We start from the raw sequence: 219615 nt of genomic DNA, 5'->3' as shown, positions 1-219615 counted from the left end.
TTGTTTTGGGTAAATACTTTTTTTTTTTCTTTCTAAATTTGCATCTGTGATTCTTTTCAAGACAAATCTTGTCTCATTTACCTTCATGTGCCTTGAGTACCTAGCATGGTGCATTGGCATAGTAGATGCTAACAAGTACCTAAGGGATTCAATTATGTGATAATGATGCAGAGTGAGGGGTGTTAATAGTTATTTGTCATTGGAATGGGGGCAGCTCTTTAACCATGGAGGGCTCAGTATCACTCTTCTCTGTGGGGGTGGCCAGCAGCAGTGTGAATCATATCTGGTCGACAGTCTGAGGGGAATTGTCCTCCAAATCCAATCCTGATCTACATAGTTTCAGGGTCACCTGGGGTACTGGTCCAAGATCAGTAAGAGACTCCTGCCTGCAGGGTCTCTGGCAGAAATTATGCAGATGATGTGACTCATTAGTATTTTGCAGAATGTGGAGCCCTGGTTTGGAGTCCCAAGCCATAAACAAGTCAGAATGAGTCTGCAGCTTTCAAGGGAAGAAAGGCCTGCAAACTTTGTATGGAAATGAGGTATGGCCTTTTGAGCATCTCTGTTGTCCTCCCCCGTCATCGTTCTAGGGCATTGGTTGTGGAAGGAGGTGTAGCAGGAGGGCAACATAACCAGGTGAGGACATGCAGGGAGTTGAGGAGCAAAGCTGTTCCTATGCAGTTCCTTCTTCCATTATCATCCTCTAAACTGTCATCCCAATCATGTTAATGCTCCTGAAAATCATGCCTTCCTCATCCCAATGTTTACGGCAGCATCATCTACAATTGCAACGATATGTAGTCAGCCCAAGTGTCCATCGACAGATGAATAGATACAGAAGTTGTATATGTGTGTGTGTGTGTGTGTGTGTGTGTACATACATACTAGGGAAAATACAGCATACACACACACACATACACAATGAAATATTATTTGGCCTTAAAGAAGCAAATCTTGCCACTTAGCAACAACATGGTTGTTGCAAAATCAGTCAGTTAGAGAGAGACAAATACCGAATGATTTCACTTGTAAGTGGAATTTAAGAAACAAAACAAATGAACAAAAGGGGAAAAAAGAAACAGAGAGGCAGGGCAAAAAACAGATTCTTAACTCTAGAGAACACATGGATGGCTCCTAGAGGAATGGGGGATGAAGGGATGGGGATAAAGGCGTGTGCCTGTTGTGAGCACCACGTGTCTTATGGAAACCTGGAATCACTGTATTGTACACCTAGACCTAATACCACACTGTATGATCACTAACTGGAATTTAAACAGAAACTTAAAAGCCATTGTATCTTAAAAACAGAACAAGGCAAAAAACCTCCCCAAACCCTACAAAACAGAGTGCTTGGGTGGCTCAGTCGGTTGGGCATCCGACTCTTGGTTTCAGCTGGGGTTTTGGTTTCACAGGCTGTGGGATCCAGTCCTGCATCAGGCTCCTCACTCAGCCAGGGGTCTACTTGAAAAATTCTCTGCCTCTGCACATCCCTTCAAAATAAATAAACAAATCTTTAAAAAACAAAACCCAAAACCCCATAGCTTCCTTTCCTTAGTCTCTGGATCTCATAAATGACGCCTCGGTCTACTCTCTACCTGTGATTCACTGAGTGATTCAAGCCAGCCCTCCTGTTTCTTTTCTGTTACCATGTGTGGCCTGAGACGTTGCTGCCTCATGAGCTCACGGAGCAAGTAGCTTGACAGGCTTGTTGACATGGTTCTCTGAGGCTCCTTAATGAGAGGGGATGGGGAAGAGTAAGCAACATATACTTATGGATGGGACAAATCACAATCGACCCTGATCTTTTATGTCACAATGATGCTATTCTCTGCCCCAAATTAGTGGTTTCCTGATCGTCAATTTTAAAAATACAGCTCGCTGGGCAACTCCTCTGGGGACGTGGACTCCGTGGACCTGAGGAGGGCACGGGGCATTAACAAGAACTCCACGTTCCTCAAGAAGTTGAAAATAGAGCTACCCTACGAACCAGCAATTGCACTGCTAGGGATTTACCCCAAAGATAGAGATGTAGTGATCCAAAGGGGCACGTGCCCCCTACATTTATAGCAGCAATGGCCACAGTAGCCAAACTAGGGAAAAGAGCCCCGGTGTCTGTTGACAGGTGGATGGCTAAAAAAGGTGGTGGATATACAACGGAATATTATTATGCAGCCATCAAAAAAATGAAACCTTGCCATTTGCAACAGCATGGATGGAACTAGAGTGTATTACGCTAAATGAAATAAGTCAATCAGAGAAAGACAATTATCATAGGATTTAATTCATATGTGGAATTTAAGAAACGAAACAGGATCATATGGGAAAAGAAGAAGAAATAAAGCAAGATGAAATCAGAGAGGGAGACAGACTGTAAGATACTCTTAATCATAGGGAACAGACAGAGGGTTGCTAGGGGGAGAAAGTAGAGGGTTGGGGTAACTGGGAGACAGACATTAAGGAGGGCGTGTGGTGTAGTGAGTGCTAGGTGTCCTATAAGACTGATGAATCACTGATCTCTACCTCTAAATCTAATCATACATTGTATGTTAATTAATTGAATTTAAACAAAACTAACCAAAACAACAACAAAAAACCCCCAAGAACTCGACAGATTTCTCAGGTCCAGAATGTTTGGAAGCCAAATAGTGTCCACAGGATCCAAGGATGTAGATGTCATTTTGCTCTGTATCCAGATCTTCTTAGAAAAACTTACTGAGGGTCACCTGGGTGGCTCAGTTAAGCCTCTGCCTTCAGCTCAGGTCATGATCCCAGGGTCCTGGGATGGAGCCCCACGTTAGGCTCCCTGCTCAGCTTCTCCCTCTCCCTCTGCTCCCGCTCCCTCTGCTTGTGCTCTCTCTCTATCAAATAAATAAAATCTTTAAGAAAAAGGAAGAAAAACTTAAAAACATTAAAGTTGAAAACAAACTATCTTTATTCCTGCCGTTTGAATATAGGGATTCCATGTTTTTGCAGTTCCTTACAAGCTATACTCACATTTTACGTACTTATAAATGTAAAAATACAAAAAGTTGGGCTCTGCCTCTTTTTTGCTTACAAAACATGTCAGAAACATTTTTTTCCTTGGTGTTCCACAAGTTTGGTAATTATAATGTTAAACATCTATAATTTACCTATTTACCAAGTACTGGGTGTTTTGATTATTTCTAATTTTCTGTTTATAGCACAGATGATATAGTAAATATTTTGTGTATAAAAGTTTTACCTTTAAAATTTTTTAGAATAGTTCTTCAGGAATGATATTAGTGAATTAAAGAGTTTGCATATTTTAAGGCCAAAGTGATTAATACTGGAATATACAGTATTTCCTGTAGAAATTGATTAACTAGATTTATGTTTCAAATGCTTGTGAATCTGTAGTACATTTCCTTCACTTCTTCATATTTAAAAGTCCATTTGCCTTTATTTGCATCGTAATGGTTTAGCGGGAATGTTGTTTATACAGTGATGACCTCTCTGATGAAGTTTCCGGAATGTCACCAACGTCACTGAAGGCAAAGGAATAGCTCAAATGTCCTGAGGTGGGTGGTGTGCTTGAGAGTACGGGAATGTGGGGGACGAATGGGGCGGGGGGGGGGGCAGGTCTCGGAGGTCCTGCAGGCTATGCAAGCACACTGGAGGACATACTGTGCAGGCAGGGGAGTCACCTGTATGTCATGGGACACCAGGGAGAATAGCAGGGTGGCTGAGGATGGGGCCAGGGAGGCTAATCGGAGGCTCCTGCTTCAGGCAAGCAAGGACAGTGGCTGGCAGCGAGCCAGAGGAGGGGAAGGGGGTGAGAGACATCAGAGCAGGATGCGGAGAGGAGTCAGTGATGCAGGATCTGAGCAAAGTAGGAGGAGAGCGGACATTTTCTGAGACAGAGGAGCCCAGTCCAGGTGAGGGGATCATGAGCTTTGCTTTGAATGTGTTCAACTTCCCTTTAAAAGCCAGTTTTATGGGAGCACCTGGCTGGCTCGGTCAGTGGAACATGTGGCTCTTGGTCTCGGGGTTTAGTTCGAGTCCCACGTTGGGTGTAGAAATGACTTAAATAAATGAACTCAAAACCCCCAGCTTCATGCAGGTATGACATGCACACAATTGATGGTGTGGTTGGTGAGTTCCACGAAGCCACCACCGTAGGTGAGGTGCAGGACATCTTCCTCACTCCGAGGGGCTCCCTGGACCCCTTCTCAGCCTCCCACCTCATGCATTCCTCGTTGCAGGGGACCACTGTCATGCATTCCACTGTCCTGGAGAGGACTTTCTGTGAAGTTTCTGTGCAAATGGAGCCATAAGCGCTGGGGAGAGCAGGAGGAATCCGACACGTCCACTGTCTGGCAGTGTTTCTTTCGCACCTGCTAAGTCCACATCCTCTCTGATAGCTTGGGGGGCAGTCTCGGGTTCTGTCCTGCCAGACTGGTTATGTAGGCTGGGACCCTACTTTCTGATCATGACTGTGAGACTCACGACTTCTCTGTATTCTCTGCAGCCAGGAAGATCTTGTTGAGCATGACTTTCAGAAGTGTTTACAATGAAAATATTCATTTCCTCTTTCCTGATGTAAAATAACATCAGATTCCAGTGTGACTCCAGCTTACGTTGTTCTTGTCTCCAAATTCTGAGAAGTCCGCCTGTGGCGGGGAGAGCCCTTGCTCCCCACAATCACCTGCCTGTTCTAGCAAGCACATGGGCATCGGATGCTAGCCAGTGGCGCTGACCTGCTAGGCGACATCCGGGGAGGACGTCGTGTAACTCGTGCCTCATGCCGCCTCGTTTCCGGTGCTCGGCCTACTCTGGACACCAAGCACAGAGCAGTCACAACCCAGGGCAGTCGCTCCTGACCCTTTTTTATATCCCTCGGCTTCCTGACGTTATTTTAAATGGTTCTTCCCATGATCATATAATAAAGAGCAGCATGTCAGAGGTCACCGGGATCCAGGAAACAGGGAGCATCAGACAGGTCTGTCAGAGACAGGAAAGAGCTGCTCCAGGCAGGACATCCCCAGGAGGGCTGCTAAGGGTAGCCTAACGGGGCCAGGATCTCACAGCAGAGATGTGAAGAACTATTGTATGGTCACTGCAACAGGAGATGTCAGTGTTGGAATCTATGTGTCCTAATGGCACATTCAACATTTGACCTGCGGGATGGCAGAACGTGGGGCACACGTCTATGGTAGCGGGTTGGTTTGTCTACAGGAAGGACCAGTTGATTTATTTAGGGAGTGACCTCCTCCTTTTGCTCCCCCACTCCTCTTTATGACAATGGTGACTGCCACAGTGATTTTGCCCTTAGTCTCTGTTTTCAGCCCAAGACCTCATAGCTTCTCCACTAATGCTCGAAATACCAAAGAGCAGGAAAAATTTGAAAATGTTGAGAAGGAAAAATTTTGAGAGAGAGAGAGAGAGAGAAGCTAGGCATTGTGTCCATCTTTCTCATTCCTCTAGACTCTCTGTGTGCATTGAGCTACCATCAGGAAGCTAAATCACCAAGTTTGGCACCCTACAGATGTTTCTGGGGACGTTGATGACTACACAGGATTTCCTTTGTGAGCACCTGCAGAAAAACATTTTCCCTGGTCTCCACCAGGAAGAGTTGCGTCAACTTCCCGAAACACGCCGTGCATCCCGTGGTCAAATCTGCTTCCCTCTGTCCTGGAGTCTTTCGCACTCAGAGCTCGGAACTCGCGGCTCCCGTCTCTACCCAGAACAAGCCTGCCCAACTTCCTGCTGTTTCTCCTGCCCATATTCTTTTCATTTGTAATTGTCATTACACTGTTGTGTAGAATTACTGAGACTCCTGATACCCTCTTTAAAAGCAGTGGCATATAAATAAATTGTAGTTAGAAACTTGAGGGGAGAAGTCTTTGATTGTAGGGGTCTTGGGCAACTATCCTGTGGTTTTGCTGTTTGGTTTTTTCCAGTAGGCATGTGAGGTAGTGTTTTAATTCACAGGTTCTGGAGTCTGGCCACTGGGGGCTTCAGGTCTTCACTTTGCTACTTACCTCCTGTTTGAGCTAAAGTCAGTCACTTGATCTGTCTGCCCTGGTAGTTTGCTGCTTGATAATCCAGCCCATTTTTTTTCATTTATTCAGCAAAACTCCAGGAAGTCCATTGGTTTGATTGCAAATTCTGGGTTTGCTATATTCCGGACATCCCTGAATTTTAGTCCCAGTACAGTCAGTGTACTGCTGTATTATGTGTATTTCTGTGTAACAAATTATCCCCCAAATCCAGCAAATTAATACAGCACACATATTATTTCATAGTTGGTTGTTCCCCATGAGTCACGAACCTGGGAAGGGCTTAGCTGAGTCCCCTGCTTCGGGATTTCTGTTATCTGAAGGCTCAGCTGGGGAAGAGTCAGCTTTTGAAGTTACATGGCTGTTGACACGATTCCATGCTTCAGCGGTTGTTGGACCCAGGCCTCCCTCAGCACCTTGCCATTCGCTTCACCAAAACTGGCAAGAGAGATATGCTAACAGCAACACGGAAGCCACGCTCTCTCCTACCCTGATACTGCACAGTGAAGAATCTTCTGGTCCTGGCTCCCGTTTGCGGGAGAGAACGTCTAAATCCTGAGATTTCCCCGAGCTGCAGGCATGTTTTGTTACTCAAGGAGGCCCTTCTACCCTGTTGCATTTCTGTTGATGAGGTGACCCAGGGTGACCAGTCTGGAAGACCAACAATGTGACATGGGGGCGGAGGGGGGGTAGGTTGGGACTTGAGCGGGACCTCCTGTGAGGGAAAGGCTGGAGATAGAGTCCAGCCACACCAGTAACTGTTGGTAGAGCAACCACGCACCCAAGGAAACCCCAGTAAGAACTCCAGACACAAGCTCAGGGGAGCTTCCTGGCTGGTGAGCCCAGCGAAGTGCTGGCAGGTCTAGTTGTCCTGGTTCCACAGGGAGAGGGTACGGGAAGCCTGCCTCTGGGACCCGCTCCAGCTTTGTGCTGTCCTGATCTGTATCCGTTACAGTGAAACAGTAATTGTGTGTACTTTCCGTAGTTCTGTGAGTCACTCTAGGGAATGATTAAACCTGAGAGGTGGTGAGAATTCCCCAGATGTAGAGCCACTTGCTCAGAAGTGGGGCGACCCGCTGGCCTGTGCCCTTAGGTGCCAAAGCCTGAGCTCCCTGAGGGTGCCTGACGTCAGACTGCACCTAATCGTGCAGGGACAGTCCCCCACCTTGCTTTACTCTGTGGGTCACAGGTAAGGCCCTGGGCTCGGCCCGCATTGCAGGGCAAGGGGATTGCGTAGAGGGGAGGGGAAGCAGACACTTAAGTTTTTCTATTTTATTTTAAGATTTTATTTATTTATTTGACAGAGAGAGAGAGATCACAAGTAGGCAGAGAGGCAGGCAGAGGGGGAGAGGGAAGCAGGCTCCCCGCTGAGCAAAGAGCCTGATGGGGGCTCGATTCTGGGACCCTGGGATCATGACCTGAGCTGAAGGCAGAAGCTTAACCCACTGAGCCACCCAGGTGCCCAAGTTTTTCTATTTTAATCGTAGTGTAGTTAACATAGTGTTATATTAGCTTCAGGTGTACAATAAAGTGATTCAACAATTCTTTTTTTTTTTTTTAAGATTTTATTGATTTATTTAGAGAGCATGATTGGGAGAGAGGGTTGGGGGGGATAGAGAGAGAATCTCAAGCAGACACCCCACTGAGCACAGAGACTGACCTGGGCTTGATCTCAAGACACTGAGATCAGGACCTCACCGAAACCAAGAGTTGGATGCTTAACCAACTGAGCCCTGGTGATTCAACAGTTCTCTACATTACTCAGGGCTTATCATGTTAACTGTGCTGTTCATCCCCATCTCCTAGTTCACTCACGACCCCTACCTCCCCTGTGGACCTACCCGTTTGTTCTCTAGAGTTAAGAATCTGGGCTCTTTTTGTTTTTTTGTTTTTGTCTCCGTTTTGTTTCTTACATTCCAGAGTGAGGTCATTTGGTATTTGTCTTTCTCTGATGGACTTATTTCCCTTAGTATTATACCCTAGTATACCTTTATACCTTAGTCGTATACCCTCAAGATCCATTCATGTTGTTGCAAATGGTAACATTTTAATGACTTTTTAATGACTGAATAATATTCCTTTTATGTATATTATATGTGTGCGTGTGTGTGTATTACATATTCTTTTTTTATTTTTAAATTTTTTAAAAGATTTTTTTATTTAAGATTTAAGATTTAAATCTTTAAATCTTAAAATTTTAAATTTAAATTTAAATCTTAATTTAAGATTTTAAGATTTTTTTATTTTTTTAAAGATTTTATTTATTTAACAGACAGAGATCACAAGTAGGCAGAGAGGCAGGCAGAGAGAGAGGAGGAAGCAGGCTCCCTGCTGAGCAGAGAGCCCGATGCAGGGCTCGATCCCAGGACCCTGGGATCATGACCTGAACCAAAGGCAGAGGCTTTAACCCACTGAACCACCCAGGCGCCCCGTTTATTACATATTCTTTACTCATTCATCTATCTGGGCATACTTGGGCTGCTCTCTATCTCGGCTATTGTAAATAAGACTGCTACAAACATTCAGGTACGTGTATTTCTTGAATTAGTATTTTTGTATTCTTTGGGTAAATACCCAGCAGTGAGATTGCTGGGTCCTTGGGTAGTTCTATTTGTAACTTTTTGAGGAAACTCTATACTGATTTCCAGAGTGGCTGCACCAGCTTGCATTCCCACCAACGGTGCACTAGGATTCCCCTTTCTCTGCATCCTCGCCAACCCCTGTCGTTTCTTATATTGTTGATTTTAGGCATCCTGATGGGTGTGAGGTGGGATCTCATTGTGGTTTTGATTTGTGTCTTCCTGATAACGAGTGATGTGGAGCATCTTTTCATGTATCTGTTGGCCATTTGGATGTCTTCTTTGGAGAAGTGTCTAGTCTGTTCATGTCTTCTGCCCAATTTTTAGTTAGATTGCTTTGTTTTTGTTAGTTTCTCTCTCTCTCTCTTTTTTAAAAGTAATCCTAATACCCAGCATGGGACTCGAACTCACTACCTGAAGATCAAGATTTGCACTTCTGACTAAGCCAGCCAGGTGCTCTGGTCTCTAAATATTCTTATTTCTTGAATGCAGTGTCTGTCTTCTCTTCTTTCTGAGGTTATTAGTTAAGTTTTGTGCTGTCTCACTATCTCTGTAGTCTCTGTGTTCTTTGAGTTGTTTTCTTTCCTTTTTTTTTTTCCCTGTGTATTTATTATGATCTGTTTTTCATGCTGGAGATTTTCCTAGGCTGCCTGGTGGGCCTTAGATGTATTGTATTCTGCTTGTATTGAAGAGAGTCACCCTCAGAGGCTGTCTGGAAACTCTGAGTGTGTGGGTGGGGCTTGTTCATGGGTTTTGCCAAATGATGGAGGTGGAGGAGTGGCAACCCTTCAGCTAGGTTCTTAGGTCTCTACTCTTTGGATTGGTTGGACTCTGTACAGAAGGATTCGGTGCTATTTTCCCACTAGGAAAGGGGCTGAGCTCAAAGTACTTCCGTATATCCATGAGAACAACACGGCAACCCTCCAACAGAGCGTTTGTCCAGACAGTGTACCCCCTACTAATGGGGTGGGGCAGGGGCTCGGGGGCCCTGCTAGGGATCCCTTTCTGCCTCCCGCTTTTCTTATAGGCTCTTCCAACATCAACAAGAGGAAATCCAACAAGGGCAAACTCTCATGTCCTGTACTTGAAATGCAAATTCCAAATAACCCAGAACATAAGAGGAAGTGTTTAATGCCCCCTCACGGGGAAGAAGACCGAGAGCGATGTGAGGATGAGACACTACTGTCCTTCAGATGCTAATCCACGCTTGGGCTGCATGAAGGGAAGTGGAACCCTCCCTGTCCCCTCTGCAGCCTTCTGTGCCCTGGGGTCGCCTGGTCTCATTCAGGACCCCGAGTCTTTGATTTGTCTGTCCTCATTAATCGTGAAACCTGGGCTCGGGCATTTCCATCGAAGACTGCCCCTACCCTTGCCATACTGTGAGGATGGGCCTAGTCCAGAAGCCCAAGAGTCAGAATTATGGATCGGGTGGAAGGCAAGGATCTATGCCGGTCGAGTTGTGTTAAGGAGCAGGTGTTATCAGAGGTCAAGAACGGGTCAGGAATTCAGGGTGGTAGGTCACCAGTGAAGGGGCAGTGAGGTCCCCAGACTCAAGCAGACAGAGAACTCAGGCCCAAGGCTAGTGTGAGTATTACTCTCCCTGACGTCTTCCTTGGGGGGGCAAATCAGAAATCTAAGAGTGCGTGGGCATAAGCTTGAAGGTCACTTGTCGCTGTGATTACACCTGCTCAGACAGGAGGTCAGACTCCAGAGACGGTGGGTTCTGCTAACCTGGAGAGAGCTTCTGGAAGGTCATACTTCTCCTAACTGACCACCTAAGGGGAAAAGCATGTGATGATAACACGATACTTTGCAATCACAGAGCACTCTGGCCAAAGAACCAATCTATTCATCCCTTAAAATCCAGCTGGGGAGACCAGCTGGAGGTGAGAATAGAGAAGAGGCAGGTATGATTTCAGAGTCACACCCTACACTTTTAGGAAGTGATGGGCAAAATTCAAAATAGCCTCTCACATCTGACCACTGGAAACAAGCTCCCCACCCCCTACACCTCGCCCCGTGGTAGCTTCCCTTTCTTTCTCCGTAGGTAAGAGGAGATGAGCACCAATCTCGGCGGCCGGGCGAGGGCCAGGAGTCGACTGGGGTGAGTAAGACTCAGTCAGGGGCAATATGTTCAGTGCGTAACCGCAGTGAGCTACTGTTTGGTGTCGCATGGCGGGACCGGTGACCCATGGCCAGGCCAAGTCCCGTGGCTGGAATGGCTGTAGCTCTTACACTTCATTGCTTGGTGATGAAAGGGGACCAGAACAGAAGCGCTGACCTCGCTCCTCTGAACCTTTCCATCCCCTTCACTCAGATTCGTTTTATTTTCAGGTATTATTTCAGGAAGATTGTCCCTCTTGATCTGAGCACACAGGAGTCCATCCCTTACGTTTTTTTGGCAAGACTTGAATATATAATCGCCTTATCCTGGGAGCCTCCTTGAGTTAGAAAACAAACAGAACACAATTGGAAAAAACTGTCAGAGGTTACCTAACTGTGCGGAGCAATGGCCTCACTTGGAGCCTGTTTTCAGGAAACTGGCTTTGTTTTCTTGAAGAGTCTCAGGGACGAACGTCTTGTAATGGTGCAAGGCCAGGACTCCAGGACTGGGCTTCAGCAGTTTGTCCCCAGGGGCTGCTTCTGGAGAGGGGAAGCTCAGGGGTCATCTGCAGAGTCTCTTGGTCTGAAATGATCACAGGGACATTAATTCCTATGCGGGGAGGCGGCTACAGGTTGTCCCACTCAACCTTACTACATTTGCAGGATGCTTTTCAAACCAACTGTGGATGACAGGCGCAGAGGAAGAAACTGAGGCACAGAGTACACTGGCAGACCGTCTTGCTTTTGCAGCAAGGATGGGACTTCTGTCTGGGTGATGAGTTGTCTAGACAATGGTTTTCAGTGCTGGGCTCCCTGGGGTGAGAAAGGAAGGTGTGGGTCTGGGGGGACTGGGGAGGCTTGGAGTGGGCTGCTGCCTGGGAAACATGTCTATTGCGGGGAGGTTTTTTTAAAATGTTCAGTTAGTTAACATATAGTAGATTGTTAGTTTTTGATGCATGGCAGAGTTTTGTGACTCACCTTGAAAAAATTAAGTAAAATAAAAGAGAAAGGAAAGAATGAGAAAGGAAGTTACCCTTAAAAATGATCCATTAGGGGTGCCTGGGTGGCTTAGTCAATTGGGCAGCTGCCTTTGGCTCAGGTCATGATCCCAGTGTCCTGGATCGAGCCCCATGTCTGGCTCCTGCTCAGCAGAGAGCCTGTTTCTCCCTCTCTCTCTGCCTGTCACTCAGCTATGTGTGCTCTCTCTATCGCTCTGTTGAATAAATAAAGTCTTTTAAAAAATGATCCAGTAGCAGTGGAATTTTCACATGCACACTGCCCGTGTTTTGCCTCAGCCCTAACTTCTTGCTCTGTTCCTTTTTGTTTTTAAGATTTTTATTTATTTGTTTGACAGAGAGAGAGATCACAAGTAGGCAGAGAGGCAGGCAGAGAGAGAGGGGGATACAGGCTCCTTGCTGAGCAGGGAGCCTGATGTGGGGCTCAATCCCATGACCTGAGCCGAAGGCCATTGAGCCACCCAGGTGCCCCCCTGCTTTGTTCCTTTGCCTTCTACTTCTTTTTCGACACCCACCGGAAAAGATGGCAGGGGGGGCTCTCTGGGCAGTGAGGACGGGCCCACCATTTGCTCCCGGCTATCTGCCTCTCTGATAGGACGCTCAGACTCCCTTTGGATTTCCAAAGTAATTGCCACATATTACTTTTTTCATCTCTTGACCAAAGGGCTTTTTCTCCGAGGGGGGTTTGCTTGACTGGTATAATTTTGTATTTTTGGAGTCAAAACCTTAAAAATTAGATTTGCCGAAATGTCTCTCTCCTTTTGTGTCTTAGTCTGTATTCTGTATAGTACATTACTGAAGGTCAGGAAAAAAATCAAGCTCTGAAAGTGTTGTCCAATAAGTAAGCTGAACAGTCAGAACATGAGGTAGACTTTCTTGTCACTGTTCAAAGACGCGTCCAGCAAGCTTTTGCAAACAAAGCCAAGGGAGCTGCTCTCGTTGCCTTGGGAGATGGACCATCAGAGGCTCTGTGCTGCGATGGGATGCCTGCCTTGGCCAAACCTCACGTCGGGTCTCATTCGTCCCAAGCCCCTCGCCTCGGTTCCTTGGCTCCTGTGCTTACTGCAAACAGTTGGCTTTGAAAGCAAGGACTCTCTCCCTTAGCACAAGCACCCGGATGATTTCCCATAATTCTTGCAAAAACGAAATTAGGTTAAAAACCAAACCCGCTATTTTAAAAAATGAAAGTGTGAAATCCAAATGGCTCCCAGCAGAGAAACGCTTAGAAGCTGCAGAGAAAGTTCTGGAACAGCCAACGAATGTTTGTGGACATGCGTCTATTGATTTTTCATGAATGTCAAGGAATTTGCCTCTGGAATCAGATACCTAACACTCTGGATGAGATGGTTTGAACAGCAAGGCCTCCAGTCCCACACACCAGAGCTGGGGAAACAGCCTTCCCTCCTCTGTCCCTTGGGCTGTGACTGCCAGGTGCTGAACAATTCCGACTGAGCCTCTCAGCAGGTCTGCTGTTTACCCACCTTCATCCTCACATTCAGCTGGCCTCCCCTGCAGGGTCCTCCATAACAGGTACAGCATGGGTATCTGTCGGAGCGTCAGCCACGAAGACGAGCCCAGCGTCTGGGAGGTGGTGACAGACTGGACACAGCAGAGGAAGGTAGGCGCCACCTGATTAACATTCAGCTTTTTAAATTTTTTATTTAAAGTAGGCTCCACACCCAGCATGGGGCTTGAACTCACGACCCTGAGACCAAGTGTCCAGGTGTTACCAACTGAGCCAGCCCGGCGCCTCCTGCTTTAGCGTTTGGTTCCATCAAGCTTCCATTGCCCCTAGATTTAAAAATGAGCACGAAGAGCACTAAAAACCACAGACTGCTGCCCCCTCTTAGACTCCCTCCCCACCGCACCCACACTCACTTCTGTTAGGCGGTTCTTCTGAGATTCATCTCTGTATAAAACAAGCATGCTTGAACTGTTAGGTTTTGGTTTATTGATTTTGGACCTCTTCTGAGAATCTCCTGGGATGATGCATGGTTAGCGATTATAGGAAATGGAAATAGAAAGAGGGTCCAGTCTTTTTAGCTTCACAAAATGTGGCCCCATCTCCCATTCCTATTAGCACAAGTTTGGTGGCTTCAAACAACCCCAGTGCATTATCTTACCGTTCTGTGGGCCAGCAGTCCGACAGAAGGCCAAGTGAGCTGCCATCAAGGTGTCCGCAGGGCCGTGTCCTTCCCAGGAGTCTGGGTGAGAGCCTTGCCCAGCTTCCCGATGCTGTTGGAACTCCCCGGCTCGCGGCCCTTCCTCCGCCTTCAAAACCTGGGATCGAGAGTCACGCGCTCCGCGGATGGAGCCGGCCAGGGGGCCCGACGCACCCAGGTTTAGCTCTCAGCCCCACCATGGAGAAGTTTGGAGTCCTCATGAAATTTCCCTTCTGTATCTCGGTTCCTTCATTTGCGAAACCGTGGGTGTCACAACAACACGTGTCTCCTAGGATTGTTGTAAGAATTGTGTTGTAATGGTGTTGAATCTTCGCTTGATGCCTCACACGGAAGCACCAGCTTCTCATTGGCTGTTGTCTGAGGGCAAGACCAGCAAAGCCTCCCTGGGCCCGTAGGGCCGGAGCCTGGACTGACCTGGGGGAACCCCGAGGCACATCTGCACCTTGTTCTCAGAAGAGTGTCGCCATGCCAGGTCCACACAGACAAAGAATCGAATCCCGACAGCGAGTATGACCGCTCCATTTAAAAGTGCAGCTCCTGTGAGAGCCTCAGCCTCTTTTCTCACTTATGTGAAAAACCCACGGAACGTGGAAGGGGAAGACCTGAGTCTTGAATGTTCTATTTTTGTGCTCTCTCTTTTCTTTCTTTCTTTCTTTCTTTTTTTTTTTTTTTAGAAATAATTTCAAACCTACAGAAGAGGCACAGGAATAGTGCACAGAGGGGCACCCGGCTGGCTCCATCGGTGGAGCGTGTGACTCTTCATCTCGAGGTCGTGGGTTCAAGCCCCACAATGACTGTATTTCTATTTAAAAAAAAAAAAAGGAATAGCGTGCTGAAGCTGCACGTTTCTTGACCCCACTTTTCATGATTTTGCACATCTGCTTTATCACTCCCTTTCCTCTCTATATTCATATTACTTTTCCTCTAAACTATTTGTGCTGCCTTACTTCAAAATACTATAGCAATGATCACCTAGAGCAAGGACGTTCTCTTGTCTAATAGGTCAATTCTGAAATCCAGGAAATTTAACCTTCCCATGATCTTATTATCTCCCACTAGCTCCTTATATAAAATTCTGCCTCTTCCCTCAATAGCGTCCTTGCAATGACTCTTCGGTGTCCTTGAATCTGGAACAAAAGCTCCGCCTTTGCTGACTCCCATGACCTTGTTATTTCTCAGAGTAGAGGTCAGTAGATTTGTAGAATGTCACTCACTTTGCTTGTGGTTTATGTTTCCTCATGATTAGATTGACGTTGTGCGTGTTTGGCAAGAACGCAGAAGCGATCGTGTGTCCTACCTGGTGCGTTCTCTCCACAAACTCGTGCTATCCGTTCGTGGCACTGTTGGTGATGGTAACTGTTGGCCAGTGCTTTGATCCCTGACGAGCACAGTAAGGATGGAGGGAACAGAGAACAACACATACTTTGGAATCCAGTTAAGACTTCTTTTAGACAAATGCCAAACATGTTCCTAAGTGTTTTGTGTCTCTGTTCTCAAGTTTTTTGGGGGTGGGTAGCACATCTTCTAATTTTCAGTGAGTTTGGAAAAATCAGGCCATTGTCATGCTGTCACAAGTGGATTCTGGGAAAAATAATTTAGAACATTTCCTGACCTGGCACACACAGGCCCAGGTTGGAGAAGATGGGCTGATGGATGGATGGGGATCCTCATGCAATGCATAATGTTAAGGTAGATGGGGTGGCTGAGGGGTACTCTGATCCTGGGACTCATCAAAGCCAGAGATGGACCTAACAGCTTCCTGTCTGGTGTGACCAGTCCCTGCCATTCTGTCCCAGACTTCTGGGCTTTACACAAGTCTGCTGGTCTAAACCCCGTAGAAGGACGGGCGTCAGTTAGGGCCCTGCTATGACCCACTTATGGCCATGGCAAATAGAAGAGCAGCACTCAGCTGAGTAACCGGGAGGCAGAGGCCTGCCGGAAGCTGGTCAGAGGGAAGCTAGGGGAGGCAGGTGTCAGCACACCAGGTCCTCTCTGGAGACACGTTTCTCACCTTTGCAGCGACGTGTCACCTGGGGCCCTTCCTTCAGGCAGCCAGGGCCCGCTGCACAGGGTGCTACTAGAAACACTAGCAAACACAGACACAAAACAGAATGATCTGACTCCCCCAAACTCCCCCAAAGGACAATCAAGAGTTGACTGAATAGTGGAATGAACAAGACATTAAAAAAAAAAAAAAAAAGGGGAGCGTGAGACAGTGTGGGTGTTTGTGTTTGTGAATCAAGCACTCCTTTATTTCTTATTAATAATACAAACACATCGCTGTGCTCCCGGAGAAGCGGCAGGGGATGTGGCGAGGCGCAGCGGCGGTCTTCCCGGCTCCAGGCGCTGGAGTGTGGTCACCCGCGGGCGATGCTGACGCCCCTGCAAGTGGCATTCTCAGAGGCAAGATGGTGATAATTCTGTTGCCTGGGGCCGATTGAAGGCACGACCGAGAGCCTCGGCCAAGACCGAGAGGAACAGGTCTCACAGGAAGCAGTGAGATGAACCAGGAGCCAGTGAAGACGCTTTTGTGCGCCTGCAAAGCTAACAGATGGGAAGTGGGGGTCACTGCAAGTCTTGGCCTGTCCTCGCGCCTCTGACTTCCTGGATTGAGGCTGCACTTCTCATCATAGCCAGCAGGTGGCCTCAACTCCCTCGCGAGCACCTGGCACGGGCAAGTCTCGGGCTAGGCCAGCTGGTCTCCGGGTCCTGAAGGTGGGACGTCAGTGATCCTCTTGCCCGCGTTCTTTCCTCCGCCAGTGCTGACCTGCTACTGTGCCCATCTGCTCCTCCGTGCTCTGTTACAGCGCCTGGCGGACACTGTAAGGTTTCCATTACAAGGGAGCAGCCGATCACCCAAAGACCAACGCACACTTCAGGACAAAACACTTCCGCTCCCCCAAATTCCTTTTCTACTTGCCATAGTGTCTCCATGTAGATTTTCTATAGTTGTAACAAGTGTGCATCTACTATTGGGCATTCTACTTTTCATTCAGTGTTTTCCCACCTGAAAATTTTTATTTTATTTTTTAAAGGTTTTATTTATTTATTAGAGACAGAGACAGTGAAAGAGGGAACACAAGCAGCGGGAGTGGGAGAGGGAGAAGCAGCCTTCTGGCGGAGCAGGGAGCCCGATGTGGGACTGGATCCCAGGACCCTGGGATCCTGACCTGAGCTCAGGCAGATGCTTAACGACTGAGTCACCCAGGCGCCCCTCTCCATCCATCTATTTTAGAAGGCAAGGGGCACCTGAGTGGATCTGTGGGTTAAGCGTTTGCCTTTGGCTCCAGTCATGATCTTGGAGTTCTAGGATCGAGACTTGCATTGGGCTCTCTGCTCAGCAGGGAGCTGCTTCCCCCTCTCTCTCTGCCTACCTACTTGTGATGTCTCTGTGTGTGTGTGTGTGTGTGTGTGTGTGTGTGTCAAATAAATAAAATCTTTTAAAAAAGAAAGCAAAATAAAGTTTCAACCTATTTCTCACATTCCCATTATTATACATAGCATTGATATGAACCACAGGAGTTTTCGACACCAAAGTAGAAGGATCAAGAATGATTTTAAATTCTTGTTATATATTCCCAGATAGCTTTATAGGAGAAAAAAAAAAAAACCCACATTACCTCCCGCCCCCGATTTCCACTTTCCCTCAAAGTCTCAAACTCCCAATAAAAAAGAAATCGCTGGTGCTGGAATCTTGCTAAGCTGAAACCTTCCCTGCTTGCCTCCTCTCTCCCTGGCACCGGCAGGTGCCCCTTCCTCCCTTCTCTGCTAGGGGCTGGTGAGCGAACAGCAGGGAGGTTGAGGACCTCGACTCTGAGGTTGGGAACCTCAGAGTCTCTTGCCAGGTGCGCATCAATGTTGTTTGGGGAAAGTGCTCAGACGCCATCTGAACGAGCAGAACATCTTATAAACTTCAGTTTTATCCATTTTCATCTTAGAGAGTGTCATGTTTTCCAATGCTGCCCGAGCCTATATCTCTTCCATGAGTGATGGGGTCAGTCGTCCCCTGCATTGTGACCCGTCTGTGCTTACGTGTCTGAAGATGACCCAGCTCGTCAAGGGAAAAATGAGCACCAACTTTATCCATTTTTAAAATTTTGTTGGATGTCATATTTTTCACTCTGGTGTTCCCAGTTTTTAATCTTCATTTAAACATTTTAAATTGTGGGGTGCCTGGGTGGTACAGTCCGTTGAGCATCTGACTCTTGGTCTTGGCTCAGGTTGTGATCTCAGGGTCATGATCCGGGGGTTCTGGGATTGAGCCCTGAGTCTGGCTCCATGCTCAGTGCAGAGTCTCCTTCTCCCTCTCCCTCTGGCCCTCCCTCTTGTGTTCTTTCTTTCTCTAAAATATATAAACCTTTAAAAAGAAAGTTTTAAGTTGCATTTTTCTCGTGAAGAAGCTGTTTTGAAATTAAATACTTTTAAGGAGCTTAATAAAATGTGCAAAGCTCAATAGAGCACAAATGAAAAGTGACCACTTCCATCTAGTCTCCTAGTTTCTTTTCCAAAAGCAGCCTAGTTTTTTTGTTTTGGTTTCTTTTAGTCATTTATTAGTCGCTTTTTATTACTTCCCAGATGGGTTCATTGTACAAAGTGTATATATTTTTATATTTATATTTGCGCTTTATTTAAAAGCACCGAGGATAGACACAGATACACCACGTTAGTACCTTGCCTGTTTTTAATCTTCACAATGTACCTTGGAAAGGTTTCCACATTGCGATATACGCTCTGTGTCCTTATCACAGGTGCATAGCATCTCGTGCATGGGTCTGTCACCGCTGGGTGAATGGCCTGCTTTGTGTAGTCATTCCGGTTATTTCCAAACTCAGGTTGCTAAAGGCAGCAGCTTGGTGAAATCCTGGTTTCGCGTCCACTTGTGGGCGTGTCTGTAACATCGATGTTTAAAAGAGGAATTGCTGAGTCAGAGTATCTGAATTTGAAATTTGATAGCTACTTGTGATTTTCCCTACAGCTTTTAATTTATATGTTTAACATTATGAGAGAGGTCAACATTTTTTCATTTTAATTTATGTTTGTTTGTTTTTTAAATAAGTTCTTATGCCCAATGTGGGGCTTGAACTCACAAGCCCCAAATCAAGAGTCCCACGCTGCATGGACTGAGCCAGCCAGATGCCCCTTTTGATAAATTAAGAAGCCATCTATCTTTTCTTTTCTGAGAAATATCTATTCTTGTCCTTATGTTTTATTGGTTTAGACAATTGATATAGGAGTTCTTTATATATTAAAGGAATTGGCTCTTAGTCTCTGTGTTATTAATACTTTCTTCAGTTTTTCACTTGCTTTTTGTCTTTGTTTTTTCGATTGCTTTTTTTCTGTTATATTTTCCTATAGAGCTTTTTTATAAAAAAATTAAAATATAGTGTATTATTTGTTTCAGGGGTACAGGTCTGTGATTCATCATCTTACACAATTCACAGCACTCACCATAGCACATGCCCTCCCCCAGTGTCCATCACCCAGTGACCCCGTCCCTCCTACCCCCCTCCCCTCCAGCAACCCTCAGGTTGTTTCCTGAGATTAAACCTTATGGTTTATCTCCCTCTCTGGTTTTATCTTGTTTCATTTTCCCCTCCCTTCCCCCCCCCAAACCTCCCCGTGATCCTCTATCTTGTTTCTCAAATTCCTCATATCAGTGGGATCATAGGATAATTGTCTTTCTCTGTTTGACTTATTTCACTGAGCATAAAACCCTCTAGTTCCATCCACATCATTGCAAATGGCAAGATTTTGTTTTTTGATGGATGCATAGTATTCCATTGTATATATATATACCACATTCTTTTTTTTTTTAAAGACTTTATTTATTTATTTGACAGATAGAGATCACAAGTAGGCTGAGAGGCAGGCAGTGAGAGAGAGAAGGAAGCAGGCTCCCCGCTGAGCAGACAGCCCGATGTGGGGCTCGATCCCAGGACCCTGGGATCATGACTGAAGCCAAAGGCAGAGGCTTTAACCCACTGAGCCACCCCGGTGCCCCTATATACCACATTCTTTATCCATTCATCTGTTGATGGACATCCAGGCTCTTCCCATAGTTTGGCTATTGTGGACGTTGCTGCTATAAACATCGGGGTGCACGTGCCCCTCCAGATCACTACATCTGTATCTTTAGGATAAATACCCAGGAGTGCAATTGCTGGGTCATAGGGTAGCTCTATTTTCAACTTTTTGAGGAACCTCCATGCTGTTTTCCAGAGTGGCTGCACCAGCTTGCATTCCCACCAACAGTGTAGGAGGGTTCCCCTTTCTCCGCATCTTTGCCAACATCTGTCATTTCCTGACTGGTTAATTTTAGTCATTCTGACTGGTGTGAGGTGGTATCTCATTGTGGTTTTGATTTGGATTTCCCTGATGCCAAGTGATGTTGAACACTTTATCATGTATCTGTTGGCCATTTGGACACCTTATTTTCCTGCAGAACTTTTTAAGATGTAAAATTAAATGTGCAACTAAAATACATGCACGTGTATCTTCAGTGTCACAAGTTTGTGTTATTATCCACATCTGATGTCACGAGTGTTTCCTCACCTTCCCGACTGTCCTCTTCCTGAAGAAAACCCTCTTCCCAAAACACTGGTTAGTTTACTCAGGATGCTTCCTTACAACACACACAAAACAGTCTTATCCCTATAATACCACTGCACCTACTGAAGATTAACCTACCAGGTAAGGTTCAAGATTTTTTTCTAGTTCTTTTTGTCCTTTGAATATGTCCCACTAATTGGTGTGTAATTTATTTGAATTAATTTCTGTGTGGTATGGAATTAACATTTTAATTTCATTTATAAAATCTTTTTAACAAAAATTCTGTCTGGACTATGTGTCATACTTAGGATAGCTTCTCCCACTAAGATTATATAGAACTTTCTCCATGTTTCTTGAAGTACTTGTAATTTTTTTTTAAAGATTTTATTTATTTATTTGACAGATCACAAGTAGGCAGAGAGGCAGGCAGAGAGAGAGAGAGAGAGAGAGGAGGAAGCAGGCTCCCTGCTGAGCAGAGAGCCCAATGTGGGGCTCAATCCCAGGACCCTGAGATCATGACCCGAGCCGAAGGCAGAGGCCTAACCCACTGAGCCACCCAGGCGCCCCTACTTGTAATTTTTTATCTGACATCCAACTGATGCAAGAAATACAGAATATAATAGGCTACATAACCTAGTATTAGAGCAGTTTCTTTCTTTCTTTTTAAGATTTTGATTTATTTGAGAGAGAGAGAGAGAGAGAGAGAGAGCATGAGCGGGGGAAACAGCAGAGGGAGAGGGAGAAACAGGCTCCCTACTGAGCAGGGAGCCCACTGAAAGGGATTTGCTCTTTCTGTTTCCGGGTTTAGTGAAAGTCTAAGTAGCGATCTCAGATCAACCTGTTACATAAACAGAAAGGGATGAATGATTTTCAGTAGAAGGATATTTGTGATGAGAAGTGACCACGTCGCACAGAAGGGAGGCGCAGCTGTGGGAGAGACAGGAGATCAGCCATCATCTTCCATCCTGGAACAGTCACGGTCATGAAAAGCGCTCAACCCTAGCCTCCCGACTCCAGGCTGGGAGGGGCCTTGGAGGTGGTGTAGGGGTCTCCCACTCTCTACCCTTTGCACACAAACCTTATTTTAGAAATCACTTTTAGTGTCTTTTTGCAGATTACCCTGGTATCCACTGAGCCTGGTCCAGGGCCACCGGTTCATTAGTCAGACCAAAAAAATTTTTTTAAAGGTTTTTTTTTTTTTTTAAAGATTTTATTTATTTATTTGACAGAGAGAGATCACAGTAGACAGAGAGGCAGGCAGAGAGAGAGAGAGAGGGAAGCAGGCTCCCTGCTGAGCAGGGAGCCCGATGCGGGACTCGATCCCAGGACCCTGAGATCATGACCTGAGCCGAAGGCAGTGGCTTAACCCACTGAGCCACCCAGATGCCCCTTTTTAAAGGTTTTTAAACATTTTTTTAAAGTAATCTCTACACCCAACATGGGGCTTGAACCCACAACTCTGAGACCCGGAGTCGTATGCTCTACCTACTGAGCCAGTCAGGCAACCCAGACCAAGCATTTTTATCATAAAGAGGTCTACATTTAGCATGCATTATATATATATGTGTATATATATATACACACATATATATTTATATATATACATATTTATATAATGTGTGTCTGTGGCTATCCTCAGTGCTTTTAAATAAAGCGCATATATAAATATAAAAACATATACACTTTGTACTATATATATATATATATATTTAAAGACTTGTTTACTTGAGAGAGAGAGAAAGAGCACGTGTGCATGCGCAAGCAAGGGGAGGGGCAAAGGAAGGGAGAGACCAGCGGACTCTACCCTGAGCACAGAGCCCTATGTGGGGCTCGATCCTAGGACGCTGAGATCATGACCTAAGCCAAAATCAAGAATCAGACACTCAACCAACTGAACCACCCAGGCCCCCATAAAATGTGAACGATGCATTTTACTTGGTCTGTAGAGTGTTTACTGATACAACTGCTATCTGTTAAAAGGGAGGTTCTAGATAAACATTCTGGTTTGCGTAATTACCAGAAAGACTACAAAACAGCATTCTGAAGTCTCACCTCACTTGTTTTTTCAGGCCTAAAATTGGAGCTCAGTAAATGGGTGACAGTCCAGGGACTTCTCCCCTGAATGGCTGGGATGCCCTTCCTTCTCTGACCAGCAGGACACTCAGACTCAGAAACCACCTCTGGAGTGAGATCATTCATCTATTTCACAAAACGCTTAGAATATTGTGGCCAGTGGACCATGCCTCCAGGCTGGGAGGGACCCAAAGATAAATTTAAAATAAAACCTAGGCTAGCAGACTTCACTTCTCATATGTGGAAAGGCTTTAAGCCAAGTCCATGGACACCTGTAAAGTTATAGTGGCAGATGTCTTGGGCAGTGGCAGGGAGATGATTCAAGGGTGTGGGGTCCAGGTGGAGGCTTCTTCTTGCTTGAAAGCATTCCTGGAGGAAGTGGAGTGTGCAACAGTAGTGGGGGGGGGGCTTCGACATGTAGGATGGGGGGGAGGGGCTCCTGGCATCAGAGGGAGCTGGAGGTATCTTTCAGCCTCAGCTGAGATGGAAAAGTCTGTGAGAATCAAAACTTGCAGAAATGGGAAGCAAGAGGACGACCGTGAACCAGGAGACAGTAAGGTGTATGTGTCCAAAGGTGACAAGGTTGCAGGGTCCTAGACATGACCACCTGCCTGCGAGACAGGAGGATGTTGGGGCTTTCATGTCCCAGCATATGAGCCAGGGTCTGAAAGGGGGCTGCTTGGGACCTAGTGGGAGATCGTGAGCACCTCCATGCACTAGCAACGATGGGGAGGGAACCAGGAGGCAGCCACGTGGATAGCGTTGTAGGGTGAGACCCCGCAGGACCTTGATCACCAAGAAGAGGACTTAGGACATTTTTTTTTTTCTGAAGGCACTAGATTCCTTGAAAGGCAAATCTGGCATGTGCTGGGAAGACTGTTCCTGGCCCCGCCTGTGGCTGTTCGGAAGGTCCTTGCAGCCAGAAGTGCTCCTTAGCTGTCTCTTTCTGCCGTCATCCCCTGGGAGGGACACAGTCCTGCTTCGTGGTTCCTGTCTGTGACCCCAGCCCAGGGCCCAACTGGGGAGGAGGACCAACTGGCTGGGTGCTTTCCAGGGGGGCAGGCGAGGGGGTTGGAGCCACATCCCGGCTGAGCAGAAGGTATCAGGAGGAGTCCATGGGCTGGAGGACACAACCGAGCCAGGAGGACTGTCACTTATGAGGGAGCAGAGATGGGCTAGGACAGCTGGACATGCACTGCCTCAAGGGTTGAGAGCAGGGGAGAACCAGGTAATCAGGTCTGCCTCGAATCATCCAGAGACGCGTCTGCAACTTCTGCCTGCGGGTGGGAGTGGTGGTCGAGACTGTGGGTGACGTTTAGAGCACCTGATTTTGGCTCGTGAGGCAGAGATATGTAAATAAGGCGGTCAAGGAGGAGGAAGACAGAATGGTCACGGACACACATGTCACATACGCACACGTCGTTATACGCACAGTGTAAGTATACGCTATGTACCTAGTCCATGGTGGGCGGGAGGGAAACAATCGGGTTATTTTTGTAGGCAGACAAATACATAAACATGATTTCCTAGGGCCTGGATTTCCTGAGTCTTTGGTTCAGGTCATGATCCTGAAGTCCTGGGATTGTGTCCAACATTGGGCCCCCCGCTTAGTGGGGAGCTTGCTTCTCCCTCTCCTGCTGCTGCTCCCCCTGCTTGTGTTCTCTTGCTCTCTGTCAAATAAATATGTAAAAAAATGATTTCTTAGCAAGGCCTTCATAAACTGTTCCTTATGACATAGCTGTGACTTCAAAGCATCCTGATATGTAAAGGGTTTTTTTTAGTGGGGGGCAAGGGTTGTCACTGATGGGAATCCAGTGGGTCACACACAGCCCAGTGGCACCTCTGCCACTTAGGGACCTTAGGGACCGAGGGGTCCTTAAGCTCCGGGCTCAGCTCAGTCCTTGGATTTTTTGGTCCAGCACCTGGATTTTCTCTGTCCTCATGGGGACAGATGCATGTTCATTAGAATTCCAGCAGAATGATTTGTAAGAGGGGTTTGTTTACCTTTCCAGTGACAGAATGCCTGAGTCTCTGATCTATGCCTGTGGGAGGGAAGCTACTGTGACCCATGCTAGAAGGGCTCTCGGTGATGGCATCGTGTGCTAGAAGGCTGTTTCCAGAGCATAGAACACAAACAAGAAAACATGGCGGTGGGCATGTGTCCCATGTTCTGGAAGCCTGAGGAACAGTCCCTTCTCAACAGAGGCTACTTCTCCACGGACATGCAGGATCTTGGATGGAGGTAGATGCTATTGGCTTCATTGTCTCCCTGGACCCATGAGTTCTTCCCAACCCCCCTCCTCTCTGACACTTGGATCTTTCAATGACTTTAGTATCGCCAACACAAGCCATAGTCAAGGGCTTTTTCCGTTGGCTGCCGGACGACGCAGGTCCCACTTCCCAGAATTAGAGGACTGGACTCCTGTTTCAGCCCACAGTGTTGATTAAACCAGGAGTTTGGGAAGGATTTCAGCTTCTCTGAATTTTTCCCACACTGACGAATGTGTTATTTGTGTTGGGAAATTAACATGACCTGCTTTCCAGCAGCTTTGGCTGTTCCCTCTCTGCAGCTCCAGTAAGAGGGCACAAGCCAGACAGATGGAGCATTCTAGAGGCTACCCAAACTCCTACAGCACACCCGTGTGCCCCTCCACTGATGTGCGATGTCTTTATCTGTCAGGAAGTGTGGGCCTGGACGCTTCTCTGGAGCACGGCTCCCACTGTGAATCTTTAGCTCCGGATGAACCCCTAACCTTGAACGACCTCTGGCCCGCCCTGTTGCAGGTCTGTGCAAATGTGTGAATGTCTTCCCCAAGAGAACGTTAGAAATCACGTGGTGGGGATCACCTCCCAGGCAGCAGGGAGGGAGTCCACAGGGGGCACTGGGGATCATTCTGGAGGCTGGAAGGAGGCACAGCTCAGGGGAACAGGTGGCTGGTGGGCCGCTACGTGGGTGAGGACCAGATAGGGTGAGTCATCTTGGGAAATGGAATACTGCGCACACTCATGTTAGGGTTGACTTATTGGTAACGACCCACAGGGATTTAGCAAAACGTTTACTTCTGTTCTTCTGAAAGATAAACAGGGGACACCCCATGTGATCACAGGATGAGGTTAAGGGTCATTGACCCAGGGGAGATAATGCCGGCCTGTTCTCTCCTTTGTGGTATGCCACTCCTCGGCTAGCAGGACCACAGGGAGTCTAGATGATGAATAGGAAAAGTGGGGTTGGGAAGCGAGGATGCCAGGGTTTCAGTGACACTCTGGGTTACTGGGACAGACAGCTGTCCCTTGTCGAGGGGTCGGTGTTTCCCTCTGCAGAATGAAGTTCTAACAACTAGGAGACAGAGTCGTTGCGAGAATTTAATAAAATAATGTGGTTCGAGGGCTCAACAATTGTAAGCACTCAAAAAAGGAGACGGTCCTCAGTATTCGACCTAAAATGTCACTTTGTTTCTTGAGACAGCTAAGAAGAAAGACACCTGACGAGACTCAGGGCTCCCTCTTCGGTCCTCTTGGCATCTGGGGTCCCAGGTGTCATTTCTCTTTCCGCATATTTGAGGTTAAGTTATAAAACCACAGCTTTGCTGGAAGCTCAGAATCGACACACTGCTTGTTCTTATTGTTTGTTTGCGGGAGAGCATGAGAGAAGATCTTGCCGCCTTCTGCCCAGGTTGGTGAGCTGTGTGTAGGTTCTAGAAGGTTGTATAGGTTCTAGAAAGTTGTGAACGGTCAGGTGCGAGGAACATCAGTCAGGCAGAGTCCCACAGGTCTGAGGCCCAGGAGGTGGTGTGATGGCCACAGGCAAAGCCACCAATGGGGCACGTGCAGATGTGTGACATTTCAGGAGCTGCTGGTAGCAACGGGGTTTGTCTGCAGCTGCCACCCCTTTACAGATGTAACAACCTGCATTTCTGACTTCTGTTTTATGACAAAGGACAATGGGTATAGGACAGAGAATGTGAAGTTATTGATGGTGTTGATGACAGTGTTGTTGAGGTTGGTGCAAGGACCTCACACGTTACACATTTCCACCCCATGCTTGCCTCTTCCTGCCATGACTCGCGGAACCCTGGCACACTCCTGGGCTCTTCCTTCCCTGCCCTTCACATCCCAAAGCTTCTCTCCGCAGCACACGCGTGTCCGTGTCCCTCTTTCATCCGTACCACCAGCCTGGGTTGGGAGTGCTTTGCTTGGATTATCAACATGGGTTTTCCCTGAAGCAGAGCCTGAATAAGGACCTGCTGGGAGGGGTCAGAGGGATGGCGGAGGAGGAAAAGCATTACCGAGGGTCCCCACGACTTTGAGCAATGCAGTGTCATCCCACCGGGACCTTTCAGGAAGCCTAAAGATTCTCCAGAAGAGAGAACTTTACTCAGTGTTTCTGTCCCCCGTGACTGAGGGCCTTGCCCGGGGCCTGGTGAGCGCTGAAAGACCCTGCCTGTCCCCTGGGCAGTGCTGACAGGTTCCTAATTGTCTTCCTGCCTCTGTGTCTGGCTCCACATCCTGTCCCCCCATCCACCACGACGATATGGTCGGTGTGGCCTTCAAAGGAACAGCTCTTTGCACAGACTCCTGTGCTTGAAAGCCTCCATGACATCCCTGAGAAGTGGTTAGCAGCTCAGGGGGGGCTCTCCGGACCCCTCGAGCTGCCCTTGCTGGCACCCAGACCTTCCCACTCCCCCATGTGGTCCTGCTCTCCCCTTGCTTCTCACCATCTGAAAGCCTACCTGTCCCTCCGGGCGCAGCTCATGTGTCGCCGGTGTCAGCCTTCCACTGCTGCATACAAGTTACCATACACCACACAGGGGACTGGCTGAGCAGGCGGGAGCCCCAGGGGGCCGCTGAGGGGCTTTCCCCTGGAGGCCGTGGGGTCACTCTGCTCCCCAGCTCATCTGGATTCCCTGCCGACCTCACTTCCTTGCTGTTGTCCCTTGTCTTGGTGAGGGTGGCTCTCAGCTACTGGAGGCCACTCTCTGGTCCCCATGCATGACCCCCATTTCAGAAGCAGCAGGACCACCTCGGTGAGATCCCCTCACATTTCAAGTCTGTTTCTTGCTGCAGGAGACTCAGTGTTTTGCCCGGGCCCACCGGGACAACTCCCTTGTGTTAGAGAAGGCAAAGCCATCACGTGGACTCATTCCACTCACGCTCTGGGGGGATGAGGTCACATAAGGCTGGGGGGCACTGGGGTCATTCCCAGAATTTGGCCCACCGCACCGCTTCTCCCAGACGGCCTTCCTCGGCGCCTTCCAGCCAGCTCTCTCCTTCCTACAGGGAGCGCCTCCGGTCCCCCCAGAAGAGGGGTCACCGGCCTTGCGGACCTGCCATGTGTCATCCCCAGTACTGGTTCCTCAATGTCTCTGAGTTACTCTTGTGCCAGGACGTATCTGGGTAATGTACTATATTTAAATATGGAAAGACACATCAGGGTCAAGAGCTTAAAAGGTGAAAGGAAAAGCACAGAGCCGTGAAATAAATGAGGTTCTATGGAAGAGGGAGGATCCATGGCCAGACTCCCATCCCAGCTGCGGCATCGTGGGGACGGATGGTGCCGGCCACCTCACACAGCGACACCTCCCGGATCTGGCTGGCTCTCTGACGTGCATACCCTCGGCCGCCCAGGTGATGTCATGAGTGTCCTCAAAGTGACCACAAAGACCAGAACTTCCTGATTTGCGTGATTTTGTGGTGTTTTCAGAGATCACATCTGGCCAGTTGTGGGAAGAGGAGCAATAAACTTATCCTCAAGAGGCAGTTTGGTCACAGGACCTGTTCTGTTTTGTTTTTTTTTTAAAGACTTTATTTATTTATGACAGAGAAAGAGATAGCGAGAGAGGGACCACAAGCACAGGGGATCTGGAGAGGGAGAAACAGGCTCCCCACTGAGCAGGGAGCCCCATGCGGGGCTTGATCCCAGGAGCTGGGATCATGACCTGAGCTGAAGGCAGATGCTTAACCGCTGAGCCACCCAGGAGCCCCGGGCCTGTTTTTGTTTTTGTTTGTTTGTTTGGGGGAGATGATTCACATAAAAAGACCTTTAAAAAAAAATCAGACATTCAGAAGAGGGGGGTATAGTTTCACCTGTAAATTGCACACGGGACAAATCTGTGCACGTGATAAGTGTGAACAAGGCTCCCTAGGAAAGCACTTTGGCATGTGGTTAAAAACTGTATTCACACCTGCAAAAACAATAATGTTAAAATTTAAATCTAACTTCGGGGGCCCTGGGGGGCTCAGTCAGTTGAGCGTCTGCCATCTAGGGCACGGATCGTGTCTTATCCATATGCTTCATATCACTACGCATGTAGTAGATGCTTAAATGAAATAAAATTTCCTCCCAGTAAATCAAGGCCTCAAGTATACGGAATAGAAAAAACCCAACTTCAGGAAAGTTGGTTCATTTTTTATTTGTTTTTTATTTTTTATTTGTTTAAAGATTTATTTGTTTGAGTGAGAGTACCAGCGAGCAAGCAGGGAAGGGAGAGGGACCAGCAGACTCTGCGCGGAGCACTGAGCCTGACAGCTGAGCTCCATCCCACAACCCTGAGATCATGACCTGAGCTGAAGGCAGCTGCCCAACCATCTGAGTCACCTGGGCGCCCCCCCCACCCTTTTTTTAAAAGTAGGCTCCATGCCCAGCAGGGAGCCCCATGTGGGTTTTGAACACACGACCCTGAGATCAAGACCTGAGCTGAGACCAAGAGTCAGACATTCCACTGACTGAGCCCCCCAGGCACCCCTCCTGCTTCAAATTCTGTAGTTCTTCCAAGTTTGCCTTCTCTGTGAATCTTTAAAAAAAAAATTTCTCTGGGCCTCAACTAGGGCAGTACACACGAGCTCAGACAGGACTTCTAGAAAGACTCCCCAGCGTTACATTGGGCAACGCTAGGGGTGCAGCGGGATCCGGACCTGCCGACGGATAATGAATGTGAGCTCATGCCTAATTGTTACTGGATAATGATGGGGTTTAAGTGTTGGTATAGAAAACCTGCTGATGAGATTTTTTTCCTTTCTAATTGTTTATCTTTGGCTACCGGGAAAAAAATTTTTAAAAGTAGCAACATGATTGCCTTCGTTTAATAATTAACTGCTGGTAAAAGTGTGTGCTGGTTAAAGGGAATGTCAAGAACTCCAAGAACTGGTCCTTTCCCCAAAGGAGCCGTGCCATTTATCTACAGAACCAGTGTGTTGTTCACAGGCACTTGAAAATATTTGAATAAAGCCCATTTACAAATGGTTTAAGATGGTTTTTAAGCGACGAGAACGTAATTCATTCCAACCTAATATGTTACTAGAGACCGGGAAGGCATGCGTGCACATTCCTCTCCATGGAATTAACACCTTTCTGTGCCGGGGACCACAGAGGCCACGGCATGATAGCCCGTGATGACGGCCAGTGGCCTTTGTGATGTCTAGGCACTTGATAGTGTCTATCGCGATCTGCTGGGCCAGACTTTTCTTGCTTGCCCATAGCGAAGCTTCAATTCAGGCTTCTGAAATCCAACTCATTCAACAGATTTTCTTTATTTTCAGGTTATGCTAGAATTGTACAATTCTTCACACGCGCTCACGCCCGGGGCCAACCATCAGCAATGGGTTTGGGTTCCCTAGGTCCTTTTACCCTCGTTCAACCTGAGCCTCTTGTAGGCATATAAGGGACGGCTCTTTGGGGTGATAAGTAGGCCATAAGATAGGATAACTCTCTGGGTGCCATGGACCTTGCGGTATCCCCCCAAAATTCACAGGCTGAAGCCTTACCCTTCAATGTGGTGGTATTCGGAGGTGGGGCCATTGAGAGAATCACATTCATGCGGTCACGAGGGGCGGGCCCATATTGAGATCCTGTATGAATCCTTTGTAAGAAGAGACACCAGGGAGCTCACTTTCCTTTCTGCCCCCAGCGTATGTGGATACACTTCTGAGATGCCAGTCTGCCAGCGAGGGAGAGAGCCCTCACCAGGGAACGGGGCTGGCAGGCACCTTGATCTCAGACTTCCCAGCCTCCAGACCAGTGAAAAAAGAAATTCCTGTAGTTTCAGCCACCTAGACTATGATGTATATATATATATATATTTTAAGATTTTATTTATTTATTTGAGAGAGAGAAAGAGAGCATGGTGGGGGGTGTGGACAGAGGCAGAAGGAGAAGCAGACACCTCGTTGAGCAGGGAGTCCCACGCAGAACTCGATCTCAGGACTCTGGGATCACGACCTGAGCTGAAGGCAGCTGCTTCACGAACTCAGCCGTCCAGGCGCCCCTAGACTGTGCTATTTAGTACGGCCGTAAGCTGACAGAGACACTGGCTTGAACTACATGCGTTAGAGACAAAGGAACAAGTCGTTCATTTAATTCCCTCCCGTGATCATTCACGTGTGCACCCGGCTACCATGTCCTGGGCCCCGTGGTAGGCCGCCAACAATCAGCGGAAAGTAGGGATGGGTAGAAGTCCCTGCTCTGTGGTTTGCAGAGTAACACCAGGAACACCAGGAACGCAGGCCAGCGTGAACATGTGGAGGTGGCGTGGGGCACAGAGGGGAGGGTTTTGGGGCTTGGCTGGAGCATGTACTGGGGAGAGCAAAGAGGGCACAGACAGTGAGGCGGAGTCTCAGCGGGTGTGGGGCAGGGACTGGGGGTGGTGGTAAAGGTGATTTGAAGCAGGGGTGTCCATTAGCACGTGTGGGACTTTGGATGGGCACTTGTGGGGATAAAACACCGGGAGTCTGAAGATATATTTGGGAACCAGAGAGGACTGAGCCCAGGTTAGAGGGGACGGAGAGAAGGTCCAGCTTGATGCCTCGTGCTCTGGTTTGAGAGAGTGAATGAGCACCTGTGCCATCCTCGGAGACAGAAAGTACTGGAAGATGACTGGACTGGGGAGAAAGGCCATACATTTGCTTTTCGATGAGCTGTGGCAGCCACACTTCGAGGCAGCTGTGCGGCGATGTCAAGCTCGCCATTGGATGGGACCGGACAGGGTCCCCAGGACTGTCCAATCCAACTGAAACGAATGCAATACTATGTGTTAGTTATACTGGAATTCAAATTAATAAAAAATCACAACTTCAGCTTCTCACTTGCTCTGGCCACATTCCATCACTACACTTGGCCCACGGCTTCCGCATTTGGCAATGAGGTTCTAGAGCCCAGAGGAGCAGACCAGACCGAAATGTGGACCTTGGCCCCATATGCTGGTGACAGTTAGGACTGTGGATGTATGAGGAAAGCAGGAAAGGGTAAGACCTGAGCCTCGAGTCAGGGCTGGTGGGGAAAATAAGGCTCAAGGACACGGAGAAGAGGCAGGGAGGGGAGGAGGGGGAAACCCCGAGAGCCCCGTCCTGAAGCCCAGTGACAATTGCATTGGGAGAGGGAGGGGACAAGCATCGCTCCCACGAGAGAAAATGTTTAGGCATCCGTGAAATAAAAGTGACTCTGGCAAGTTTCAGACGAGGGTGGGACCAGAAGGCAGGCAGGGTGAGTGAGGGGAGGCCCAGGGTGGGGACAGAGCAGCCAACAGGAGGTAAGCACACCTCGCATTATCAGGGATGCAGGGAGTTCCTCAAACCACATGGAGGTACAGCCCACAGCACAGACAGATGTCTTTAGAGCCCTGAGTTTGTCCCGTAAAGTCACCAATTCTGAGTCTTTTATCACTAACACAGGTGCACAGGGGCTGTCCCCGCCCCCCTTCTCTCAGAGAACAGGGGTGAGCTGGGCCTGGGGTAGGGGGCAAGGGGCCATGCTCACCACAGGTGATTCCCATAGTGATGGAAAGCCACCCATGGCTTTCATGTTTCTTTTTTAGAAACGTGGTATTATCTAGAATGTAGAGCAGACCCAAGAAGACAGAGAAGTATAATAACCATCCATGTGCTACTCACCACCTGCCCCCACGTCCTCTAACTGACTACGTGGCCCCATGCTGAGATTTGAATTTCATGTGATTTTCATGTGTCACAAAATCTTCCTCTTCTCGGGATGCCTGGGTGGCTCAGTTGGTTGAGCGGCTGCCTTCGGCTCGGGTCATGATCCCAGCGTCCTGGAATCGAGTCCTACATCGGGCTCCTTGCTCCGCAGGGAGCCTGCTTCTCCCTCTGCCTCTGCCTGCCACTCTGTCTGCCTGTGCTCCTGCTCTCTCTCTCTCTAACAAATAAATAAATAAAATCTTAAAAAAAAAAATCTTCCTCTTCTCTCTGGGACTCCTCCCCTCCCCCCAGCTGTTAAAGAATGTCAAAACCATTTTTGCTCATAGGCAATACACAATCAGGCGGAGAGCCAGGTTTGGCCTATGGTTTGTCAACCACAAGGATGGAATGTGGACCGGAGGGCACAAGAGGACTCGTGTTGACAGTCCCCAAGGATGCTCAGGGAGACCCCCCTGAGGCTGCAGCAGGAGTCGGGGATGAGACTTTACCAAACCTGCAGAGACGAGAGAGAATGGTAAACTTACGATTATTATTAAGTTCTATCCATTCTATGCCCAAAGGACAACATTGGGGCTGAACGTAGACAAATAAGTGAATAAATGAATAACAATTGGTTTTTGCCATTTTGTCCAGTGGGGTGAAAATTGTGTTTTTTTTCTATATCACATGGTGTATTATGATTGACAAATAAACAAATAAATAAATAAAGCAAATGGGGGATCTGGGGGCCTCACTCTGTTGAGCTTTCACCTCTTGGTTTGAGCTCAGGTCATGATCTGAAGGTGGTGGGATGGAGCCCCATGTTGGGCTCTGCATGCAGCAGGGAGTTGGTTTAGGATTCTCTCTTTTCCCTCCGCCTCTGCCCCTTCCCTGGCTTGTGCTCACGCTCTCTCTCTCAAATAAATAAATAAATACATAAAGCATATAATGAACATATATATATGTATATTCATACATTTCTGTACATCCTTAAAGGGCTACAGGATAGGGATGAGGTATTCATTCAACCTGACTTCCAGAGCCTTCCATTGAGGTGGGCACTTGACACATGAGTAGAAGTAGGGTAAGGGGGAAAAGGGAGATGGGGGTTCACCTTTGGGGAGGGGATAGGGGAGAGGCTGGCTGGGGTCGGACCGCTGAGGGAAATGGGAAAGGGGGTAACTGGGAGGAAGCTGTTGGGAACTCAAACACTGGACTCCTGCCCAACAGATGAGGAGAGGTACTGTGCCCCAGGCACAAGCTCCCCTTGGGGCACTCCACCCAGCTTGCGGTTATGTGGCTTATCTGTGAAGGAACAGAACCGGGCCATTTTACTCCAGGTCTTCTGTCCTTGCTTCTATTTCCATGTGACCGTTTTATGAATAAGCGGGGGCTGCCGGTGCTCCTATGAAATGTAAGGTACTCTAGCATGTGACCAGCTTCTGGGTGGTAAAGAGATGTGTTCTCTATTGAGAACGGGAAGTTTAGTGACTGATGCCCAGAATTCTTTTTCTAGATGAAGGTGGATCGTGATATCTTAGGTTGCTGCTAAGATTTCTTTCTGTGCAAAGAAAGAATGAAAACCCATGTATTATGAGGCCAGTTTTTTTTTTTTTTAAGTGCTCAAGGGTCCGTTTATGAGCTGCCAGTTGCCCACAAGGATCTTTGTGGGATGGGATGTCCCGCTTGCTGTCTTCTGCCCCAGCTGCTGGCAGCTTCATCCTCTGCGACAAACATCTTGGACTTACCCTTGACTTCTTTCTCTCATATCCAGAGCTAACCTGTCAGGGAATTCTTCACAATGCATCCCAAAGCCAAGTACCCGCACTACAGCCAGGCCACTGCCCAAGCCACTCTCATGTTTGGCCTGGACGACTGCAAGAGCTTCCTACATTTTCTGCGAAGTCCAACGGTTCCGCACAGCCACCAGCGTGATCCCAGGGAGATAGAGTCAGATCGTGTGCTACAGACCTTCCCAGGGCTCTCCACTGAGCCCTCAAGTCCCGGTTGGGGGGTGGGGGTGTCACTACGCGGGCCCCTTACGGTCTCTGCAGCTGTCTAGCACCCCCCACCCCGCCCGACGCAGACAGGCTGTCCGGAGGCCTTAGCACTGGCCAGTGCCTCCTCCTGGAAGCCTTCTGTCCTGGGGGGTGCTGCTGGACCACCCTCTTAAGAGTTGTACCTGCAGGCTCCTCCCCCGACCTCCTTCAGTCTTGTCCTTAGGACCGTCCTGGTAATTTGTGTAATCATTGATTATTAATACACTTCGCTATTGGTTTCACCGCTCATCCAATGTTTGTTCTGTGCATCGGCGTACGGCAGCGCTCAGAACAGACGGCAGGCGATGGATGAGAACTGAACCAACGCAGCGACAGAGCCGCTTTGCTTAACTCTGGACTACGGTCCGCCCAACCTACCTAGACCTCACACAGCAGGTTTGGAGACGTTTGCATTCAAATGGAATCAGGCGCTCTTCACTATTTCCGGTATGAAGGGGGTTGGTGCGCAACACAGGGTTTAGGGGTACCTGGGAAGGGGTTGCCGGACCCAAAAAGAGTTGCCCGTCCTGGAGCTGGGCACTGGCAGGTGCTCTCCTCGCTGGCCTCACTTCTCAGCCTCGCTGCGGAGGAGGCACTTCGGGAGGGCCCCCCACTGGAGCGCCCGCAACTCGGGGGCTGCCCCCAGCTCTTCCCCGGAGTCCCCACCACGGGGCTGCCCCCCCCAGCTCTCCCCCGGAGTCCCCACCACGGGGCTGCCCCCCCCCAAGCTCTCCCCCGGAGCCCCCACCACGGGGGCTGCTCCACAGCTCTCCCCCGGAGCCCCCACCACGGGGGCTGCTCCACAGCTCTTCCCCGGAGTCCCCACCACGGGGCTGCCCCCCCCAGCTCTTCCCCGGAGTCCCCACCACGGGGCTGCCTCCCCCAGCTCTCCCCCGGAGTCCCCACCACGGGGCTGCCCCCCCCCAGATCTCCCCCGGAGTCCCCACCACGGGGCTGCCCCCCCAGCTCTCCCCCGGAGCCCCCCTTCGGGGACTGCCCCGCACCGGAGCTGTTCCCCCACTGGAGCGCCCATCCTCCTCTGGGGCTGCCACGCGGACCCAGGCTGCGGCGAGGCCGCGCCGCCCCTCCCCCAGCGCGCGCCCGCCGCGGGGCTGGGGAAGCGCGCCCCCCTACAGGCGGAGGGCCGGACCCGCTAGAGCCGCAGAAAAGCGGTTCCTTGCAAGGCTGCTCGGCACACTTTAAACCGTTTTGGAGGCTTGTTTATTGACTATAGCAAAAATATGTACGCTCTTCCATTGAAGTCATTTTTAGTGTATTCCTTTACTTAGTGAAAGCGAGTCAGACAAGAGTTTTCCCATGGAACCTGGGCTACGGGCAAAGGGCTGTAGGCGGAGGCCGCAAACCCGCGTCCAGCGGGCCGCCGGGCCAGCCACCCCAGCCTGGCCCGCGCAGGCGCGCTCCCGGCCCCGCCCGCGCAGGCGCGCTCCCGGACCGCCCCGCCCCCACCGCCGCGCGCGGGGGGCGGAGCGCAGAGGGCGCGCGGGCCGTCGCGGGCGCGGAGGAGACAAAGCCGCGTCGGGGCCGCTGGGGGTGGGCCCGGGGCTCGGTGGCGCCCCCGCCTGCGGGGAGGGCTCGGCGGACCGCCCACGCCGCGGCCGCCTCGCAACAGGTCGGCGGCCTTCCGGGTGCCTCGCCCTGCACTGCCGCCCCCGGCTCCCGAGACCCGGGCCCCCGCTCGGCCCGGGCCGCGGCTCCCATGCGGTTCGGGTCCAAGATGATGCCGGTAAGCGTGCGGGCGGGCGCGGAAGTGCGCGGGGCGCGGGCGGGCGCGGGAGCCGAGCCGGGCTGCGGGCGGCGCGGCCCGACTCCGGGTCCCCAGGCCGCGGTCCCCGGCCCAGCCCCCACCCTCGGCCCCCTTCACCCCCCGGCGCAGCCCCCAGCCCTCGGCCCCCAGCCGGGGTGAGCCGCGGGCAGGCAGCCGCCGAAAGTTTACTCCGGTCTCCGCCGGGGTCCTCACTTGGTGCGCTCCTTGAGCGTCGAGAACAGGGACCCGGAGTCTCGGTTGCTTTGTCTTTTTAAAAAACTTTTTGTGAAACAGGCATCAAACTTGCCCTTGCCTTAGTTTTGGTTGGGTTTCGCTCTCGGTGTGCGGTGGCAGCCCGAGTGTCGGATCGCGGGAGACCTGAGTGCCCGCGGCGCCTTCGGTCCACGGCCCCCTTACCCGAGCCCCGCGAATGCCCCAAGTCCTATTGAGCCCCCATCCCTCCATGAACACCCCGTCGTCACCCCCCCCTCCACCGAGTCCCCGGCCCCAGAATCCCGCGAAGCCTCCCTAGCCCCCCACCCCGCTGCCCCGCCCTCAAAATCCCCGCGAACCCACGGAGCCCCCATCCCCCCACGAACCTCCACTCCCATCCCCCGAGTCCCCGGCCCCATGAATCCCCCGAAACCCCCAGCCCTCCACGATCCCCTGGCCCACCCGTTCCCCCTCCCGAGTCCCCGGATCCATGAATCCCTGAATCCCCCCCAACCCCCACGAACCCCTGGTCTCCCCTTGTTCCTCCTCGACTCCCCGGCCCCATGAATCCCCTGAACCCCCCAAACCCCCACGAACCGCCGGCCCTCCCCGTACCCCTTGTCCACCCACCCTTCGGAGTTCCCGGCCCCCTAAAACCCCCGAATCCTCCAGCACACCCCCGACTCTGATCTCCGGCACCCCCGAGTCCCCCCCCTACGAGCCCCTGGACCTCCTGGCCCCCAGCCTCTGGCCCCACGAGACCCCCGACTCCCCAACCCGCTGAATCCTCCGAACCTGGCCTCCAGTCCTAGAACCTCCGGTCTCCCCCAACCAACCCTCCGAGTCCCCGCTCCTGAAGGCTACCCCCCCTCCCCCGCTCTGGCCCCCCAGGGCTGACGCTGGAGTGAAGTGGTGCTTTTCTTCTGCGCCCGCGGTGGGAGTGGGAGGGGGTGCTGGGCTGGGGGCTCGTGCCTGTGTCCCCTGCGCCCCGCGAAGTTGTGCTCGCGCCTCTCCCCCGGACCAGGGGTCATTTTGTGGCCCTTGCTGTTTCCTTATGGCTTCGTGTGCTGAGACAAAGAAGCTGGCAACTTTTACCGCATTACCCCATCTGTAGAATGGAGCGAGGACAATCGTGTTCACTTGCAGTTACAGGTAGTCGTCGTCGTCCGGGTTCACCACCCTCACCCTCACCCCTCCCGCAAAGTCATGGGAGGGCATCCTAAATGTTCACAGTCTGGGCAAACTTAGTTTATCCGGATTCATTGAGTTTCGATGGTTTGGGGTATTTTGTCCTGCCAGGATTCAAGGAATTGGAAAGTGTTGAGCGGTCTGCATCCTGTTTTAGTTTAATACCTGGTTACAAAGTCAGGTTTGTGATGCAAATGCCACGTATTAAAATATGGACCATGGAAGAGGGTGAAGGAGTTTGCTATTGAAATATTTATCCCTTCGGTTTACAATTCTTCCCTCCCCCCCCTTTTTAATATTTCTCTTGAAATGGCTTTTGCAGGTTGTCTCTGAATTTTCCTAAAAATAGGAGCAAGATAAGTGTTGGTTTTTGCAATGGGATATCTTAAGGATGGTTTCATGTCAAGATATCCTTTGGGCTTTCTTAAAACTTAGCAGAGTTTTCCTTGTCCCTGCTGTATACCAGATGACCAGAATCTATGAAAGGTTATGTTGCTCTGGAGACTCTGTGTTAGTGAGTGGTATGGTTCCTCAGATCGCCCTCAGCCCAGACTCCCAGTGTGGGGGCAGCGCCGAAGCCAGGAGCAGCCAGGACCTCACTACTTCAGCTACGACCTTTGTGACCAGAACCATCGTCTTTTATTTTTTAAAAAAGATTTTATTTTTTTATTTGACAGACGGAGATCACAAGTAGGCAGAGAGGCAGGCAGATAGGAGGAAGCAGACTCCCGGCTGAGCAGAGAGCCCAGTGCGGGGTTTGATCCCAGGACCCTGGGATCGCGACCCAAGCCGAAGGCAGAGGCTTTAACCCACTGAGCCACCCAGATGCCCCAAGAACTATCTTCTTTTAAAAAGTGATTTGCCTCAGGTTCAGCATCTGTAAAATGGGGATTATGATCCTACGGAGGTCTTAGAGGGGGTTGGAGGATTAGGGTTGCTAGTCTTGAAGCACTCAGTACCGTGTCCAGTTTATGTGGGATTTGCAATCCTGGTGAAACCAGGGGTTTCACCTGGGGTCCCTACAAACGGGAGGCAAGTTTTCATTTAGCGCCATTGTGTTAGGTGTGTCTTTATCCTGTCGCTTCTTGGGTACTGGAAAATAAACCCATTTTCTTAAATATATTTCTCATCTTTGGCTTTTAATATACTTGGATTTTTTTTTAAGATTTTATTTATTTATTTGACAGATAGAGATCACAAGTAGGCAGAGAGGCAGGCAGAGAGAGAGAGAGAGAGAGAGAGAGAGAGGAGGAAACAGCCTCCCTGCAGAGCAGAGAGCCTGATGTGGGGCTTGATCCCAGAACCCTGGGATCATGACCTGAGCTGAAGGCAGAGGCTTTGACCCGCTGAGCCACCTAGGCACCTCAGTATACTTGGATTTTAATTTTAACGTTGAGGGAAGTTTCATATTTTCTTACTTTGAAAAATTCTAACCAATTTATTGGGAAAAGCTGTGTGCTTCCTCTGAAAAAATGGATTGTCTCAGCATGTAGATAGTTGTCTTGTGCTTTTTTTTTCTCGTTGTAGTGGTTAAATGTACATAACAAAAGTTTCCATTTTAACCATTTTTGCTTGTGTGGTTCTCTGGCACTAAGCACATTCCTTGATTTGCTCTTCTAGGCATTCTAAAGATAACAGCTTGCTGTTTAGACAGCATTATATTAAAAATGTGCAAATAAATGGTGTCTGTGTATTTTCTCACCAAATGGTAGAGAAGTAAGTGATTTTCATGTGGGACATGAAGTGATAATTGGACCCAAAACCATAGGGGGAAGGTGCATTTTAGTAGGCTAACTAAAAATAAGTAGGCAAACAGCTGAGTATCAGGGCAGAGGTAATGATAGGGTGCGGCGGAGCGGGAGTGATAATTAACACCCATTTTCAGATACCCACCAAAGCATCTCTGATTCTCTGATATTTCTACCACTTGGTAAGAAGAAACTGATTAACTTCTCCTACTTGACACCGTATTTTCCTCATCGCAGAAAGCATCGTTTGCAGGCTGAGTATGGCTATTTAGTTGAGCCTTCCTCACTGTATTTGATTATCAGATAGAGGGAGATAATTATTGCAAACAAAATTTCTCAGCTATTCAAAATGATACCAGCTATGTTTTTTCATTACTTTTATTTTGCAAAGCCATTGTATGTAAGCAGAGCCTGTATTCGAAAATGTCTTTATGAGTTAGCCAACTCTCAAAGCGTTGTTCACTGCTTCTTTTAGATGTAGCTTTACAAAAATTCCTGTTTGTGCCTGCTATCGAAATGGTGAATAAAAACAAACAAAACTGTCCATAAAATCACGAGGTATTGTGTCGTGCCCCATGGAAGGTCGGAGGACTTGAATTTGCCTGTCTCTATGGTAGATACTATGTGTTACACACATTTCTGGCTGTTACAGAACTGTGCTGTGTCCGTCTTGTCCCCTGTGGTGGCCACCAGCTACCTACAGGTACAGCATTTGAGATATGGCTGGTGGGATGAACAACTGGTCTTCAAACAGTTATTTAGTGTGAATTATATCTAAGTAGCCACATGGGCCTGGTGGCCGCAGCACTGACATGGCGGGCAGTTTGGCAAAGTAGCCCAAAGAGTAACTTTACGTTGCAATCACATATTTGCAGCTTCCTGTTTACATTCGCACTTAACTAAAAATTTTTTAAATTTATTTATTGGACAGAGAGGGAGAGAGAAGGCAAGAAAGCACAAGTGGGGGAGGGGGAAGAGGCAGAGGGAGAGGCAGGTCCCAGGACCCCCTAGCACGACCTGAGCCCAAAGCAGACAGACGCGTCACAGCGGCTGAGCCCCCCCAGGTGCCCCTGCATTAATACTTTCAAATGAAATCATGATGTCCTGTTTAACCTTAATGACTTGGGAAATGAGTTTCCCAGGGCCTTAGTTTAGTGTTCTCTTTGATCGAGTCTCATCGTGTGGCCCTGATACAGATCATGACTCTAAGAAAAGGACAGATCATTTTCAAAAGCTCAGTTGACCTGAGCATGATTTAAGTTTTAAGTTTGTGGCATTTTCTAGGGCTGCAGAGTGTCCTAATTATTTCTAGTTATTCTGTGATGCTGTAAGATAATACCCGATTGGGTGAGCTTCTAGTTAGGGGAGTCTAGGACAAAAAAATTGGGTTCTCGCCACATCTTCTTTGGCAGTCTGAGGGCTGGTTGGTAGGATCTGTGTTTCTTTAGGAAACCACCTTGTGCAACTTATAGACCAGAGGCAGGACTTCTGCTTAAATACTTGTATTATTTTCCTGTGAAAGGGTGGTCTTATTTGCATATATCTTTCAGACTGAAATTATGTGTTGAAATTAAAAAGCTTTTGAGTTACAGCTTTAGAACGTTGTATTCATAGGATTATACCACAAGGTGAAAGAATTTCTCCTTGTTGAGTAGTAATGTAGCAACTTAGCTTGGTTTGACTCCAGGATAAAGTTTAAGGTAAGTTCTTTAGCTTTATAGAATTGTAATTCTCAAAGGCTGTTAAATCATCTCTTTAAAAAAAAATGTGGCAAATACCTCACATTTTGTGTGCTGTAGTGAGATTTGTTGCCTTGTGACTTCTATATTCATTAAAAGCTGAAATGCATTAAGATTTTCTGTATGTTTCCCTGTTTCAGGGAAGTGGTTTAGACTTTCTAAAGAACATTAGCACAAGCTTACAGGTGCTTGTATTTTAACAGTTAACTTAAAGGGAATTTATTTATCTGGAAGGCATGAGGAGGGAGGGTCATTTACTCATATACTGTTTCTAGGAAGAACTATTTTCTCTCCAGTTCCTGTCCCCTCTCCCCCAACTGTAGAAACAGTAGGACAAAACCTGTTTTTTTTTTTCCCCTGAAGCTTTTAAGGAATACTACAGACCTTTATCTCTTGGTAATCTGTGATAGTTTGTGGCACTGGTTAAAAACTCTGTCTGAAGCTAACTCCATGCCGTTTTTGGCGCTCCTGTGTTGTGCGGCCTCTGTCCAGCTCTGTGGGGACAGCATACGAGGGCCTGTTGGTGGGATATGCCGTCCCGGATTGTGAACCTCTCCCCAACCTCTACTAAGTATGAAGTGATAAGGAGAGTGGGGTGGGAGAGTTGAGGAATCCAGAGTGTTCTTTTCTGCTCTTGTCACTTAACCAAGTTAAACAGGATGGAAATACTTGCTTTTCGATGGTTGCTGTGTTCTGAAGAGAGCATTTTTTTCTCTAATCAGATGTAATTGAGAAAAGAAAACACAGATGACAGATTGTGTTTGAAATGTATACTTATTTTGGAGTACTGAGTGAGACGTTAACGTTTTACATTCTGTTGCGGAGAGCCAAGAGGAGCTGTAGTCCATAGAGGGCCCTTTAGGAGCACTGGGTGACGCAGAGGCAGGGCCCCAAAAACATTTTGCATATTTTCCCAGCAAATGAAAGTCATTTCAGGAAAGAAGTGCACATTCTAAATAGATCTTGTGTAGGAAAAGTAGTTGCCCAGACTCAGCAACTTGTGGTCATTTTCTAGTTTTTTCTGCATAAAATTTATACCAAACCACATAGTTTATTGGGATGGTAAGAGAACTAGATTTTCTTTGAAAATACTCATTTGGCCAGTAATACATAACTATTAATTCTGCAGTACAAACTTAAGTGATCTCTGTAGAAACTAATTTTTAGCTTAGTACTTCAATTACATTTCAAACACTTGAAATAGAAGTGTCTGAGACACAAGTTGAGGAAAGTAAAGGAACACCGTCAGGAATCAGGAGTCTGGAATTCCAGTTCTATGTGCTGGTGGTAATAACGGAAGAGGGATATCACAGCTCACCGATACCCCCCACCCTCACCCCCACCCCGTGGAATGAGTGATTCTGTGAGCAGAGCGGGGGCTTGGAGGCCCTGTGCTCTGGCGTCCCTCCCAGGGAAGGGGAAGGAGCTTCCCCTGAGACCCTGTCTGTGCCCCACACTGTACCCCCTGCTTTAGGTCAGTCATCCCATTGAATTTCCTGGTGACCTTGTGAAGTGTGTCTTCTCCTCCTCATTTTACAGATGAGGAATTTGAAGCTCAAAGGTTTTTAGGAATTTGCTCCTGATTACTCAGCAGACATGAGATATGAACCAGGTCTGCCTGTGACAGATATTCCTTGAGGTAGGTGGCGGTGCCTACATTAGACTATTTCTGTATATGCTGTATGGGACGCAGTGGCCATGGTGTTCTTTTAGTGAATGATAACCTCAAACATTAGTGTTCAGAACATAACTACAATTGTTTTTGAAGTTGCAAAAGGAGAATAGATATCTTTCCACATTTAAACCTAAACTGGGTGAGATGAGAAAGTTTCGAATGACAGGGAGGTGACCACCTTGTCCCCGTGCCACAGAAACACCTCAGTACGTGTTGTCTTTGTGCCTCTAACACTCCATGGAGATCTCAGCCCCTGCACAGCATTGGTGGGGTTGGGGGTAGGAGCCACCGTTTGAGGAGACATGTGGAGTCCTCATTCTCTGGAAGATGTTTGTAAACAGGGAGAAGGAACAGAAGGGGATGGGTGCACTGGGAGATGCGGAGGATGGGGGGACGTACAGCGTCTGTGGGGACAGTGCCGTCCCCAGCCTTCAGCTGGCTCCAGGGGCGGAGTGGTACAGCAGTGACCTGATGCGCGCCACTGCTGCTGGGAAGTAGGGGAGGACGCTGAGGGACGGTGCTGGCTCTGTAGTGAGGAGTAGTGATCCAGCTTATTGAGATGAATTTGTCACGTGTAAACTAGGGCCTGATTTGGTTTGGTTTGGTTTGGTTTTTAAAGATTTTATTTGAGAGAGAGAGCACGCAAGAGCGCACTAGAGCATGAGCTGGGGGTGGGGTTGTTGGGGAGAGGGGCAGAAGGAGAAGTACACTCCTGCTGAATGGGGAACCCCATGCTAATGACCAACTGAGCCACCCAGACACCCTCCAGAGACTGATTTTGGATGAAATCACCTTAGATCATTGTTCTTTGTCTTTCTGTATTAACCTGTGGGTTGTGTTTGGTGGCTGTTCGGGCCAGCATCTGCTCTGCAGATACAAGGGGCCCTGCCGCCATGTTCTGGGCACTGTTCTGAGAACCCGGATACAGGAGAGGATAAGACCGGGTCCAGGGAGCTTACCTGGTGAGTGGGGGGTAGTGGTGGTGGGGGAGGACGGGGAGAATAAGAAAGAAACACAAGGGGAGTGGGATTCCAGTAGGATCCTGCCGCTGGGATGGCAGCTTTATACTGGGGGACCGGGGAAGTGACAGTTCAGCTGGGACCCAAGTGCTCAAGAGGAGCTGGTCCTGTACGTCATGTGGGCAGACGCTGGGCCAGGGGCGCAGGCCTGGAGGACACAGTGCAGCCCGGGAGGCTGGTGCTTCGTGGACAGCGGAGAGGGTGCTGAGAGGGGAAATGGGCTCAGGTGGCACTGAGGTGGGGTGCAGTAGTCCCCCGGGGGAGTGGCAGCAGGAGAAGGGACCACATCTCATTGACTAGGGAAGACTCCTGCGTTGGTGTGGGCGGTGGGCTGTGCAGGTGCCCGAGGGAATCGGCCCGGGGCTGCGGGGAGAAGAAAGGCCTCTTGAGGCCCCCTGAGGAAGGTCCACAGCCAGCCTCTAAAAGGAGGAAGAGCCATACCTTAGCACAGCGAGGGCCCAGCTGGTAGTGTGACTAGTTGTGAGCTTGCTAACCTTAAATAAAATAGTCACTTTCCCCCTGAGAGTGGTTTATTTGGGAATAGCAGAGAATTGCAGTTTGGAACACGCAAGCTATGGCAAGACCACAGGCAAGTCCAACACACGAGGGAGAGGAACGTGGTTTTGTGGATAAGAAGGAGGAAGTTGGGAGGGTTCTGAAGCAAAGTCCACTGGAGAAACATTGGAGTTTGGGGTGATGGTGGTTTATCCCCGACCGCACTCCTGGGGAGCTCACTTCTTGTAGGAGATGTGGTGCCAGCCTTTTCCTGTGGGGTCCTGGAATTTGGGATCCTTCTCTGGGGAGGGTTCTTCTGGTGGGTCCGTGATTACCTTGAGTGGTGCGGCTCCTCCTCCCCATCTGCATCCAGAATCCACTCTGGTGGGGTTTCCCTTCACTGATTTCCACTAACTCCATGGACATGTGTGTCACCTGCTTCAGTGCTCTGCGCTTGTGCCCTGGGGAAGGCCTGGGGTGAGAGAAGCAGCAGTGCCTCCCCAGGGTGGGGAGTAAGACCAGGCAGGAGCAGGGAGGACTGCCGCCCTTGCACAGGCTCCTTCCTGTGGGTCTAGAGAGAGACCAGACTTTGTCTAGAATCCTAGAGCTCTGAAGAGCTCGAGAGGAGCACACAGTTACTGTGGTTCTTTAAAACCAAGTTGGGCAAGTCCAGTTTCTGAAGGAAGCCCTAACCTTAAAAATGTTGGACAACAACTGTCCTTTTGACCCCATGACTCTATGGCCTTGGCAGTTTCTGACAGGCTCACCTCTAAGTCCCTTTACCGATTGTTTTTTTAAAATCAGAGATATCTTCCTTTTATTGACAAATACATAGTAGCCAGCCATCTGGGAGATAAGGGTTAGAGCTGCCTCAACTCTAAAGAGTACCTGCTCATGTTTTTCCGAGCCTCACCATCCAAATACTGAGCCTCTCAGTGCAAGTGATAGAAAGACACAAAACACCCAACAAGTCAGCATCTGCTTGTGCCACCACTCTCTGGCCTGCTGTTGGAATTGTGTACCTGTTCCAGAAGATGCGCTTCCTGCCTTGTTGGTGCCCCCCAGGGGATCTGTGTGAGGACTGCTGGTGGGGTCGGACGTCTGCGTTCCTTCTGCTCACGGCAGGTTGTCCTCTATTCCATGCTTCTGTTCATGACATGCCCTGTGCCCTCTGACCTCGCGGTAACTGTGTGTGTGTGTGAGGGGGGAGGGTGACGCCAAGTGTGCACACTGACAGTTTCTGCAGCACGTCTGTGCCCCACGGGTTGAGCACTGACTGGTCCCTGTGTATTTGTCCAGTCTTGCTCCTGCCCTCCGGCTGTACCAGCTCTGGGACCGCAGTGACGTTGTGTTCGTGCGCTGCTGGCCTCTGCCCGGGATGAGGTTTTCCGGTCTGGATGTTCCTCTTCCTGCTTGTCTCACTCAGCCTTCAGTTTCCAGTTCCATGGCGCTCCTTGAAAGGGAATGGTTGCTTCCTGCTTTCCCCGGACCTTGTGTGTGCCTACCCGAGGAGGCTCCCATGTGCGGCCCGTCTGTTTGCCACCCCGCGGTGCCCCTCCAGCTCTGGGAGGCTTGGCACACTGTTTGACACTCAGTGGGGACCTGATATTGCTGGAGTGCATGAATGGTCTTCATTTTTTTTAAAGATTATATTTATTTATTTGAGAGAGAGAGAGAGAGTGAGAACACAAGCAGGGGAAGGGGCAGAGGTAGAAGCAGACTCCCCGCTGAGCAGGGAACCCCATGTGGGACTTGATCCTAAGACCTTGGGATCATGACCTGAACTGAGGGCAGACGTCTGCTCAACCGACTGAGTCACCCAGGTGCCCCTGAGTGTTCTTTCTTTCGAGTGTCTTTGGTGAGGGTAGTTCTCGCCCACCTATAGTTATGTCCACGATTGGCTTTTGGGCTTTCTTAGAGAGTTCCCAGAACTAGACTCTTTGAGAATGGAGGAACACTTTGATTACAAAATGCAAAGGCAGAAGGGGGAGACCTGGGGGCAGTGGATTGGTTGATCTCATGGCCTCATGGGCGGGTCTGAGACATAATGTGTTTAGTGGAGGAAAGCAAGACGTAGGATGAAAAAGTGCCTTTCCGTGCAGCGGTTCTTGCACCCATGAAGCAGCCATGCTCAGTGCGGAGGAAGTAAGATCGGAGAGCGGGGTTCGGGCTGGCACTGACCTACTTACAGACCGTGTTTAGTTCCTTTTTGCTCTCTGTGTTTGTTTACGGCAGATACTGAAAGCAGATGGCCTAACGGGAGTTGCTCTGCTGCGTGTGATTGGAATTTGAGATCCAAGTTGGGCTTAGGGGCGTGGTTGAACAGGAGAGAACAGATTTCTTCAGTTACTCTGAGCAGAATGCCTTGTTTCCCGTTTTGAGCCCGGTCTGGTTTGGGAAGGCTCCCTTTGAAGTTTCACGGCACATTAGCTTCAGCCCCTGCTCTTGCCCCTGCTCTTGTTCCTGCTGACTGTCCTGGGCCACGGAGCTCGGACCCCCGGGCCCTGCAGCTGTCCCCGCCTGTCACCTCTTGGGGCAAGTGCTGTCAACTTGCAGTGTGTGTGAAGTCTGAGAGCCTGTGGGGTGGAGGAAGCCTTTCAGGGTCAACACCTCTGTCCTCAAGGAATTTATACACAGCGAGGCAGATGAGACAGGGCTGTAAACAACTGTGTGTGTCGGGGGTTGGAGGGGGTGGGGGGGTGGGTTTAGAGAAGCCAAGAGAAAGTTTCCTTGTGGCTGGAGACCCTCCTACATGTAGGAGGGGTTGGAGGCAGCTGGAGGGTCTCTGAGTCATTCTAGAAGCATGGGGATGATGTGGACACTAAGGGACAGGGTGTAGGCAACAGGTGAGCTAAACCAGGGAGATGAGTGAGGAAAAGTGTGCGTTTTTAGGTTTCTTATTTGGTGATTTGAGGTCATGATTGTGCAACACATGATGTAAATGAAGTTCCCTGAAAGTTGAATTATGCAAAGATAAATGCGAGTGCCGGCGAGTGTGTGGTGTTCCCACACGGTTTCTGTTTCTGGGGTGCCTCCTGGTGCGGTGACAGTTAAGGTGTGCAGGGCAGGTCATCATGCGCCTTGGTCACCTGGACAGTATTGACAGCAGGGTCCTCCCACCCTTGCACATAACAAAGCTCACGCTTCTCACTAGTGGGGTAGTGGGGTGGCGGGCCCACCCCAAGGGCTTCCTATTCAGGAGTTCTGCCAGGGGGGGTTGCTGCAACTGAGACTTTCTGCTTTGACAGGTCCCCTATCAATAATGCTGATGCCACTGGTCTGGCAACCAGATTCTGAGACCCGCCCTCTAGTGAGCTCTGCTGTACTAGAAACTGGAAAGCCTGCTTGCTTTTCACCTGCGGGGCCCTGGTCAACCGGCCCTTATTTGTGCCTGCCTCCGTTCCTGGGATACTGCCCCTTTCTGGTCGTTCCCATGTGTGGCCTTCGTGTGGGGCGTATTCCCCCAGAGTTTCCAGGTGGCTCCTTCAGCCTCTGTCCAGATGTGTCTCTGGGAACCACCCCATGTCTTAGTTTCCTCCCTTGCCTTTCTGGGCCGCACCTGGCTGGCCTAGTAGGTGCTTAGGAAATCCTAATGGGTGCAGGTGGGACACGCATCTAGGTCAACAAGCAGTTGGGGCTGGGAGGGGACAGAGCCAGGAGCTTCTCCCGAGGGACAGATGTCAGGAGGACACCAGTCCTCTGAGGCCCAGAGGTGACCGTGCTGTCGGCTCACGGGCACCTAGTGTGGATGTGATCAGACATCTGAGAGCAGCGGGCAGCTTTCTGAGACAACACGATTTTTCCATAGAGGGTTTTTCTCTCCAAGTCACCACTTTGTATTTGCTATATAATTTTTTTCTGGAATGGAGGTGGTCTTGGAGGATAACCATGTTCTCTGCATGACACTGGGTGCCTGGGGGACTCCCTCTTCAGTGTTGTCCAGCTCGCTGTTGACACTTCTGGGGTGTTGATTTCCAACTTCCACTAACTTGCTGTCCTGACCAAAAGAGTAAAAAAAAAATCCATTGGTGATGATTTTTATGCTTTTGCTTTAACTCAGATGTGGCCGATGGAAACTGATGGACTGATTGTAAACAGTGCTGTAATAAAAAGCAGCGCACTTAGCGTCTGGGTGGGTTTAAATGTCGCAGAATCTGACCAGAGCGCTGGTAGGCGTGACTCACGGTCTCCTGTGGCCTTGAAAGGAAACTCCAGGCCAGAGTCCTCGTGGCTGGGAAGCCAGGGTGCCCTGACAGCTGACACGAGGCCCTGGCTGGTCTCTGAGGGCCAGGATGCAGCACTGGGAGGTGTGTGCCCCCTCCCCCCCAGGTTCCCCTGAGACCCCTGTGGCTACCCATGGGTACACTGGGGAGCGGGGAAGGGCATGCAGGCTGGGGAGGGAGCCCGGGAGAGCACTGGCCCATGGAGAGGCCCACCTGTGAGGAGGCTTGGCGGAAGATCCCAGGAGGTGGGGATGACTGGCTTGTCGTTTCTAACCCTTTGGTCGTTTCTAGCCCTTCTGCACTCGGCAGCCGCGGCTGGGTCAAAGGGCTGTGTGCCCCTGAGCAGTGCAATGAAGGTTTGGCTGATGTTCCTTGTTTGTTCCTTCTTTTCCTGTTCACTGGGATCGTGTTGAAGGAGGGGTTGCTCTGGGTGGGTGGTGTGAAGCCCAGGAAAAAAGGAGGTGTTGGCTTGCATATCTCCCCGCACTGGCGAGTGCTGAACCCCAAACCATGCAGACTCCTCCCTGGTCTCACCCCCCTGTCTCGGTCTTGTTGCTTCTTCCCGACACCGAGTTCCTGAGAGTTTTAAGGTTTGGGGAGGATTTGTGTCACCCTTCTCACAGATTGTTCCTTTTCCTCTAAGGGACATGTTTTCCCCTCTTGTGTTCTTTTCTCTCCTCGGTAAACCTGAGCGATTGAAGGTTTTCTGAGTCAGAACCCTGAAGCTGCTATCACAAAGCCTTGTTTCCTTTCTATGACGAGGAGATCTTAGACTCTCGGTTCTTTTTCCTTTCTGTGAAGCTTTACATGGTTTTGTAGATCAAAGGAATAAACTGTAGCCTCTGATACAAAGTAAATTTCTCATAAATGCCCTAACCAGTTTTTGTGGGATTTTTTTTTTTTTTTTTTTTTTTTTTGTATTTCCTCCTGGAAGACTCTTCCCACTTTTAATCTGAGATAATGCCTCCGTGAAGATGAGTCACTCTTGTGTTAAGACCATAACATCATAGTCACACTGAATACATGTCCTCCAAAACGGAGCTCTCTCTCTCTCTTTTTTTTTTTTTTAAGATTTTATTTATTTATTTGACAGACAGATCACAAGTAGGCAGAGAGGCAGGCAAGAGAGAGGGGGAAAGCAGGCTCCCTGCTGAGCAGAGAGCCCCATCCCAGGACCCTGAGATCATGACCTAAGCCAAAAGCAGAGGCTTAACCCACTGAGCCACCCAGGCACCCCTAAAACAGAGCTCTTAGAAATAAATCTGTGACCCATTGTTTTTAAATGAAGGTTGTCTGTGACTTGGGGATTCTGGAAGGGCCGTGACTTGGGCATGTCATGACTCACTGGTGATTGGGGTGGGGAGCCGGGCCCTGACAGAATGTTGTCTTCTCCGAGCCTTTCCTCCCCCATCGAGCAGCTTAAGAAGCAGACAGAAGTCCTTCCTGGCTGCCACGTTCAGTAGAGTATTTCCACATTCTTTGATCATGGTCTGTAGTCAGTGTACTTTGAAATTGAGATTAAGTATGTTAACATCGAGAACATTTTAAAGTGACGTCTGTACCCGCTCTCCCGTATGTTCTTTCCAAGCCAGTTTTCCTGTTTGTGGTTTTAGATGGTTCTGATCGGGGCGCCTGGGTGGCTCAGTGGGTTAAAGCCTCTGCCTTCGGCTCAGGTCATGGTCTCAGGGTCCTGGGTTCGAGCCCTGCATTGGGCTCTCTGCTCCGTGGCGAGCCTGTCTCTCTAGGCCTGTCTCTCTGCCTACTTGTGATCTCTGTCTGTCAAATAAATAAATAAAATCTTAAAAAAAAATAGGTGGTTCTGATCTACGATGTCACATGATGCTGTTTCGTGGCTTGCTCTCATCACTTGCCCAACATCAGATTATTTGTGGGAGTTGGCGGCTGGGTTCTAACCCTTCCAGTGGAGGTTTTCCAACTTTGCCATGTTGCCAGATATTTTGTTTTCCATGTTACTCTTTGGAGATCTAAGCCTGTAGGGAAAATCTTGTGGCATATAGAATGTTTCTTCCTTTTAGCTATTTCTCTGGGATAAATCCCTACAAGTAAGGTCATGAGGTAGACCTAATTCTGTGGCTTTTGACACAACCCGTTTTACTTTCCAAATGGATTTTTACAGTTTATGTGGTGCAGTCGTGTCCGAATGAGTCAGTGTCCTACAGTCTCATCTCTGTTGGATCTTTTAATCAAATTGCTGATATAAGAGCTGTAAGTGGTGCCTCGTTTCAGTTTAGTTAAAACAATCACTTCCTCGTGGGTTTTGCGGTGTTTTATCTCCTGTGAGCCGCCTGTTACTTCTCTGCTCTGAAGGGTACTTTAGAGTTGATCGTGTTTTAAGGAATCTCTTCTCTTTGTGGCTCATGCTATAAAAAAATGAAGTTCCTGGTTTACAAGTTGGCAGGAAGTTAGCATGTCTCTGGTCCTGGGAGGGGTTGCGGGTGTTCACCTGTACCAAGGGAAGAAGAGCCATCTGGTCTGTCACTCCGTTGCTCTGTCACCCTGTCACCATGGCATGCGTTTTCAGGTGCCTCCACAGTTCCTGGTCCTGGCTATGAGGGCTGCCGTGCGGCTTCGGCCTGATGGTTGCTGTGTTCTTCCTGGTGACAATAATTCACCCCCCGAGGTTCTCAGGAAATAGCCGGAGCTTGAATCCATGAGAACAGGCACGACTCTCATGACAGCCTCCTTGGTAGCCCCATTTTTGGGTGCTTCCCTTTGGGCCAGGGCGCTGATGAAGTCGTCTCTGCATTCTTGGGAATATGGTATTTTAAAATACACATGCCAGGAAAAGATGATGTATTTGGAAGTAAGGTTACTTTTATTTTATTGTTTTATTATGCTTTCCATTAGTTTGTGCCTCCGGGCTGAAACCTCAGCCTGTCTCTGATCATGTGCGTTTTTTTCATTTCTGAATTTGTTTTTTTTTTTTAAAAGATTTTATTTATTTATTTGACAGAGAGAAATCACAAGTAGATGGAGAGGCAGGCAGCGAGAGAGAGGGAAGCAGGCTCCCTGCTGAGCAGAGAGCCCGATGTGGGACTTGATCCCAGGACCCTGAAATCATGACCTGAGCCGAAGGCAGCGGCTTAACCCACTGAGCCATCCAGGCACCCTGAATTTCTGTTTTTTTTTTTTTTTTAATATTTTATTTATTTGACAGAGATCACAAGTAGGCAGAGGGGCAGGCAGAGAGACAGAGGGAGAAGCAGGCTCCCCGCTGAGCAGAGAGCCCGATGGGGCTTGATCCCAGGACCCTGAGATCATGACCTGAGCCGAAGGCAGAGGCTTAAGCTACTGAGCCACCCAGGCACCCCTGAATTTCCATTTTACCTTCAGTCTCATTCCTTTACTTTATTTAGTAAATTATCTCATTTTTCCATAAGCACATTTCATCTCCCTTAAGAGATTTTTAACTGGGGCGCCTGAGTGGCTCAGTTAGTTAAGCATCTGCCTTGGGCTCTGGTCATGATCTCAGAGTCCTGGGATCGCGTCCCCCATTGGGCTCCCTGCTCAGTGGGGAGCCTGCTTCTCCCTCTCCCTCTGTCTCCGGGCTTGTGCTCTCTCACTCTCTGTCAAATAAATTAATAAAATAAAATCTTTAAAAGAAAAAAAGAGAGCTTTTGTATCTTATACAAAGCATGCAGTAGGCCCTTTAAATAGTGATACAGTTCACGCTCCATGAAATTCACCCTGTGCAGTGTGTGATGCAGTGGTTTTAGTAACTTCATGGGGTTATGTAACCATCACCACCAATTCCAGAACGTTTCCATCACCCCAGATGGAAACCCCGGACTCTTGAGCAGTTACCCCACGCCCCAGCCCCAGCTCCTAGCAGCTGCTCATGGGCGTTTTGTCTCCATGCCCTTGAATCCTTGGGACGCGTCCTATGTGTGTCAGGCTTTTGTCACTCAGTACAATGCTGTCAAGGTTCATCCATGTCATAGTGTCTCCGCACTGCAGCCCTTTTGATTGCCAAACACTGTTCTGTTCTAATGTGTTGGATTTCCAAGATCTGTTTCTGGACTACTTGTTTCTTGTGGCCCCTGACTAAAGTTGAGGCAGCACTTGTGCCCCAGAAAAGCACGATGGGGCACATGCTTCCAGTATGTGTCACAGCAAGGCCCCGGGAGGCGGTGGCGACCTGTGTTCATCTTACTGATTTCATCATCGGCTCCTTAAAATATCAGTTTTCTTGTGTGTGTGGTACATAATCATTCTAGAAAACTTAAGCATGGCTGAGCTCCCAGAAAGTCCCTTCATAATCTTCTCACCCTGGCATCACTACTGTTAACTTGGTGTATACAATTCCAGGCTTTTTTCTGTGTGTGAATTGCCTGCCTGCCTGTGTGTGTGTGTGCCATCTTCCCATTTGTGAAAAAGGATGTGGTGAACAGCCCTGTAACTAAACAGTGGGTAACCAACACTATTTTCAAAAATGTGTGCTTTTTCCTTCTATGATGTTTTGGTAGCAGATGATGGAAATTCCCAAGATTTAACAGTTTTATTTTATATCTTAAAAAAATTCGTGAATTATAGGCTAAAATTGTTCTCTGTCGGGCTTAGTTGGTAGAGTCCGCTAAAATCTCTTTTTAAAAAAATTTTTTCAACATGCTAATAAAACTTTAAACAGAACAAAATAAAGCAAAGCAAAAACAGCTTCAGCTTGTTTTTATTTTCACTTTTTAGGGAATTAAATTACATTTTTAAAAAGATTTTATTTATTTATTTGACAGACATAGATCACAAACAGGCAGAGAAGGAGGAGGAAGCAGGCCCCCTGCCGAGCAGTGAGCCCGATGAGGGGCTCAATCCCCAGACCCAGAGATCATGACCTGAGCTGAAGGCAGAGGCTTTAACCCACTGAGCCACCCAGGCGCCCCTTAAATTACATTTTTTTTAAAAAGATTTTTATTTATTTATTTGACAGAGATCACAAGTAGGCAGAGAGGCAGGCAGAGAGAGAGGAAGGGAAGCAGGCTCCCTGGTGAGCGGGACCCTAGGATCATGACCTGAGCCGAAGGCAGAGGCTTTAACCCACTGAGCCACCCAGGTGCCCCTTAAATTACATTTTTTAAGACTTTCTTTATCCTTTCAGAGCATAGCAGATTTCTGAACAGAGATAAAAGGAAGGTGGCTACGTGAGGAATGTATGTACCTGCTTTTTCTCAGGTTAATAGGATGATTAGTTTAGCTGGCCCTCTCTTTTGATTCTCTTGTTTTTGTTTTTTTGCTACTCTTTCAAGTAAGAAGAAGAGAAGTGATATTTATTAAGAAACTCCCTGATTCACTTCTTCTATAAAATTTTAAATAGGTATAAATTATCACATTAAAGCCCATAATTGTGGCCAGATTATAACTTAAAAGATTTTAAATTATAAGTGATATATTAATGTAAATGATATTTAACTTTCATAACTTGGGGACATATTTATGAATACATTTAAAAGTGGATGAAATCAGGGCCCCTGGGTGGCCCAGTGGGTTAAAACCTCTGCCTTCAGTTCAGGTCATCTCAGGGTCCTGGGATCGAGCCCCACATCGGGCTCTCTGCTCAGGGGGTAGCCTGCTCCCCCCACCCCGGCCTGCCTCTCTGCCTACTTATGATCTCTCTCTGTCAAATAAATAAATAAAATCTTAAAAAAATAAAAGTGGTTGAAATGGGTTTAGAAGTATATTTCAAAGTTGGGATGCCTTTGCTTTGTTTTACTCATATTTTTCTAGGAGGGAGAAGTAGCAGTTATAAATACTGTGGCCAGCGGCGGTAGTGGCGTCCACCTAGCAGTGGCGTGGGTGGGGGAGGCACCTCTGTGGTTGCCTGGTGTAACGTATCCCTTCTGGTGGCTGGTGGATGCCTCCGATTTGCCCTGGAGGCTCCCCCGGCCAGCCCCCTCCTCACCTCCCTGTGTCACTTACCAGAGGGTGGGGGGTGGGGAATGGGGTGGGGGGGGCACCCAGACAGCATATCAGGTTTATACCAGTCTCTCCCTGCCTTTCATATCTGCCTGCTGTCCTTAAGCATGTCTCTGGCTCTGCCTTCGTAAAAGATCCATATCCAGCCGTTTCCCCGTGTCTGCCATCACCCTACAGCTCGGGCGCTGCATGTCCTCTCAGATGGCATGTGCGTCGTCCCCTGGATCTGCTCCCACAGCGGCCACAGTGTTGTAGATGACATCACTTTGCTACCCTGCTTGGAATCCTCCAAGGACCTCTTTTTTTAAAAAATTGAGATATGACTCACATACCACCATTCTGAAGTATGCAGTTCAGTGGTTTTTAGACTTTCCACAAGGTTGTGCAACCCTCACACTCACTCCAGCATTTTCATTGCCCCAGATGAAACCCTGTAGCTGTTAGCAGTCACTCCCCCAGCTCCCTGGCAGTCACCAGTGTCTCTGTCTCTTGACCATTTGCCTCCAGTGGGCTCTTCGATGGGAACTTTTTAGAAATGGAGCATCTTGGCCCTCTTCCCGGATCCACTCAGTCAGAGACTGAGGATGGAGCCCAGCCGTCTGCACCCCAGTTTGAGGAGCAGTGACCTGACACCCCTATAATCCTTTCCCCTTGCTGCCCCTGCAGATGTACTCTGCCCGCCGTCCCCTCCTTGCCCTGTGCAGAAGCCTGTGGCACCCATGTCCCCTCTCCACACGGCTCCCCCTGTTTTGAATTTTGGGCCGTGTGCTGTGTTAGCTGTTCAGTAAAGGTAACCTGCACAATGGGACCGAGTCTGTAGAGCCACTGGCCTGTCAGTAACAGATGAAGGGAAAGTGTGGAAGCAGGACGATGGCTGGCTAGGGCCAGCGGGAGGACCAAGAGGACACTAGCTCTGTTCCATCGGAGTGGCCGGTGGCAGCTGTGTGCTCTGCTGCACCTCTGCACAGATGGAGGCGGACTCGGGGTGAGAGCAAGTCCGAGGGGAGTCTGTAACATGCAGGACCCGCTTGTCTGCAAACAAGCACCTACCATGTGCATGCCGTGTGCTGGGCTGCGTGGTCCGCGGGGCCGAGGATGCGGTGCTAAAGAGACAGACCTCCAGCTTTTGTACTGCGGATATTCCAGAAGGGCCGATGGAGGGTAAAGCCAAATTAACCGAATACGAAGTGTGGTACCTGAGGGACCGTGCCAAAGAGAGCCCAAAGCAGGGAGGTAGGCATGCATGCGTGCGTGTGCACACATGTGTCGGGATCTAGGCAGCGATAGTGGGGAGACCCTCGCTGGGACGGCGGTGCAGACCTGCAGGTCTGGGGAGCAGGCAGGCCAGCTGCAGACAGAGCAGGGCAGGTGTACAGGCTTGGTGGGCAGGATGGCTGAGATGGAGGGGATTAGGAGAGGAGGCCTGGGGAGGCAGTGGTGGCAGGTGTTGGCTCGGGCATGTCACGAGTCCTCTAAGCCAGACCAGCGCCCCCTCCCTCCCCGTCTCCCTGCCTGACGCAGCCACAAAGCAGAGCAGCCTCCTTTCCTCCCGAGTTTACTGTCTCCCGAGTCGCGCCGCTCACAGCGCTGCTCTCTTCCCCATTTTGTCACCAGGCCCCTCTTTCCTACGAAACCCACCCTTCCTCACAGCCTTTGTTCAGGCCCTTGCTCTGGCCCAATTGCTGGCTGTAGCGTGCCGGCTGTTGTAGGAAGGTGCGCTTTGACGCTGACCCCCGAAGTTGGTGGCAGTGCTGGGAGCACAAGACTCTTAACTTTGAAGATGGGACTGAGGCTCCGAGAGGTGACGTGGTTTCCCCAAGGAGGTCTAGCTAATAATTAACAGATTTGGAGGCAGAGCCCAGACCTCTTGCCCAGGAGTCCTGAGCAATGTCACACCACCCACATACCAGCCACCAGCCCAAGCACGTGAGCACGGGTCCTGCAGTCAGCACTGAGCGAGTCCTCACACGCGGGAGGTGGTAATGGGTCAGCTCATGCACCTGCCATTCATGCAATGCTGTGGGCTTGTGGGGAAAGGTAACCTTAAACAGAACACATCTCTCATCGTTCTTATTCGTAATCATACCTTTAAGTAAACGAAGCTGCTGTTTTCCAGAAAGTAAAAGACCAGATCCCTGTTAAAGTTTGGGTTACATAGAGCATTTCCTAATATTTTCCTGCTGTAAGGAACAGCCCGAAGAGTAAAGAATGGATCCAAAGAGCAGAATTAACCCTGTCATTTTAGTAGCAAGTCGATTTCTTCATAGGTAAAGAGAGAGTTGTGCTGGCTCTGCTCGCCTGGGGTTGATGTGAGTTTCTGAGCTGCCTGTGCAGCCCGCACGGGTCCTAGTACCCCTCCCCCCTCCATGTTCCCCCCAGGGGGTGGGGTGGGGTGGGGTGGGGGTGGGGTACTAGGATCCGTGGGGCTGCGCTCGGTATCCCTGCAGTTCCACAAACACTTGTCTGCTGTGTACAGCGCAGACACTTCCTGGTTTTGAAGTGTTCAACTTCGCAGACAGTGTTGGGTGGGTGGGGAGCTCAGAGAGCCGCTGTGCAATTCCGGAGTGTCATGAAATGTGCCCTATGATTTGTCGGAGCTCCGGCAGGCTGGAAGTCTGTGAGCATAGGCAGTCTTTTTTATGTTTTTCCAGGTGATTTTTGACAAGGCTTTAGGCTTTCTGTGTGGTTTCTTCTCTGGTTGAAGCCTGGAACGATGTGTCTTTATTAATACAGTTTGTCGGGAGGGGAAGGACCGCATAGGATTAGCTTGAAAGCTGCTCAGTTCATCCTGGGAAGCCGTATGGTTTTTTCCCATGTTTTATTTGCAGTTCACCCGTATTCACTGTATTAATTTTTCTGGGTTCCCTGCTGCGTGCTCTCATGGGCCAGGTGACTCAGTGCATTGCATGGGTTCCTGTGAGTTGAGAGCTTTGGCTGGAAAAAGGAAGGACGCGGTGACCTTAAGGAAACGTGGTGGAAGGTGAAGGAGGAGCTGCAAGGTGCCTGGTGCTGAGCCTGCTCACCCTGGGGTGGGGCGGTGTTCTCCCCTGCCGGCTCCTCCTCTCACATGACCGCACTCCTGCGGCACCCGGCCTGACCACTTGGCTGGTGTCCATCACTCCACAAGCAGGCCCTGCGTTTTTGCAGAGAAGAGCCTCGTGCTGCTTTCTGGAGGTGGGCGAGGAAGGCTGAGCCTCAGGGGGAGGCTGTGGGTGGCCCGTGTCCGCCTGAGCCCAGTGCGGGTCCTACTCATTCTGCTCTTTTGTGGCCTTAAACCCCCAACTTTTCCCAATGTTGGTGGCCCATTAATCAGTTATAGAACGTGTGCTGGTCCAGAGCGGACCCACCAAAGCCTTGGCCTTCTCCTTTCGTGGGAAGAATTATTCTCGCAGGATCAGTGCTCTCAGGGGGATTGCTTTCAGGCTGTGTGTGTTTTATCCAGATACGCGCGGACCTGCGTGGAGGAGGTGCTCATGGGTTGCCATCTGCGGTTTATTTGCTGGGTCAGTTTCTTCAGCACTGGGAATTCACATTTTCAGGGGATAGTTTATCTGCGTGAAAGTTTGCTTTCTTTACTCTCAGTGTTTACTAGGAGAAAGGTGGCAGGTGGGTTGGAGGTGGAGATCTTCTGCTGTCTGATTTATTTTCTCTGCGAGGCTGGGTGAGTGTTAGCCTGACAGCCCGTTGCTCGGCTAACACCTTGTTGATGAAGACTTAGACTGTAATGTAGGTATTTGATTAAAACATTTTAGCCTTATAAGTACGATTTTTTCAGTAGGTGGTTGAAGCACGTGGTATGAATGCTAGATTTCCCTCCAGGCTGTGTGTCCTGTTTCCCAGATCCACCATCTCAGAGCAGCACACTCTTAGGTCTCCAGCCTCTTTGGCGGAGGAAGGGTGCCCGCAGCTACCCCGAATCTCCCAGTGTTGGTAGGAGGGTCTGTTTCGAGCATGGGTCTGGCACCTATGGGGAACCATGTAATTATTTGGCAGACGAATAACAAATACAGCCTCAGAGCCTGTCTTTGTTGGGTCTTTTGTGTGAACTTGTTTGCCTGAACCCCAAGGATCCTGGAGGCTCTGCGGGCACTGCTCGCTGAGGGGCCGGACTGCTGTGCCGCTCTGCACAGGGGCTAGGGAAGGGGACCCAAGGGGACTGAAAAGTGAAAGGCACAGTATGGACACTGACAGAAGCTGTCTCTCTCTGTTGGCAGATGTTTCTCACCGTGTACCTCAGTGACAGCGAGCAGCACTTCACCGAGGTCCCTGTGACCCCCGAGACGATGTGCAGAGATGTGGTGGATCTGTGCAAAGAGCCCGGCGAGAGCGAGTGCCATCTGGCCGAAGTGTGGTGTGGCTCTGGTATGAGACCCGGATGGTGCTGCTGTGTAGATGTGGCTGTGGGCGGCATGCGTGTTGTCTCTGTGGGGAAGCCGGGGACTTGCACGTGCATCAGGGTGTGACATTCTCTCACTGGCTTCGCTGTGGCATAGGCAGCCTTTCCGCTCTTGTCCTTCTGTGCAGTATGGTGAAGACGCCGCACCCAGTACACAAGGTCAAGGACAGGCAGGTGGCCCAGCAGGGTGGGCTTCTGGGCTGGACACGGGAAATGCTTGAGGAATGGTTCCTCTGTGCTGTGACTCAACTGAATTAGAAACGTAAGGCGTCCTGATTGCTTTGCCCTCTCCCGGTTTTTGTAGGTTTTTAGGGAAAGCTCTTCAGTGTTGAGTTACCATGGTGGCAAAAGGCAGTGGTGAAATCATAGGCATTATTTTAGGCTTTGAAATCAGTCCCTCACTCTATTTCTTTGGAGCTCTCAAATGGAAGAGCCTGGTCTTTTTCTGGCCCCTCAGGAGTTTGTAGACGTGTGAGTAATTTTCCATAATTTCTGCCTTGTTCCTGTACGGCCTGGGTGATGTCCCACTACTTCTTTCTCTCCCAGGGGGCCAAGGGTCCCAGCACCCGTTATACCGGGTTAATTGGGTCCACACCATTCGTAATACCTGCCTGTAGCCAAACTCCCTCCCTCCCAGGCCTCTTTGTCATCTTCAGCCAGCTTTCTTACAGTTGGGTATCCTGGAAGGTCCTGTGCTCACTCCCTGAATTGCTTGCTTCTTTTCCCTTCACAAAGGAACTAGATTAGACTATTCACATAAAGTAACCCAGATGATCCTTTTCAAATGAAAATGAGATAGTCCAACTTTCCACTCCTCTGTGGCTTTCTCTTCTGAGAAAAAAATCTAAATTTCTGACCTTGGGTTGTGAAGTTTGTGTCACTGTCATTGGGCACCATTCTCCTTGGCCTGCAGCTTCCCTTCTGTTCCCGAGGAAACTAATCTCCTTCCCACTTTAGGGCCCTTGGTGCCAGCCTGTCCCATTGCCTGTGTCGCTTTCCAGGTGCTATTGCCTGCAGCTCAGCCGGAGTGTTCTGTCCTCCCAGAGACTCTCCTGGAGCATCCTGCTACCGTGGCCATGAAGCCACCCTGATTTTATCCTCCAGGTTTTGTGTGTTCATTATTTTTTTGCCACTTGACTTCCTGTAGCCCAAACACATGCGTTAGAATGTAGACTTCCTAAGAGGAGAGGCTTGCGTGTGTTGTGCCTCAGTGTTCCTGGCTCAGGGAGAGGGCCTGGCGTCCGACGCTGCTCTGTCAGTGCTTCTTGAATGACTGAATGAATGCACTGCTGGCCGCTTCTGGCTGCCTCCTTGCATTCCACAGATCATCGTGCTGTGCCCTTTACTGAGATGATGGAAAGCCCCTGTCGGGAGTGAGGAAGCAGTGTCCTTCTCTTGGGAAAGGCTCGGTGTCTCCTGGGAACTCCTGATTCCACCTGTTCTTTTTCCTCTCTGTGTCTTGCTCACTTGAGGCCCGTAACCCTTACTATGGGATGATGTTTAGAAAAGTTCCTTTCTTCTCACTCTTTTGGTTAAAAAAAAAAAGAAGAAAGAAAGAAAAAGAAATGACTGCACCTGAATGTGGGTTTTTTGTTTTGTTTTGTTTTTGTTTTTGTTTTGCAAAAGAGGAAATAATGTGGACAGAATGGAAACCTCTCCCCCATGCCGGTCCCCTGCTCTCAGTGTAACTGCTCAACGTAGCAGGGAACTTTTCATACTCTTGTCTCTGCATTTGTAATTGTAGTACTATAGGAGTAATTCTGTGTGTTGTCTCTTTTTCTGTTTTGTTTTTTTTTTCCCTTTCTGTAAGTAGTGTCATACATGTCAATATCCTGCAACTTAGTGTTTCAGACCAGTATGTGTAAATCCATATCATGATTTTTACTTTTTTTAAAAATTTTTTTGAGAGAGAGCGTACTCAGGGAGAGGGAGGGGAGGATGGGGAGAGAGACTCTTAGGCAGATCCCATAGCTCATGTGGAGCCTAATGTAGACTCAATCTCATAACCCTGAGATCATGACCTGAGGTGAAACCAAGAGTTGGACCCTGAACTGACTGAGGCCCCCTACCTCCAGGTACCCCTCTGCCTTTGTTTATATAAATGCTGTGGTGAGATTCCTTTCAGGAGCCTCTTGATCTGGGCAACTGTTTTTCTCTGGAGTACATACCACGAAGTGGAATTGCTTAAAGGTTCACACACTTGAAAATTTAACATGTGGTGCTGGATTGCCTTCCATAGAGGCTGGCCACTCACACCCATACCACTTATTTCTCAAAGAATCTTTCGTCAGCTAAGCTGATAGCTGAGGTTGCCTGTTCTTTTATTTGTTTGTTGGCCATTAGGGTTTCCATATTTATTTATTTATTTATTTACATTTTGAGTTAGTTCCACACCCAGAGTCAGCCTGGAGCTCAAGTCTCATGCTCCTCTGCCTGAGCCCACCCAGCACCCCTGGATTTCCATTTTTAAAATATTGTTTCTCCACAGTCTTTGCTCACGTTTCCCTTGGCACTTGTCTCTTGATTTGTAGGCATTCAAAAACAGAAACTCTTCTGGATCCTAGGCCTGTTTGTGTGATTTAAAAGGATCCTTCCCGCAAGGCTGTAAACCTACTCTCCTCTTACGTAATGCTCTAAGTTTGAAAGAATTTTCCTTCCTCCCCCATTAACTTTTGTGATTTGTGTGAGTTAGGGAGGGAATTCCTTGTTTCCTGAATAGGGAGTGAATTGTCTGAGATGCCTTACCCAACGGTGGTTTCTTTCTCACCGACGTGAAACATCCCCGCAGGCCAGGTTAGATCCCGTGCACAGTCCTGTTTCTGGAAGCCTCATTCCGTTGCTTTTGTCTTGTTTATGAAAGGATCAAGCGGTTCTGATTACTATAGTTTAAGAGTACGTTAAGTGTCTGTAAGGCAAGTGCTTTCATTTCATTGTTGTACTTTTTCAAAAAAAATAAATGAGCCATTCTTCCATTTTTCCTTTTTCAGATAAATTTGAGGATGGCCTTGAAAGGTTCCGTGGAAGGTCGTGTTAGGACTTAGATTGGTTGGAGTGAATTCATGATTCATGTGTAGGCTGTCTGCATGATGCTGTGATTCAGAGCAAGGTCTTGGGTCTCAGGTTCCTGTCTTTTTCACTTAGTGGCTTTGTAACTGAAGCTCCTGGCCAGCCTTGCCTGTGACCCTGCGGCAGGGATGGCTGTGGGTGGAGCAGGTGGTGGGCACGGGGCACAGGCAGGACTGTGAGGTGTGTGTGTGCGTGCGCAGCCTGCTCTGCCTCCTTGGGGCTCCCAGAGCGCGCAGGGTTCCCTTCGGCGTTTCGAGGGAGTATGTGTGCGCTTGCACCAGTGTGCGTGCACGAGCATGCGTGTGTTTGGTCAGGAGGTGGCAGGTTACTCAGAAGCTCTGTTGGGGGGGTATCTGCTGGGGTGTTTCCTTTTGGGGGGTCACTTGGGATTTCTGGGGCTTAGGGGCGAGGAGGGGCACCTCTGTCACTTCCAGGGCTGCAAGCAGAGTGGCACTTTGTTGTGGCTGAGTGGACTGGGCTTGGGGTGCGTCCACAAACCTGGTGGCTGTGACGAAGGGCAGGTGCACAGTGCTTTCTGAGGCTCTTTGAACGTTCCTCTATTAAAACTTAGTGCTGGAGTAGCTCTGCTTTTTTTTTTTTTTTTTTTTAAAGACTTTTCTATTTATTTGAGAGAGTAAGAGAAAGAGTGCTAGAGAGAGAGAGAGAGCACAAGCAGGGAGAGGCAGAGGAAGAAATAGACTCCCCGCTGAGCAAGGAGCCTGACGTGGAACTTGATCCCAGGACCCTGAGAGCATGACCAGACCTGAAGGCAGACACTTAAGTATCTCTGGGTTTTGTTTTGTTTTTAAAGATTTTGTTTATTTATTTGACAGAGATCACAAGTAGGCAGAGGGCAGGCAGAGAGAGAGGAGGAAGCAGGCTCCCTGCTGAGCAGAGAGCCGGATGTGGGGCTTGATCCCAGGACCCCGGGATCATGACCTGAGCTGAAGGCAGAGGCTTTAACCCTCTGAGCCACCCAGGTGCCCCAGTATTTCTGGTTTTAAGCAGTTGGGTCCTCGAACAATAGGTTTGGTTTTTATATCCAGGTCCTTGAGGTTGGAGGATATTTTGAGGGTAGCTTAAGATACATGATTTCTCCTGAAGTTTCCATCTACTAGAGTATTCTGTGTCCTTTTTGTCTCTAGAGAAGTTTTGACAACTGGCAGTCTCACTGGAAGAGGGGCTGGAAAGATACACAGTTGGCCCTTCAACAATGTGGGGGTTCAGAGCACCGACCCTCTCGTGCAGTCAAAAATCTGCATGGGACTTTTGACTCCCCCAAACTGCACTCCTTATGTCTTAGTGTTGCCTGAAAGCTCCGCTGACCACATCAGCAGTCCATGAATACATATTCTGGATGCTAAATATTATATACTATGTGTTCTTCAATCAAGTTTGCTAGAGGGAAGAAAGTACTATTAAGAAGATCGTGGGGCACTTGGGTGGTTCAGTCAGGCAGGCATCTGAGTCTTGGTTTCTGCTCAGGTTGTGAGATCGAGCCCCATCCTGGGCTCTGTGCTCTGTGAAGAGTCTGCTTGAGATTTTCTCCCCTCTCCTTCCGCTCCTCCCCCCACCACACATGCATGTGTGCGTGCGCTCGCTCTTTCTCAAATAAATCTTTAAAAAAAAGAGAAAACCATAAGGAACAGAAAATACATTTCAGGACTGAACTGTATTTATCAAAAACAATTCTCCTATAAGTGGACCTAGGTGGTCATACCCATGTCATTCATGGGTCAACTCTGTTTTCAGTGCTGTAAAATAGCCTTTTGTTTAGAATTGGGTATGTCTGATTTTTTAAACGTAGTTTATAGAATTATAGCTTAAAAATATGCTAACAGTAGAATTGGCCTTTATTTAAAGATCGGATTTAGAGAGTACCTGTGCATGAGCAGGGAGAAGGACTAAACGAAGAGCGAATCCCAAGCTGATGCTCTGCTGAGTGAGCCCTGCGTGGAGCTTGAACTCATGACCCTGACGTCATGACCTGAGCTGAAATCCAAGGTCTCTGACACTCAGCCAGCTGAGCCACCCAGGTGCCCCTACGCTGTTTATGTAGAAAGTTATTTCTAATTTCTTATTTAAATTTGAAGAACCCTAGAACGTTTGGGTTAGAAGGGACCTCAGAGGCCAAAAGTTTACAGAGACTTCTGAACCCTCAGCAAGGGTTCTGAACCCTCGGCGAGCCTATGGCCAGTCAGGAGCACTGAGATCACTCCTGTGCTCATAGCAGCCAGCCCAGACCCATTCCCCCTTCCAGCGCCCACAGCGTCGACACCGACTGTGTGTGTGGAAAATCATTGGTGCTTTATTTCTAAGAGCCTTTTAATGAGAAGAAAGCATCAAGGATGCTCAGTTTTTCCTACAGGCATAATTTGCATGAAGGATGGGTAGTAAACGCTCTTTTCTGTACCTGCAAGTCATGTGACTTCTGTTTGTTTCCTTTAGAACGTCCAGTTGCTGATAATGAGCGGATGTTTGATGTTCTGCAGAGGTTTGGCAGTCAGAGGAATGAAGTTCGTTTCTTCCTCCGTCATGAACGGCCCCCCGGCAGGGACACAGGTAGGTAACATTGTGTGAATCCGAGCAAAGCTGTGGACTTGGACTCCACACGTCGGAGAAACGGGGAGATCAGGAGCCAGGTGACGTGAGGGGTACGGGACAGGAAGGGACATGGAAGCTAGAGAAGAGGCCAGCTTCCGAGACCTTCGGAGACCTGACTGTCGGGGAGGAAAGGGTGTGGTTTCCTTTCATTTGTTTTCTTTGAAGAGGGGAGGAGCGGGTAGAAAAAAGTCCCCAGATCAGGAGGCTAAAGTGCAGGAGAGGGGGTGTGCACCTGAGAAGGTACTCCCTCAGTGGGGACGAGGTCCTGGGCGCAGGAGGGAGCCGGTGTCCGCTGTAGCGGAGGGAGAGGGAGCCGGCGGGGATGGTGGCAGGCATGTGCTTTGTGGGATCAGGTGGAGGGGCTTCTTGTCTGAACGTTTTCTCGGGGTTGGGAAGGTATAGAGGCCAGTGTGAACTGTTGTGGGGAATAGGTGAGCGTCTGCCTGGGGCAAGGGGCAGGCTGCTGGGGCCCAGGTGAGATCACAGACTCCGAGACCAGGGGCATTCCTTCCAGGCATGCTTTAGCAGTCTGGGCGGCTCTAAGAAGATGGTTGGATTGACCCGGGCTTGGGGTTTTGCTGGTCCAGCTCAGAGGGTGGATGGGGAGAGGAGGCCATGGTCAGGACAACTTCAGCTGGTGGGAAGGGATGGAGGAGAGGGCTGCGGGGAGATGCTGGGCAGGGGAAGAGACTGCGGCCTTGGTCTTGGGCTCATGAGCAGGTGTGGTGAGAGGAACTTAGGGTCAAAAAGGAGAATGTCTGAATTTAAGATTCCAAAGGGAGCGAGCTTCTAGGTGATGAGGGCCCCATTTGGGCCATGAAATGAGCGGGAATTAGAGGTCAAGAGGTTAGCTTTGGATGGAAGTCACGTGGGACGGAGGACTCGGGGGTCAGGTGCTCGCACCTGTGGGAACCGAGGGTTCGCAGTGGAGTGTGGAGACAAGGTAAGGAGGGGAAGGTGATGATGGGCGCTGTGCCAGTAGAGGAACAGTGGGCTGAAAGCTGCTGGACCCTGAGGGTGCAGCCATCCCAGGACCCTGGCGGCCTTGTTTCCAGTCAGATCTGTGCAGGATTACTAGGTGTTTCTAAAGATGGGAGAACTTTTAAAATGGAAAGTCGAGGATTTGTGACCTCAGTACATAATGCCTGGGAGCAGTTAAGTAGGTAGCAGATGTTAATTCTCTGTATTACTGCTTTAATAACTATGTCCTTTTGGTGTCTGGTGGTTAGAAATTAGTGACTGGACTGTGGGGGCCGCTGTGGCATGTGGACGCCCGCGCTTTGCAGGTGAGGGGCGCTAGCACTTTGGCCCCCTCTCCGAGGCCATGTGCCATTCTGTGCGTTCACTTCCCATCAGCACACGCATTTCCTTTGTAGTTTTACATGGGCATCGACAGCACATTTTTATTTTGTCCTTTGTTGACATTACCACACACATCCTCGTGGAGGAAGCTGACTTGTACCTGTTGGCTGACTGTTGGCGGATCTTCTGTGTATGTAGTGGCTAAATTATTCAGGAGCCTCAGTGGCGGGCTCTCAGTCTGTAAGGTGAGAAACACCATCCAGTAGTGCAGCTGTGTTCACAGCGTCCCACACACCAGCGCCCCCCAGTGCTCGAGCGGGGACACAGCAGCGTCACTGCCCCACAGGGTGGGAACCTTTCTGCGCATTCCTCTGGACTGTGGCTGGGGGCAGGGCAGCCACAGTCTCCACTCCGTGACCTGGGAGCTGCTCACCTGGGACCTGTGCTGAGCGTGGATGTGAGCTCTTTCTCAAGCTCCCGGGGCCCTGAAAGTGTCCTGTGCTGAACGTGCTCCTGCTGGTTCAGTGCCCTGTCTTTGAGGCAGCAAAGAAAGCAGTAATTCCTAAATGGTAGATTTTTTTTCTTACAGAAATATTGTGACAGATTGTGTTGTCAGAGAATTTGAACAGTATTTTAAAAATAAAGCTAATGCGTTCAAGTTAGGTGTACATGTCATACCTGGCTCTGAGGACAGACCTTTATTGGCATGGGATTCTGTGCTAAGTAGATATAGTAGACGTTTAATTCAGAGGAGATATTTAAATTTTTTTTTATTTTTAAAGATTTTATTTATTTGACAGAGGGAGACCACTAGTAGGCAGAGAGGCATGCAGAGAGAGAGGGAAGCAGGCTCTCCGCTGAGCAGAGAGCCCGAGACGGGACTCAATCCCAGGACCCCTGAGATCATGACCTGAGCTAAAGGCAGAGGCTTAACACACTGAGCCACCCAGGTGCCCCAATTCAGAGGAAATTTTAATCTGAAACTTCTCTTGGGCGATCATGTGTTTGCCAATCTCTGGGAATTACAGGTGTAAGTTTGATTCCACATACTTAAAAAATGTTTTGATGTTAATTTCTAACAATGTATCACTTTAAATTAAGACTATTTTCCTTTTATGATGCAGTGCATGGTACTGCGAGACCTGTATTTTGACTCAAAAAATTCTTTTTAGCCAAAAAACCCCACCAATATATAGTGTTCCAGTTAGTACTTTTCTAAGCTAAGAAAAACGGACATTTTTCACTGAAATAAATGGAGACACACTTCACGGTACTCACGGATTACCATAAAATGCCCTCAGTAAACCAACTATTCAGAACCCCTGGAAGGTTACTTTTTTCCGAGTAAGTTCCAAGCATGTTTAATGGGCACAAGGATGGATTGATTTAACTTGCCCTTGTTCCTTCCAGTGGGAGCTCTTGGTTTCGCCGCTGAGTAGCTGGGGTACTAGGAGGAGCAGTGAGGAGCAGGTGAGGCGCATGACCCGCCGTCAGAAGTATGTTACTGTTGTTGGTTTTCTGTCTTCTGCTGCCAGGATGGTGCAGCTCTCCCGGGAGCAGTCAGCACACGGTACTGTCTGCTGCTGAGTGTGCACCTTTCCAAGTAAGGTTTTCCAAAACAGGCAGAACTATGAGACCTTCACTCTGTTGTTATGAGAAAATATTTTGTTTACCGTCTACTTTCTACTTGATATTTAGGAGCAAGAATCACAGAGCTCAGAAATGAGCCAGTCCTTAATAGCATCTGCCAGCTCTTGTGGTGGGTAACGCATCAGTTTTGAATTTTCTCCTTAGTGAGTGGACCACGGACTCAGGATCCAAGTTTAAAGAGAAATGGTGTGAAAGTCCCTGCTGAACATCGAAGGAAGGAGAACGGGGTAAGTGATGGTTTATGTGCTTGCTGGCTGCTCTTGTAACTGTTCGCTCTCGCTCATTGCTACTTCATAGCCACTTTGTCACTCACCACTTAGGAAGGACGGTTTTTGCTACTTTGTTGCTCAGCGGGTTATGAAGGATGGCTGCTTTTTAGTTTTTTAGTTGTTTTTTTTTTTTTTTTTAAGATTTATTTCTTTATTTGAGAGAGGGGGGAGGAGAGAGAGCATACACAGTAGGGGTGGGAGCAGAGGGAGAGGGAGGAGCGCTCTCCACTGAGCGGCACTCGATCCCAGGACCCTGAGATCATGAACTGAGCCAAAGGCAGGTGCTTCACTGACTCAGCCAACCCATACCCCTGAGGTGCCCCAACAAGGCCTGCTTTTTAAAGGGTTGTTTCAAATGTATTTCATAGAAAGGATTAATTTTAATGCTCTCTGCATGGCTGACTTTTGAGAGCAGTTAGATGCTGGATATACTGCAAATTCAGAAGGGAGGATTTTTTTGTGGGTATGATTTTGTTTTTTGCTGTAATTGCTTTAGTAAAATGACAAAGTACATGTTAATGCCCTCGCTGTTGCATGTGAATTTTAGCAAGTATCTTTGGGGGCACCTTACGGATGTTTTCTTTTCAGGGCTCAGAATTTTTAATACTGTAAGGAATTAGCTATATCATCTTTCTCCAATGTAGGGTAAATTTATGGGAGAATGCAGGCCATTTGTTCCCGCCTTGCTTTTCCCCAAATTCTCGTTTCTCTTGTGAGATCATATAGTTCTCTTACAGAGATGAAAAGCTCATATAAGGATGACCAAAAACTGTTTTAGCCATTAACAGGGTTCGAATGCATCTCGACACAGGGTATCTTTCCCCCTCAATGGGTTTTATGGAAGTATCATAAATGGCTCACAGTTTGAGTACACAAAGTGGTAAGTTTTCACATGCCTGTACCCGTGTGAAACTGTCCCCCTCAGCCCGGTAGTGACACTATCTTTCATCCCCAGAATTTCCTCTTGTCCTTTTGCAACCCTTCCCTTCTTGCCTCTCTCCCCATCCTCCAGGACCCCCTGGTGGGTCCACTTTCTGTCACTACAAGTTAGTTTTATTTTCTGGACTTGTACATAAATGGAGTCATGCTGTCTCAAGTCTTTTTGTCTGAATTTGCTCAGCATCATTATTTTGATCCATCTCATCAGTAGTTGGTTCCTTTTTATTGCTGAGAGGTCTTGCCTTGTCCGGATGTGGCTTGTTCATCCATTTCTCTCTTGATGGATTTGGGGTTGTTTCCAGCTTTGGGTTACTCTGTATTAAGTGGTAATGAATATTTGGGTGGAAGTCTTCGTATGGGTCTATTCTTTTATTTGTCTTGAGTACATACTAGGAGTGGGAGGACAGAGTCATGTGGCAGGTGTGTGTTCACTTTTTAAGAAGCTGCAAGACCATTTTCCAAAGTGATTGTTTTAGTTTATAGTCTCATCAGAGTTCCAGTTTTTCCACATCCTTGCCAACATTTGGTGTGGTCAGTCCTTTCAGTTTTGGCTAGTAGGCTTTAGTGTGTATTTCTCTAATACCTGATGACATTGGTGTCTTTCCGTGCACTGATTTGTCATTTGTATATCTTTTTTGGTGTGAAGTATTTGTTCGGGTCTTTTGTTCATATTTTTCTTTGTTGGTTTGTTTGCTTTCTTAGTATTGGGTTTGAGAATTCTTCCTTACTCTGGATCCAGGTCCTTTATTAGGTAATATGATTTGCAAATATTTTCCCCAATCTGTGTCTTGTTCTAAATTTTGGTTAAATATAATTGCTCAACTTAAAAGTTTTGTGCTGTTACTCTACATTACATTTTATGATCCATTTTGGGTGGACATTTGTATGTTGTGTGAGAATTTAAGTTTTGTCCATGGATAGGTGGATACTCAGTTGACTGAGCCATGTTTGTTGAAAGGACTGTTTGTTACTCCAGTGCCTTTGCACTTCTGTCAAAAGTCAGTTTGCCTGGCATATGTGCAGATCTGTGTTTGTGTTCTCTGCTTCTCTGTTTTGCCATCAGCACTACCATGTTGGCCCCCAAAGCGAGCTATGTCGTGCGGTCAGGTAGTATGAGAAACCTGGTGGGACTGTGCCCCTCAGTATACCGTCATTCAGTATACCGGGGTTATGGGTTTCCAGGGCACGGGTCTTGGGCATCTGTTAAATTGATTCCTTGGTACTCTGTGGTTTGTATGCTACTATAAATGGTATTTAAAATTTTTTTTATATTTCTGGTTGTTAATATAAGAAATACAATGGATTTTTTGCATAGCAATAATTTATCCTGCAATCTTGCTAAACAGCCTCCTAGTTCAGGTAGCTCCTCTGTGGATTCCACACCATTTTCCTCATGGGCGACTGGATACAGCTGGATACAGCTCATGTTGTCTTCTCACTCTGCTGCACACACTGGCTAGAATGCCTAGGACCATGTTCTATAGAGTAGACGTCTCATTTGTTCCTGATAACTCCTGAATTTTCTGATGCTAGTGCAGTATTTGTAAAGGTCGTTTTAGGTTAGCTGCCAGGGCCCCAATAGCATGTTTAGTGTGATCCAACATTGTTTTTCTAATATAAATTCAGTCCAGAACAAGGTAATTCTAAATTGTTCCATTTCTGTCACAGACTACTGAGACTGTTTAATTTTCATTTATAACTTAAAAGAGTGTTGGTTTGTATATTAGTGGGTCTTCCATCGAAACAAGTCACTGTGGGAATATTAATATAAAAATTAGTGATCCCTTTCATGTCATGGAAGAAAATGGCAAACTGTGTCCGGTGGGGCTCAGGGGAAGCTTCCACAGGCCTCCAAGGGAAGAGTCTCCGTGCTGGTCTTGCAGCTGGCTTCTTTGTGTTCTCATGTGTAGGTTAACAGCCCCAGGATGGATCTGACTCTTGCTGAGCTTCAGGAAATGGCGTCTCGCCAGCAGCAGCAGATCGAGGCCCAGCAACAAATGCTGGCTACAAAGGTAAAGGTCCTGTAAAGACTGGACAGGCCCCTCTGTGGATGCTGTTATGCCAGTGACCCCAAGATACAAGTTGATCCTGTCAGCCCATAGGTTACCTGCTTTGTGGCACTGTCTTCTCTGTACCACAGCATTTTGTGGAAATTCTTAGATCATCCAAGTTGCTTAAGATCTCCAGAACCCGGGCGCCTGGGTGGCTCAGTGGGTTAAGCCGCTGCCTTCGGCTCAGGTCATGATCTCAGGGTCCTGGGATCGAGTCCCGCATCGGGCTTTCTGCTCAGCAGGGAGCCTGCTTCCCTCCCTCTCTCTCTCTCTCTCTCTCTGCCTGCTTCTCCATCTACTTGTGATTTCTCTCTGTCAAATAAATAAATAAAATCTTTAAAAAAAAAAAAAAAAAAAAAAAAAAAAAGATCTCCAGAACCCTAGTTCTGATCAAAATTAACCACATTATGTTGTGGCTCAGGAAAACAGCAAAGGCATAAAGAGCCCTTCGACTTTGCTAGAGGGAACTGCTCTGGGCTGATCCGTCCTGAATCATTACTGCAGCAAGAGGGACTTGTAAAGTCAATCAGTGCTAACCCTGTCCCCTTCTGCTGTATGGTGCTGATAATAGGCTGCTTGCCTTTATTTGGGATATGCTGCCCCCACAGACTGGTCCTCATCCTGGCCTCGAACAGGTGAAACAGAAGCTTCTCTGTTATCATCCCCACCAGTCTCCCTGTTGTTTCTCCCGCCAGCCTGAACTCTCGTCTGACCAGATGGCACCACGCTTCCTCCATAAAGGCTCGTGGTCAGTGCTGTGGGCTCTGTGGGCTTCTCAGCATTGTGGTCATGGCAGAAAAGCAGCCATGGACAAACTCGTGACTGGCCGTGTGACGGGGGAAACACAGATGGTGGGCTGGCTTTCACTTGTTGCCCCGGTCTGAACACTCCATGTCTGCAGCTGGCCATGCCCACGGGGACTGTATGGTTGCCGGAGTGGGGTAGACCATTGGTGCAGGGTCCCCGGCAGCATGCCCTGTGGCGTGGGTAGCGCTCACTGGGGTTCCTGTGGGTCTGCTTCTGTCTCTGACACCGGCTGCTGGTGTTTTCAAAATCAGGAATAGTGTGGCTTCTCAAACTTGAGGTTGTGAAGGAGTCCCCAGGGGGTTGTGTTGAAAATGCATATCCTGGTACAGTGGGGACGGTTCGGGGTCTGAGAGTGCATTTCCCACTAGGCTCCCATGTGGCGCTGAGGCACCGTTTCTTCAATGTCAGGGACGTGAATTCAAATAAAAAGACCGAGTAGTAGAATGCATCTTTGACCTCAGGGTCTTCTCTTGAAACTATTTTTGTGTTATATATATTTCAGTGATATTACTCTGAGAAGTTTTATTATAAATTGTGTGGCTCTTTTACTTTTTAAAAAGACTTTATTTATTAGAGAGAGAGAGAGAGAGCACGTGCATGAAGGGGAGGGAGAAACAGACTCCTGGTGGAGCAGGGAGCCTGAGCCCAGGACCCTGAGATCATGACCTGAGCTGAAGGCAGACACCCCAGGCCCCCACTGTTACTCACTTTTAGTGAAGTAACTAGTGTAATATACTAGAAACAAAGTGTTACATTGTGGGTTTTGAAGCCAGGGTGGCTTTTAAGCTTTTTGCTAAGTATGTGTGCTGAGTGTACATTAGCTGTGTGAGGTTCTGTGCAATGAGGTGCACACTCACATTTCATTTATTCCTCACCATGGCCCCATGAGGCTCTTGATCACCCTGTTTTTGGCTGAAGAAGGAGACCCCTGTCTCGGTGAGGGTATGTGGTTTGCTGTCTCCAAGCCCATAAGTGGCAGAGCTTGGGTTATGAGTCCGAACTGGACTCCAAGGCCACCTTTGTAGTGAGCGCCTTATATTTCTCTGTGTGCTCCTCTCCAAGCACGAGCACCCCCTGTGGGATCACTGTTCCCCAGCTGTGCAAGAACCCTCGGGAGTAAGAATGCTCGTGCTTGGGTCTTACCCCAAGAGAGTGTCGGGTTGGGGCCAGGAGCTGTGTCCTTCACTCCTGGCGGAGGTGGATCCAGCAGCGTGCAGCATGGCTGGTCACCACTGCCTCCGGCTACGCTCAGCTTCCTTTGGGGCCGATACACCTTTGAAAAGGATTTGCCCGATGATGGTTTCTACCTTTTAGGAGCAGCGCTTGAAGTTTTTGAAACAGCAAGATCAGCGTCAGCAGCAACAAGCTGCTGAGCAGGAGAAGCTCAAGAGGCTGAAGGAGATGGCTGAGAACCAGGAAGCTAAGCTAAAGAAGGTGCGCGCCCTGAAAGGCCATGTGGAGCAAAAGAGGCTGAGCAACGGCCGACTGGGTGAGTCACTTGTGGAGGGGCCTGGCCAGTGCATGTAGCTCCACGGGGACGGGGAAACAGGGACATGGGTGTGGGGCCCTGCGTGAGTGATGGTAAGCCATGGCTGTGTGTGTAGGCAGCTTTAAAATCAAGGCTTTTCAAAGCACAATTCCCTGCAGTTTTGATGCTTTTGGTTCGCGTGAACTGAATTTAGGTGTTGGGTGTTTCATTATTTTTTATTTTTATTTTTATTATTTTGGTGGGCAGCAAAGGAGAGTTTATTGAGTGATCTAGTACAGAGCCTCCCACACAGGGACGGGACCCAGGAGGGTTGCCCTTAGCTGCTGGGTTTTTTAGACAAGCTTTTTAAAAATGTACTAATGGGATTTTGTTTTTCTCTTTCTAAATACTTTTTGACTGAAAATATGATGAAGGCAAGGATTTTTATTCATATAATAGGTCCCTCTATTACAATGCTATTTTAATTAAAATTTTCGTGATGTAATACCTTCCTCTACCACTATAAAACAGATGAAAAGTTCTCAATAAATTTCATTGTTTCTAAAATTTGGAGCTTAATAATATTCATAACACAAATTCTGGTAGGGATCTATTCAGAGGGAGGCACGGACATTTAGAAATGTCTATGTTGATTTCAGTTTTTTGTAAAAGAAATAGGTTGGTTGGAGGACATTTCTGAAAAACGTCTGTACTTTTTGTTAGGAAGTTTGTTGTAAAGCCCGGTTGCCTGGGAGTACTCCATTCTTATTTTTCTTTTCAACTGTTGTGGCTTTTCTTGTTCTCATTCTAGTGGAGGAGATTGAGCAAATGAATAGTTTGTTCCAGCAAAAGCAGAGGGAGCTCGTTCTGGCCGTGTCCAAAGTGGAGGAGCTGACCAGACAGTTGGAGATGCTCAAGAACGGCAGGATAGACGGACGTCACGACAGCCGGTCTGCCGCGGCTGAGCTCGACCGACTCTACAAGGAGCTGCAGGTGTGGCCTGCTCCAGGGGCACAGTTGCCACAGAAGTGGCTTTAAGTGCGGGATTTTGATTTCTTTTCCTCAAACTGGGGGTGGAACGGGGTGTGGGGGGGGAAACACCCAAACCCCAGAGAGTCTAGAATAAACTTAAGGTTACCTGACACAGGAAATTGGAGGCATTCCTTAGAACCACAGTGGGTGGGCTGACAGTTTAAACCATAAGATGGAAGTGGGGAGAGGTGGAGGGACCTTACGTTTTTAGAAATTATGTAATAGTGAATCATGTGATTATCTGTTTGAGAAATTTTTCTTCCTACTCCTTGGCTACCCCCCCCCCCCCATTTTATTCAGTTACGAAACAAACTGAATCAGGAGCAGAATGCCAAGCTGCAGCAACAGCGTGAGTGTCTGAATAAGCGCAATTCAGAGGTGGCGGTCATGGACAAGCGTGTTAATGAGCTGCGGGACCGGCTGTGGAAGAAGAAGGCAGCCTTGCAGCAGAAGGAGAGCCTCCCGGTAAGTGGCCGCCGCTGCCCCGCGGGTCACGTGGGCAGCCGCCTCTGGAGCCGCGCCTGGGTGCTCCTGCTGCGGGGCTGCGGTGGGGCGGCTCCAGGACGCTGTGGGATGAGACCCTGGAAGCGCTGATATTTATAGGTTAGTCAGTGCCACAGCCTCTCTGAGTTGGATGTGGTGGGACTCATCATGCTCCCGTGCCTCTCCCTAAGGTCTCATCGGATGGAAACCTGCCCCCGCAAGGGCTGCCGGCTCCCAGTCGTGTGGCCGCAGTGGGGCCCTACATCCAGTCGTCCACGATGCCCCGTGTCCCCTCGAGGCCTGAACTTCTGGTGAAGCCAGCTCTGCCGGACAGCTCCTTGGCCATGCAGGCTCCGGAAGGGCCGCTTAAAGTACACACACTGCCCAACATGCGCTCTGGGCCTGCCTTCCAGGGTCAAGGTAAAAGGGTTCACTTCCAGTCCCTCTCACAGCGTCTTCTTCCTGTCCTCACTGTCATTTACTCCCTGGGGTTTTAAAAAAAATGTCTTTCTATTCCTTATTCACGTTTAAGTCCTGAGAATCTGTGTGTGGTTTTTGCTAGCACTGTGATGCATTTCTTTTCTTTTCTTTTTTAAAGATTTTATTTATTAGAAAGTGAGAGCTAGAAAGAGCACACACAGAGGAAGAGGGAGATTAATTGATGTAGGACTTGATCACAGGCCTCGGGGACCATGACCTGAGCCAAAGCAGATGCTTCACCAACCACCCAGGCGTCGCCATGATATATTTTTTAACCCTAAATAATGCAATTCTGTTTGGGAATGAGATGGAATATAATATTTCTGCAATGAAGATTGTTTTGAATTCCTTCTTGTTAATGAGGACATTTTGATTTGATATTTATAACTCGACCGCTTTTTCTTTTGTGTAAAAACACTGCGTATGTGGTAGAGGTCTCATCATTATGGAAGGTGAGGTGGCCAGTACATTCTGCGCTGTTCTGCACCGCGAGTACGTAAGCACCAATCAGGTGGTGCTTTCTGTGTGTATGTGCTCACACAGGAGCCTTTGCTTGCTAGCTCTTTGTAGAATAAAGATAAACCTTCTGGAAGCTCACAGTGACAATAACAGAGGCATCTTGTGTTAGTGGTCTTTGCATCTGTGTAGTTCTCAGTGCGTGGGGAGGTGTGAGCCGGAGTAGTGTGACTAGAGTCCTAGATGAAGGGAGGCTTGTAGGAAAGCGGGATGAAAACATCCTCATTCAGACCCCTGGGAGAAGAACTAGTGGCCAGTATTGTTTCTTTTCCCCAGCCCCTGTCACGTGCAGAATATGGCTAATGCTACAGTTGCGATTATGTTGCCATAATTACCAGGGTGAGGCCATAGAGCCCCTGGTCTGGGTTTCCCTGCAGAAGGAACTGGCTCTGTTTTGCTGCTATTAGGACAGAGCTGTGGCCTTGATGCTTCTACATCTGTGTAGAGAAAACCTGCACAGAGCACACAGATCTGTGGAAGACTGGTCCATGTCCACAGTTTTGCCTCTTTGTTGTGTGTGCGTAACTGGTGTGTCAGATATGCCTTGGAACCCTTGGTTTGCGAAGTTGAAAGTTGTTTTCTGACTAGGACAGTGACAGTTTCGTACCAGTGAGAAGCAGGGTGTCCTCACTGGTTCAAGCAGATTTTCTGTTGACTACAGTTAATCTTAAATTTGTTTCAGTAAGTTTAAATTAGGAATCTGAATTCTCATATTTTCTAAATAAGTTTAAGGGATGGATGGGGGTCTGAAATTTCAAGCTGTTTTCAGAGCAAAAGGAACCATTAGAGATCTGTTTGGAATGCTTGGTTACTGTGGTTGCTTTCTGCATTGTAGGCTCTAAAATCCATCTGCTCGGCCCTGACTGGAGCTCCCCAAGTGCAGACATTTCCGCCAGCCAATCCTCCGTGCCTGCGAGCTCGGGGGATGCCCCGGACCAAGGTGAGGTTCTGTTCTGACGTCTGAGAGGCACTGCACGATCTTTTTCTACTTTTTTTAAAGATTTATTTGAGAGAGAGAGAGAGAGAGAGAGTATGAGTGGGAGGGGCAGAGGGAGAGAGAGAATTTCAGACAGACTCTGTGCTGAGTCCAATGTGGGGCTCTACTGCACAACCATAAGATTGTGACCTGAGCCAAAACCAAGGGTCAGACGCTCCACTGTCTGTGTCACCACAGTCTTCTTTAGTTTGTTTTCTGGTGTGTCAAACCTGGGGACAGAGTTCACTTCCGGAACACCTTCATTTAGCTACGGAGTTCAGGTACTGGTGTAGCGTCTGGGCAGTTCTCCAGTTAACTCAATTAAAAATAGGGAAGCATGTCTTGGGGGTGTGGTTTCAAGGAGATTGAGGAGAGGGAAACTTACATGTGAAAAAGAGGTCTTACTACAAATGGCTTGAATCTCCTTGTGATTTTTTTCCATCTTTAGGTGATGATGGAGAGGTTGCCCTGAGGGAGAAGGAAAAGAAAGTGCGTCCCTTTTCGATGTTTGACACAGTGGATCAGTGTGCCGCCCCACCCCCCTTTGGGGCTCTGAGGAAGAACCAGAGCAGTGAGGACATCCTGCGGGATGCTCAGGTGTGAAGAATGGCTCAGGTTAACATTCAGTGGTAATTCTGTATATGCTCTTTAGAAGAGAGGGACTATCCTGTTGAGGGAGAGCAAGAAAAACCAAAATATTTCTGGAAGATGAGAACACAGAATTCTGTCATTTTGAATTCTGCAGCTTTAAGTGTGTTTGCGGTAATTGGAGAACGGCGGCCATCCTTGCTGCTGGCTCCCATTTCGTGTGATTCTCTGAAAACTGGGGAGCGTGCTGAAGCACATCGTGTGTGCACTACTCAGCGACCCTCTGGCTTCAGAATCTGGAGCCAAGGTATTGTCAGGAATGATTTGGCATGAATCTTCTGTGACTGTTAGGATCCTAGCCTTTGACTACAACGGGTGATGGTGGTGTGCTCCCAGTTGGGTGTTTTCACCACAGTGGTGTGATGAGCGAGGAGGACTTTGGGTTATTGGGGTCATCTGTGAATATGTGGAGTAGGAGTCTCCGAGTCGGGGGTGATGATGAGGAAGAGGCGTGCAGGCAGGAACCATAGCGCAGTTCTCTGGTTCCTTATTAAACATAGTTCAGTGAAGAGACCTATGAGTTTTTCACTGACTTGAAAACATAGAGCCAGTATTCGCGAAATTCGGTTATCTAACACATGCTGTATACCCATTTGGACAGTGTTTTAACTGCCTTGTGTGTGTGTGTGTTTCAGGCTGCAAGTAAAAATGTGGCTAAAGTGCCGCCTCCTGTTCCGTCAAAACCAAAACAGATTAACTTGCCTTATTTTGGGCAAAATCCTCAGTCAGCGTCAGACCTGAAGCCAGATGGAAACCCTCCACAGTTGTCAGCAGGTGTGGCGTCCGTGGGAAGCAAACTGAAATCGGGGCAGCCACAGAGGGTCGTGGTGCCCCCCGGCGCGCCCTCGGCCAGCCAGAGCCAGGCCTTATCTGCAGCTGGAAAGCAAGAGAGTCCTCCAGCCGCGGCCGTCCGGCCCTTCACCCCACAGCCTTCCAAGGACACCCCTCCCCCACCCTTGCGGAAGCCCCAGACCGTGGCCGCCAGCTCCATATACTCCATGTACACGCAGCGTCAGGCTCCCGGGAAGAACTTTCAGCAGGCAGTGCAGAGCGCGCTAACCAAGACCCATTCCAGAGGGCCGCCCTTCTCCACCGGTAAGCTCTGGTCCCGTTTGCACTGGAGCAGGGGCGGCCCAGTCCCACCTGGAGTTGTCATCTGTCCGTGACTGGCTGAGTTGACGCACGCTTGTGTCCTGAGGGCTCTGTGGGGTCGCGGCTTGTCTTCTTGCCTGCGTGCTGAGCTGGGTTTTCACTCCACGTCACGGAGGGATGAGTGGGTGCCGTAGCTGAAGAAACCCGTGGTGCAGAGACAGCCTTCTCTGTCCCCGCTTGCTGGGCCCACCACGTGAGTGAGGCCCATGCAATATCCTCCCTATGGGGTTCACGCCAGGTGCTTCTGGGGTGGACGGTGGGATAGCTGCCCCAAGTTGTGCTCCCCACTGTGTCTTACGTTGCTCTCATGAGGACACAGCTGCTAGTAAGATACAGAAACATGGGAAGGCTGACAGTCTGGTGATCTGGTGGGTTCTTTCTAAGGGTCATTTGTTTATAAAACTAAAATCGAGTTCATCCTGTTTTAGTTGAATAATGGTGGCTTTCTGGTCACGAAATCACGTGATTGTATCCTGAAATGTACCTCAAGTAACCAGACAACAAAGAATTTATACATGTGCTGTGGCCGATTCGGCTTCATTGAGAACTGCTGATGCAGTAATTTGGAAATTGGATAGTTTTGCTAGCATCAGAATGATAAGGGGAATGGTTTTATTAAATATACGTGGTTCTTAATGTTGTCAGCCAAATACAATCCCCCCTCCTTGATTTACTTTTAAGACATATGAAAGAGAGGGTAGTTATGTTTAGTTTTAACCCAGACGCCGGAAAGGATTGCTTTATGTTGTTTTCATATTTTGACATTTTAAGTTTGCTACAAGCAGTAGTTTCTTTTTTTCTTGCTTTTTAAAAAAGATTTTATTTATTTATTTGACAGGAAGATAGCAGGAGTAGGCAGAGAGGCAGGCAGAGGGAGGGGGAGAAGCAGGCTTTCTGCTGAGCAGGGCGTGATCCCAGGATCCTGAGATTGTGACCTGATCTGAAGGCAGAGGCTTAACTCTCTAAGCCCCCTCAGCACCCCAGCCGGTGTTTTCTTAGAGTTACAACAGCAGCATTTTTCTTCATGGTACATGAAATAATGGCACGTGTTCTCATCAGTGAGGGTTTTCACATGGAAGCCTTGCGTGGTCTTTTGTTGTTTTTAAAAAATCACTGTGTTGAAGAGTGCCGTGTAGTAACTGTGAAATTGAAGGAGGCTTTCAATCTTGTGCCCTGTGTCTATTACCTGCTGGTTTGATTTAATCCTCATCGGGGCTTTGTTTCCGTTTCTGATCAGTCTACGGCAAGCCTGTGATCGCTGCCGCCCAGAACCAGCAGCTGCACCTGGAGAACGTGTACTCCAGCAGCCAGAGCCAGCCTGGCAGTCCCGAGCCTGATGTGGAGCCTGTGGCCTCGGGCCAGGAGAGCCATGAGAATGAACGAATTCCTCGGCCACTCAGCCCGACCAAACTGCTGCCCTTCTTGTCCAACCCCTACCGAAACCAGAGCGATGCTGACCTGGAAGCCCTGCGCAAGAAACTTTCCAACGCGCCGAGGCCGCTCAAGAAACGGAGCTCGATCACAGAGCCGGAAGGTCCAAATGGGCCGAACATCCAGAAGCTTCTGTACCAGAGGACCACCATCGCTGCCATGGAGACCATCTCTGTTCCCTCATATCCATCCAAGCCAACGTCTGTGGTGGCCGATTCTGACAGCCCAATTGAAACCCAGAATCCATATTTACACGTGGAGCCCGAGAAGGAGACAGTCTCTCTCATTCCTGAACCAGTGTCCCCAGAGGACGTGGGAAGCGCCAGTTCCGAGAACAGTGACATGGCAGCTCTTTCCCCGGGCCTTGATTACATGCCTGAAGGAGTTCTGGACAGCAGCCCCAGTTTCCAGAACAGTGCGGAAGAACCAAGTGCAGAGGCCCCCCATCCACTGGAAGTGTACCTGGAGGAGTATCCCCCATACCCGCCCCCACCATACCCGTCTGGGGAGCCGGAGGGGCCGGGAGAAGACTCGGGCAGCATGCGTCCACCCGAAGTCACGGGGCAGGTGTCTCTGCCTCCTGTAAGTAGTGTGGTGTCTCACAGTCCTTTCAGGAGACCCCCTTGTCACAGATTTCCAGGTGGTTGACTCTCAAAGACCTGGAGAAACATACAACTGCTCAGGGCCACTTGCAGAGGATGGTCTGTGTGTGAATTGCCTATGGTTGCCAACAGTTGCCTCTTTATTTTACACCCCTTTTAGTGCTCAGGAGAGCTCAGAAGTATGAGTAAGATTTGGTGTATTCAGGGTAAAGAACATCTCTGTTTTTTAGGAAGAACCCTTCTCTTTGGGAAGAGGCAGAATTGGGTTCTTTACGATACAAACCCCACGCCGCTGTGGCGGTCCCTCTTGGGAGGCTGGCGAGGCTCTGAGGGAGGAGACCAGGCTCGGAAGCTCCCTCCCTTGACCAGCTTTGTGAAATCAGGCAGATGGTGCCCCTTTCCTCCACAGTGATTTTACACTGTTCTTCTTCTCAGTGATGTGTATCTTTAAGGAACTGTTTCAGGGGATCCTCAGACTTCCAACATTGGTAAACTTGGGTGTGTGTGGGACAGATGGGGGTGGGACAAGCCTGTTCCTCTCCTCCCAGGTAGGGGACCCCTGGCGTGCCCCTGAGCCCCAGCGTCCCTTCCTCCCAGGCTGTGCGTGTGTTGACTTGGGCACATGGTGCACAAGCCTTCCAATTGTCATGCCTTTGTTTGCAAGTCTGTTGTGTCCCTTTGAAGTCTTCGAGAGAGGATCAAAAATCCCAGGGTGTCCTTAAATAAAGTTGACCTTTCAGGTATAGCTGGCATTGCGCTGTTTCCGTAGGATGCGAAACCAGGAGTCTTAAAGAGATCGAAGCAAAATTGCATATTGTAGGGATTTTTTTAAAGTGTTTTATATTTTTGATCCCTCATTGCGTCTTTGAGATGTAATGGTATTCAGAGATGGTTATTGTCTTGATTTGCTCTAACTGCTGGTTACTGTGGCTGTTTGCTTCCAAGTTTTATACAGCACATTGTGGATTCTAGGGGACAGGGTTTAAGTAGGGATTAGGCCTTAAAACAGCGCTGTGCCCGGTCTGTCAGGGCGCATGGCTCCCTGCAGCTGGCGTTAAACTTGTGGGAAGGAGAGACGACTTCACACCTCTTTTTGCTGTGTCCCCACCTCCCCACCCCTCTTTAGTCGTTAAGTCAAAATGATTCACGTACCCGGGGCAGAGGAGACCGGAGGGTCACAGTGTCACTATCTGTTCCTGTCATCCCGGGGGAGCAATTTCCTTCTTGTCTGGCTTTGCGAGAGACCGAACTGTCTGACTTTGCGAGAGACTGAACTGTGTGTCAGGCTTATTCGGAGTGTGCGTGCGGTCCTGCCCATCCCACTCGTGGCTGCATCTCATGGTCATGTGACATCTACACTTCTTGTTTCCCAGAAACAGCAGCAGTTTGTGAAGTGGAGCGATGGCTGCTTGATGTTTTCTAAACCTCGGTGGTTTTCTGCATCCGAAATAGAGAAAGGACCAAGCTGCATAGCACAGTGAGCCTCAGGAAACGTTGCCACTTTGCTGGGCGTGTGTAGGAAACTTATTGAATGGCTTGTTAAATCAGTCTTAACACTTTTGCTCTATTGTTTTGCTGTATTGTATTCATAGTCAAAAGGCTTGACTAATTGGCTCGTGTATCTTGGAGTGTAGTCAAATTCTGAATGTAAAATAGGAATAGCATTTTTTTAAAAAAAATATTTTTATTTATTTATTTGACAGACAGAGATCACAAGTAGGCAGAGAGGCAGACAGAGAGAGGGGGAAGCAGGCCCACCTCTGAGCAGGGAGCCCCGTGCGGGACTCTGGGATCATGACCCGAGCTGAAGGCAGAGGCTTTAACCCACTGAGCCACCCAGGCGCCCCAGGGATAGCATTTTAAGACTGGAAAGATTTCTTGTTAGTATACGTAAGACAGGCTGATAATACTCCTTATTTCCTTGGTTATATGCTTTCCCCTGAGGAAGCATTTCGTTATAAGATGGTTGCAGGGAAGGGATTTGAAGCCAGATGACTTGGATTTAAATCGCAGCTCTGGTGTTCCTGGCTGTGTGCCTTAACTTCCTTATCTGTAAGATGGGGTCACAGGGTTTGGTGGGGAGTCCGCCAGTAGCCATTCATTAACATTAGCCATGATAAGTCTAATTGTGCTGTCGCCTGGTTTAATTGTGTGGGGTTTGCCACCCTAACTCAGAGAGGGAACTTGAAGGCCAGTCTTGACTGATTTTGTGCCCCACAGAAAGCCAGCCTGCTCTCATCGCCTGTTAGGCCTTGCGGGCTTTGTTACACAGGTGTTACTCAGTAAGCTATGTATTGTGATTTATATACGTTTCTAGATAACGTTTCATGTCCATAAAATGCGCTGATATGGATTTTTTAAATGTCCTTTTACTTTCTCAGCTGAGACATTCCTCCGCCCCTTCCTTAGGTCTGCTCTCGGAGACCGGGGTCCTTACTTCGTACCTCTCTCCCGCAGGGCAAAAGGACAAACTTGCGTAAAACTGGTTCGGAAAGGATCGCGCATGGAATGCGGGTGAAGTTCAACCCCCTCGCTTTACTCCTAGATTCATCTTTGGAGGGAGAATTTGACCTTGTACAGAGAATTATTTATGAGGTATGAGGTATGACTGGATTTGTAGATTTCTTAAATATGTTACATTTTGTTTCTGACTTCTGCTTAAGAAGCTCCTCTGGGGGGGAGGGGCCGAGGTAGGGAGGGATGCGGTGGGAGGGATGCGGTGGGAGGGATGCGGTGTGCGGTGGGACTGACGCGCACGGTGGGAGGGATGCGGGATGCGGAGGGAGGGATGCTGGGACGCTGGGACGGATGCGGAGCAGGTTTCAGCTTTGACTGTGAGTTGAAGTGCGGTGTCCCCAGCACTCTCCAGAGTACTTTTCTGTCTGGGGAGATGGTTCCCCTCTGTTTATAGTTGCTCCAGGGTGGACACGGACTTGTGCTGTTAAGTTGCACATGTGGTCCCTATTTTCAGAAGCCTACTATTTAAAATATTTTTAGTTGACCTTTTTTCCTTAACATGGGAAATGCACCTTCTCCTCAGACTCTAATTTGTGGTGAGGAGCCGGAAGGTAAATAAGCAAAAATGACTGAGGTTCCTGGCACCTGTTCATTTTTTAGACCTTTTTACAGTGAGTGCCTACTTAATGTGGCTCTTCTAGTGGTCTTATTTCTAGACCTGAGGTTGGTATAGTCGTCTTGGCTCCTGGAGGTTTCAATTATAACTAAAAAAAAAAAAACAAACAAACCCGCAGAGCCTATTTCTGTTCCCTTGATCCTGAAGAGCCAGGTGATAGTGACCTGAACGGTGACAGGAAGTTTGGGTGATGGCTCCCCTTCGTCTTGATGTCGCAGGTTGACGACCCGAGCCTGCCCAATGATGAGGGCATCACAGCTCTGCACAATGCTGTGTGTGCGGGCCACACGGAAATTGTGAAGTTCCTGGTGCAGTTTGGTGTGAATGTCAATGCTGCAGACAGTGATGGATGGTAAGTCCCCAGTGACCGCCACCCTGGCCGCGGGGTGACGCCAGCACTGCTGGACGCTAGGAGCGCCCACAGGTGTCCTTGTGTGACAGTCCTCTTGCTCCTGTTTTGGAAGCATGTGCAGTTTTTATGAAATATTGTAGTTGAGTGATGAGAAGATGTCCCAGAGTGGCACAGATGTGGCTGACTTGTGTGACTTTGAGAGATATTGGTCCCAGCCCAGTCCCCCGAGCCCAGCGATGCCCATCTTCTGTCCACGGATGTCCACTGTGCATCTGCAAGAGGGAAGCAGAGTTTGTAGCATTTCCCAAGTGTATGGGACTGTGGAATTTTGTTTCACGGAGCCCTCTGCGGAATGGTCATGTGCGTGGAACCTAGAGGGCATTGTTAGAGATGATGAGTATCCTTCGTAGGATCATGGGTTATTTTTTGCACACCAAAATAAGGGGTCCTGATAGGTGCTTTCACCTCCAATGACTGTAATAGAACAGAGAGCAGATTCTGTAATTCTTCTTTTTAAAGAAAGCATGAATTAGAATAAGCTTTTTCTTTGGAAGAATACAAAAAACTGTTTTTTATATACAGTTATTTAAAGGTAAACACCAGTCATTTTTTAATCTTTTCCCTTCAAATTTACATAAATATATATTTTGTAGCCTAAGTTTTTGGTTTATGTTTATAACCTAAGCAAAACAAATTCCTTTTTTTTTTCTTTTTTTAAAAAGTAAGCTCTACACCCAGCGTGGGGCTTGAACTCATGACCCCAAGATCAAGAGATAATCGTTTCCCTGACAGAGCCAGTCGACACCCCCAAAACAAATTCTTAGTGTGTCATATGTTTTTGTTTCCCTGTTACTAGCAGTTTAGGTCATATATAATTTTTCACTACTAAAAAAGCATGCAGTTAAAAATTCTGTAGTAATATTCACCAGACTTCGACCTACTGTGTTCTGGGATGCAGGGTGGGGGATCTGTGGTTTTGGAGACCGTGCACCTGAGAGGAACAGAACGGAATGGGGCAGGAAGAGAAGGGTGGATGCGTGCTGTCTGGCCCCGGGTCGCACGCTGCTGTCTGTCTTTGAGCTAGGTGGCGGCACAGGCTTCTCCCCCCTTCCCTTGTCGGGGGTCGCCTGGAGCCTGCTGTGAATGTGTGAGAGGCTGGAGGGGCTCTCCATAAGGGTGGCTGTAAGTTCCTGCCGGCCAGCGGCCTGTCAGACGGAATGTGTGTATTTCACAGTTGCTTTTCTCCTCTACATTGAATAAACAAACCTCTACTCCAAGTTCAGTTTGGACTTCACAAGCTGTTAGGTGAAGGCAGTTCTCCGTGAGCAGCCCGGATCCCTCGTCAATGGGAGTGGGAAGCAAGTATGGACAGGTGCCTGTGTCGGGGGAGAAGGCCTCTGGTGTGAAGCAGGCTGTGCCCCTTGAGCTGCCCAGGACGCAGGGGTGGGTGCTGTGGAGCATCTCGCCCTGGTTTAGACCGTCACTCACATGCCTTGGCCTTGCACGTCTTGCTTGTGGTTTCTGTTGCTCTTTGTGCTGCCCCGCATAGCAGTGCCCAGTGTGGCCCGTCCTCAACCGTTCCTCCCTGTCCTCTCTCGTGGGCTCAAATATCTGTGTTTAACTGATTTTTAGAAAACCGTGTAGGAGGTTTCCAGAAGAAGGGCCCAGACGGTAGACTCTGAGCGCTCTGCACAGACGCCGGGCCTGCCGGTGTCGTGTGCCGAGGGAGACCCTACAGCCTGCTGTGTGTCGCCCCACAGGACCCCGCTGCACTGCGCGGCCTCCTGCAACAACGTGCAGGTGTGTAAGTTCCTGGTGGAGTCCGGAGCCGCCGTGTTCGCCACGACCTACAGCGACCTGCAGACCGCCGCAGACAAGTGCGAGGAGACGGAGGAGGGCTACACCCAGTGCTCGCAGTTCCTCTACGGTTTGTGATGAGCGCGTTCCCACGTGTTCGTGACTGTGCTGATCTGTCCTCTGCTTCTGGGGTACCGTTTGCCAAGCATGTTTATTATCAGGGAAAGCATTTTTATGTCGTGCCTGGTCCTGGGCGCTGGAAACAGGGCGGCTTTGATGCCCACGATGAATGCGGCTTTTGTGCGTGTGCCTCTGAGCTGCCCACACGCCACGCGGTCCCTGACCCCATGCGGGCCAGACACTGGACCCCCCGTGAGTGGAGCCGCCTTCCACGACGGCCCCGAGGCTATGGCAGGGGCCATGAGCGAGCCCGCGGAGCTGGGATTTCCCACAAGATCAGACCGGTCGTGAAGTGAAGGAAGGGCGGCACCTGTTTCAGAGCCGAGTTCTGGCTCTTCTGTCGTGGTTTTGCGTTTCTGATCCTGAGGGAGAACATCAGCTCTGACCCTCGAGAACAAGACAGGCCTCTCTCAGGTGGCATTTCTGTTCACGACTCTTACGAGCTGAGGTTCTCTCTTCTCAGCCGGGCTGGAGCAAAGTGAGGAGAGGAGGTGAGCAGTGCTGGGGGTCTGTGCTGTACGTGCTCCAGGAAGCTGCTCCGCCTGTCACTGGAAGGGCCGCAGAGCCGGGGAGCCTGTCCCTCTGCGAGGCTGCATTCCCGGCTCACGGGCTGCTGTCAGGCTCAGGAGCGTGGAGGGGCGGCCTCGCAGCTCTTCCTGTCAGTTGTGGGCACAGAGGGTGACCTTGCATTCCTGTTTTCCCATCTCTGGATTAAGAATGATTTTGATAGATTGAGATTTTACTATTAAGATATTACTATATACTTTGTTATATGAAATGGCAGTGGCCGTCCTGAGCTTTACTTAATTATAGAATCTGATCTTAATTTTTTAAATTTTTAAATTTTTTAAAAGATTCTATTTATTTTTTTTTTTTTATTTTTTTTTTTTTTTAAAGATTTTATTTATTTATTTGAGAGAGAGACAGTGAGAGAGAGCATGAGCAAGGAGAAGGTCAGCAGGAAAAGCAGACTCCCCGTGCAGCTGGGAGCCCGATATGGGACTCGATCCCGGGACTCCAGGATCATGACCTGAGCTGAAAGCAGTCGTCCAACCAACTGAGCCACCCAGGAGCCCTCTATTTATTTTTTTGATAGAGACAGTCAGAAAGGGAACATGAGCAGGGGGAGTGGGAGAGGGAAAAGCAGGCTTCCCGCTGGGTAGGGAGCCTGGTGCGGGGCTCCATCCTGAGCCAAAGGCAGACGCTTGATGACTGAGCTACCCAGGTGCCCTGGAATCTGATCTTTAAAGACACGTAGGGACTTCTAATCGGAGGCTTTACTTTATGGAACATACCATGAACACCATGAAAACGTGTCTTTACCTTAGATGTTGAAATGACCATGGCCTGGCTTCTCCCTGCTTGGGCCTGGGCGCCTGCCCTCTCGTAGCCCCTCACACCTATGGCAGCTGCGACCCTGACCGTTTTGTTCCTCATGTTGATCATTCCTTGCTTTTTAAAAAATCCCTCTGTCACCCGTGAATGAATCCTGTAATTCGGGCTGTCAGGTTGTGCCTGGGTTTGCCCTTTCTGTGAACTAAGTCACGCTGTGATTCTCTGGCTTGCCTTTCCATTCACGGTTGTTCTGGAGTCTCCTCTGTGTGGTGGCCCTGGCTCCTGCTGTCTGTCCTGCTTATGGCTACGTCTCCCTATCTGTCCTTCCTCTCCACCTTGGAGCATTGGGGTGCGCATTCATTCGTAGTCACAAACGGTCCACGCAGAGTACACCTGCCAGTCCCATGGATGCACTCCTAGTGCCTTTCCTGCCATGTCCCCTTCTTAGTTTGGTGAATAGCAAAGTAAGGAGAAATTTTCTCCCATTCTTAGTGATTTCTTGGATGTGAGACTGAAGTTGTTATTTTTTTATTAGACTATGATTTTCTAATTCTGACCGAATGTCTTTTAATTAGTATTTTACAGTCATTCAGATTTTCCCAGGATAATCTCACTTACACTTTGGAGAGCTGTCATTTGAGCAAACCACAGTGCCCTGGATTTCTTTCCCGCCCCATCCTGCTCCCACTCCAGCCTTGTGGGGGCCAGGTTCACTCAGGGTGTCAGCCTTGTGAATCTCATGGTCCTGTCTCATTGAAACAGGAAAGTTGGGAGCATAACCGTCCCCGTAAGTAGGAGCCTGACCCTTAGTCGTTGGAACCTCTGCTGAAGTGCAGCTCCTTGTCCTGTGTCAGTTTTCCCAGAGCCACGGCAAGGTACCCAGTGCTCTGTCGTCTTAACTGATAGATGATTAAGTTTGTGATTAAGTTCCTTGTCCATGGAAGCTGAAAAATCTGACTGTTCGAGGGCAAGCAGACACTTCCCTGCCTTCTTTTAAACCTGTAAAGGTGAAACCAGTAATGAGCTCTGCAGTGCTTGGGCTTCCTGACCTAACTGACTTGCCTTGCTTGCTGTGCCCCGTGCTCACCCGTACCTGCCCCATGGGCCTGTGCCTGTGCCCCCTGGGCCTGTGCCCAGCCTGTGCCATCCCGTGCCCTCCCCGTGTCTTCCCTGTGCCCGCCTTGCTCCTGCCTACTGCCTGTCCTGTTATTACAATGAAAGTGGACATTTGTGAGTTTCCTTAGCCTCATGACTTTATACTTGACTCTGTGTAGATTTTTTGTGTCTGAAATATTTGTGGATTCTTTGTGTCTTACAGTTTTCTTCCTCTCCCTTTCCCCACTTGGAAATGGGCAGGGACTGCTCAGTAGACATTGCCATTGTGAGCTGTGGTCGTGGTTGCTCTAGGTTCCAGGTCAGCATGACGCGGTTTCTCCAGGGCTCCTCGTCCCCATGCTCAGCCGTGCTGGAGTTCGGCAGGCGGCGCGCGCTCCTCTGACAGCCTAGATGCCAGCGGTTCAGTATATTCCTGGGCCTGCGGGGCTCTCTGTACTCCGAGTAAGACTAGTTTCTGAGCTGCCTTAGAGAAGATCGCAGAGGCGGAGGCTAATGTGTCTGGTGGGCGTCCCTCCCCGCCCCCAGGGCTTTTGTTCATGGGGGGCTTCTGCGCTATTTCCGGTTTGGCGTTTGCCCAGCTCTCCTCATGTGGCTTCACGGAGCCGAGGGTTTGAAGAGCAGGCGGGCCGAGTCATGCGTCCTCTGTGGTTTCTTCCTGTCATTTCAGGAGTTCAGGAGAAAATGGGCATCATGAACAAAGGAGTCCTTTATGCGCTGTGGGATTATGAGCCTCAGAATGGTGACGAGCTGCCCCTGCGAGACGGGGACTGCATGACCGTCATCCGCCGGGAGGACGAGGAAGAGACGGAGTGGTGGTGGGCACGTCTGCACGACAAGGAGGGCTACGTTCCGCGCAACCTGCTGGGGGTGAGCGAGCCATGCGGACGGGTTGCTGTGCAGGCCGGGTGTGCGGGGGTCGGGTGTGCAGGGGGCGCGGGTGTGCGTGCGTGGGCCCTAGTGGTGTGTGGGGCCCAGGTATGCGGGAGCTACCCTGTGTCAGGGGCTCTGTGCAGCTGACTGCCCTTTGCTCGCACCACATGGAATTTTAGAGTTTGGACAGTGTGAGGTTTACACTTGGTGGGTGTCCCACGTCCATATCTGCTAGCCCTTGAGGGCTGGGGTCCTGCTGCTTCCCAGCAGCTTGCGGGACATGGGTAACGTTGGCTACAAATGCTGCGTTTGCCCTCGCCAGCATCTGTGGAGCTGGCAGACAGAGCCTTCACTCCTGTTCAGTGTTAAAGCTGGAAACAAACTGTACAGTCATGTGAGTGCGTGCACGCTTTCCGCCCTGTTGTGTCAGGATAGAGGCATGGCTACGCTCACCAGGGGGCTCTGGGGAGGGTTTGCAGGGAGGCGGCAAGGAGGGTGGGCCGAGGGCAGGGAGTAGGAGTGCTGTCCTGTGTGTGCAGGGGCTGGGGGTGGCAGAGTGGGAGGGGTGATGGAGAGGCTGAGAGGAGAGTCCAAACCAGAAGAGCCTGGCGGGGGTGAGTGGGGGAGAGTCGGCAGCATGGCTCCCCCCTCCACCCGTGCTCCACCCCGCCTCTATCCCTGCTTCACCCCTACACGCTCACGGTTGGGCCATAGGGGTGTGGCACACGGGCACAGAGAACGCCGCCTCTAGAGACTGCCGGGGTGTCTGAAGGACAGTGGGAGGGTGTTGTTCTCCTCGTGTGGACCTGCTCTGCTGTTGAGGCTGCGAACCCGGGCTCTGTGCGAACGCGCTGCGGCGGTGCATGACCTGCGTGGCGCGACTGTGGTGTCGGGACCTGGCGTCTGCTGATCCTCCTTGCCCGTTCCTGTGTGTCCTCTGCCCTCTGGTCCGTGGTTTCTTGTTAAGTCAGCCTTTGGGGCTGAGACAGTGTCCGCTGGTAGGACCATAATGAAAATCACGAAGCACAGATGAGAGCTAAGGAACCCTGAGCCGTGAGCCCCTGAAGCTTCCCCGCCGCAGAGAAGCAGTTTGGCCTGCAGCCATATCCCCCTGAACACCAGCAGCACTTGTCACCGTTCCTTCCCTGGGAAGAACTCTGTGAACTGCCTGCGGGTCTGAGCCCTTCGTTTTACTCCTCTAACAGAGCGGTCTGGGACTCAGGAACTGGGAAGCCTCACTTGTCCCGGCGAGGGGTGACCTCAGGGAGCTCTGACATCTGCAGACCAGACCCAAGATTTTCATGTTAATTTGACATTGAAATATTCTTAGCCTTTTGGAAATCTCTTTGGGGTAGAAGTGGCCTCTAAGTAACTTTTTTTGGTTTCGTTGGAGGCTGAAAAAATGGAAATCACATAAACAAGTTTTTAATCAGAGGCTCAGATGGGAGTCTGGAAGATCGTATCGACTAACGATCTTTTCTCGGGAAGATGGTCTTTTGTATAGTGTTGAGCTGCCAGTTAGTTTTTCAGTTTTGGCTAGAAGTCCGACTCTCCTTTCTTACAGGGAACCTTGTTCCTTTTGTCTGGGTGGAAGGAGGGGGAGGGGGCTCTGTGTAGTTTGCCAGTTGAATTGCTAGTTTGACTTGTTCTTGGCTTGCAGACTGCAGATCTTTGAACTTCACAGGCTCCTCTCCTGCTCTTACTGTGGAAAACAGAAAGCCACAGAAATCCACCAACAAAAAACTCCACTTACCCTCCCTTTAAATCGGTAGTCTTTCAGTCTGTGGCATTTTGCGGCGGAGTCTCAGGTCCCATGAGAGTGTCAGGCTGTTGGGAGTGAAGCTGACGGACCCCGATCTCTCCTGTCCCCCATGAGAGTGTCAGGCTGTTGGGAGTGAAGCTGACGGACCCCGATCTCTCCTGTCCCCCATGAGAGTGTCAGGCTGTTGGGAGTGAAGCTGACGGACCCCGATCTCTCCTGTCCCCCATGAGAGTGTCAGGCTGTTGGGAGTGAAGCTGACGGACCCCGATCTCTCCTGTCCCCCTTGCGTGCGGCGCGTCACAGACCAGCTCCAGCCAATACAGGCCGAGCCTGGGGGCCAGGGCTTAGCGCCGTTGCCCCCATTACACTCCTGCGTGACTGTCTCTACAGCGTGTAAAGCATGTCTCTGTTCTCTTGCAGCTGTACCCAAGAATTAAACCAAGACAAAGGAGCTTGGCCTGAAACTTCACAGATTTTAGTTTCTGAAGAATTAATCTTTGTTATCACTAAGAAAAAGTAATGTGATTGTTTTTGGCAAAAATTTCACAAGACTGACTTTAATGATAACATAACTTGAAAGCAATGTAGAATGTCCTCTGGAAGAAAATGAAGGATTGGAGAATTTGCTGTCTCTGGGGGATGTTCAGCACGATGGACTGCAGCTTAAAAGTAAGCTGACCACACTGTTGGGGAACGGCGTTCGTGGAGCACTCGGGAAGATGAACAGTGACTGTCCTGGTTTTCTTGAGAAATAGGGCCTCGTTTGGGCTCCTGAGGGGTCGGCTTCCTTTCCCACCTCGTTTTTCTGTACCTCCCCTGCCCCCACCAGAATGGACCAGTGCCATCGAGGTCCCCAGTAGACCCCCAGGGGACTCCTCTGCCCTCTCTGCCTCTCCCCCAAGTAGGCCCCCAGGGGACTCCGTTTCCTCGAGTGGATGTTGCTGGTGGAGAACTAACCGTTGGTCGGGTGTCCACAATCCCTGTTTGATAGGAGTTCTTCAGGACTACACATATGTTTGTGATACTGGATCCAAGCTGTACCACAGCTAATTAGATTTAGAACCTTGTTTTTAGGATGAATTTGAATCTATATTTATTGTCTTTTGTATCTTGGAAATTGGAAACGTGGCTGTATAGACTTACCCGTGATATTTGTCAAGATCATAGCTGACTTTAAAAACAATTATAATAAAATTAAACTTTTTGACTCTAAAGCTATTTACTAGCCTTACTTTTTTTGTGTCATTAAAAGCCTTTTTTAAAGTTTACAAGCCATTGGGTGGCTTACCCAGGGGGAAAATAATATTTCTTTACCAGCCTTGTGATTACATGGAAGAAGACTTGTTTTGCTTACAGAGAACTTGGTTTTGCAATTGGTCAGTTCTGCATTGGGTTTCGATAGAGAACCCTGGGCACAGAAGGTGTCTTTGAGATGGTCTTGTCCTTGTCTACACGGTCTACACTCATTCATGGGTTGAAAATGTACATAGGGTCTCTACATTGGTTTTTAGTATGTTACTGAGTTTGTGAATGGCTTTGGAACCCATGCTGCTTAGTGGAACTCTTCAGTTAATAGAAACCACAAATGAGAAAACAAGTGCTCACTTTTTGTTGTACATTTTTCCGAGCACCTAAATTCTAGCAAGAAAGGTGAGTGAAACACAGAACATCCCACGCTCATCAGGGTAATGGAGAAACAGTATAGACACCTTGAGCTAGCAGTCGGAAGATGTGTGTGGTGGACAGAATTCTGAGGACACCCTCTGGGGTGACAGTGTTTTGAGGTGGGGCCTCCGGGAGCCAAGGAGGCACGCACACCACCACCAGGTAGAGACCCCACACACCCCACGAAGGGTGTTTGTGCTTGAAAGGAGAAGAGGCCGCAGCCCTCCCCTCTGCCATGTGTGGACACTGCAAGAAGGTGGCCATCTGCATTCTGGGACGGGTCCTCGCCAGCTGGCAAGTCAGTTGCATCCTGATCTTGGACCCACAGCCTCCAAAACTGAGAGGTAGATGTCTGTTGTGTGAGCCTCTAGGCCATGGGGTTTTGTTCTGGAGCAGAGCAGTCTAGGGGTCCTAGTTACCAGCCAGAGGCTGATCTAGGTGCTTCTGTGAGGGACTTTTCCAATCAGCAGATGTGGGGACAGGGACGTCACCCTGGGCTGCTGGGTGGGTGCAGGAGAGGTGTGAGGGACTCAGCCCACCACTGGCGGCCACAAGGAGGAAGGGGTCATGTGCCAGGGAATGCAGAAAATCGCTGTCCACAATTGGGGAGCCCCTCCTAGGGTCTGTGCTGGGACCGGCCAGTCCCATGGGGCGGGCTGGGACTCCTGCTACAGGACTGTGAGGTGATGAGTGTTCTGTGTTTTGCTTTGTTTAAGATTTAATTTTTAAGTAATCTCTTTTTTCCCAGCGTGGGGCTCGAACTTGCCACCCTGAGATCAACAGTCACACGTTCCTTCTACTGAGCCCTCCAGGTGCTGGAGGGTGGGTGTTTAAGCTGCTCGGCGAGAGGCAGCAAGTACAACAGGGCCTCTGGGACTGGTCTGGCACTTCCTAACTGTCCGTGCGGCCTTGCCCGGGGCGCACAGTTCAGCATCACTTCTGCACACCTTGGCACGTGGAGAGACCCACGCGGGTACTGCACATAGAGGTGCTGGGAAATTGTAAAGAATCGCTCAGGTGTATGGGAAGGGAAGACGTGAAAATTAGTAGGAGAGCGTGATCATGTTTCCTTCGTCCTAAACTAAGAAAATTCACTTTTATTTTCTTTTTGTTTTTCCCTTATCGTCAGCTTGAGTATCCTTGTATCAGAGGTCCTCGTGGAAGTAAGTATAGGGAAGGGTCCTGGACCTGGGGTCACAGTGCTTGGGGGTAGCTGAGGGCACTAGCGGGACTTGCCGGTTACTGTGTCCAGTCAGGGTTTCTAGTCAGCCTGTGCGGTCAGCATGTGTGGCTAGTGTAGTGTTTCTGGTCACCAGGTCTGTTTGGGGTTTCTGGTCAGTTAATGGTCATTGCGTCTGGTCAGCGTGTCCGGTCAGGGTTTCCTGTCAGTGCGTTTGGTCACCATGTCCAGTCAGCATATCCATCCGGTCACCGCGTTTGGTCAGCACATCTGGTCACCGCATCTGTTTGGGGTTTCCGGTTACTGTGTCCGGCCAACGTTAATGGTCACTGTGTCCAGTCAAGGTTTCCCATCAGTGCGTCTGGTCTCTGCATCCAGTTAGCATATCCGGTCACCGCATCCGGTCACTATGTCTGATCACTGTGTCCGGTCAGCACATCCGGTCACCACCATGTCTGGTCAGGGTTTCCAGTCAAGGTTTCCCATCAGTGCATCTGGTCTCCGCATCCAGTCAGCACATCCGGTCACCGTGTCCACCGTCACGCTCCAGGTTTCTGCGCAGGGGTTGAGAGCACGTGGCTTCAGCAGCTGTGGCCTCGTGCCTGTGACGTTGCTCGTGAACACGCTTTCCAATGGCTGTGCAATTCCCCGTCACGTGAGAGATCCAGGTCTGACCCAGGCACATGCTGGTCCCCAATTTCTAGAGTGACGCCCCTGAGCCATCTTCATGGTGGCAGTTTTTAGATTTCTGAGGGGAGAGTAGGGTAGCTGGAGGGTGGGCCCTGCTGAAGAGGGGCTTCTAGTGGGGATGGGGGCCCATGGAGGACAGGGCAGAGGGCAGAGCTCATGGTGTCAAAGGCACAGAAAATTGGGAAGATGCCACTGGTTCTCCTTCATAGGACTGGGCACTGGGAGGTAGGTGGTGGTCACGGGAAGCAACAGGGCCCGGGTGGTTGTGGGAGGCCAGGAGATGGGAGAGGAAGAGAGAGAAGAGAGAGGAGAAAGTGGAGGAGGAGGAGGAAGGAGTGGGGGAGAGGAGGGGGGGCGGGGAGAAAGAAGAGGAGGGAAGGAGGGGGGCGGGGGAAACGGAGGAGGAGGAGGAGGAGGAGGAGGAGGAGGAGGAGGAGGAGGAGGAGGAGGAGGAGGAGGAGAGAGAGGGAAGAATGGGAGAGGAGGGAGGGGCTGCTGGCTGGTTGGGAGGAGGGCGTGTCCCATGGTGGGAAGCAGGTGCCGCTCTCAGGGTGCTGGGATACTGCGTGCAGGAGAGGACAGAGGCCGTGTGCCCAGCACAGACACTTGGAGGCCTGGGCCTGGGGCCACTTTTGGCCCCAGGGTCCGAAGATGTGGGGTGTTGATGCACCGGCTAACTTCTCCCTGTGAAGTAGGCGTTGGCGAGGGCTGCACTGTGTGGCAGAACCCCAGAAACTTGGTTAATTCTCCCCTCTTCATCCTACCATGCATAGTCCTTCCCCGTGTGCTGGGACTGGACCGTGCCAAGGGAGTGGGTGAGCTGGGGCAGCTGGGCAGGCGCAGAGGGCTGGAGTCCGCAGCACGGACGTGGTTTTGCCTGGGCCTCTCCTCTTCCCACGTGCCCGGGCCTCAGAGGCCTCCATCCTGCACCCTGGCCTGTGCTGCTCGCCAACGACACTCGCCAACCCTCCCTGCCTCCGCTCAGCCCGCATGTAGGGCCTGGGCACCTCCTTGCCAAGTCTGGGAGATGCCCCTCCCAATCCCATCACATCCCACTCCTCTGGCATCCCCCCGGGACTTCGTGCCTGTTCTGACAGCCCCCGGCACATCCCAACGCCCCAAGGCCTGCCGGGGCCTCCTCAGGGGAGACCAGAAGCGGGTTAGAGTCCCACCTACTTGGAGACCACTTATGAGCTTCCGGATTGTACAGTCGTGCAGGAAAGGGGAGTTCAACTGCCCATTCCTGTCACGAGGGGAGTTCAGATGTAGCAGGCCAGGACCAGCGTGGGCACAAAGCCCTGGCAGGCCCTCCAGGAAGGACAGCACTGAGCGGGACGGTCTGGGCCACTCTTTATTAACAGCAGGTGTGGGAGAAGGTAAGGCAACAAGGCAATACTTGCACAAAGCTCCTAGCGTTGTCCCAGGGTGGAGTCGGGGGTCCAGCTCCCACGCCACTTCCCTCCTGGCTCCACGCGCAAGCAGGGCAGGGGTGACATCCCGGTGGCAGAACCGTTGGTTCTGTCCTTGACCATGACCCCAGGCCCCTGTGCTGGTGCACGCTTTAGGTAGCTGAGCCAGAGCTGATCCCCTTCAGCACCTGGGACACCCCCCATGTGACACCAGACTGCTCAGGGTTTGGGCTCAGACACACAGGTCACCGGTCGAGTTGACGTAAGGCTGGTATCGGGAGTGACCCACAAGACACAGGGGTGCCTTCTCGGTCGCTCCGGGGTGCCTCCTGGTTTCCCTTTTACTCTGGGGGCACAGACTGCTGCATTTTTAAACCTGAAGTTGCTCAATATTCCCAGCAGGAACCTTCTGTTCTCGGAGACAGACTCCGCGTGCGGTCAGCTGTTAAAACACCTCCCTGCGCCCTCTCCCTGGTCGGCTGTCGCTGCAGACGGGAGTGTGTACAGTACGCAGATTCCAGGGTTTCTTCCAGTTTACTGAGGGTTAAGTGACTCGCTGGCATTTAATATCATGATATGCAAATCTTCGACTTTGAAGTTTGAACGTTCTGCTACCTCAAAAAGCATCTTTATTTTCAGCTATGATCATCCGTTTAAGTAAATGTTCCCGTAATTGCAAGGTCCAGATAAAAAGTTTCTCTGCGGAGGTCTAGTGCTCGGCTGATTGTCTTCAGGCAGCTTGGTTAGGACTTCAGAGGACAGAAAAGCAGAGCCACTGTTGAGGAAGGAAACAGCCATCAGTTCAGAGACCAGGGGCAAAACGAAAGGCTATTTATTCTGAGAGACCCAACTGCCGCCCACAAAGCTGAGCCAGGGTGGGGGCCTCCATGTACAGGCTTGTGGCTTCTTGATGCCACAGGCCAGGGGACCATGACCTGGAACTCGGGACTCGCAACATTAGGCTCATGTGCGTCTGGCCTGTGGCTATCCCCGAAACCAGTGCCTTTGGCCCTTGTTCTCTGTTGGAGTAAAGTGGGCAATCTGGGTCCGATTCTGATCGAGCTGGTCTGGGATGGGCCTGGACCCCCAGCTTCTGCCAGGCTCCCCATGGCACAGAAGCTTGTCCTAGCAAACATGAGAGCCTCGGCTGTGGGCTGTGACCTCAGGGCGGGTGTATTCCCCAGGGATGTATGGTTGGAAAAGCAACTTAATGTTCTTTGTAACCAGCTCAAACAGATTTTCAGATGGCTGAAGCCCTTCCCAGCGCCTCACAGCAGGTGAACAGCTACTAAGCTAAGCTGCTGGCTTCCTCCAGAGTTCAAAGTGCAAGGAAAGGAGTGGCCAGGTGCCGACACCCATCCCACTTGTGACTTCACTCCTCACTAGTACGTGGGACCTGGTCATTCTTGGGGGGCTCCAGCCCCCCGCCCAGCCCTGGGGCTGCCCCAAGCTCCATTCCCCTGAGAGCAGAGGAAATGTACAGCCTGGGAGCACAGGTGTAACCTTCCTCCTGGGGGTGAGAGAATGTTCTGGCATCAGGGTAGCCAGAGAGAACACCTCGTACGTACTTCACTTTCCAGGGAGCCAGTGTCCCCCCTCTGTCTGGCTTGAGGATCATCTCCCAGGTGGGCATTGTGGGGGCTCCAGACACATCCCCCAAGCTTGGTTACTATTGGGAGTGTTTTTAAAGGGGGATCTGATCTAAGCATGACAGATCTTCCCAAACCCGCTTGAATTTCCTCCAAAGGGTTTTGTTACATGAACACTGCCTCCTGTGTGTGCTGGTCAGCGGTTCATTCTCCTAAGAGGCATCCTGCGGCCCCCTCTAACACTGCCTGCTCGAGGCAAAGCCAGTGGGAGGAGGGGCTAGGAGGGTCAACAGGAGACGTGGACGGGGCTGCCAGTGAGAGTGCGTGGTGGGACCTTACAGCCACTTTTGGGCTGTCTCCCGCAGACCCAAAGACCTGTAAGGTGTAGCTTGAAGTAAGCAGCCACTAAGCCACAGGTCCCTGTGCCCCGGTGCCAGCATTCCGTCCCCCTAAGGGAGGGGCGTGTGAACCACGGACTTACAGAGATGAGGTCCAACTGTATGGTCCCAGTGTTCTCGGGGTCCAGCTGCTGAAAAACCCCTGCGGAGGAAGAAGGGTCATCCCCCGTGAGCGAGGCGGAACAGACCGTACTGTCCTCTTCCCCGTTTGTCCCAAGCCATTACTCCTGCCCTCTGTCCCCGTGGCAAAGGATCTTCATCGTCAACTGCAGATACGTCCTGGTTCAAGCGATCTCTCCTGAGACAAAGGGCGGGCTGCCTTCACCCCGGCAGGGCTGAGAAGGGCCTTCCCCTGAAGGGCCACTTACTGAATAGCGTTTCCAGTCGAACCAGACACCGGACAAAATTGTCGAAGTCGATGATGAGCTCGTCATCCGCAAAGCGAGCCACGATGACCTGGTGGAGCTGACAGGGCAGCTTGAAGCCTGCGGTGGGAGGAAGCCTCGAATTGAGCATCAGACGGTGCCCGAAGCTGCTCCCGTGCCTATGCCTGCACCTGCGCCTGCTCCTGCTCCCGCACCTGCTCCCGCACCTGTGCCTGTACCTGCACCTGCTCCCATGCCTGCACCTGCTCTGGCGCCTGTACCTGCTCTCCCATGGAAGTGACCCTTCAGTTCGCAACAACTGCTTTTGTTCCTAGGCACTCTTCTGGGGGGACTCTCGTGCTTTGCAAAGACGGTGCCTCCTGCCCTTGCTCCGGATTGCAGTCTGCTCGCCGACCCTGTGTGTCTCCTCACTGGCTGACACGAGGCTCCCCATGCCTCATCTACTGTCTGGTTAGCTCAGAATCACCTTGGAGACTAGACTCTTCTCGATGCACGGGGCAGAAACTGTTCATTGCAAAGTAGTGTGAATTCCCACCCTTTCCACAGCAGCAGGATTTCTCATGAGCCACGGCTATGTGAAAGTGATCCCATGTTCCCCACCTGCCTTGCAGCCCACTGAGGGGACATGTGCCCTGAAAGGCAAGGAGCCTGTCTCCCTGCCCTGCCCACCTATTGCCGGAATGTCGTGGCGGCAAGCCAGCGTGGTCAGGCAAGAAAGGGAGGTACTGCACTTGGACCGTTTGGGAGAGAAAGATGGCTGTTTGGGTCTCTGTGGAAGGATTACATCCCAACCAATAGAGTAGAGATGCCCATTGGGTGTGAGGGACTTACCGGGGGTGGGGGGCCCGGTATGCTGAAAACGGGCTCTGCCCGCTCGACCCGCCAGGCCCTCGGAAGGAAACTTGGACTTGCGAGGGCACAGAGGGCATTTTATTTTACCAATTAGTTTTTAAAAGGGGGATGGACAGAAAGGACGAGCCAGCACCTGCCTCAATGCAGAGTAAGTGCTCACATGTTCTAAACAAAACCAAGTCCTTACCGGCTTCCTCTAAGGCTTTCCTCATCTCATAAGAGTTCATGGTACCCGACCGGTCCACGTCAATTTCCCGGTAAATTTTCTGGAATGAGCAAAGCAGTTACAAAGACCATTATGCAAAGCCAGCAGGTGACGAGTTAGCGCGTGCTGTGTGCCGCGTGGCATGAAGCTTGCCAGCTCTGCCTCGCCTCTGGCCTCGGAAAGTCACCCCGTTTCTGCCTTAAATAGCTAATAGTGTCCACCTGTCTCCGTGAGCAGGCTTGTACACATGCATGTCGGTCCACTAGCCAGCCACGGTGGACCCGTGTTGTGAAGTCACCTCTGTGCCTGGGGTGTCAAAAGTCCAAAGGACAAGAGGCTGCACAGCCTCTTGAGGACACTTTCAGGGCAGCTGGAAGGTGACCCTGTTACCGGCCACTAGCACGGGAGGGTGGGAGCAGACTAGGTCCATGGCAGAGGCTGGCCCTTGCTGTTCCTGCTGCCCATCATGCCTCTGGGGGTCAACTCCCCACTCCTGGGGATGTCCCTCTGCCCCCACAGAGGGTGCACCCGTCTTCACGGCCAGTCACAGGCCTGGTGCCCCGCCTTCCGTCCCCATGGAGGGTGCACGAGCACCCACGGCCTGACACGGACCCGGCGCCCTGTCCTCTGCCCCCACAGAGGGTGTGCTCCCAGACACGTCCCAGATATGCAGCCGCACGCCCTGCCTTCCATCCCAGGGGCACACCTGGTACTTCTGGATCTTCGTCCATAGAACGTAGAATTCCTTCAGCCCCAGCTTCCCGCTGCCATCTGACTGTGCGCCGTTAAGGAAGATTAAGGAAAGCCCCGGGGGGTCATCGTGCGGGCGTGTCACTGGATGGCGTGGCGCCCTCCGCAGTTATGGGGAGCACCAGCTGAAGCACCTCACGCGGCACTAAGGGGCCAGAGCTGCATCCACGGGCTGGTGGAGGGCCCGGCGGGGGCCTAAGCCTGCTGAGAAGGCTCTGTCAGGTGACATGCAGGGGTGTTTCGCTGATTCTGAGACTATTTCTAGGGCCTCATGGGGGGCACTGGGATAGGAGGTGCTGGGAGCCCAGGAGACCAAACTTCTGGCAGCTCAGCCCAATCCCTGCCCTGAACGCGGTGAGGCAGGTGGGCAGGTGGCTCTGGGAAAGAGATACCCACAGCGGGCCTCCCTGTGCCTTTAACTAGAGAAAAAAACCCACGACCAGAGAAAACCAGATTCACGTCAGAAACAGGACAGTCAGGGGAGGTTTTCCAGGGCCCCTCAGGAAACCAGCCTGAGCTGCTTGGGCCCAGCGGGTGGGCATCTCCCGCTGCCTGCGCAGGGGGCTGGGGCTTCTGGCGCTCCCTATGGGGGTTTCTGAGCAGGACGGGCAGGGGCTCAACGCCCCGACTGTGCTCTGCAGCACGAAAGGATACGTCCAGCATATCCACCATGATTTTGCAGGTTTCGATGCTGAAGCCGTCTGACTTGATGTCCTGGCCTAGAAGACAAAGGATGATGGGGAAATCCCTGGGTGGGGGGGCGGCTGTGCTGTCCAGAGGACCCCCCCCACCCCCGGGGCAGAAACGCTTGTGTGTGCCTCTAGGACAGGGGCCACTTCACCCTCTTCTAGTGGCACGGGGGCTTGCGGGGTCAGAGGGGACAGAGAGAAATGTGTATTTGCTATGTCAGCCTGTGTCCCTGTAGACTGAGAAGCCCAGGGGCCAGACACTCTCCAGAGCCACTGTGGCCCACTAGGAGAGTGGGGTACAGCAGTGGCTGGGGCTGGCCAGAGACCCCTGTCACAAGACCCTTGTCAGAGACTATGAGAGACTTGTCCTTTGTCACATCCTTGCAAATGTTGCAACGTAGCTTGTCTCTGAGCTGCCCTTGTGCGCACAGACCCCTCCACGGGCCCGGGCGGAGGCCTGGATCAGTGGGCGGCCCGGGAGGCTGAGTCCCGGCACGGCCTGGCTCTTCCCTGCCCGCCCAGTCTCCGTGTGTGTGGGAACAAGGCAGCTTTGAGGGCCACATGCCTCAGCAGCTCTGTGATTTCACTCGTGCCTGGCAGCCTCCAGGCCAAACACCAGCCTCTTGTCCTCACCCGGCCAGCCTGGGAGGAACCAGTTACGTGCGGCTCCTGAGCTGGGCACACTGCCCATGTGCTCTGGGGTGGGCGACCCCACCAGCCCAGGTACTTCTAGAGAGGTTGCTCCTGTGGGGGGTTAGGCCAGCTTCTGGGTGGAGCACGGGGCTGCTGCCGAGAACACAGCGACATCCAGGCTCTCAGGGGCTCTGGGGCGGCCGCGTTTCTCGGGGTGAATCAATGGGGAAGAAACGTGTCCCCTGAGGCTGGACCACACTTGGGGTGAATGAGCCTCAAGGTCCGTGGGAGGTGTTCTGGCTCTGCCCCAGGCCCCTCTCCTCCCCCTCCCTTTTCTTCCAGGAGACCCGACTGCCACCACCGCAGCCTTGGAGACGCCAGTCTGGCTCATGGGCTCAAACAGTAAGTCCGATGAGGCTCCTGGGCCCGCACACTGGGGACATGCTTCACGGACTGTTCTGGTGGTCTGAGTCTCTGATGGTCTCTGCCCTTGCAGCTACACAGGGAGATGTGGACTCCATCCACAACCCCGCTACATACAGCCGGGGCTCACAGCTTGGGGACTTTCGGGCCGGTGGGTGGGGCTGACTCAGCCCTCCTTGCCGGCTGCTTCTCCGAGGGGCCGCCCCACGGCACCCCTCCGGGAAGGTAGGTAGCCACCCACCCACTTCACGGGTGAGGAAAGAGCCCGGGGTCACGCGCCCGGCTTCAAGCAACAGCCCGCCGGTGGTGGGAACTGGGGTGTGGCCTCTGACCTCCACCTGGACCCTCTGTACTTTGTTTCATCGGGGCACTCAGAGACTCCTCTACCCAGTGCGGGGGGGGGGTGGGCACAGATGTTGCTGCGGGAGAGGGGGTGGAAGGGCGCAGGGAGCCCCAGCAGGGCACTTACGCCTGGCCAACACTCTCCTCAGGATGGTCTGCAGCTCAAAGGCAGAAATCTCCGCGTCCTGTGGACATGAAGCAGAGCGTGGTTACACGGGGGGCACAGGACCCTGAAGGCCCGCTCTGGGGCAGGTGCACTAGGTGGGTCAGGGCAGGGTCTGTGATGTGCATTTCGAACGCCCCCAGGCTGCACGGTACACCTGCTCCAGGCGGACTTCAGCACCAGTTCTGAGCTCTGGAGGGTATAGGGGTAAGCCCTCCACTCCACGCGCACGTGTGGCCCCACAGGCTGTCCTCCCCTATGAAACTTGGGCCTGGCTTCCTATTAAGCTGGTTAGAACCAGCACTCTTTCTGTGGCTAGGACTCCTTGGGGGTTCAGGTGCCTCTGTGCACGCACATATACTGGGTAAGGGGGGGTACCAAGCCCCAAGATTGGCTGTGGTCCCTTCTGCCTCCTGGGGCTGGGGGTGGGGTCTGTGTATGACTGGACCAGCGGGGAAATGGCTCTGTCTGTAAGAGACCGGGATGGGGGGGGGCACCTGCTGCACTCCGAAGGGGTGGGCCGGCTTCCTCTGCAGGACGGAGGAAGGCGCCAGGTTCTGGACCAGTGGGAGCAGCTGACAGCAGCGGGAGGCCCACATGGCTCCCGCAATCAACACAGTAGAGATTTGAAACACTTGTTCTCACCCTACCCCCGCCCCAGGTATCTTTGTGAAAATCAAGGATAAGGTCTGAGCCCCACGTCCCAGCTGGAGTGGGAGAGATGAGAGCAGGAACCCTACCACGAGGAACATGGGGCCAGAGCGGACTCTGAACTGGCAGCCCCACTGCGTGGGCAGGACGTGGGCTGGAGCCCGAGTTCCATCCGTGTTTCCTCTCTGCTTCTGTGGTTTCCTCTGTCCCTCTGAACTGGAGTCTCCTCGAGGATGAGACCGTCCCTCCCTTGGCAGCGACCAGAGCACATGGCAGAGCCCACAGGGACACCCACCTCGCCTGCCAGCTGGGCAAACAGCCTCCTGAAGCCGTCGTCGATGTCGTCCTCGCTGGCCTCTATCTGGAAGGAGGGGCACATGGCTGGAAGCGGGTCAGAGCCAGGAGGGGGCCTCCCCCGCCTCCCGTGGGCCTACGGGCCAAGTTATGGGCTTGACGGGAAGGATGGTAAAGATTGAAGGAACGATTTTTTCTAGTGAAGACAGGAGAGGGTTGGCGACTCTCTGGGAGGGATTAGTGAGCTCCTCACAGTGTCTTCTCTGACCTGCGACCAGAATGGCCCTCTCTGATCTATACTAGTGGGGATTCAGAAGCAGAGCCTAGCTGGAATGTTCCAGAAGGCCTGTGACAATGGCCCTCTGGGACTGTTCAGTCTCTCCCTGGGGACCCAGGACAAGCCACTGAGCCAAGGGTTATCAGGCCTGGGGACAGCAGGGGAGCCTCCCATCCTGTGGGTGGCAGTGTCCTCCCTCGACTCTGGATTTCTTGTGGGTGGGTCTCAGAGACCCTGAGCCTGAGTCACCAGTATTTCAGCAGAACCTCTTGGAGCCCTTGGGGCCATGGGAACCTTGTCGCCCAGAGTTTTCGTTTTATGATTAAGGAAACTGAGGCCAGGGAGTCATTGGAAACCTGAGTCCCGCACCGCACGGTGGTCAGCGTGGGTGTGGGAGGCAGAGCCTAGTTGGGAGCTGTGGGCATCAAGTCCTCCTAAACCCTGGCGATCCTGTGTTGTTGCTCTGGGCCCTGGGTCGTCCGCGGCAGAACAGGGGTGGGAGTCTCGGGGCTGCACGTACCTCGTCAAGGTTGGCCTCGATCTCATCGTCAACCACCCTGGAGACAGAAGGAAACTGTGTCACTGAGGCCGGGGTGTAGTTTGCGCGCCCAGTGCTGCCTGCAGGGCTGAGTCCCTCTCCACAATGAAGGGGCTTAAGAGTCAGAAGGTCCTTCTTGGGCCCAAGGATCCCATGCCAGGCCGCTGAGAGTCTGGTTTGCCATGCCTGCATCTGGCAGAAGCCATTAGGCCCATGGCTGGCCTGACCTGGCAGTTCGCACACATGGTCCTGGGTCTTGGACAGGGAGCAGGTGTGTTTGCCATGTCTGCTTCCCATCTGCTCAAAGCCCCCGTGGTCTTTCAGTAAATCCCCTTTTGGTTAAGCTGCCCGAGGTGGATTACGTCTCTTGCAATCAGGCACCCAACTGAAGAGACATGGTCCTGGCGGTGGCTGCTATGAGGTGAGGCCATCCTGACGGCAGCATCAGGTGGACAGGGCCCACTGGCGCCCACCCTGGGAAGGATAGGGTTACTACCCCTGTGTGGCCACGGGGTCTGCGCTTGCCAGTCGGTCCGTGTGGTTACGTGTGGTGGTGGTGAACCTGACCACACACCACGATGCTGGAACCGCAGAGGCGTCAAGTGACAACAACACTCAAGTCCTTGACCCCACCTCCCCTGCTAACCCGGGCAGCGGCAGGTGTCCCAGACCAAGACATTGGGAGCCACACTTGGAGGGTTGGGACCAGCCACAGGAATCTGGAGGGCGCGGCAGTCAGGCCACCTACTGGTAGTCGGCTTTCTTCTCGGAGAAGACGCGGACACAGAAGTCCCCATCCTTGTTGGGCTCGAAGGTGGAGGGCACCAGGACGTACTCTCCCGGGGGCAGCTTGAAGCGGTTGAGCACCTCGCGCAGGTTGATGAAGGTGTCTGACCGCTCCCTCGCTCGGTGTGTCAGGAAGAAGTTTCTGCTGAGGTGGATGTTGGTCTGTCCGTACATCTGAAATGGAGGTGGGGGTAGTCAGATGCACAGTGTCTGGGTCGTTCCACATCCAGAGAAGGAGTGGCCCGGGGAAACCTGGAGGCGCGTGCAGCAGGGGCCCCCGTGTGCCCAGCTCTGCAGAGAGGCCCCACCTGCATGTGGAGGTCCTCGGGCTCCTCACAGGGGCTCGGGGATGTGCGTGGTGCGCCACACAGATGGAAGTGAGGACAGGGCCCGCCTGGGGATCCGGGCCTCCCTCTGTGTTCCCACACTATCTCACAGTCTGTGGGATGCCTCGTTCCCCTTGGGCTTGTTTTAGGAGAACTGGGGGACTCTGAAGAGCCTCCTGCTGTCCCAGGACCACACAACTAAACCATGCACAGGTCCCGTGGGGCTGCCCAGGAGGCCTGGCCCTGAGCTCCGACCAGCAGGTTCTGGGACCTGAGCCACCTCACCAGGGCCGGGAGGGCATGGGGCCTCATCCTTTGCAGCCGCCTGCCCCTGCCCAGGCTTCACAGGACCCCTGAGCCGGTGGTCTAAGCCTTGTGCCCATTGGTGACCCCGTGCCAACGTCTGCCAGGCGTACCTCCTCTGGGACCTGCAGGGAGAGAGGGAAACAAGTCACTCGGCCTGCAGGGCAGCTGCAGGAAGGCCTGACTGCGTCATCGGCTCGCAGCAGCTCCTTCACAACTGTGTCCACAAGGTGGTTGTTTTCCACGCGACCCAAGCATTCCCACGCTGAAAACAAAGCCCTGATCTGACCCCTCATGGACGAGCCCTTCGCACTGTTCCTGACTCACAGAGCCCAAACCCGAGGCCCGGAGCCTCACGGGAACGGGTCTGGCTCACCCCGCCTCTGGCTCGCAGAAGCAGTGCTGTGCCCTCGGGCAGACAGGACAGTGAAGAGGGCACCGCCGGGCTAGGGGGCAGCGGGCATCTGCTCCTGGCTGCTGCCAGAGCCCCCGGGGGCATCCCAGCCCCGTGAGGTGGAGGTAAAGGGAGGTAGTGTGTCAGTCTGGTCTTCCTGGTCACGCCGTCCCAGATCTGAAGCTCCCACTGCAGAGACGAAGGGGCTCGGAGTTACGGGCCTTGTTTGAAATGATGGCGTCTAACCAACTCTGCCTGGTAAGCAAACGGGCAGGTGTCCCGGGGCCACGTTTCCCGTGAGGAGCGAGCAGGGCCATGTCTCCTGGCTGCTGACTTCTACCAGGTGTGGGCTCCTCTCCCCACCACCCTCTCAGGTGGCTCGGGGTATCCCTGTGACCTCGCTGGTGACCTCACGGAACGGGGGGACCCACTGGGGACTCTACCCGCCAGTGGAACGGATCTGGTCAGTGCTGCAGGGAGGGGTGGAGAGGGTGCCGGGGTCCAGCCCCAGATGGCTGAGCTGGGCTTCTCTTGAACATGGTTCGAATGCAAGGACGTGCGGGAGATAGCATGGAAGCCAGTGTTCCCTGTCCAGAGCTGCTCCCGGGCCTGCACCGGGCTGGGCTCCCACCAGCTGGGCACTGGAGCAGTTCTTGCCCTTGCCGTATTCCCAGATGGGGGTTCAGGAAGCTCTGTTCTTAAGTCTCCTTTGTTCCAAGGAGAGTGGTGCCAGGCCTGGGGGCAGGGTCTCAGAAGAGGCAGAAGGCCCCTATAAATAAAGTGGACTACCCAGGAAGCTGCCTGTGGGGGCCCAGGCAGCAGCTCAGCACCTGAAGGGACCTCAAGCCTTCTCCCGAGACTGGCCGGGCCCAGATGCCGGCTCTCGTGGAAGATTCGCTTTGCCCCGGCCCAGCTCCCTGCCTGGGTCCCGCCTGGGTCCCAGGGCTGAGATGTGGGCAGGAGGGGAGGGGACAGCCCCACCGCGATGCTGCCCGCACCTCATAGATGCCGAAGCCGATGGTGTGCATGTCCTCGCCCATCTTCCTCTGGCGTCTCCGGTGCTTCTGGATGAGGCCCACCAGGAAGGTGCAGCCGCGCTCCCCATCCTCCTGGTCCTCGTCTTCCTCCTCCAGCTTGATCAGGTACTGAGGGTTCATCCAGAAGGTGTCTGTGGCCAGAGGGGGCCGGGCTGCATCACTCAGGAGGCGGGAGCCCCAGGCGGGGGTGCAGGGGTGCAGCAGAGGTGGGCAGTGGGCATGGCAGGGGGCTTTGGCAGGGGGCGCGGTGGCGCTCGCCTAAACATGGTGGGGACTTTTCTGTACTGTTCCCTCCCACCCACCCGCAGGCTGGTCTCAGGGACTGATGGTCATCATTCTGGAAGAGGCCATTAGAGCTGGGCGGTCCCCTCGCGGTACCTCTCCCTCCCCATGCTGGATTGGAAAGTCAGAGGTTGCCCAGCTGGCTTGGCTGGGCAGGCAGGGGCACGCACCCCGGCACCTCCAGTGAACCCAGAAGCCAAGAACATCCTGTGCACAACTTAAGCCTCTTTTTCTGTGTCCCTTGTCCTCCCGGGCCTGTCCTGTTGTCCCCATGGTGTCTCTGCCGTCCCCACTTTCAAAATCTATTTACGGGAAGGACCTGCGGTTCATTCACATTCGGAATAATTGTGCTGACTGCCTTCCCCACTAATAGAATAAAGCTCTTTTTTGGGGAAAGAAAGGCTCCATCCAGGGCTGGGCTTGGCTGATCCCAGCCCTGTGCACACCGGCTGCCTGTTTTTACTGATAAAGTTTTATTAGAACACAGCCGTATCCCTTCATTTGATGGCCTTCGGGCTACAGCTATAGAGCTGGGAGTGTGATAGAACCTGATGGCTTACGAAGCCCTACATTTTTGCCATCTGGCCCTTGAGAGAGTTTGCCGACCCCTGACCTAGCGGCTGGGGCACAGTGTCTTCCCAGCACCTCTGGAACCGCCACTTGGAGGCCACAAACTTGAGGTGAAGGATGAGAGGCTCCGGGCTGGAGCGACCCGTCTGCTTGCCGGATGAGCTGCTCTGCGGCCTAGGATGCCCCTGAGGCCCTTGGGTCCCTCGTCCGCAGCACAGGACCCAGACCTGCCGCCCCAGAGAGGCCCACCATGCCAGCCCCACCGCCAGACCAGGTGTGCTCAAGTCCCTGGGAGCTCCCAGCCCAGGGCAGGTCCCTAAACCTCTGCGGGCCCAGGCAGCCTCATCTCCCAAGATGGAGCCGCAGGAACTGGTCACTGAGAGACCTGAGGAACGGCCTGATCAGCCCCTTGGGACAGTCCCTCGGGCCCAACCTGGAGGTCTTGCAGACTCAGTGTCTGCGGTGCGAGGACAGGGGCCCTGGCCCGTGTGGCAGCAGGTCCCGGGATCCCCAAGGGCGGGGTCTGGACTGTGGGCTGTGTTATGTGTTAGGGCCCGTGGGTGAGGTCCCTCCCTGGGGGCCTGGCTGCCCGTGGACAGAGGGGCTGAGGGCATGAGCTGGGACTGGGCACAGTGGGGTCTTACTGGGGTAGTTCCGGCAGCCGCCCGCCGTGGAGCCCCGTCTCCAGTTCCCGTCCATCTTGGTGAGTTTCCACTTCTTATAGGACTCACTGGTGAGGGTGTCAGGGGTCAGGTTGCAAATCTCCAGACGGGAGTAGTGCCTTAGGAAGTCGCTGAAAGACATCCTGGCAGAGGCAGGGGACACAGGCACCCAGGTTACAAGACAATCCGTGGACACACACCTTGATTTTCTGCCCGAGGCCGGACAGAGAGCCGGCGGAGGTTGGGCGGCTCTGAGCACTGAGCCAGGCCTTGTGGAGGCAGCGGTGGTGGGGGGGCCCACTCACAGGCCCAGCCCAGCTCTCCAAGGGCCCATTTCCTAAGGTGCTGGGATGACCCTGCAGGGGAGAAAGGCCGTGTCTCTCCCACAGGATCTGAACGGGCTTCTCTATGAAGCTGCTCAGCTCTGAGACCCCACTGTTGAGAGGGACAAATCCGGGAGGAGGAAAAAGGGTTTCATTCAGGGTCTTCTAGGGAACAAAGGATGATGACAAAAGCTGCTCCCATGCCTCTGTGCCCCAACGACATCACCTGGCTCAGCTCCCCAGAGCCCCCTGGGCAGACCCCCTCCCTGCAGCCTTACCAGAACTCCCCGTCCTCCTGCCGTTGAGTCAGCTGCTCCCTCACCTCTGGGTCCACAGTGTTCCAGTTGGGGCAGCTGGAGAACCACGGGACAGGATGGGTGTTAGAAGCCAGTGCTATTAAGGCCTTGTCCCCAGGACCTCAGAATGCAGGCCCAGGAACACGCTCGAGCACATCTGAGGGCCCAGACCACCCCCGGCTGGGTGAGGCTCATAGCCTTGGGCAGGGCAGTGAGGGCAGACAGAACACGAGCCATTGTCGGGAGAAGGGGAGAGCGCGGGTGGCCCACAAGTGGCAGCTCTCATAAGGGGAACGAAAAACCCCACGAGCGGCTGAGCTGGAGGCACCGGCCACCTGCCCGCCCTCCCCCACCCCGGGAAGGCCTGCCAGCGGGTGACTGCGCCAGGAAAGGTGTGCACCACAAGGTGATGGAAGGAGTCCAGGGCGTGCAGGAAGGCAGGCAGACTGGCTAGAGGGGCACATGCCCTGAGCGGCCCCTGGGAGTGGGGACCCGTGGCCTCTGGGCCTGGCCCCAAGGGCAACCCCCTGGCCCCGGCCCAGCCGCCAGCCTTGCGATCTCCCTTCCTGGACCCCCCGCACCTCCCAGGGAGGGCACCCGGCTCACTTATCGTTCCACTTCCCAGTCCACTCCACTTCTCCCCAGGGGTTGCGGATACGGATCAGCTTCTGCAGGCTTCCCGCACTTTCGACCTGAAGACGGGTTATGGGGAGCAGAGGGGAGGATGTGGAGTTCAAGTCAGGCCTGGAGGCACTCAGTCCCAAAGCACCCCCTCCATGAGCCAGGAGGTGTCAGGTCTGTGTTATGGGGGGGGGGGGTCATGAGAGGGGGAAGGGCTGGACCCCTGGCCACTCGCTGCTGCTGGGTGTGGACCATTCTGGGAGTCCAGCCCCTGGCAGAAGCTGTGAGCCTGGGGCTCCAGTGCACAGTGCCCCCGAGCCTCCTGACTAGCAGAGGACGTGCTGCTGTCACCCCCCGCCACAGGAAGAGGGCCGAGCAGAAGGGGACGCCCAGCCTGGATCGGAGTCCCGGCAGGCGCTGCTATGAAGGGCGGGCAGCAGTTGGAGGAGTAACTACGGACTCTGCTCTCGATGCTGTAATGGGATTCATGTTTATTTCCCTCGGCAGTAAAACAGCACTGGCACCGTGTGAGATGGCTCTTTCCTGGGAGACGCATTCAGGAGCCAAGTTTGACATCTGTGACTCACTTCCAAATGGCTCAGAAAACAGCACGGGGACACAAAACAGACATGGAAAATCCTGTCAAGCCTAGGGAAAGTGTTCGGGTGTTTCCTATTATGCTGCCATTTCAGCTTTTCCATAGACTTGAGCTTTTTCCGAAGAGAAAGATGCATGTGTGTCGGGGTGGGTGGAGAGTAAAACCAAACTTTGAGGTAAGGAGTCCCGGGAGGGTCAGAGGATGCGGGGTCCCCAGTGGGACGCGAGGCCAGCTGCGCACCAGCATGTGCAGTATCCAGTGACAGCCACTGCTATGAGCTTGTGCATACCTGCTAGGGGGCGGCTGGGCTCGCCACACTGGCCCCATGGGGACACTGTCACCATCTCTCTGACCTGAGAATGCTCCCGGAGAGAGAACTCTCCAGAGAGCTGGAGAAATGCACCCAGGCCCCCGGGGTGGCGAGAGGCAGTCAGACCTGATTGTGGATTGGTCGTGGACCAATCGTGGACCACAGGGAGAGCGCCCGAGCCGGCCCGCGGCCCGCAGAGGGCAGATGCTGGCCGGCAGCAGCTCCAGGACCGTCGGCCCAGCTCCCCGGGCCTCATGAGTTGGAGGCTTGGCGGCGGGGCTGTGAGACCACGAGCCCCACGCAGGCAGTCCCCCACCAGATGCGCTTCTGGGTGCCCCCCTGCAAACCTCTGTCCACCTTACCTCCTCAGCCCCGGTGACTGAGTACGCATGCCCCTTCACCAGCTTCTGGAACGTGATGGCTTCTGAGTCCGCTATGCTGGTGATCTGGAAACATGGGAGGGGTCAGGCCACTGGGCACAGCCTTGTTCTGCCCCACTCTGCCTTCTGTTCCCCCGGGTCCATCGAGGCCCTCAGTGCCAGCCTCCCATGGCAGCTCTCAGACGGTGGGGACAGCAGGGGCAGCCGGGGGGAGAGCACTGCACCGGTGAGTGGATAGGCATTCATGAGCCTTCGCAGGACCCTGGAGTGGGGCTGGTGGCCCCGGGCTTGGGACAGACCCAAGACGGGATCAGGTGGCCCCGAAGCCTGTGGTCTGGCCTGGCCCCACTGCGGAGTTCCCCGAGGACACTTCTGTGTATGTGGCTATCTGTGGGGTTTGCTCCTGTTCTATCGGAACTTTCTTGGGGCCCCCCGTTCCCCCCAACTATGGGGAGGAAGGGAGGCTGGTGTGTCTGTCTCGGTCAGTGGGAAGAAGGGCTGAGAGCAGGGTCTGCAGAACAAGCCAGAATCCCTGCCTGCAGTCTGGCAGAGAGAAGACGATGGGCGGAGCCCCAGCCGGGGCCAGCCACGCAATCCCGATACAGTTTCAGCACCCCCAGAAACGCAGTCTTGACTGCCAGTCTCCACCCCCGGAGACGGGGTCATCTGCAGTCTAAGACTCTCCCCCAGGGAACACTTAATAAAGTCAATTATTTCTTCAAGTTTACTAGGTTGAATTTGGTTTTTTAGCACATCAGACAGAGACTCTGGCCCCAAGAGCAGGGGTTTCTCTTTCTATCCCCATGGGGAACGTGTTCCCAGTGGCACAGGGGTGGAGAGTGGACTCAGCCCCTATCCAGAGGACGCCTGGGGACATGAGGGGGTGCTCACCACCTTGTGAGGCCTAGCCAGCCAGGCCACCATGAGGAAACAGCCCCTCCCGAGCCTCCCACAGGCCTGTAGACCCTGCAGTTGGGAAGGGGAAGGGTGCCAGGCTCCAGGCCATGCAGGGCCTCTCCCCAGGGGCAGGTGTCTGCACTGGGACCTTCCCCAGGGACCAGCAGAGGGTAGGGGACTTGCAGAACCCGTGGTCCAAGCTGGCGGTGCCCAGAGGTGCCCTTGCCCCACCAGCTGTCCCCCACATGGCCTGGCTGCTGCTGGCCACCCCTGGGTTCCAGATGACACCCCTCCTGGTGGATAGGGATGGGCTCTTGCCCACCAGAGCTGGGAGAGGGGCCTGCACTCACATCGATGGAGCAGCCGAGGAGGGAGCCCTTCTGCAGGGCCTTCTGGATGATCCTGAACAGGTTGGGAGGGGCCTTCCTGAGCTCGTACCACTCGGCGATGCCCCCCGTGAAGTCCTCGAAGCCCTCAGTGGTGGCGCCCCCTGACAGTGCTTCATAACAGCCGTTGACCCTGAGGGGGGACAGATGCCGCTGCTGCTTCTCAAAGTGCCCCCTGATCCAACCTCCCGCCCTGACCCCTACCCCAACCCCATGCCTCCCTGGCTGGGGGCTCCAGAGAGCCTCCGCTCAGGTTCCCCGGGGCTCCAGCAAATCTGCAGCTCGATGGGGGGAGATCCCGGCAGTCATCAGGTCTGACCTCCTGTACTGACTGTTCTGTGTCCCCAGAAGGGCCAACCGGCTCCTTGGCTGCTTAGAACACACCAACTCACTAATGAAAAAGGGTCTACGCACAGCACAACCTGTGGCTTCTAGCTGTGCGACGGGGTGCGTGACGGAGACGTGGCTCCCAGGCCCCAGACGCTGACCCCCGGCCACGGGGAGCCTGGCCCTCCTCCCTGGCAGCAGCTGCCAGGGACAGCCATCTCTGGACGCCGGAGAGCCCGGGCGGCCAGGGTGGGAGGCGCCTGCGGGGGGCGCTGCCACGGGGCTGGCGGAGGACAGGCTGCGGGCTGGGGGCGGGTCAAACCACTGCTAATGGCACACCATAGGTTCTGCACCAGTTCCCGAGCTTTCCATCCCTCTGCAGGGGCCAGGAACACCCACTGGCAAAACTGCACTGTCTTTATCTGACAAAGACGTCCCCAACCTGTCTGGGAGGTGGAGGTCATCCTCAAGGTCAGCAGTCTGTGCCACACCCATTCCTGTGTGGGAAGGGTGGCTAGCGTGGCCGCGACGTGGTGAGCACGGTCACTGATCAGGCACGACGTGGCCAGGCAAGCACTCCTTGCACTGAGACCCCACCTCTGGCCAAAGTCGCCCTTGACTCCCACCTGCCACTTCTAGGACCAGGCTGTCCGAGGGGGGGCCGCATCACTCTGTCCGAGGGGGGGCCGCATCACTCACTTGGCGTAGGCCTTCTCCAGCAGCGCGCTCCAGAATTCACTGCCCTCTGCCGAGTGCACGAACAGCAGCTCCCCGTTCTTGGTGGGCAGCCTGTCGTCCACGACCACGTCCACCCACTCGCCGTACTGCCAGAACTAGGGGGCAGGGCACACGGGACGGGCTGGGGGAGGAGCCAGCAGCCACATGGGGACCCCTGGCCTCCGCAAGCCCGTCCTGGGAGGAGATGCTGCCCTTCCTCCGCCTGGCACAGCCTCACTGAGCAGCTGAGGGCAAAGGCACCTGTCCTTCCCTCCAAGCCCAGACCCACGTCTCGGACTGTGCCCCGAGTCTCCTGCTCTCTCAAGGATGCTACTTCTCATTTACCAGCATAAAAGGAGGCAGCGAGCAATAGCTCACTATTTTGTCTCAGATGTCCCAAAACAGGCTTTTCTAAACTTGGGAATGACCTCCCGAGTGCCTGCTCTACCTCCCTCCTTGCCTGGTCTGAGGCTTCCTACTGCTATCCTGGCAGGGCCCCCTGTCAGGAGCAGGCCAGGGAGCCTGAGGCAGCCTCTCCAAGTCCTTCTACAGAACAGCACGGTCCTAAGGGTCTGATGCACTTGGCTGAGCAAGGGAACCTATTCCAGCCTCTGGGACCTGCTCTAGCCCCCAGAGGGAGGAAGCAGGAACTCTTCTAGCCCCCAGGTCCTTACCCCCAAGGACCTGTCCTTACCCTCCCGGGTGCTGTCCTTAGCCCACCAGGACCTGTTCTAGCTCCCAGGAACTGCCTTTAGCCACCCCCCAAAACCTGTCCTTACCCCCCATCCCCAAGGAACTCTTCTAGTCCCCAGTCCTGTTCTTACCCCTGAGGACCTGTCCTTGGTCTCCAGGACCTGTCTTTACCCCCAGGACCTGTTCTGGTCTTTAGGGCCTGTTTTTACCCCCCAGATCCTGTCCTTAGCCCCCAGGATACGTCCTAGCTCCCAGGACCTGTTCTAGTCTCCAGGAACTGCCCTTAGCACTCCCACTTAGGACCTGTCCTTCCCACCCCCTAGGAACTCTTCTAGCCCTCTGGTCCTGTCCTTGGGTTCCCAGGTGCTGTCCTTACCCCCAAGAACTGTCCACAGCCCTACAGGTCCTGTCCTTATCCCCTAAGACCTGTCCTTCCCCCATGCCCGGTCCTATCCCTGGCCCCCCAGGACCTGTCTGTAGCCCCCCAGGACCCACTGGGGAGAAGCCTGAACGAAAATCAAGTCACCTGGAAGTGGAAAATCCCCGCATAGCTCTCCTGGAAGCTCTGGTTTAGAGGCACAACGCGAGCCAGGACCTCTTCATTCAAGGTGAGGGAGGCAATGGCTGCCAGGAGCCAGCAGTCACCTGTGAACACAGCACACAGCTCCAAGCAGGGGCCTCACCCTGTCCAGCCCTGGGAGCTTGAAGCTGAGGATGGGGTGAACGCAGGTGAACACAGAGCCCCTGCGTGATGGGCAGGTTGTAGGGTTTGGTGACATCCTTAGTGCGGAGGTGACCTGGACGGAGGCAGAGGACTCACTCGTGGGAAGACACGAGCCAGCCACCTGCCTGGCCCACGGAGGACACAGCAGGAGCCCTGGAATGATGGGGTACCCACACTTCTGGGGGCACAGGGCATACAGGTGAGCTCAGGTGAGCTGGAGGCGGGACATGCAGTGGCGCGGATGGGACATGGTTGGTGGGCAGGAGGGCACAGAGGCCACCACCAGCAGGTCCCACACAGGCTGTCCTGCGCATCCCGCATGGGTCAGAAAAGGCTCATGGCCAGACTGCCCTCCAGGGGCGAGGGCACGTGGACAGTCACTTCTAGGGGGTGGGAGGGCACTGTGCCGGGGCACAAGGACCAGGACGGTCGGATAGGCCCCTCCTCGAGCCGCCGTGCCCCCTGCGGCTCAGGGATGGCCCAGCTGTCGCGGGATCACGTGTGTGAAGTGGGTAAAGCATTCACACGCCCACGGGAGGTGCTCTGCACACAAGCACCGTGACTATCTTCAGTGCTCGGCAGTGAACCGTGGGCAGCAACGGCACATCGCAGGGGCTCATGTTCACCTCCAAAGGCCGAGGCCCGCTGCAGGCCCCCTGGGCAAGCTGAGGACCTTGAGTTCGGTCTGAACAAGTGTGCGCGTTCCTGTCACTTCCCACCGCAGTAACAGGATGTGGCCTTGGAGGAGCTAATGTACATCACTGGCTTCGTGCTTCCTAAGGACGGGGCTCGGGAAGGTGCTACTGAAGGTCACTGAGCTCTTCTGGATTCTGGTCGACTACTCTGTGTCCTGACAGGTGGTGTGTGTGCGGCTCTCGGAGGCCTGGGCCGGGCAGCTCTGCTCTCCCAATCTGGAACCCAACACAGGCAAACCAATTCCCTGGCTCCCTCACTGGGTGGGTGCAATGGTGCTGTGCATGCAGGTGTGGCTTTCCGGCTCACCTCCGGGAACCCCCGCGTGCCTCTGAGACTCTCGCCGCTCTGAACGCTCCGTCCATGAGGCTTCAGTGGCACAGACCCTGCCCCAGTTTCAGACGTGGGCCTGTGGTTTCCCAAGTATCACATTTCCCAGCCTGTTGTGGTCAGCCTGGAGAAGGTTCTGTGGCCACAGAACGTGAGGTGCCACGAGAGCTATATGGGGGCTTTGGCAGGAGTGAACAGGTGCTCTACTGCTGGGGAGGGGCAGCCTGCCTGGGAAAGGGCACACCTCGGAGGAAGAGGGGCTGGGAGATGGAAGGGGTTTAGAAACCAGGTCTTGCAGGCATCGCTGGAGACCTTGAATCAAGCCGCACCTGCAGCCTGATCTGCCTTGGACTCTTGGCCATGTGATGCAATGACCTCAGTCTTCCTGAGGTCCAGGGCACATGGGCAGTAGCCCTCACTGGCGGAGACCCTCAGATGTGCGGGCTACTCTCCTGGGAGCTTCCAGTCATTACCTCATCTCTTCCTCCCAGTGCTCCGTGAGGAACATGAACGTGTCTGCGTCAGAGTGGAGCAGGACATGGCTGGGGAGGTTAAATGTGCTGCCAACGATTAAAGAATTATAACTGAGACTTTAAAAGGTGTGGTGTTTCAGTCCGTCAGATCTCGGAGACAACCTTTTGGGTCAAGTAGGCCTTGACATGAACCAAACTGGAGACCCCTGGCGTGTTCAGAGTATGGAGCTTGCAGAGAAATCTGGTGGTGGGAGTCTTTAGTTCTCACGGGGCAGGAGGCAAGCAGCCCCCACTGGGGGCATGGAAGTCTTCCCAGAGGGGCTTCCCCGTGCTGAGCCCACACTGCTGCCTGGTCAGTAAAGCAAGCTTTGGCCATTTCTGAGCATTGTGCTCTCCCATGTGGACCGTGTCACACTGTCCCCACCTGAAGCACAAACCCACCATGTGTCCACTGTTCTGGGCTCATGAGATCCCTTTTCCAGTCCTCTCCTTGTCCCCTGACCTCAGCTCCTCCCATGGCTTCAGTCCTTCTCCGGAAGACTGGAGGTGTTTGTGATTCTTACTCTTCTTGAGTAGACTTGAGATTTTTCTGGGCCCTTTGGGCCTGTCAACAAGTGGAGGACGACAGGCTTGCGGACAGAGTGGGTCAAGCATAGGACCCCAGAGGCAGAGTCCTGAAGCCAGAACCCCACCCCTGCCATGCAGCCCCTGGGAAGAGCGGCTGCAGCAGGTCCCTTCAACCCCTCCTGGTTTGGTCTCCCCGGGTCCCAGGAGCCCATGCTTTGACATGACACACGTGTGTCTGGCTCTGTGGCCTCAGACATTACGGAAGTTCCTGGATGGGCCCAAGTGCAGGAGGGACCGGCTTCTTGTTTATCCTGGGCCATCCATCTAGGTCAGCGCTGGCTCCACACCAAGCTCAGATGACTGCTCCCCACCAGGCCCGGAGGGTCTCGCCTGGCAATCAGGGGCCGTGTTCCATGCCTCCTGGTTTTCTTTCTTCCAGTACCCCCTGGCCAGCTGGGGGAAACAAGGCCCCTGCACCTCCTGCCTCATGCAGAGCTATCCCAACCTAACAGGTGTCCTCCAAAAGGGCACGTCATCCTAGAGTGCCTTCTAGGTGACAGCACGGTGGCTTTAAGAGGTCGAGTCACCTGCTTGAGGTCACGTGTCCTGTGAGGAGCTGTGCAGGGGCAGAACCTGGGTCTGCCCTCGGTGGCAGCAGGCAGCCAGCGTGCGGGATACCGCTCAGCAGTGTGCAAAGAGCACGCTGCCCGGTTCTCTGCAAACCTTACGACATGATCACCCTTGCTGTCATCACCTTTCTGTGGGGAAGAAATGGAAGCTCGGAGAGCACGCAGACCAGTGGTGACCCGGTCTCACAAGCAAATCCTCTAAATCAAAGCCTGGGCTTTGTTTAAAAACCGAACCTTGCTAGAGATTTCTTTTGGTCAAGGAGCGTCTGATTCCTTCGACGAAGCAGAGACCCCACTAGGACTATCCTAGTGCAATCCAAGTTTAAAACTGAGCGGTGATGCGCCGGCAGCTTGCTGAAGTCCTACCTGAAGGCTTAGAGGCCTCTGGAAGAGTGTGCAGTTGTCTGATAAGCTGAAAGTGTCGGGAACCCTGTTTTATGCTCAAATTCCTAACTGTTTGCCTCCGAGGGTACATCTCTTTTCCTTACTTCCCCGCGCACGGGAGTTTTCTTGGTATCAGGGACTAGAACAGTGACATCGTGGGGATTCATGATGTGTCAGGCCCCCCACGTCATCCTCCCGTTTCGTCACAGAGCAGCCAGGTGCTGTCGGCCGTGGTCACAGCAGAGCACAGGGGGCCTAGGGAGGCTGGTGGCCTCCCGAAGTCCCTGTAACGAGCCACCATCATGGGGTCTGAGCAAAGCTTTTCATGTGTGACCTACATGGTCTCCTTTGCAAACAGGTGCCCATTTCCAAGCACCTAATTCACAGGATGTTGTTGGGGGGACTTCTGTCCTTGGGAGGGGACCTGATTGTTTCTGTGTCTGACTGCACGGTGGCTCACGAGCACCCTGCTTGCCGCCTGGATGCCACGTCTGCATGCCACTGCCCCGACACCTCCCGGAAACCCGTCCCACAACCTCCTGCTGCAGTCTTGGATCCTCCGTCCTCCCCATCATGGTCAGCCTCTCCCTTCCCCCAAATGACTCACAACCGCCCTTCTCCTCTGGACGGTTCCAAAGGGACATGGGTGGAGCCTCCCCCAGCAGAGGCTGTTTGGGTCAGCGGCACCGGGATCTGTGTACAACCAGCTGACTGGTTCGGGACAGGGGAGACGGCAATGCACCCGGCCGCCGCTCTACTGGTTAAGCCTCAGAAAAGCCCATAAGGCTGTCTTTCAGTGACAAGGACTGTCCGGCAAAGCCGCCACACAGACAGGCTTGGAAAGATGCAGGTGTGTATTTCCATAGGTTTTTAAATTACCTGACTGCAAGAGAGAGGTGAGGGTGGGTGGCCATCCAGACCACGAGGGACTGTCCCTGAGCGACACACCACAGAGCCCCTGCGGGTGCAGAGTCTGCTTACACTCAGTCACCGCGGATGACCTCATCTTCACTTAAGTCCATTTGTCTCAGAGCAGAGACGACGGTCGTGGGGACCTGCATGCCTCCCCACGTGCAGTGCACAATCTTCATCCTGCCCTCTGTCCCGGAGCTGGCCTCCCTGGACCAAACTGTGGGCTCCCAGCGCCTCTGGCTGCTGGGGGGTTCGGCCAGCGGGGGCCCTGGGGAGCACAGGAAGGGAGGAGGGTGCGCTGAGAGTATTTCTTCCTGGACTTGGCTTGAGCTGTGCCCCTTGACCCCGAGCACTGCTCCCTCGAGGTGGCATCTGGGCATGACCCATTTACGCTCAGCTCTTGAGTCCTGACACCAGCACCACCTCCTAAATCAGGGCCTTTCCTACCAGGGATTGGGTGATACTTCCTCACCGGGTCACAGAGGGCTTCGAACACACAGTGTGTATGGCCAACAGTGTTGGAGGCGTGGCTGACTGCGGTCTATCCCTCAACAGCTGCGCCCCCTTAGCTAACTCCAAGGGCAACACTCGGCATGGAGAAGCTTGGATAATCATTTACCCCATTTAAAACTGGGCTCAGATTCTTGGCTAGAAAAAGTCATCCTTGTAAAACTGCCACTTCCTCTTAAGTCAGTCTGTAAACTTTAGGTACTCCCAACAAAAATGGTAAAATGATCTTTTAAATTTGGAACTTAGCTTATGCAAAGTTTATAAGGAAAAATTAAACATCAAGCATAGAAGAAAGTCTAGAAGGGAAGGAAGTCTACCTCTATTAGGTATTAAAACAGGCATAAAGCCACAATAATTAAAACAGTACAGAACTTGTGCGCAAGAATACAGATTCGTGACACAGAACAGAAAGTTCAGGAATCATTCTAAATGTAGGAATTTAGTGCAGATACAATATTCATATGTAGGATTGGAACAGTGGAAGGGCCATCTAGAAAAAAATCAAGTTCTAGCTCCTCTTAACACAGGGTTAAATTCTAAATGGAATAATGTTCGTAATTAAGCATTTAACATTATATTCCTTAAGCATATACTCTAATATATTATTTATATAATCTTACATAAATATGGTAAATCTAGCCATTTGTTTTATTTTTATTTTGGTTGCCTATTTATGCCATATATCTTAATGGTATCTTAATATGTTAACATTATGATAACATTATAAATACAGTATTTTTATACACCCACAGACATTCGGCAAAAGACAATGGAGAATTCCAATATAATGTGACTGGAGACAGGCTATTGAATTGTAATCCAGAAGCCATAAGCCTTTTGAATAATAAACTTAGTTGCATTAAAGGAAAAAAAAGTTTATATGCTAAAAAAAATCACGATTAACAAAATCAAACAAAAAATAATAAGGAAAAATACTCAGATCCTAAACATCATGTATAAACTTCTCTAGTAAATAAATGACAGCTCCATAGAAAAACGGACAAAGATATAAGCAGCTCGTGAAAAAGGGAAAAACCAATGCCTTAAGCACATTAAGGGGCCCCTGCTCAGTCAGGAGCACATGGCTTTCAATTTTAGGGTTGTGAGTCTGAGCCCCAAGTTGGGGGTAGAGAATTCTTAAAAAATTTTTTTAAACCCCAAACTTCCAAAGATACTCACCCTCACTCATCATAAGAGAAAACAAAGTGGAACTACGCTGCACCATTTCTACCTTTCAGATGGCAAAAAACGAGATGTGGGGTCCCCAGAGCGGCTGTGGGAGACCCACTCTCACGCCTGTCCATGAGCACCGAGAGGCAACAGGGAGCGCACGCGCCCCCAAGATGCTGGTGCCGGGAGTCGGCCCTACAGATGCATTCACGAGAGCAACAGAGGGATGACATGGTTATTTCCTGGAGCCCCGTTGTAGCTAAGTGTCCATCCACAGGTAACCGGGGGAACAAATCAGGGGCCTCTCCTCGACGAGACTACGGCAGCCAAAGAACGGAGCGAAGATGCTCCCTGCCGACCCAGCCTGACTGCCAAGCGGTGCTCAGAGAAACGGAGCACGGCACACAAGAGTACATAGGGTATGCCGAAAGGAAAACAGTAATGGGAGAAAACTTGGGGGGAGCATGGTAGTGGCCCTTTTTTGACTCCTGTCTTCATCCACTGAAGCTCTTATGGATAATTTTTTATGTGGTTATCTTTTGACTATGGTTTTATTACCACCAACCCTAGATTACTGGCCTCCCCAGGTTCCTTGGCTACGCCCTTACTTATGGTAAGAAAAATAGCTTAATATTAGTTATTCTAAGTGAACATCTTTATTTTACGTACGGTGCCCATCAGAATCGGTCTATCGCCAGTAAGAACAGCGCATCGACTCAGTCGCTCCTCTGACTTCCAGCGTGTGTTCTGTAGAAACGAGCTCCTCGAGAAGTTAACAGCTACTCCTTGAGAAGTGGTTTCTCTGGTCAAGGGAGTGTCCACGGGAATGCAAAGCTATGCAGGTCAAGAGCGCAGGCTTCCCAGCAAGGATCTGTGATTGCTTTGTGCGGAGAGCGGCACAATGTGCACACTTTCCACTTACTGGACGCTGGAACCTTCCACATACTTGGGGAGGGTGCACCTGGGGCTGCCCCCCCCACCCCCTGGGGCAGGGTCTCCTGCAGCTGGGCTGCTCAGAACCAGATCTTCCCCGGGAGATGAGTGAGGCTCCTCTCTGGCCATCTAGCCTTGGCCCTAAATGCAGGGACTTTCTCTGGCAGCCGAGGGCCTTCTGACACCATCTGTGCCTCTTCCTGTCCCTAAATTCTGAGACCCTTTTCTTTCTGGATTGTCTTTTCTTTAGAACCTATAGTTTTCTCTACAAGACATGGTTTTATTGGATGCACTGGGGGAGGGGGGTCAGCCCCACTGAGGTGAGACACAGTAAATTTTAGCACATTCTGTCTACTTTGCCCAAAGCTGACTCCCCTGTCCAGCACCCCAGACTCAGGCAGGGACAAGGGTCGGAGCTGGGTCACTACAGGTCCTTGAGCACCTGGGCTGCTGGTCATGCCCATCATTACAGGAGCAGACCAGGGGTTCCTGAAACACCCACTGAATGTCTGACTACAGGCTCCAGACTGGCTGGTCCCATATCCGGGCTCCTGCCCACAACACCTCCCGCTGAACTCCTGCCCCTCCAGTCTGTTCTGGAAGACACTCAACTGGTACAGGCCTGAGAGGCTGGGGGTGGGGTGGGGGGTGATTTTCTGCCCTGCTTCCTATCCTGAAAGCCCACCCGGGTACCCCAACAGCCACACGCTCAGTCAAGCAGGAGCTGCCTAGGGGAGCTTGGATCCCCCTTTTTCTGAAACTCCACACTGCATCTTGACTTAATTCCCAGAGCAGAACACAGAGCAGTCACCGCACACTGAGAAGAGACATGGAGTGGAAACTCTGGAGAGCTTCTGAGAACCTGAACCTGGGGTCGGGGGCAGCTAGGAGGCCCGCATTCTAGACACTGCCCAGGGGTGGGGGTCCAGGGCCAAGACCAACTGGCCTTAGCTTTCACTTAGGTTGGCATGGAGACCCCGTTCCCCCGGAGTGGAGATCTCAGGATCCATGCAAGGGACGTGCCCACTGGAGGCTATGTGCGTGCCTGTTTCTTCCAAGAACTGCCCTCCCTGGGCCCACAGCCTGCTCGGAAGCCCTGCCTTCTCCCTCCCGCACGCCTGGACACACTTGTGGAGACTCCATCCTCTCTGGTTCATGTCCGGTTCTGGGCTCCTGGCTGCCCACTTTGTCCACTTTGACTGGGTTCAGCTTTCCAGCCCAGCCCCTAGGGACGCCCTTCCTGCACACCTGCCTCCCCGGGGCCACACTGTCCCAGACGCCCTCTCTGCCAGCACGGAGCTGCGAGCACAGGAAGCAGCACAGGCCGGGTGCTAAGACCTGGGTTTTGGATCCTGATCCTGCTGGTGCTGTGTGAGCGTGGACAGGTTTCTGAACTGCTCTGACTGCACGTTTGCTCAGCTGTCGAAGGCGGGGGCCGGGGGGCATCAGAAGGCTGTTAGGATCGGATGCAAAAGGGAAACTAGTTCCCTGGATGGGCTTCAGAGATATGGAACCTTCTGTCCAAACTCTGCGTGAAGGTGAACGTATGTGTTTTTCTAGGGAAGGAGTTGGGACAAAGCTGGGACCCAGGACAGGTGAGGTCTCGGGCCACAGTGTGGGGTCCCCCAAAGGGAAGAGAGCTGAAAAGGGGGACATGTAAGGAGGGGAGACGCCCAGGGGAGGGCAGGGTGCCGCGGGCCCTCACAGAACACAAAGGCAAGAGGGTTCTTTGAGGGCATAAGCACCCGGCGTGCCCCCTGCAGGGGGATGACCGCCTTCTCCCTGTGTGTCTCACTGTGGGTTTCTGCACGGATTTTTTACCTGTGAATCTTGTGTCTAAGGCAGAGAGAGTTCACGTATTAATTTATTCATTTATCCGACGACTACGGAGTGACACTCTCTTGGCCCCCATCTGCCCAGCCAGGCACCTCTTGTGCTCACGGGCCCCAGGGAATCCACTCTGAGTCCAGACCTGCCCCCTCTTCTGACTTGTTTGGGAAAAGGGGGATTGGGCTGCATTTTGGGGTCATCAGGCACAGACACCTTGCCCTCTGGACTACCCTGACAAAGGTTTGAGTGTCTCCGGCTAGACTCACCCCTCTTGGCTCCAGCTGACCTGGAGCACACGGGGCACACACACCTTCCCCGCACAGCACTCCCGGGTAACCTGATGAATGCCTCCTTGAAGGCCCAGAGCCCTCTTCTGAAAAGGCGAATTCCAACGGAGCCATGTCAGTAAATTTCCAGGGCTGTGTTCCGGCCTCTTTGTGTGCCCTGAAGGTCATGTCTGCGCAGGGGGCGGGGTCACCTGGGGCCACGGCAGGGAGAGGGACAGGGCGGGTTTCCTAATATTTGTGGCCGCTGGGGTTTATCCAAACAGGGAGCACAGTGATAGCTGCTGTGTGCTTGCTCCCGCCGTCAGGGGTTCCTTCTACCAATAGGAAAGTGAGGCGGAGAATCCAGGAGACGCTGGGCTTCCGTCTCCCCCAAGGACAGTGCGGCTGCCTGCGGCGGGTCCCAGAACGCAAGATCCGTCAGGGCAGGGCCTGTGTCACTGCGGAGCACATGTCCCTGACTCGAGGCACACACAGTGTGCACACACTTCAAACACACACGCTGAAGAAGTGCAGACAACACACTGCCCAAGGCTGGCCCTGCCGCCTCCTGGAAGCCCTCTGAGCTTTGGCACCCCCCATTGTTGCTTCTCTTGGGGCCTTCGGCCTGACATGCCCCTGTCCCCCACAGTATTTCTGAGAGCCTCTGAGCATCCCCTCCTTGCAGGACTCTGGCGGGCAGGGACACCATCTCTTCCTCTCCTCCGCTCTCTCCTGACTCGTTTGCTCCCCCCGTCCCCATACCTGGTGCGCGGGCTCCAGATGAAACTGGCTCTTGCTCTCAGGCACATGTACGACAGTGTGGGGACAGGTAGGGAACCATGATCACAGGTGGCGGTGAGTCCTAGGCTTCAAGTCTGAACAGGGAGGGGAGCTGCAGGAGGGGGTGGTAAGAGAGGGTGGGCTAGGGGGAGGTGGGCTTGAACTGGTTCTGAGGAGCAGGTGGTGGGGAGGCGCCCTTGCAGGGCTAAGGAAGGGTGGGTGGGGGCACTTGCGCAGTGCAGGGGCGGCTCAGTCCCAGAGAAGCAGGGAGCAGGCACAGGTGGGACAGGGCTCCGAGGGAGGGGAAGGTGAGGTGAAGAGTAGATTGGACCAGACTCTCCCAGTTCAGGGAGGGTGCTGTCTCAGCCTCTCCCTTTTTGCACCAGACCCTCCAGGCCAAATAATATGCTTACACTTTCCAGAAGGGGCCACTTCCCATGGGAAAGTGCCAACCCTGGCTGGGCAACTTGCCCTCCACCTCCTTCCTTCGTCAGCATCGGGGACTCAGTCCCAGCCTTTGGGGGGTGGGTCCCTCTTAACCCTTTGCCTTCCCCCTGCCCTGTCCCCAGACTGCACCAATGAGCCCGGCCAGCTCAGTGCCTCGCTAGCCTGCATACTGGGGTTCCCGGAGAACCCAGGCACCCAACCATGACAGTCTAGTGTCCGAGAAGCCTTGGGTCTGCACTGGTGAAGGACAAAGTCATTATTTCAAAGTCATTATCTTCCAGAAATGGCAGCCACAGTATTTCTGGGGTCATGTGCTCTTCAGAAACCGGGGCTGGCCTCTGAGCATCTTAGTGGATAGGGTTCAGCAGAAGGGGTGCCGCGTGACCCCTGAAGCTAGGTCATAAAAGATGAGGCAGCTTCCTGGGGTCTCTCTCGGGACGAGCGCCCAGAAGGTCGGCTTACTTGAGGCCTCTATGGAAGAGGCCACGTGAGAGGCACAGGAACCCCGGAGGCCCCGCTGACCCAGCCTCCAGCCCAGGTGCCAAGCATGTGGGCGAGGGGTCTTCCGGTGACCCCAGCCCAGTGGCTGAAAGTGCAGGAGGGGCCCTGAATCACAGGGCTAACCCCGGTCATCCTTCAAACCCATGAAAATGAACAGGAAAATCCTGTTGTTTCGAGTCACTCATGTTGGGGGTGGGTTACGACGCTAGATAAAGGGGTAGTGAGATAGGGAACTTCCGGGAATCCGCTGTCCTGAGATCTGGCCAGGAATACCTGCCTGATGACCGTGATGGCCTGACCCGCTTTTGTGGGGAGCAGGTGCCAGCAAGACGGCGGCCAGCACGGAGATGGCAGTGTGGGGACCGTGCCCAAGGTGCCCAGTCACACTGCCGTCGCTGGGGAACCTCAGGCCCTCAGACGCAGTCCACACGGCAGCCCCAGGAGGGGAGCACCCTCCAAGAAGCAGGGGCAGCCACTCTTCTTCGGCTGCAACACCTCCGGGGGAGGGGAAGGGCTGAGCCCCTCCCACAGGTTCAAACATCCCAGCAATGTCGTGGTTCCTCCCAACTGTTGTGGGGGGCAGTCAGGAGCCTTGTCAACCTGCCCATCATTTACCACCACGGCTCCCTCCTCCAGGCTCCCTCTGACGTCCCCACCCTCCCCAAGGCACCCAGATGGGATGGTCCCTGGTTTCCCACCTAGGGCACTTTGCCACCAATTCCCCCATCCCAGGGCATTCTGGCAGTGTCTGGAGACATTTCTGATGGTCGGGTCTGGGTGGAGCTGGTGCATGTAGTGGCCAGGGGCCAGGAAAGCCCAGCCTGTTCTACAGCACGGAGGGTAGGAGGCCCTGTCCTATGTCCAGTCCCGCTGGCCCGGTCTTATGTCTTCATGAAGCTACATAAGTTCCAAAGAGACCAGATGCTAAGGCTGGTTTTGGCCACATCTGACCCTGGTTTTGGAAGGGAGGGGACAGAAGCCCCGACGGGCCAACCTGGGGCCACCCGTGGGAGCTGCTGAGGAGGGGCTTCCCCAAAGGACATGCACAGCCTGCCAGGGGGCCAGGCCTGGGAGATGGTGGCTGGGGAGTCCCAGTGGGTGTCCCTCCATGACCCTTTCATGCCCCGTAGCACCAGCCCAGAGGAGGGTACCCCCAAACCAGAATGCCCCTACACCCAGTCACTGCTCATTTACATTGTTGACTGTGTGGGATGGGCCCAACCCCTCCCTGGCAAACACAAGCCTCCTTCCAGGATACAGCGGCATCGAATAATCCAGATCACATGTCCCTGCCCCTCCCGTCCCCTGTCCCCTGTCGGAGAGGGCCCTACAAGGAAGTAGGGAGCTGAGAATGTGAGCCATGTGGTTCCCGCCCTGACTCTGAACTTGCCTGGAACAATGGATGCTGGGAAGGGAGTCCCTGCCCCACTGCTGAGACTGGGGTGCCTGGGGCCCAGACCCAGGAGGAAGCCACCTGATGCTGGTTTCAGCTGGTTTCAGCTTCCGGGACTGGGGCTTAGTCCAACCCACATCCTTTCTGCCCCGACCCCTGCTCCATTCATCCACCCTCCAGGAGGAGTCCCCAAACTCCTGAGTCCCTGGAGGCATCCCCAGGGTTGAACTGTGGACAAAACCCTGCTGATTGGGGCGGGGGGGCAGCCAGGTACAGGAGACCCCAGGACAAAGTGTCCCAACAAGAATGAGTTCTTGACTCTAATCCAGACTCAGAGACAGACAAATCGAGTCATGAAGTTCCCCACCCCACTGGGAAAGGGAGGACACAAGCCTCACCTTTGCTCCCACAGCCCAGGAGCGGGGGGTAGGGGGGAGCTCCGGCTGAAGGCGCACTATAGGCAGAGCGTGCGCCCCGTGGACGGGGCATGGAAGACAGGCCGGTGCCCCCTGAGCTCTTCTCTGAACACCACCTCCTGTACCTCTCCACAACCTTGGGGGCTGCAGAGGGCAAAGCCCAGAGCCCAGCCGGGCAGGTATGAACGCTGGCACCGCGCCGACGCCCATGCCACTGGCCTCCCCAGAACCCATCTGACCCGCCCGCAGGAAGGGAGCCGCCAACCTGCAGCTACCAAGCCCCTCCCACGCGCCCGGAGCTGCGCAGGTGCGTGCAATCTCAGCCTCAGCCCTGGTGCCTCTTCTCCCCAGTTCGAGGATGAGGGAACTAGAGCCTTGGGAGGACGGTGATCCACCCAAAGCGAAGAGCCACGCACTGCAGAGCCATGGCCACACTCTGCCTGATGGACCCCCACGTCCTCACTCTGGACCCTGACGTTCACAGGTGCTCATGGACGCATGTGCCCAGCCTGGCTTCGGGGGAGACACACAGGCCTGCAGGGACCATCTAACCGCAGAGAGTGAGGGACGGGAGGTTGGAGCCTGGTGAGCCATGGTCTGCAGCGCCACCCCGGCGGTGCCCATATGCGCATGTGGCTGGCACAGACCACTTCCGTTCTGGTTAACTGCACAGCTGCTGGCCCGGCTCGTGGTGTGAACCACCCTCCTTCCGGGGCTCCACCCCCCCACACTGCTGCAGGCCAGTGCCTCGCCAGGCCCCCCTGTGGCTGAAACTGCTGGGGGGTGATCTGAGCAGGGCTACCCAGACCTTGGAGCAGGGACATAAGTTGACCCCCTTGGGGGGTGGGTGGGGGGTACAGGAGGACTGTGGGGGTCTGCCAGCAGAGAGAACCATATTTTGGACTCACAAAATGTCAGAAGTAGTGGGACCTTAGGAAACTGATCCAACTCTCATGTCAGAGGCAGACAGCAGAGTCCAGAGGGTTGAGGCCTGGCTCTTGGCTCAGGGAGCACCTGAGAAGCGAAAGTCACAAGGGGATCAGAGGCTGGTGGGGAGCGGGGGGCCCCCATAAACTCCTGGGCACCCCGGGGGCTTCAGCTGCAGATGTATGCAATGATGGGGGGCTTCTTTTGGGGGGGAATTCCTGCTGCCTCTGCTCTCTGGGGTCGGGAGGTCAGGAACACTGCTGTATACCGGCCAAGGCCAGGGCCAGCCGGGGCAGGAACAGGGGCCTGGGGGAACACAGCAGCGTCAGCGCTCCAGCCGTCCCAGCTTCTGCCACTGTCTTAGGGACAACAGGACGGGAGCAGGGAGCGCGGCGGCAGCCTTGGGGGAGCAAAGCCGTGGAGGAGTATTTCGAACTGGAAGGGAGGCTGGGAGGAAATGAGTCACAGCCACCACCCATCTGCTCCAGGACCCGGAGAGGCCCCGGTGGGGCGCTGATGATGGGGCTGGCCGCGAGGCGACGGTTGCCAAGAGAAGAGAATGTATTTACTTTCTCCACCAAACCAGCAGACACTTCATTTTTAGTCACAACTCGCATATTCCCGAACAGAGGGGCATCCTACAAGAACCATAACATGCAAGGGGGCGTGGGAAACTGCCACAGTCCAGCAGAGCCCAGGCAGATGCAACAGCCAGACATAACGTGGTTCCTGACGGGGGTCCTGGAGCAGCGCCAAGACACCAGTAACCGCTGAGGAAACCCCGAGGGTGCCGGGTCATGAATGGGAACAAGCCCCCAAGCTCGGCGAGACGGGAGATCTGGGTGTGGGGTGGTTGGGGGGTCTCTGAACCATCCTGTCCGTCCTTCCATAAATCTGAGACCGTACCACAAAACAAAGGCTGTTAACATTTGCAAAAGGCACCTACTATAAAAATGACCTCTTAAAAAATTACACTGTAAATCATCCCAAAATTATTCACAGGGGTGCCTATGTGGCTCAGTTGGCTAAGTGTCCCTGACTCTTGGTTTTGGTTCACGTTGTGATCTCAGGGTCGCGTGACTGAGCCCCGTGGGGGGCTCCACACTCAGTGCGGAGTCTGCTGGGGATTCTCCCTCTCCCTCTGCCCCCTCCCCTGCTTGTGTGTGTGTGTGTGCGCACTCTCTAATAAATCTTTAAAAAAATATAAAAATATATAAAAATTATTTAAAACACTTATTAGTAGTTAAGTTTTGGGGGAGTCAACTTACATGCGGACTTTCAGCCGTGCAGGGCATCAGCACCCCCGACCCCCTTGCGGCTCCAGGGTCAACTATATTGTCATTATTCCCATTTATGGAAGGGGAAACTGAGTCTCAGACAGCTTGGGTAACCTGCCCAAGGTCCCCCAGGCTAGTAAGCAGTGGAGGGAGCAGGTGCTTCTCTACTGGGCTGGGCTGTGGAAAGCACACCTATGCCATCACCCCCCATTAGGTACTCTGGGAACCTAGGTGCCTTTTGGGGGTGGACCCCACGAGAGGGCCTTGAGGACATGCTCCAGATGACAGTGACATGGGGTGGTGCCTTTCAAGGGCTATGACAGCTGCTGGCAGCTTTGAACCCTTCCCTGGGGGCCTAGGATGGGGAGACGGAGAGCCAGGGGAGAGGGGAGAGAGCTGTGGGGGGCAGTGGGGGGGCTGTGGGGACTCTGGGAGCACTGGAGAAAACTCGGCAGAGGAGTTCAGCTCCTGGACTTCCTGGGCCCCTGGGGGCGGTTGTGCCTAGGAAGAGCAGGTTACTGCCAGCGAGACCAGAGCCTACTTAGCTGCTCACTGTAGGGGCAATTCTGCAAGCCCCGCATGAACGACCTCGCTGGGGTTTTTGGCTGCAGCCCTGGAGGAGGGGGATGGTTTGGGGATGGCCTACTGCTGGGCAGACTCCCGGAAATGGAAACGTAGAAGTCCACGGACGGCACCCTACGGGGGTCCCTGCTGAGCCAAGCGTGTGTCTGGGCAAAGAGTGAATTCTGCTCTGAGAACGTCACCTCCCGGTCCCCGTGACAGAGTCACAGCATCGGGACAGCTTGGAGGAGGGCAGAAAGACCTATAACTGGATCCACTTCCCTCCTTAGTGCGTTTCAGCTGTGCGGCGGTCTCTATATCCGCAGCCGCACTGCTGGGGCTGTCTTCTGGTCTGCGTGGGGGTGAAGGGGTTTACAGCAGAGCTGGGGTGACCGCCTGCAGCAGGACACACAGAAGTGGGTGTGACAGTGGACTGTCACCGCTGCGGACCATCGGGCCACATTCCATGCTGGAGCACATGGCCTGGGCTCCATGGCAGGCCGGAGGAACGACTCTAGAACAGCCAAATGCCGCCTCTGATCGATGACTTGCCCACAACCTAGGAGCTGAGCCCACGTTGCCACTCTGCTCCTGTGGCCAGGCGCTGTAATGCTTCTGAGCCTGCTGGGACTGGCAACAGTCACCACCCCACGCCCAAAGGCCAGAGTCAGGGTGAGAGTTCAGATAATCATGTTTCCCAGATGGCCATTGAATCAGGAGACTCGGAAAGGAAAGGCCAAAGAGGGCAAGCGGCCTTAGGTGTTAGAGACCAAAAACGGAGGAATTAATTCTACAAGAGCTGATCACACTTGACCTTGTTTCTATCTGACCCAGGGCAGATCTCGGGAATTGTGCCCCTGGAATGTAAGGCCCACCCGTCTCCTCTCCTCTCAGAGAGGCCTCAAGAGGGCTTAAACACTCCACTTGCTACTTATGCTACCTGACTCTTGAGATGTCATAACCCTTGGAAGCAGATGTTTGGGCCACGTGCAGGGTCCAGTCCAGGTATAACAGATCCTCCAAGTCCCCGGGGCTGGCCCAGGCCTCTGTCAGTTCCCAAGGACCCCTGGGCATCTAGTCTATTGTTTGGGGAGTAGAGGGAAGGAAACAGGGTGTGCAGGAGGGTGTTCTCTGCAGGTAAGAATGTACTCCGGAATCTCAGGAATCCACACACAGAGGCTGGGCTCAGGCCAGCGGTCATGTTCCCTGAGAGGCATTTCCTGTGGGGCTCCTAGAGTCCCACAGTCACACAGCTGCCCTGACGTCCCTTGGCGACCAAGACTCTCCAGCCCCTTCTGCAATCATAGCCCAGGGGCTGACGACACAGGCCCTGGAGTCCGGCTGTGCATGTCTGTGTGCCTGACCCCCAGTTCCGATGTCACTTCTGGGACCTCAGTGTCCTCATCGATAGGAATAATCACAGCACTGCCGGGATTCTGTCATCACAGCTTAGTGTCTGGGGCAGAGTGTTCACTCCATAAACACGAGTGGGTATGACTCTGAGTATTGGAACCTGTGCCAGGTGGGCCAGGAAAGGAGCTACAATTCCGAATGATCAATCTTGTCAGAGACGCTGCGGCCAGGGGCTCGGCCTCGGACCCTCAGATGCTCCCAGTTCAGCCCCCCTTGCCCCGTGTTCATTTAAATGAACATTGCCACCCCCTTTGCAGGGAGAAGCGTTGCTTCCTGCTCTTACGATCCCATGGTGAGCCCATCTTACAAACCCCAAGAACGCCCTGGTGCTCTGACTTCCCTTCAGCGGTGAGTGCAGGCTTTCCTCTTCCCGCACACTGAGTCACCATACCTGGCCCTGCAGCTGCCCGAGAACAGAGGTGTCAGGGCTGTGACTGGCCTGGGGAGTCCTTCCACCTGGCCCTCAGCCCACAGCCTGACTGCGTCATAGGCCGCTAGCCAATCTGCCCCCGTGGGACGGGGGCTCCAAGCACAAGGCAGTGAAATCCAGAAGCCCCTGCACCCTCCAGTGGGAGCATCTCTGTAACCTCAACAACCAGCCCAGAGCAGGGGACCCAGAAGGCCTCATGTGTGCCTCAGGATGGGCCCCTCAGGGGAGCAAGAATTCCAAGAAGCTTCTGGAAATGGAAACCCCAGGCTGCCAAGGGAGGGAAGGCACAGCCTTGCAGACGAGACCCCACAGCCCGCTTCAGACGCCGTCACTTACCCAGGGCTCCTTGGCAGATGTCTGTGCGAGTGGCCCCTCCAATAATAAACTTTGGGTCATCGCAGATCTCCTGCAAACGAGACCCACAGAGTGCTGTCAGGCCACCAGGCTCCTGCTTCCAGGGTCAGGACATCCCCGTTCCTGGTGGGTGCACCAGACACCTTCTCCCCCTCCCCACCCAGGGCAAGTTAGAAACAGACTGCCATGGGCTCCTTCTCGTACTGCTGCCCATGGAAGGCGCGGAAGCCCAGCACCTCGCACTGCCGGCAACTCACTTCATCTCGCTACTTCCCCTCCACCACCTGTGGGTCCCTTGATATTCTGGGGACACCCTGCCAGCCTCTCTCCTCTGTTCCCGCACATCAGCTGTATGGTCTTCATGGGATTCCTTTCCCACCCTGTGCTCTCCTGTTTCATCTCCTACCGTATTTCAAGCCTCACTGCCACCTCCTCCATGAAGCCCTCCTTCACAATCCAGCCCTTGCTCATCTCTGGGACTCTGAGATCCCGAGCACTAGTACTCTGTGGTCTGGTATTTAGCTGTGCACCGTCCAGTGGTGCTGGTGGGTGTGTGCCGGGGATTGGAGCTAGTCTCCTGAATTCGCCCATGGGGCCGGGACATGGGTGGCGTCCATGTGTCAGGGACGCTGCTACAGAGTGGGGCTGTGCCTGGTGCTTCATGTCATGGGGCCCCTCAGGGACTCAGATGGGCAGGCGAAGAAACAGGAAGAAACAGGCCACGAAGATAGAACATGTAAACAATGTGTCTAAGTTACAGAGAGCTCTGGAATTTGCGACCACAGCCATAGAGAGCTCCTACGCTTCCTGCTCCCTGCTCCGGATCTGGGGCAGGGGGTGGCACTCCCTCTAACTGATTAGTAACACAGCTCTTGAGGGTGTTACAACCTCACTGATCAGTAACACAACTCAGGATGATTCCCCCTCAGCCGCATGGAGGCCAGTTTTGAACAATTCTAGCCCCTCCGCCACCCTGTCCATTTCCTGATTCTGAAACGCTCCACCCCAAAGCCACAGAGGAAGCCAGCATAAATCTGGGCTTTTGTCGGCTTCCACGACCTCTGTGTGCAGGCACTCCACCCTACACCCCGTACTGTGCCCCTGGTGTGTCCCTCTGGGTCCAGCACAAGCCCTTCCTGGGTGGGGCCTGGATCCGGCCCAATGTCCCCAGTCCCCTGTCCCAGCACCTCAGTCCACAGGAGAACAGATTCCTTTCACGCCTCGCCATGGTCCCCTCCCTGCTCGGTTGGTCTGCTCGGGGGATGAGAGGACAATGCGAGTGTGTTTCTGCTGAACGGAACCTGCCAGCCCAGCACTTATGCAGCTCATCGAAGGACACACTGGGCTTGATGCCGAGAACCCAAGATTCACACCGCCATTCTTCTGTGCGCCAGGCTCTTCCCCCAGCAGGATTTTTCCACTGTTGCAGAAACTTTCCCACACCTCGGCAGCGTCTCCAAAGAAGGCAAATCTCAGGGTGGCCCTTGGAGGTGCCACAGGAAAATGCGGTACTGGATTAAACATGGATGCAACAGTCCTGGGGACGGGGTTGAGGGCTTGGGCTCTGGGTCCAGACGGGGGGGGGGGGGGAGCTGAACCCTGGCTCTGCCATTTTGATGGGTCCTAAGTCCCCGGCAAGGTCCTCCACCTCCTTTGGCTTTGGTTTCCTCATTTGTAGAATGGGAACTATTTGACGAGTGTACCTCCTACAGGGTGTTCTGGCGGGGGTCACCAAGTGTCCTTGGTAAGCCCTCCGCAGAAGTCAGCTATTGTTATTACCAGTGAAGAACAAGGGGATGACAGTCCCCTATCCCAGGGGCTGGAGATTCGGGCTGGAGGGTGAATAAGCGAGTCACCACAGAAGTGTGTACTCTCGGGGCACAGGGGACTTGCCCCCCCAACTCTCACCTGACTACCCCTCTCCAGTGGCTGCACAGTCAGTGGGAGGTCAGGAAAGTGCTCCCTGGGGAGGGGCAGCGCAAGGCCTGCCTGCTCCCTGCTCTCCCTTCCTTGGGACCCTGTGTCACAAGCTCCTCCTGTCTGCCCGTCTCTCACTCCTTCCTCCCTTGGTGACTCAACACATGACACATCCCGCAGCCTCTAAAACCCCACTGCCTGCCCTACCCACCACTCCCCTGCTGCATTTCAGACACCCTTCTGAAAGAAGCCCAACAATGGTTTTCCCTTTGGGTCCCTGACCGTCTACAGCACCCCGGTGTCTGGCTCCACATCACCTTCCCACCGCAGCTCCTCTGCCAAAGTCACCAATGACTCGCTGGTGTCCAAATCCAGGAGACATTTTGTTTTCCTTGCCTGACCCCAACCATAGCAGAGTTCCAGAAGGCAGGACAGAGGCAGAGGGCAGCTGTGAGCTGTGGGGTCTGCACACCCATGGGCTGGACAGCGTCCCAGCCCCCGTCCAGACACCTGCGTGAGCAAATATTTAACTTCTGCAAGCCTCCAGTTCTCCAACTGCTGAATGGGAACATAACAACCTCCCTGCCTCCCCTGCCCCCAACTTGTGCAGCTCCCAGCCTGTCTCATCCTGAGCAGGGGTCCTGAGATGGCCCCAGACCTCTCTCCCATCTGGAAGCACTACCGGCATGTCTACCTGCTGGGTGACCTGCCTTCCCTCACCAGCCCCTGAAGTCTAAGGAGGCAGAAACTAGATGCACCGTCCCTGGCATGTAGTAGGTGCTCCGGAAATGCTTTAGTGAACAAAAGAACAAGTGAAGGCATGTGCAAATTCACTCTGTAAACTGTGAGTGAGGTGCTATGTTAGTGTCAGATGAATACATACTCTCATTTGTCACTTTCATGACTGGAACTTCAGTCAAGGCTCTCTACAATCCTGCCTTCATTCATTCCCTGACTCCCTGAAGAATCACTGTCTTTCTCTTCACAGGTGTATCCCCAGCATCGAAGACAGTGCCTGGCATGGGAACAGGTGCTTAGGCCGCTGGATGAGGAGGCACAGATTTCTGGGGACACACTGGTGACCAACACACATGGGGTCTCTGCAGTTTAGTGTGAAGGGCAGATAATACATAATTACATCTGTAAATTACAAAAACACCGGAGCAATGTTAGCAGGGCTCTGTGAGGAACAATAAAAGATAAAGAATAATAAATCAATAAAGAGGAAAATACTTAGGCAACACCTCTCCTTCTAGATGAAGAAATGCAAGTAAAGAGGCTAAAAGGTGCAGGCAGGGTCACCCAGAAGGTGAGCAAGAAATGAACTCGAGTCCTAGGGACCCCATCTAGGGCATCTTGCGCTTGCTGCCTACAGGCTGGGTTTTGGGTAACAAGAAACCTGGGAGGTCCAGAGAAGTAGACGCAGGGCAGCAACCTTACTCTCAAGTCAGGAATCTAGAGCCTGGGTTCCCAAGAAGCCTTGTTCAGGTTTGGTGGGGGAAGGCCAGGCAGTGTCCCATGGCAGGTGGAGCCAGCACATCCCATGTGCTGGGGTCCCCAGCACAACCACAGGAGAGGACAAGCTGTCCCAAGACCTGCCAGGGAAGGGTGGGGATGGGACAAGGGAGCTTAGAGGGCGCCCCCCCAACCCGAGGTTCCCCGGGAAAGACTGGGCCTGTGCAATGAGGAGGAGCACTGGCTCCCTGCTGGATTACCCCGTCTATCCCTGTCTGTCTATCCTTAACAATCAGGGTAAATGTTATGCGGAGGTCTCACCAGCTCCCAATTGGAAAAACAAACACGAAACTCTGATTGGATAAATCTAACCACGACTGCATGAGAGAGTCCTTACTCACAAAAAGGAACAGGCTCGGATTTCCCTGCCCCCCCCCCCCCCCCCGACGCAGACACAAGCTGAGTTAGAGCCTGACTTTCCCTGGTCAGAGATACTGCCTCCCACGCTCCTTTGCCCGCAGACTCTCCTTCCACCACCTCCCCGCGGGAGTCCAAGCAAAGTTTGCCCCAGGTTCCCTATGTCACCCGACATCTGGCAGAGTCCAAGGCGGCTCCCGTCGCCTGCTAACTGCACCGCTGGGCAGGGCGCGCCAGACCCGGCCCGGGAAGTGCCGGGGTGGACAAAAGCCAGGCCCGCGCAGCGGACGCGCCCGCATCGAGTAACGGGGAGGGGCGCGCGCGGTGCGCTCCTGGTGCGCTTTCGGCGGCGGGCGCAGGCCCTCCACGACCCCGCTGCCGCGGCCGGCACCTCCTCCCAGCGGCGAGGCCTAGGCCCCGCACCCTGCGTCCCTCACCCACTCCGGGCGCCGCGCCCCCGCCGTCCCCTGCCGCTCTCCGCCCACCCTGGCCCATTCTCCCCGCCGCCCCGTGCTCCGCGCCCTACCGTGGGCCGCTTCCACTCGATGCCCTGCGTCTTGCTGGAGTAAGGCCCCAGTTCCTTGAAGCCCAGGGAAGAAGGGATGGCCGGGAAGGAGGGGTCCTGGAAGAGCGTCCCGGCCTCCAGGCACTCGTCCCGCAGCGCCTCGTAGTCCTGGTTGAGGTACTTGATGGACTTCTCGTGCGAGCCCAGCCCCTCGGCCGTCTCTCGGTCCTTCACCAGCTTGGCTGCGATGCCGGCCATGGCGCGGGGTCTCGGCAGGGGCGCGGCGAGCAGCGACGGGTATCGGCAGGGGCGCGGCCTGGTCGGTCGCGCTGCGGCTGGACTGCAGTCAGCGGCGCTGCAGGCGGCGCCTCCCCCGGCAGCAGGCGCCCCCGCCCGGCGGGGTGTGGCCTTGGCGTCCGCGGGGTGTGGCCTCGGAGTCCGGGGGCTACGGCCTCGGCGCCGGGAGGAGGTGTGGCTTCCCGGCGGAGGTGTGGCCTCGGCGCCGCGGGGCGGGGTGCCACCTGCGGCGAGGACAGCCACCAACTCCCCGCCCAGAGTACGAAGCGGGTACGCGACTGAATCAGCGGCCCCCACGTGGGCCCCGACTTTGTGCCCAACACCGCTGGCGGCTGTGCTGACGGTCTCATTCAAGGCTCGCAGCAACCGCGGGAGAAGGGTGTCCCCCGCTGGGGTTCCCATCCTACCGAGGCGAACAGCGGGCCTCGGAAAGGAGAGGTTGGGTGACCCAGTGTCGCACCAGCGGTCGCGGACAACTCCGGGAGTCCCAGGCCTCAGGACCGGTTGTAATCGCACGCTGCACATCACACACAGGGGGTCGGGGCTTGCGATTGAAAATACATCCTCGCAGGTAAATGCGAATTCCAGGTTAGCACCAGTATTTCCTCAGTGTAAGTATGTCCCAGACAGTGCAGGGGCATACTTATACTAAAAAGGTACTCGTGGGGCGCCTGGCTGGCTCAGTCAGTGAAGCATGCGATCTTGATCTTGGGGTCCTGAGTTCCAGCCCCAGGTCGTGTGTAGAGATTACCAAAAACAAGCAGGACGCTTACCTTGAACGGGAGGCCAGTGTCAATACTGGTGGGTTGTTTGGAGAGCCATATAGGGTGACTGCTCCCCCCCACCCTCCGTAGGGGGGTACTGGGTTGTGGGGGAGCAAGCTTCTCAGCTCAACCAGGGAGGCATTGGTACACCCAGTTCTGCTGTCCTCCCACTCCCCACATTAAGGAGCAAGCCTTTGTGTTTCAGTGGGAAGCTGGGGGCGACTTTGGCCTCCCCACCTTACCCCAGTGGGACACTTGGCCTTGCTGGAAGACATTTTTTATTGTCAGGACTGAGGATGGGCTGGGCACTGGCTTCTATGGGGTAGAAGCCAGGGATACACTGCTCAACTTCTTACACTTCCCTAGGACAGCTCCCCACGGCAAAGTGATCTGAACGTCTGGTTAGAGCACCTCTTTCCAGCCACCCGATGGTAGTCTTTCAGTGTGCATGAGTTATTTTGACTCTTGAGTTGTAGATAATGGTGGCCACCCAGTGTAGAGATGCACATGAATCCTGCCAGTGTAGGGGTCTCCCCACCCTGCGGGGATCTGCTGAGGCCGGTTGCACAGTCATTTCAATTTTCTTCATTTCATATAAACCAGTGCTTCTTGCACTTTCCCTTTGAACCAGATGTAGCATCTGCTTAGTAGCCTCAATTAATTAATGAGGTAAATGAAATCTTTAACATGTGTTCATTTTATAGGTAGATGAGAATCAGTCATGATTTAGCTTTTTAAAAAAAAATTATCTTTTAGGGGCGCCTGGGTGGCTCTGTCAGTGAAGTGTCTGCCTTCGGCTCAGGTCATGATCCCAGGGTTGTGGGATGGAGTCCCAAATCGTGCTCTTTGCTCAGTGGGGAGCCTGCTTCTCCCTCTCCTGCTGCTGCTCCCCCTGCTTGCACTCTCTCTCTCTCTGTAAAATAAATAAATAAAATCTTTTTAAAAAATTATCTTTCAACTTGAAGAACAGGAAGACTTGAAGAATAGGAAGTCCATCTTGAAGCATAGTTTGAGATTCGAGTATTTAGAATTTGTCCGCAAGATGATAACCTGTCAGGGAACACTTAAAAATCTTTGAAATTAAAAAGGAAGAAAGATATTCTGGGTGTTCTCTGCAATGCTAGTTTTGTTTGTTTGTTTGTTTTGTTTTGTTTTCCTTTTCTTTTCTTTTATTATGACTCTAACCAGCGCCAGACCAGGGAGCAGGTGTAGTCCTGGGGGTTTGCTTTCTTCTTGGCAGGCACCTCCAGGACGCCCTCTGTGGAGTCCTCCTGTGTGAGTTCATCCGGAGCCTACGCAGTGCGATCACACCCGCCTTCGCACGTGGCCTCGCACAGGGCCCGACTGAAGTCTTCCGCGTAGTGGGCCAGCTCCTTGGGGTTCACATCAGGACTGACGTTCATCTTGTGCGAGCAGATCTGTAGGATTCTGGCCCGGACCTCCTCCCTGGACATGGGGAATTCCAGCTTTGGGTCCAGACTGCCTGAGCGGAGTTGTGTGGGTCCAGGATGTCCCCACTGTGGGTGGCTGTAGTCACCTTTAGTAGAGCTTTGGGTGGGAACCCACCGAGCTGGTTCAGAAACCGTAACAGTGTTCCCCTCACCTCCCGGTCGCAGGCTTTCTCATGAAGCAGACTTGTGGGGAGTCCCATGAGCTCCTGTCTGTGCCTTTCCCCGTGTGCAGGCTATTTCACAACCCTGTAAATTTTAGGAAACTGACAGTAATGCAAATAACTCTTGTCTATGTTACTGCAAATAGGGTTTCCTGGAGGGAAGCTCGACCCCACAGCCTCCCTACAGCTGTTCTGTATCTATGAACAGATCTCAGTTCTGCGGTGCCCAACCCGCTGCTCTTTTAGATTCTTCTTTGAACTTTTTCTTTTTTTTTCAACACTTACTGGTTCCCTTCTTCACTGATGAGTGAAGTAAAATCTTGGACCTAGGTTCATCTTCTCTTTGAAAGTCATTATTATACTCTTTCGGGGAATTATCTTTTGGCACACTTTTATGCACCGGCCCAGAGACTAACTTCCTGTGTTTTCCGCGTTGTCATGGAGCCTAGGGTGTGTTTTTGTTCTGTGTTGCTCCAGAGAGGAGACAGGGACCACCTATGGGCTTCATGGGTCCTGGGTTTAATTTAACAAAGAATGCTTGCACGCCAGCCTCGCTGCGCCTCGTGGAAGGGTAGAGCCCTGCGGTGAGCTCCTGAGCTCAGGCCTTCCCCAGCTTGGCCTTGGCCTAGCACCAGAACCCCTGAGAATTCCTTACTGATTCAAGCTCACAATCATGGGTTTTCCTTATCCCTTCGATTCCTCACAAATGTATATCATCTCTTTGACTAAAGTGAATACAAACTGCCTGTCTCGGTCCTTTCTTTGGGTCCCAATTTCATTACCAGGCTTCTGTGAGCATGGAATACAGCTTTGGGTCTTTGTCCTGTTAAGCGGCTCAGTGTCCATTGAATTTTTAGTCCTATTGAGGACCTGGAGGGCAGAGGGGAAGAATTCTCCCTCCCGGCCGGATGGGGTCCTGCTGCTGGGGGCTGGTTTCCTCTGAACGCCCCATGACCTGAGGGCTCCCTGGCCGGTGGTAGGACCCACGCTGGAGGTGTTCTTCCAGCATCTCCGGCTTAAGAGTTACCAACTTGAAAGTCTGCATTGGCCTTGTTCCTGAGGGAACTTTTGCAAGGGGCGGCTGCATTTTGAAGGCACTATTTCTCTGCCCCTCAAAATCTCTTGGAGACAACCTGTGATTTCCCCCTTTTCTACATTTCCCAAAGAGGAGGAAGGAGCTTAGGATTCACAAACTGCATTCTGCCACTGTGAGTATTTATTCAGATTCAAGAACTGAACCCTTGGGGCACCTGAGTGGCTTAGTGGGTTAAGCCTCTGCCTTTGGCTCAGGTCATGATCTCAGGATCCTGGGATTGAGCTCCCCATTGGGCAGGGAAGGGGCGGGGGGGGGGGTCTCTGCTCAGCAGGGAGTCTGCTTCCCCCTTCTCTCTGCCTGATGCTCTGCCTACTTGTGATCTCTCGCCCTCTCTCTGTCAAATGAATAAAATCTTTAAAACACACACACACACACACACACACACCAAAACAAAACTGAGCCCTTGGGGCACCCGGCTGGCTCCATCCGTGGTGTGAGACTCCTGATCTCGGGGTCCTGAGTTCGAGTCCCATGTTGGGTGTGGCGATGACTTAAAAAAACAGAGAACTGATCCCTTTGTACCACGTGCTCCGGGAGTAGCGTTGCCATGCACCCCATTTCTATGGAATCACCCTACTTTGGGGTTTGGGTTTGAAGTCACCAATACTGTCCCCTCCACCATTGATTCTTGTCCTTGACCAAGTGCTCAGTTGTTCATTTCTTATTCTCTGTCCTGCTTGCCCAAACTGTATTCAGCTTTGTCTCTCTTTTACAGGTGTCTGACCTCTGCTTGCCTGAAAACCTGAGAAGACACGAAGTGGAACGTGACCCCCCCTTTACCAGCGTCTCCTGGGACTTCCGGTCAGATCCACTGCTCATTTACCTTGTTCATTTGGCTTCCCCTGCAAAGATTCTGCTTCTCTCTGTCTGCTCATCCTGTACCCTGTAAGAGACAAGCCCTCTCTGTATGCTGGTGAGATGCATGTTTCTGACATTGGAAACGTCTTGCTATTGCAATAGTCTTTCTCTCCGATTCGAGTCTTACCTAAGTCCGGATGTTCTTTCATCTGAAATCTCCAGGTCCTCTTTGCAAGTACCACCCCTGCCCACCTGTTCTGCTTTTGCAGCCTTGGATGAAATGGGAGACATTGACATTGGCTTCTAGCTCATGGGTTTTCTGAAACTGCCATAACTGAGAACAGAGTGAAGAGACCGTTCTTCTTGGGACCTGTTAACTGGTTTCACTGTCTGATGTCCATGGCGCCCACCGGATTTCTTCTGGGCCTTGAGTATTTTTGGGAAAATGTGTCCACCTGACCAGTGTGATGGAGCTCACACATCTCTGGCCAGTCTCCCGGAGGCCAACTTGGCCCTGAAGGACGTGCCCTGTACCTGCCCACCCACATGTGGCTGACACTGGTCCCAGGTCCACTATGCAACATAGGAAGGGACAGACCAGCCCCACAGGCAACTTCCTGCCGCCCCATCCGCTGCCCACCAGCCTCCCAGGGCCTGGGCACACAGGACTCCACTCACAGAGGACCTTTGCTGTCCCGAAGGACTCGAATTTGTTTTCAAATGCTCGCAGTGATTACCAAGGACATGGAATGTTTTTTAAAACCTGAATAAAGTGTTCTTGATACTTCTGGAGCCTCTCACAGGATGCTGTCCCACTGGCCAGTCTTTTCCGCTGGGTTCACCCAGGCGCCCACAGCCCTGCACTCCAGGCCTCGCCCTGGGGAACCTTCCTGCAGTGAGTCACCCCACCCAGCCCAGAGAGCAGAGGCTGAGTCAGAGCCAGGAGCCCAGCCTGTGTGGGTGGGGCCCAGCGTGTGTGTGTGTGTGTGTGTGTGTGTGTGTGTGTGTGTGTGAGACAGCGTCACAAAGAGAATAAAATGAGACAGTCATAAAGAGAATAAAACATCCCGACCACACAGCTGTGGCCCCGAGGTCCATGCTTGATGCACACTAAATCTTCACAGTCAGTCAAGGAAAACCTTCTTGGTTTCTTGGCTTGTTTTACAGAAGAGGAAACAGAGGCCTTACGGAGCGGCCACGAAGGGGTGCTCTGAGCCCCCAGACGGGAGCCTGTCAGGTCTCCTCTGGCCCAGGAGGGCTGTGCGGCCAGCAGGGGGCCGTTTTCTCCCCAGGGAGGAGGCCCCAGAAAAGTGGATTCCCTTCCCCCTCCCCCTCTCCGGCCCGTGAGGAATCCTGTGTGGTTACCCCTCCCTCTTGGAGCGGCTAAAAGGCTTGTTGCTTCCTTGTGACTGCAGCTGGGGGTTGGAGAGGCCCGCTGGAGCCACCGGGTGTGGGGTCGGGGGGGGGGTCGGGGGGTCGCGTTCCAGTGCGTGTCCAAGGGCCCGAGAGGAGTGGGTCCGAGGGCACTGCTCCTGGTGTCGTAAGACGGGGAGGTGCTGCAGGCTGCAGAGGGGAAGACTGGAAAGAGCACCAAAAAGCCGAAACAGCCTCCTGGGGTGGGGGAGGAGCAGAGCAGACATACTGGAGTCAAGGGGGCTGGGGCAGGGAGGGGGCAGTCAGCTGCCAGCCCTGCAGTACTGGCCCTGTCTCCAAGTCATTTTGGGCCTCCACACATCCTTGCCCTCTGCTACACTGGGTCTTGGGAGTTTAGACCCGTTTCAGTACTTACTCGCCTCTGTCCGCTGCGGTATCCACCTGGATCAGGTGTATTTTTTACGTGGCTCTTTACCCCCTCCCTCCTTCCAGACACAGGGCTCAGCCCCCCAGGAATCTTGTTATTGCTGGGATCCCCCTTCCCCGGGGCCGAGATCCCAGGGACCCCCTGGGTTTCCCTCGCCACTGTTGCAGCCCCTTAGTCCTCTGTTGTTGGAATAGGTCAAACAGACCGTGACTCAGTGGCAGCACCAGGAACCTGAGGGGGGGATCTGGGGCTCGTGTCTTAACCTTCCTGTGCCTCAGTCTTTCCCTCTGTAAATAGGGCTAATGACATCAGTGTGTCCCCATGTGCCCTGTAATTCTGATGGGTGGAGGCTTACGAATGTAAGGACCTATTTTAGCCAGAACACTTCCATCCAGGCTAAACAATAACCTTGTTGTTTAACCCTTAAACTGCCCCTGCCCCCCTTCCCCCAGGGGACTTACTCAGAAACCAGTCCCAGAAACCAGTCCCAGGTAACAAAGCCCAAATACAAGGGTGGGTCAGGCCAGGTGGAGACATCTGATCAGTGGGGGGGGGGGGGGGGGGAGGGAGGGCCCCCCCCAACATACTGTCTCCCTAGTTACCAAGGAGTATGGGCCCCGCCCTTTGGGAGCCTTTTGGGCACCAATTCTGACCAAGGTGATAGGCTAGTTCAAATATCTACTAGAATAAATTGTAATTCAATTGGTCACTTATGTATGACCTAACAAGACTGTGCAGCTTTCTCTGTGTGTTACAATTTCATTGGCCGCCTGTGTGTTGCAAGGCCCAACCACATGGCCTTTGCCCTTAAAAGCTAGTCTGTGAAGCAGAGAGAGGTCGCCCTCTCTGTAAGAGGTACGGCCCAGAACGTTTGATTTGATTCTTGATGCTTGGCGCGGAATAAAGCTTTGCTTGACCTTCGCTTTATATCAGTCTCGCTCCTTTAATCACGGACCCATTATTGGGGGACCTAACAATAAACACGGAGTGGGCTGTTGATATAAACCGGGTGAGGCTCTGGGGCTTTCCTTCTGTACCATGAGGCCCTGCAGGCACATTTTGAGGTCTGTATGACAGAATCCCAGCATTGCTGGAAATTTAGAGTCTTCTAGTTCAGTTTTTACCAAACTTTATTCAGCAAATTATAAATTCCACATGATGTTAATGGATGTTCTGTGCTGTGTATATAGGTGTGAGCATGTGGATGTTTAGTCAATAAACTAAAAAGTGTGTTTGGGACACAATTCATAGTATGTTCCCTCTTAATGAATCCTAGTGTGTATTATTATGTCAAAGGCTCTGACAAGTCCTGCAGCGAAGGTTTCTATTTAACCTAGTCTGTCATTTTTGCATCCTCCAGGAAGCAAATGCCAACACAAAGTTAGGAATGCAAGAGATTTATTGGGGGTCCTGCCTGGGGAAGATAAAGGGGAGGGGGTGCAGAGGAGGTGGCAGAAGTTTCAGATCACCATACAAGTCTGATACCAGGGAAGAGAGACAGAAAGCCCATGGGGTAGAAGGATCCCCAGTGCTGCCCTGAGAAGGTCTCAGCCAACTCTGTGGGGTGTCCTCAGCAGAGCTGGCCCATTAGCGGTCTGAACAGGGTAGAAGCAGTGGTCCCAGGGCCTCTGCTGTGTCACCGGCTGGAGCACCTGGGGAGAGCCTGTCCTCATCTTGGGTGTTCTGCAAATATTTATTCATTTTTTTCCATTTTTTAAAATTCTGGTAGAGTTGACATATTATTATGTTAATTTCAAGTGGACAGCATCATAATTCAATGTTTGTATTGCAAAGTGATCTCTGCACCAAATAGTTAACATTCATGGCTATACATAGTCACAGACATTTTTTCCTTGTGCCATCTTTTCAGATCTACTCTCTTACAACTTCTGAATATGCACCACCCTGTGTGTTACACTCTGTGACTCATTTATTCTGTAACTGGAAGCTTATCTCTTCTGACCCCCCTTCACCCACTCTGCTCACCTTACCCTAACCCCTACCTCTGGCAACCTCCTATCTGGTCTCTGTATCTAGGACTTGTTTTGACTCTACCTGTAAGTGAGATCACACAGTATTTGTCTTTCTCTCACTTCTTTCACTTGGTGTGATGCCTTCCAGTTTCATCCAGGATGTTGCTAGTGACAAGATTTCCTTCTTTTTAATGGCTGAGTAATATTTCACCGTGTGTATAGTACCCACGGGTCCATCCTAGCCACTGACTCAGGAAATGAGTGAGTAAGACTCCAGCCACCTGCTCTGTCCCAGGGAATCCTGAGGCATCCGAGGGGGTTGCATAAATCGGAAACATGGCTCTGGGTTGGGTTTACCAACACTGTTGCTGAGAGAACTTGGATGAACTCATGGTGGGAGAAGCCAGTAACTCAAGAGATGAGGGTTTGGAAAAGAAAGGGAGAAATGTATTTCCGGTGCTGGCAGATAGGGGAGGTGGCAGAGTCAAGCCTTGACAACAAACTTCTCAAATACACACATACATACAACAACCAGCCTCTCCTCTCACATGAGCTTTATAAGGGGATCTGGGGATGGGGGTGCCTGCAGGGGAGCAGGGGGAGAGCGTGCGATCATGGGTGGGGGTGAGTGTGCGTTCAGCCCAGGGTCACCAGCAGGTGAGGGGCTGTGCCGGGTGTGGTCTTCTAGGCATTCCGTTGCTATCAGGGCTTTTCTGTTCTGGAATGTTCTGGTCATTGCAAAACATCTTCATGATGCCTTCAGAAAGTTGGATTAAGAAGTAAGCACGAGTTAAAGCAGTCTTGTCTATTTGTGTGGGGTTTTATTTCTAATTTTTTTTTGTTTTTAAATTTTAAGTAGGCTCCACACCCAGCGTGAACCAACTCTGGGATTGAACTCATGACCCTGAGATCAAGATCAGTCTCAAGCTGAGATCAAGTGTCGGGCCAACTGAGCCACCCAGGTGCCCCTCGTCTTTTCCTGGTTTTAAGTGACAAGGGGTCTTTAGCCGAGCACGAGGGCTGGCTGACAGACACGCCCCACGTCATCAGTTCTCTGCGGATGGACACGTGAGCCGCTCCCTCGTCGAGGCTGTCATAAGTGACACTGTTGCGAACAAGGGTTCTTTTTGAGTGAGGGTCTTCATTTTCCTCCCCAGATAAACCCTCACAACAACCCAATGAGATAGGTCTTGCTATGTTTTCCACGTTTACTGATGAAGAAACTGAGGCACGAGCATTGTGGTGACATGGCTGGGGTCATCTGGCCGGCGGTGAGCAATGGAGCTGCAGCTTGAGAACAAGGCTGCTTTTGGGAAGCTCGGCCCTGGACCTGGGGCCGTGGGGATTGCCGGCCTAGTGGGAAAAGAACACTCTGACTCTTAGACCCCCTGACCCCCCGCCGCGAACCCTTGTGGCCAGCTCCTTGGCGGTTCTCCTCACCACCCTTCACTGGCTCCTCTCGGTCTGAGCCTTGTGTGTGGGGCAGGCTTCTTCTGCCTCAAGACCTGCCTGGCCCAGCACCTCCTCTGCTCCCAGCTCCCATCTCAGGGGCCCTGGGTAAACGCAGCCAGTGCTTGGGACAGAAGATCAGTGATTCCCCGGGCCTCTGGGACAGAGTATCTCCCCGCCCACCTCCGACCCTCTAAATACACACACACACACACACACACAGAAGACTTCTTGGGAGACCCAGAGATTTATTTTTTAGCATATTAAGGTAGGTTTCCAGGCATGGCTAGCAGTGCCCAGGTCATTCCCCATATGCCGTTCCTTTGTATCCTTCTGTTCCCGGGAAGCCGTGTTCAGCTGCCGACATGCCAGGCTGTCGCTGTCTGTGTGAGTCTTGGGCACTGAGGCTCTTCCTGGGCCCAGAGAGAGGCTCTGACTGGGCAGCTCTCCAGAGAGAATACGAGCCCCTGCCTGGAGCCAAATAAGGGAATACCACCGAAGGGGCGTCTGAGCCGTGAGCTGAGTCTAGATGTGAGTCAGCGCTGAGCAACGTGGCCACACAGTGTCTGACTCAGAGCTTCTCCAGCTCGGAAGGCAAGAGTGAGAAGGGCAAAGGCAGCAGCTCAGAGGCAGAGGAGGAGGGCTGGACTGTCTCCTTGTCTGACTGCTGCAGATGGGGGTCCAGCAGCCATGGGGGATGCCCGGGACCAGGTCGGGTTCTAGGCCGTCCACCTGCCGCCTGCTGCTCAGCCAGTGCCTGGCCTCTCCCTTCTGACTGTGACCCGGTTATGGTGGGGACACCCCTGACTCACACTCAGCAGGGAGTGTCCTGGAGGGATTTCTTTCCACCCCAGCAGTCCAGGGACTTATCAAAAATGCAAGTCACGTCAAGACAGGATTGCTTCCTGTTTTGTGATGTGGATTTGAATATAAATCAAACAGCACAGCCATGACCGAACAGAGCTGTAACTTAGTTCACAGAACTCTATACTTTTGCCAGGACACAAACATTCACATGTCCCATTCCCTGCTGGCCCATCAGTGCCGGAAATGTACGGACTTTCTTATTCGCCTGCCGATCCTGCTGGCATGGTACTTGGCACATGATGGGTCTGTGGGAAAGGTTATTCATGGAAGGATCACAGGCTCCAAGCTTACCTGAGGCAAAGGCTGCTGGGAACTTGAGCACTGGAATCGAGAGCACAGGTTGGGGAGTGCAGCTGGGGGCCCTGTGTCCTGTTAAAGGGGTCTCCTGATAGAGAGTTTTTTTTTTTTTAAAGATTTTATTTATTTGTCAAAGAGAGAGCATAAGCAGGGGGAGCAGCAGGCAGAGGGAGAAGCAGCCTGCCCCCCTGAGCAAGGAGCCCGATGCAGGACTCTTTCCCAGGACCCTGAGATCATGACCCCAGCTGAAGGCAGATGCTTAACCGACTGAGGCCCCCAGCTGCCCAGGATGGGGAGTTTGAAGGAGCTCTTGTTTAGTAACTACAGAGAGTGTTTCAGAGCTCTGTGTTTAGAGCGGGCAGGGTGGACAAGCTCTCTTTCCAGGAGAACCAGAAGATCCCTCCCTGAGGGTGGGGTGCTCATGGCCTTTACTCCAGAGAAAGGTGAGACAAGGTTGAGCCAGCATTTCCTGCCACCTTCCTCTTTCCTCACCCTGGCAGGTTGGGTCCGTTGTTCAGGCTTCCGTGGGTGCTGGGGCAGGGGTGAGGAGTTCAGGAAATTTCTGGGGAGTCTGCTTGGGACACACAGCCCAGCCTCACCCCATGTCCGCCCCAGCGGCATTTCCAAGCTGTCAAAGTACCCGGGAAACCCTCTTGGCCTCTTGAAAATTTGTGAGAGGGGTTGGGGATGGGGTAGGGCTGGTGGTGGTCATGTTAGGGGTTGGCAGTGGTGAGGCCAGGAGGTAGGGAGGGCCTGGTCCTGCAAGGCCTCGTAGGGCAGTGAGGGAGTCACCCAAGGGTCCTGGCTGACTGGGCTGTGTCGAGAGGGCCTGGGGCTGGCAGGAATGGCACACTGAGGGTCTCTTTCTGGCAGAGAACTCTTGGCCAGGACTGCCCCACCCCTCCCAGCCCCTCTTCCTTGGGTCCCGCTGGGAAAAAACAGGTTGGCGGAAGACCACAGAAGACCACGGAAGACCCCATGGTTCCTCCAGTTGTCCTACCAGTGGAATGCAGGCCATAGGCCCACCTGGGGCAAAAACCCCCCTCTCCAGGCTTTTGTGGAGCCGGATGATTGGTCTGAGTCTTGGGGTCTGGTGGGGGTGGGGTTTCTAAAGACTGCGGAGACTTCCCGAAACCACAAGTGTTCCTGAGCTGAGTATCCACCCCATTCTGCTCTCCTTTGTGAACCAGCAGGGTGCGACCTGCTTCCGGACCTGGAGCCCTGGCGTCCGGAGGCCTCTTCCATGCTGTGTTGGCTCCACCACGCGGCAAAACACTGCGTTGCTATTTCAAAGCAAGAAAAACCTCAGCTTGGCTGAGGAAAAGGAAATCTCTGCCTCAACAGGCCTTTGATGCTTTTCAGCATTAACAACTAGAATTGGCAAAGTGTGTTGAGGGGGCTCTCCGGCGGCCACAGCTCCAGGCTTCAAAGCCCTCCGGTGTTGATACTGACCCATCTCTTTATCTCTTCTCTCATCTATCCATCTATCTACCCATCTACCCACCCATCCATCCACCCACCCACCCATCCATCCATCCATCCATCCATCCACCACCATCCATCCATCATCAACCATCCATCCATCCATCCATCCACCCACCATCTACCATCTCCCCCCCCCCTCCTATCTGTCCCACCCACACCTAGCACCTGTTTAGTAATTAGTTGATTTGTCCATTCGTCCACCATCAGTGTAACTTGTGGACAAGAATCGTGCTGGGCTTTAGCGGTGAACCAGGCACAGGACAATGCTCACAGAGGATTTAGGTATGTAAACAGTAACCCTGATTACCCATGATAGTCGCTACTCTAGGAAGTGCATTTTAAGGACCCTCACCCAGATTTGGGGAGTCTTGGAAGGCTTCAGTGCGGAAGTCATAACCAAGGGGGTGCCCAGAGCTAGTTCAGCTTGTGGGAGGGTGGGTGGGCTGGCAGGGGGCGGGGAGGAGGCCAGCGAGGAGAGTGGGAGCCAGGACGGGCTGCTTGGCGAGCTATCTGGACAAGGCTGGACTGTGAGAACAAGCCTTCTACCAATACTCTTAACTTGAGTGCGGCAAATGGGTTGTTGGGGCAGGAGGACAGTAAGGAGGCTGGGTGCCTGCCGGCCCTGTGTTGGAGGAATCTCTGTCCTCTCCAGCTAATATGTCCACCCAAGGATTTTCTTTTCTTTTGTTTTTAAATGACTGATTCATTCATTCATTCATTCATTTATTCATTCATTCATAAGTAATCTCTGTACCCCATACGGGCCTTGAACTTACAACCCGAAGATCAACAGTCATGTGCTCTACTGACTGAGCCACCAGGTGTCCCACATTTTCTCATTTTTTGGGGAAATGTACTTTTGCTTGATTTGTTATTCGCCGTTAAGTAGAGTCTGGACTCTTTTTTTTTTTTTTTTAAGATTTTATTTATTTGGCAGACAGAGATCACAAGTAGGCCGAGAGGCAGGCAGAGAGGGAGAGGGGGAAGTAGGTTCCCTGCTGAGCAGAGACCCCAATGTGGGGCTTGATCCCAGGACCCCGAGATCATGGCCTGAGCTGAAAGCAGAGGCTTTAACCCCCTGAACCACCCAAGGGCCCCGAGTCTGGACTCTTTAAGGTTATATGTCAACATGTAGGTTTTTGTCTGCTACTGGTGCAAATAATTTCTTTCAGGTAAAAGAAAAATAAAAGAACAAAGCCTCCAACCAAGCAAATCAGAGACAAAACCCCCCGAATCCCAAAGGTTACAGTTTCCTTGTCTTGAATGACATTAACCAGTTTTGTATATAACCCAGAATACTTATTTTAACATTTTTTATTTAGTGCCCAGAAACTTAATCTAACACTTAATATTTACTTTAAGCGACTTTACCATCCTGCTGGTTCTCTCTTAATGAAGTAAATAAATTATAAAAAAAAAAAATTAGGTACAAGCTCAATTTATATTTATGAAAGTGAATAAATGACATAAAATTTTGACTTCTAGGGGTGCCTGGGTGGCTCAGTGTGTTAAGCCTCTGCCTTCAGCTTAGGTCATAGTCTCAAGGTCCTGGGATCGAGCCCCGCATCGGGCTCTCTGCTTAGCGGGGGCCTTCATCCCCCTCTCTCTCTGCCTGCCTCTCTGACTACTTGTGATCTCTTTTCTGTGTCAAATAAATATATCTTAAAAAAATTTTTTTTTTGACTTCTAAAAGCTATTGGGTGGCTTAGTTGGTTAAGTGTCTACCTTTGGCTCAGGTCATGATCTTCGGGTCCTGGGATCGAATTCCACGTTGGGCTCCCTGCTCAGTGCAGTCTGCTTCTCCTTCTGCTTCTGCCCCTCCTCCTGCTTCTGCTCTCTTTCTCTCAAATGAAAAAAAAAAACTTAAAAAAACACTTTATACTTTGTCACGTGAGTTCACATTGACCTTCACTTCCAAATGAAGACCCTATGACTTGGTTCAAAGTCTCCCCCTCTCCGTATTTGTAATACCCACCAACATTCGTACTGAGTTTCCTCATTTTCTTGCTTTAAGGTTGCACAGGAAGTAGTTTCAAGTTGCTGACCCATATTACTGTGAAAATCAAAACTACTGGCCAGCGTTCAGTATTTGTTACCAAGGACCAATGGTCAAAGTGCCACGGACAGAGTCGTTTCTGGGATCGGCTCCTGCCCCATTGTCAGGTGCTTTCAGCTTCAGACTCAGCCAGTGTCTAGAACTGCGGGCACCTCTCGCAGGAAAACAGAGCCACTCTCCGCTCAAGTGGGTCATGTAAATAGGAACATCAAATATCCTGTAGCAGAGTGTACAAAAAATCCGCTTTGATTTCCTCCCAGGAGCTGCGCATTCAGTTCACCAGTGACATATTTTTACTAGGCTTTGGCTGGTATCCTAACTACATATTAGTTCTTTCCAGGCCACATAGAAAATGGTGGTATTGGCCCATTTTAATTAACTCCAGATAGTCTTCTCTATTTGGAGCACTGAGCAATTGATAGCCCTTCAGAGGGCCCCCCGATTATGAGAGAAGCATTCCCAGTTTCCAGGGCTGGGCCATTCAGAATCAGTTTTAAACAATGATGTTCCTGAGTGTCCAATTTTATATGTGGTGTCCACGTCCTTTTAGCAGCAGGGGAGTTTTTTTTAAGGGCTTCTATAAACGACATCTTCATTTTTACTATTTAATAGCTGGGCCGTGTACTACGCTCATGTCAGCATCAGAGACCAGATCCTAACAAAGTCAAACTCTGCAGTTTCCCTTCAGAGGAGAGAGGACCTCTCCCCTCTCTCTCAAGGGCATCCCCCTGTTTGCTGGCTCCGCAGCGCCCCTACGATTTATTCTCACACATTTGAAAATATTTCATAAAAGCATCTGAGATTCATTCACATTAAGGTGTAAACAACGGACAACAGCTGAGCGCACCACTCTTCTCTGGTCGACACCCGCAGACAGGAAACTCAGCACAAACCCAAACATGGCCACATTTTTCCAAACCCAGGAAAGAAGTGCCATGTATGTATCAAGCTTTTCTTTTCACGATGTTTCTTACTTACAAAAGGTAGTAAAGGGTTAGAGGGACGAATACCATAAACCGACAGACTGCAAAAATATGCCATTTTTGGCATCATAATTGTATGTGATATGAGGAATGAGAGTACTTTATTTGAATATTTTGATTGGTCATAAGATTTGTCTGGCTCACTTTGCTCAGAATTTACTTACTGAGCCATGGAAATGTATACCTTCAGTCCCCTGGGAGGTCCCGGACCCTCCACGGTCCCTAAGAGCTGCAGGGTGGGGGCTGGGCACCTTTCTAGCTTTTTCTCTGTCAGGCCCTGGGTGCAGGCTGCTCTCGGGCGCAGGGAGTTCTCATCTCACCTCACCCAAGGACACACCCTTCCCAGGTTGACCCACATCCCTCTTTGTCTTCTGAAGGGAATACTAGCAAACAGGATCCAGCTGCATTCACGTGGTAAGACTCACAGCCAAGCATAGAAGGGTTGGGGGGTTGTGCGTCTGGAGGGCTCACCTGGTGGGGAATCTGACTCTTGATCTCGGGATCGTGAGTTTGAGGCCCCCATTGCGTGTAGAGATTATTAATTAAAAAAAAAAAAAAGAGTAGAAGGTTGGTTTAACATCGGAGAGTCAGGGACTCAATCAGTGGTCAGCTGAGCTGCGTGAACAGAATGGTGCATACGGACACAGCACAAGAAGATTGAAAATCAGACCGTGGGAAAAGATCATGCAAACATTCATGAGAAGGAAGCTGGCAAAACCATATTAATAATGGACAAAATAAACTTTAGGGCAAAAAGCATCATTACAGAGAAAAGGGGGTCATCTTGTAATGAGGAAGGTTCAAATCATGAGAACATTCAAAGGAGAGGAGATATCCATGCATTTTTTTTGGCTTGAATATTTTCAATCAAAGGGCAGAAAAATATCATTTTCATTGGAAATACTTTAGTGCATTTAATGCATAAAGATGTGACAAATATAGTTATATGAAAACTACAATCTCTTATACTCAACAAAATTAATAATTTCTTAATATCATATAATACCCATTTTTAAGAAAAGATTGTATTTATTTGGGAGAGAGAGAGAGAGAGCGCACACAAGCGGGGGGAGGGGCACAGGGAGAGGGGAAGCAGACTCTCCAAAGAGCTGGGAGCCCGATGTGGGGCTCAATCCCAGGGCCCTGGGATATGACCTGAGCTGAAGGCAGATGCTTCACTGACTGAGCCACCCAGGCGACCCACCCAATTTTTAAAATTTAAATTCCAGTATAGTTAATATACAGTATAATATTAGTTTCAGGTGTACAATGTAGTAATTCATCACTTCCACACATCACCCTGTGCTCCTCAGGACAGGTGCACTCCTTAATCCCCATCGCCTGTTCCACCCATCCCCCGCCACCTTCCCTCTGGTGACTGTCAGTTCTCTGTAATTAAGAGTGTGTTTCTTGGTTTGCCTCTCCTTCCCCAGCCCATGCTTGTTTGTGTTTTATTTCTTCAATTCCACATATGAGGGAAACCATATGGTATTCGTCTTTCTCTGATTTATTTCGCCCAGCATCATACTCTCGTAGCTCCACCCATGTTGTTGCAAATGGCATGTAATACCCATCTTATGTTCATTTTCTCCAAGTTGTCTCCAAAATGTCCCAGTTTGTTCAAATTGGATCCAAAGAAGATCCAAACATCCAAAGATTTTATTTATTTATTTGACACAGAGATAGGTGAGAGAGGGAACATAAGCAGGGGGAGTGGGAGAGGGAGAAGCAGGCTACCCGCTGAGCAGGGAGCCGGATGCGGAGCTCAATCCCAGGACCCTGGGATCATGACCTGAGCCGAAGACAGACGCTTAATGACTGAGTCACCCAGGTACCCCTGTATTTGATTTTTTAAAAAGATTTTATTTTTAGGCAATCTTTATACCCAACGTGGGGCTCGAACTCACAACCCTGAGATCAAGAGTTGCACGCTCACCAACTGAGCCAGCCAGGAGCCCCAGCATAGTACTTGACTACTAGGTTTCTTAACTATGTTTAGATCTCTAACAGCATTGTCCTCACCCCCTTTCCCCCCACGACATTGATTCGTCTATCATTTGTACTGTAGAATTTCCACATTTGGAAGCCAGCTCACGGTGTCATTGAACTTGTGTCTCTAGCCCAGTGGCTTGACTGGGGGAGGTTTTGCCTCCCAGGGAACATCTGGGAATGTCGGGGCATTTTCAGTTGCCATGACTACACAATGCTCTTGGCATTAAGTAAGGGAGGGCGGGGCTTGAGATGCATTTAAACATCCCGTGATACACAGAACAGGGCTCTAGGGGGCAGCAGAGACCACCAGCTGCCTCGGCCAGCACCCCCCCCCCGTGGCTCTGGTACCTTCCAGGATGGATCCCTCACTCCAGAACATTGTTGCTTGCAGCTGGCAGTTCAGCCAGCTGGAACCTCAGCTGGTGTAAGAGGCCACATGCCATTCACAGATGCAGGGAGGAGCAGGGGCTTTCCTGGTGTCTCTGGCCCTTGTTCTCTGGGGCTGAAAGAAAAGCGTCTCACTGCCAGACTAGCAGCGGGAGTCCAGCAGCCGTGTGGGGACTCTGTCGAGAAAGCAGCCTCTCCCAGTTCAACCCTCCAGGTGCATTCCCCACATTCGCAAGTGATCCTTCACCTCTTTAAACCCAGCAATCGCACTACTGGGTATTTGCCCCAAAGATACGAATGTAGTGATCTGAAGGGGCACTTGCACCCCAATGATTATAGCAACAATGTCCACAATAGCCAAACTATGGAATAATCCCAGATGTCTCTGGACAGATGAATGGATAAAGAAGATGTGGTGTATGTACAATAGAATAGTACTCAGCCATCAAAAAGAATGAAATCTTGCCATTTGCAATGACGTGGATGGAACTGGTAAGTCAACCAGAGAAAGACAATTATTATGTGATTTCACTCATGTGTGGAATTTAAGAAACTAAACAGATGAACATAGGGGAAAGGAAGGAAAAATAAAATAAGACAAAATCAGAGAGGGAGATAAAACCACAAGAGACCTTGTAACTCTAGCACACAAACTGAGTATTGCTGGAGGGGAAGGGTGTGGTGGGGATAGGGTAATCAGGTGATGGACATTAAGGAGGGTATGGGTGTAATGAGCTCTGGGTGTTCTATGCAACCGATGAATCAGTAAATTCCATCCCTGAAACTAACACCATATATCAAATGGACTGACTTGAAAAAAGTGTCAGTATTGCATCTTAGAAGAACACATGGGCTTTTAGGGAGGATGGACCTAGGTTCAAATCCTCTTCTGCTACTTAGGAGCCAAGCGAGGCAGCTGCCTTTCCTCCTCTGGGACACATGGTTGGTGACGGCTGGTGTTACACAGGGTCGTTGTTGGGAGAACAGGAAAGGGTGCAAGCAAAGGGCTCAGCAGGAGGCTCGGCCTGTGGTGTGAGGGGGTGTGTGTGTGTGTGCGTAACCATGAGGGGGTACCCCTCATTTGCTCCTGGGGGGCTTGGTCCACCTCCAGGACTAATGCTGTGTTCAGTTCAGCAGGAGCCTGTCTCCTCCAGATGAGTGTAGTTGGGTTGAGCACAGAGTGCAGCTCTGTGCTGCCACCCCCCACCCCCTGTGTCAGACGAGCAAAGACCTGTGGGAAAGTAAGTGACTTCTCCAGGTGACTGAGAGGATTGGGCTGAAATCCGGGTCTACTCTGGGTCTGAGGCTCTTAGGCGCCACATCAAAGCTACTATTTCTAGATACTTCCAGGCTTCTCCCAGCCCTTTCTAGTTTGTCTTGGTTTCCGTCATACATGCAAACCTTTTCAGACACTCACACTAGACATAGGAGCCCTGGATACAGGTGCACTTAAATTCCTCTCATTTTACCTATGTGGGGCATGATTGTATTCTGTCTCCTCCTAATCAAAGGGTGCAAGACACAAAGCTCGAGTGTAACTCCTGTGTTTGGTGAGTTATTCATTCAACACACATGCCCTGAGCATGTGTTATGTGTCCAGTGCTGGGCCACGATGAAGGGGTTTGAGAAACGGGGCAGAGACTCAAGGAGGAACAGTGCGGTTTCCATGTGCGAAGGGTGGATGGAGGGCCACAGCGGAGCAGGGAGGGAGCAGGTGCTCTGGTTCTGGTTAGAGGGGGCTCAGAGAAGCTTTCTCCCTGTTAGTTCTGCCTGAGGAGCACGTGATGGGGGCATGCTGGAGCCCAGGAGTGAGGGTCCTGGTGCCGCCCCCAGGAGCCTACAGCGCTCAAAGATCCAAGGCTCTGGGGGCGGGATTCCCAGTGTATGCTACCCCCTCTGCCTGCTGGGGGATTTTGTGTTTGACTGTCACTGTTCAAAGCTGGATTCAAGGTAATTTTTTTTTTTAAGATTTTATTTATTTATTTGATAGACACACAGCAAGAGAGGGAATACAGCAGGAGGAGTGGGAGAGGGAGAAGCAGGGCTCCCGCTGAGTGGGGAGCCTGACATGGGACTCGATCCCACGACCCTGGGAGCATGATCTGAGCTGAAGGTAGACACTTAAAGACGGAGCCACCCCAGCGCCCCTAAAGATAATTCTTGATTCATGACATGCTCTCATCATTAGTCTGTGCATGGCTCTCTTTAATTATTTAATTATTAATAGTATAATGAACTCCTCTGTGTCCCTTTCCCCGTCCAAGAGCATTATGAAAACTTCAATCTCTGTCCACTTTCCCCCTTGTCCCAGCTCCCCCTCTTGAAGATGGAAAGGCCCTCTGCTCTGAGCTTTGTGCTTATCTTTCCTTTCTGGTGTGTTTGTTTGTGTGTTTATTTTTAAACATTTAATTAATTAATTAATTAAGATTTTATGTATTTATTTGACAGAGAAAACACAGCGAGAGAGGGAATACAAGCAGGGAGAGTGGGAGAGGGAGAAGCAGGCTTCCCACCAAGCAGGGAGCCCGATGTGGGGCTTGAGCCCACCACTCCGAGGTCAAGTGTTGCACGCTCCATGGACTGAGCCAGCCAGGCGCTCCTACTGAGTTTTGATTTGTATATTCGGATGTATGCGTTTCCCCTCCACATTCCAAGTTGCCCCACAAAGATGGGAAGAAGCTTTCGGAAACGCAGGTGAGAGCCAATACGCACCCCTTGGAGCTGGGCCTGCGGCTTCCTGAGTGTATTTCATAGGAAACCTGTAGACCATGCTTCTTACTGAAGGATCCCTGAGTGATGATGACGGTTCAAGAAAGCATGTTGTGTTTATGGGTCATTGTGTCACGGAGCACCCTGGAGGGCACAAGTCCCCAGTTAGGGCATGGGCTCCACCGCCAGGGAGCAGCACAGCCTCCCACAGTGAAACACGGGGGTGCGGCCATGCCCCAGCATCCACATCTGTGGCAACGGCGAGGGGCTCCACACCAGGGGCAGGGCACAGACATCATGCCCCACACAGCCAATCCCATAGCCTGGTCGGCCACAAAGGGCCTGGGCGTCTCCCTCCAAACAGTGAGCCAGGTCAGTCAGATTCTCTCCTGGGAGCCTGGGCTGAGTAACAGGAAGGATTATTGGCTAGTTAGCAGTGCGAGCTGCCCTTGACAAGCCCGGAGACAGAGCTGGAGCTGGAGAGGCCGCAGAGTGAGGGACAAAGGCCTCCTGACGACAGCCACGTGAGTGCGCCATCTTGGATGTGACTCTCCTTCCCTGGTCAGGTCTTCGGTTGAGGACAGCCCCTGGCTGACATCGGCCCCAAGAAAAACTCTAAGGCCAGAACTACCCAGCTAAGCTACGCCCGACTTCCTTATGCACAAAAATTGTAAGATTATAAATATTCATTGTTCTAGGTCACTAGGCTTGGGGTAACTCCTTAGCAGCAATAGGCTGCTGATTTGTGTCACATTCTGTGGATGCTCACTAGCTCAGCCGGGTTCTTTAGCTACCTGATGGCCATACCACACATCTCCTGTCCTTATGCTGATCTGGGCTCATAGACACCATTTCTTACCTCTGCCCTCCAGATCTCCAACACCTGCACCCCATTCTTGCTCTCAGCTAATGTCCTCAATTCATACTCCTGAGTGTAAATGTTGCAGCCATGAGAAGAGAACATTTCACAGTCCCCTGTCACATCTCACGTGCACGCCTGCAGTCGGCCCTAATGGGGACGGATTGTCTGTGCTCTCAGCTCTAAACAGCCTTCCCCTCAGCCTCTAGGTTGAGTCTAGTGGGCCTTTTACCCACTCAAGGACATCCCTCATGCAATTGTTTCCTTCTCTCCTTTTCCAGAAGGAAAGAGCGTTGGCCTGTGTCCAAATGCTACAGGCAGTCGGGTAAGAGGTGGACGAGAAGTGAGCACTGGTTTTGGTGACATCAAACCTCATGGTCATGAGGGCCATCAGCCAGTGGTCTCCCCTGAGCGTCTGACCAAGTGACGAGAAGTGAGGCCGGGTGGGGAGAAGTTGGCTCCATGAGGGTCCCGCGCCTCTGATAGAACGGTGTTGTACTGAGAAAGGGAAGGAGGGGGAGGGGCTGTGGGGGCCGGAAACCCTGACACCTTTTGTGTGCCGAAGGAGGAGGTCCAGTGGGGAGATGGACGATGCACGGCAGCCATGGCCACGGGAGCCATGGCCAGGGCAGCGGGGCCTGAGGGCAGGCAGTACGTGACACAGTGACACCCTGACAACAGGAATAAGAACACACAGGAGGCCGCCAGGCGACAGGCTGCTCTCTGAAGGATCACAAGATGAGGTTCAGTGGGCACAACTCCCATCTGCCATGGTCCCTGGCCACTGCCCTACATGGCCATCACCAGCTCCTGCCTGGTTGTCAGCAGCGGCCTCCTAGCTCCAGAGAAGAGTTCCACACGTGGAGCCCTGCACGCCTTCCACCAGTCCCTCGACGTTGCCCGTGGTAGCTGCTCTGGAATGCCAACACTCCTTCCAGGTGTTGTTTGCTCTGCCTGGTCCCAGGTACCCTCCTCACGGCTTCCATCAAGCCCCCCAGCCATTTCAAGTCTCTTGTTCTTCAGGATCCAGCTGGAATGCCACCTCCTCCAGGAAGCCTTCCTCATCTCCTATCCCCTCAGAATTGTCACTCCTTTCTCCGAGTGTTGCTCTGTCTTTCCCACACTGGTGTTCCTCATGGGCAGGAACAGTGCTAGTTTGTTCTTTTATCCTTCTGCCTAGTGTCTACTCTGCCCAGCAGCTTTGTGGGGCAGAGGCCACTCGAGTCAGTGGACTTCTTCCTATCTCGGGTCAGGGCTCTCTGCTGCAGGCCGGTGAGGTCCTGTTTCATGGCAAGAATGTGGACATGAACATCAGAAAACCTGGGGTCAGCTCTGCCACTTGAGTGACTGTGGGCTAGCCTGACAATCCGGTCTACATGCAGACCTTCTGTGGGTCTCTGATCAGCTGTGGACCTGACATTCTATCCAGCCCAAGGCGTTCACAGCTTCACTCTGTCAAAACGGGTCAGTGGGATCTGGGTTGGTTGCTGAGCTTGGCTGGGCCCCTCCTGGGGTGTTGTGAACCCCCAGACCAGGAGAGGGGTGAGCCCACACTCTGGACGCCCCTCCTGCTTGCTCACGCTGGTGCACAGGGTGTGGTCTTCCAGCTCGGGCACTCTTGGGCATGAGGAGATACTCGCTGTCCTGGGCAGGTGGGGTCTGGGGATTCCTTAGAGATTTGCCAACGAGCACGTGGATCACAGCGGGTCTTCTCCATCCTACTATTTTCTTTTGAGAAGAAATTCACACACTCTAAAACTCACCAGTTGAAAGTACGCAGTTCTGTGATTCTTGGCACCCTCGCTGTGCTGTGGGGCCATCACTGACATCCAGCTCGGAAACATTTCCAGCACCCCAAAGAGAAACCTCATACCTGTTTGTAGTCAATCCCAGTTCCCCTGCCTGGCTAGCCCTTGACATCCAATACCTCCTCTCTATCTCTACAGATTTGCCTATTCTGGGTATTTCTCAAAACGTGAACCTCAGCAGCGCCTGACCTCGGATTCACCCCTTGCCTGCCTTAGAATTCCAAGGTGGGGAGGTTCTGCCAGGAGAAGGGCTTGATTTCACAGCACCTGGATGTGACGAGGGGGGATTCAGGCGGGCAGGCGGAAGGAGGGCGCTCACCCTGCAAAAATCCCTCGTGGAGACAGAAAATCACCAGCTGTGCTCACCGCTATGGAGGAAGGACTTGCTCGCTCCATCAGTCTGCCGGGGGTATGTCTGGAGGTGCGGGGGGAAGGGGACCTGGGGATAGAAATTCTGCGAGGTCCCCCCCTTTGTCCACAGACATCCCTACCTAAAGGCGTGCCGTCTCCAACCCCTGCATTCGCCAAATATGTGTTCTGTCCCCTCTACACTCCGGGGGACTCTCGGGGCTCAAGAGAGACAGTGGCGAGGAGCAGAACACAGAACACAGACAGGTGTCTTTGTGGGGGTCAGAGTCCGGTGGGTGCAGGTGCGGCCAGGGCATTGAAGCTCTCTAGAGAGTGTGTCAGAGTGGGTGGGTTGTGGGGGGCGGGGTCCGGAGAGCCTTTTCAGGGTCCCTTGGGGTGGGTGAGCAGAGGGTGCCCCACGTGGAAGCCCACATTCCTGGACCTGGAGCAAAGACAGGAGCAGGGACTGGAGGGAGGAAAGGGCCCGATGCTTAGGGTCTCACGGGCCACATCGCCCCTTCCCTCCGCGTTCTCCTTGGAGCACTGGGAAGCCCCTAGCAGGGGAGCAGCAGGGCCAGATTTGTGTTTGAAATGAGCGCTCTGGGTGGAGTCAGACTGCTCCAGTGGGCTTCAGATCTTGGGCCACAGATTCAACACTGGGAATAAGTATTTCCTTCCCATTCCCACACAGAGCAGCTGGATTTCTCTTGGAGACCACGGTGCTCAGGAGAATGCTGTGTAGAAGGAACGGAGCTGTGGTTCTGGTTTTAAAGGAGGATGGGGCCACCAGGTGAGACCAAGGGCACGTCCGGGGGCTGGTGAAGTGGGACAGTGGACGCTGGGCTGATGGTGAATCCAGGGAAAGGGCCCAAGTGAGTGAAGTTGGGGCCCCGGCGGGGCTAGGCCTGCAGTGCATCTGATGCCAGCTTGAGCCTGGAGCTTCTGGTGAAACCAGAGAAACCGTATTGTTCTGTGGACAGCTGGCTGCTTGTCCGGACCTGCCCAGCCCCCTAAGTGTTTTGTGCAGACTGTCCCTAACTCCAGGACCCACGTCAGACCCACTGACTGGCAAGGCCAGTCTCCCTGCAGAGACCCTGGGCGTCCTCCAGGTTCCCATGGCTGCTGGCATCTGTGGCCCGTGGCTGTGTGGCCTCAGTCTCTGTCCCTGAGGACACATTAGCTCTTCCTTGTTGTTGTCACATCCCCTCGCCCGCATCGTGGGAGGGCACCTGCGGCTGCTGTTAGGGTCACGATGATCTCCCCTTTTCAGGAGCACTGACGTGGTCATCTCTGCAAAGGTCCTTTTTCAACCTGTTCTTTATAGGTTCCAGAGATTAGGTCCTGGGTCTTTGGGGGACCATTTTCCAGGCTGTCACATGCACTAAAGTTCAGAAATCCCTCATGTGCTCACTAGTGGTTGCTGGAGGACCAGGTGCGGTGGGGAGCGGGGGGGATGGGCGGGACAGGTCTGGGGAATGGGAGACACAGATGTCCAGGGATGAGTGAGTCATGGGGCCGGGAAGCACAGAGAGGGGAACACAGGTGACAATATTGTGCTGATCTCGTTGTGCCGTGGCAGGGGGCCACCACGCTCTCAGTGGGGAGCACAATGTCTAGAGTTGTTGAATCACTTGGTCTACACCTGAGACTGATGGACCGTTACAGGTCAACTATACTCCAATAGTCAACATTAGCAGAAAAATCACAGATGGGGTCCACATCCTTCCAGTAGACCAGGCCCCGGAAACTGGAGCCACGAGAAAGTCCCAGGTTACATTTCCTCTCTGGGAGGAGAGCCCATGACTCTGAGCCCATGACTCTGAGCCCTGGGCCTTCCCTTCCAGCCCCGTTCCCCAGGAACAGCCTCAATTGCTGCAGACCACGGAGCCCTGCTGAGCCATACTCACGCTCCAGCTGGTCACTCGCCCTGCCCTGAGAGGCGGGTCCTACTATTATCTTCCATTTTAGGGAGGAGAACATTAAGGGGAAGGGAGGCTGCTCAAAATGACAGAGCTAATTACTGGTGGAGCTGGGCCAGAGACCCAAAAGCTTCGTTCACACTCGGAGCCGCCTTCTTGGGGGCTCACCCAGATCCTTCCTGCAGATCTCCGGTATCTCTGACTCCCTAGCAGATTAGGAATCAAACTTTCCTGGAAGGGAGGCAGAGCCCCAGCCCCTCACCCTCGTCCTGCTCAGAGCCACTGCCCCGGCTGGGGTAGACACCTGCCTAAGCTGCTGGACCTGTCTTCCCATCTCGGCCACCGGGGCCAAGAGCAGGGAAGCTGGCCTTGCCTGGGGCAGGGATGGCTGCCATCCCAACAGATTTCTTAGGGAAGGGCTCTTTGAGGCTCCCAGCCTCCTAATTGTTTGCTGAAGGGGAAGGTGGGTGAGATTCATTATCATGTGGGTACACATTTGTTTGCACTGTGACTCACTTCCCTCTGGAGAGCAGGCCCTTGCATAAAGGGTGACAGCCACCTGGCCTCCCAGTGGCAGGTGTCGGACAACCCTGTGCAGCTCTGCCCCCCGTCTCCTGTGTCCCCCGCGGAGCCCATGGCCATGTCAGCCCCGGTGGCCAGAGTAGCCCGGCGGCGGGCGGCCACTGAAGGTCTTGGCTCCCACCAGAAAGCCATGAAGTACTTGGGCCAGGACTTTGAGAGCCTGAGGCGACAGTGCTTGGACTCAGGAGTCCTCTTTAAGGATCCAGAGTTCCCTGCGTGCCCGTCTGCCTTGGGCTACAAGGATCTGGGGCCACACTCCCCGCAAACCCAAGGTGTTGTCTGGAAACGGCCCACGGTGAGTAGCCAGGCCTGCTCCTGGGTGTCAGATGGGACAGAGGGCTGTCGCTTCTTCAGGCAAATAGCTGAGGGAGAAGTCATTCTTTGAGGGAGAAATCATTCTTCCAGGTCCGTATTTTAGAATAGCTCCTTCACCCCCTACCCTCGCCCTCCTTTAAAGTCTTTTTGGCGGAGCAAGGGACGGAGGGAAGAGCATTCCTGGACTTTGGAAGCAGACAAGTTAGATTTGAACCCCAGCTGGCCTTCCTCGCACAGGTGACCTCTATGAGGCTCTCGTTTCTCCTCTGTGAAATGGTGCCCAAGGGCAGGGTATGGAGAACTGTCCTTCCCAAACCTCGGCCTGTGGCCTCCTGCTCCATGACCCTTGTCACATGGTCTGAGCTGCGGGATCAGAGCCCCTCTGCAGGGTGGGTGTGAGCCCAAGTGAATCAAGGGCTCTGTCCTGTGTCTGGTCCACAAAAGGAGCCACAAGGGACTAGGCTTTGTGGCTCCTGGCCAGGCCCCTTTTGTCTCCTCAACCATGATGGGAAAACTGAGCTGTGGGACCTGTCTTCTTGGCAGTGGTGGAAGAGGGAGCATGAGGACAGAAGGGCTCTTCAGATGTGGTCAGGACCACGGGCCAGCTCCAGCTACCTCTGCCCCTTTGCTGTTTTCCCCACCCGGTCTGCGCACAGTTCCCACGGCTGGAAGGACCCCTCCACCCTGCGCCCTGCAGCCACCATGGCCCACCTTCCCGTCCCCCTGAAACCTGTGTGGTTAATCTGAGGTGTGGGCAAAATCCGGACTGAGAATCAGTTTCGGATTCTCGCTTCAAGAGGTGGTTCAACGGGCAGGTGTGTTTTGTGCAGGGGGCTGCCTGCGCCAGTGGGGTAGAGGCGCTGGTCAGGGAGATGCCAGGAGTGAGCTCTGGTCCTGACTCTGATGGAGATGGTGGGGAGACAGGCACACGGGTGAGGCGTGGACACCCTGGGAAGAAAGATGGAAGTGCTCCATGGGGACAACCAAGAGCCATGGGATCCTGGGGTGTCAGGAGGCTGCAACCTGGAGGACCTGGAGCACCCCAAGGAGCCCGGGGCGGGAGAGACAGGGATGAGGACACTCCGCTTGGCCCTGAGGAGATCACTTGCTCCATTGCGCTTTCCCTCCCCACTCTGTCTCTCCTCTCCTTCCTTCCTTTCCTTATTCTAATTGCGGTAGAACGCACTTAACGAAAGACCATCTAACCATGTTAAGTGTGTGCCAAGAGCATTTCCGCTGCTGCAGCTGTCCATCATCACCTCCAGAGCGTTTACACCCATTCATGAATCCAGGGGCCTGTGGGTTGCTTCCACCCATTGGCTCTTACGGATCACGGTTTTACAAAGACGCTATTCAAATATCTCTTTGAGACCCTGCTTTCGATTTTTCCGGGTGTCTACGCAGAAGTGGAGTCACTGGATCATTTGGTGATTCTATTTTTGATGTTTTTTTTAAAGAAACAAAATGCAGGGACACCTGGGTGCCTCAGTCGATTAAGCGTCTGCCTTTGGCTTAGGTCATGGTCTCAGGGTCCTGGGATTGAGCCCTGCATCAGGCTCTCTGCTCAGCAGGGAGCCTGCTTCTCCCTCTCTCTTTTCCTCTGTGCCTACTTGTGATCTCTGTCTGTCAAATAAATAAAATCTTAAAAAAAAGAAACAAAATCCATTTTCTTGGTTTCTTTTTAAAGAAAGTTTAAAAAAATCTTTTAAAAAAGATTTTTATTTATTTATTTGACACAGTGAGAGAAGGAACACAAGCAAGGAGAGAAGGAGAAGCACACTCCCTGCTGGGCAGAGAGCCTGATGTGGGACTCAATCCCAGGACCTGAGCCGAAGTCAGACGTTTAATGACTGAACCACCCAGGAGCCCCATTGATCTGTGTATCCCTGCTGATTAGCAATGTTGAGCATCTTTTCGTGGGTCTGTTGGCGATTTGGATGTCTTCTTTGGAGTATTGTCTGTTCGAATCATTTGCTCATGTTTAAATGGGGTCATTGGCTTTTTTGTCTCCCTGGCTGCGTTTGAGAGTGACACCTGACTTTGTTGGTCTCGGGGGGACTTCACACCAGTGCTCTGATGGCCCTGCTTCTCACAAAGGTGTTAACTTTGACCTGTCCTGAGGGGAAAGCAGATGGGATCTGCTGAATATGTATGTGTGGATGCTTTTGCCCTCTTGATGATAGAATGAAGCTTGCTACTTAGATGTTTTCTGAAATCATAAATTTTGGCATCCTGCCCCTTCCAGGTGTTTTTTTGCCTACTTTTGCTCTACTTTTCTAAAAGATTAAAAAAATTATTTGAGAAAGGAAGAGGGAGAGAGGAAGCATAAGTGGGAGAGCAGCAGACAGAAAGAGAAGCAGGTTCCCCGTTGAGCAGGGAGCCTGAGTGGGACTTGATCCCAGGACTCTGGGATCACGACCTGAGCCCAAGGCAGACACTTCATCAACTGAGCCACTCAGGTGCACCCATTTTTTTTTTTCTCCTATTTTTTAAGCTGCTAAATGGAAGGTCTGCTTGGGCTCTTCTTCTAACGGTGGAAGACAGGTTGGCCCAGATTGAAGACCTCAGGGTCAAGCTTGGGATCTCATGACTCTACGGTGATGTTCCCAGTGGCACTGGGCAAGAACAGGGCACTGTCGCAGACTCCACGGTGGTGTGTGAGACCAGCGGAGCTCTCCACAGAGCCCTCTCCATTCTTGGCTTCCCCATCTCGCCATGCACACGGCCAGCCCAGGCCTGTGGTTTGAGGGCTGCCCGGTGTGCATGGGCCCAAGCACAGCCCAGTGGATGAGACTTTTCTCTGTGCATTTCTGTCATTTGATGAGTGCGTTGATCTTAAGGAGAAATGCAGAGAGGGGAGCAAGGTGGGTCAAGCACACCAAACGGACCCAAGAAGCAGCCAGCCTAGGTTAAGGGAGACGTGGAGGGTATGACCGTCGGGAGATAAGGGTTCGGATAAGGGGACCAGCCTTTGTCGGAGGCGGCCGCCCTCCTTCCAGCCGCTGCTCTGGACTGATGAGCTGGGGACTTTCAGTTCAGCCTTATTTATGCGCAGGTCGTGTGTGCATGTGGGTGCAGAGCCTCGGAGGTGCTCTCTGGTCGGAGGGAGACAGTAGGACAGTTGGCTGAGAGTGCGGACTCGGGCGTCAGCTGGATCGGGTTCTGGTCCCTTCTGTGCTGTTCACTGGGTCTGTGACGCCACGTGATTTCCCGAGCTCCCTAGGACTCCGTTCCCTCACCTGTAAAAGGGGAGAAATAGCATTATCTACCTTGTGGGGTTTCGCATGGCGCCTGGCATGTAACAGAGCTCAGTACTAGGAGTGTCTCTGTTATTCATGTCAGAGGGGGAAGCACACATATGACGACATGCATGGGAGCTCGCGGAGGAAGCAGTTACACCTGACCGTGGAACGGGGGCCGGGCAGTGATGTGGAGGTCCAGACATTGGAGCAGGGCTGGGAAGCAGCAGGAGCAGGAAGGCCCAAGCAGGCTCTGCGCCTTTGTTCAGGGCGAACACGGCCTGGGAAAGGTGGCAATGAGAGAGGGAGTACGGGGGGAGATGGAGGTGAGGCGGGAAGCTCCGAAGGGTCCAGGACCTGAAGGGGCAGGGGTGCCGGGCTGTGATGTGGCCGTAACTGTGGCGATGGTGACCAGTGTAGCAGCAGCATGGGGTGTACTGCAGTCCTGGACCAGAGCTCCCGGAATGGCCCCGGGGGAGCGTGGTCACTGAGAATGTGCCGTCCCTGTCACTTCCTGCCTCGGACTCAACACGGTGCCTGGGGCTCCCCCGTGCCCTGCGTCAGGGGCTGGCACAAGCCTGAGTAATTTGTGTCTGTGTCTGAGTTCCTTACCCACATGTCAGTAAACATGATTACGGAGAAGACATGAGCTGCTTATGAAGGAGGAAGGATGGGGCATGGGAGGCCCCCCTCTCCCAAAACGCTCTGCTTGCCACTTTCCCCTGTGTCCCCCACCCAAGTGTGGGTCCCGCAGGCACGATGTGGTGACTGGGAGGGCTTTCTGTGGGCTCTAGAGGACGCACAGGACTTGTGAGTCACTGCGCTTGTTGGTTGGTATTTCTGGGCGGAGGTGTTTTGAATTGTGCTAACAAATGATGTGAGGACAGGAACATCCCCTCTGTCTATAAATCACTCTGTGCCATTCTGCCTATAACCTGTGAAATTCCTGCCAGCCTCATGAACCAGTCTGTCTCCCGCACTAGATGCAAGATTGTAGTAGCCGAGCTCATGGACCCGTTAGCTCTGAGTCGCTGAGGTTGGCAGCACGTGACCTATGTCAGTGACGTGGGTGGCTGATCTGTGCGGCTCAGGGGAGCCATCGGGGGGATCGTCATACTCCGTGGCTGGGGTTTGGGTGATGTCCCAGGAGGGAGTGCCTGGCATGTGGCATTGCCGTAGGACGTGCAATCATTCAGAGCACTGAGGACCCTGGTGGAGGGCTCCCTGACTCTGAAGGGCGAGCAGAGCAGAGGAAGGAGAGGATGACGGAGGAGGAGTATTTAGAGAGGTGAGGGTACTGACGAGGGCAAGCAGGGATGCAGAAGCCAAGGGAGGAGAACTCCAGCAGGGGCGAGGAGGGAGGGGGCAGTCAGCACCCGGGGCAACCGTTCTCCCTCTGTGGTTCTGGTCGAAGGTAGAAACCAGATTTCGGGAGACTGAAGGATGAACGGGTGATAGGAGAGAGGGTTTTTAAGGAGCGAGAGTCTGCGAGACCCAGTTCAGTGTGTTCTCTTCCCTTCCTTTCCGACGAAGCCGCACGGTCCTGTGCCAAATGAAATCTAATGTGGTTTTTTTGTCCCTCTCTTTTTAAAAAAGGATGTTATTTATTTATTTGACAGAGAGAGAAAGAGGGTGTGCACGAGTTGGGGGAGCAGCAGGCAGAGGAAGAAGTAGGCTCCCCACTGAGCAGGGGGCCCTATGTGGGGCTCCATCCCACAACCCTGGGATCATGACCTGAGCCGAAGGCAGACGCTTCACCGATGGAGCCACTCAGGTGCTCTACCCCTCCCTTTTTAATTATTCATTTCCCAAATCTCTCCACCTTCTGAATTTGCAGCTTTGAGAACACCTAGCTTGGCTGACGCTGGGTCTTGGTCTAAATTGCCCTGGAGACCACAGAAGCAGGAAACAAAGGAATAGAACGGAGGGTCCGCCCACGGAGGGCTGGCTGAAGAGCTTGCAGAAATTAGGATGAAATTCTAAGGCTCGCTCTGGGCTGGGAAAGGAGGTACAATACATTTGTGATAAAAACGGATGTACATGTCAATGCTTTTATAAGAACAGACAGTTTCTGAAAGGATACAAAGGAAATGTGAGCGGCGAGCACTCTGCATACAAGTGATTTTGGTTTTATGGGCATTATTTACTTAGACTTTTTTTTTCAACTTAGGTGCATATATTACTTTTTCAACAAAACACAAGTGAATAAATTTTTCTTACTACTTGGAAGAAAAGAAAGCCAGCAGGAAGGCACTGTTCCCGTTCACCTAGACGCGAGCTGGTGGCGCTGCGCAGGGTGTGGGGCTGTCACTGCAGGATCCACGGTCTGCTGCGCAGGGGGGGGATCCCAGTTCCTGGTGCTGGCCCCGCCACCTGCTTCCCCGGCGTTCGGATGCACTTGCAGTCAGTCACAGGGGCCTCTTTGCTCCTTGAAGACCCACGACTGCCCGTGACCGTCTGCCTGGGGTTAGCCGGACACCCCTGTCCTGCTCCTAGACTGTCTAACCAACGGGCAGGCATCCTCTCCCGCCCGGAGAGCCTCCCAGACGCGCCCCTCCCAGGCATTTCACGTTCCCCCTTTCTGCACAAGCCCGCACCCGTTGTTATGCACTGGGCTCGTCTCTGACTTCTCCGTGGAGGTCAGTCCGGGTTTCCCACACAGGATGGACGCACTTCGAGTGTGATGTCTGTGCTCTTCTTCCCTGCTCCCGTCACCCTCGTGCCTGCCCCGTGAGGCTATGTGTGCAGGGTGGGTGCCCCGCAGTCGTGCTGGGTAAACAGGGAAGAAAGAGCTTGGCGGGGCCCCAGCGGTGCCCCAGGCCGGTTCCACCCTGACGGTCCTGAGCGCAGGGAGCGCGGGTCAGCTGCATGAACCGCCCTCCCTGCCCCGACACCTCAGCATCAGCGTCAGCGCCTGGGGCCATGGGCACATCACTGGGGAGTTAATGAGTGCACATAGCATGTAGTCAGCGTGGGGAATGTTGATCTAATGCTCTCTGTGCAAATGGGGTGTTGTCTGAGAGGGAGGTCATGTTCGAGCACATCAGTGCCAGCCTCTGCCCTTCTCTGGCCGCCACTCACACCAGCGCTTGGCACGGCGTGCACAGTCACACCGATGCAGGTGGACGGTGGGGAGGCAGGCTGTGGCTGCTGCGGCTGCTGCCCTGGACCCCTGCCTGCACCCCCACCCTGCACCTCTGCCCTGCACCCCCATCTTGCACCCCGGCCCCGCACCCCCCTACGGCCTCCTCCCTTCGCTGGCCTGCAGAGTCATCAGCAGTAGCGTGAGGGACTCACAGTAGGTGACTTGGCCTCCTCGAGGCTCTGCTCTGACGGTGGAGCTCCCCCACCCCAGCTGCGACCAGTGCGGGGTGTCTTGTGACCTGTGTTTTGTCCCCCTTGCTTTCAGGAATTGTGTCCCAGCCCCCAGTTCATTGTGGACGGAGCCACGCGAACAGACATCTGTCAGGGGAGTCTGGGTGAGTTACTGGGGACTCTCCATCTGGGGCAAGGCTGGCTGTGAGTGACATGAGTAATGGGACCTCACGTCCTGTCTGCGATATTGTGTGTGTGTCTGTGTTTCTGAGACGGTGCTCCTTGCGTGGGTCTGCGATGCTAGAACCGTGGCTCCCCAGGGCGATCTCTCCAGGCCACGGAACCCCCTTCATGGGCCAGGATTGTAGGTGCGCAGTGGACAGCCGCGCCGGGCGGTGCTTGACAGTTGTGGCCTGTACGTGGACACCATTCACCGGATGGAGCAGCCACATCTGCACAACTGTGGGCTGGCCCAGCCGATGCTTTAAAATGAGTGAGAAAACGAGAATCCCGTCTTCCCAGCTGAGCTCCCTTTAGGGAGCCCGGGATGGTGGCAGGACCGGGCCCAGAGATGCAGGCGCCGGAGAACAATCCTACCCGTGAAGACCAACAAAGCAAACAGAAGTCCTGTGTCCACGTGGGCCTGAAAACCCTGTCCTCTCACAAGGTGCCCTCCCCTTTCCTCCTCATTCCAGCTGAGAAAATGCGTTCTCTTCCGCCTGCTGGAAGCCTTGATGAATCTGAAATTCACAGGCATTTTATTTCAAATGCTTCCCACGTTCTGGCCTTAACGAGCATTGCTCGCAGATACCCCCTTGGCCGAGCTCGCAGAGCGTGAGTGCAGAACTGTGGGAATGTTCCGGGCACCCCACACGGTCATGCTCCCGCTGCCCAGAGCCACGGCCTCTGTGTCCCAAGCCCTTGTGCCGTTCGAGCCGTTTGTGTGGGGCTCACAGTGTGGGGGGGCTGGGGTGGGGTGGGGTGGGGGCAGGGCACAGCATCCTGGCCCTCCTTGTTCTGCCTTTTTACTTTGAGCTCAGTGTTTAACCTAATTAGCATGTGTCTCAGGGAAACACAGCCCCGAACGTACGCTTTTAACAGCTTCTTGCTACAGATGTTTTAACTTCGGAAAAGCTATTGAATAAGTGCCTTTTAATTGCCGGCTTGCATAGAGGTTTGAATGGTTTTGAGCAAGGAGAAAAGAGGGCTTCCGAGGAGCCTGGGTGTTGCCATGGTGAGTGCGGGCGGCTGGCCGGGCACAGAGGGACTCAACTGCTCTAGAATTCAACCTGTGGGAAGGAAGTGGGGCCACCAGCAGGAGCCCCGGGGTCAGCCCTGCTGTGTGCTGGCTTTTCGCATGAATGGAGCAGAAGGGGGCTGAGGGCCTGTGGCCGGGAGCGAGGCTCCGGCAGTGGAAATGTGGCTGCTCCTGGGTGTGGGGGTGCCGGGGGTGCTGGAGGTGCCGAGTCACAGTGCCGTGAGTCAGCCAGGCTGCCTTGTGTGGTGGGTGAGTTCCCCATCAGAGAGCAGTGCCGGGTGCCCCTCGGGGAGACAGGATGCGCCGCCAACAACGTGTGTTCAGAGTGCTTGCGTCTGACACCACACAGTGGGGTCTCCTCCGGGGTTAGAACATGTTCATTACTCTTGCTTGCTGTTATTTTACTACTGTTTTGAATTCATGACCTTAGACACTGGGAAGCTGTGCTGGGACAAGTCCGCTTCCTGCTTCCCATCCTTGGATGTCCGCTGCCCCGTGTGTCTGAACTGCTCCTTGTCCCGTCAGCTGAGGCAGCCACAGAGCTCTGTCTCTTCCGCTGTCAACGACAAGTGTCGTGGCAAATGCTGTCCTGTTGCGTGGGGGTGCTGGCCATTGCGTGGCAGCAGTGGTCCTGGTGGGCGTCTGGCTCCCTCCTGCTCAGCCAGGCCATCCTCCCAGAGGCGGGAGCCCCTTAGCAACCATCAGAGGTAGTGTTTGGCCAGTGCCCAGGGCCTGGCTTTCTTTGGAGACGTAATTTTAGGTGCATGAAGCCTGGGAAATCTGTGATGCTGAAGATTCGATTGCTCCCAACAGCTGCGTGGAGAATGGGGCCTATTCCCTCTTATTGTGGGGCTCGGCCTCTGCCAGAGGAGAGCGTGGCTTTGGCTCCATACCAGGAGCTAAGTGGATGTGTTTTGGGAAACATGGGCCAAACAGAAGCCCCCTGGGTCCGCAGGGCTGGGGCTGAGGAGGGGCACCGTGCTGGTCCCAGCCTCTTCTTGCTCCGTCTCCTTGGGGGACCCACAGCTCACCCCATCAGCACGGCCTCCAAAGATGCGAGGAAAGCTCAGGTCTCTGCGATGGGGTAGGGCTAGGTGCATTGTTCCCTGGGAAGAACCTGGGCAGAGGGCTGAGGGGCATCCGTGGGATGGAGGCTGGCCACAGAGGAGGCCAGGACGGTAGCCTGGGGCCCTGAGAACCCAATCCAGCTGCTGTCTCCCAGGTCAAAACTGTCCAGCTTTGCCTCTGCAGGGGTGCAGGCAGGGATGAGGCCTGGCGGTGGCACGGTTTAGAGGGAAGGAAGAGTGGTATAGCTATGGGGCTCGGAGGGCCTGGAGGAGGCCTGGGGGTCACCCTGAGATGGCTTGGTGCAGGCGTCAGAGCCGAATCACGCTGGCCTGTGAACCCCAGGGCACACCGAAGCTGGATTTTGACAAACAAGCCCATATGAGCAGATCAGCATCCATGTCAGGGCTGGACGTGTGGTGGCACAGTGTTGCTTGCTCCCCTGGGCAGTTCCCTGCCTGCAACCTGTCTCCGAAAGGTCCCCCTTTCTTTTGGATCAGTGTTTCTCATTGGTTCACCTTTTTGGGTGGTTTCTTACTTCTTAAAGGCCGGCCCGTCTCCAGCCTCCCCAAGATGGCGCTCAGACATGAGGAAGGCCAGAGATCCCCTGGGTGATTCCCGGGGTTGTCTTGTGATCCCACTCAGTTATGAGGTGCTGTCTGCCCGGAGAGAGTGTGAGACCCACAGGCTAAGGGCTCAGTCCCACGAGACTGTCCCCCCATATCTCAGACCGCAGGCTCCTGTTCCCATTGTCCTCCCCCGCACGCCCCTGTGCTTCTGACCCATCAGCTGCAGATGAAGGGCCTCACGACCCGTCGCTGGGAAACATCTCACTCCCCAGAGCATGGGTTCCTCCCAGAGATCCAGCTCAGGCACAGCCAGATGGAGCAGAGGCATGGGATGAGGTCTGGGGAAGGGACGCTGATTGCCCAAAGCTGCACGTGTGCGCCAAGGAGCACTGTGAGCCCCGGCCTCTGGGTATTTCTGAAGGTTCATGACAGAGGCCTGATGGAATCAGGAATCACCACTGCTGATGGGTCCCAGGGTCAGGGGATGAGATGGCTCTTAAATGTCCAACTCATTCACTGGGGTTGGTTCTCCTGGCAACCATTTGGGTCACCTAGGGGCTTTCCTAAGCCACCTCGTTAACATAACAAAAGAACTGTGCAGAAGAGGACTACCTAGCTTCTCTGGAGCTCTGGGCCCAGAAGCAGATCTAAGACCCAGCCTGCGTTTCTTTTTATAAATCACAGCCTCCAGGGCTGGCTGGTACTTATGCCAGAGTTGTCCTTGGGGTCCTGGGTGGCCCTAGGGGGGTACAACTGTGCAGGGTCAGGCCTGTTCTCCCTAGGGAGCTCCCAGGCCCAACCCTGCAGCCACCACCACTCTGGGGAGGGACCAACCTGCCTGGATCTCCTTGCCATCAGTGGATGCAGACGTCGCTGAGGCTGCCGTCTCCCCTCCTTTCTGCCTCCAGGCTCTGTGCCACCCTCACAGCCCCCATGAATGCCCTCCGCTTAGGCTTCATCTTCAACCTAGTAGTGGCTTAACTGTTATTCCTGCTCCTGTCACTGATCAGCCTCATAAAGGGGCTACTGCAGAGATCCCAGCACTTGACCTCATCTCTGTCCCTGCTTCCCTCACCTGTCCTTCAGCCAGTGGCCCAGGGGCAGCTCTACTTCTCCCCTTGGCAATTAGGAAGTGCCCAATAAGCTGGACCCTGAGTTCTTGCTACCTATGATTTATAATAACACTAGGTATTCAGACCTAAAGGGAATTTCTGATTTAGCACTTTCTGTTGTAAGAAAGCCTAACTCAGGATGACTGTCTCTTGGTGGACTTAAAACCAGAGCCCCTCATTGTTAGGGCTCGGGTTTGTTTGCTATTTACTGGAAGTCCTGAGGCCTTAGGGTGGAGGGGGGAAGGTTCTAGGGGGTCATTATTTAAGTGTAATTTTAAAAAATCTCTTTATTGTTTTAATAACTATTAAACCCATTACTTGTATTACCCAAATAAAACATAGGAAGAACAAAGCTTAGGTAGTTCCCTGACTTTCCCAGATGCCAGTGACCCAGGACCCCCCCATTCTAGCTCTACAGTTAGTCCAAACTCTAACCCACAGCCAGATCTGACTGGAAGGTGGCTGGCGGGGAGGGACTCGTCCATCAAGGTATTTCCCAGGTTTTCTACCCACCTTACTCGCCACCAAAAGCCTCTTGTATCCAAACACCTCTTGGCTGCTTCTGGCAATTAAAACTATGGTCCAAGGTCAAAGCCATGTCCCTATGGAGAAGAACCCAACGATTGTGCCACAGGCTTCAAGGCAGGTCCCCAAACAAGTTCCTGAAATGTTCTGAGCAGCAGAATAGAAGTCCATCCCCCCAAGAGGACTTTGAAGGGGCATGTGCTGATTTGGATGTGTTCCTGAACCAACAGTCCACTCACGCCTGACAGTCCCTGGCAGGAATCCAAACACCCCCCCTTGGAGCCCCGCGCTTGCCCGAGTGCCAGGAGGACCTGTGCAGTGTCCTGAGTGAGGCAGATGAAAAGAAAATTAAGCTCCTCCAGCTGGGCAGCCCTGTTTGATGTCAGCAACTGAGGGACGTGGAGTTTCCGTGCCTTGAATTGTAATGCGTGAGGAGTTTCTGGGTGGGTGGATGGAGACCGCTCAGCCGGGCTCGAGAACATCAGAGGGGCTGCGAGGATGCGTGTGTCCTGCGGGGTGGATGTCGGAGGGGCTGCAGAGTGGTCACTCTGTCAGATCCCCCCGGGGCCTGTGCTGGGAACCGTTACTCGCCATCTCTCCTGCTGCAGATGTTGGTGGACATGGGAGCTGTCATGCCTAGTGCATGTCCTCTTGGGCTCCCCTTTCCCACAGACTGGGAGACTCAGGAGCAAACACACAGGGGCCACTGGGCATTTGTTCCAGACAAATACACCGAGTCATTCGGACACTTGCTATTCGTCAAGCCGGGCCCCCCTATGTGTCAGCCTCCTGCTGGGGGTGCCAGACCAGGAGTCCACATCCCTGCTGGCTGGAGGGCCCCGGGAGGTCACCCCGGGAGGCCGCCAAAGCGCTACTCAGTAGCGGCTGCTTGGGTGGGTGCTGTGACCCGGTGCACAGAGCTTAGGTACTGTCCGGTCTTAAGGAAACACAAAAAGACAGAGTGACTCGTGGCTGGAGAGAAGGAGCAGGTGGCCGAGCCATGAGGTCTTGCTGGGGGAGGGAACAAAGCAGCCACTGCCCAAGGGGAAAGGCCAGGGCATCAGAGTTTGCCTGGAGGGCAGGTTCTTGGTGGGAGCAAAGGGATGAAAGCTGGAGACATGAGTGGGATCCGCCCTGTCTTCTTTCTTTGCGCTCTCCACCCCAACCATTGGTGCTTAGGGGTGGAGTGGTCAGGGTCCTGTGATGTAGGGGTGGGCAGAGTACATCCCGTCCTGAGGACGGGACTTTGAGTGATGCAGCAGGAGCCACCCGTGACCTTCAGACACGGGAGGATGATGGGGCATCTGACCTGGAAGGGGGCGAGGTGACGTGGGCTGGACGGAGCAGGGCGCTAAATGTCAGACTGGGCAGGGACATGCGGCAGGCCTGACCGGTGTGTCCCTGTGACTGGGTGCAGGTGACTGCTGGCTGCTGGCCGCCCTTGCCTCCCTAACCCTGAATGAAGGGCTGCTTCGCCGCGTGGTCCCCGGGGGCCAGGATTTCCAGCAGAACTACGCGGGGATCTTCCATTTTCAGGTACGGTGCTTGGGGCCCATGGTGACCCTGCAGCTACGTGGGGGTCGGGATACAGCCAGAAATCTGGCGTCTCTTCAATTCTTCACCCCTGATGGCCAGCTGCTGACCTGAAGTCTTCCCGAGGGTATAAACAGTGGAGTCAAGCATGTTTCATAGCTCAAGCGGGTTATACACTGTGTTCTTAGCAGAGAGCAAGTCAGAGAAAAGAAAACGTTGTTAAGAAAACTGTAAGGAAGAGGAAGGTACTCCATGTGTCAGCCAGCCCTCGCTGCTCTGACCGTGTCATTTGGGAATCCTTCCCATGGGCTTGGTTCCCTCCCACATCCCCAAACCAGAGACCCCCAACGCGGGCGCCTTTGCTTATCACTCACACGCTGGATGCCACGTGTCCTGTGTTCTCTGGCCTCTCCGGTGGGTGTGGATGGAAGACGCAGATCCTGCTCTTGGGGGGGCTTGGAGCTCGGCCCTCCACATGGGGTGATGTCTGAGGGGCCTCCGCCCCATGTCCCTTGCCCCCCAGTTCTGGCAGTACGGCGAGTGGGTGGAAGTGGTCGTGGACGACAGGCTGCCCACCAAGGATGGGGAGCTGCTCTTCCTGCACTCAGAGACGGGCAGCGAGTTCTGGGGAGCTCTGCTGGAGAAGGCCTACGCCAAGTGAGTAAGTGGTACAGGGCCGGGAGACCCCTGAGTCCCCGAGGATGGCACCTGCCCCACCCTGAACCCGGGGTGCCTGGCCGAGTCCCCCCAGCACCTGGACACCGGGGCCAGTAGCTCTCGGCTCAGCCCTGCCCCCGTGAGGTGTGGATCAAGGTGGGGGGGGTCAGCCCTACAGGTTCTTGAGGCCTCCCCATTCTCCTCCTTCAAATCTCAAAGTCAATTCCTAGGTTAAGGTGAGTTTTTCAAACAACCATGACGAGGAAGGAACAGATGCACTTCGGTGCTGAGGCCCCGTCCAGCTCTCACCGCCCCCTTTCTGCTGGAGTTCCATGCAGGAAGCCTTCTTTGTGGGTTCTCCTGATGCGTGTCACCTACCCTGTCCTGCAACCCCATACCTTTCCAGCCTTCTTCCCAGAGTGAGCCCCCGGGGCACTCTCTCTACCCACGGCTGCCCAGGGTTCCAACCCCCAGGAACCCAGGAAGCCAGGGTCCGTACTGGGAAGTCTGCACTTGGCTTCCTACAGGACTTGGAGGTGGGGGTGTGTGGCTTGGTGGGAGGTAGCCAGAGCTCCCTGTCAGCCCAAAGCAAAACTGGCAAAGGGCCCTCTCTTATCTTCCAGCCCACTCTGCATCCTAGCACCAGCCCACATGGCCCCTCCTCTGCAGATGACACACATTTTTTCTTTCCCTGCAGGCTCAATGGTTCGTATGAGGCTCTCACTGGAGGGTCCACGGTGGAGGGGTTTGAGGATCTCACTGGAGGCATTTCTGAGTTTTATGACCTGAAGAAGCCCCCAGCCCGCCTGTTTCAGATCATCCGGAAGGCCCTCCACGCGGGGTCCCTGCTGGCCTGCTCCATTGACGTGAGTCTCCCTGCTCCCCACTGCATGGCAGGGAAGGGGCCAGAGCAGCATCTGGGGCTGAACTGTGGGCAAGTCTGGGGACGGAGGGGTCCCAGACCTTATTAGTGGGTAGCAAGTGGGTACATCGTGGGAGTCGCAGTCTGCAGTGCCAGGGAATGGCCCAAGAACGGAGACCTGACCCCTGGATCCAGCATCCCACCTTTGCTGCCCCTTCCCTGCTCGGTGATCGTGAAGCTTTAGGAAACAGATACATGGTGGGTGTGGGGGGGTACCCGATGGAGTTGGAGATCCCTGAGAAGAAGGGGAGCGGATCTGGAGCCAGGGTGCATGTGCTGCCTGGGTGGGGGGGCTGGTGGTCTGGGCCCAGGGGTGGCATGGACACTGGAGCTGGCATGTTGTTCCTGCCCCTGTCTCTCCCTGACCTGGTGGCCTTGGGCACGCAGACAGTACGTCTCTGCCAAATCTCAGTTCGAGGGTTTGCCTGGTGGGGAGATGATGGGGGGCCTAGACGGGGGCCTGCGGATGAGGAAGGGGGAGACATGGGAGAAGCAGTCTGGCCCAGTGCGACCTTCCCAGATAACTGGCCTTCTTCAAGCGGCAGGGAGACATTCGGGGACCTGAGGTGACGCCCTGGTGTCTGGTGGCATTTAAATCCTGTAAGTCATGCTCCAGCCCCCGAGCCACATGGCGCCTGCCTGGAGCTGCAGGCCTGTTCAGAGGTCACCAAGGTCACCATTGCACCTGCACCCCAGTGTCCCCCAGCGGCCAGCCCCGACGGGGTCAGAGTCAGGGTCAGGGTCAGGGTCAGGGCCATCCTCTGTGGACTTCATCCCCAACCAGGTCTCCAGTGCAGCTGAAGCAGGAGCGGAGGCCACCACCTGCCAGAAACTGGTGAAGAGTCACGCCTACTCCATCACTGGGGTCCAAGAGGTAAAAGCTGGAGGAGAGGGGAGGGTAGCAGGTTGTGATACTGCATGCATCCAGGTCACCACAGAGAGCCTCCCGTCTGCTGAGGTCCCTCCCTGGCTGCCCAGGACGCCACCCGTGCATGGGTCCCTCTTGCTCATGGGCCCTTTGGACTCTTCCCCCTTGGAGATGGATCCCGCTGTCTGTCTGTGCCTCAGCTCCCTGGGCTCCAGCAACATGCAGATGAGACGGGCTTGGGGTGGGAGGGTGGTTTTGGAGGAGGTTGTAGAGATTGTCCGTTAGATTTTCTATGTGGGTTAAGAGGTGCGTGTGCACAGGTGGAAACCCGTAGGACCCCAAAGGGGATAAAGGCAGTGATGTCGGCTCCCCCAGGATGAGGCCCAATGGAGAAGGAGCCGTGCTGCTCCTTCCTCTCCAACCCAAGCAGAAAGCATGCGCTGTAGTTTTCACGACGTTTATTTACTATATTCTGCCCAGTTGGAAAAAGTGTTTGCAGTGACTTACAGTGACGTGTGCAGACACAATCAAAACACGAAACTGAAATCCACCAGACAATGCAGGCGAGAGACAGGGCTGCCCTCGAAAAATGAGCTTTGCTCTGGGCTTCCCAACGGCCAAGCAAAAAGGGAAATGAGACGGGATCTCAGTTTTTGTTGTATATGAAAACCCATGAGTGTTGTAATTCACCAACACGCTCTTCTGTAAAGTCATTTCCCAAGCAGAGACTGAACACACATGTGTAAGTGTGGGCGAGGGCATGACGGAGGACATGGAGGGGAGTGGGACACCCAACACCTGACATCCTTTGTGTGAGTGTGTGTGTGCAGAATGTGAACACGGGGGCTCTAGTGGGGAAGGCAGTAAGTGTGAGCTTCCAGGTGTGTTTGCCGACATGCTGTCTGGGTGCCCATGCCCCTTCCACCATGTCCTGACCTCAGTGACCTGCGCCCTCTGCATCTAGGATTCCTGAGCTGTCCCAGAGAGGTAGCCACGGCACCCAGCTCCTGGGACAGCCACAGGGCTTCAGGGCAGTGATGGTGTGTTTGCAGTGTTTGGCGCCATGTGTGCTTCCTCCAGAGGGTACTCCCCGAACGCTGGCCACCGTGCTCTGTGGCTTATTGTCATTTCATCTGGTGGGTTAAGAGCTCAGTGAGTCTTAGTCAATTACCAAATTTGAGTGCATGTGAAAGCCGACACGAACTTGTTTGTGAGCCAGACACATGGTTTGTGGAAAACAAACCAAATTGTGGAAAACAGAGCAGTTGGCCATATCTGGAAAACGTGTTAAAACAAGGGCGTGGCTCTTTGGGGACATTTGGAAAGTGCAAGTCCTCAGGGAGCAGACGGGGGGTGGTGGTGGACATGGGGTCGCAGGCTGTGGGGAGGACGCAAGGATGGGGGCAGACGTGGGGGCGTGAGGGAGGTGCTGGGGGCTGGGGCTGGGGGTGGACGTGGGGCGCAGGGGCGGTGGGCATGGGACAGATTCGGGGTTGTGGGGAAGGTGTGGGGGCCTGGGGCAGGGGGTGGACGCGGGGAGTAGGGGGTGGACGTGGGGATGCAGTGGGGGGCAGGCACGGGGTGTGGGGCAGATGCGAGGGGTCAGGGAGGGAGGCGGTCACGAGGGTGTGGTGGGGGGTTGCGGACGCGGGGGCGCCGGGCAGGGGAGCCCAGAGGCTCAGGTGCTTCCGCATGTGGACCTTGCAGGTAAATTTCCGGGGTCGTCCCGAGAAGCTGATCAGACTCCGGAACCCGTGGGGCGAAGTGGAGTGGACAGGGGCTTGGAGTGACGAGTAGGTTCTTGGTCCCCATCCTCACCCCGTGCTGTAGAAAGGCGGCTCACAAAACACAGCGCTCATGAGACCTGGGGCCCCGTGAGCACGGCTGTGTTTTCGGAGCCCAGCAGCCGGTCAGGAAGGAGAACTGCTGGGCTCCTGCTGAGCAAAGCACGCCGCAGGCAGCTGGAGTCTGGCCTCTGGGTCTCTGCTTGGCCTTTGCAGGCTTGGCAGCTCTGTCTCCAGAATGTTTTCCTGTTTCCCACCTGCCACACAGTGGTGATTGCCAGGGGAGGCCAGACCCGTGAGATCCCGCGCCTCCCACTGCAGACCATCTCTCAGACAAAGGCCAAGCCCCCAGTGCCCAGTGGAGGAAGCAGGATCCGGCCCTAGGGGCCAGCTGGTGGCAGATAGCAGCGGGCATCTGGGAGGGCTGCTTGCTCTTTCCTGACAAGGTCATGGGGGGGGGCAGACAGGCTTCCCTCACCCAGGCCTCCTGCCACTGAGGAAGCACCTGGGAAATGGGGTGTCCCTAAGCACTCGGGTAACGCCCTGTTGTGCCCGCCCTTGCCCGCCCTTGCCCGCCAAAATGGCAGGACGTGGCCCGTCACCGCACACTTCCCTTCAGGTGTGTGCCACAGAGAGAGGTAGGTCCCGAGGGCAACAGACGCTGATTCCGCTACCGGCATTGGAGCAAAACCCGAAACCTCCATTCCACCATCTGCCCGGGAAGGGCGCCCCCGCAGAACGAAATCTACGCTCTGACTTTTGGCCGTTTCAGCGGACAGCTCTTTAGCAAGCTGCCCAGAGGGCTTCTGTGACCCCATCTCCTTCCCTGACAACCCCCCCCCCCGCCCAGTCTCTGAGAGGCTGCGGCAGGTGCGAAGGGGGGTGGTGTCGGCGGGTGAGGGCCGAACTCCAGCAGCTGGAGACACAGCTGGGACCATTTTTGTAGCAGCCGGTGGGGCAGGAGGACACTGGGTCTCTGAGCCACAGCTCTAAGTCAGCCCAATGTCCAGTTAACTTAAACAATCTAAATTTGTCTTAGGCTCAAAACCCAATTGGGAGATTTGATTCAGATCCAGAATTCTCTAACTTGTCTAATCTTTGTTTACAGCAAGAACATTCTGAGATTTGGGTCTGATGGGTGAAAGTTTCCCTGAGCTGAAGGCGTCCTGGGTTCCCTCCTGCATGACCCCTGTGGTCCTGTATGGCTGGACTTTCCTGGGGGAGGGTAGAGTTCGTGGTTTGCTGAAGGCATCCAGGGAAGGGACATTTTTATACCATTCGGTTCCTAGACGCTGCACACTTATTTCAGGAGACCGAGCTTGGTAAAGGTCAGGCAGGAGGCTGGAGACGTCATTTGAATATACGTCTATGACATATATGGCCATTGCCACGGAAAGGCCATAACAGGAGGCCTCATGGGTGACACGACTTCAGGAAAATTGCTGCCCGACTGGGCCTGATGGCTGTCACTGGCGGCTCGGGAAACGGATGATGCACCTATGCCCAGAGAGTGTCTGACTCCCCCAGGGTCCTCACCTGAGGGATGAGCCAGAATGACAACCAGCCCATGGACCAGGGGTGCACGCCTGACAGGCAGCCTCATCCCTCTTCTCTTGGACCTGCAGCCCTGTCACAGAGTGTGGCAGTTTCAGCTAGAAATGAAGGTTCCCTGGCAGTGAAATTAAGGCAATGTCCCTGCTGCATGACTGCGGTCCATGTCGTCAGTCCGCATCCCTCCCGGGATGCGTGTCCCCCTCCCCCACCACTGCCGGCCTGCTAGGGTCTGGCTCATGACCGTCTCCGCCCTCCGGGGGCCGTCTAGCTTCAGGAACCTGTGTGCTGCAGCGAACCTTTCACAAATGACCTACCTTGGCTTCTCTTTTTAAAGATTTTAATTTTTACGATTTCCTCCAGGGCCCCAGAGTGGAATGACATAGACCCCAGGCAGAAGGCGGAGCTGGATAAGAAAGCGGAGGATGGCGAGTTCTGGTGAGCACCATCTGCAGGAAGGTGTCCTTCCCAGCGGCTTCACTCCCCCGGCAGCCAGGGTCTCAGGAAGCCCACGTGGCTCCTGCTGGGGGCGTCCTTCTTCTCCCCCGTCACCCTTAGGCTGCCCGACCTCAGGGACTGCATGTGTCCCTGTCTCTGCTGCCCCGCCCCCTCATGAGGCAGAGCACCAATCCCATCTCAGCAAGTTGGGCTTAGCCACGTGACAGGGTGACTTCCTTTGTGGGTGGGCTAGGACAGATGCCAGGGACGTCCCTTGAACATGACATGGTTTAGGGACATCTCTGCTGGGCAGACTTAAATTGGAGGACTGAAGTCTCTGCAGATTCCGAGGTGCCTGGCCCCGGTGGCAGGGCCCATTTTCTGTTCTGTCTCTCTGCCTGGTTGTTAGACGTGCGAGGGGCGCTCTCTAATGAAACAGAGATGCCAACGGTAGCCAGGGACTTGGACAGTGGCCCCGTAGACATGGCAGGGTCAGAGCTGGTCCCTTGCTCTGTCCTGGAACCTGCCCCGTGGACCCAGAGCCCTCTGATGCTTCTGCCCCCAGGATGTCATTTCTGGATTTCCTGGAGCAGTTCTCCCGGCTGGAGATCTGCAACTTCTCCCCAGCCTCCCTGAGTAGCGAGGAGCTACACAAATGGGACCTGGTCCTGTTCAATGGCCGCTGAGGCGGGGCTCCACCCCTGGGGGCCACACCAACTTCCCAGGTGAGCTGGACGGAGGGCTGCGGGGCCCCAAGTCCTTTTGGCCTGTCCCCCCTGGGCTGCACAATGCCTCAGCCTGTTCACTGGCTCCTGGTGCCCCACAGGGGCCCAGCTTCTCCCTGGGCTTGGAGGCCAGGGCGGCAGGGTGGACAATGGTTCTGCAGCCCCCTGCTGAGGCTGGAGCTCAGCCAACAGGGTTCTGTAGCCTCCACGCTTCCCCCACCTGCCCCTGCCCCCCAAGGATGCCTCGTGCTCACTGTGCTCCTTTCTCACTCTTCTCCTGGTCCCTGCTGGACACGCATCCCCCTGAGATGCGTCCTGAGATGCGTGGACCCTGTGTTGCTCCAGTAGATCACGCCATGCTAAGTCTGTGTGCCCTAGCTGAACCCGGAGGGTGGGGTAGAGCGGCCTGAGCCTGGGGGCCCGTGATGGCCACTCCTTCCTCCTGTGGGAGCCACTGGAGCTCCACCCCGGGAGGATATCTGGGCAACCCCTGCCTCTGCCCTAACTGGGGGGCTCTCGTCTCATTGTGGGTGGGGAGCCCTCCCCGGTTCCCTGGACATCACTGACGCATCCGACATAGGCTCCTCTCGGGCCGAGACAGCCGAGGCAGCAGGAAGAAGATGCAGAAAAAACGACCCACCTCCCAAAGGAGAAATAAAGGAAAGCAAAGCCTGCTCCCTCTGTCCCCCCAGCCCCCCAGCCCCTCTGTCCCCCCAGCCCGTCTGCCCCCCAAGCTCCTCTGCCCGCCCAGCCCCCCAGCCCACCCAGCCTCCCTCTCCCGGCTCTGACGCTGATCATTGCAGGGCTGCGCTCCGAGTTCTAATAAAATCCCATGTCCGTGCAGGCTGGGTTCCGACCACCGTGTGTCTCTTCTTCACTCCCCACCCACTGCCCACCGTCCAGCCCAGAGCTCCGCGCCTGGCGGCAGCTTGGCTCACCAGCTGCAGGGCCCTGGGAGGCTCGTTTTCCTCTGCGGCCGCGGTGTTGCTTGGTCCGCACAATGCAGGGTTAACGCCCACCAGGCAAGGCGCAATGTAAACCCATGGTGTTCTGTAAGTGTAGGGCATTATGTTTGTAGCTCATTCTCTTCCTCCAGTTCTGTTAAGGAGTAAACAAAGAAATGTAGGGATTGCCATGACGTTGCATTTGGAAGAAATTAAAATACGTCCACCATTAGCGAGCGCTTAGAAAACGGGTAGGAGATGGGCCTGGATTGCTTTGGCAGCGCGGAACCGTTGGGGGCGCCCTGAGGTATCCGCCCCCAATCACCGTCTCCACCCCATCGGCACAGTCACCTAGTCACCTAGCTGTCTGGAAAGGACCGACTGTGCCTGGCCCTTTTGTAATGATGTTCTGTACGTCCACATGGGAAGCTGCAGAGACTTGACCTTGCAGTCCGCGCTTGTGCCCCAGACAGTCTGGACGTGAAGGTTCTGATGGAGAGGAGGGATTGAGTAGGAAACGTTCTGGTTAAGTCCGTGGCTCTTGGTCTCCTGTGCATGCCTTGTTATCTCATCGAGTTGGACCCTCATTTAGGGCATGTGAGGACCACCCCCACAGGCGGTCCTCCCCTGGGCCACATCAGTATTTCAAAACCGCTGAGGCCCGTCTTCTTCATTTACACACTGCTGCCCAACTGTGTGCACTCCCTTGACCCGCTGGACCTCTCTGTGCCTCGGAATGTGTAGTCGCTGTTTTGAAAGAGTTTTAAAAAGTTCTCTTTGAAGGGAAGCCATCTTTTAGAGTACCCATAGGTGGTGTGGCTTGTGTTCTTTTTAATTATCTCTCATGCATATTCAGTGACTTACCAGGGAGAGATGGTATCTCAATGCTCCAGCCATCTGGCTGAGGGGCAGAGGGTCAGCCCCCATGGCTGGAGGGGACAGACGCCCACCAGACCCGTTGTCTCCAGAGCCTGTGAGCAGAGGCCTCCTGAGACGTGACTCCCCTCACACCCCGAGATATTCCTCCCTGAGAGGGGCTCATCTTCACAGGCCAGGAGCTTAGAACTGGAAGACTTGGGGGTCACTCGTGAGCATTCCAGGGCAGCCCTGGCCCATCAGACCTCGAGTATTCCCAGTCAGACGGCGCTGTGCAAAGTTTCCGGATGCCACGGGATGCGTCTGCTAGTGTGTGGGAGGGGAGGGGGGCAGGGAAGGAGGGCGTGCTCGCCACGCTGGGAGCAAAACTTGCCCAGGCCCACTGACTGCCAGCCGCGCCCTCTCTGGGGCGACCAAGGCTCTTCCCTTGTGTTCTTTCCCGCCTCCTCACCCCCCAAGGGGGAAACCATGCCCGGTGACCTCCTGGAGACCTCCAGCCACTTACTGGACCAATCCCCAGTTCGGAATCCATCTGGCCTAAGTGGATGACAGCCAGGAGGGGGGCGTCGGCGAACCCCACTTCATGGTGCTGCTGGGTCTGATGCAGAAGAATTGTCGGTGCCGGAAGAGGATAGCCCTGTCCAGGCTGCAGTGCACCTCACAGATGTGTTGAAGCAAGGCCTTTGGCGCTCGATAAGCCCAGCCAGGAACAAATCACAATCTACTTTTTATACTGCCAAAGACTCCTTGTAACAAATTCCAGAGGGATTCATGGTGGCTGTCGTTAGGTAATTTTGTGAAGAATGAATTTCTTGTGAAAGATACAATTTTAATCAGGAAGAGCAAGAACCAGCTGGAGGCCCAACATCTCAGTGTACATTAATGCATGATGAAGAAGTGTTGTGATAAGAAGCCAGTTGCCAAGCTCATAGCCCCTGCGGCCCCTTTCTTCCCTCCACCTTGGAACTTACAGTTTTAGAGTTCAGGATGTGGTATGTGCATCTCTCATGGTGGAAAAAGGTTGAAACCTAATCCTGGCTTGATGGCGGGAGAAAGAATTTCAAATAAATACACCCACTTCTCTCCCAGCTTGGCCCTTCCACCCCACCTAGAGCCTGATGTCCCCAGACCAGATCCTGCTCATGGGGACGAACCCCCGGAAGGTGCCCTGCGTGCATTCAAGAGTGTCCACCTGGAATCATGGGGGGCACCTGGGGCTGTAGGGGGCACCTGGGGTCATAGGGAGCACCTGGGGTTTTAGGAAACACCTGTTCGTAAGGGGGCACCTGGGGTCATAGGGGACACCTGGGGTCATACGGAGTACCTGGGGTTGTAGGGAGAACCTGGGGTCATAGGGGGCAATTGGGGTTGTAGGGACCACCTAGGTTGTAGGAAGCTCCTGGTCATAGGGGAGGTCACCTGGGGCCATAGGAGAAGCTGGTGTTGTAGGGGACACCTGGGGTCATAGGGAGCACCTGGGGTTGTAGGAGTCACCTGGGGTTGCAGGAAACACATGGTCATAAGGGGGCACCTGGAGTCATAGGGGACATCTGGGGCCATAGGGGGCATCCGGGGTCATAGGGGGCACATGGGTTGTAGGAAGCACCTGGGGTTGTAGGGGGCATGTGGGGTCATAGGGAAAACCTGGGATCATAGGGGTCCTGGGGTCATAGGGGACGGACATGTGGGGTCACAGGGAGCTTTTGGGGCCATAGGGGGCACCTGGGGTTGTAGGAAGCACCTAGTCATAGGGGGGCACCTGGGGCTATAAGGGGCACCTGGGGTTGCAGGGGCACCATTCTGTGACCCCTATAACTTACTACTAAGGCTCCGTGTCCGCAATTTGGATACCTGTGTAGGTCACCAGTTGGGGAGCAACCCCGATGCCCCAAGGCTGAAGAGCCCCGCCTGTCTGCCTGGTCCCTGTCCCCTGTCATTTTCCTGCTGTGACCACAGGCTCAGGCCAGGCAGGATTTTCACTGGGGCTTGGGATCCTGCATTTCTTTCCACAGACCTCGCCATTCTGGGTCTAGGTGCCGGTGTGCAGGTCTGAGAGCTATTAGCTCTCATCAAGATCCAGCTCATCCCTCCTGAATATGTGGGGTCCTGACCAATCACACGCCTGGAAAATAAAAAATCCAGCCCCTCCCCCTTCAGACTTCCAGTGTGAAGTGATCTCAGTCGGCCTCGAGTTCACCCAGGACAGTCTGTCTGCAGGATGTGGGGAGGGTCGCAGGGCATGGAGGGCGAGCCTCGCTGTCGTGGATGACTGCTCTTTCCTTCTGCTCCGCAGGTCCCCAAAGAGGTATGTGAGCACTGACTGGGGGGCCTTCCTCTGGGAAGATGTGGCTTGGCGGCCTCAGAGGGAAGTGGGTTCTCCTACACACTCTGGTGAGCCAGTGACCCTGGCAGGTGGCAGAGATGATGCTGGGTCCCACCCCAGTGGGACCTCCCCCTCCCGGGGGGGGATAGTGGTGACGTTTGCCCCCATGTGCCTGGTAGAGGGCATGCCCCGGGGTCCTCTAGCCACAGGAACAAATGTCCTGATCTCTGATAAGAAAAGGAAGCACCAACTTTATCTGATTGGCTTTGGGCCCTTCCATGTTTCCTCAGTGACACAGCATCATGTCACACTTAATATCCAGGGTTTCCTGCTGATGCTCCCCTGGCTCCCCTATCCCTGGCTGGTAGAAGGGAGAGCCCCCACAGGCAGCGCCTCTGGGCAGGGGAGGAGGTCTGGCCCGTGGGAGCCAGTCTCCCCGGGAGCCCCTCCATGGCTGCACCCTGGACCCCTCTGGGTATGGAGGCTGCATCCCAGATGTTTCACTGCAGAATCTTGGGGGTGATTCCGGCCTGCAGCCGAGATTGGGAACCACGGTTCCATGGTGGGCCCCCTCTGGGGTTGACTGTGCTAATGACGTGGGGGCTGTGCCTTTCCCGTGGCATCGTACCCCCCACTTCGCTGGTCCTCATGCTCCACCAGCTCTGTGGCATGTGACAAGGGGGCCCACATCCTCAGGACCCTGTCGGTGCCACGGGCCACCTGCCTGCTGGTCCGGGACTCACGTTGCATGTTATGAGCTCACGCGGAGGTAGTATGGGTTAGAAAATCAAAATCATTTGTCATTTCACAACTGTTGGAACCCAGTGTCCCAGAGACAGACCAGGTGTGGTCAAGGGTGTAGACACAAGGGGACCCTGTGCACTGTTGGTGGGAATGGAAATTGGTCTAGCCACGGTGACAAACATGGAGGCTCATGAAAAAAATAAACACAACTACCACATGACTCCCTAATTGCTCTACAGAGTATTTATTTGGAGAACACAAAACACTACCTCAAAAAGAGAAATGCACTCCCATATTCACTGCAGTACTATTCACAATAGCCAAACATGGAAACATAGACCTTGGGATCATCTAAGTCATGGAATATTCTGTGCAGCATAGAGACTAAACCTAGCCCTGCAGGATGGGGTACATGTTCCCCGCTATTTGAAAGTACATTTTTCCTAAGAAACTGTTCACAGCAGAATTGGTGTAAAGAAGGAGTTACCATTAAATTATACAGAAAACTAGTTGATACAAAAGTTGGGTATTCATCCTGTCTGATGGCTGCATAATATTCCATTGTATTTATGGACCGTATCTTCTTTATCCATTCATCTGTTGAAGGGCATCTTGGCTCTTTCCACAGTTTGGCGACTGTGGCCATTACTGCTATGAACATTGGGGTACATATGGCCCTTCTTTTCACTACATCTGTGTCTTTGGGGTAAATAGCCAGTAGTGCAATTTCAGGGCCATAGGGTAGCTCTATTTTTAATTTCTGGAATCTTCACACTGTTTTCCAAAGTGGCTGCATAAATAATGAATCTTGCAACACTGAAAAAATAAAATAAAATAATTAAAAATTAAAAAAATAAATAAATACTGACAGTACATATATTTTGGGGGGGATTCCTTAGACATTTTTTAAAATTAATTAATTTTTTTCAGTGTAACAGTATTCATTGTTTTTGCACCACACCCAGTGCTCCATGCAACCCGTGCCCTCTATAATACCTACCACCTTGCTCCCCCAACCTCCCACCCCCTGCCCCTTCAAAACCCTCAGATTGTGTTTCAGAGTCCATAGTCTCTCATGATTCACCTCCCCTTCCAATTTCCCCCAACTCCCTTCTCCTCTCCATCTCTCCTTGTCCTCCATGCTATTTGTTATGCTCCACAAATAAGTGAAACCATATGATAATTGACTCTCTCTGCTCTGACAGTACATATTTAAAAAAGAAGAAGAAGAAGAAGGAGAAGGAGAAGGAGAAGGAGAAGGAGAAGAAGAAGAAGAAGAAAAGAACAAGAAAAGAAAAGAAGAAAAGAAAAACTAGTGAGCATGCTCAAACTCCAAAAATTCCTTCTCTTTGACCTTTCTTAGGCCTCAGGACACAACATCCTAACAGATGCCCAAAGAAAATGGAAATAAAACAGCAGATGCTCACAGACACAATTCAAAGTGCTGGCAGCTGGATGCAGAGAGTAGTGCCCAGAAAGGAGCTGAATGGGGTGCACGCCTCCTCGGTGCTGGTTCCCCACAGAACAGATACTGAATGCGATGCTCACTTTTCAACTCTTTTCATAAGAGGGAAATCTTCTTCAGGTTTTTTTCTACTACTGAAGCTGAGTAATAACATAGATCTTTTCAAAAAGCCAAGTGTCTTACCATGAACTTTGAGAAAAGTTAGGGCGACTTTTACTTGAAAGTTGCTAAGGGGATGTTATAAGTTCTCCTGGACACAAACATCCACTGTGAAAGGCACCTGCCTCAGCAGGAGTAACAAAGACTACCTCCTGCCTTCTCCTTCCCCTTGCTCGGGGAAGGAGCTGGGAGTTACCTCAATTTCTCCTTTCTCCCATTCCCAACATCTAACCCATTGGCAAATCCTGTGAGTTCCATCTTCAACAGGTTCCCAGAACAGGGCTAACCACTCCTTCCAAGACCAACAGTCTGGTCCACGCTGGAGCCCATCTCTTGCCTGAGTTTCAGGAAAACTTCATTGTTGACCTCCCTTGCTCATCCTCAACCCTGGGACTTCTGCTCGCAGCATTGTAGCCAGGCTGGCCCAGTGAAACAGGGTCCCATGTGGTTATGGCCCTGCAATGGCTGTCACCCTACCGTCACCTCCCTGAGGTCATGTCCTAAGCTGTCTACTGTGGCCACAGGGCCTTGTTGCTGTTCCTGGACATACCTAGCATGCTCCTGCCCCTAGGCCTTTACATATGCTTTTCCTTCCATTTAGAAGGCTCTTGATGTGACATCACTCACCTTCTTTAGATCTTGACTCGAGTATCACCTTCCTGGTGAAGTCCCACCTGGCCCCTATGTTGGTAGCAAGCAATACCCCCACTCTCCCGTCAGCACCCCAGCCCTGTCTCCAGAGCAGTTATATATTTTATAGTTCCAGAGCAGTTATCACACTCACTAGTCCATCTGGGCAAGGGAGAAATAGAGGCCTACATGGATGGTTTCACCACTGACTCCTTCTGATTTCCTAGTCCAGAGCTCTGGGGGGGAAAAGGTGACCAGAGCTCTTGCACAGCCAGGATGTCCTGCCAAAAAGGTCCACCGACTGCATCCTGAACACCGTCAGGAAAATAAGCGATAAGAGGAATCCACTTGTACATGAAAACTGAAACCAGACACCTTCCTTCATTACAGGTGAGCACATACACTTCCTCTCCTTGCCTCATATGGCCTCAGAGTGTAATGACAGGAGCTGAGATTTCAGTTCCAAATGAAAACTGGCCTCTTCCCCACTGCACAGGAATGTGGAGAGAGGATTTCTCAGGGGTGTGGCTCTGGAAGAAGTGGTTCTGTTGGCTTAATTCACAGACACCAGGCAGAGGACACCTGCTGCACCTCATCTGAGGAAGCAAGGGGCACACTGGGCAAGAATCAATAATGCTGCCTCTGAGCTGTTTCCCACCAAGCCCCCTGCTGAGATGAGGGCTTGAGAACCAAATAGGAAGCAACTTTTGAATCACATCTGCAGCAGAAGGGCTGGCCAGGAAGCAAAGCCCTGTCCCTGGAGCAAGCTGGCCTGCACATCAAGAGTGATGGTCCACCCCCATGGCCTTACACTCTCCCAGCTCTCTGATCTGACAACCCTGCCAGGCTCAGACTTGCTCACACAATGACTCATTAGACCCAGAGACTGTTTCTCACTCCAGCTCAAGGCTTCTCAAAGAGAAGCAAACTCCAGCCTCAGAAATGTGCTCATCATTAGCTCTGAAATTTCCTGGGTTGTGTCTACACTGACCCAAACAGTTGTCATAACCAGATCATTCCTCAAGTGCCCTAGGGTTTCAAACCACGTTCATGCTGCCTTTAAAATGGCAGGAGCTGGCCCATTTAGACAGACCAGCCAAGTGACTCTGTGTGTGGGAAACTCAGACAACGTCCTCCCTGAACACCAGAGCGTCCAAGTCCAAGCTTCAAACCTTCACTCCTTGGGCACTGAGCACCACATCAGCATGAACACTGCCCTTTCATATCTCTGGTCTCCCATTCCTTAAAATCATAAACCAAGCTCCAATCACCACTCTATTTTCCCTTCAGAGAAATAAGGAAAATGATAGCATAAAACCACATATGTGCACAGCACACTTTGATCCAAATAGAATTCCTTGTTCTTTCTCATAAGGGTAGCCCTACATTACACATACTAATGAGAGATGCCACAAGTTCAGTCCTCATCTATATATTTGACCTTGTGTTTTTCCTTTTGATATTTGTATCTCAAAGTCAATATCTAGATTGCTTTCTTAAAATAACAAGTATAATAATGACATGGGCATGTAAAGTTCTGGGTCTCTACAACCAGACAATATGGCTCTGGTTCAGATAAGGATGAACACACAACCTCTTCCCATGAAGCAAAGCCCTCAAGGATCCTGACACGCCTCATGGATGATGAGTTCCTTTGCTCCTCGGAGTTGTCTGAGTGCAAAGAATACAGGCACCCTGCAGGGTTCATTCTGTTTTCTTCATAAATTCCCAAGTTCTTTCTGACGACTAATGGTTCAAGAACTGGCAAAACGGATTTGCTGCTTCTGCATTAACAAAAAGGGGGAAATGTAACCGTCCCTCAGAACGATAGGCTGCTTGAAATATCACTAATGAGAAATTGTACTGGTCACGCAAGCCTGCTTGACGATGCCCTTGAGAAACCCCGAACTAGCAGCAGGCCTCCGGGGGAGGGGAGGATACGGGTCCTTGAAGCCCAGCCGCTCAGGCGGGAACATCGCCTGTTTCCCTTTACCGCGGTCTCCCTGCCTCCGGAAAGCCTGCTGTTAAAATCATCCCTTTCTGTGCGCTGGCTCAGCCAAAAATTCCATGCTGCTGGGCCAGGCCCAGCCTACTCTGTTTACCGGCAAGACCATGGTCGATGTAGGACTCCCATTCCTTCTGGTTGACCTACAAGACCCAAGACTAATGCATAACCTCCTCGCTCGTTGGCTGTGATCTTGTATCTAATCACTGTGGGACTGAGGAGTTCTGGGGGTGACAGTCCTTTCCGCGCCGTCCTTGCTCCCGCCCTCTCCCAGGGGACTTGTTTCTTCCTCATTCTTCTCCCGAGCGCCATCAGGAAGGGGCCCCCAAATGCCTGGCAGAGGGAAGAGATGCACAGAGGGAGGCCTGGTGCTTGTGTGAAGTGGGATGTCACTCAGCGCTCAGGGAGCTGTCATACCCTCAAGGCGAAGCTGTCCTCCTTTGCCCTGAGCCACAGTCTTGGATGCCAGACCCGTACTCTGGGCCAGGAGTGTCTTTCCATCGCCCTCGGGCTGTGAAGCAAGAAGATTCCATGGGGTCCCCAGTGGGAGAGGAGCAGCGCTTCCAATAGGCAAGGGTGAGTCTCCCCAGTTTGCCCTCCCCAGGCCAGGGTTCTCCCAGGCCCATCCCCGAAACGGAAAACCTACTCTCACTCTTCAAGGGTCTGTCCTTCCAGCCCTACCCGCTCCGCTGGGCCACGGGAACCTGGAAACGGTGGCGTCTGGCTTCCCATGCCAGCATCCATTCGGCCCCCAACTTTTGCCCACATGACCCACAGAGGAGACTCAAGAGAGCTATGCAGAGAAACTAGAACAGGCTTTAATTAATGAAATGAGCACTACCTAAAGGTTCTGAGAGGAACGTGGGGAGAGGGGAGGGGAAATCTGTGGGCAGCGGCAGGAGTCCCAGGAGCTGTGGGACTGGAGGCCAAAGGGACCCGATCTCCGTGTACCGTCCCAAGGCCCATGGCCCCTGGGATCACAGACGAGGCTTCAGGCCCCCACCTTCCTTAAAAATGGTAGGTCAGGGTTTGGGAAGTTTTCCCAATGTTGGCTGGCAGGCTGGGAGTCCGGTCTTGCTCCAGTACCAGGCTTGATTTGTGTCTCCCGTTCCACACTAGTCTTGCACCGGTGTCACATGGAAGTACACCACTAGATACGTCTCCAGGCAGCTATTGGCTCAGCCGAGACTCTGCCTCTTGGGCCCTTAGGAGGTGGGCTGTGATGGGGGAGAAGATGGTTTGTTGCACGGTGCAGCTCTTTTACGTCCTTTTAGGTGCTGGGCATGGGATGACGGGTTCTTGGTGGCAAGGCTGGTGTGGGCCGTGCTGACCACAAAGGCAGGGCCATTAGGAGGAGAGGCCAGGATGCCCCGGTCCCCGCGGGCAGCCTTGCTGGAAGTGCAGCCATCTGATCTGGAACTCTGCTTGGTCTGGTGCCTGGGGATGTGACTGAAGGGAGGAGCACTCGGGGCTCCCGACACAGGCTGGTTCATTGTGCTGGCTCCTGTGGTCCCCGACAGGGCTCTAGGGCAAGCCTGGGCCCTGTGGGCCACTTGGGGCCCTGCTCGTTGCTGCTGCGATGCAGAGTGCCCCAAATCGGAGCATAGATCTGCAACATCATCTTCTCTCCCCAAAACTGGGGGTGCTGCCGAAAGCCCCATGCTTATGGGGGCCGGCATTGTGGTGCCAGTTGGGGGGCAGGGTGCTGGCTGTTGGGCCCAGCATGAGACACAGTGCCAGGCAGCTGGGGGGCCGCTGTCAAGCCAGGGGCAGCGGCAGTGGGCTGGGATGTGCAGGAAGATGGCTTGTTGCATGGTGAAGCTCTTTTACACTTAATCAATCTCTGGGCACGGGATGATCCCAGCAAATACAGACGTGCTGGGGCTTTTGTCTTGCTGGGATGGTGTCAATATCCACAAATACATCTGTGACCATCCTGCCACCTCGGATGGTGTGGGGACCCTTCGCTTTCCCTGGTCTTCATGACCACGCTCAGACAGGGACTGCCTTGGTGTCTCGACTGGGTAAACTGAGGCCCCTGGGAGCCGAGGAGGGACCAGAGCTCAGCCTCCTGCGCCTGGGGTGCCAGCAAGGGGCAAGGTGGGCTGGAGGTGATAGGAGCATCTGCCCGGACAGGGTCTTTGGCGACGGTCCTGCCCACCTGATGGCCCCACACCTGCTGCCTTCTGACTGCTCAGTGTCCCAACTCTCGCCACCTGGACCCGTGTCTCAGCCACACTGCAGGGGGGCAGCGGCCGAGCCCGGGCAGGGCCGGGAACGGGTGTCTTTGCACAGGAGAAGAACTGCCCGGCCTCCCCGACCTCCCTCTGCCCACCTTTGCTCTTCCAGTTTCGGTCGGCCGCGTAGCCCAGGTGCCTGGTACACTTGCAGTTGAACTCGGCCACCAGTAGCTGTATGGGTTCTGGATCAGCAGAATGGCTGAGTCGAACATCTCAATCTCCCTGTGGCCGCTCTCGTGGGTCTTCTCGCAGATGGTGCGCCGGCTGCCAGTGGTCCTTCTTGCCTTTTAACCCTGCGGGGGAGACGTGGGGCCGCTGAGGATGGTGATGGACCCTGCCGTGGCAGCAGGCAGAGCTGAGCGTACCTCCAGGAGACCCCACAAGTCCAGACCCTGCAGGCGCATGCCTCTGGGCATCTGCAAGGCGATTTCCTGCAAGCATCGCCAACAACCCAAGAGGCAGTCATGGCCTCAGGCGTGGCCAGAGTGGGCAGGACACCTGCCAGGATTGCAGGGCAGCACGGGGTTCTGGGCCCCTGGAGCAGCTGTCCCTGTGAGGCCGGGCTTCCAGCCCCCCCCCCCCCCAAGCAGTGGGCCCTGGGGTCCTGTGGTGGGGTCCCAGCCCTCCCCACCCATAACAGAGTCACACATGGGTCAGCAAGACGCTGTGGGCTCGTTCAGCGGTGGCCTTTATGCTGGGGATGGAGGGGCACCTCCCAGGAACTAGGAGTAGGGGGCTGATCAGGGGGTGCAGCCAGATGTCACAGAAGGACCCCCAGAGGGGTGCACTAGAACCTAGACTGCAGCCATATCCTGACAGACCCAGGGTCCGCCAGCCGGGGACCCATGCTCCATAAACGAACATGCATGTCTCCTGGGCTCTTGGGGACAGCGACGAGCCCCAACACCATCTGCTTCGTGAGTGGGGGAGGGGGGCATGCAAAGGTGCAGCAGGCAGGGCCAGGTTCTTTGATGCTAGGAAACAAGGCCTCTGAGTCCAGTTTGCCTCCTGGAACCCAACCTAGTTCAAACAGATCTCTGCCCCAGGCCTAACAACTGTCAGCCTTCGCCGGGGCTCCTACTGCCCAGCACCGGGGACGAGGGAAAGAGGAGCCAGGCCATGGGCTGTAAACACGGGATCAGGATCGGGATCGGGTCCCCAGCACCCCAAGACCTGCAGTGTCTTCTGTGTGCAGCAGCCTGTCCCCACAGCAGCTGCTCCGTGTGTCCATGGGCCACAATCACCCAGGACAGACCGGGTGCCCATGCATGTCACTGGGGGGTCGGTGCAGAGGCCAGCGGCCACCCCGTACCAGTCCCATAAGCCTCACAGGGGGAACCCCCAGGGCCATCACACGTGGCCACGCCAGCCACTTGCAGAGCAAGACCACCAGCTGTGCAGATGGCTACGGTCCTCTAGACGAGCCGGTGGCCAGCAGCCCGTGCCATGGGACTCCACGGGCGCCAGGCCACAGCAGGCAGGACCCTGGAACAGGTCATCTGGCCGCCCCCCTGGGGGTGCCGGTAACACTCAGAGCATAAGGATGAGCGACCAGCTTTCTTGTCTTCTCCCACCAGACCAGAGCCCCCCGCCAAGGTCAGGATGCTATGGACCTGGGCTTCTCTTCCTAAACCATAGTCCGGTCAGGAATCTGGATGCAACGGGGGTGACACATGACAGTGGACTGACAGCCCTTCACTTGGCTGGGGTTCTCGGTCCTACTCAGCACAGGGAGGCCTCTCACTTCCGCAGAGAGAGACTAGGGGCCACACAACTCCAGGGTCCTTTGCACCCATCTTCAAAAAAAACAGCGCTTTGAGGAGCTCCTTCTGGCCTCCCAGAAAATCAGAAAAACGAGCCGGAGACATCTCACAGAATTACTGCGGGTTCTGCCAACAAAGGGAAATTCAGAAAGTGGTCATAGCCTGGGAGTGTAAGCTGCCAGGATGGATGTCCTGAGTCCCAGGCCAGCCGCAGGCCTGGGAATGCGTTTGCAGTGCTGGTTCCCCGGCCCCCAGGACTCCAGGCCCTGTGGCCCTCACTCACCCTTGTTGTACAGGGTCCCATCGAAGCTGTAACTCCCCGTGTAGAAGCAGGTGATGTGCTCAATGAGGTGCCGCGCCCACATGTTCCTGGCTCCCGGGAAGCTCAGCAGAGCCACAAACACCTTGGCCTTGGTGGGCAGAAACCGCCGGTCTGTACAGCGAGTGTCTGAAAGGCCAGAGGCTGACCACCGACCGCCCCACCCGGACCCACCGCCCCCTGTCTCCTGCTTCATCGATGGGGAAACCGAGGTAGTTCCGGGGGGGGAGGGGCGGCCACCCAGACTTGTGCCCAGAGAGAGCTCCGGGGATGATGAGGCCTCCCACAGCCCGGGCAGGGAGCCCTGGCTCCCCGCACAGCACAGAACATTCCAGATTCTGCTGGAGGGTGGTGGGGCCCTGCTTCATGGCTCTTCTGCTGTTCCTCAAAGTACCTCCATACCAAGACCCAGGTGTGTCCCGTGTCCAGCTTCCAGGGACAGTGGTGGCCTCCCCTCTCTACCCCAGGATGCATGCAGCCGCACTGGTCTCTCCAAATGCCCAGAGAGCACACACGGCAGACATGGCAGGGAAGGCCCCTCACACCTCATGCCCAGCGGCCGAACTCACCCTGCACGGGTAGACCTCGCAGTATCCAGCCAGCCTCTGTGCCTTGGGTTCCTGGCCACATAGCGTACTATCCATGGCATCCCAGAGGCTGAACTGAGGCGTGGGGATAAGCACAGTAGCACTCCCAGCCCCACAGGATGGCCAGGGGAACTTCTGCCGGGGAGCGAAGGGGGAGAAGCATGTGGGGTGCCCACCGGGGTAGGCCTCCCGGCTCCTGTCAACATGGACGGTGGCGATTCTTCCCGTGCAAGGCCCACTAGCATCTGCCTTGACCTCCTGTCATGATCTCAGGGTCCTGGGATGGAGCCCAGTTTGGGCTCTCTGCTCACCAGGAAGTCTGCATCTCTCCCTCTTCCCCGCCCTTCCTCTCTTACACAGAGGCTCTCTCTACAAATAAATAAATAGATAAATAGATAAATAAATAAATCCTTCAAAAAAAAATAAAAGCTCGTGTTTTGGCAAGTTTTCATGTTGGAATACACTAGAGAGAAATGACACGGGGCGCCTGGGTGGCTCAGTGGTTTGGGCTGCTGCCTTTGGCTCGGGTCATGATCTCAGGGTCCTGGGATCGAGCCCCGCATCGGGCTCCCTGCTCCGCAGGAAGCCTGCTTCCCTCTCTCTCTCTCTCTATCTCTGCCTGCCTCTCTGCCTACTTGTGATCTCTGTCAAATAAATAAATAAAATCTTAAAAAAAAAAAAAAGAGAGAGAAATGACATGTTTTCATTACCATAGCATACTCCCTTTTATTTTAAGCACCTTCAGGTTTGGCTCAGGTATTAGAAAGGAGAGGATTCCCATAAGGAAGGGGGAGCTCCATGAACTGTGCATTTTGGCTGTGTTGGTCTCATGATGAGTCTTCGTGTGTGGTGGGGGAGGGAGGCAGGGAAAGGGTGACCGTTTCCACCCTGTGTCATCAGGGCCACTGCTGCTCACGGGGCTCAGGGGTGGGACTGAGCCTGTTCATCCCGAAGCCTAGAGTCTCCCCTTTCCTGCACATCACATCACTGTCTGGGGGACCAGTCCCTTGAAGTCTGCCCTACCAAATGCCTAGGTGAAGTCTCTCCTGGGGGACATTTGTAGACACTCTCAGCTACAGAAAACACAGTGAGCTCAGACCAGCAAGGGCCCTGGTGCCCTGTGGCTGTGCCCTGGGGATGTCAGGGCCTAGGTCCCCTTCTAGAATCTGTGGGGCTTCCTGGGTCCCAGACACCCAAGCGAGGGGGCCTCCCGCATCACTGCAGTACCTGTGTGTGCTTCCCAGGTTCTGGGTGGACAGCTGGAAAGGGGGGCCCTGCAGTTTTTAAAATGGACGTGGGTCTTTAGAATCATTGAGACCTATTTTTATTCAGTATTTAAACCCTATTTCCTCTCTGAATTCTTTTGGTCACATCAGTTTTTCCATCTTAGAGTGACTACTTTCAAGGGCCTTCTGCTTTGTTTCAGTCATGACATGCCTTTGCTTTTTGATATTGATGTTTGAGTCATTTGACTTTCTTGCTGTTCGTTTTCACTTTATTGTTGGAATTCTCTATTTTCAGAGGGATCTGCTTTTAGCTCTGGGAATGTAGGTTTAGTTAGTCAGTGGCCAATCTTTATTTCTGATTCTTTAGGTCCCTAGATACATGTCCAGAGGGCCATTTTTGGCTTGGCCTACAGTTCTATCAGCAAATGTTCCTATTTATAGTCCCAGACAGCAGGCTCACAGGGAGCCTGGGTGAGTGTCACAGGCTCCCTAAGCTTGTCCTTAAATAATAAATAATAAAATGAAATAAATACTAAATAATAATGATAATAATAAATAAAATAATAAAATAAATTAATTTTAAAATAAAATTAATAAAGGAAAAAATAAAATAATAATTAATAATTCATAATTAATGCAATTAATAAGAAATAAATAAATTGATAATTCAAGGCAGAATTTTTGTGACCCCTGACTGTCTATGTGTGTGAAGCATCTGCCTTTCCTCAGGTCATGATGCCGGGGTCCTGGAATGGAGGCCCACATTGGTTTCCCTGCTCAAAGGGGAGTCTGCTTCCCCCTCTGCTGCAACCCCTCCCCCTGTGCTCTCCATCTCTCTCTGACAAATATGTAAATAAAATCTTTAAAAAATTTTAAGGCAGAATTTTAGAAATAACCTCTAAAAAGACGAGCTGCCCAGGTGGCTCATTTGGTGTAGTGTGTGATGCTTGGTCTCAGGGTTGTGAGTTTGAGCCCCCCCACCCCACGGTGTAGAGATGAATTCAGCTATGAGAAATAACCTCTAAAAACAAAGAATTTTGTCATTTTTTCTACGGATAGATAAAAATCTACATCCACATATAAAAATATGTGAGCCAGGTTATGTTGGGACTCCCGTTACTGAACAATTGGAAAGCATGTTCAACTCCATGGTCACAGACTATCCAAGAACACAGCTGGCTCCTGGCCTGGGGGGAACCGTTTTCAGCTGCTAAACCGCCAGGGAAAGAAAGTCTCTTCCCAGGCCAAGATTTCAGCCTCCTGAGCCCCCGGAAGCATGTCTGTGGCCTCAGGAGCTCTCATTGCTAGAAGTCTCTGTGTGCCCCTGGTGTGGGTTGGGCCATGAGCAGATGAAAGCTCTGGTACTAGGCCAGCCCTGGACACAGGGAATGGTAGATGCCACCCACTTGTGCAAGCAGGTACAGGGTCCCACCAAACTGCTATGCAGATGAGGAAGAGACTGACTAGGACACAGTGGGGGTGACCTGCCCACTGGGGACCTGACGAGCATCCAGGAGGAAGAGCAGGATCTAGATGGCCTCACTGTATCCCTCGGTCACTGCTCCTCCCCTCTTTCCTATCTGCCCTGTTTCTCTGTGTGTGCGTGTGCATGTGCCTGTGTGTGTGTGTGTGTGTGTGTGTGTGTTGTCAGTCCCCTCTGTTCCTCTCCCCTCCCACCTCCTTCTGCAGAGCTGTCCCTTCTCTGCTTCTCTGTCTGCTTGCTGCCCCATCTTTCCCAACTACCTGCCACCGTGTCCACGGCAGTCAGCGTCATCTCTCAGCCCCCAGGCCACCTTTCTTGCATGCTCAGGCCAGCACCCTTAAAGCCCAAGATGTACTTCCTGGGAGAGTGGCAAAGGGCCCTGTGGGGGACAGGGGTCCACCCCGCCTATGGGCCACGCTGCAAATGTAGCTGTCGGGGTCAGGGCCAGGCTACAGGGAACAGGCCCCACTCAAGCCCCAGTCCCAGTGTGGGGACTGCTCAGCACCTTCTCCCCCTTCCCACCTGTGTCCAACAAGCTCTAAGACCTATACGGATGAGGGAAGGTCAGGGCCTGAGCTCTAGCCAGGCCTGCAAGCCTCTAGGACCCAGCTCAAAGCATGGACTCAGGGTGGCATCAGCCTGCCAGCTGGGTGACCTGGGACAGGTGGTAATCATCTGCGTGTCTCAGCGTCCCCAACTACGGAACAGCAGGGAGAAGACTCCCTCCTTCTTAAAGTGCCTCTGAGGACTGGATAGGGATGGACAGACATGAAGAACTTGGCACGGCAGCTTCCACAGTCAGTGGTGAGAATTTGGTTCCGAGTGGTGGCAGCAGCGAGAGAGAAAAGCCCAGAGAGCACCAGGAATGCCCACTTGGACCTTCACCCTGTTGCTGGATTAATCAAAATGGGTAAAGAACCCTAAAGGTCTTCAGAGCATCTCCTAGAGGCCAGAGTTACACCACATGTGAGCCCACCGTCCAAGATGTCACCCAGAACCAAAGGGCCTGACACCCAGAGAAGGAGGCAATGCAGGCACTTGCCCAGGGAAGAGAAAATGCATGTAGCCCTGCCATGCCCGGCTGATGGGTCTGCAGGGGCGCGGCTATGGGACCAACTCTTGTCCCTTAGTGCTTCAGGCCCAGCCAGGGGAGATGGCTGGCACCCACTGCACTCCCGTTCCCCTTCCTCAGTTCAGCCTTCAAGCCCAAGAGATCTGTGAATCCCCCAAGGGTTGGGAACGAGGGAGTTGACCCCCCCATGGCGCCTCTGCAGGCCTGATTCTTGCACTGGGCGGTGACCCAACAGAAGCTGTGCGTGTGCACAGGGGTTCCTGCATGCGCGCTCACTCCTCAGGTTCCAGGTTCTAAAGCTGTGTCCTGGCAACAGGCCCCGCATTGTGCTCTAGGCCTTCAGCCGTGACTTGGCAGCTGAAGGAGAGCACTGCGAGCCTAGCTCGCTATCCTCAGCGTCTGACCTTACCGGACTGCTCTATGGGCACCTCCTTGAGCAGGCCATGCCCCTCCCCCCATCCCCGGGCTCTGCGGGGTCCGCACCTGCCAGGAGGGCTGGTCCGCCCACACCGGGCTCACTGTGGCCACAGACAACTCTTGGAGGCCAGGGCTCGCCCGGCGGTCCACGCCCCGGGGTCCACTCACAGGCGGTCTTCCAAGTACCCCGCAAGTTGGCATCCGCGTTCCGTCCTAGCAGCTTGGAGAAGGTACTCCGGGACCCTGGCGACCCCGCGCTTTCTTCTGGGGCTTCTTACCTCCTCCTGTAGGTGGGGCTGCCGGCTGAAATCAGTGCTGTCAGATGCCAGATCACAGATGTCCTGCCGCTGCCGCTCCGAGTCCATCGAGGACACGGTCACCCCCTGTCTGCTGCAGAAGCGGGTCATCACTGGGCTGCGGCCCTCAACACCCAGAAATGACCCTGGTGACTCCACAGCGGAGCAGGTGTGCAGAAATCCCAGACAGAGCGGCAAAGGGACAGCCCAGATAGAGACTCACAGAAAGGACCCTAAAGGCACTGAGGCCCCACAGGGGGCATTTAGGCGCCTGGGGGTCCACGGAGGCCTCTCTTCCTTTGTGCCCAGGCCTGGGCCTCTGCCGAGAGCCGTCCCCCGGAAAGAGAGCTCAGAAGACCCATACAGTAAGAAGTCCCCCAGCTCCCACAGGAGCTCCTGCCCCACTCGAAATGCCATCACCAGTTCTTACAGTTCCACCAGGGGCTGCCACCCGGTCCAGAAAAAGAGGCGTCTGGCCACAAGTCAGGCCTCGCAGCCCCCAAGGTCCCCCCAAAAAGTCAGCCAAAAGAGCCTCTGTCCTGCCAGAGTGCCTGCACTTTGCCAAAAGAACCAGCCGGAAAAGGCTGCCGATACCACCACGGGGCAGAAGGCAGCGCAGAAGACCTATTCATCCCCAGCTGACTGTTCCAGGCCCCGAAAACGCAAGTTTCCTCTGCTGCCACACAGGCGAGGGGAGCCTCTGAGGCTGCCATCACCCCCTGAGCCGGGGTTTCGAGTGACTGTTGAGGACCTGGACCGGGAAAAGAAAGCTGCTCTCCAGCGCATCCAAGATGCTCTTCGAGGGGACACAGAGGCCACCTGCAGCTGTGGCCCAGCTAGCCCATCCAGTGCCTTGGCCCTGCCTGCTGCAGTGGCTGCTCCGCTGCCAGCCTCTGACTCCCAGGTCACCTCCAGGGACTGCTCCAGTTCTTCCCAGCCTCTCCCCTTGGGGTCTCACCCTGGCTGCAGTGGGAGCAACGTTGCATCTACCCAGGCCCCCTCGATGCCGTCCGGGGACATCACAGCCTCAGTCACAGTCTCCCCAGGGCTGCCTGCACTGCCTGGAGGTAGGGGCAACCCGGGATCCACTGCCCAGGCCCCACTCGGGGCTGTTGGTGGGCAGTGGCCCGGAGCCAGCACCCTTCAAATCTCTCCCGCGCATGGACAGCCGGCAGCTCAGGCTCCAGACCCACTCCAGGCCCTGAGCACGGCAGTAGTCCAGCTGTCCTTGGGCAGTGGCACCCAGGTAGGTTATGTGGTTCCCTTACCCGCATCTGCCTCCCTGGGGACCCGTGCCAGTGCCCAGCCAGGCTCGGTTACCTCCTCTGCTGGCCTCGCCCCTGGCGCAGCTGCTGCCCCTGGCTTGACAGCGGCCCCCCAGTTGCCCAGCGCTGTGTCCCATGCTGGGCCCAACAGCCAACACCCCGGCCCCTCAACGGGCACCACAATGCCGGCCCCCATCAGCATGGGGCTTTCGGCAGCACCCACAGTTTTGGGGAGAGGAGATAATGTTGCAGGCCTGTGCTCCAGATTAGGGGCTCTCTGCATCACAGCAGCAACAAGCAGGGCCCCAAATGGCCCGCAGGGCACCAGGGCAAGCCTGGGCCCAAACACAGGGGGCCGCCCACGCCAGAGCACCTTGTCGGGGACCGCTGGAGCCAGCACGACGAACCAGCCTGTGTCGGGAGCCCCGAGTTTCCCTCCCTTCAGTCACATCCCCAGGAACCTGAGCCGGAAGAGGTCCAGATCAGACGGCTACAGCACTTCCAGCAAGGCCGTCTGCAGGGACGGGAGCATCCTGGCCTTTCCTCCTAGTGGCCCCACGTCCCTGGTCAGCAAGGCCCAGAGCAGCCTTGCCACCAAGACCCCCTCATCCCCTGCCCTGCGACTGATTAAGTGCAAAAGAGATGCAACCCGTAATAATCCATCTTCGGCCACATCACAGCCCACTGCAGCTGCCCCTGGCTTGGCAGTTGCCGCCCAGGTACTTGGTACCGTGTCCCATGCTGGGCCCAACAGCCAGCACCCCGGCCCCCCAATTGGGACCACAATGCCGGCCGCCATCAGCATGGGGCTTTCGGCAGCACCCTCAGTTTTGGGGAGAGGGGATGATGTTGCCGATCTGTGCTCCAGATTTGGGGCACTCTGTATCACAGCAAAAATGAGCAGGGCCCCAAGTGGCCCGCAGGGCTCCAGGGCAAGCTTGGGCCCTAACACAGGGGGCCGCCCACACCAGAGCACCCTGTCGGGGACCACGGGAGCCAGCACAACGAACCAGCCTGTGTCGGGAGCCCCGAGTGCTCCTCCCTCTCGTCACATCCCCAGGCACCAGACCAAGGAGAGGTCCAGATCGGACGGCGGCACTTCCAGCAAGGCTGCCCACGGGGACGGGGGTGTCCTGGCCTCTCCTCCTAGCACCACCGCCTTTGTGGTCAGCACTGCCAACACCAGCCTTGCCACCAAGACCCCCTCATCCCCTGCCCAGAGATTGATTAGGTGCAAAAGAGCTTCACCGGGGAATAAGCCATCTTCCTGCACATCCCAGCTCACTGCCGCTGCCCCTGCCTTGACAGCGGCCCCCCAAATGCCCAGCGCTGTGTCCCATGCTGGGCCCAACAGCCAACACCCCAGCCCCCCAATTGGGACCACAATGCCGGCCCCCATCAGCATGGGGCTTTCAGCAGCATCCCCAGTTTTGGGGAGAGGAGATGCTGTTGCCGATCTGTGCTCCAGATTTGGGGCACTCTGCATCTCAGCATCAACGAGCAGGGCCCCAGGTGGCCCGCAGGGCTCCAGGGCAAGCCTGGGCCCGAACACAGGGGGCCGCCCACGCCAGAGCACCCTGTCGGGGACCACGGGAGCCAGCACAACGAACCAGCCTGTGTCGGGAGCCCCGAGTGCTCCTCCCTCTCGTCACATCCCCAGGCACCAGACCAAGGAGAGGTCCAGATCGGACGGCGGCACTTCCAGCAAGGCTGCCCACGGGGACGGGGGCGTCCTGGCCTCTCCTCCTAGCACCACCGCCTTCGTGGTCAGCACGGCCAACACCTGCCTTGCCACAAAGACCCCCTCATCCCCTGCCCAGAGATTGACTAGGTGCCAAAGAGCTTCGCCGGGCAAGAAGACATCTTCCTGTACATCCCAGCCCACTGCCGCTGCCCCTGCCTTGACAGCGGCCCCCCAAATGCCCGGCGCTGTGTCCCATGCTGGGCCCAACTGCCAGCACCCTGGACCCCCAACTGGCACCACAATGCCGGCCCCCATCAGCATGGGGCTTTCGGCAGCATCCCCAGTTTTGGGGAGAGGAGATGCTGTTGCCGATCTGTGCTCCAGATTTGGGGCACTCTGCATCTCAGCATCAACGAGCAGGGCCCCAGGTGGCCCGCAGGGCTCCAGGGCAAGCCTGGGCCCGAACACAGGGGGCCGCCCACGCCAGAGCACCCTGTCGGGGACCACGGGAGCCAGCACAATGAACCAGCCTGTGTCGGGAGCCCCAAGTGCTCCTCCCTCTCGTCACATCCCCAGGCACCAGACCAAGGAGAGGTCCAGATCGGCTGGCGGCACTTCCAGCAAGGCTGCCCGCGGGGACAGGGGCATCCTGGCCTCTCCTCCTAGCACCACCGCTTTTGTGGTCAGCCCGGCCCAACCAGCCTTGCCACCAAGATCCCGTCATCCCGTGCCCCGCACCTAAGAGGACGTAAAAGAGCTGCACCGTGCAGCAGTCAATCTAGATAACTTTCCATCTGCCCAGCTCAGACATAATCTTTAAAAAAAATTAGTTTTACATGGCTTTCTGGTTTGTTGACACAAGTAACTTAATAAAATTGTTTTGCTAAAACCCTGATTTTTTTCCCCTTTGAACTCACACAGTATCTACATATTCCATTAGTTGCTTTTAATACTTCACTTGTCCTTTAAAAAAATCTGACTTTTAAAAGGAAGAGAGGGGTGTAAAGATATGCAGGTAAATACAATAAGTGCTTTTCTCTAAATAAGCTGCCAGCATGTTCATTGCTGTATTGCTTTTATTAGTAAAACATTGGAAGCACCTTAAATAGTTTTCATGAGGGAACTAGCTAAATAGTTGTTGATATATAAAGGACTGCAATACAACTATTTTTTTTTAAGTAGCTCTATCTGTACTATCATGAAAGATTTCCATCACAGTAATCAGTGAAAAAATTAAGTGACAGAACAACATGTATAAATGTGAAACCATGAATGTAAAAAACAAAAATATATTTGTGTGCTTGAAAGTTTGGAAGGATTTTACCAATATCTGAGAAAGAGATGGATAGAAGGGAATTACTTTTTGCTGTATACCTGTCTATGATATTTGTTTTTACTACAAGTAAGAATCAGATTGTAAAATAAAGAAAACTGTAAACCTAGGAAAAGACTCTAAGTGCACAAAAGATATACATAGGAAAATGGATATTTATATTTTCCAGTATGCTTTTTAAAATCTACTCTCTAGAATTTTATATCATGGGACATATTATATATACCTTTTAAATAAATTTTCTAAAAAAAAAAAAAAAGAGTGCATGCAGAGGGGGCAGAGGGAGAGAAGGAATCTCAAGCAGACTCCATGCTGAGTGTGGAGCCCAATGCAGAGCTCAATCCAACGACCCCGAGATCATGACCTGAGCCAAAATCAAGAGCTGGACACTGAACAGACTGAGACACCCAGGCACCCCCCAGAGGCAACTTTAGATCCTTATCAGTGACCCTGAGCCAGCATGTCTCACTCTCAAAGTCACCCCACCCTGGACTCTGCAAACTGCTTCTCTGTTCACTAGGTGGCTGGGAGCTGAACTCTGCTGAGAGGCCGCACCAACAGGAGATTAGAGGCCCAGAAGGAAGACGGGATCTCCCCCTCCCCTCTGTGTCTTGTCCACATTGCCTAATCTAGAAGCCTAGACTGGGTGCCTTCAGCCCCAGTTCCAGCCCTGAATTCCAGTCTGCAGTGTTCCTGGTGCACATAGACCTCGCCTTGTTCCTGCCCCTTCAGAGATGACAGCTCCAGCGGAACTGGGAGCCCATCTCCCAGCCCCCAGGGCCACCCTGGGGCTCAGGATGCCAGCACCCAGGCTCCGAGTTTCAACTCTGCAGGGTGCCTGGTCCAAACTTCAGTTTTTTTTTTTTTCATTAACAGTAAAATACACACCATATGGAGTTTACCACTGTAATCACTTTAAGCGTACAGTTCAAAATTGTTAAGAGCATTCACGTGGTGGGTGCAACCAAATTCCAGAACTCTTCTCATCTTACAGAATGGAAGCTTTATTCCCATTGAACAGCAACTCCCTATTTGTCTGTCCTCCCAGGCCTGGGCTGTCACCATTTTACTGTGTATCCATGATTTTGACCACTGTAGGTATTTACGTAAGTGGCATTGTACAGTAATTGTCCTTTTGTTACTTATTTCCTTTAGCATGATATCCTGAAGATTCATGCATGATGAAACAGGTGTCGGAGTTCCCTTTCCTTTTAAGGCTGAAAATTATCCCATTGTGTGTATGGGCCACATTTTGTTTATCTGCTCACCATCCATGAACCCCTGGGGTGCTTCTATCTTTCGCCTGTGTGTAGTGCTGTTGAGAACACAGATATACAAGTATTTTTGAGATGCTGCTTTCAATTCTTGGTGTGTACCCAGAAGTTGAATTGCTGTATCATATAGTTATTCTAGTGTTAATGTTCTGAGGAATTCCTAAGTGTGAATAACTCCAAACTTTCCCCTCTGTGCTCCATGCCATAGGGGTGGTCGCTTGTTCCCCTTGTGGTGTTTTCATTATTTTTAGTTCCTCAAAAATTCTTTCTATTCAGTTGTGGATAATTTTGTTGCCTATTAATTTTTGGAAGATAAACTTTAGAACCTAATGTTTAGTTACAGGATATCCAGCTTGGGTTGGGATTGAACTTGAGTACTCCACAGCATCCTGACTGGGTTCTAACAGCAATGCCCATTCCACCTGCTGAGTGAAAGACACCAATACATGACATACGCGTGACAGATGAAGGACACTCAGTACATCATCCGTAGGTTTCTCACACCCTGGGTTCCCCTTGCTTAGGTCTGGAACCATGTTCCAGCCTTATCTCCAGTCTGGATTCCTTTCTTCCCCCTCCTTTTTTAAAAAAGATTTTATTAATTTATTTGAGAGAGAGAGCAGGAGAGGAGCACAGAGGAGAGGGAGAAGCAGATTGCCCACTGAACAGGAAGCCAGATGCGGGACTTGATCCCATGACCCTGAGACCATTACCTGAGCCCAAGGCAGATGCTTAACTGACTGAGCCACCCAAGAACCCCAAGTGCTTTTGTTTTTAACCAGACTTAAAACTGAGGGAAGGTACAGACAGAGGACTGACAGACAGATGGACAGATCTGGACAACAGTTCACATTGGGACATCAGAAGGTGAAGTTCTGGAAGGTGCTGAGATTGGACAGTCCCAACTCCTGGTCCTCCAAGGAGACCAGCAGGATCGAGAGGAGTTTTGAGTGTCCAGGCACCAGGACATTGGCTGGCAGTAGCTGGTACATGGTACCTACTCAGGAGATGAATAGGAGGAAGAAGAGGAGTGAGGTCGGCGGTGGGGACGTTGGAGGGAAGGCAGGGCACCAAAGCAAGAGTAAAAAGTGATTCTTGCCGAAACTTACCTCAAAACTCGGTTCTCTTCTCTCCCAGTCTAGCTCTGTTTCTGCTAGATTATTCACATTTTTAATATTACCAATGTTGCCAAAAATGCCATCTACTTTTCTGTTGCTGACAACCATTTAACTGTGGAAGCAGTTGCCTGGAGTCCCTGCAGCTGTTGCCCCATGTACCTGAGATGACGGTATTCCAGCTGTCACCATCGAGAGCCCAGCATGTAGGAAAACAAGATACTCTGCTGCCTTAATTCTGGTGGGGATTTAATTTAATTAGCATCTGATTTACACAATGTGCTTCTGACAGCTGTGTTTGTGGAGTATCCGTGGAAACGAGAAATTACCCTTCACTGAAATCATCATCAAAGCTCATTTGTCTTCCTGCTGCACCTGACAGTCTTTGGCTGTGGGGACTTCATGTAGCTTCCAGTAAGTGACACTCCAGGGAGTGTCCTGGGGTCTGCCAAGTGTTTCGTGCAGATCCTTCATAGGAAAAATCTGGAAATGGGGCTTTGGAGGTTTGACCAAAGGATGGATATTTCTTAATAGTGGATTTTAAGACACATTAAGGTTCTCAGGAATTACCCCAGCAGAGATGAGAGAAGAACCTTGAGGCAGAGAAAACTGTGTGCAAAGGCTCAGGGGCTTGGAGAACAGGGGGATGGGCTGTGGGGCCTGTGTGTCTGAGTTTCTGCAGCTGGGGGCGGAGTGGGTGGGTGAGGACAGAGGTGGGGACACAGAGAGGGACCGTCCTCAGCCACCTGCTGCTCAGCCTGGAGGGACAGAGCTCCCTTCAGGGGTACCTCGGGTTCAGAATGAGGCCACGCTACCAGGTCTCCAGTGTGTTGGGGGTTTGGACCCCGGCCAGGTGGAGGATGGTGTGTGGGCCCCTCGACAGCTTCTCCAGGTTTGGAGTGATGGCGGCAGGGCCCCTAGGTCTCCCTCCTGCAGGCTGAGCCAAACTGTGCCAGGGGAAGAAAACGGGGTGAGAGATTTGGGGAAACCAGCATTGGAACGTCCTGACCCTGCACTCCCCCTGGCCCAGGGGAAGCCCAGAGCCACTGTGGTGAAAGCAGGTGGGGTGGAGGGCCCGGCGGGCTGCCCTTCCTCGGAGGGAGGCCTCCACACCTGTGCCCGCCAAACTCACCGTGGTGCTGAGCCTGTCCTGGGCCGTCCCACAGCTGCTCTCTGCTTAACGCTGGCAACGCTTATTGCCACGGCCCTGGCTCCGAGAATCAGTCTGGAAAGGCCCCTGATGAAACCATTTCTCTGGAGTCGTAGGAAGACGTGAGGCCTGCCAGGAGGCCGTACCTGCCGTGCACCCAAGGGTCCCCGCACCCTCCGAAGCAAGCCTAGAGTCTCGATGGGATGGATAGCCAGATCCTGACTGCCTCCTGTGCCTAGCTCCCAACTCTGGCCCTCTCTCTTCCCGGCCCCCACCCCCCGTGTGACTTTAAGAGAAGACCCAGACCCTGGGGAGGCTGGGAAGGGCACCGGAATGGCTGGAGGGCCAGGCCCACTGACCCTTGGGCCTCCCACCCTCCTGCCCAACCTGGAATCAGGACAGCATCAGCCGGACCCCCCCGGTAGATGGTCCATTTCCTGCAGCAGGTCCGCAGAGACCTCCCTTCCTTCCCCGGGGAAGAGCCAGCTGCTGCGATAGCCTTGTGGCTTACAGGGGACCTCAACCAGACCTGCAGATGAGTAGAAAGATGGGTTCAGTGTACACCCAGGTCACGCTGAGTCAGTTCACATGGTTGGGTGCCCTACAGGGGGCTGGTGCTCCCGGGTGTCTGATGAGCAATGACATGCAAAGGCCCTGTGGCTGGTTCTTCTTGTGGAAGAGCCTGGAGGCACGGAAAGGGCTCTGGCTGTCCGTTGTGCAAGTGAGGCCTCCTGGAGCTCTCAGCTTCTCCATCAAGTGGCTGCTGCTCCTCTAAATGAAACAGAAGGATAGACAGGCTTCCAGACCCCGGGAACAAAGCTGCTTAATTATGTGAGCATCTTGTAACGAAGCCTCTTGCAGCTAAAATTAGATCCCGAGTGCATGAATGTGTGATAGTGTTTGCATGCCAGAATTCACTTTCCCCTTAAAACATGAGAGGAGCTCCCTGGTTCCTGGGGGGCCCTCAGCGGGGAGATGGGAGTGCTGAGGGGGGTCTACATGGCTACAAGAATGCTTGGGGTAGAGGTGTGTCTCCTGCACCTGGAAGCTCACCAGGGCTGTTGCAGTGTGGTTTGTGGGGGTCTAGTGGGAAACTGATGGGTCTGGGCCCCTAGTGCTCACCGTTCCCACCAGGACCAGTAGGCCTGAATGAGGTCGAAATGGAGTGGAAGGCAGAGCTTGAGCCAGGCAGGGCCATGCCCCCTGTTCCCGCCCGTTTCCCTCCCCAGCAGCCCTGGTGCCCGGGGTGGGGCTATTTAAGGTCATTGTCATCTCTGGGGTGGGGCCCCAGCTGGGCGCAGTCCAGCGGCTCCTTCCATCTCTCGGGCTACAGTGGTTTTGGGGATGGTTGCATGAGCTATGGACACGTATACACTCATTCACATGCAGAGACGATCACACTCACAGGCAGACACACATGATCACATACGTACACACACGACCCACATGCTCACTTGGAGATACACGTGCACATGTCCACGCATGTCCGCATGCACTAACACACAGACACAAACACACGGGTATGTGCATGTTCACGCTCACACGCACATGATCAAAGTCACACACACCGGCACCTACTCAGAGGTCTGTCCAGCTTCACAATACAGACAGGAGGGTGGGTCTTGTGGGCATCCTGAAGGCTGCGAGGCCCCTCCCTCCAGAGCCCAGACTTTGTTCCCATCTGTGCTGCTTTCAGTCCGCAGAGCCAGGACCTCAATCCTGCTCTTAATTAGCTGCAGAAAGGACTGGAACCTGTTAGATGGGCTCATCCTGGCTTAATTCAAATGCAAAACAGGATAGATGCTCTCAGGTTTAACCCCCCTTGGCTGGAGGACAGCTGGACAGTCAGTGCTCACTCTCAGGTGGGTCCTTCTGCCCCGGGTGACCCGTATGGCCGGGTCAATGCCCTCCAGGAACCCCACGCCTGCTGCCTTGGGAAGTTGTTCATTTGGGCTTCACGATGGGAGGAAGCTGAACAATCATAAGAATGCGTTTCTGCAAATTTTGGATTTACCTGAAGACACAAGCATGTGCCTATTAAGCATGGGGGAAATTATCAGCGAATGTTTTAAAAGAACCAATAAAAAGGAAAATATCATTGCTCGTTTTTTATGGATCCTAATGTTTCTTTTTTTTTTTTTTTTTTTCTGATGGAAACATCAACAAACTCCCCTCCTAGATGCCGGCCACTAAATGACACAGCCAGCACACGGTAATGCAGGCACGCGGGTGCCCGCCTGTCATAATTCATCTTCAAAACTGTAATTGGCCCAACAAAGAGCACAAAATCACTGCAAAGAGCAGATTCAATAAAAAACCGATTTCACTCTCTTTTCCAAAGCAACAAGCTGGGGACAGGAGCTCTTAAGTACATATCAGGTCGCTTCTCCGATTGCCACTCCCACCCCAATTTGATGAATTCTCGCCTATTTATTGAGGACCTACTCCACTGGAATCATTAGTTAGGTACTGGAGGAAAGCAAAGTTTGAGGCAAATTCCCCATGGCCAGGAAGCACAGTCAGGTGGGGAAGGAGATAAGTTACACTGTTATGAAAGCCCCAGAAGAGAGGCAGTGTGGGTGACTCCTGCCAGGGAATCAGGGAGGGCTTTATGGAGGAGGTGGCATTTACACGTGATGGAGAGGCAGGAAGAGGGGCCAGGAGCTCAGACTAGCACGGGGGCAGTTTTAGCGGAGTGCAGGGGGTAGTGCGGGAGCGTGCAGAAAGGCAGGTGGAAGGTCCCTGATTGTGGAAGAAGCAGGTGTTGAAATTTGTAGGTGAAACCTGAGCCCCCTTCCCCTCCTGTGGTGTGGTAGGACAGCAACCTGCCCCCTGCCAGGCCCTGGGTGGTCCAGCTCCCTTGGCTGCAGGCCTGCCCCCAGGAGCCCAGAAGGGAGTGCAAAGGACTCAGCCAATGCTGCTAATCAGAGGAGGCGGGGGCGGGGGGGGGGGGAGTGGGGGGGGCTGTCACTGGGGTCACTGCTCACATGGGGCACAGGCCCCACAGTCAACCCCACAGCAGGAGGCTCCCGGCACTTCCAAGGCAAAAGATTTTGGAGCATTTACTGTTCAGTGCTTCTCTCCACCTCTGCTGCCGACATTCCCCTCCTTGAATGTTCCAATGCGCCAGGAAGAGACACTGAAGAGAAATGTTCAGGGGGACAGGAGGGAAATGCTAATGAGAGCCACAAAGCAGAATCCCAGGGAAGGGGAGGTCTCCTGAAGGAGTGGCAACCGGGGTACCTTGCTAACAGGGAAGTCGATTTGGTGACTGGGCAAGAGACTGTCAGAAAAGCGGGGCCCGGGGAACAGAGGCTGGGTGGCAGCCAAGGGTGGTGGGAAGGAGACCCACGCTGGTGCAGGTCTGCTCGCCCGCCGGCCATCCAGACCTCCACGGGGTATTTGCTAACAGACCGACTGACTGTGGGGAAACTAGGGGTCACAGCTTCTCTGCAGGGGAAGGCAGGTGCTGCTGGGACCTTTCTGTCCCGGAGGATCTTGGCAACATGTGGAATGTGTCCCTCAGGAACGCCCCACCTACACCTGTGGCTCTCACCTTTCTGGGGCAAAAAACCGGACTTGGGGGATCTGGGAGACATTTGCCCTTTCCCTCCCCATGCACATTCCACCTGTTGCCCACTCCGTGTGTCCCCTCTGCTTCTCCTGCGTTTCTCTGCTCCCCCTACCCCACCCAACTACCCCATGGTTTCCTCTGGGACAGACTGAATCTCCAGTTTGGAGGATTCACTGCCTCATTCTAGATCTTACTTCTCAGCCTTCCCCCAGCCCCATGCCCCTCCCAAGGCCCCACAGCCCTTCCCCAGGCACCACAGCCTCACCCCTGGCCCCATGCCCCTCCCAGGCCATACAGCCCCTCCCCCATCCCCAGAGCCCTTGCCCAGGCACCAGAGCCCTACCCCTGGACCCATGCCCTTCCCAGGCCCTCAGCCACGCCCCCCACCCCGCAGCCCCTCCCCCCAGCCCTTGCCCAGGCACCACAGCCCCTCCCCCCCACCCCACAGCCCTTTCCCAGGCACCACAGCCCCTCCCCCATCCCCAGAGCCCCAAGGCCAGGCCCTGCTCCCTCCCTGCCCTTGGGAGGGAGGTGCACCATGGTGGTCCACATGGGTGGACCATGTGACCTGTCTGGGCTAATGAGCTATTCTTGATGCAATGCCTCCAGAGGCTTGCCATGTCCTTGTGCCCTGGAGTTGGGCAAGCTTTCATTCCTGGGATCCCCTGAGAAGGTTATGGCCTCTGCAGAAAGCTGAGGAAAAGACCCAAGTCTATTCAGGATCCTAAAGCCATGCCCCGCTCGCCCGCCCCAGAATGAGGGTAGCCCAGATCAGCTGTAGCGAGGTGAACCCGCAGAACCCTGGTCATGAGAAGAAATAGCCTTTGTCTCAAGTTACTGAGGGTCGGATGCTTTGTTACGTGGCGTGGCTGCTCGGTTTGCGAGCTGATGCAACCCTGGTCATCCAAGCTCCCCCCCTTCCTCCTTAAGCCCAACTGTCATAGGGATGGTCGCTGTAGCAGGAAAGACTTCCCCATTAGAGATATTCTGACTTTCTTCCAGAGGCTTAATCCTTAGTTCACGTGCCAACATACGGAGATCCATGCTCAGCCTTAGCAGGGGTGACAAGAGGCAAGAGCGGGGTGGTTCTGCAGGAGGCTGAGACCTACGCCCTTTCTTCGAGAGTGAGAGAGCAGGGCCAGAAGCCAGCAATCACATGGCAGGGTACCGGCCACGTTTCTGACCCAAGAGCAGACCACGGGGAGACAAAGTCATCATTCTGCAGATGCCCGTGTTTCTTCTTAAGACAAATTATCTCTATTTTTTTAAAAATCCCCAGTAATTACGAGTATCCCTTCTTCTGTACACACCGCATGAGCCAGTGAGGAACTGGAATGCAACACAGCCTTCCCATATGTCAGTTCCAGTTACGCCTTCTTTTAAAGCGTGTTCTGTGCATCCTTCTGGAAGGAGGTGAATGAAATGTTCTTGTAAATGGACAAATGATTCACGGGATCATGACTACTTCTCACCAGCTGCATCAATTCTAGGCAGCGATGGGACTTGGTGAGATATTATTTACAACTTGTTAAAAACACTCCTTGAGACACTCACTTCAGGCCTTGTTCGGTCCTGGTGAGCTCAGCTGAACGTGGCTGGGATGGCAGTCGGCCGAAACTGGTCCTCCCGGCACACCCACGCTGCCTGGGCCCAGAGGAACTGCATGCCGGCATGGGGAGGCTTCTGGAACTCTTTCCTCTGAGAGGGAGGACGGGGAAGCCTGAGACATGCACGGGACTTTACCGGGCCATCAACGAGGCATTCGATCAGGCATTGATCCAAGTGACATTCTGTCTGGTGATGGGGTCACAGCTACACAGGGCAAAGGACAAACACACAGTCCTGCTCTCAGGTTGCCTATGGTCTCACAGAGATACGGTTCCCCGTCTATTAGGTAGTCTTCAGGAAAGAAATGACCTGGCTTGCCTGTCCCTTAATCTCCTCCTCCGTCAAATTATGAAAATGAAAATGGTCATCACATCCCAGGACGGTGGGGACAGCCACGTCAGCCAACACATGTCCACCATACCCCCTTGTTCCCTGAGAGGACCCTGAGCTTGTTGGGGCGGCCATGCTTCCTGATGACGGCTCACCTTCCCAGGCTCCCTGCGGCTACGTGGGCCTCTACATTGGCCGTTCCAGGAGGATCCAAGCCAGAGCCCTGGCTTCCGTCCTGTGCGAACCGTCTGCCTCGCTTATTTCCAATGGGGGTCTGCTCCCAGCTCACTCCCAGATGAGATCCTCCTGGAGTGACCCCTCACCATCAGTAGCCCCTTGACGCTCCTGTCCTTCGGGCCCGAGTGCCGACACTGCCAAGGACATTTCAGCAAGGCCTGGGGAGACACAAAACACACCTCACTTTCAAAAATTCAATCCTTAAAAAAAAAAGAATCATGCAATGTTTGCTTTTTTACTGTGATATATTTTTATTAACTTCAATATAAAAATGTTTTAACTTCCCTGCTGATGGGAAGAATTAATTGTATTCGAGGAAGATGCTGGGTGTTCAGCCGCAGTTCTGAGCGCCCCCTCTGAGGGCGTTCGGGAGCTCTCTGTCCTGTCGTCCATGGGATGTGGGTGCCCTCCTGTGACCCCTTGTTCCACACACCGTCCCGTCCTCATGGAGCGTCTTACCTCCCTGGCCACTGGCAAACTCCCGGGTGTGCTCCCGTCTGAGAGTGCCCAGCAGGCGTGCTGTGCTAACTGCTTCGGCCTCTGGTCCCACCACACACCTGTCAAGCACAGGGGACATTCTGTTCATCGTGGAAGGCTTCCAGTTACTCGTGTGTGACCAACGATCCCCACACCTAGAGACCCCTCCTCCCGAGGGGGACAGGTGCCCCAGGAGCAAGCAGGCACCAGCTGCCTGGACGCGCCTCGGTACCACAAGCGGGGAGGCGTGAGGACAAAGAGAGCGTCTGAGAACGGATGTGCCGGCCGGTGACGTCCCCACGCACCCTCGCAAGCCGTCTCTGCCCTGCACCCGAGTGTGGAGGTTGAGGCTGGGGCAGAAGGGCAGGGAGGGACCTGCTTGCTGCTGGGAGGGACCCAGCACGGAGGGACCCGTCTCCGGCTCCCCGTCCCTGGTATTTCTTACCCCCAACCCCACACGGGAAACTGAGTGCTTGGTGTTCATTCTGAGCGCAGGTCAGTGGTCTGTACAGGAAACTGGGATGGGCTCTGGTGTTGGCCACATCCCCCCAGAGCCACTTCTGTGTCCCCCACTCTCAGGGGCCCAGCAGAACAAGGGGGGCTCTAGGCGTCTCCCCCGAGCCCCTCCCCTTGGTGCTCTGGAGGGGCAGGCTGCCCTCCGGGATCTGTCCATGGCTGTGGGCTAAGTGTCCGAGGTCTAACCCCAGCCCCTCCACTCGGCCCTCTGGAGGGGCAGGCTGCCCTCCGGGAGCTGTCCCTGCCTGTGGGCTAAGAGTCCCCCTTGTCTGCCATTAAAAGCTCAGTTATGGGAGCCTTCATAGCAGGTGTCATTGAACAGACATTAAGACCCAACTGGCCATGGTTAAGGGGACCATTAGCACATGCCTGATGTTTGCCCTGACAAAGGGAGATCCAGCCAAGCACTCATGTGATAATGGGCCGGGAAACACCCCCTGGGGGAAAGTAACAGGATGGGGGGCGGGGAGGGCATGCCCTGCCTGGGGCCCTCAGAGCATCTGCAGACTCTAAGTCAGCCTTGCCTTGGCCTCTCTGGGTCTCTGGCGCTCTACCAAGGAGGTGGGGACCGCTACCTGCCCCGCCAGCCTGAGCATGTTCCGGGGAAGCCTGCCTTGTGAAGGCAGGACAAAGGGTCACTCTGCCTCAGTTTCCCCTGAGCTGACGGGTCTTTGGGAGCCGAGACCAGCGTCAAAGCGAGCCGAGCTCATTTATGCTTCTGTGGGTCTGAAGGGGGCAGGCCCGTCAGGGCACCGACACCCCACCTCCAGCGGAACTGCGCATCAGCACAGGTGTCCCGCCAACCCACTCTCCCACCTGCAGCCTTCCATGACCAGGAGGCGGCGCAGTGTGGGGTGCAGATGTGTGCTTTGGGTTCAGGTCTCCCTGGGTTCGACGCCCAGCTCTGCCCCCTGCGAGTCAGGCTCCTCTTTTCTGTTCCCTTGGGGCGCTGCGCACACCATCCCTCTGGCTGCCCAGTTCCCTCTGCTCTGTGTTCATGCCTGCACCTGCTGGAGAGTGGAGAGCCCAGGGTCTCCTGGACCCTGCCACTCCCCAAGGGAGCAGACACCCCCTAAATCACGTTCCATCCATGAAGGTCCCTCCCCTGGGCCACGCCCGATGGCGAGCACAGCCGGAGACTATCTGCAAACCCACCAACCTGCCCGCTGACCAGACCTCGCGCCCCCACCTGCGTACCCAGCACCGGCCATGCGCTCAGCTCACTCCTGCCATGCTTTCTGCTCCCAGCGCCCCAGGTACCACTTCCTCCTACCTGCTCCTCCTCCTCCCCTTTCTGAGCCCTTCCCTGCTCCCACCCTGCCTCCTCCCAGGCGGTCCCTCCCCCTGAACCTATGGCTCCCCATAGCCTCCATGTCCCTCAGCCTGTAGGCCCCTTCTGCGGGGCATGTGCCTTCAGGACCCTGCCTCGGGCAGCCGGGTCCTCCTCCTCCTCTCTCTCTGCCATGTGCTGTGGTGACCAGCAGTGTATGTGAACGTGCTCTTGCCAGACTCACCCCAGCCCTAACTGAACGTCAGGTGCACTCTACCCGCCCGCTGAGCCAGTCCCAAGGCTGCGCCCTGCCGAAGGGGTGAGAAGGTCACCACACCTCGTGCCGGGCCTGTAACCTTGCACACTTAGCCCCCAGCCACGACAGCCTAAAGCCCCCCGTGCCTGGAGTGCAAGGCACTCCCACGGGCCGCGGCCAGCCAAGCCCGCAGTGTTTCCCGTGGGTCATCCAGACCCTCTCACGTGCACAAGTGCCTCCTCTAAGATTTCTCGTCCCCAGTGAGAGGTGGCACTTTTACTCTTAGGACCGCGGTCCGGAGGGGGCTGAATAGTGGCCGCTAGAGAGGCACGTCTGCGTTCGCGACTCTGCAACCTGTGGCGGATACCTTTAACGGGTCTTGCCTAATGTAAATAAACGAAGGATCTCAACGTGAGACAGTCCTGGATCATCCCCCAACCCAGACACAAGTGTCCTTACCAGATACACACAGGACAGGACACACGGACACAGAGACAGATAGAGGGACGCAGCCATAACCACGGACACTGGGGCCACAGTGGCTGTGCAGGGCCAGACAGACCCTGCCTCAGAGCCTGGCCTGAGTGGCTGCTGTGGCCTCGCCTCGCGCATGGACATCCGGCCCCCCCGGGACACTGATTCCGGATGACCCAGGAACACTTAAGGGGCAGTGGGCAGCTTGTTAGAGTCTTGTGGGTGCTGAGGGGCGGAGTCCCAGCCTCCGTGTGAAATGAGGGGGGTAGTTGATAAAAACAACCCTTTGCCCCCTGGGTTGCTGTGGACTTAAGGGTGTAGAAGAATGGACCCATGGACAGCAGGGAGGGCCCACGTGGGACACAGCGTGTGCGTGGAAGGCACCTGCTGTAAAAGCCCGTCTGCGGGGTCCCCAGCTCAAGCGCTCTGGTCTCCGGGGTCTCCGGGCTCATACGCTCTGGTCTGAGGGATTCCCCTTCTCATGCACTGTGGTCTGCAGGGTCACCCGCTCTCGTGCTCTTGTCTGTGAGGTCTCCCGCTCATGCACTCTGGTGTGCGGGGTATCCTGGGCTCCCTGTCTCTGGGCTGTAGGGTCCCTGGCTCACCCGTATTGATCTGCAGAGTCCTCTGCTCATGCATGTGCCCTGGTCTAGGGGGGTCCACCACTCACGTGCTCTAGTCTGTGGGGTCTCCAGCTCGTAAGCTCTGGTCCGCGAGGTCTCCCCGACTCTGCACTCTGGTCTGCGGAGTTTCCCTGGCTCATGCGCTCTGGTCTGTGGGGTCTCCCCCTCATGCACCCTGGTCTGCGGCACCTCACTGGCTTGGGCGCTCTGGACTGTGGGGTCCCCTGCTCACGAACCCTGGTCTGTGGGGGTCTCCTGCTAACGTGCTCTCATCTGTGGGGTCTCCCCAGCTCTCGTGCTCTAGTCTGGGGGGTCTCCCCAGCTCACTCACTCTGGTCTGCGGGGTCTGCCCCTCATGCACTCTGTGTCCACCCCGCCACACAGCGCGTGTTTCCCAGCCACCACACTGCTGACACTCCCTGCTGAGAGGCTGTCCTGGGCTCTGTAGGATTTGAGTGGTGTCCTTCCACTGCATTCACCCCGGCTTGGCTCCCTGTCATGCAGAACGACCCTGGCTCACTCTGGCCCAGTTTGGGAGACACCACTGCCCTGGTGGAGAACAGCCTACTAGGTGGAGGGGCCAGGACTTCAGAACCTGGTGCTCCTGATTGCAGTGGGCTTGGGATGCAGGCAGGGGTGCATGGTGGAGCACTGGAGCCGGCAGATGGTTAGCAAAGGCCCAGGGGTGGGCAGGCCATGCAGGCGGTACGCAGACAGGGACCGGGATCGCCCTGGACAGTGGCATCAGCTGCACGGTGACTGCAGGTGCTTCGTGAAGCTGCGATGTGACGGGAGCCATCTGACTGTCACAGGGTTGGCTGCCCCGTGGCTGTTCCTGCTGTTCCAGCCAGCTGAGTGAACCCTTAATGGGATGTGGGACAAAATACCTCTGCACGGGGCTGCAAAGCCTCCCAATCAACTCTTCAAATAATAGGCACACGCCCAAGATGGGGGTGGGAGTGTGCAGTGTGATTTGGAGCAGTGTCTCTGCCAGGGCTGAGATTTCTGTCGTGGTGATAGAGGTTCCTAAAGACCTGGGCCCCCCAGCCTGTGATGACGATGATGGCTGTTGACAGACAAAGCTGAATCGGAAAAAGAGAGACCACGCTTGGGGACTGTCACTTCATTTTCCTTTCCTGTGACTGCGGTCCAATCCACGGCAGTGCCAGCCCCTCCCTGCGGAGCTCCAGGGTGGCCCTTTCCCCCTCACCTGTCCTCTGCCTAGAAATTGAGGGGAAGAAGCACAAAGTCCCTCAGACTCTGGAGGTCTGAGCCCATGCGACTCTGCCCTTTGCTGCTGTGTGACTTCAGGCCAGGCGAGCCTGGACCAACTTTCTGAACAGGACAAGGACGGCCACGATGATACCACGCCTGCTTACTAGTGGCTTATTCCAGAGCCCACAGGAGTCACGATAGCACTCTGAGGGCGTGTTCTCACTACTCCCATCTTACAAAAGAGAGAGAGGCTTCGAGAGGTCAGACAGTTTGCCAAGGCCAAGCACCTCATCAGGGCCACCCTGTGTGGTTGTTCTGGTTGTGTACTGCACAAAGGAGCTCCACCTAGGGCGACAGTTACACTGCCTATGAATGCTGACGTCCAAGACAGTATGAAGTGGGCACAGGGCTCCCAGCGCCCCACTGGGCATGTCTGAGAACAATTTCCTTCATGACCCACCCAGACGCCCATGCCCGGATCCCCATGCAGGAGCACAGGAACTCATGCTCCCTCTTGGCCTGACACCTGCTGTGGAGCAGATCCTGAGTCGGCTCTGGCTGCCTGGCTGGGGG

General features: G+C 53.2%; 4 protein-coding genes and 2 long non-coding RNA genes across 10 annotated transcripts; 5 read left to right on the top strand and 1 right to left on the bottom strand.

Moving 5' to 3' along the window:
* The first annotated feature begins 35955 nt into the window (after positions 1 to 35955).
* On the top strand, positions 35956 to 92092 carry TP53BP2 (tumor protein p53 binding protein 2). Of its 5 annotated transcripts, none has more exons than XM_045069729.1 (18): positions 35956 to 36212; positions 58676 to 58823; positions 64372 to 64485; positions 67624 to 67706; positions 70598 to 70699; positions 72860 to 73034; positions 73825 to 74006; positions 74346 to 74510; positions 74720 to 74948; positions 76360 to 76464; positions 76949 to 77097; positions 77784 to 78243; positions 79538 to 80313; positions 82791 to 82928; positions 83685 to 83818; positions 85579 to 85745; positions 88914 to 89113; positions 91299 to 92092. In XM_045069729.1, the coding sequence occupies exons 1-18, from the start codon at positions 36186 to 36188 to the stop codon at positions 91338 to 91340; spliced, it is 3396 nt and encodes a 1131-aa protein (XP_044925664.1). In that variant the 5' UTR covers positions 35956 to 36185; the 3' UTR covers positions 91341 to 92092. The 5 variants fall into 5 exon arrangements, 4 of the variants coding, with proteins under 4 accessions (XP_044925664.1, XP_044925665.1, XP_004761931.2 ...); XM_004761874.3 differs by lacking the exon at positions 35956 to 36212 and adding an exon at positions 46433 to 46455; XM_004761875.3 differs by lacking the exon at positions 35956 to 36212 and adding an exon at positions 57676 to 57964.
* A 3654-nt stretch (positions 92093 to 95746) lies between these two features.
* CAPN2 (calpain 2) lies at positions 95747 to 136527 on the bottom strand. The gene is made up of 21 exons (XM_004761872.3): positions 136156 to 136527; positions 131823 to 131892; positions 114447 to 114565; positions 113210 to 113343; positions 112148 to 112316; positions 110883 to 110966; positions 109598 to 109683; positions 108974 to 109048; positions 108355 to 108515; positions 106820 to 106989; positions 105541 to 105552; positions 104761 to 104972; positions 103995 to 104031; positions 103199 to 103264; positions 102217 to 102274; positions 100657 to 100721; positions 99959 to 100027; positions 99235 to 99313; positions 98178 to 98294; positions 97893 to 97951; positions 95747 to 96597 (listed from the first exon to the last, which is right to left on the bottom strand). Exons 1-21 carry the CDS (start codon positions 136390 to 136392, stop codon positions 96574 to 96576), a joined length of 2103 nt encoding a protein of 700 aa, XP_004761929.1. The 5' UTR covers positions 136393 to 136527; the 3' UTR covers positions 95747 to 96573.
* On the top strand, positions 100282 to 103204 carry LOC123389054. The gene is made up of 3 exons (XR_006603592.1): positions 100282 to 101414; positions 101667 to 101726; positions 102914 to 103204. It is a non-coding gene; the product is annotated as an uncharacterized LOC123389054 (long non-coding RNA).
* A 15-nt stretch (positions 136528 to 136542) lies between the features above and the next one.
* LOC106006751 lies at positions 136543 to 141484 on the top strand. The gene is made up of 3 exons (XR_001181023.2): positions 136543 to 137002; positions 140619 to 140816; positions 140924 to 141484. It is a non-coding gene; the product is annotated as an uncharacterized LOC106006751 (long non-coding RNA).
* Positions 141485 to 162192: 20708 nt separating this feature from the next.
* CAPN8 (calpain 8) lies at positions 162193 to 182794 on the top strand. The gene is made up of 10 exons (XM_045069643.1): positions 162193 to 162511; positions 169180 to 169249; positions 175032 to 175150; positions 175671 to 175804; positions 176502 to 176670; positions 177511 to 177600; positions 179302 to 179387; positions 181293 to 181367; positions 181933 to 182092; positions 182673 to 182794. The coding sequence occupies exons 1-9, from the start codon at positions 162269 to 162271 to the stop codon at positions 182051 to 182053; spliced, it is 1107 nt and encodes a 368-aa protein (XP_044925578.1). The 5' UTR covers positions 162193 to 162268; the 3' UTR covers positions 182054 to 182092; positions 182673 to 182794.
* A 17633-nt stretch (positions 182795 to 200427) lies between these two features.
* Positions 200428 to 202277, top strand: LOC123389031 (nuclear envelope pore membrane protein POM 121-like; the record flags this gene model as incomplete). Its single annotated transcript, XM_045069631.1, has 1 exon — positions 200428 to 202277. A coding segment is annotated over exon 1 (1596 nt), but the record flags the coding sequence as incomplete, so codon positions are not given.
* Positions 202278 to 219615: the final 17338 nt, after the last annotated feature.

Source organism: Mustela putorius, unplaced genomic scaffold (assembly GCF_011764305.1).
Source record: "Mustela putorius furo isolate JIRA1106 unplaced genomic scaffold, ASM1176430v1.1 tig00003942_pilon_pilon_pilon, whole genome shotgun sequence".
Classification (NCBI taxonomy): domain Eukaryota; kingdom Metazoa; phylum Chordata; class Mammalia; order Carnivora; family Mustelidae; genus Mustela; species Mustela putorius.
The sequence above is the reverse complement of the archived record's forward strand: the minus strand, read 5'-3'. Positions and strand labels throughout refer to the sequence as shown.

What these genes read in the sequence shown, in the direction of transcription:
- TP53BP2 (XM_004761875.3), top strand. Translation starts at nt 57,935, where the DNA reads ATGGGTTGCCATCTGCGGTTTATTTGCTGG. An exon ending in GCTGCAGACAGTGATGGATG is followed by an intron (nt 83,819 to 85,578) that starts GTAAGTCCCCAG and finishes GTCGCCCCACAG; the next exon opens with GACCCCGCTGCACTGCGCGG. An exon ending in TTCCGCGCAACCTGCTGGGG is followed by an intron (nt 89,114 to 91,298) that starts GTGAGCGAGCCA and finishes GTTCTCTTGCAG; the next exon opens with CTGTACCCAAGAATTAAACC.
- CAPN2 (XM_004761872.3), bottom strand. Translation starts at nt 136,392, where the DNA reads ATGGCCGGCATCGCAGCCAAGCTGGTGAAGGACCGAGAGACGGCCGAG. An exon ending in CGAAGATCCAGAAGTACCAG is followed by an intron (nt 99,314 to 99,958) that starts GTGTGCCCCTGG and finishes TGCTCATTCCAG; the next exon opens with AAAATTTACCGGGAAATTGA. An exon ending in TACAGTTGGACCTCATCTCT is followed by an intron (nt 96,598 to 97,892) that starts GTAAGTCCGTGG and finishes CTTCCTCAACAG; the next exon opens with TGGCTCTGCTTTTCTGTCCT.
- CAPN8 (XM_045069643.1), top strand. Translation starts at nt 162,269, where the DNA reads ATGGCCATGTCAGCCCCGGTGGCCAGAGTAGCCCGGCGGCGGGCGGCC. An exon ending in CGGGGATCTTCCATTTTCAG is followed by an intron (nt 175,151 to 175,670) that starts GTACGGTGCTTG and finishes CTTGCCCCCCAG; the next exon opens with TTCTGGCAGTACGGCGAGTG. An exon ending in CCATCACTGGGGTCCAAGAG is followed by an intron (nt 177,601 to 179,301) that starts GTAAAAGCTGGA and finishes TGGACCTTGCAG; the next exon opens with GTAAATTTCCGGGGTCGTCC.